The 288358-nt window shown below is 37.4% G+C and overlaps 7 protein-coding genes across 8 annotated transcripts; 3 read left to right on the top strand and 4 right to left on the bottom strand.

Annotated features, from left to right (window-relative positions):
• Window positions 1-71051: 71051 nt before the first annotated feature.
• mblac2 (metallo-beta-lactamase domain containing 2) lies at window positions 71052-75187 on the bottom strand. The gene is made up of 2 exons (XM_052557353.1): window positions 74162-75187; window positions 71052-73188 (listed from the first exon to the last, which is right to left on the bottom strand). The coding sequence occupies exons 1-2, from the start codon at window positions 74601-74603 to the stop codon at window positions 72803-72805; spliced, it is 828 nt and encodes a 275-aa protein (XP_052413313.1). The 5' UTR covers window positions 74604-75187; the 3' UTR covers window positions 71052-72802.
• On the top strand, window positions 74854-80140 carry polr3g (polymerase (RNA) III (DNA directed) polypeptide G). The gene is made up of 8 exons (XM_052557354.1): window positions 74854-74899; window positions 75373-75512; window positions 75582-75711; window positions 77001-77069; window positions 77142-77201; window positions 77281-77342; window positions 77443-77568; window positions 79936-80140. Exons 2-8 carry the CDS (start codon window positions 75402-75404, stop codon window positions 80020-80022), a joined length of 645 nt encoding a protein of 214 aa, XP_052413314.1. The 5' UTR covers window positions 74854-74899; window positions 75373-75401; the 3' UTR covers window positions 80023-80140.
• A 133-nt stretch (window positions 80141-80273) lies between these two features.
• On the bottom strand, window positions 80274-84602 carry lysmd3 (LysM, putative peptidoglycan-binding, domain containing 3). The gene is made up of 3 exons (XM_052557352.1): window positions 84369-84602; window positions 83294-83563; window positions 80274-81557 (listed from the first exon to the last, which is right to left on the bottom strand). The coding sequence occupies exons 2-3, from the start codon at window positions 83555-83557 to the stop codon at window positions 80916-80918; spliced, it is 906 nt and encodes a 301-aa protein (XP_052413312.1). The 5' UTR covers window positions 83558-83563; window positions 84369-84602; the 3' UTR covers window positions 80274-80915.
• Window positions 84603-93389: 8787 nt separating this feature from the next.
• Window positions 93390-228425, top strand: adgrv1 (adhesion G protein-coupled receptor V1). The gene is made up of 90 exons (XM_052557355.1): window positions 93390-93660; window positions 108508-108695; window positions 110235-110384; window positions 115072-115167; window positions 116308-116412; window positions 116501-116614; window positions 116972-117534; window positions 118819-119089; window positions 124069-124398; window positions 125130-125306; window positions 125487-125710; window positions 126718-126844; window positions 127385-127570; window positions 127775-127955; window positions 128044-128207; window positions 128301-128424; window positions 130650-130910; window positions 132066-132192; window positions 132353-132570; window positions 132803-133546; window positions 135752-136125; window positions 136956-137132; window positions 137535-137715; window positions 137804-137997; window positions 138505-138634; window positions 138827-138910; window positions 139702-139841; window positions 141728-142337; window positions 142450-142665; window positions 142922-143137; window positions 143222-143466; window positions 143541-143722; window positions 143805-144613; window positions 145049-145258; window positions 145984-146114; window positions 146237-146336; window positions 146708-146887; window positions 146968-147131; window positions 147282-147369; window positions 147879-147957; window positions 148064-148202; window positions 148293-148434; window positions 148517-148782; window positions 148933-149108; window positions 149188-149315; window positions 149394-149563; window positions 150128-150274; window positions 150416-150496; window positions 150604-150868; window positions 150994-151116; window positions 151761-151983; window positions 152078-152282; window positions 152462-152608; window positions 152942-153197; window positions 153513-153715; window positions 154329-154505; window positions 154596-154778; window positions 154878-155057; window positions 155358-155522; window positions 156063-156183; window positions 156364-156487; window positions 156630-156768; window positions 157370-157555; window positions 157953-158188; window positions 158299-158447; window positions 159014-159212; window positions 159350-159569; window positions 159927-160166; window positions 160283-160432; window positions 160720-161196; window positions 161295-161438; window positions 162349-162520; window positions 162616-162751; window positions 162834-163672; window positions 164579-164696; window positions 164800-164971; window positions 165252-165494; window positions 168825-169232; window positions 170739-170923; window positions 171022-171274; window positions 171587-171726; window positions 176309-176469; window positions 176557-176657; window positions 205938-206054; window positions 209575-209753; window positions 211913-212070; window positions 219562-219683; window positions 223799-223987; window positions 226723-226897; window positions 227035-228425. Exons 2-90 carry the CDS (start codon window positions 108510-108512, stop codon window positions 227151-227153), a joined length of 18606 nt encoding a protein of 6201 aa, XP_052413315.1. The 5' UTR covers window positions 93390-93660; window positions 108508-108509; the 3' UTR covers window positions 227154-228425.
• A 15456-nt stretch (window positions 228426-243881) lies between these two features.
• On the bottom strand, window positions 243882-251909 carry arrdc3a (arrestin domain containing 3a). Its single transcript, XM_052557351.1, has 8 exons — window positions 251423-251909; window positions 249066-249147; window positions 248827-248974; window positions 248609-248711; window positions 247778-248034; window positions 246719-246881; window positions 246312-246454; window positions 243882-246211 (listed from the first exon to the last, which is right to left on the bottom strand). Exons 1-8 carry the CDS (start codon window positions 251700-251702, stop codon window positions 246143-246145), a joined length of 1245 nt encoding a protein of 414 aa, XP_052413311.1. The 5' UTR covers window positions 251703-251909; the 3' UTR covers window positions 243882-246142.
• A 1009-nt stretch (window positions 251910-252918) lies between these two features.
• Window positions 252919-273579, bottom strand: LOC127958473 (arrestin domain-containing protein 3-like). Of its 2 annotated transcripts, XM_052557350.1 has the most exons (7): window positions 273115-273579; window positions 272638-272698; window positions 268634-268781; window positions 266806-266902; window positions 265478-265734; window positions 265121-265213; window positions 252919-253579 (listed from the first exon to the last, which is right to left on the bottom strand). In XM_052557350.1, exons 1-7 carry the CDS (start codon window positions 273458-273460, stop codon window positions 253382-253384), a joined length of 1200 nt encoding a protein of 399 aa, XP_052413310.1. In that variant the 5' UTR covers window positions 273461-273579; the 3' UTR covers window positions 252919-253381. The 2 variants fall into 2 exon arrangements, with proteins under 2 accessions (XP_052413310.1, XP_052413309.1); XM_052557349.1 differs by lacking the exon at window positions 252919-253579 and having other exon boundaries at window positions 261159-265213; window positions 273115-273576.
• A 7321-nt stretch (window positions 273580-280900) lies between these two features.
• LOC127958796 (arrestin domain-containing protein 3) lies at window positions 280901-288151 on the top strand. Its single transcript, XM_052557771.1, has 7 exons — window positions 280901-281514; window positions 281609-281650; window positions 281847-281907; window positions 285656-285803; window positions 286644-286740; window positions 286895-287151; window positions 287240-288151. The coding sequence occupies exons 1-7, from the start codon at window positions 281253-281255 to the stop codon at window positions 287558-287560; spliced, it is 1188 nt and encodes a 395-aa protein (XP_052413731.1). The 5' UTR covers window positions 280901-281252; the 3' UTR covers window positions 287561-288151.
• Window positions 288152-288358: the final 207 nt, after the last annotated feature.

Here is a 288358-nt window from a genome sequence, read left to right as displayed (position 1 = left end):
CAAAGACTTATACATAATCTGAAAGCTGAATAAATAAGCTTTCCATTGAAGATGATTCTTCTGCACAATCTGACTTTGCTGCAGCCTGGAATTGAACTACTGGTTTCGTCTGGTCAGAGGAGAACTGGACCCCCAACTGAGCCTGGTTTCTCCCAAGGTTTTTTTCTCCATTCTGTCACCGATGGAGTTTCGGTTCCTTGCCGCTGTCGCCTCTGGCTTGCTTAGTTGGGGTCACTTCATCTACAGCGATATCGTTGACTTGATTGCAAATTAAAACAGACACTATTTCAACTGAACAGAGATGACATCAATGAATTCAATGATGAACTGCCTTTAACTATCATTTTGCATTATTGACACACTGTTTTCCAAATGAATGTTGTTCAGTGCTTTGGCGCAATGTATTTTGTTTAAAGCACTATATAAATAAAGGTGATTGATTGATTGATTGATGTAAGTTTGTTAGGATAGGTGCAAAAAAAATGCCTTTAAAGTTTAAAAGTTTAAATTAAGTTCTTAGCCATGCATATTAATAATAAAAAAAATTGATATATTTGAGGTAGGAAATGTAAATAAATATCTTCATTGAACATCATGGATCTTTACTTAATAACCTTATGATTAATGGCATAAAAGAGAAATCTATAATTTTGACTCATACAGTTTATTGTTGGCTATTGCTACAAAATACTCATGCTATTTATAACAGTTTTTTTGGACCAGGGTCATATACAGCTTATGCATTAATTATTCTCACAATGATTTGATATAGGGTTCAAGTAAATTACAAGGCAAAACAGAAAAAGTTATTATGTTACTCAAATATTACTGTAGTGCTCTTCCAGTTCATTATATTCCTCAAATCTGTGGCTTGAAGAAAGAGTTTCAAAGTTTCATTTAAAGACTAATGCGTGTCCCCAGTACCCTTCGGCCAGCTCTGAGCATCTCTGCAGCATCCACCCATCAGTGACCTATTTGAGCAGCTGTTGGTTGTGTGGTCACTAAGGACACAGGCTGACTGGGACAGACAGATGTGAGCCGTGAGCCTGTGGCTAAAACCCAGAACACAACCGCTACCTCGACACCTGCTCCTAAAACACCAGCAGCCGAAGAAGTGGCCTCAGAGGACACTGGGATGGCTAAAACGTGAGGGCTATAGAAAGATAACACTTAAGAAAGTCTCATTGAACATGGAAGCTCAACTGTACTTATCTGACAAGCATGAACAGACCTCATTTGTTCTTAAACATCAAGCCTGCATGTTTGAGCTTCCATGTTTGATGTGCTATATATGTGCACATTTATCAGTGTTCTCTCTTTGGAAGACTTGGATAAAATCGGCACAATTTATTAATTTTACAATCTTTTTTTCTTTTTCTTTTTGAGTTTTTAAGCATCAGCGTTTTGATGGAATAAACTTTTATTGGAAGGACAAAAAAAATCGCATTCAGGTTTAATTTAAAATAACTTTATTTGTGTTTCAAAGATAAAGCAAAGTGTTATGGGTTTAGAATGACATGATTCTGATTACATTATTTATCATTTTAGGGTTTACTAACCCTTTAGTTCAATCCAAACTCTTCTTGTTTGGAGGTGTTTCACCTGGAAATGAAAGTGACTCATTTACTTACCCTAACCGTTTCTGCACAAAAAAGGAAAAAATCTTTTCAGTATACAATGAAAAAAAAAAGTGACAATGTGTTATATTCATAAACCATTCAATATCTTTGTGCTGTAAATATATTATGTTTTAAACATTAAGTCATTATTAAATGCAAATCTTGTCATCCACCTTGGATTTCATTGACATATATAAGAGTTCATGCATGAAAGCTGTAAAAATCTCCAATTCATAAATGAATCATTCTTTTGAATCAGATCTTATCAATGGTTTCATCCATTTCACAAATCCATTATGAATAACCTGTTCAAGAATCAGACCGATCTGATTTTCAAATCACTAATTCGATGATCAGGACTGTGTTTCCTAAAATCATTGTAAGCCTAAATAGATCATAGAACCATTGCCATCAAGGGTCTTTAGTTTACTATGCTTTCGAGAAACATATGCCAGGTCACTTCGGTTAACAGCTTAGTGCAGAGAAAGATTATTATGAGCTATCATGACTTCACAAGTCTAAAATAGTGACCACAACATTATTCAAAGGTTAGCCTTTTCTGGTCCACAAAAAAATGCCAGTTTGGAACGATATGAGGATTATGATTAGATTTTCATTTTGGGGAAGGAACCATTTCTTTAAAGAAATCTTAGAGATAATGCATGCTAAAAGCTACTGTAGAAATGGCCTTAAATACAAAACACTGACCCTATTAAACCAGTGTGTTTTTCTCCCATGATATTGTATTAATGTATTTACCCTTAGCTTCTAGTTGACACCATCTCCTCACCCCTTTCTCCTCACCAAAGTCAAAGTGACAGTAAGTCTTCAGGCGACATTTAGAGGCCACAGAGTCACACTGAAGATGATGGTGTTTGCTAAAGGCCAACGGAGGATGGCCAAAGCCAGAGGGGGATATGGAAAGAAGAGCAGAAAAGAGAACGGGAGGGAGCCAAAAGGAGTGAAGTATTCATTAGTAAAGTCAAGCTGACACTGTCACCCTAGCATCTTATAAGGGACCTGCTCTGGGCCTCATCTGTGGCCAGCAGCATAAATGTGTGTTTGTCTTGTGGGATAAGTGTGTGTTTTGCACTATGTAAGGATTTACACTGTATTTTGTGCATGAGATGGTACCCTTTACCAGTGCCATGTTATTGTCAGTACCATTCACTCCATAGCTGGCTACACTAGATACTGCAATGATTCAAATATACATCTGATCAAAATCCAAACATTTAGAAGAATAAGTGCTTGTTTTGGATCACCAGGACTGACAGGAGCATTTCTCCCCTATGAAGAGCAGTGCATTATGTACTAACCACATTACACTTAGATCCAACCCAAGCAAGAAAAGAAAGATTATGGCAATGCAAACAACTTACAAAAGCTTGTTACAACACCACACTTGTAACAGCCAGTAAGCAATGTCCAATATTCAGAATTACAGTTAATAAAATGAGGAAAAAAGGAAAAGAGGTACTATTTATAAGTGGCAGACGATCAGAACAGGTGGGAATACTTGGACACTGTAATGAAGAAGATAGTATCAGTGATTCAGTTATGGAATTTGTGATGGATGCCCACCATGTGCAGTTCCACATGCCATTATATTTTGGCCAGGTAAAAAAAAAATATATATATGTATGTATGTATATATATATATATATATATATATATATATATATATATATATATATATATATATATATATATATATATATATATATATATATATATATATATATATATATATATATATATATATATGTGTGTGTGTGTGTGTGTGTGTGTGTGTGTGTGTGTGTGTGTGTATATATATATATATATATATATATATATATATATATATATATATATATATGTATATGTATATATGTATATATATATATATATATATATATATATATACAGTATTGTTCAAAATAATAGCAGTACAATGTGACTAACCAGAATAATCAAGGTTTTTAGTATATTTTGTATTGCTACGTGGCAAACAAGTTACAAGTAGGTTCAGTAGATTGTCAGAAAACAAACAAGACCCAGCATTCATGATATGCACGTTCTTAAGGCTGTGCAATTGGGCAATTAGTTGAAAGGGGTGTGTTCAAAAAAATAGCAGTGTCTACCTTTGACTGTACAAACTCAAAACTATTTTGTACAAACATTTTTTTTCTTCTGGGATTTAGCAATCCTGTGAATCACTAAACTAATATTTAGTTGTATGACCACAGTTTTTTAAAACTGCTTGACATCTGTGTGGCATGGAGTCAACCAACTTGTGGCACCTCTCAGCTGTTATTCCACTCCATGATTCTTTAACAACATTCCACAATTCATTCACATTTCTTGGTTTTGCTTCAGAAACAGCATTTTTGATATCACCCCACAAGTTCTCAATTGGATTAAGGTCTGGAGATTGGGCTGGCCACTCCATAACATTAATTTTGTTGGTTTGGAACCAAGACTTTGCCCGTTTACTAGTGTGTTTTGGGTCATTGTCTTGTTGAAACAACCATTTCAAGGGCATGTCCTCTTCAGCATAGGGCAACATGACCTCTTCAAGTATTTTAACATATGCAAACTGATCCATGATCCCTGGTATGCGATAAATAGGCCCAACACCATAGTAGGAGAAACATGCCCATATCATGATGCTTGCACCTCCATGCTTCACTGTCTTCACTGTGTACTGTGGCTTGAATTCAGAGTTTGGGGGTCGTCTCACAAACTGCCTGTGGCCCTTGGACCCAAAAAGAACAATTTTACTCTCATCAGTCCACAAAATGTTCCTCCATTTCTCTTTAGGCCAGTTGATGTGTTCTTTGGCAAATTGTAACCTCTTCTGCACATGCCTTTTTTTTAACAGAGGGACTTTGCGGGGGATTCTTGAAAATAGATTAGCTTCACTCACTTGTCTTCTAACTGTCACAGTACTTACAGGTAACTCCAGACTGTCTTTGATCATCCTGGAGGTGATCATTGGCTGAGCCTTTGCCATTCTGGTTATTCTTCTATCCATTTTGATGGTTGTCTTCCGTTTTCTTCCACGTCTCTCTGGTTTTGCTCTCCATTTTAAGGCATTGGAGATCATTTTAGCTGAACAGCCTATCATTTTTTGCACCTCTTTATAGGTTTTCCCCTCTCTAATCAACTTTTTAATCAAAGTACGCTGTTCTTCTGAACAATGTCTTGAACGACCCATTTTCCTCAGCTTTCAAATGCATGTTCAACAAGTGTTGGCTTCATCCTTAAATAGGGGCCACCTGATTCACACCTGTTTCTTCACAAAATTGATGACCTCAGTGATTGAATGCCACACTGCTATTTTTTTGAACACACCCCTTTCAACTAATTCAACTAATTGCCCAATTGCACAGCCTTAAGAGCGTGCATATCATGAATGCTGGGTCTCATTTGTTTTCTGAGAATCTACTGAACCTACTGGTAACTTGTTTGCCACGTAGCAATAAAAAAATATATGAAAAACCTTGATTATTCTGGTTAGTCACATTGTACTGCTATTATTTTGAACAATACTGTATATATATATATATATATATATATATATATAAATATACATATACATATATATATATATATATGTATATATATATATATATATATATATATATATATATATATATATATATATATTTATGTATATGTATATGTATATATATGTATATGTATATATATAAGATTTTTTTTTCCAAGTGGCTCAGTTCCAGAGGGTGTCTGTCATCAATAGAGCTGTGCATTTGTCCATATGTCATCTTTTTTTGTTCTCCCCAAACCAGCTTTGCCAAGACACTGGTCTTGAACGTTTAAAATCAGGTTCTGTCTTTACTGGTTTTCACTAGTCAGTTCCCAAATCATTAGCATTTACACATATTGTAATCTCATCAGTGTTGCAGTGTATACAAAATGGATCAACATTTCTATCATTAATATCTAGATAACCAAATTACAATGAGTAGTCAAGGAATATCGAGTTAGGTCTCATGTATCAAAATGTACAGTATATGTACAGTATGATCAAGTCTTCCTCAAATAAGTAAATAGTAAATGGTCCTTTCAGTGAGGTCAAGGGCCTTCCCACTTCTCAAGCACTGCTGAAAACTGCTAGGGATCTTGACATCATTGACATTTTCACTCTATTTGTAGAAATCTGAAATCTAAAAAGAAATAAAAATGTTAATCTGAATTTCAAAGGTACAAAGAATTAGAGGTTAAACAAATACCACTCAGAACTGCAGATGAGGAACAAAAGCAAGTCTATCCAATTAACAAATGGCAATTATAATTATTTATACAAAGGAGATAATTAGTATGAGTGAGGATAATTAGATATTGTCATGGTGATATCATCAGCAGTGTAGTGATATTGACCTGTGCTGATGAACCCGTGACATTACATTTGCGAGAATAACCCAACAAACTGCACTAATGTCTGAAATGCATGAAAAACATTAGATTCTTCAGCATTTTTATCATTCAGCCAAGTTGATGTACAGCCAACCTCAGGCATGTTAGGTCTGTATTTTTTTTTTCTTTCTCTTCCACCTGAATGCTTAATTACCTAAATGAACTCATTAAGTGCTTCATTGGACAAATTTAACACTTTTGGCCAAGGTCAAGCCTGACGAAGATTTAATGTGACCCTAGAAAGCCAGGGAAACAAGGTCTAAGCAGCCTTCTGGTGTCACATCTGAAGAAGATGGTTTAGTCTGAAGGAGGCAAAAATAGACACTATAGTTGTATTTTTTTAAAAAAATTATAATAATTAGCATAGACTTTCTTAATTAATCACTTTCTTTGTACTTTTAAAGATGGTTTGACATCCTGTTTTGCAAAGAATGTTTTTTAGTGCTCGAGTCTTTACTGTATTTTACAGTACTTTATGTGATGCACTTGAGCATACAAAAGCATAACAGTGGCATAAAATCATAATATAACAAGATTAAAATCACAGTATTATCATAATTAAATCATTAAAAAAGAAAACCATGTGTGTCTTGTACTTAATGCTGCATTGGAAGATCAAAATCACTTTGCACCCTACTGATAATAAATGTTTTCAGTGTTTACAGCGAAAGTGCAACAGGATATTTAATGAGGAAAAGGTTGAAACTTGCTTTCATCTTTTTTTTTTGAACAAAGTAAATGGTAAAAATCAGAGTTATACAATTAGGCCACAATACAGCCTACCTAGACGAACATTACTTAAACAGTGCCAACAAAAGAGAATAGAATAGAATAGAATAGAATACACACGTGAGCCAGTTAATCATCCAGATCACAACCAAGAATGTGCATTATGAAAGTCAAATATTAATGTCATGTTGACATCAATGTGATTTTTATTTTTTTTATTTTTGGCAGTGTTAATATGTAGTATTAGTAGGGAAAGACAGGATCTAATATGCAATTACAATGTGAAATAGACACAACAGAAATGAAGACACAGTAATATGTCAACTCATAAAAAAATTAGGCCTACTTTTTACCTAAATTAAAAAGACAACATAAGCAGGTGAAGTCAGAACCAGTAAACCGCCGGTGCCTTAATCACCACCCCGCAGAACCTCACATTACATTCTCTGACAGTTCTGTCTTACACAGAATCAAATGTGAAATTTAGGGCATCTGCGTTTTACGCCCAGCCCTGGTATACCTTTCTTCTCAGATCTGGTCTGGAAGTTGCACTGCCGTTCCCGGGGACCATGGGGAAGGACAAGTCCTGGCTGTCCTGGCTCTTGACAGGGGAAATAAATCACAGCGCACACCGGAGGATACCCTTCCAGGCTACAAGCTGGGAACTTCATTATCCCGCCCCTGCTTCTTATTACTATGCATATCGGCTCTGATTGGTCCTGGGCTCTGACATACCGCAGCCTACTTCTGTCAGCCTTCGAGGAGCAGGGGATCGGTCTTCTGCCAAAGACAGTAAGAAAGAGTGAGAGGGGGATGAGCGCAACTTTGAATGGGCCAGGAAACCCTGGGAAAGATGCTGTAGATGAAAATGAAGAAAAAGCAATGGGATAGAAGGAAAATGGAAAGAAAAATAAAGAGGAAATCCTCAGGAAGCTGCTGCCTGTCTATTATTTGTTTAAATACTAGACCACAATGAAGATCTTAGCGCCAAGTGGTTGACCCTTTGGGTTTGTGACCAGTGCATAAAAACCCATTCCCAACATTTGATCGGAATATTAGGCATTTAACTGGCTCACAGTTCTGCTTTGATTTGTGTATTATTCTTTCCTGCCGTTTAATTTTCCCTCAGAATGCTGAGAATGCAGAAGTGATTCCAGGCCGCGATTCTGAAGGGATCGACCCTGGCTTCTGGTCCATGTATATTGATTCTTTTGATTCCTTCTGATTTCATGCACTGAAAACTGAACTGCTCTTGCATGTAAAACGAGTTATGTTTAATTAATGCTGTTGACATAATTAGGATAATATTATTCAGTCTGAGCAGAGGTGATTTACTTCAAGAGTAGATGAGGAGAAGGAAAAGAGAAGATTACACAAGAAGAGCATTAGGAAACTGGAAACATCAACACAAAAAATTGCAGGATATAAATGTAAGTCTTTTCTGAGAAAACAGTTTTGGTCTGCACAAAAGAAATGTAGTACGGCTATGTTGTTAACGCTGTTTGTTGTTCCTGGGCTAATGAGCCACATGATTCTGTCAGATTCACAGGTAGCGCTTAATACTAAATATAAACACTGTTACAATCTTGCCACAGGGAAAGATGATCATTATCACTATAGGTGAAGATTTGAATGACACACTCTAGTACTAAAAATGCAATAGAGAACATGCTAAAAGATAGCAAGTCTCATTTAATTAGCCCACTGATTGATGAGCCTGTTTCAGTAGCCAACACTTACCAACACATGCCAAACTTTATACTTTAAGAAAAGTACCTCCTTTTGAGATTTATGTCATTGTTTTTATGGAATCAGATGCTAATTTTCCTCTCGAGGTGACTTAAATTATTGCATAGCAATAACCCTATCACATCGGCGATCTCTGAATGGTTCACAGTGAGCTAGGGCCTACACAATGTCTCTCTGAAGACACCTTTTTTTAGTGATGTGTGACTACTGTTTATGTGGGTGTTAGAAAGGCTGTGATCTTCTGTGTCTGGTTTAACCCCAGAGCTCAGAGTTGAAAGAGGGTATGTACAGGCACAATTGTGACATAACCAAACATATAATCATACAATAGTGAGGCATCGTCTGCACTGTGGTATTTCATGGTGTTTATCTTGTAAGGACACCTCAACAGAGTTCTTGACCTTAACATGAGTATTTATAACACAAAGAAGTATGCATAAAGACATACAAACCAGTGGTTTTCAACCATGAATACATTCAGTGATACATCACTTTATAAATCCATACAGAGAAAATAAACAAGTAAACAAACAAACAAACACAAACTTTCAGTTTTTTTTTTTTTGATATTTGTTTCTTCATGTTTGTTATGCTTATCAAGAGTATATATATATATATATATATAAACTAAAATAAATTGTAATAAAACTGAAGTATTTACAATATTTTTTTTATTTTTTATATAATTTTAAATGTAATTTATTCCTGTGCTGACAAAGCTGAATATTCAGCAGTCATTACTCCCATATTCAGTGTAACATTATCTTTCAGAAATCATTATTATATACTGATTTACTGTTCAAAAACTTTAAATTGATGTTGAAAACAGCTGTACTGCTTAATTTTTTGCGAAAACTGTGATATTATTTTAGGTCTCTTTGATGTATAGAAAGTTCAAAGGAACCAAGTTTATCATTTTTTTTAAATCAATTTAATGCAATAATGCATTGGAGAATGAAAGTATTATTTATTTTGAATAGATGGATAGATTAGATTCAGCTTCATTCCCATGATGAATGATTGAATTGCTGAATGGATCCAGTACCTGAGCCTGCATGTGCATCAGTGTGAGAGGTGCATGCATACACCTTGTCTTCACTCACAAGGAAAACACAAGGAGGAGGGAAGATTACCTCTCGCTCCCTAACCCCCATCCCACCCACCCGTTCCGGGCACAGTATGGGAATCCCTGGAGCTCAGCTGGGCTAATTAGGGTGAGTTGTTAGGAGAGAAACACAGGTGTTAGGCTGAGCTACTCGCTGTATGGAATGATGACTGTTCCCTTACCCTGTGCACCCCCAGTAATTTGTTCGCACCCTGTGTAACCATGCATCTCTCTGCTCCACTTCTATGCACATTTCATTAATTCTCTTTATGTGCCTATTCGTTCTCATTATTTATTGCCCACACAATGTTAATGCCATTAGCAGGAGCCACAACAATGACTTTGCCTGTGTAGTCCTTACCTGGGCCACGGGGAGCTTGCTGGATGTGGTTTATTGGGTCAAGGTTCTGTGTGAGGCAAAGGCTTAGGCAGAAACCTTTCTGTGTGAAATCATGTGATCATGCAAAAAGGATATGCTCCAAATCGATTAGCCAATTCCATTAGCCAAACCTTTGATACATCATGGCAAGAGGTTAGATTGGGCCAGACTCAGGGGCATAGCAAACATATAACTGAAGAGGACAAGAGCAAATGACTTTGGTTGTGTCAGTGGCCATTTAAATGAACAAGAAATTGAAGAAACAATCCTGAAAGTGTTATCAGTTTTTCTGCAAATCAGTTACAACTGTTACATTACCTAATTAATACAATGATACTATAAAAACGTGTTACCTAATAAATTATTTATATCAATATTCATGAGCCAACATGATATGGTTTTACATTTATTACTTCTCAAAGCATCCCATACCTCTTGCCACACAACGTACTTCCAAATAAATAGATAAATACCCTAAATGTTATAATCTATAATAAGCTTCAAAATTGCAAAACATAGGTAAATAATTTTCTGGTAAAAAAAGGTTGGTAGTGGTTGTCAGATTGTGACTGAAATTGTCTTAGACAATGATTGAATGGATTTGGTTCAACTGTGATCAGATTCTTAGACAACTGATTATGAAAAATAACATCTATGAAAAACAAAAAACTATTTTTTCTCAGTTTTTGTAATTGCTGTGTTTTGAGGGTAGGTATAGCTGTTGGTAGGGTTTTTGGGGGAGGGATAACATTCCTTGAGCAGCAAATCAGCTTAAAAATAATGATTTCTGAAAGATCATGGGACACCGAACACTGGGGTAATTCAGCTTCGCCACTACAGAAATATTTTACATTTTTAAATACTAGAAAAAAGGATTATAACAATATTGCAGTTTTGTATTTTTGATCAAGTAAATGTAGCCTTGGTAAGCTTAAAAAAAATAAAAATCACCGACCACAAACCGTTGTGGTCAAAATTGTACATACACTTTGCAATTTCTGCAAAAATGTAAGTATGAATAATATATTTAACATAAAAGACGTTTACATATAGTTCACAAGAGAAATTAATTCGATCAAATGCTTCGGTTTTCCAGCTACTTTTGCATATTTGAACCCAACAATGATTGTATGATTTTGAGATCCCTATTTTCACACCGAGGACAATTGAATGACTCATTCCTAACTATTGCAAAAGGTTTAGATGCTCACTGATGATAAAAATCAATGCATTAAGTTTTAAAACGTAAAGTTTTTAAATTTTAAAATGTAAAAGATTTTTGTTATTTGTATATGTATATGTTTTGATTTTTGTTATTTTAGCTAAATGTCATGTTTTTCATTAAGTAAGCTACAGAAGATACTTAGGGCCCTATTTTAACAATCTAAACGCAAAGTGTAAAGAGCATGGCGCAGGTGCACTCAGGGCGTGTCCAAAACCACTTTTGCTATTTCAGCAACGGAAAAACGTTTTTTTTGGAATGGGTTGTCCCTATTCTCTTAATAAGTAATTGGCGTAACATTCAATAAACCAATCAGAGTGTCATCTCCCATTCCCTTTATGAGCGAGATGCGCTCGTGCCATGGTGGATCGTTATTTACATGGTGGAATTTGTTGGCGAAAAAGCTGAACACTTCTCAAGCGAAGAAACCGATCTGCTTGTGAGCGAAGTTAAAGCACGCGAGCAGATCATCTACGGGACAAGCAGGAATCCTCCAAAGCTTCCCGAGGTGAAGAAGGTGTGGGATGAAGTAAAATTTGCAAATAGGTAGCCTAATTTGACATTAGACTTTAGACCAAGTTTGAGTTGAGTTGAGCGCAGTCTATTTTCAGCTCTTTAAAATAGCATTGAGCCAGCGATGCGCCTGAACACATCTTTTTTTTAGACCAGCACGCCCATGGGCGCACAAATGGGCGCAAATGCATTTGCTAATTAAACGACGTGGCGCTGGATGGCAAAATGCGAACAGTGCCAGACTGTAACTGGCAAACACACTTGCACTGCACCTTGCGTCGCATTGCGCCGGGTGTATGATAGGGCCCTTAATGTTTTTCAGAAGACAAGTTAAGTTAAATTTGCCCTGATTTTCAAATTCAAAAAGTTTTCACTTCCAGGCTCTTAATACAGTTTATGTATGTGTGCCACATTTCTCCTGCACACACACATTCTTGGTTGCCCTAGCTGCTCTGCCGAGAAAGTAGTATCCATGCCATTATTCTTGTCATCATCTGTCTTAAATATATGACTTAGGGGCATGGCATATTATACCAGAATCACCATCAGATATAACCTCTGACCATGTCCGGAGAACTTCTACCTGTTACATAACAATGCTGTGTTAACCAGCCTACCATTCTGAATGCATTTAAAAAGAAAACTCCAAGAAGTGAGCGCAACACTAACTTTTTAAGCTCCTCTAGTCACTGGCTTTGGGAAGATAGTCCCTGTGCGCCATACTTTTGCCACTTTAATAATACATGCAACTCCTCATGCCATATTTATGCACACAAATCGACAGAGAGTCAAGAAAGCAACAGAGAGACAGAGATGCCTGGGCCGATTCACTCAGGGACGACGTGTGGAAAAAGAGGGTGTGGAGAGAAATGCACACAAAAGATGCAAAGAGGGTGAGGTGCACCATTAGGGGCTTTAGTGCACAGAAACACTCTTTCAGCTTAGAGCTGGTCCTACACTCAGCAGTGCTCACCCAGGCAAAAGCTTTAGCTCTGACTCAGCTCATAAACAGAGGAAACCATTCCTGCCTTGTGATGGACGATGAATCAGTTGCAGCATGCTTTCTCAAGAGCTTCTATTTCAGGTGTGTCGGGGGGAAAAGAAAAGAAATGAAAGACAATGTATTTGCAGCCAGCTGTGAGTTTTCTAGTGAAGCAGGCTATCAGCTGACATGAAAGGAGGACCTCAGTGTTTCAAAACATTCAATTTATACTATACTACCAGTGAAAATTGAAGACAATATAGAGTTGGTCTATAGAAGGTGATTCATTTACATTACATTTAGTCACTTTGCAAACGCTTTTATCCAAAGCGACTACAATTGGGTGATACAAAGGGATTCTTCTTAAAGAGGCAAACAGACATAGGAAGTGCTTTTAATACCAAGTTTTAGACATTGTTCAAATAAGTACAAGTTAAAAAAAAACTGAACAGAAGGTAAAAAAAAAAAAAGTTTTTAGAGAGAGCAGCAGTGCCATGAGATGAGTATAAACTGAGCCTGCAGGAAAAAAAATACCTCAATTGTTTCATGTAGACCGCACTGATATTACAGGAAGTTCAAATGAAGTCTTTTGCTTCCTAAATCCCTCATTAGTCTCACATGTGTCTTTTCAACAGTGTTTCAAACTGTGCTCAGATTTACAAAGATACTAAAATCTGCTGTATGCTTTATACACCTACTATAATATGTGGACGATTTTTATAGCCGCTTTTTATTTTCTTTTTTTTTCTAAAGAATTTTAGAGGAAACATTTGAGGAAAAATGTAAATTATTGATTTTTATTTTTTATTTTTTTTGGAAATAAATTAATACTTTTTTTTTTTTGCAATGATGCACTCTATTGATCAAAAGACTTTGATTTGAAATAAATGCTGTTCTTTGTCTACTCAACAAAACATTGGTAACATCATTTGTGTTTCTTAAGTACCAAATCAACATATTAGGAGGATTTCTGAAGGATCATGTGACATTGAGGACTGTGAAGACTTAAAATATATTCAAATAGAAAACTAAATTGTAATAATATATTTTTTTTTTTAAATACTGTTTTTACTGTATTTTTGATTAACTAAATGCAACATTAAGACTTCTTTCCAAAACATTTTTTTTTTTCAAGCTAGTGTATATGCTATTTTCCCCCCACTGACAAAGACCCTATTTGAAAGTGGTATTCTTGCCATTATTCTTGTCAATTTATATTTCTAGAAAAGAAAATCACCTTCATCTTCCTTGAATATGTTTGTTAAAATTGTTGTTTTCTCTTCATCCTGGTTTATCAGTTCAGTCAGCACAAGCAGGCCTCAGTGGTCCTGACATCATTTCAAAATTGATTTCCATATATTTTTTTGTTTTTTACTTTTTCTTCTCATTGGGGAATAATCTCGCTCAGTTAGAGGAAAAACTTTACAAGCTTATTCCAAAGGCCCTTTATGAGAGAGAACACACCAAGCTCTGATCCGTCTGCACCTTGAATGCACGAGTAACACGTTTAATTGATATGTGGTAATGGTGTCAAAGCACCAGAGGGCACACACACAAACTCACACGCTTACAGTGTTAGCAGAGGGAGCAAATGCCATTTACACTAAGCGAAGGCTGAATTCTCTGAGAGCCACGACATCTTGACATAGCCCCAGTGGTGACACACTGCTGATCAGAAGGTAGGTTTTGTATCCCAGGGGTATGCTGTTCATTTACACTCTGCTACTTGGGTGTGGATTTCTGAGTGGAACTTCAAGCTGCTACTAAACTTAACTTTTGTTCATTAGTTAAAGTCAGCTCTTTTCATTTTTAATGTCTTCTGTACTTTTCCACAGAATGCTATTTGGGAATGTGAAGTTTAAGCTTTAATGAGTACAGTTAATTGACGACACAATAAAATGAGGTGGTATTTCTTTTCCTGTGTTTTCTTCTTCTTCTTCTTCTTCTTCTTCTTCTTCTTCTTCTTCTTCTTCTACTGAAATCACAATAATGGAAAAATTACCTTTCTTTTTCTAAATAAGGGAATTGCATGTAATTTAAAAACAAATGTATCAAAAACGTCATGTTTAATAGAATCTTATTTCATACTAAATATAGTTCAAATTTGTTAACATGTTTACTGACATCATTCTTAACTTACTGATATAAAAATTATAATTAAACTTCATTCATAGTATTACTTGTGCACAATGCCCATTTCTTAATATTAAGCCTAAAATGTCACTGTTGATGAGAATTGTATGATCTTTGAATAATATCAGTCTCCAAATGCAAGATATTTAAAGTGTACCTGAAATATACTTGCAATAGTTATACTTCAGCACAATCAAATATAAATTTTAGTTGGACTGCAGCATTATTTCCACATTATTAGAGAGCATTAAGCACAAAATTAGTTTTCAAATTCCAGTTTAGCAGACTTTAAGTATACCAGTTTAGTGTACTAAGAGTACAATTGCAGGGTAATTTTATTAAGTACATAAATATGTAAATGTAATAATGTAGTACACTTAGAATGAAATAAATGTATTTCAAATACATCATTTTTTCACTAGGGATGTTTTCTGTTTTTATACATAGAATGAAAGTCAATGGGGTCCAAAAGGGGGAAAGGGTTCAGAAGAAATAAAGTCATACAAGTTTGAAAAACATGAGTATGAGTAAATGATGACATAATTTTATTTTTTTGGGTGAACTGTGTACCTTAAAATTCAGAATTTTTATAACAATAATAGGTTATTGATTGAATGAGAGGATGTCATCATTATCTGAATATTGAATATTGGCAAGAATCAGTAAGGTGTGAAAATGTCACCTTCCCATGCCATATCTGCCCTGGCTCGTTAGGTGAAAGCATGGCAATCATAAAGAACAGATGTCAGGTATTATTATCTTTAAATGTGGTGTATACATTAAGAGGTGCCTAACCTGTTAATGAAAGTCTAAGGGTGTCTCTGGTGAGCCTTGCATGTGAGACAAAGATCCCAAAAGCATTTAAACAATCACAACTTGTTAAAACTTGTTTGAAATGGAGAGAAAGCCCCACAGCCAAAGGCTCATGCTGATATTTGTATTATATAAATGAATATTTCATCTGCCTCAACTGGGAATCTGAATCTTGCGAATGCAACATGATAAAACCAAGAGACACTGTATTTGGGACTTTTCTACATCCAAACAGAGATATGTGTGAATAGTTTCTCATAACATAATTCCCCCAATTTAGCAACCGTTTTGTGCTCTTTTTAGCATCCATCTTTTAGAAATACATATAATGTAAGTGGCCAGATCGTATTTGGCCAAGAGTGTGATGTCCCATCTGGAGCAGGACAGAAAGAGATGCTCAGGGACGTGCCTTGCAAGTACTCGAAAAACAAGGGGAATATAAGGGGTAAAGTAAAGCATTATCACAATAATGCTCTGTTTTCAGGGGGGTCATTGTTAAAAGCACTAAATTGAGGGACAAGCAAAAAGCTTTGGTTTAGTACTTTGCCTCGCACCCTGTTGTCTGAAATGGGACAGGAGAAAGAGCTCTCTTGCAGCATTAAAGCATTATATGTTTGCCGTCTTCTCTTTTTAGACACGATAAAAAAAAAAAAAAAAAATCTGCACAGATGGAATACATCAGGACCGATGTTTTCTTTCAAAATCCCCCAAATCCTTGTAGCAACAAGCTGTGCTTTGCACCTTATTGTAATATCCCTTTGTATGGTATTTTATGTAAAGTGCCAACATTTACATCAGTATATTTGCTTTTATAGGGTTTCAAAAATCCTGTAAATGTTGTTCTTGTCAGAACAGATTCCATCAGTCCTTCGCAGCCGCATTGCTCTGAAACTATCAAACGGCCTTAATTTCAACAGCCGAGAGTAAATCAAAGAGCCCTGGGTAACGTTTCAAAGAGAACTCCCACAGAATGGTCATTTACAGGCCTATAGCTTATGTTTGTCTGGTTAAGACACATGCCCAGAGGCAAGCTACCTTCCTTAACAGTGGTGTTGTCTTGAACGTCAAGAGGAACCCTCTGTACCCACAATTCATTTCCCTCTCAGTCACGCCACCCTGTTGGCAGCCTGGCAGAATTGGCCGGGACCCGAAAAGCCGTCTCGGTGTGAATGGACATCTATTTTCACTTCTCAGTGGGACTGCCAATTCACCTGGGCACGTTTCCATGCTGCTGTCTTCAAAGGAGGCAGGCCTCATCCTGAAACACATCAAGTAAGACTTCAATTCAGTAAAGATTAGGAGGTCTACCACAATGTTTCGACGTCCTATAATTCTCATAAAGTTAGTTACATGTGTGTAAATACATCAACAAATTTTACTGACACCTCAGCCCGGACTGCGCTTTGAGGACTTTTCTGTATTCGTTTTCAAGCTTGGAAAAGTGAATGAAGGCTATTAGTTAGAGACATTTAGAATTGCTGTACTGCCTGGCAGCGCATTTGAGCGCCGTGAATGAACACAGCTTACACATACAGCCACATCTTATATACACCACATCCTAACCAGTCAACGGTTTCCGGCTATAAGCAATTTGTTTTTCCATACTGTTTAATGTACAGTTATACAGAGCACAGTTTTGGACCAATGGGATTTTACAGTGTGTGGAGCTACTCATCCCATAGCGCAATGCTGCTCAAATATAAATCAACTGGCTCATTAGAATAGAAACTAAAATGTAAATTGAAGACCTTTTTATCACTTTTGCAGTTTATTGCATCATTTCATCTTGTTAGGACATGCTATTAAGTCCCATGTTGGTATTTACACTACTGTTTAAAAATTTGAGACAAAAACCTATTTTGCCCTCATGCTCACCAAGGATGCATTATATGATCAAAAACACAGTAAAAACAGAAATATTGTGAATTACAACATTACAAAATTTTAGAAGACGCTTTTATCCAAAGCGACTTAAAGCGCATTCAGGCTATCAATTTTTACCTATCATTACAAGTTTTCTATACTTTAAAATGCTATTAATTTTTGAATTTATACTTACATTTTTAGCAGCCATTACTCCAGTTTTACATGATCCTTCATTTAGCAATTGCCACAGAACTAATAAAATTCATTACTAGCCAAATAATCAATTCATTTAAGTTTTGCATAATTTGTGTGTCCTAATATCCACATGCATTGGATCATTCTGTTTTTCTGTATTTGAAATAAAACTTTTACAAATAAAAGTTATGATCCACAATTTAGTATCTTACACCTTAGTAATTTTGCCATATGAACCTCATGAATTTGATTGTGTGACTTAGCAAACAGAGAATGTGTGATATGCATAATTACATGAGCAACATGGCACAATATCACTGGGTTTCTGACCACACGCGCAATTGTGCATTATATCTGTGCGTCACAGCAATTAGTGTTTCTCTGTTGCAAATCAAGGCCTGGGGACCAGATGTGAATGGTGCCTTTGTGACATTTAATTTATTTTCTGTCGCTAACATCTGTAATTGAATACAATGCTAAGAATGTTAGCTGTGCGGATCAGACGTCTGTGTAATTCAAGCCACCTGGGCTCCCAGGACAGAGAAAGTGAGGGATATTGTTGTTGCAATTGACCTTCTATGGCTTTTTGAAGGGGGCTTTGGGCTATGATTCTTGGAATAATAGTTAAGATCAGGCTACAGATACATGTCACTTTTCCAATCATCCACATGCTGAGAGATGGATTTACGGAACGTCCTCGTGTATCAATGACTCTTGACACCTTTCAGATTGTATTGAACGGATTCAGTTGAGTAAAATCTCAAATGAATGTGTTAACAACTAAAAAGTGAATAAATCTAATAATGGATAATGTAAACAGAAATATCTCTCTGAATGAGACTAATGGTTTTTCAAGTCAGGTTGGAGGACCCAGGGGAAACGCTTTAGACTAAAGCTTTTGGCTTAATATAGACAACCATTAGGCTTTTTCAGGGGATTTCCAGTGCTTGGCTAGTCTCTCCAGCTAATGGACGTTCAGGAAAATTGTGGCCAAAAGGTTAATAAGAGAATGACCATTTCTGTTTACCAAACTTATGTCCTTTGGGACTCCTGACCAAAAAAAAAACAAAAAAAAACACACATTTAGAATAAGCCTTTACACTCACACAAACAAGTTAATTAGCAGTTTCTCCCTTTTCTTTGTTGTTGTTTTTTTTTCTACTATTTCCTTTTTTAAATGAAACTTAGCAATACTGACCAGGAAAATAATGTTAATACTTCATTACACACAAATACAATTGTGATTCACTGATTCATGAGACAGGGGACAAAACATGTGCCACATATTCCTGGCATTAGTTAAAAAAAAAAAAAAAAAAAACATTTTAATTTCCATGAAATAAATCCAAGAAAATCACTAGAAAGATCCTAACACAAATTTAACACCATTTTGTTTGACTGAAAATAATTATTTTACATTATCACTCACTACCCCAGCACTTGTCTTAAGACCATAAAATAAATATTTTTGTTAGATTAAGATAAGATAAATAAAATAAAAATAAAAATAAAAAAAAAACATACTTTTTTTTAATAAGGTTTCATTTGTGCCCTTACTGTTTGTCAACACCGCCAAAATATCATACACAATTTTATATATTTATTTACATATTATTTTATTTTATCACTTGTGTTTAGCCTGTTTGCCCCATGTGTCAAGAATTGAAACTGAAATGTGCCTTTCATGTATTTTTGGTTTTAAATAAAAAACAAATACATTTGATTACTAAATCCCCCCCCCCCCCCCAAAAAAAAATTGTTATATTCAAATTTCTACTATTAGACGCCTGTATAACCAAACTGTCACTAACCTTTGAATATGTAAAGGCGGTCCGTTTTGTTGTTATAAACAGCAAAGGTCATCAGTAGGTCATTAAATACTCATGTTAAAGTTGTAAAATACTTTAAGAGCCAAGAAATAAGCATGGCCAACATGATTACTGTTGTGGTTTCCCTGCATAAAACTCTGATAAATGCAAGAAAGAGAGAGAATTACTGAGAATTAGTTTGTCGCTTTGACCAGCCCAGAACGTCAAGTCTTGGCTGGATTTTGAAAAGGCATTTTTCCTGCCAATTAGCCTCTATGCTCCATGCTCCTGGCATCTCTCAAATCCTGCGCAACCTGTTGATATACGGCTGGCAATTTGTCACAATCTGCCAAAGCCGTGATATACAGAAAGTCCCTGGTGTGGCCTCCCAGAATGCCCCGCTGCAAAAACTAAGGTCCGTGGGAACAACAAATGGGAAGGAACGCGACGCCACTTCCCACAGGCAAAAGACAGCTGTAATCCTGTAACCCTTCCCTAGATGGGCGGCATACACACACAAACACACACGGGGGGACAGTCATTCTTAAACACTTGGGATCAGGCATTGAAATATTGGGTACAAAGTGGGTACAGAAATGGAAAAGAAAGAGAAAAATGAACAGCATTCAAGTACCCAAAGGATGCAGATATTTTCTGCAAAACATCCTTAAATGCACAAACACATACAATGCATTCACACACAAACACGTGACGTCTTCCCACTCGATTTCTGATAGCACGGGAGAATTTATGGCACTTCCGTCGCAGTGTCCTAGATTGGCTCCGCACATTCATCACCCGAGTCCTCAGAAGGAAAAGCTGTGGCCACCGGCTGTCATTCAGCTCCGCTCCCACAGCGCCACAGTAGCACTGATAAAACAAACAGCGCTGGACTAGCAAAACCCACTCGTTAGACCCCTCTCTTCTCTCTCTCTCAATCTGTTCTCTAAGGGGGTGTAATCCTGAGGACTGGGTTACGGGCTTAAAGAGAAGGGTTGAGCGCTGTATGAGCTCACTAGCCTCAGAGGAGCAGATCTAAGGCCAAAAGTGTAGAGAGGAAGTTGCTGGAACATTAATCTCATTAATTTAAGCACAGTCATCGTTTTTCCTGTGCATACTGCCTGTACTGCGAGAAGCACACATATAAGCTTACCTGCCACCACATGCACATATAGAAATGTTATTAAAGAGAGAGAGAGAGAGAGAAAAAAAAAAGATACCATATGTATTAGAGTCCTGAATGACTTTCACTGTTCTTTGGAACACAAAACGAGATGTCAAAGAACTGAAACGCTATTTAGTTAATGCATTACTATTAAAAAGCTTCGGGTCGATAATGTTTTATTTATACTTTTTTATTTTCCTTCTTTAATTTGAAGGAATTGATGTTTTTAATTAGTAAGGACACATTCAATTAATCAAAAGTGACATGAAAGAGAAAAATGTTCATTTCAGATAAATTATGGTTTTTTAACTGTTTACTTTTCAGATAATATTAAAACAAATGAACCATGGTTTTCATAAAACTATATATTAAGTAGCATGATGATTTAAAAAAAAACTGATAATAAGAAATGTTTCTTGAGCTAAAAATACAGTGTAAGCATATTACATGATTTACGAGTAATCATGTGTTAATATCATATTAAAATAAAAAAAAATTTTATTTTAAATTGCAATAGTATTTAATAATTTCACTGTTTTGCTGCTTTTATTGGTCAAATAAATAAATACAAAATATTTACCAGACTGGCCCCAAGCTTATAAAAATAACGATAAAATTTTATTACTATACATTACATATACAGTATAAAATTATCAAATTTGAATCTTAACAATGTTTTACAGTTAAAAAAAACACTAAAACTCTCTAGATTAATATGTAGAATAAAAGCAGTATATTTTAATAGTGAGCAGAGGAAACAGTTTTCAATGAATATCTTAAGCTATGAGTTCAGACAATTTGGAATACAGCATAAGAAGCACTTTTATGAAAACTTTATAGTACTTTTTGTCTTTTTTTTTTTTACCTTGACAGTTTCCCTTCACTTCACTCATGTTTCATGGAAGGAAAAAAAGTCAAACAGGTTTAGAATGACATGAGAGTGAGTAAATGATGAGAACTTTTTTGGGCGATCTACACCTTTAAAACAGGTCAACTAACCACCAGATGAGGCCATAAAAATAGTTCCACTCAGATGGCTTTTTCCCTGTCCAAATCACAGATGGTACCTGAACTAAATGCATAATCACTTTCCTGACTCTGGCACAAAATAAAACCGCATCAGCCCTCCGAGTGCGCTCAGGTCATTCAGAACTGCGACTCCTGCACACGACCCGACTGATCAAAGGACACGGAGGAGCGCCGCTCTCGCCCGAACGCTCCTGGTTAAGATTGCCAAGGTACAGAGCTGCCCTCACGCAACCCGCTGTGAGTTAGTCACGCCTGGGAGAGGTGAAGAGAACCCCTCACTGTGAGCAAGGTATTGGTAATGAGGGGTGGGGAGAGAGGTGTTCGGAGCAGGGAACAGCTCAGTGAGCAAGAGTCAGAGAAAGGCAATTAAGTGAGTATCACAGATACTGAGAGAGACTCCAAGGTGCTGAACCCTGGGTGGTAAAGATCAAGTGCTAGCAGGAAGTCATTTCGTGGTTGTAGTTGTATGACGAAGGGCAAGCGGAGCTGCGCTGGGAGCTCATTATCTGACAATGTATGACTAGCCAGGAGGACAAAGTGAGCATGTGCTTTTGAATGCAGTTTTGAGTAAAAACACTTGTTAGACATCTGCAAGTTCAGGCATCTGCAACAGTGCATTCGTTTTTCTCAAATACCGCTACTGGAAGAAACAACAAGTTCAATGCTTGAACCTATAGATTTTAACAGGGAGGAAAGAATTAGAAATTATAATGTTTAAGTAAGAAGTACCACAAAATATTTCACATGCTGTGTGGCCTTGTGTCTGTGGCTGAATAGAAGCAATTCTGACATCCATTGCAATGATTGTGAGCGTGAGATTACTCTGAGAACACTGTTTAACAAGTGTTCTATAAAAGAAATATCAAGTAATTGACTAATTTTATCAGTTAGTTAGTTTGTCAGTTTTTACCTCCACTAAGAAAAATAGGTCCAAAAGTTGTGTTTATTACATGGAAATGGATATAAAGTGGAAAAGTCTCTGAACTCTGGAATTTGACATACACTGTTAAGTTTCGTATACTTTACAAGACTGCATTGATTTGTTTACAAATACACTCAAAACGGTAATTTTATGAAATGTTGCATTTAAGACTGCTATTTTCTGTTTGAATATATTTAAAATATATATTTATTCATGCGATGGTAAAGCTGCATTTTCAGCAGTCGTTATTCAAAACTTCAGTTACACATGATCCCTCAAAAATAATTTTAATATGCTGATTTGGTGCTCAAGATATTATTATCAATGCTGAACAGTTGTTTTCATTCGTATTTTTGTGGAAACAATGATACTGTACTGTAAAATCAAGTTTGTTTTTATTATAATATCAAACTGCACACAGTTATAAACAATATAAAGAGGGAAAACAGCAAGTGAATGATACCCAAAAGGTAAGGTTAAAAAAGGAACTAATAACGTAAACAAAACTTCCACTAAGTGATGAATTTATGGACCATGGAATGTTATTAAAAAAAGACAAATATTTTAAATGGCCAAATAAGAAGCAGATGTCTTTCTAAGGCTGCTCTTTGTCTCTTACCAGGTAAATTCTCTGTCCGCACATCCATTTCAGCCACTTTAGTTTGCTAATAGCATTTAGCTAATCAAAGACAGGGACAAGAGCCAAAATTCCTGAAAGCAAAAAAAAAAAAAAAACCTCCTCATAGATGAATAGCAATTGCGGCCCATTTGGAAATATAATGTTGGCCACGGCAATTGCAAGAAGCCTCTGCGATATCTGCGCCACCTAGACATTAAAACGTGTATCTCTCACGCTGCAGAGCTGTAGCATGTCAAAGGGAGACTGTGTGCGGCTAGGTGACTCAGATTCTGAGGTGGGTGGTACGAGATCGGGGACGTGGGTGGATGAATAGGCTGTCATCTCTGAAAAACATTCCTATGAGAATATAAGCCTCATAAGCAGCTCAAAACATCTCAGCTCATTCCATTGACATGTTTGTAACAGGTTTTCGCAAATTAAAGCTATTAGCTGCTTCGGAACAGCACAAATTACTACATTTGAGGGGGCAGCAAAGGTAAAAATTCAAAGGCCTGTTTACTAAAAATTGTTGATGTGCTTGTAAAATCCCCGTACTTGATATGCGTTTGGATCATCACGGTAGAGTATTATGAGGTTAAGAACACCTGCACTTACAAGACGAATCTCATTCTGGCGTAACGCAAACCCACACACCCTATGCATGAACAAACACACACACACGCAGTCTCAATAAGGTGCATTCAGATAACAGAAGTAGAAACTCTTGGCTAACCTTTGCAATAAATGGACCACATTTTCGATAAATGATGACGGACAGCTGGGGTCCTTTGCGTAATGTGAGGATGCAGAAAAACGTGCCCTACTGGTGCATTCATTTCACTGTCATGTCAGCAATTGAAATACTCTCTGACAGACTGAAGTGACTAAGTAACATGGCGTGTGTGAGGGAATATATCAGGCTAATCTTTGAATGTGGTTATAATTGGATAATTTGGCTGTCCTGAAAATAAATGAGTCATTCACCATGTTCGGCAAGACTGTCTTAAGGCTATGCGATTATTATTTTTTCTCTGATGATAAGGTCTTCGCATGAATCCACTTGACATTTCTAATCTCAACTGGGTAAAGGCCAATGATAGTCTGGATGTAATCATAACTCATATCAGCATATGTTCAATTCCCAATGAAATGAACACTAAATACCAAGACGCTGTTTGGCAGAAGAGCATTTCTTAGGATGGATGCGCCACTAATTTTGTCTAAAAATGTTTACTAGTGCATTAAAGAGTATCACTGTTTCGTTTGTGTACTGTATATACAATGGTCCACTCCATAAGCTCCCCTCAAGGCACTTTATTCTGTTCTTGAGAGTCTGAACAGCGAAACTGCTAACAGGCTCTTCAATGCCTTTGAGAGGTCATTATACTCTACAAAATGACTACATGATGGCATCTGTAGGAAACTACCGTATAAGCATGTGTTGCTCTTGTCAGGGTCCCAGTAAATGTGCAGGAAATTACTGGTGTGCATGCATCCATGTTGCCATTCCTTTGTGAATACACATCTCAGACGCAGTGTTGTGACCTTTTCAACTCGTGAGCGTTTACATGGGAAAATGCCAGTCCTCTGAGCAACGATGGATGTGCTACCTCACAGAGTGACCTTCTGACTCTTCGCTGCTTCAGAAAAATGCCCACTCTGCTGTGAGAATATGTTGAAAAATAAACAGCAGAATATTTTGGCCGGAAATGACTTCCGGACATGCTTCTGTGCCACAGGTCTAACTAAAGATAATACTAATAATAATTAAGCAGTAATCAGTGTCGAACAGAAATAGTCTGTAACTAAAAGTCTGTATTTTTACTCTTTTGGAATTGGAATGAACTAAAGCAATTTATCAGCAAACCTAATTCTATTAAGTAAATTCTATAAACTTATAATATATATATATATATATATATATATATATATATATATATATATAAATATATCTTTATTGTTATCATCCTTGGTGTGAATAGGCCTTTAGTCTAAATTCGGGATCATGAATATGTGAGCATTCAGTATGTATATATCTGTCTGTAACAGTATCATTTTAAATAATAATAGTACCACCAATTGTTTTTTCCTCCAAGATCTACACCTAAAGGAGACATCTGAATAAATATGGGACATAATGGGAGTATCTGTGATGGGATGACAGGACCAATTTAACTGGATGTGTGAAGGATAATTTCTGGCATTTTAGATAAATACTATTTGCAATTAGAAAACATATTTTTTAATATTATTGCATTTTCCTTAACTTACAGTATTTCTAGTTCTTGCAAAAGGCACAGATTCCCCTCATAAATACAGTAATTACAACAAAACAATAAAAATATAATTCCAAATTTTATATCAAAATTCAGCAACAGTCATAAAGAAATAAGCATGGCACAGAACAAAGTCCCCAATCCAGTTTGACCGTAATTTGTGAGAAATGTTTCAAGTTCTGATTGCTGTGTGAATCTATTTGGTAGACGATGTTATTAAAGAACGAGACAGAACAAAGTATGTTAGACTTAATAATAAGTCTTAAATAAATGGCTCAAGAATAGGGACTATAGCTGATTTAACATGCTAAATTTATATAGAAGTCTTAAAAAGCATGGTAGCATAAAAGCCCATTTAATTTAATTATAAGTAAAAAATAAATAAATAAGATATTAACATATAATATGACCCATTTAATTGATCTAAGAGTTGTATTATTTTACTCCACAGGAAGAAGGCATGTGACACTAGTGAGTGCACTAGTTACAGTAACAGCTTTCAGACAGCACAGTGCAGCATATAATAGCTGGTTGTTAATACAACTAAATTACCTAATTATTCAAGACATCATCCACACAGAAACTAGGCCAAGACTCTCTCTCGACTCTTCTATGGAGAGTAAAGCTGTATGAACAAGTTCAGCCCATCTGTACTCCAACCCTGCTCTTAACTGCTCCCCGCCTGGCCACACTGGGCTAACCCTGGCGGTTATCAACACGTCTCGCAAGAGTTAAAAGGACGCCTGTGTTATTAGCAAAGAGCATATTGAGATGTATGTATTATCTGCTGTGCCGCTGTCTCTGGGGGACCAGGGGTCTCAAAGAGGTGCGTGTCAAATCCCACCAGGCACACAATGAAGATTCTGTCCCGAGCCTGCAGGGAACAGGGAGAGGGAGAGACATTGGTGTCATCTCAGTATACGCCCAGGCAATGAACCAGAGGGGTCCTGTCAAACTCCACCTGGAAGGAGCTTCTAGGAAGTGGCAGGGGAGAAACATGCTCTCTGCCACATGTGCATGTGGGACCGGTCTCCTAGGGAGCGCTTGTACAGTAATCATCATCATTGCTGTCTTGAAAATGTGTAATCAGCTATTCAGGCTGGCTACAGTGGCTTTACAGTGTCTGTCTGCCTTTGCTTGTGAACGGGAAAGAAGCTCGCAGGGGAGCCGCTGGATTTTGAAGCTAGAGAGAAAAGGAAATCAAGGTGTATTGGAACATTCTTTTTAATTATGAGTTCTCACAAAAAGTTATTGCAGATATTTTATGGCTAAGTGATGTTATCACATTTCCATTGTCATGGAACTTTAATATGCAGCATGGTACTGAATGATGCATATTGTATATTACAAGTTACTTCAAAGAAGTACTGGTTCCATTTACTCTTAATAATTTTTGTACCATTAACAGTTCAGATCAGCTCTGTGGCTGGGATCATTTCGATAATTAACGCAAAACAACAGACCAGGAAAAAACAGTGGTATAACATATTGCATTCGTTTCTACTGCAATAACTACACAGTCATATAAGTAATCAGTCAATAACTACTCTGATTTAGGTCCCACAATCTTTAGGCACAATATAATATGCAATGTGGTAAATGCAGGATTAACTATATGTTTTGGAATTTGCCAATTTTTTTTTAATAATCAGTCAAAAACAGGGCTACATTACATTCGATAGCCTTTTTTTTTTTTTTTTTTTAAACAGTGAACTTCTGTGGTGTGCCACTTTATTTGATGCATATGTTTTATTGTAAAGGAATTAGTATTAGTAGTATTTTCATTTAATTACAATTTACAAGATTCATTATATTATTAACATTTTACAAATTAATTGATAAGCACAGTTTTTAAAGATACATTTGCATTAAATCATAAAACACAGAAACCAGAAAATAAAATATATATAAATATATACAAATTTACAACAAACCATTTACTCAATTGTTAATGTTTTGTGAATTCAATAAACTGGGCATGCTTTTATTGATTAAAACATAAATATATTAAATCAGAATCTAGAAAAAAAGAAAGGAAAAAAATAGAGAAACTCAGAAACTGTTTAAACTGATTCATAGCTGTTTTTTTTTTTAATTCACTTCAAAGAACAAGTTCATAATAGAAATTCACTAGAGAAACTAGAGACTTCTCAGGTAACACTATTTTTGATTCATTACAAAGAACCAGCTCATATAAGTCAACCGCTTGAGAATCAGACTTCATTTTTTTTTTGCAATGAAAAGTACAGTAACACAAGGCACGGAAGAATGCACATACAAGAAGGGGAAGCCGAACCAAACATCATTGTGTTATTAAAATCACTGACACAATATATATAGCATATAAAGATTCAGATTGCTAGAGATATCCCTGCTCAAAACTGGCCATATATTTTTACTTAATCAGCGTTTTATATAACACATATTCCGTTAGCTCAAACTGAACATCATGGAACTAGCAACATCAGGGTCATGGGTTTGATTCCCAGGAAATGAAGTAACTATTAAAATGCATAGCTTCAAGGCAATATAAGCGGCTTTGAGAAAAGAAAAGAAAAAACAACACAAGGATGTCACAAGGATGCACAAAAAGTGTCTACCAAATGCATAAATGCAAATGTAAAATTCCCAACATTGCCAGTCTGTCCCTAAACTACGACAAGGAAAATTATGATGGCATTCTCCTTCCAAGGGGTATAACCCACTTTGCACCACACCATGCATCAAAAGCAGCAACATTTTAATCCTACAAATTCACCATCCATTTTGAAATCATAAAGCACTGAAGCGCTGCCCTGTGTCAGGCCCAGTGGGACACTGCAACAGATGGACTTGGTGCGCAGGTATGATTATGCGCAGAGATGAAAAATCCCAAGAGATATGAAGACAACTAACTCCTGCTGTAACTGTTAGCTTAGTGTCCCCAATTAATGATTAAGCATCTTTCAGAGATCAGAGGGAAAGTGTAATATGATTTGGAAACATTGTTACATATGCAAGTCACAAAGAAACATAACTGGGGCTTAATTTGTGTCTGAACGAGTTGGATTCATATCCAGCACCTGTGGATTAGAATTTATTGGCATCCTACCTCATACACCTCAGAAATACATTTATGCTCTGACCTGCATATACAAGTTTGGGTGGGCAGTAATGTTTTTTGTTGTTGTTGTTGTTGTTTTGATTAATTTAAAGAAGTCTTTTTAATAATAATAAAAAATAATAATGAAATTGTCTAATATTATTTCATTATTAAATACATTTTCCATTTGAATATAAATTCAAATGAACCGCATTTGTTTCAAACAGAAATCTTTTGTAACATTATAAATGCATGTATTTATTAATTTAATACATCATAGCTGAATAAAAGCATTGATCCCTTTTGAATGGTAATATATTTTATTATGCAACATCAAAGTATTAATAGCAATACACTTTTTTGATAATCATGTGTAGTTTATGTACGTCATACCTTGGCATAACATATGGATGCAAGATGATTGTTGAGGTCTTAATTACAGAGGAGATAAACCTGCTTACAAAAAACAGTTTCCTTTGCACAATCTACACAGCAAGCGAGAGTCACAAAGCTACAAAACTATGTCAACTCCCACCATAATCAACAAACCTGTCCACACCAAGCATCCGCCATCTCACTATGTGCAGTGTAGACAGCTTTGAGGATTTTAAAGACAGTGAGATAATTGTTGATTTGTCGATTAGGTGTTAACCACACTCTTTTGCATTTACGGCTCTTTTACATGCATGTCAGAATATAGTATGCCTGCTCTATAACGTAAGAAATGGCAAGTTCCCGCAACAGCTGCTGTGAGTCTGTGTCGGTATGACAGATTTTGGCACCTTAGCAGGAAACCGATGTATCCCTCGTTAAGGCAGATGGTCAGGAATCTCTTGTTCTAGCCGTGCTGAAAAGCACTCGCCGCAGCTATAGAGATATCTGGCTTCAAGATGGGCTCTCTGACCTTCCGGTGGCATGCCGCCCACAGCCTGACACTCCCACTCAATGTGACTGGTAGATCTTGGCTGAAGCAGGCGCAGAGATAATTGTGCCTCGTGTCCATGTGAGAGAAAGATGTTTTTAAGGACCCTGTCTCTCGCTATTTCCAAAGTGGCTGACAGAAAAAGAGTAATATTCGCCGGAAATCTGGCACATTCTGAAGGCCTCTTTCTTTTGGTAAGAGACACAGCGAGACACTGTCTGCAAGAGTTGACAAAGGCTGCACTTTGCGATTCGTGGGGTCATGCTCTTGTTTCAGTTCTCAGGGGTATGAAAATGAAAATAAAAATTCTGCCATCATTTACTCAAAAAAGAAAAAAGACATAACATGAGATTTAAATAATTAAATTATTTTATTTTTCTGCTGAACTATACCTTTAAGTCCATTTTTGACTGTAAGAAAGAATGGTATGATTAATTTTTTTTTATTTACCACATCTTTAAAATGACTCGGTCTGACCTCATATTTTTTAATATGAGTAGTTGAATAGTGTTACCTGGGTTTCGTGAATCCTGAAAAGTCTTTGTATACAGGACAACAGCAGCATGTGCTTGCAGATTGCGGTCAGGGTGAACTCTGTCATTGCTGAGGAAGACACAAATAAAAGCAGACCATTACGTCCACCCCAGGGTGCTCCGTGTCTCTCAGTCAGGGCTCAATCTCTCACCCTGCCCTTGGTTCCGCTTTCACACCACGTCTGTCATGACAGACACATCACAATTAAGTTGCAATTATCTTACACAAGAGGATAAAACCTTGGCTGGCCTTCCCAAATCACCGGTACAATCACTGAATGAAGCCGGAGTACAAAAACACAGTCTTACCAAGTTACTTTCTAGATGATAACTTTTTTTCAGAGCAATTTAGGACTGTAAACCAATACAAAATAGATCAAAATCTTGGGTAAAAATATGAAATATATATATATTTGACAGTCATTTCTCATATGGCAGCCACATGTGAGCATGCACAGACTAGCAGTTTTGCTTGAATCTGTCTATCAATATTCTGAAGCAATTGTGCTCGACCTAAAGCGAAGCACTAGCCTAGAGGCAAAGGATAAATTAATTTTTGTTGCACTATACAGTCCTTAAAGCATGTAGAATTGTTCATCTCCATAAAATGCGAATACTCCCAGCACATCCTCCTACTCACGAGCAGTTGGTAAATCCTTGTAGGCTTTGAGAGAATGAAGACCTTTCTCTTCGGGTTGGAGATGGAGTTTTATTGTGACTGACAAGACAGTGTTTGAATGTGAGGGTCTCCTTGGTAACTGCATGCTTCTTTTCAAAGCCTCGTTGCAAATATTTAATCACTTCAATCACTCAAATTAGCATGACAATTAAATCAACAATATAAACATCTCTTTCCCCTCCTTTACATGGTTGATTTGATCCTTGTGAAAAAGGGAGGGGTGGGATAAATTGCCAGTAAAGTAGAAAACAACAGTGGCCATATGCCAACAGAAGGAAGATCTCTCCAACTTGAAGGAGCTTAAGTCAGCTAAATGCCCCCGAGGAAATAAGCCTATTCAACTGCTTTTTGATTTCTGTTTTAATAAAAAATGAATAAATAAAAAGTGTGCGGTGGTGGTTTATATCTGCCATCCTTCAATAACATTCTTTGATCTTTAATTTTCAGAAGGCTTTAAAAAGACAACAGTCAGCAGACATGGCGATATAACAAAGAAAACATTGCAAGTGCCTTGTCACAGTGCTAAAGTTAAAATGTTAAGCGACTTACATTTTAGGCTCAATCCCAGTTCCAAACAAAGCCAAGGTGGAATTCAATGTTATGTATCTCCATGTAACACACAACTGTGGCCTTTTGTTCTTTGAATCAGTGAATAAATTAGTGTTTTTGAACAAAAAGGTTGAGTGAATGATTCAATTACTTACTCATAAAGAGTCAGTTGTTCACTCCTGAACAAATGTATAGTGTTTGACCGAATCAATTGAGTGCATTATTTCAATCACATATCGGCTAAATATCACCACTTACTGAAGTATTGATGTAATGTACAGAATAACCCACTGAAAAATTCCCAATCGCTAATGAACAGAATGAAGAAAATGCAAATATTTCAAGAAGAGTGACATAAACAATAAAAAGTCCCAATGTACTATATCTCAGACTTGGCCAATCCAATTCAGGGACCAAAATATTGAATGGCATGACTGAATCAACCGAACTACAAGTGGTCGACTTATTGATCGGTTTTGCTGATCACTCAGTACAGATAAGTGATATAGAGCCCTGTATTTCAGACCAGGCCCGACAAGCCCAGACTTTTTTACCCCCCTTGGGCCAGACTTCGGGCCAATTTTCACGTCATAGTTCAGATGCAGGCTAGGCCACGGGCCTGTTTAGGGTGCAGCTGAACAGTTCTGCATTCAAATCCACACAATAGGCTTAAGCTTGCAGCAAAGCACTGGCAAAAGTAATTACCATAAATGTGACAGGGAGAAAAAGTAAGGAGAACTTTGAATTATTTACTAATAAAGTAGTGTTTTCTGAGTCTGTGTCACAAGGATGCAGTTGCTGATCCTGACTCGATCTCCTCAGACGTGCCTTTAGGGAGAAGTGCATCTTTATAGATTATGATTATGATGAAAGAGTTTTTGTCTTCGGTTTGTTTTATTTCGTTAAGTAGTAATTTAAAGCTTTCTATAGATATATTTATCATGTCTGTAAGGCATGTATTCGCTGAGTTTCAGTTCATTTTTGAACTCCGGTTAAAGACAAGAGTGCAGAAAGCACATCATGTTAGTTTTCTTTATTTTATAAAAGCACAACATTTTGTTGATATTGTGAATGCACACAAATAAAAATAGACCGTTTGTATTTCCGAATGATTACCCTTACCTTTATGAGCAAAAATTACAGCATTTAAAAAAATTCAAGTGACCGTGCTGGCACTTCCATATCCCGCAAAGAGTGTCTGCACAGAATATAGAATATGGTGCACATTTATCTAGGTTTAACGTTTAAACATTGTTATATGCTTGAACTGTTTTATATCTAAATATTTTATTTTAGTCAAGTCATGATGATTTCAGAAGGCTATATTGACCAAACATACAGTAGGCTCACCGTCGCTGGTGTTACGTTTATGAACTTTCTGTTCCCTTATTTGGTCACCTTTTTCATTTTCTTGTTTTGGTTAATTGATTATTCCCCACCTGTCTCCAGTTCCCTCATTACCTGCTGTGTGTTTTAGTACCTGGTCTGTTCAGTTCCTCCTCTTCCGTGATTGAATGTATTAACACTTTGAATGTGAATTTAACCTGATGTACTTGTATCTTAACCTACTGTGAAGTTAATGTAAAGTCCTCATTTTGAACACTATCCTCCTCGAGCACTTTGTCTTACGTTTAGCATACACACCCCATTTGTAACAGCTGGCCGCTTGGTCATTTCCCTGTTTTGGGAGAAGGGGAAAAAAAGACAGGCTCTGGTCGGGCTCAGGCCAGTATTTCTGATAAGCTGTCAGATATGGGCCGGCTAGGGCCTAATTCTGAAGCCCCTGCAGGGCTCTGTAAAACTTACTATCAGTTGACCTTTACTAACTGCGCTAGGTTACACCAATCAAGGTCACTTCTAAGGGCGAGTTCTGGTAAAAATAGTTGCATAATTTTAGTTTTCACAATGCACAAAGCATTACAGACAAACAAACCACAAAATGATACAGTACATGGTCATGCATTCTCCAAATATAATGTGTCCCTGACCACCCTGTTCAGACAAGTGACCTATCATTTTATCTCTAGTCTTCCACCCCCTGGTGAAAAAGTCCTTGGTAATGTCAAAAAAGGCTGCACTTGATGACCGTATGAATAAATGACACATTTACTAATGTCCACCACTGAGACAGAGAGCGCAATCAGGCATAACTGTGTCTACCTGAAGGCCTGAGCTTTCCGCAAAACACGTCAGTGTCCAGACTCGTCTGCTCTTATGTGTTTGATGGTGAGAACAGAAATCGAGTAGTGGTAGACATTACATCAGAAGGCCAAGTTATGAGATCTTTAAATAACAAATGAAACATTACAATTTGTGGAACTACTATTTTTCCCCTGTATGCTTTAAATCTATAAGGAAATAAAAAACCATAGAATAAATAATGACAATTAAATCCAGTTATAAGTTAAGATAAAATATTTAAATAAATACATGTTTACTTTTGCATACATTAAAAATAGCTTATTTATTCCCTGGATTATGGTTCAGCAAAGAACTCTCATCTCATTAAATGGTTGAGCAAAGCACAGTGTCAGACAGTGTCATTAAAAGTCAGCCAGGAACCTGTGAAGATCCTAATTAAACAATCCCTCAGGTCACATTTCATTAAATAGCCTTGTGACAGCACTGTAGACAACCACATACAGTACATATACACACATATACACATGTTGGGTTTCCATGTTTTAGGGGGATTTTATACTGTACAAACTATTTTCTATCCCCTTCCCCTTCCCCTAAATCTACCGTTCACAGAAAACTATAGAAAAAAAATCACGTTTATAAGCTAGTGTAACATGTATACATTTTATTTTATTTTTTTATTTTTTGGGGGGGGGGGGGGGGTTGGGGGGTTACATGGGGACCAAAAAAAAAAGTCCACCCGAGAACATATATATATTAATAAATAATAAATATTATAAAATAAATATATATATTTATTTATTTATATTTATATATACACATATATATTATGAAAAGAAAAAATGCACTTAAAAATGACTAGCTGTATGAAAGTGAGCAGGATCTGGTGTGAGTACAGAAGTACAGAACTAGCATATCTGTGAGATACATGTCATGGCAGATGTCCACCCCAGAACGTGTTGTAAATGAGCCATGAATGAACAGGGGAAATGGGGGGTGGAGGTGGGAGGATGTGGATGTGCCATCTCTCAGACAGCTAGACCTACTCTCTGTCCCCAGTAACATCTGGTTACCCATCATACTCCACTCCCTGCTCTCAGCACATCAAGAGCACTTTCTAGTCAACTCTCCCATGGTTGCTCTGTCTAGTGGAAACACAGTGAGGATCAGATGACCCAAACCTCAAGCTCACAAGTCATTTTCATTCTAAATTATTATTTTTCTTGCTTGGTTGACTAAAAGCATAAAAAAGATTCACTATTTTATTGTATAATAATTAACAATATTTGTTACCCACTTTCCATTACTATAAACTACAAATTGAAACTATTATGTAAGTTACACAGTACATACAGTTCATTAATGGGATTACATCACACACCATCTCCATATAGCATAACCTCAATGGGCCCTGGATCTTCATGATGGAGAAAGCAGTGACTCATTCCTTTGGATAGAAGCCAAGACAGATCCATTGCTTTGCAACTAATACAACAGGAAGAGGCTTTTGACAAATGCCTGTGTCCCATTACATCCCAGAAGACTAGTGTCTCAGTCATGGAGACAAGCACTCAGAGAAGAATGTGGAGCTCAATGTCTTCATCTTGTACTGTTACACAGCACTGCATGAGAAGGGTGATACAAGTATAGGTCACATCTAGAAAAAGTGCAAAGTTCATAGGACAGTCCACGTTTAGACATTTCAGTTGTGTGAATGTGCACACAGGTCAGAATAGAAAGTGAATTGCCATTCAGGTAAATCAAACTCATGACGCTGTAAAAAGGATGTAAAACTGTCACCCATGAATTCAACAAAGTTGAATCAAAGTTAAATTCAGTTCAAATAATTATTTTTTTCATTTTTGTAGTGTAGTATGACAGAATTATTAACTGTTTGGGTATATATATATATATATATATATATATATATTTAATTTGTACAAAATAAAAAAATTCCCATGGACTAAGTGAATTAATTCCATGAATTAATAAAATGTATTATGTAATTAGTGATATTTTGTTTTGAATTAATGGAATTACTGTGTGTGTGCGTGTGTGTGTGTGTGTGTGTGTGTGCATGCACACGCTGAATTTCTTTGAATTGTCATTTATTAAACTATTATTCCTCCGAAATAGACTATGGCCAATTTAAATCATTTTCTAACTCAGTGATTGAAAATGAGACAGTTTTCAATGCTAAAATCTGTACTGATATTGACTTTTAAACAATAAAAACAACAAGGAAAACACCCACTAAAACCTACAATTTGAAAGATTTTTAGGCATCACAATTAAATTAAATTGTGTTATTAAATAAATAGTTTATTTGCAAAAACAGATAACTTTTTTACGTTTTCAAAAATCATGTATTTTATTATGTTATAATGTTTTTATTGTGTTTCATTGTGTTAGCAGTATTTCTTTTTTTTTTTTTTACCTAATCAAAATAGCCCGACTGCAGTTTGATTGAGATCAACTGGAATGCACAATGAAAAAAAATGATTTTTGAAAATCTTCAAAAATTAAGTTAAATCTGTTTTTGCAAATGACCTCTTAAAATATGAAGTTAACATGAGCATTTGATGAAATCTCTAAAAACCAATATGGTACTGTTATATTGTGCACCATTATTTGAACGAAAAAACTAAGAATGAGGTAAATATTGTTGAGAAAAACTGAACCAATCCTGACGAGAGCTTCATATTTTCAAAAGCATTTGACTTTTCGCTGTTGTTTCTAACACTGATGATATCTTAAATGGAAGAACATCAACATTCCCCATATCAGTGCACACACACACAGACACAACTGCAGGGAGCTTTGTGAGGTTAACAAAGACATCTGTGACTCACCAATCGTGTGAACCGAGGGAGACACGTGCAGCCAGCTGAGGTTGAGAAGTGTGGGAAGGAAATCAAAAGAGGCCCTTCAAGAGGCCCACCGGCCAGTGGCAAGTGCACAAGCCTGCTGAATTATGAATTAGCTGCTGATATCCTGTGACTGAGGCAGGGAGTAAGCACTTCCTTTCAGGGCCAGAGAGGAGCTTGAATACTCGTGCATTATTCATGGCCCAAATGCGCCTGTTATAAGGACTCGATATTTGGAGTCAAGTGTAAGATTATCTTTCCACTGTATGAAAATATTGCAGCCTTTTGTAACATTAGAATTGAGCAATTGAGCAACAGAAAAACTCTATATGGCAGCACACAGCAGACGCACAGTATTTGTGTAGAGCCTGTGCTTTATTTCTCTCTGGGAATTCCTGTTTGACTGAAGGGATTGCAAGTGTGGTTTTTACAGGTTAGGTCTGGGGTTTACATTAGCCATACTGTAGAGAAATGTGCCTAAAGTAAACTCTCAGATGTCAAATTTGTAGGGGTCAATTTGCATGTTTGCTTTCTTAATACTTCGATGAATGTGGAAAAGTACTCCCAGCACCTGTCTACTTAAGCTAAATAAATTCTCTCGACAAGGTTAGTATATGTTGACTCATTTTGAAACAGTTGTCAATTTACACATGCAGAAAAGAAACCTGGGCCTCTCACAAGACTGACTTCAGTTAGGAGCCAAGCCGGCCCCAAGAAAACACCAAACCACATCTCCCCATCGCTTGTTTGATAACCGCTAATCCATGTGTTTCATACATTAGAAGCTTTTGCTTCAGTTTGGTCTGCTTCTTCAACTGCCAAGACCGCTTTTATTGTTCTCGCCGCATCCCATTGCTTTGAAATACAGGACATCATACTGAGGTCCAGGGATTTCTCTAATTGGGCTTTTGTGACTTGTGTGAAGTTGAAGACAGTATTCCTTTCAAATGTAGCCACATTGCTGGCTGTGTTTGAAACCTGGGCATTGCTGCCCAGTCAGTCACTTAATAGTGATGTTTGTCTATGAAGGTGCTATAATTTTAGACATTTCCCTAGAACATCACGTCTATATAAAACAAATCTGAATCAAATTAAAATTACACCAAAATTCAAATTTAACAGCTCCATCAGGAAGGATAACCTTAAAGGGATAGTTCACCCAAAATAAAAATGATAATTCTGCCAAGATTTCTCTCTTATGTGGAATACACAAGTCATACAGGTTTGAAAAGACAGGGTTCGCTAAAATATATATTTAAATATGAGATAAAATTAAGACTCCCCACACATATCTGCCATGATATGAAATCAATTAGAACATGCTTGCTAAAATCTATCCTTCTATTTGTATATTTATTACACACTGCACATGTACTGGGAAGTTATAACTATAACTTTGATTGTGTTTAAAGGGAACGTTCATCCAAAAATTAAGTCTGTCATTAATTACTCACTCTCATGTCATTTCAACCCAAAGACTACAGGATACCTAAGACGTGTCACTCCTATACTTATGAACTGAAAGTAATGCAACGCTCCATATGGCTGCTCTATCAAAGGAAGCCCCACCTTCTAAGTAAAAGAGCCAATGGCTAAATGGTAAATTCATAGCTAAGCATTCTGAGACATGCGCTTAGGACTGCGCATGCACGCTGGCTGACCTAGCCTGGAGAATAAGATTTTTTTTATGATATTTTAGCAAAAGAAACAACATTTATGTGACGGCAGTTGTGAGATTTCATTGGTGATTTTAAAAGGGTCATATGATGTTGCCAAAAAGAACATTATTTTGTGTATTTGGTGAAATGAAATGTGTTTATGTGGTTTAAGGTTAAAAAAACACATTATTTTACACATAATGTACATTATTGTTTCACCTCTGAAACGATTTTTACAAGGCTCATCGTTCTGAAAAGCAAGGTGTGCTCTGATTGGCCAAATGTTTAAAACCATGTCTGATTGAGCAGCATCCAGCGGCTATAACAAGGAACGGCTGGCAGATTTGACAAACCACATGTGACGACCCCGGGCTGGACTCCGCTTTGTCCACAGTGAAAGCCGAACCAGTGATCCACAGTGCGAAGTTGATGTATTTCCTTAGCGACCAGCTCAGAACAGCTCCAGGCATGACGAAGCAGATATTGTGCTCTTTTGGAAAGCCTAACAAATTAGTTTCAATTTCACAATGAAACATACAGCTTTTCCATGAAATGGCACTGGTGGCAACAACAAGAATAAAAGGTACACTTTCTTTCTTTGCATGATCACTTTAGCAGCATTATGCAAATCTTCCCACATAGTGATGTAGAGATGTGGGGGCGTGTTAGAACGATCCGTTTTAGGAGGGCGTGGACAAGTGAAATGCTCGTTTTCACTCAATATCCTGTTAATCTTGAGTACCTATAGAGTAGTACTGCATCCTTCATAACTCCAAAAAGTCTTTAGTTTTATTATATTTATAAGAGAAAGATAGTCTGTACCGTTTTTTCCCGGAAAAACATGAGCGCCTGGAGGCGTGACGTTTAGGCGGAGCTAAAGAATCACGAGCAAATACTTCACGAGCGATACAAATACTTCTGAGAGCTACTGAACCGTATGTCCACATGTTATGTTACAGTTATTTTGCGCCTGAGATATCAGTAGTTGTGTTAAAGATGGGGTCTATGGCTAAGCAACGTAAGCAGAAAATGGTTACCAAGAGACATTATGTTCGCTGAAACGTTAGAAGAAAATCAGTAAAAATGAGGCTCTTTCTCTGACCACAATGTCTATCCATGGGTGGCCACTGAATCGGTTGTCTGACTCAATACAACCTACATCTTTAATATCACTGCAGTCTGGAGACATCAAGCCTCTACTTACAGCACAATTATGAGTACTCATGCTACATGATTAGGACTGATTTTTATTTTCTTAAGTAGAACAATGGCTTACTGTTCAACATTTCAACAGAATCACCATAGTGGGCTATAGTCCCTGGCCCTTCACACAGAAATAAAAAATGGGGCTATATAAATATTGTTATTCCTAAAGAGAGTGTCAGGTTAAAGTCCACCGTGCACAATCCCCTCATTCAGCCTGAACCTATCAGTTTTATTTCATTACAGGGTGTTGTTATTGCGTGGTGAGGATCACTGCAGACTTATGCTTTGACTCTTATGGCTAGGCATGATTGCACTGGATAACTTACCGTGAAGATAATGAATGTGAATATGTCAAAGTGGTTATTTGGCATTTAGCAGAGCTTTTTATCCAAAGCCATTTTGTTACCATTTTGTTAGCTTTTATTAAATTTCTCATAATTTCAACCAGAATCCAGTGGTTACTGGTTTGTTTAATTTGTATCTCAGCACTGTTACATAATTGTGGTTATCATAGATGGTATTGATTTTTTGAAATGGAGTACAAAGTTGGGGGGAAATGAAAAGTATTTATAATCAGTACAGACACAGAAAAAAAAAAAAAACTTTTATAATCAAAATAGTCAGGACGACTGTCCGTGTCATGGACTCCTTACTTTCCGTCACCTCGTTTCCTCTCGTCCCTAGTATTTCGAGTTCCTGTCCCTGTTTGTTTGTTTTTTGGACTGATTTTGGTTATGACCCCCTGCTTGTTTGATTCTGATTTTGGATTACCCAATAAACTCACACTGTTCTTGGATCTCTCGTCTCCTGTGTCCCGGGCGTTACATATATCCACATAGTGACGTAGACATGTGGGGGAGTGTTTGAATGATCCGTTTTAGGGGGGCGTGGCAGAGTATTAACTTTGATAAAGAATATCTCTTTAGATTTGAGACTTTAGTCTTTGCAACTTGACAGATTTTCTTCATGCACGAAGAGCTTTTAACACTCCAAAGAGAAAGGAAAAATGGAAATCGCAAACTGATAATATTCTAGCTGAGCCCCCGGTATGAGTTTCTTTAGGCGACCGATATTTTAGAATGTACCGCCTTAAGGCGGGCGTACACGGTGTGATTTTTGCTGTCGTACGAGTTCGCATGGGATTTTTTTCAATCGTGTGGAAACTGTGTATGCTCGTGTGGTCAGGGCTCATATCATTCGCAATGAATTACGAGCCGAGCAGAGTGGCTTACGAGCACTTCCCTACCTCCCAATCATTTTTAAACATGTCTAAAAAGTTTGTGAGCTATCGGTTTGAATTCATGACATGTGTGTGGTTGAACGAGCCGATTTTTGATTTATCTGAAGTTGGAGAAATCCACAGAAGAAGAAAGACGAAGACGGCAGCGCCACGGCGAATGTGGACTATTGACCAATCGTGTCGTATATCATCTCGTCCATACGATTTTCAGATAAACTCACTCGTGCCGTGTGGTGGACATACGATCTTCGGACCATCCGAATTCGCACCAAGTACGCCTGCCTTAAGGCGGTACATTCTAAAATAACGGTCGCCTAAAGAAACAAGTAACCCCTAAAAACCAGCCTGGGCTGCTAAAAATTAAAAGTGGCCAAAATCACTTTAAAATCAGCTTGGGAGATCAGCCAAAGCAGCCAATCAGCTTAGGCTGGTTTTGTTTGTTTTGCTTGTTTGTTTTTGTTTTCAGTAGGGAATTGTTAAGCTTTGCTATATCAATAGGCAGCTTAAATACATTACAAGCCTTATTCTATAAACGTTTTCAACCCCTCAATGAAAGTCTGTCCGGATTTTAGGTGGATTTGATAGTCTGCTTTACAAATACTATTAGCTGGATCTGTTAGAATAGATATAGTAACCTGAGTCAGACCAATCTGAAGATCTGACCTCAGTTTGGTAGTTTCAGAAAGTCTGGGAGGAGATACATTTTAAAAATTGATCGAAGAAGAAGAAGAAGAAGAAGAAGAAGAAGAAAAAGAAGAAGAAGAAGAAGAAGAAGGTTTAAATAGGATTTCAGTAAGTTGACTTAAAGAAAGCAAATATTACAAATTAAAAGCATTTTATCACATTAATTTAGACTGTTTAATTAAAAAATAAAAGCCATTAGTTTTGCCAAGCAGCAGAAAGCAGAAACACAGAAAGCTCTTTACACATTACTAATGGACTAAAGTCTAATTTATCACTAGATCTAAATACTACAATTAGTTAAAATAGTTTAGAGACATGTTTAGTTTAAAGGTCAAGGAATCAAAAAGTCAGCAGTGGGCTGCCCCTAAATATAACTCCAGCTAGAACTATGCTGAAGGTTTCATAATTCATAATGAATCCAAAAGCCTTTCACTCGAACACAGTTTATCCATTTACATTTATAACCATAGAGTTGGACTTGTCATCCCTCACATTAAGAATGGACCTGTGTCAAATGAATCCACAGAATCAGTGCTTTTCACTTTATGGTTTGCTTTTCACAGTGGCTCCTCAATGATTTAACTGGGTGTAAAGGAAAAGTCACTGCTTATGATATCAAAAACTTGCCAAGTAATCTACTTCTACCCTACTTAACTTTAAGCAAAAAAAAACAAAAAAAAAAAACATAAAATACACTGAAATATATAAATTGGATAAATAAAATAAGGACAAGGAACATGCATGGGAATGCAAACATGACATTTACCACAGACCTTGTGGGAAGAAGACGTTTGTGATATCTCTCGAGGGATATAAGACTGCTTCACTTTGTTTTTGTTTTTTTTGTTTTGTTTTTTAATCTGCAGACTGTCATGAATGAATGAATCATAACCAGAGTAATTGTACTAAATATGCACTACATATTAACTCTCTTTAACACTCAATACGATGGCGTAAATTTAACTAGACTGACCTGTGCTAGAAAGTCCTATTTCCTATATTCTTTGCTTGTACTGTTGCTTGAACTGAGGCAATACAGTGATCTGTCACGACACATTAAAGAGCCACAAAATGGTATGTTGTTTAAATAAAAAAAAAGACCTTTTTTTCATAACAGAAGTTACCTACTTCTTTTGTCAGTTTCCTCTTTTAGCGATGTATTCCCCCTTTTAAATGAAGTGACTGAGTGAACGGGATTGCCTAGTTGATTCAAATGCTGGAAATAACTCTGCCGATTTCACAAATACTTAAATAATCTTTAATAGTGAGATTGAAAGCTTTAAAAACCAAAGCTTAACACTTTAAAAATCTATCTTTAAAGTGGTCAAATGATGCAATTAAAATTTTTCCATTGTTACAGTGTCCAGTGTTACAAGCTCTTGGTGCATGAAGAGGATCTGTAAAGTTGCAAAGACGAAAGTCTCAAATCCAAAGAGATATTCTTTATCAAAGTTAAGACTTGTCCACACCCCTGTAAAATTGCTCATTCAAACACACCCCAACATGTCTACGTCACTGTGTGGGAAGATTTGCAAAACGCTGTCCAAATTATCACACAAATAAAGAAGTCGTACCTTTAATTCTCTCTGTTGACATCAATGTGAAAGTGAAACTTTGTTTGAGCACGATATCCGCTTCGTCATGCCTGGAGCTGATCCGAGCTGGTCGCTGTGGAAATACATCAACTTGGCGCTGTGGATTGCTGGATCGGCTTTCACTGTGGACGAAGCGGAGTCCAGCCCTGGGTCGTCACATGTGGTTGCTGCAAACCCAGTCCGCTCCTTCGTCGAATCCACTGGCCGTTCCTTGTTATACAGTAGCCGCTGGCTGCTGCTCACTCAAGCCACGGGCGGTTTCATCACTCAAGCACCCGGCTGTTCCTCACTCTAGCCGCCGGCTGCCGCTTACTCAAAACCCTGGCTGTTCCTCACTCTTTGCAAAGACAGTCTGGTGCTTCTGACTCACAGTATGTAAGTTCGGTTTACATATTTAAAAGATTTGTCACTGATGATTCAAACGTGAGTTTTGAGCTGTGTAGAGTAGTACTTGTTGTTTGTCATTTTTCCGATCACAAATGCAGACATAGTTTTGTTTATACAACGCGATATGCAACGCAATATGCAACGAAACGCATAAAAAGACAGTATAAGTCATTATAATCAGTAATTATGTTCCCAATGGATGCAACAACAACTTTGTTTGTAATGGGTTTTATTGTTTTTGTTTTGTCATGCTGGTGTTCTGACTGGGACATAACAGTATATGTTGAGGGGCGTAACATTTCCGTCAGATGGTTGAAACATTTGGCCAATCACAATGCACTGGATAGCTGGCCAATCAGAGCACACCTTGTTTTCAGAGTGACGAGCCTTGTAAAAATCTATGTATTTCAGTATCCGGGGCATAGAGGAGAAACAATAATGTACATTATATGGAAAATAAGTTTTTTTTGTTGTTTTTTTAGCAATGTCAAATGACCCTGTTAAAGGCTGGAAGCTGGAACAACTATAATAAAAGTATAAAGAAACCGTCCGGCCGGAGATAGTCTGGATGGGATGGATGTAGTTTGGATGGATGTTTGGATGTAGTTTCTCTTTTTGGGGAAGTCGTGGCCTAATGGTTAGAGGGTTGGACTCCCAATCGAAGGGTTGTGAGTTCTAGTCTCGGGCCGGACGGAATTGTGGGTGGGGGGAGTGCATGAAAAGCTTTCTCTCCACCTTCAATACCATGACTTAGGTGCCCTTGGCATCGAACCCCCAACTGCTCCCCGGGCGCCGCAGCATAAATGGCTGCCCACTGCTCCGGGTGTGTGCTCACAGTGTGTGTGTGTGTGTGTGCTCACAGTGTGTGTGTGTGTGTGTGTTCACTGCTCTGTGTGTGTGCATTTCGGATGGGTTAAATGCAGAGCACAAATTCTGAGTATGGGTCACCATACTTGGCTGAATGTCACTTCACTTCACTTCACTCAAGAATGAAAATGCATGAAAGAACATAATTTACAAAATCATAGAATAACAAAACAGGATCTTGATAAGACATCAGTATAGGAAGAGGACAAAAATGGTACTGGCACACAAAAGCTTGGAATTTCCCATCAGCACTAAAGATCAAAATGACTTCAGCTGTAGCAAAATAAAGACTGCAACCCAAGCAAGGGACCCCAGCGAAAGGGTTTGCAATTATTGCACCTGGCCAAAATAAGCGACAGACTTGAAAACGCTTGAAGAGAGGACTGTAACTTGGTTGTCTTCCTACAGTTTTTTTGTTTTGTTTTGTTTTTTGGAATCTTGATATGAAAACATTCATTTAAACCCCTAGCACTGACCCTTACCTTAATAGTTTGTCTACCATCACTTTGAATTTAATCAGACATTCAACACAGATCTCACCTGAAGTCACCACTTATTGAATGTGACAATAGAGGAACATTAGCAGGCCTGCACAACACAGTCAGGCCATTGAGGACTGCGGTGACCTGCTCACTGTAAAGGAAGCCGTGTGGACAATTTCCAAGACAAACGTTCTTCGACCTGTTCAGTGTCCTCATAGGCTGGACTGTAATGGCTACAACAGGGGCTTAATTTTGTTGTCATCCCCAGGAAGTTAGCAGGGGGAAAAAAACCAACAACAGAGACCCTTGTCAGTGGTGAGGACACTTGGACTGCTATTATTAATAGTAGTGTTGCCATGACAGTGAACAGACCAGGCCCTTGTATAGCTGCCTTTTATTCCACAGCCTGCTCCTAAGCTTATGAAATATGTAGAACGCAAACAGAGGTGGGGTTGATGTGCTTCCACCTCTACTAACCGCTACATGTCCACGGCTATTACGTATTTATAAGATGTACAGAATAAGTGCCAAAATGGGCCTTCATCTTTTCCACTCCTCTTCACACGATATAAGGCACTTCTGTAGCCCAATGTTTACATAAAAACCCTCTGCAAAAGATATAATGCAGAGGAGGAAAGAGTTTCAATTAGAGTCCAGAGCAAGGGCAAAATGACAGTGAGAAGTGTTTGGATCATGTCTCCAGTAATTTTGTCTAGCCACTGGGAGAAAAAGTGAAAAAAAGACAAAAAAAAGACAAGTCTCAAATTGGGTCTGCAACAAAGACATGCTCTGAGGGACCAGCCACTCATATAGAGTCCAGTGTTTAACGGCAAGTCAGTGGAAGATTATTAGATAAATACAAATTTCACAATATAAAAAAAATATATATGAATAGAATCAATCATCGGTCAACACTGGCCCTGTCCAAAGTGAACAGATCTTTTCTTCTTTTCTTGTGATGTCCAGCCAAGTGAAATGGTTAATTAAAAAAAAAAGAAAAACAGTAATAATACTTGGGGGCTTGGTTCTAAATCAGTTTCAAAGCAGAAAATCTGCCTACTATGCATGAGGTGAACAACTGTAAACCGAAATGCACCCAAAATGTACACCTGGTGATCAATCTTTTCTGCATGTTAATGTAAGACCCTCTGAGATGGACTAATGAAGAGTCAACCTCTGCAGCTCTGTCTTGGGAGAAACATGGCCCAGTGCACTGGGCGATCATGGAAAAGAAGCAAATCGATGTAGGTCTTATAACCTCTGTTAGATAATACACTGGTACCTAACAAGTCAAAGTTTCCAGAGTGTGACTGTAGCCCATGTGGTACAAGGTAATTCTAATGTCATTAATCAACATCCTCATGGTAAACTAATTGAACAGTGTTTTCCCTGTTGGTGGAATCATCTAGAAAGGTTTCTGATTGACAATAGGTCACCACCTATACAGCTTTCTCTAAAACCAGGGACATAACAGCCATTAGTGAGTTTATAGCAATTTCGGTAGCACTTTATTTAACAGTCCTGTTCCTCATGTACATACTATGTACTTATTATAGTAATAACAATAACTATGTAATAACTAGGTAGTAACCCTGAACCTACCCCTAAACCTAACCCTACCCCATGTAGTTACCTTGTATTACCAGAACTTTCTTAGATAAATACACTGTAAGTATACTATAAGTACATGTTAGTACACGTACTGTAAAACCGCAATTTCCACATTTGTATCCCTAACTTTTGGGAAAATCATTGTATTGTTGAGCTACTACTGCTGCATAAAATCATGCTGGAGATGACAGAGGTAAACTAAACACCTAAAAAAGTTGTTTGAATGTGTTAATTTTTTGGGATTTGTAAAAAAGACATCAGTCTATATAATGTGGCAATCAACAGGTTTCTGTTCAAGTTTCTTTTTTTTACTTTTGTAAAATTGTAGATAAAAACTCTTCCTCTGCCTCCACACATTCGTATTTTGAGTCAAAAATTGCTTACAGATATAACAGCAGTATAGTTACTGTGAATTATTCTGGCCACTAATCAGGTAATGAAAAACTGATGTTGTGACTAATGCACATTGTGTTGCATATTTCATGGCTACTCAATATCTTGACAAAATACCTATAAAGTGGAAATCATTTCATAATTTTAATATCGTAAAGATTTTGCAATATTAAAAAAGGTCAATCTAATGTACAAAAGACTAATTGTAGCAACAATACAAACAATGCAACATTACAGTAATAATATTAGCACTGAAGTTCTCAGATGTTATTTGTCACTACAGTTGATAATAAGACACAAGATTCATGGAAGTAACACTGGTTTCAGTTACCCAGATAAGTGGACTGATAAATAACATTGTCATTGATAATGGTAATATATTTGTCCACTGAATTATTTGACACACTGAATGCACAATCAGAATCAAGTATTCCAGAGAGCCATGTAATAAAAAATGGCTAAGCAATGATATTTGTATCAAAGAACCTTTAATCGGCTCAGAGATTTTGACAACTTTGAGATTTTACTGCAATGTAGGTCAGCGCTTCCCTGCCACTCTCTCTTCATATCTCCATCAACATCAATCGAGTTTCTCCAACAGCCACTGATGAGTTCCAGCATTACGAGCGAGATGCGCTGACAGAAGCCTTGCCAGGAAGACCTCAAACGGATAACCACTAGGCCGCAGTCCATGAGCTCCACTACCGTCTCAATGCCAGGCCTCCCTCCATGCCATGCACAGAGCAGCTGCCCTCAAGACTGAGAGACAGGGAGGGGGCAACTCTCGTCCTCTTATCCACCATCTGTCTGCGGGAGGGCTCGGGTGGTGTCTGCCAGAGGAAGCGCAGGCCACCTCGACATTTGAAAGAGCCAAGGAGTGGGCCCTTAAATCACTGTCGCAGCTTCCACCTCTGTGATTGATCAGCTTCATTTAGCAGGAGCAGCCAACACACTGGGAGGGCTTGTCCCAACGTGCTTCTACCCAAATCTGGAACTCAGTAAAAGGCAAACACAGAGACACTAACAGCTGCAACAGCAATGGGGTTTCCCCCTCAAACACTCATTATCACTCACTTAGATCACTTCTGGCCAAAGGAGAGGCAGCAAGGGTTGTAGTATTTGTTAAGTCGAAGCTTTTGGATTTTTCACAGCAGTTGTTGGTTGTACTAAGGTCGTGTATAAGAAAAAGTCAAAAGTCTTAGGCCACTAGTATTTTCACCAACAAAAAATGGTTTTAAGTCAGTTATTACTATCTTCTGCTGTATTGTATCAATAAAGTAAATATCAGTTTACATTTACAAACATTATTTTTGCCATTAATTGTAAAAGTGAGATTTTTGTTTGCACAAGGAGTCTGACAGCAACCAGTGCTCCACACAGAGATCTGATCTAACCATCATCCATTCTGTCTGGAATAACCTGAAGAAACTAAATCCAGAAGAACTCTGGCAATATCTCCAAACCGCTTCAAGAAACCTACCTGAAAAAAGCTATCTGAAAACAATGCGCAAGTGCACCGAGGGCAAAAGCTATTTTTAACTCAAAGTGTGGTCACACCAAATGTTGATTTAATTTAGTTAAGTTAATAGAAGTTAATTAATAAAATCTATTTATGCCATTATTTTTGACAGCATCCTCACTTTACAGCATTTTTACACAAGTGCCTAAAAATTTGCACAATACTGTAGCTTTGCAGGTTTCTTTAAATGTTTTGGAGACATTGCCAGAGTAATTTTGGATTTAGCATCGCTTTTTCACGTCCTCAGGCCACGTAAACCATAAACATGTCACATGTTTTTGTAGAAAACATGATAAACATCTTTGCAAAGAACAAGCATGTGCTGTTGCAAACAAGTCATGATTTGAGTGTTGAAACCAGTGGAGACAGCATGGCAGCACGGAATAAAGCTGCAAATTCTAGCTTCCTGCCACTACCTCATAAAACGAAAAATAATCCAATGCGACGGCAACAAGTTGTAATGTTGTAAGACAACATCTGTATTGCAAACTGTATTGCTGTTACTGTTGTTTTTAGCATAGGCATAACAACACAACGGCATTAACAAAGAAACCAATGCACATTCCATAAAAAAAAGAGTGCTTATGGACACACTAATCGGATATGAACAGTTGCAATATGCTGTGTGGACAGTCAGTTATTCAAATCAGATTTCATCCAGAAATGCACAAAATTGGATTTAGGCTGACAGTCTCAATGAGGCTTAAATAATTAGTTATGATATTAAGCGGTTGACGTGATTTTGATCAATTGATCAAAATATTTTGTTGATCTTGTATCAAACTGTCCAAAAATATAGACCTAACCCAATCCTTAACACAAAACCTAACCCTACCCATATACATATTTCACCAGATATTTCCTGAAAAGGTATGACTCAATTCTGATTGGAATGTTGATTCCAGGAACATGCTGTACTTGGTGAAATCATGCTCAACGAAATTCAGCAGTCATTATCAGGGCTTGACATTAACACCCGCCAACCTGCCAAATGCGGGTGGATTTTTGGATTTTGTGGCGGGTAACACAGTGACTCCAACTAGCCACTTTGGTGGGTTGAATAATTGTAAGGCATCTGAAATAAGCCATATTGAAGTGTGACACTACGATACTACTCCCATGAGTATTACATGCACACTAGTGATGCGCGGGTCAGGGTTTTTTCCAACCTGCAGGTACCGCTTTTATGAATTTATTTGGCCTGCCCCACAAATAAAGTTAAATTTCCTTACCCGCCCCAACCCAACCTGCAGGTTATGAGACGGCCTTTTATAATTCAGCTATCAAACTGCCCAGCTATTTCACTTCAGCACCGCATTTCACACACACACTCAAATTGATAAGTAATATTGACGATGCCTTTGTTTACAATACAACAGCGGAGCCATGCTACTGAGGTGAGGGGTGTGGTGTTTCTGGACTGCAGGCAGTTTAGCGAATTGCAACACATTGGCCAAGCTAACCGATCTGAGCCAATTGTGTATTTCTGAGGGAGGGGCTTCATGAAACCAGGAAATAATCAGATCTTTCATAGGAGAAGGGACAGCGTAGAATAAAGGTAAATTACTTAAAAAATAATGTTATATATATATAACTAAAATGAACTAAACTAAATAACTAAAATGAAGCATTAAAGCATTAGTTCACCCTAAAATGAAAATTTCCCCCAGGGCATCCGAGATGTAGGTGACTTTGTTTCTTCAGTAGAACACAAACCATGATTTTTGTAAAATTTTTAAATCATGAATTTCTCATCAACAAATGTACTTATGTTGTGTAATAAGTGTTATAATGGACAGTCTACACCATTCATTATGGTAAAATAAACCATTTTAGGATTATACAAGATGCCTTAATGTACTTTTTTGCTATTGCAAAATTCATCTGTAACCACTACGAACAATGAATTTGTGCAAAATGCATAAAACAGAGCTCTCTACATGTTCCTTATGCTTTTGTGAACATCCCGGTCCCATTTAAACTCTCCTTACACTGAAAGAGCAGACATAAAGCAACATTACATATATCATCTCCATGACCACTCATTTCAACATTTATGACTTTTGTGATTGTCTCCTTGATGGCTTTTTCAGTCTCGCTGAGTCATTGATGTGTAAAGATCACACTGGCATGTCTGCATGAGCAGGAACGAGCTCCCTACAGAGAGTTCATGGTCACAGGCCTTCATCCACTTTTCTTTCTTTCTTTTTTATGTACAGGGAAAACGTTCTGGTTTCTCCGTCCCCACTTTTAACAAGCTCACGGTTAGTCTTCGGGATTTACCCACCGCAAAGCATTCAGGTTTTCCGTTACCAAAAGTGGACAATAACCAGATCCATAGATTTTCATTTTACTTTTTGTAAGGCAGCTAAAGACAAAAGAAGCTGCTCGAGTTCATCACGCCAAATATGTATCAACTGTGGCAAGTCATCTTGTGATTTACGGTAACATGAACAGAGCTCAATTTCAGTTTAGAGGAAAACTGGGATGAGTTAATTCCTAACAGATGTACTAAATGAAAGCCTTGATTAAGGGAAATTAAACCATTAGCATAGAAATGGCCACTGACAAAAAGACTATAGCATTGCTACCTTCTGTAAAACTGTCACTAAAATAGGTCAAGGGGGGGACTACTTCCCAGCAAAGTCCTGTTCTGTCAAAAACAAAGGGGAAAAAATATGCAATGCAATACATTTTACAAAAATAAGACATAAGCCTGTACGTGCAAGTGCCTGATTAAACAGGTGGCCTAAAACTTTTAATGTATCATAGCAGCATTGCTAATTATGATTGGCTTAAGTTGACAGTTCTTTTCCTAGCTGTCAGTGAAAAGTGTGTCAGTGTTTTTGAAATAGTTTTAGTCATCTCTCAGAATGTGACATGCCCATCAGGATTTGAGTTTTAGATGGTCCTCAAGTTGAATGAACGCAAACAAAGCGACAAGGAATTAGTTGATGCTAGGCAGCTCTCCAGCTAAGGTTTATGTTCCTCTTAATGCTGTCTTTAACAGATACGATTACACGAGTATGTCTCACATGTGTTTGTCTAACTCCACATTTGGCTGAATGCATTTATCCATCTTGACAAGCACATAATGTGGGCACGGCTCGCACATATGACGAATAAGCGAGAAGACAGAGAAAAGCAGAACTTCTGGAAGTTGAGACAACACTTTCAGCTGTTTTTCTTCTCTCTCTCTCTGACAATGTACCCACCCCCCAAAGACACTGAAAGATTGTGGTAATCCTTTCAAAATTACATTAGCAACAGCCTTCATCTCTCCCCCTCTCTTTGAGTAGGTGGCATGAATATGAGCCAAATAACTGAAGACAGTGTGGGGCTGAGAACACATCGGCGAAGACACAGCATTCGGGATGTTATTTAAATGAGCTTATACACGAAACATACAGAAAGGATGCACCTCAATGGCTTGCTTAGAACGGGGTTCATCTGCGGTCTCAGTTCATTTTAGTATCTCAAACAAATAATAAAATTGGGCTAGTGTCTGTTTGGATCATTTTAATTGAATAGTTACTAAAGCTTAAAGAATAATTTAACAAAGAAACAGTGTTTAGGAGTCAGGTGATTGGGGAATAAAATAAAATAAAATGAAATAAAATACAATAAAAAATGTTGTTTGTATATTAAATAGAGAAGATGTATAAACCAGAAGAGATTGTTTTCAGTGCAATTGGAAGGCATGTGTGCATTGTTTTTTAACAATCAATATTATTTTAAAGTCAAGTTACAGTTAACTTTGATGGTCCAAAGTTATTTATTGAAAATATAATTTTCTATAGAGCTCCTTGAAAACCCACTGATACACCTGATATATAAAACCTGATACACACCACCTTTTACTTTTGCAACATATTTGTATATTCATATTGTCATACTTAGTATTGTTTCTCAGAATGTACAGAAAATATTACCAGTGAAACTGTCTTATTTTCTATCAAACAGGGTCAAGAAATGATACAAACAATTTTTGAGGCTGCACAACAAGCTGCTGAAGAGCAATTATTCATCCATCCCCTCTCGATTTTCCCCAACAATTAAAAAGCTACGAGGAGAAGAGCGAAGGGCTCCCTGTGAAGCACAGTGGGAGGTGTGCTTATTGCTGTGGCACGCATGTATGGAAAGCTGGATATGGGTCTTAGCCGCCAACTGCTGCAGTTTAGGAGTGTTAACAAGATCTTACTGTCCTCTCAGTGGGCCTTCTCTGTAACAATACATTACCAGAAACATTTCATATTATTATTAATGCTGAAAACAGTTCAGCTGCTTAACATTTTTGTGAAAACCTTGATAACAGTTTTAATTTCAGCTCAGTCAGTATAAACTTTTGATGCAAATAATTAATTTAATAAAGTATATCTTACACCAGGGGTTTACAACAAATGGCACACAGATGGATAATCACTGACACACGACCAAAACAAATACAAAAATAAAAAATCATACTGATGTAAAAATTGTACAAATAATTGAAATGGCAAATCCAATCAACATGAGAGGTTTACCGTTCACAGAAGCAGAACACGAATAAAAGAGAGCGAAGTAAGATGGAAATTTTAGCTTATTATTATTATTATTATTGATAAATGTCGCAGGGCAGAGTTGGCAAGTTTCTTTGCTCCTAAATATTTCTGTGTTTGTGTTATGCTATCTGAGTTCTGGGTGTGTGCGTAAATTAAAGCAACACATTAATATAAAACGGTGATTAAACTGAACACTTTTAATGCCTTTGGCCTTGGCACACATACATTAGTGTTCAGTGGGATAACATTATAAATCTGTTATTCAAAGTCTAATTTAAACATTAAAATAAAGAAACCTTTACGATTTTGAAAAGTTTAAAAAAACAACTTGTAAAAGTTCCTCAGAAATATTTAAGATTCTGTGATCATCAAATACAGATTTGTATCTGAACATTGAAGAATTGTTGTGCACTGTATAAATATGGAGTGGGGGGGGGGCTTATTGGTACAGAGAAATAAAAAAATGGTACTTCATGCACCAAATGTTGCCGACCCCAACTAATCATGATGTAAGTTACAGACATTAACGTGTGTAGAAATGTTATGAAACATTTCGTGAAATTTCAAATCTTTCACAATTCTCCAAAGTATTTTGTGACTTCAGAGAACGCGCTCTTGAATTTCACATCCCCATCTCCTCTCAGAACTCGGAGACGTTGGTGCTAGACAGTTTCTAACTCTTACCAGGGAAGGCACTCACTGCAGAAGAGGAAAGTACAGTGAATCGCTGCTGTTGCCAACTGGACTGTCTAAAAATATTCCTTCTAAGCCATCTGACTCCCACTTGAAGCAAAAGTTCATGTCAAAATAAGCAACACACAAAGTTTTACGTGGGATAGATAGCCTCTCCCCAGCAATGAGTCTGAAAAATTACAGAGACAGAGAAGCAGCAAAGTGCTTATGTCTGGCCCTCTAAATGGAAAGACTGAGAGAGTGCAATGCTCAGCTGCGCAAAAATCGCTGCCAAGATGTACCGTGGACTTTTAGCGAGCCCTTTTACTTGCGCTGGAGAGAGAAAGAGAGAAAGTCAAAGAAAATGTGTGGCGCAGTAAGACATAGCGACTTCATTTTCAAGCGCTCTTTTCTCTCATCTCTATTTATAAACCGCCTGCTATAACATGCTGGACCCAAAACGATTTTTAAAAAAAAGTTCATTCATGTGTTCAAGAAAAGACATCTGTGGTATTGAATTCTGCAATTTCACGCCTTTCTGTCCATTGTCATCCAATCTGCCTTTCCAAAAGTCGACATTTACCATTTAAAGAAGTGGCCTATGTAAAATAAATGACGGCAGTCACTCACTTGGTCTGCCAAGTGCTCTTTAAATCATTTTACAGAAACAGAAAATCTGTAAATCTATCACTTAGATGTTGAAATAAAAAACGTAAAGGATATAGCTTAAACATATCAAGAGCCAAGCATAATAAAACATAATTTCCTCCAAGCTGACAAAAAAAAAAAAAAATGATGATCTGGGCATTTACATACAGACAAGACGGAGGTTTTATCCTAAGCAATAGTTCAGCCTCTTGTTCTTTTGAGACTGACTTTACCCTAAGAGACCCCAATGATCAACATAATAATATCAGTTGAATAACTTCATAATAATATTAATAATAATAATAATAATAATAGTGACTGGTGTCTATTTTAGTGAATTTGACCTCGCCTGAATTTGACCTCCTGAAATCAATCAAATAGTAAGCTGTTTATCTATTACAGCTTGTACACAAGTTCTGAGTGTCTTTTTAAAGAAATTACTACTTTTATTTATCAATGATGTATGAAGTGACTGAAAAGACATTTATAAAAGATTTCTATTTCAAAAGCACTGTTTTCAAAAGTGATAAGAAATATTTCTGGAGAGTCAAATCAGTGTATTAGAATGACTTCCGACAGATCAAAATCAATCCAAGTAATCAGATTTGCCATCACACAGTCAGAAATAAAATATACTTTCAAATATTTTAAAAAGAGAAAATTGCTATTTTATTATAATTTTTTAAACAATATTACTGTACTTTTGATCATGAAAAATATAAGACTTTTGTAACACTTTACAATAAGATTCCATTTGTAAATATTAATTAAATGAAAAATACTTCTAAATAATTTAGTAATCTTAGTTAATATTAATTTAACATTTAATAATACATTATTAAAATCAAAAGTTGTATCTGTTAGTGTTATTTAATGGACCTGAGCTAACATTAACTAAGATGAACAGCTGTATGTTTATTAATTAGCATTGGCAAAGATTAATAAAAACTGTAACAATGTATTGCTCATTATTAGTTAATGCAGTAAATATAGTTAACAAATGGGACCTTATTGTAAACTGTTACAGAGACTTCTTTTGATTTAAAAATAAATTCAATTAATATAGCTAAATGTTAAATAATTATCATTACACATGCATGCAATACATGTTTAATGAAATGTTAATTGCTCCTTAATGGACTTGAAATTAGTAATTAGAATGCACCAAAGCATGCAATACGATATAAGGCTCCTTGTGAAGTTAAATATGCATACTTGTTTTGTGGAATCAGCAGTGTTGTTGTACAATCTGGATGATCAATTTGGCTAAACTGTAAAGCTAGAGACACGGATGTGATCAGTTTGAATCGTCATGCCAGGTTTGCTTTCAGTGTGACCGGAAGACAGTGAGAGAGTGTGTGGCCCCTAAATCCACTTTCCCACACGGAGATAATTAGCCACCTTATCAGCATAGGACACCAGAAGCCCCCCAGTGGAGTGACAGGTCAGGGAGTCCAAGCAGCTGGGGATTGGGGGAAGATAAGATGAGAAAACGAGAGAAAGAGAGAGATAGAGAAGGAGGGAAGAAGCCTTGTAAGCCTGAGACTGAGACTGAGACAGCTTCTCTGGCCTATCAGGTCCACCAGGACCCCTCAGCCCTCATTAGCATAAATTCAAATGACAAATGTGGCCGACGCTGGCAGAGACTAATTAATTCACAAAGGGGGGAAATCGCTGGCATTAAACATCAAATCTTCTACTGCCAGAGGACTGAACAAGTGTTAAAGCTCTAGAGCAAGACTTTGCTTCTCCTTTTTTTGTTCCGTTTTCTCCCATAATACATTTCAGCGTGGTTTTCTGAGAAGGAGAGACTGAGGGGAAAAACAACAGAGAACGAGAGACTGTAAAAGCCAACGTCTATATATGCGGGTAAGGATCTCGAGAGCTGACATGACTGTTGGCATGTACATTGTGGCACTCATGTGCTGTCATATAGCTGATAAATGTAGTGTGATGACTGAACTGTGCTCAAAACGCACATGACATCTGCACACAATCTTTACTTTCTTACCCTGTCCTTCTGTGTGCATTTATCTACAGCATATGCGAACCTCGCTGCCCTCGCAGTGAAAGGATAAGGGCACCCCCTTGTGTTTACCATGCTGAATGCAGACATACAATACACAAATAAACACACCATAATGATAAGATATTTCTGTTATAGTTGAAAGACAAGAGTTCACAATATTTTGACTATTAAATGATGCCTGACATACTTGGAAAGGTCAGATGTGCAGAAGCAGTAGGCATGAATTCAAAATGTTTACATAAAGGTTATTTTATTTTATTTTTAAGGATTATCTGATATAGATAATACATATTAACATGCATACCTAACATGTTAAGAAAAAGCAGTGAAATTATGACATTTCAAGTTTGGATACCAGGACCTTATAGGTTTTTTTTTGTCCCAGAAAAGCAGAAGAAAAAGTTGCAGAAGTTTTCTGTGGTAGAAGTGGTCTCCATTGGTGTTACAGGAAGGATACAAAATCCCAAAATATATTAGATATTTATTGTGAAATGATTTCTTGATTGTAGCATTAAAAAACCTTTATTACATATTAAAACACCAACTCATTTATTATTTATGGTTTTATTTTATTACTAATTAATAATACTTATTTATATTATGCGTTACATTAGCTTTATTTTTTTAAATGTTATAACCTCTCTCGGTGTATATATACATTTTGCTTAAATACAGTACAGTACATATGTATGTATATAAACATACATACGTACTGTACTGTATTTAAGCAAAAATCACTATTTATTTTTGCATGGGGCAAGTTTGTTTTTTTCTTAAGTATAATTTGAAATTAAATTAATTTGCTTTCATTCAAGTTGTGTACTATGCACAAAAGTTTAAATTAAACTGCCAAGATAAATTTACAGTTGGTGGAGATTACAAATTGTATTAATCTACAAATGTTTTCTTTTCTACATTTTGTTTTAGTGCTCATAAAGAGCTTAACTGACAGCAACATCTGGATCAGATCAAATCCAGGTGTTCATGGAAAGACAGCGATTAGCTTGTGCTCACGCTCCCGTTGTGCATTTGAGCGCGAGAGCAAGCGAGATGTATAGAAACTAAACCAGGTGCACTACTTATTCTAAGTCTCATAAAGTCCCTCATAATTTCCTAACTGCTGCACAAGAGCTCTGAGTACTTTGAAGTCATTCCATGAAAAGAATTATAACATACCCTTTCCATCCCATTATGTAGGTTTACCACAATAACATATCGTAATTTGGTAATAAATACTTCAGTATGTATAACACGCACACTGGATGACAATCCTGGGTGCTAAAGAATGGCAGTGACCCACTAATATGCCTGAACAACACCTGCAAAATATATTGTCCTGAGTGAGGAAGGACAACTGTGGTGGACAGTTACGCCAATTTAAAAGCCTTCACCATATTTGACTTTAAAGGAAGCTTTGAAACAGCACCACAACTATTATGGTCCCAAACCTTTTTATTTTCACATGAAACCATTACAGTTTCCACATCAAGTATATATGTTACACCCGGTGTTTAATGGTCATAGAATACGCTTTCGTCAGGCCCATCTTTTATTTTTTATGATATTCCATAGTCTAATGGGCACATATATAGATCTTGCCATGAATATTGTCTATATGTTTGCTTCCATGGCAATACTCAGTAGTCTGGCTGGCAAGCTACGGTATTGTATGGTGCATTATCATCAGTTGTTCAGGTCAATTTGCAAATCACTTTTAATGCTTATACTGGAAAATGATCAAACATGAATAAATCAATGCAACAAATTTACTAAAATCTTCAGAAACTGTACAAATCTTAAGATTTGTGTTTGGCCCATTCAACTAGATAAACGCTGACTTCCCCAGGTAAGAAAATAAATAAAAATACACTTCAATATTGGACCTAAAGTGCTCAATTTTTACGCACTAATTTTGTACTTAACATACTATAAATTATTCTTTAGTACTTTTTAAGATAAACTTAAGATCAACTAAGTATCCTCAACTATTTTGGGACACAATGAATATGAACAAAAATGCACTTTTAACATACCATCTCTTTATTAATAAAATGTATTTAGTCACCACTTAAGTGTATGAAAGATGTGTTCAAGTGGTTGTACTCTTTTCCTCACCAACTGCCTCATCAGTGGTTGTCAATTGGTGGGTGACTACAAACAAACAAAATGTGTCCAATCAAACTAGATATTTTATTAAATAAATTCAGCATTGTTAGATTGCCACTTAATAATGCAAAAACTTGTGTCCTGAAGTTAAACCATTTAGTAACTGAGCTATAGCATTCATGTACTGTACTATCTATTATCATGGACCACAATTTGCACCAAACATAATGCTAGTTTGTTTCTAGAGGAATCTATCATAGTAATAATGATGTAAAAAAAAAAAAAAAAGCACTTAAATTGGTAAATCCCCTTTGTCGTCCCTACAGACTGTAACCCTGTGTGCCTCCTCACCCCGATCCCTCAAGGTTTCTATTGTGGAGTGTTCCCCCGCCCTTTGTGTTGAAGATGAACCCTTGGCTGTCTGAGTGGCAGGGCAGCAAAAGAAGGAAGGAAGAAATGGTTTCATGGCTGAACTGACGGCTTGAATTAACGTGTCTGAAATGTGCATCATCTGCTAACACTTGGACATGGTGTTGCTGTGGCTCTGGGTAAAGCCTCGACTGCCGCCTGCTCTCGCATTACCCATGATCCTGTACCTGGAAGCGCCAGGCCCTGTCACTTTGATGGACATCTGCCTGGGCCTTCCAGGTTTCTGTGAGCCAAAGACATGAGCCATTCTGACAGAATGTAGGGTGTCATGCGCCCATCTGGCAAAGATCTGAAACAAAGCGCCAGTCCTACTGCAGCATCTATCAGTGTAATTAATGAAACAGTGGAGTCAGACTGCAGACATTTATAGTAGCTGCACTGATATTCTGTTTTATTGACAGATTTTTTACGTAATATTCATAACAAGGGTTGGGCGATATTGCCAATATTTGGCTAATATGCAATATATGGTATATATATATCGGCCTTCTCTACATTTGGATTCAGAAAGATATATTTCATTACACACATTATTATTATTATTATTATTATTATTATTATTATTATTATTATTATTATTATTTCTGTAACATCCTGCCCAAGGCAATGAAAACAGATATAGTAAAACTAGGCTATGCTATCCATTATGTTCAAAGAAGGGGCTAATAATCACATGACATTCTAAGATTGTAACATTACAATTTCTTATCATTCCAATGCTGGTCTGATCCTGAAGAAACATATCTTATTATCAATGTTGAAAACAGTTGTGCTGCTTAACATTTTTATGCATTTTTTTTACAGAACAGAAAGTTCAAAACAGCATATACTGAAAATGGAAATCTTTTATAACAAGTCTTTACTGTCTATTCTCTAAGAGCATCATGCCCATTTGGCCTTTTTGAATCATAACCATTTATCTTCCACATTCTGCACAATGAATGTTCTCGAAGGGCCCTCATCTGCTGAGGCCTTAGTGTAGTGGCCGCGACCCGTTCATCAGCCAGCGGACCACAGGTCTACACACTGGCCCCTTTACTGCTTCTTCCATTTGAGTAATGGAAACTGCAGCCCAATGACAGAGGAAGTGAATCTGGGCCCATGATCCACAATAACTACCATCAACCCCTTCCAAATACATATAAGAGCAGCAATGAAAACACTCCAGCCTGCAACCCTTCGATAAATGGGAGGAAATCCTGTACATGTCGAGCGTATTAGAGGCGTACTTGAGGTTTCTGTTAAATTTGGATCGCTCCGAGCCAGAGAAATGCGATGCTATTTATTAGAGATGACCAAAGCCATATGGAAGCGATCATCGGCCTCATGCACAGAGGCAATTTGAAAGAAAAACGGCAGTGCTAATGAGGGTCGTACTGATGGTTTTATGTTCTGAATCCCACTGTGCTTGCTCCGTTACCGTATAAATGCCGACTATAATTACGATTGCTTGTATACAACAGAGTGCATCATGCTTTTGTGAAACACACAATAGACTGCATTTCTGTTAAGTTTTTACCCACATTTTAGGCATAACAAATAGCAGGTGTACGCTCAGGTAAAAGCGCATTGTTCTTGTGCAGTTGGCCAGCTGCTAATACTTAGCACTTACAAGTTTTTCATCCCAGTACCATTTCCACTGACAACTAGCGTGAGCATAAAGGCTGTATAATCGTTCAGATATTTGTATTTAGCATAAAGACAAATCATCTCCTCACCTCTGTCTGCTTTGTCTTGTTTTCTAGGCACTTTTTAAACAAAGTTTCACCAAGTTAGTATTGCAGTGATGATGTAACGACATTATACAACCTGTAATCCAACGGGTCTCGTCTTTAGACCTGTCAAATTTAGCCGAAAATACCTGTGGCCGCGCTGTTAGCTAGAGATACGCCGTTATATTTACCATAGCCAATCAGAGAGCAATAAAGCATCGTTATTTATTGGCATGGCCTATCCTGTTCCACGCATCTTACTGAAAGTGGATTTGAGGGGGTTTGTTTCCTGTTTATCTGCCTGCACCCTGCTGCTATCGGTCAGGTTCAGGAGACGCCTCCATGGTGAACTTGCCATCTTTTTTTTTCTGCCCATTATATCACGGTATTAATCATTAGCTCTTTGCCCCCTATCAGCTGGCTGCACAGGAATGGATGACACATTGAATTACTCCAAAGACATGGTCTGTGTTATGCAGCTGAGGTGCTGTTAAGGAGAGTGTATGACACGCTAGTCTATCCATTAAAAGCATATTTTTAGGGAAATTCTCAAAAATCTGAAATGTCGACTGAACGCTTGTTCTCACTTTCTGTGTTTTTCCTGTCAGAGTTCACAGATCTGCTTTAATGAGCAGAATGGGAAGAAGAACAGGTTTAAAAAGAGAGAGAGAACGAGAGATGAAAACTTTCAGGTTTGTGATCAAGCTCTGGAAGATCTCATATTTGCATGCATGGTTTCTCTGCAGGGCTTTGTGATGGGTTTCATGTGGACAGGTCTTCCCTCTCGTGCCCTCTCTCACCCCTGCTTCTCAAGAGAGATGCCAGACTAGTAACTCATTATTTTTACTACTGAAATGTGTCCGCTCAGGAGACGACAGTGTCTGGCAGCAGAGGTTGATCCACAGCCCAACTGTGATTATGTCCAGCGAACATTTGGGCCCTGAACACCTTCACATCATATTATTTACCCACCCAGTGTCTGACATATGGACTACTTATATCATTTTCTTTTTTTCCAATGTTATTTTGTTTAATGCACACCATAAAACTATTATATTAACTATAAACTACCCCTAGTGAATCTAGATGTCCAAAAGAGATTCTCCACAGCAGTCTAAAAGGCATAGTTCATGCAAAAATGAGAATTCAGAAAATTACACTCTAAAACCCCAGATGCTGGGTTCAGCTTGTTGGGTCATTGTATTGGGTTGTTTATAATATTTTTGCATAGGTGCTGGGTCATTTTAATGCTAGGTTATTTTTTTCTACCTAACCACTGGGTTGACCCTGTCTCCGATGAAACATTTCAACAACGCAGCTGCTAAAAGCATGAGCTTTTTAAGATCACAGGAGAGAGCATTTCTTAGCGCTGTCCCTGACGATTTGGTGTACTCTTTTGGGGAAATAAAGGTTTGTATACATTTTATTTCATTTATAAAGTCTTTAATGTGGTGTAAATTATATTTTTTTATGCAATGCAACAATAGGGAGAGATGTCAGGCAGCTGTGTAAGCAGTGGCTGTTTCATGCTGGAAACCCCTTTGCCTTGCATAACATAAATTGATTTTTTTGTTATAATACTGAGTATAATTGAATTTGATGTTAAAATATGTTCTCAGTACTGTTTGATTTTTTGCAGGTTTCAGTCTCACTCTCAGCTACGAGTGAATCTTTAGGCCGTGGTCTAAAGTTTGCAGTTCCCTCGAGAACAGCAGCCCATCACCGGCACAAGAATGAGCACTATTTCTGTAAAAATTTATTACAGAGAACAGCTAAATACACTTAAATTAAAATGCTACTTGTAAATGTGCCTTTTTTCATTTCTAAATTGCTTGTTAAATGAGTTTAGATGTTTGTAATATTGTAAACTATTCTGTTTTCACCCAAATAATTGCAATTTGTCCTGTATTTTGTCCATGGGTGTTCTTGCTTAATAATAAATGTTCATCTTTTGATTATTGCTGATGCCTAAAGTAATTCTGTGTGTGATTTTTAATTTTCAACTCACTTTAAGTCAGCAATATTATAATTTTTAAACAATAGATGAATTAAATTAAACAACCTAGCATGGTGGGTAAAACGTTGAAATAACCCAGCATGTGTTCTGTTCAAAATGTACTCAGTGCTTGGTTTACAAACAACCCAAGTTGGGTGTTATCTAACCCAGCATTTATTAGTGTAGGTTTTTTTTCCGCTTAAAGCTGCAGTAGGGAACTTTTGACGCTCTAGCAGTTAAGCTTAATTTTTTTCACATATTATCTGTCTCATATTCTACTGTCAGGACATAATGACAGGTTTAACAAATATGTAAAAAATATTTTTTTTTACAAAAGTTCTTACAGCACCTTTAAAGTTCAACATTGACTTTTTAAAAATTGTACTTAAAAAAAAAAATCATCATCATCATCATCATCATCATCATCATCATCGTCATCATCATCATCCTAAACCTGTCATTGTCATTACTTACTCAGCCTCATATCATTCCAAACCTATAATACCTTTAAGAACACAAATTAAGACATTTTTTATAAAATCTAAGAGCTTTCTTAACCTCCATAGGCAGCAAGGCAACTACCACATTCAAGGCCCAGAAAACTAGTAAGGAAATCGTTAAAATAGTCCATATGACATCAGTGGATCAACCCCAACCGTAATGTCAATAAGCTACGATAATACTTTTTGTCTGCAATGAAAACATATACAACTACTTTCACATTCGTTCAACACTTTGTTCTCCATGTGTCAGTCTTTGACATGCATTCCCAAGACTACTACGATGCATGCATGGGGTGCTGCTGACGCAGGAGCCAGTGTTCTGACTTAGAATGCCCATCTCTCTTAGTTCATTGTCTAAATATTCTGGTCCGAATGAGTAAAGCTGGGCAAAAAATTGCAAGTCATCCTCTCTGATGAAATCTTCAGATGTTAAGATGTTTATGAAGACTTCTCGTAGCTTTATAAAATTAAGATTAAACCACTGATGTCACACAGACTATTTTAACAATGTCCTTACTACCTTGCTGGGCCTCGAACGGGGTAGTTGAATTGCGGTCTATGGAGGGTCAAAAAGCTCTCGGATGTCATTAAAAATATCTTAATTTGTGTTCTAAAGATGAATGAAGGTCTTTTTTGAACGACGTGAGAGTGAGTAATTAAGACAGAATGTTCATGTTTGGGTGAACTAACCTTTTAATATTAATACCACCATGTCTACATCAGACATTTCCATTGTCATTTTCCGTCACAAAAGCTAGAGGCTACACTGGAAGCAACAGAGCAACTGTTGAAAATTACTTGTCCTGTATGTCAGTATGTAATCAATGAAGCATCAGTTTACAGTTGGGGATTAGTCGTGATAAATTAAAATTAAATGACTTCAGTGATATACATAAATAGTAAATGCTCCTGTTGCTGACAGGTTCCTTGATTAGAGTGTATCTCATATATAATCTATAAAATTCATAATGAACATAATATTCCCATATAAGCATACTACAGTCATGGCTAATAGTTGTTGCAGTGACATAAATTTTGTGTTTTGTAAAGTTGGCTGCTTAAGCTCTTACAGTGTTCATTCAAATTGTTTCTAGATTATTGTGTAGAGAGATCAGATGCATTTTAAATAATTGCTAAAGACTTCATTGGCCAAAAAAAAAAAAAAAAAAAAGAATCACTGTTTTTTTTTTTTTTTTTTTTTTTTTTTCTGACACAAAATGACCAGCTAACATTAACTGACCAATCATATCAGCAGCACATGTGAAGTAGGGATGGACTGGGAGGTAAAAACGGCCCTGGATTTTCTCCCAAACAGGCCCACACAACTACAAGCAGTAGCACAATATTACAGCAATCCTATCGCATCTATGGCAAATAACATCACAAAACCCATGGTGACCCTGCTGACAAAAACAACAGAGACCACCACAGAAATTCAAATGATTTCCACTACAAATACCATTACAAACATTACAAACCATCAACTTTTAACCATTAAATAATGGTTTCCTGAAGTGTGTTTTGGGACATATTACATTATGATTAAGTGGCTTTAACAAAAGCCACCAACAGAAGGCGACCAATTACCAGTTGAGACCAACAGGCACCATTACAGTTTCCAATAAAATTTTAATTATAACCAATATAACTAGAAGGTTTCAATTTTTTTTTTCAGCAGGGGATTAGTGTGGCGTCCCTTTTATTGGCTGTCAACGTCACTTAATCTGACACTTTTTCTTCGATGATGAACCATCCAGGCCAATGGAAAGGCGTTCTGGACTTCTCCAGAACACCCAGATTGCCAGTGTGATCCTATGTGAAAGTGTGAATGAGTGCTAGTCAGGTAAAATTACTATCATGCTAATTAGATTATAAGAGCAGACTGATTGTTATAAAATTAGGGAAGAAGTGCTTCCAATCATTGTGTTCTTATTAGCAATGGTTACTTCCAAAGAAACACGTGCAGCTTTCATCACTATGCATCAAAATGGCCTCACATGCAAGGAAACTGCTACAAAGAATATTGCACCTGAAAGAACCATTTACCAGATCATCATGAACTTCAAGGAGAGAAGTTTAAGTGCCAGGACCATCTCCTCCTGAGGAGCCAGCTACAGAACTGTGTCTCCAGCAGTGCAGTGCTTGCTCAGGAATGGCAGCAGGTTGGTGTGAGAGCATCTGCATACACAGTGAGGCCAAGACTTTTGGACGGCGGCCTGGTGTCAAGAAGGGCAGCAAAGAAGCCACTTCTCTCCGAGAAAAACCTCAAGGACAGACTGAAATTCTGCAGGAGGTACAAGGATTGGACAGCAAAAGACACTATTTTCTTTGATGAAGCTCCCATCCGACTGTTTGGGATGTATGGAAAATTGATTGTTCGGAGAAGAAAAGGTAAACGCTACCATGTGTCCATCCATGTGTGGGGTTGCTTTTCAACCAAGAGTGTGGGCTCTCTCATAATTCTGCCCCAAAACACTGTCATGAATAAAGAATGACACCAAAACGTCCAGCAAGAGCCCCCATTTCAGTTTCATTGGGGCTTCAAAGATAACTAAATAATTACAGCCATGTATGGGAGAAAACCATGGTAACATGAATACTATAGTAGTATTACAAATATTAAAAGTACAAAAAAAATTAAATAAGGTAAATATACACTGATTTTGGAGTGTTACTCTCATTGTAGGTATATTTTTGCAGTTGTAGTAGTTATGAAAGAAAATGTAAACATAATAAATAGTTCCCGGACTCTGCCTGAAACTCAGTGTCACTGGTTCCAGAGACTTTACAAAATAAATATTGTGGTAACTCAATGGAAATAAAACGGAAAATTGTCATTTAGACTCCACAGGGCACTGACCAAAGGCTTTTTTTTCTCCATGTGATGTCCCAATTTCAGAGAGACGCGTTTCCTCATCTTGTGAATAAAATGAGCCATTTGGGCTGCTATGGAGCCAGACTGTACCAGACTCAAAGCCAATATTGTACTTCTCTCCTCTTTTTTTTTCTTTTGAGTAATCTTCTAAAGAGAAAAGAGCAAAAACATACTTAAATTAGTAACTTCTAACATTCCCCTGTGGTTTCCAAATGTACAGATCCCTCCACAATAAAGCAAAGATTTAATCAGACACCGAAGAGGGGGAAAAAAAGGTTTTGTACTCCAGAAACAAGATGACGTGATGTCTGATGGCGACAGTAGAAATGGTATCTTGAAAGAAAAATCTCCCCTTATGGAAATCATGTCAGAAAAATCCACAAAACGAAATTGTGGGCAGCTTAAACAAACCATATTTCCCCTTTTCCCTTTGTTCTTCACTCCAAGAGAGAATGACTGTTTAATCCTCTAGTCTCATTGTTCAGCTGTGTCTGGGTGGTTGGTTGAGGGAAATTACTTTTTCACAGTGATGGTATAGAGTGTGATTTGCCAGAGAATGTTTCCGAACTTATTGCTTCTGAATTTATTGTTCATAATGAGGCTTGTCTATTTTCATGCCATTTCACTTTCAGTTAAAATCGTCCCATCAATAAATACACTATAAATTGTAAGACAACTGATAAATCTGTTCATAAAAAAGGTTTAGAGGGATCAGTTTGATCCGGTAAGAAGCCAAAACTTGGAAGGGCCTTGAGTTTCAGTTCACTGGGTGGTTAAGTGGTACTGTTGTGGTCCAAATACATCAATGCCCCTTGCCATTTTAATCAAATAGTGTAAAGCATTACATTAGAGACGAATGAAAAGCAAACCATTTCCCATTCCAGACATTCAAAAACAATATATATTTAACCAGTTCAGAGCTGAAACAATTCCCAGTAAAGCTTCTTAAATTAATATTTCACCCAAAAAATTGCATGTTTACTCACCTGTATGACTATGTGGAACGTAAAATAAGATAAATTTGAGAACTGTTTGGTCATCGTTCTTTAAAATACATCCAGGTTTGGAAAGACATGAGGGTGTATAAAGGATGTAACAACAATGTGGACTGAAAAACACTTTACAAACAAAACTGAACAAAAGAACAGACGTAATCTGTAGCAAATAGAAATGTCCTAGTTAATTGCAGAGGCCTGTTGTTAAGAGCTCTACACACAAATGGAAGTGCAGCAGCATGAAGCAGGATCCCTTGTACCCTTTTCATGACATGTTCACACTCCTAACTTCTGGAGCGGAGCTAAAGAGAATCCAGGCTAAAACCACCAGACTGGAAGTTTCTTGTCACAAACTGTCAGACTACTCAAGTCTGTTTGACAGAAATCCTTGCGTCACCCAATACCCGAATTTCCAAATCTGCTGCCTGAACCCAAAGCTCTGTTTAACCACATCAACAGTTTATGCCTCCCTCACTATAGTCACACAAGAGAAGGAAAACAATTCCATTCCAGGATAGCCAGACTACTGCAGTGACTATGTCTGGCATTGTTCGCTCTATAGGTGTCCTGCAGGTTGCGGCTGGAAACTGGGCTTATTGGGCATACTTTCCTTGAATATCCATATGACAGTTCAGTATCTCAATATTAGTGAAGGCCAGTTGAATTCACCAGTTTCCCATTTCATTCACCAAAAGCAACATTTCAAAATCCTCACTGTCCCAGCTTTCATCTTGACTTTGGAAAGAGAAATGGCATTGAGTGGTCTGTTTTTCTCAGTGAACTATTCTGGACAGCTCAGTTCTGACACAACAAACCAATATCCCAAAAGGTGCCCAAATCCCATTAAGTTGTCCTTTGACACAATGCCACATAGACTACTGGGTAACAGTCCAAAGCAAAACAATTATCAGAAATTACTTTTAAGGAAGGCCTTAATATTTAGGTTGCATAAAGTCCAACTAACACATATTATAAAAAATAAATAAACTATCCAAAGATTAGACTTGAGTTCAGAGAATTCCGTATTTCAGTGTATTAACTGATTTTTGACCTATTGCTGTTAGACCTACTATAGGTGTGCAACCTGCATGAGTTCTGGCAGACACTCACCACACCATAGAGCATAAACGTCAAAATTCAGACAAAATACAATCCAGGGCTTCTTTAATCTCCCCACAACACCTCACAAATAGACTACACTTGTAGTTTCTACATAAAAATGGGAGCACTGCTCAACTTTATTAGACGGTCTTTCAATATATTAAAATACAAAACTTATCTGGGAAAGTTTCATCATGCTAACTGCTGGCAAGCTGAAGTATATGTCAAAATGCTCTCAGAGAAGTTTCATGATAATTGTATTACCACTAAATTGTGTTAACTAAATATATGATAGCACAAATAGTTAAGCATCCTGGCCCACCTCAAAGCAAGAGTGTGCAACGGTCACAAAGAGGGTGATCACATGCAATTTCGGAAATGTAAAGTTGCAATTAAAGCAAGGACGCGACAGATCATTTTTGATTTGTGAATAGGGTTGTAACTATATATAACTTTATGATGGTTTATCACAGTTTGAACGTATGTAGTTATCATACTGTAAACCTTTTTTTTTTTTTTTTTTTTGTGGGGAGATGAAAGAAGCCCAGGACTGTATTTTTTCTGAATTTTGACGTTTATGCTCTATGGTGTGGTGAATGCCTGCCAGAATTCTGCAGTCAGTACTAAATAGCTGCAGTAGCAAAAAGGGTGTTGGATGTTCATAGGTGTTGCACAACTATAGTAGGTCAAAAAAAAATTATGAGAAAAAAAAAACTCAAAACAACTTTTTGCAATGCAAAAACAGGCAATAGCCTACATCCAACATCTTCATTCATATTTGCAGACACCATCCCTGCGTGCAGATAATAGTGTGTTAAATTTATAAAAAGTTATAAATTAAGGCTGTATGATTTCTGTGATGCAGAGGGAATCCCGGTGAAGTCATGAACATGGAATTTACAGTATAACGTGCATGGATGGATAAGTCAAAAGTAGATATGATATGTGTCTGTGAATATTAAAAGCGTGAAGAGACTGCTATATAAATAATTGCTTGTTTCTGCATGTCTCTGAGTGGCGCCGTTTTATCAACTAGCTACACACTGGAGTAGGCATGACTCTAAAAGTTACATAAACATGAACATCACCAGAACTACTCTGAAAGAAAACTTCAATACAAATTTCCCAGTTTTATTTGAGAAAATAACATTTTCAAATCTGAAACTCAAAGGTCCGTTTCAACTTGTTTAAAATAAGTTTGATTTAACTTGAAATTATGACAAACATATTAGCATTGTTCAGTGTAGCCTACTTCAAAGTTAGAATAACAGCATTATTTTTAATAATGAATTTATGTTAACGTTATTTTAAAGGGATATCATGTTTCTCCATGTTTTTACTTAGCCTACCTCTGTTGTGCTTTTCCAAAAATAAAAGTTGTTTAATATTAATTTGATAACATTTTAAAACATTAATTAAAATGTTAATATATGATATGTATACATAAAGTGCTTTATTTTTTTGTTTTTAAAATTAAATTATTTCAGAAAGGAGACTTCACTACTTTCATTAAAATGGTTTCAAGTTTGTTATAATAAAGGATTTGTCCACTCAGATAACTTGTTCTTATTCGTCATTGTTACTGATAAGAATTATTGTTTAATATATACCTTGATATTTTCTGAGACGATTTTCATACCATGAAAATCTCATACCGTTACAACCCTTCTTGGACATACAGCTGAGTGAAGCAGAATATGGAAAAATGAAAAAGAAACGTCGGGCAGGCATATTCCTGAGTTGGATGGAGCCATATCTGAATGTGAGCTTGCAATCATTTGTAAGAAAGGGACGGGTTTAAGCAGACTGAAGTCTGTCATATGTCACCAGAGAGAAGTCTGTAGTTTTACTGGAATATCTGCGAGGAAAAAAATAAATAAAACATTTGCATAGAGTAATCATTTAGATCAATAGTATGTGTTTATATAATAGATAGGGTGAATTTTCATTTCATGCAGACTTTAAAATGACAAACAGAACACCTTACGGTCTCGTAGACCTCAATCACATCTCAGATCTGAAAGACAAAGTATTTGTGTAGTACTTTGGAAGAAGAGGTCATCATATTGGTGTTGTTGCACCATCAACCATTAACCCACAAAACCTGCAGCAGCCAGGTCAGTTTAAGGCTCCATTACCATCCTTTCGCTCATGATAATCTGGTGGTGATTGGCACTTCCCTATTCCCCCCTCAACTCGGTCCTTCCCACACGTGTCATCTTGGCTCGCCGGAGGGCAGATAGGGGCTGTCAATTAGCAGATAATGTAGGGAGCAGCTGAATGTCAAACAACGCTTCCCCGGCGGCGACCACGCATCAAATGTCCGTCTGGCTGCCTGCGGGATACAATGTCTTGTTACTGAAGTGGGGTTAGAGGGAAAAACAGCCAGCGGGAGGGGAGAAAAGTTGACGAAATCTGGCACGTTAGTTACAGGCTCTCGATCACATTCACTAATGCAAGACGACATTATAGTTCAATTGTAGGTCCATGAAGAGATGTTTAGAAACAATGCAACATTTGTTTGGTCTTTCCTTTCCATGTTTACGGTTTCAGTTCAGTTGTCAACTTTAGGGTCAATAATACTTTTCATTGTTTTCTAGGTCCAGGAATCGGCCTACATATGACTCACGCAAAAAGCCTGCTGCGGCTATTCCATACAAAATCAATACCACGCTGAAATATTACAGCAAATCTCCACCGTCTTTGATGTAAACCACGCGGAATATCCACAGTATGAGAATTCAAGCCAAAAGGACAAAAATCCATTTCTAAGTCCGTCATGTAAGCTGACCAAAATCTAATCAAGCTTGTTTGCGAACAGAGCCGGTTCCGTTTTTCTCATGGAAACTCCATCATTTCATTGGAGCCCTATCACCTTTAAAAATAACAGTAACCACCTCTTGTAGGTCAAGTCAGACAAATAGTCCCCTGGATATAATTAGCCATCTGTCAGCAGCCATCAATTCACCCTGACTGAAAGCCGTGTCAAACAGTACTTAGGAATTTCAACCAGATCTGTGACTGCCAAACGTATGTATTTCAAAAGACACACTGCCAGAACAAAACTTGGCCCAAAAAATATTTCAAGAGATTTGTAAGGAAATTAATGCCACATCCAATCCATCATGACTAGCCTAAGGGGATAAGGCTTGCGGTTAGCGATATGTGAGAAAATGTCAAGTTTTTAAAACGAAGGAAGTGCCAACTTCTTTGGGGAATTTTAAAAAGGAGGGACTTTTGCCAAATATCACTGACTTTAGTTTGATGCTCCTCTACTTCAGCTCTGTATTTCCAATGTGACTGGAAACGTGCTGGCATAACAGGGTCAATGTCTCCATCTTGTGGTTGTAATACTTTTGCTCACAGGGGTATTAAACACCAATAGAATAGTGAAATTCTCTCTTGACACATTGCAGAACTACAAATTAAATAATATCAACAAACACAGAAAGAGAAGAATAACACAAAGACTCAATGTATACAGAATTGAAAGTGAGTATATTGTTAAACAGGTGCCTGGGCATTAAAACAGTTGTTATCAAGGCATTGTGAGATATTAGTTTGTTTACTCTCCAAGATGCACTAAATATAGCGTTAGTTCTGCTCATTTTGCCTGGATTCAAGGGATCCCTGAGCAGAAACATAGTGCACAAATACTGTACATGCTCACTTCAACTGTAGATTCAGAATAGATATATTATATCGCTACCCATCACATTCACACAAACACGTCAGCATTATGAAAATTACATAAAAAATGTCAAGCAGCATATTTGTAGTTTGGCAACTTAAATGAGTGACTTGATGTTAGCCATTCTCACAGCTCCACCATCATCTCATTTTATACATCATTTCCTTTCATAAACTCACAAAAGATGTTTTTGAACACTAAAGAGGAGGCCCTTTGAATTATTGTCAGATTAAACTAAGGCAGTGAATTATTGAGAGGGAAAAACAACATTTGGCTTTCACGAACTACCTACGGTCACCCACGTTGACTTATGTGCTTCAATATAAAAATTACTAATACAAATGAATCAAAGTCATTGTGCAGTTTGCAAAGAAGTACGTAGCAAAGAGAACTACTAGTATGGAGGCAGTGTTATGAAACTAAACCAAACAAAAATCATTGTTCAGCATCTTTCAGTAAAGGCTAGTCAGTTTTCTGGACTAATATGACTGCCGCTGAAAGATCATGATTTTGTTTGTACTCTAGAAAACGCACTTCGGTCACACACACACAACACAGTTCACTGTGAGCCTACAGAATAATAGAATGACGCTGGATCCATGCTGTGCTACATCAATATCTCATGCAGATACTGCCATAGAGAACAAGTCAACAGTTGGCTACTAATATATCTTGTCTCCCATTTTTTTTTTCAATACATCGCTTTCTCTTCAAAGCCAATTCATCTGAAACAGATCAGATTACGGTAAGAGGTGACTGGAAGATTATGTCTGCTACAATGTGTTTTACGAGGGATTTTTTATTTATTTATCTCTAGACATACCAAATATTTACCTGTGGAAACCTTTGTATGATGATAATCTTTATGAAAGGTGCAGTGTGTAATTTCCACATCATTAGTGACCAAAATGGAATTAAAAAAACAATACGGAGTCGAAATAAGAAGTTTCTACAAACATTTGATCCTGGAATGTGGAGTCCAAAACCATTACATATATATATATATATATATATATATATTTTTTTTTTTTTTTTTCCCAAACGAGTTATAAATAAAATAATAATAATAATAATAATAATAATAATAATATCATTATAATGTATTATTATAATATATTATTAATTAACTTTGTCACAATCTAAACTGCACCAATACATGATCTTTTTTTTTTTTTTACTCTAAATTGCATCAGTAAAGTCTGTCTGATTGAGTTGACCAATGAAACGGGCCGTGGTGCTGGATTTGCACTTAACTTGGTTATTAACTAGTTATTTATTTATTTATTTTAGTCCTTTAGATATCTCTACACATTATTGTTGAAAATTACAAACAGCACCTTTAAAACATGACAATGTTTACTATTCTTCTTGATGCTTTGATGGATATTATGCAGCTTTTTTTCATTATTTTAATCCTTGATCACAAATAATATTATCAAATTGTATCCTGTATATCATTAGCACACTGTATTGCTCAGTGTTTTCATATATTGAGGTCTGCAATGACATGTTGTTGCATAGTAGTCCTTTCCATCACTACTAGCAGGCACTTCTCGAGTTGGAGGCTCGAAGTGCCAGGCTGGCTAAGGACTTCACCAAGCAGGTGGAGGCTCTGTGGCAGGCGCCGGCACTAGCGATGTAGTTGGAGGCTAACCGGTGTAGACGCTTGCTCCCAAAAGTGTTATAATGGCCAGGCATGACCTGGTCAATCTCCTCTTTATCGACCATCTTAACCAGCCTTTCGCAGCTACGAATGTAATCGTTTATCCGGCTGTAGGGAAGCCAATCAATCATGGATCCATCATAGACCACGTCTCCACTGAACAGAATTTTGTTCTCCTTGTCATGGAGACAAATGCTGCCTCTGGAATGGCCCGGCATGTGGAGAACAGTAAGCTGTCGGTCTCCAAGGTTGATAACGTCGCCTGGAGAAGGAGGAAAGGAAGGAAATGTGGGAACTGGATATTGTCACTGCATTGCAGCACTGACACAGCAGAAGCTGTATCGACTGATGCACAAGTTATGAAGCAGAGAAGGATTTGTGAGGTATATTATGCAGAGGTAAGGGTTCATTTATAATTAGTACAGCTGAGATATCATTTCCATGACTTTTACAGTCAATTACTGGATAAGAATCCAGATATAATAATTTATTTTGACTGCATTCACAAAGACTACTTTCTTACTGATTAAATGTTTTCAGCTAAGCATACATTTTTAACTGTATTTAAATTTAACTATATATACTTAAAAAAAAAAAAAATGATAGCCTGAATGCACTGTAAGTCGCTTTGGATAAAAGCGTCTGCTAAATGCATGAATTTAATTTCATTTAATTTTTTTATTTAAACATGTACAATACAACACAATACACACTGTAGACATTCTGTGTGTCACCTTAACATCTGGAGATGCACTGACATGAAAAAACATGAACATCTGAACTGAACATCTATTGAATATCTATCCATATGCAGTAGCACAACACACTGCAAAACAGTCCATTCACAGAGAGTTATGGGGAGGAAGTCACGTATGATGTACTCTGATTTTGCTGAGTTTCTGCCAATAGTCCACTATAATGGTGTTTTTACCATCAAGGAAATGAAGCCACATTAGACAGTGGGCTTGCTTTTCACTAACCACTGACATGCCTCTGGTGAGTCAATCATGATCTGATTTGTTTCGATCTTTTTCAAGAGCTCTTCAAAGATATTATGCAAGGCTGTCCAGAATGAAGTCATGCAATTCCGTATGCATCGGTATTCTGGAGTAATTTATGCAATAGTGTTTCTTCAAAGTCAAAGATATATATATATACACACACACACACACACATATTTAGTGTTGTATGCATTACAATAATATTATAGTCATGCAAACTGTATAATAGCCCACCTTCTTGTAATATATGTGTTGGTGTGACCGCCTTGACTCTGTACTGTCTTGCTCGCCATCCAGGCGATGGATCCTCCACGATCTCGCGGTCAGATAACCACGTCACTGTCTCGAAGTTGTCCCCATTAGCCAGAGCATCCACCTCCGCCTTGTGCACGCCCACCTGTTGAAACTGATGCAGCCCACCCGAATGATCAAAATGCACATGCGTGCCAATAGCTAAAAGCGGGTTCTTGCGCTTTGAATCGTCCCCTAGCAGCCCTTTACTATTGATGTATTCGGGCAGACTCCGTAAACCCAGTCCGGTATCTATGACCACGTCCTGATGGGACCCGCGTATGAGCCAGATATTCGCCCTGTTCCCCGATTCATAAAACCGCTCCTGGATCCAAAACATGCCATTTTCCAGCGACTTATGCGCGTACCAGTCAGTCGCAGACATCTCCAATACATTCAAGAGGTTATTACTGCATAAAAGATTAAATATATGGCTGTTAACCTATAATTTTGGTTTCAAATCCTAGCTGCTGCAGCTGCAGAAAGGACGCTGAACCCTGTTCCGCAAGCGCAGCACGTCATCGACAGTAACGACATGACGTGCTGGAGAGTCGAAATACTATTGGTCAATGCGGCAATAGGCACCACCCAAGTCATGCATATTAACAATCTAAAATACTATTTAATTGCATACAGGCAGGTACTCATTTTATATTAGTTCAAAGGCCGTGATAGCACAAGGTAAGCAATTGCACCTCAAATAACTGTTGCTCCAACGCGTCCAGCTGCCTTAATGGTACAGTTTTAAAGAAATGCTGGATGTTGCCAATTATTTTCTCACCCACGTAACGTAACTTACATGTTTCAAACGCAGTGGATCCTCATTTCCAAAATCTTATAAAAATAATCCATACGAAATTATTTCCCGTCTTCTGAAGCAACATGATAACGTTGAGATTTTGAAGTAACGTTAATTGTCCAAAGATAATCTTCCTCCAGCGAAGTCTATTACCAAATATTATTAGCGATGGCATTTGATAAAAAAATGGCGCGTTTTAGGTTTAACAAAACATGACGCCAAAAAAAGAACGCGCGTCACGTGATTTACCACGACGCAATGCGTTTACAACGCCACCAGTAATTATGTCCGAAAACAACGTCAATATTTTTATACTTTGGCCAGTTGATATGTTATCAGCAATTCGATCACACAGGAAATATAAGGAATATCTGACTGGCCAAAATGGCTGGAAAAGGCAGAGGAATAGCAGCATTCACTTTCAACATCGAGGCCCTGGGTCTCTCCAGAGGGTCCATGCCAGAAACCCAAAGAGGGCCAACTCCACTCTTCCCAGTGAGTTGTCTTCTTCTTCATAGCCTATGCACCACATCATCTGGGATATAATTCGGCGCTCGTTTTCAGCAAATTGAATATAAACCAGTGCCTTTGAAAGCTGGAGAGGATGAAGATTATATGAGAGCTTTGAAACAAGAGATGAGAGGACGAATGAAAGATCTCCCATTTAACATAAAACCCCATGCAGGAAAGGGAGGTGAGTAGTAGCCTTTATTTAATTTTGGTAACATATAATACCTATTGCTTCGTACTTGGGGTATTAGTATTTCTGAGATAATCATATTGTAAAAGTGGATGACTGAGTGAGAGCACTGAGGGCAATGTTGTGTTTTAACAGTGGCCTGAAGACATTAAATCTATTTAACTACGTTTAAGTGAAATAGTATAACTGATTAGGGAAAGTATAATCTTGAAAATAGTTGTGACATGTTATCTTATTGTTTTATTATTTTTTTTACAATATTACATATAGTTGGTTGAGTGAACAATCTTGTGCACTCAACCAACTGTATTTATTATTGCTGCTGTTCATAATGTACATAAAACCCTACATGCTGTTGTTCATAATGTGTGTATATATAATTATCCTACATTGCATTCTTGTTTATATTCTGTACATACTCTGCTTAATACTGTATATAGCAACTCCACTGTACATTCTGTAAATCATACCCTTACTCTGCACTATTATGTATATAAAACACTATATTCTTGCACTTCTGGTTAGATGCTAACTGCATTTCATTAGCTCTGTACTTGTACTCTGCATTAGAGCTGTAATCGGGCCTTAAAAGTTAGGCCCGACAGGACCCGAGCCCGACAGGTTTTGGCCCGAACCCGACAAGTACATTTTGATCGACAGCTTTTTTTTTAAAGCCCGAACCCGTTTACAGCCCGACATTATTCAAATGCGCGCACGCACACAGCTCTTTTGCCTTTTGTCAACAATGAGTAATTTATTCATGTTTTAACATAATTTACTCATAACTAACGTAGACTAGACCACTTGGAAGTTGGAATAAAGAAATAAAATAAGTCCTCTGTGACATCGTAACATCTCAGCATTCTAGACATAGGCTCATTTAACCTATAAATAGACCAACGCACCAATAAAAACGAGTAATTAAAAAAAAAATTAAGATACATTTTAAATTAAGATGGGTATTTGGCAATAACGAAATTAAGATAAAGGCTCCGCCGGATTTGCTTTATTTAATAAAAGAATAATGCCAACATTAGCGTAAATACTCTGTCAACATTATGCATTTAAGACTCAATGAATATTTAGTTATCATTTCCCCATCGGGTTCGGGCAAAGGGTCCCATCGGGTTCGGGCAAAGATCTTCAGCTCTACTCTGCATAATGACACTAAAGTTGAACCTAATCTAATCTAAAAGTAAAATATGAAAAGTCAGAGATTTAGAAGTGATCTTTTTCTTTTTTTTTTAAGTGTTTGCCAATGTGCTCACCAGTATAATTCACAGATGTGGAGAGGTATAAGGAGAAATACACAAGAGAAATTAAAAGAATTGAAGATGATAACTGGACACCAGGTAATACAGGAATAACTTGTGATTATTATTTAAATTGGCTAATTTCAGACAAATTATAAACTTCCTTTGTAGATTGGAACCGTCTTCCAAAGGAGCTGAAGCCACAAAAGAAGATTATTAAAAAGAAAAGAGGTCATTTCAAATATTCAGAAACCCATCACTAAACAAACAGCATTTTTTAATAACCTGTAAATGATTTAAATATTTACAGATACTACGAAAAATGCAAAGATCTCAAGTAAGGACAAGGTGGAAGTGTTGAATAAACTTGATGTACGTTCATGTTGTAGATCATCACATACTAAACTTATTAAATTAACTGCATTATATATATTTGGAATATGATGTTGTCTCATTTGCGCTTGTTTTTCAGGAACTTGAAAAGAAGGGAGACGTAAAATCAGATGAGGAGGATGAAGCAGAGGGAGGGAAGAAGGAAGATGGGGAAGAAGGGGAAGAAGAAGAAATTGAAGCAGAATATGATGAAGAGCTTGAAGAGGTAAAAGGTTTTTAAGGTTTAACCATTCCTTCTCAAATGCATCTGTCACATGTTGTACATGAAAATTTAACCAAAATGTATTTTAAGTGAAACCTTAATCTAACTATAACACTTAAAGAGCCACACAGATGGGAAATCAAAAATTACCCATATTACAGTGTATGATGTAGCTGTCCATCAGTGTAAACAATGTGCAAAGTAATTAAACCAAAAAGTACACGATTTATAAAGTTATTGGCTTCTAAAGTAAGGAGTCGACTCTGAATCGCTGAAACGAGTCGTTATAGATTTCAAATCTTTTGCCCATCTCTATGTACGTCACTAGGAGCACTTTGCATAATAATCTCCGCCTACCGTCTTGGGAGAAACGGAACTCTGACCCCCCCCCCCCCCCCCCCCCCCCCAAAACACACACACACCGATTGTAAAGGCAAGTTTGTTTTATTTTCACTGCCAAAGAATGAAGATCAGAAGAACCAATGGCTAAAATTCATTTTTACCAGAGCAGTACAACAAATCCCTTTTGTTGTGTTCACAACATTTCACTGATGTTTCATTCACATTCACTGCTTTTCTAATCTCGGTGAGTACAAGGCGGGATTTTCAAAGCGTTAATGGCCATAAAAGAGGGTTCATTACCAACCTTGTTTAGACCAACGAGCATCTCCGAATCACAACGCAAAGTATGATTATGAAGTTATGTGTTTGTTTTCTCCCGAGCGTCTTATCAGTATGTGTGCTGTCTGCAGCCTTTTTTTCTGCGCTGATCTTCATGTACAAACACGTCATTAAAATGAAGTGTAACTCCGTGAATACTCAACGAAGAGACATGAGAGCGATATCTATAGAAAGCTTGACATGTCTTCTTTAAAACTAAATAAGTGCTGCTAACAGATATTCTGTGATAAAGTAATCCATATGAAAACAACGCGATGTACGTTTTTCATGTCTCCCTTCATTATATCTAATGTGAACACGCCCCCGCGCTGAACGCGCTATTCAGATTCAAACTGAAGCGCGCGGCTTGAATACGACCACACAGAAGAAAAAGCAGCGAGACTGTTCAAGTTTTTTATTTTACTTTTTGCTTCGCGATGAGAGGAATAAGACCTAATTCACCCCAAAAAGATGCTAATGCATTGTTTAAAATGAAGTTGTGTGCGGAACAACCAATCAAACCTGACTATGTCAGTTGACCAATCAGAACACAGTATGCTACCGAAAGGTGGGGTTTAAGGAAACTGAATCTTTTGAACAGCTTTGCGCGTACCATTTGGGGATCTCTGAGAATTGAGGTAATTTTAAAATGATATTTTGACAAAATGACAATGTTTTTTAACCTTTGATGGATTTAAACCTATTGTACAGGACTTATAAACAGTGATAGGAAGCTTAGAATTTTCATCTTACTGGCTCTTTAAAGGAGTCATCGGATGCGAAATGCACTTTTACAAGATGCTTGAACTGAAATGTGTGTTTGCATTGTGTGTACATATTCACCCTATAATGCTCAATCTAACCAGCCTTTTTTTTTTTTTTTTTTTTTTTATCTAGTTAAATTAGGGGTGCACAATATATATCCACCAATAATTTATGTGCATCTTGTCAGGAAAGCCAGGTCTCTAATCAGCGGTAAATTCCATCATGTGCGTGATTTGCAGAGCAGCGTTTACTTGACAGTGGCGTTTCAGCAGACTTGACTAGCATCTTACCTTAGACCCGCCTTGTGTGTGTGTCTATCTATCTATCTATCTATCTATCTATATATATATATATAACACACACACACACACACATTTACTCCCGACATCAGAGCCTGAAGCTGCAGTGGATTACATTTGTTTCTGAAGTGAATGCACCCCCGATCTACGTAAATTTGTCTCTGTTCGTGTGTAAGGTTTTTTTATTTTTAATGCATCTTTGCAAATCACCTTTCCTAATAATGTGCGAATTAGGGAGTTCTATGACGACTGCAGTTAAAGTAAACCGCCTCTCTGAGAGTGGCTTGAAAGAGAGGGGCGGGGTCAGCAGAGCTCATTTGCATTTAAAGTGGAATGCAATAAAACTGCGTACAGTAGATTGAGCTGTTTATGACCGGGTATAAATGGCGTTGTATTACTCTACCACTGAGAAATTTTAGCCAAACTATGTTACAAACTTTTCATTAAGACCCTAAAGAAGCATATCAGCTTGTGGAAATTGGGCATCCAATGATCCATTTAAATAGTGAATGTTTAAAACGAAATGTGTCTGTGCAAAGCTAAAAGCAACTGATTTGACAGCACAGAGTATTTTAGTACATGACAGTCATGTTTGAATAATCAATAACATATGCATGTTCAAATAATTTTTTCTTTTTCCTCATAGGAAAATGACTACATAGCAAGCTACTTTGAAGATGGTGATGATTACGGGGGAGGAAGTGATGACAACATGGATGAAGCCACTTACTAGCAAAAAAATTAATAAATAAATACCCTCAATTAAAAAAAAAAAACATTAAATCATAGCATGCAGAAGAATTATGTATTAATAGGTATGTACTATATAAAGGCACTAGATTTAATTGATACACTTCATGTCTTCAAAGAGCAGTTTCATAGGTATAAAAATAAGATTCAGATTAATTATATAGATTGTCTATAATGGTATCATTTAATATAAATGATTATAAAATTCAAAGCTTAAAAATTGGGAGATTCTGATACTAAAATAATTCCTTTATTTTCAACCTGCATCTACAGGATGAAGGCACATACTGTTCAAATGTCATTAGTGTACTCCATGTTTCATAGAAATGCTTACATCTCTGCTACTTCAATGGAATCTAACATGTCTGAGAATCTTTTACAAATCATCCCTGTGCTCTTGCTAGAAGAAACAAAAAACAGGAATCCATTATGGTTCCATTAAGTTTTTTCTTTTTCACAAGCAAAGTAAAAAAAAAAAAAAAATTAAAACCAGCAACTTTTCAATTTTTTTTTTATACCATCATTTGCAATACTGAATCTGGATTCTACATTTTCTAAAATAAATTACCATGTTTATTTCCCTGACAACCAGACAGTGGCAGCAAATATCCTACACAACATATCATCTGTTTGCCATTGATGCAAACTACGAGCTTAATAAAGGTACAGAGATACACTGGCTCATGAGGGACACACACAAAACAAAACCAGCAATCAACTGCAAAATGTATCAAGGACAATTGCTGACAGGACTGGAATCATTTCATGATTACTCGATTCTCTCACGTGTTTCAGTTAATTTAACTTAAAATGTGGTTCCGCTTATACCTTCCATTAATCTCTCCAAATCAATTCCTGGTGATTTTAAGTGCCCCGTTATGTTTCCTGTTCATGCTTAACAAAATGTTGCTGTTTAGGAGCAGGCTGTAGGTGAGAGGCAGCACTGGTCCGTGGTAACCCATGAGGCTCAGCAGCAGCTGCCTGTGTTGGTCTAGGCCTGATAGAGTCAATGGTAGTATGGTTGCTAACATCTGCTTTTATCAAAACTTCATAGTATAACAGGTAAAAAACAGGTGTAACTATGCCCACGACCAACATGATGGCAACTGCGGTCCACCATCTCATTCCCCAGTCAGCGCCATAGTATGGGTCTTTCTTTTGGGCGGGTCTCCGCTCAGGGTCTCCCAAAAGCGGCTGCTCCAGCGAGGACACAACCTCGTTCAGGCCGCTCCTGGAAGGGTCAGATGACTTGATGAGAAGTTGAATGTCCTTGTCCTTCTCCTGCAGGAAGCACTCCACACTGTCCACAGATGAGGAAGAGGATGTGGAATCTAAAGAAGCTCCAGAAATCATGATCTCTGAGATTCGACGAGTGCAGCCTGGTGAGCTGCTTTTGTGGGCAGTGGTATTGTGAGTTTCTGTGAATGAGCTGAACTTTCTCACAGGGATCTTTATGGAACGCAGAGCAAAGAAGTCCTGCTCAGTTAGAAGGTTGTTGGCCCGCTTTATGTCTGCAACCTGAGATAACAAGAATGAAAATCAATAATGTACAGTGTATAGCTTTACGGATTACAATGGAACGTTGTGAGGTTCAGAACTAAGTAAGACCAGTGACAACTTTTCTGTGATTATTAGGGGAGAGCACCTTCTAGGCTATAATTTAAATACATTCATTAATTAATTCTCAAAACTGCAATGAACGACAGCGATAACCATTAGTCCAAGATTGCCACAGTGTAACGTTTACCACAGCATTTATTACTTTTTCTAACTAAGGGAAAATGAAGTAGGTTTTGGCTTGTGTGAACGAGTGGAGATGGAAATAGTTTGCATATTCATAGATCCACCTCTCCTCAATGACGTAAAGGTGTAAAGTTACAATCAGTGTTGGGGGTAACGCATTACAAGTAATGACTATGACGCAAAACTGCCAAATAAAATGTTAACACCAATATTTTATGTATTTAATCCCATTTTATTAACCACTGTCTTTGCTGCTGACCTTCAATATTCCAATTCAACCATAATAAGCAAAAAATTTAGATAAACTAACATTTATGCATCATTGTTTTTGTTTTTATTAATATTAATATTGCTAAAGTGTGTTGAATCAACTTGCGTTCTACAGTACGGACGTGGATTTCTCCTTCAGCCCGAGGCTTATTCCTTTCACTTTTTGGTGTGAAAGGGCTTTCACGTTTGCTAAAAATATAACTTTAAGTTAAAAAACAAAAAAGCAAGCTCAGCCCATATTTAAAAAGTAACACAAAAGACATAACTTTGATTATCGAAGACAAGTTTTAAGGGACAAAATTTGTGACTGCGGGGGTGGGGGGGGGGATTTAAAGGGATAGTTCAACCAAACCTTCATTTATCTTCAGAACATAAATTTAGATATTTTTTATGAAATCCAAGAATATGACCCTTCACAGACAGCACGGTCCTACCACGGTCAAGGCACAGAAACGTAGTAAGGACATTGGTACAATAACCGTTCATTCTCTTAACAAGGTTTCATTTAATTTCAAATAGTTTGTTTTAGGACCACCTTTGTTGATTTTAATCATTATAGCCGTATGATCTCTTAATACCGAAGTTTCAACTTTTACGAATTAAATATCATCTGCACTATGCAGAAATTGCCAAAACTTGATACGTAAGTGTTTAATCAGATCATTATTTTTTCAGGTATAGTCTGATGACGTAGAACTGACACAAAACACGCATGTGCTGCACTTTGTTTACATTCAGAGGAAACCAAAATATCATCATCGTACTCTCCAAAATGGTGCCAGAGTAACTCGGAGGAAAATAATTGTTTAATAAAGTCATTATTTTTGTTTTCTTAGCGCACAAAAAGTATTCTTGTAGCTTCCTAAAATTACAGTTGAACCACTGATGTCCTTACTATGGTTCTGTGCCTTGACTGTGGTAGTACCCTTGCTGTCTATGGAGGGTCAGAAAGCTCTTGAATTTTATCAAAAATATCTTAATTCGTGTTTCTAAGATGAATCAGGGTCTTACAGGTTTGGAACAACATGAGGGTGAGCAATGACAACATTTTCATTTTTGGACTAAACCTGTCCCTTTAGAAATTAAATTTTTACGTTGAATTAATAAAATTATTATTCTAGATTTCAAGTATAATGTTATACAACAATATACTTTACATTCACATAAGATTTCATGGTCATGCCTGTTGCATTTCTATAAACATACTGAAACAGAAAAACAACAAGGGAACTCTGACTTACAGTACAGAAATATTGCAGAGAAATACTGATCAGCGTATCTCCCTCTTTTATGTCCCGTATCAAGTAGACAATATCGTCCTTGCGATCTGTAGATGTGCTCCTGCGATGCCTCTCCCTGCCTCTGGAACGCAGCTCAAAGGTCTCTCCATCCTCCTCGGAGTAGTCAGTCTCTGAGTTGTGTCCAAAAGCAGACATGTGACCACCTGTGGGAGGCTGCACTGTGGTTGCAAACTGGAAACCATTGTGCTGGTTCCTTCCAGTCATTTTTCACTGTAAAAGGAACAAAAGGCAGATGAATTAAGTTTTTGTTGGACATGCGTGTGCTTCACAAACTCTGTTTGGTGGTTATGAGGTTAACATTACTTGGAAATAGCTGAGGTTAGGAAAAATTGGATAAGCACGGATATCTTATTTGGCATACTCTGCAGTGTCTAACAGCTAGCACTGCTGATAAAACCAAATTCAACCTTGGACGACGTTGACAGAAGCTATTTTAGGAATTTTTACTAGCTAATTTATGTTGAAACCGCAAAAAATATTAACCAGTTTTTCCATGTGAACTGGATTTCTTACGTGGCCTGACACTCGCAGTTAGCGCTGACTAGCAGCTAACGTTACACATGTATTAGCATGTAAACATGACTTCAAACGATTAACATACACGTTTTATCTTCAAGAAAACAACCAAGACATCTGACCTAACAGTTTTTAAGCACACGAAGTAAACGCTAAACAGCTAACTTCGGAGTACTGAATAAAATCACTTTATAAGGTTTATAAAAAAAGGCTAAGTAGCTCAGTTAGCATTTTATTTTAGCCAGCGTTACGCAACAGAACTTTAATATATCATCAGAATAAATAAACGAAATAGTAATAGAAACGCAATTCCTGTAAACATATCACCCTGTTATTCAACAATACTTAGCACCCTGAAATCATCTTTGGTAAACAGGGTCAATGATCTCGTGCTAATGATGCTAACCAACTTTAGATCAACAAACGGTGATTTACTATCCATTTCGATTTCAGGTAATAAACTAGATAATCTTCTGTTTATCATTTTGGTGCGGTTTACCTGAGAAACGAATGTGGTCCGCTTGACTTTAGTGATTATAGCATTCTCCAGTTTCCGCTATGTGCCTCATTACTTCAACTGCTGGATTACTGGAGACAGACTGAGAAGCCACGTCAACACAGAGACAGCGTGAGCACGCACTGACATCATCGACATCGCTCTGCGTTTCCCTTACATCATCAACAACTTCGGGTACGTATAAAGATGATGATTATTCTTCTTCTTCTTCTTCTTTTAACTTTTTTATGGCGGATGGCAAACCAACTTTTTGGTGCATTTACCGCCACCGACTGGACTGGAGTGTGAAGCACTGATAGACAAATGACAAAAAAAAAAAAAAAAAAAAAACAATTCTATATGTATATTAAATTCTGTTAATTATTCCTATTTCTTTAATGTATTTTATAATAACACCATATATTCTTCTTTGTCCTGCTTTCTCGTTCAAAAGACTTATCATATTGAATGATTCAACACCCATGTTTTTAACTTCATTAATGAGCTTTAACCTTTCTTTTTCATATTTTTTACATTTCATTAAAACATGTTCTATAGTTTCAGGCTGATTACAATAAATACATTTACCTGATTCATGTTTTCCTATTTTAAACAATGAATGATTTAATCTGGTATGTCCTATTCGAATGCGTGAGATAATTGTATCTTCTTTCCTGTTCTTAAAAACACTTCTTCCATTTCCATTTACTTTCTGTTGAATATTATACATAAACCTGCCCTTGTTATCACAGTTCCATTCATCTTGCCATTTGTTATTCATGAATTCTTTTATTTTCCCTATAACTTCATTTTTGCTCAGAGTCACATGAATATCTATTTCTGTATGTTTAAGAGCTTGTTTAGCAAGCTTATCAACCACTTCATTGGCCTCCACTCCCACATGAGCAGGAACCCACATAAATTTTATCAAACTTACTTTACTTACTCTTAACAAGCTTGCCAGAATCTCATATATAAGGTCTTGCCTTGATGATTTTAATCCACTTGCAAGACTAGATAATGCTGCATAAGAATCAGAACAAATTACAACTAAGCTTGGTTTGACCTCCTCTACCCACTGAAGGGCTACCACCATAGCAATTAATTCAGTGGCATAGACAGATACATGATCAGTTATTCTTTTCTTAATTTTAATTTGAAATTGTGGAATGTATACTGCAGCAGCAGTTCTACCAGAGATAGGTTCTTTTGAACCATCAGTGTATATGTTTAACCATGATGAATAATTCTGTTCCAAATACTCCTGGACAATAATGTTCTTGGGGGTAGCTTTCTCATTTTTCATTTTTATTTGTATCTGAAAATCTACATTAGGCATAGGAAAAAACCATGGAGGAATTCTGGATACTACCACAGTTGGACTAACATCACAATCAGCAATACCAACTACTCCTGCTTCCCTTTCAGCAATCCACCCAAAGCTTTTAATATTTTTATTTCCATGCTCCCAACATTCTTCAATTACCCCCTTTACTGGATGACATTCTTTATGTCCTTTTAAATTAATCCAATAATTCATTCTCATTGAATATCTACGGAGGTGTAAAGGAGCTTCCCCAACTTCTACCTGTATGGCTGCAATGGGAGATGTTTTAAACGCACCGCAACATATTCTTAAAGCTTGACTCTGCATTGTTTCAATCTTTTTCAGAGTAGTTTCAGCTGCAAATCCATAAATAATGCTTCCATAATCTAAACTTGGTCTGATTAATGTACAATAAATTCTTTTCAAAGACATTCTACAAGCTCCCCATTCTATCCCAGATAAACATCTTAAAATATTTACTCCTGTTTTACATTTATTGATCAGTTTTTTAGCATGAGTTGCAAATGTCAATCTGGATTCCATCCATACACCAAGATATTTTACTATAGAGACTTGCTCCAGCTCCTGGTTATACAACTTTAACTTAACCTCTGGTACTTTTTTCCCCTTTGTAAAACATATAACTTGGGTTTTATCCACAGATAATCTAAAACTCCAATCATTTGCCCATACCTCCACTTTGTCCACAGCTTTTTGTAAACTTTGGGACACACATGCAATATTACGTCCTCTTTTCCATATTGCCCCATCATCAGCAAATAATGCCCTTCCAATATCACCCTTAAAATTACTAAAAATATCATTGATCATAATATTAAAAAATACTGGGCTACATACACTTCCTTGTGGAGTTCCATTATCTATCGAGTATGTCACAGAATACTCTACTCCTATCCTAACTTGTATTGTTCTTTCTAAAAGGAAATCCATAATCCAGTTGTATAATTTTCCTCCAATTCCCATGCATTTAAGTTTAATTAAAAGTCCCTCTTTCCAAAGCATATCATATGCTTTCTCAATATCAAATAAAACCCCCACCAAAACTTCTTTATTTGCCTGAGCTTTCCTAACATCGCCTTCTAAACTTAAAACTGCATCCATAGTATTCCGACCTGCCCTAAATCCACTCTGATATGGTGATATAAGACCTTTTATTTCCAATATATAATTAAGCCTTCGTATGATCATTTTTTCCATCAGTTTACATAAGTTAGAAGTTAAAGCAATCGGTCTATAATTAATTGGATTTGATTTATCCTTTCCGGGTTTGCCAACTGGTACAATTATCCCATGCTTCCATGAAGAAGGAATCTTCCCTGCATTCCAAACCTTATTAAAAAGATTTAAAATAATATTTAAAGATCTATCTGATAAATGTTGGATCATTACATAACATATGTCATCTTTCCCAGGAGAAGAATGTTTAACTCCCCATAGTGCCATCTTTAATTCATACATATTAAAATCTGCATCTAAAGCATCACCAGAAGGATTTCTTTTCATCATTAGATCTGGATATTTATTTTTGTTCAGAATTCTACTCTTTTTAATGTCATCTGATATATTATCATCACTATGGATTTTAACAAAAACTTTAGCCAACATTTCAGCTTTTTCATTATCTGTCACCGCTATTCTTCCTTCATCATTTTTTAAAACAGGAAAAGTCCAATTTCTATAAATTCCTCCCATTTTCCTAATTGATCCCCATACTTCACTTACTTCAATATCATCTCCTATTGTAGAACACCAATCTCTCCAGTACTTCTTTTTAGCTCCTCTTACTATTCTTCTTACTTCAGCTTGTGATTTCTTATATTTAATAAAATCTTCAAATAAATTAGACTTTTTAATTTTTCTAAATGCTTTATTCCTATTATGTATAGCATCACTACACTGATCTGTCCACCAAGGAACTGCTTTCCTCTTTTTACATAGTCTCTTTTTTCCAATAATTTTATCAGTTACCTCATACAAAACTTTACATATTTCCCCATTACATTCATCTATGTCTTCCATCTTATTCAGTTCTAATGCTGTTAATTCTACCTCACTTAGATATTGATATGCTTCCCAGTTTGCTTGATTAAATCTCCATCTTGGAGCTAAAATCACATTACGTTCTTTAACACTCATCCCTACCTTACATACAATTATATAGTGATCACTCCCCATACTATTATCTTCCTGAACTTCCCATACACATTTACCAGCTATCCCTTCAGAGACCAATGTCAAATCTATAGCTGACCCAATACCACGTACTAAATCTATTCTTGTGTTCCTGCCATCATTTATACAAACTAACCCGTTACTATCTATAATTTCTTCAACAACATCCCCATTATGATCATCTTTACTGCTTCCCCATAAAGTGCTGTGTGCATTAAAATCTCCACACCAAATTATTTTATGATTTCCTGATCCTATAACCTTTTCTAAGTCTTTACTTAATCTATTACAAGGATTATAATAATTTATTATTCTAATATTATGTTTCTCTGCATATATTTCTATAACCACCAATTCATATTCTTCAATTTCATTAATAACTCTAAATTCTAATTCATTTTTTATAAAAGTGGCCACCCCACCTCCATTTCCTGTCTTTCTATCTTTCCTTACTATATTATACCCTTGCAGAACAAAGTTTAATTTAGGTTTTAACCATGTTTCTTGTAGACAAATTACGTTTGGTTTCACCTCTAATAAGTCTATATACTTTTTAAATTCTGATCCATTTGCAATAAGACTTCTGACATTCCATTGCAGGATTGTTAAAACCATAATTATTATTATTATGTACTTCCACATGCTGATTGAGTACTTGATTGAGACTTTAGCATATCATTTATTTTTTCCAATGTAACATCAGCTACTTTCAAGTATCTCTCAGCTGCTCGAATTATGATTTTAATTCTCTCTGTTCTGCTTTCTGTTTGAGCAGAACAATTTACCACTTCAGCCATAAATGAGACAAATTCCAATTTCCCGATCACCAAACTATCCTCTTTTGTCTTACTTAGAACCAACGTATTTTCATCCTGTTCTTGTACTTTTACCTCTCTGTGTGTCTGCTCTTTTTGTTTTGCTTTTTGTGCTGCTTCAGCGTAAGTTAATCCCTCAGTTATTCTCACATTTTGAATTTTCACAGCATGTTTGTGAACACTACATCCCCCAAAACCAGCACTATGCTCACCTCCACAATTACAACATTTAGCCTTCACTCCTTCACCACATTTACCATATTCATGGTCACCCCCACATCTCGCACAGCGTTGTTTTCCTCTGCAAACAGCACTAACATGTCCATATTTCTGGCACTTGAAGCATCTAAGCGGAGGAGGCACATAAGGTCTTACTGGATAGCTTACGTATCCTATTTTTACCCTCTCTGGCATTCTTTCCTCATCGAACTGAAGCATTACTGACAAACTATCCATTCTTTCTTTGTTTTTCACGTACTGAAGTCGTTTTGCTCCAACTACCTTCGCCCCTTCAACGCAACTTTTAATTTTATCAGTATTCACATCAGTAGGAATTCCAGTTATTACTCCTCTAACCCAAGGTTTCTTCTTCATCAAAGTGCATGACACCAAGAGTCCAAGCATCGAGGTTATACTTAGAGCCTTCTTTTGTTGTTTTTCATCCTTACATATGATAATCAAGTTACCATCTCTCAGAGTCTTTGCACTATGAATTTCACCTAAGGCTTTATTTAGCGATTTAGTTAGTTTAATTGGGTTAATCGTCATACCTGAATCTGCAAATTTCATCATCACTTTATATTCTTCAATGTTTTTCCTACTCACATGATCCTCCTTTCCACTATCCGTAAATGATCCTTGACTATTAGTTTTCTTTCTTTTCCGATTTACTACTTTCCACCATTCATTCCCTCCTGTACTCCCGCTACACGATTCATTTTCCATTTCCGGATCACTACCAGAGCTACCGTCATTTCCTGCCATCAGTGCTCCAGTCCAACCCAGTCCCCAACAGCATGATTATTCTTATTCTTGGGTTATTCCTGTTATACAGTGACTTTTATGTCCCAATTATTTATTTAATCATATTTTCTCTCAAATTAATCACATATTTATTAGATATGATTTAAATTGTATATTTAGGTCTTCTTTAACACTTAAAAGGGGATAATATAAATTATAAATATTATTTTGTATTTGACATACCTTTTCATTGATATATGCATTACATTTTATTATGTCCTCATTGCAAAGTAGTCAACTTCCACAAGAAAATATAAACCATAAAATGATTTTTTTTTAAATGTTTTAATTATGTTATAGACTAGGCTAAACTGTCTCTAATCATACATATAAATCATTTGAAAATATGGTTATTTTTTTTACAATGTTCTTCAATAATTGTGTCCCTGAAATCATTTTCCACCCTGTTAGTACCAACTTTGTCACCTTCCAAAAACTGACTGCAATTTCATTGAGACCATTTTATATAAGTGACATAATTTATTTTTCCCACTGGAATTCATCTGTACAAACTGAGGTAAGCTTCAACTCTCCCTCCTAACTTTTTTTGTAGTTATTGAAATGTTATCCTGCTTGTCCCACTCTTTAAGTTCCACCCTGTTAGGCTATATTATGGACAATGTTTGTCTTATCAAAAATTTAAAAACAAATCTGACATAGTTATAAACTTATGTTAATCTGTAGAAGGTTAGCTAGCAAAATGTTGATCACTTAATGAGCTATGGCTAATTAAGCTCAAAATGTCCCACAGGGAATTTCCACAATTCTAATAACGAACCTGTTAACATTGGTGTTCCATCCTGTTATATGCTCCTTTCCACCCTGTTAGACAAGTCATTTTACATAATAATTTCATGGCAATGCTAAATGTTTGGCATACTTTTGTCTAATTTTGTGAGGTGAGGAGCACTAACAGCATATATATATTTTTGAGCAATTTTTTTTTTTATTATTTAGAACCCTGTTAGCATAAATTGGCACAAAAAGTACCTGTTCTTAATTATTAAGACATATTCTATCCATCAATAATTGTTTTGTTATTGTTTTTCAAATAAAATAAATAAATAATAAGATGGCATAAGGGACATACTATCCAAGAAAAGCTTATTATTGTGTAACATTTACATTCTTAACATGTTGTGGTAACTATCTATCTATATGTCCCTAATAGGGTGGAATATGTTCATGGCCAGAGTCTGAACAATGTAGGTGAATTCAAAAAACATAAAAATCATGTTACTTTTTTCCCAACATTTATGAAGCCAAAATGTTACCGCATACCAGGAATGACCCTCTTATTATTTCAGTGAAAAAAGTAAATTATTATTATTATTCCATGTCAATTTGTTCAATGTGCATACTGAGCATAACACTATTAATAATGATATATGTATAATGTGATAAATTAATGTAATGAAAAAAGTGCTTATAGACAGATGCAAACATTCACTGATGCTCCAAAAGGAAATATTACACAATATAAAAACTTTTGAACAGGATAAAAATTTAAAGATTTTCCTTATTTTGTTGAAGACAAATTTTGTACAATTTACCTTGATCTTCAAATTCAAAAAGTTATCACAGACTGTGTCTTAATTCATTGTGTTTCCTTCTGGGCATCAGTGAATGTTTGAATCTTTTAATAGTGCCTCAGTTTTCCTCAGTGTAAAAAAGATGGATCTTAAAATCATAGAGTCACTGCTGGAAAGGGTTCAAATATGCAAAAGATGCTGGAAAACTAAAGATTCCACAGGACGTGGAGGATTTTTCTGAGGAACAGAGCTCAGTTTAACTGTTTCGAACAAACAAGGGAATTATGAACAAAAATATTATTATTATTTTTTTATTTTTTTTGTCTAGTGGACTACATAATTTATGTAAAATATTTTACTCAGGACAGTACTGAATAAAAAATAACATGCATTTTGTATGATCTCTCTTATTTTGTTAAAATCATTCACATTTTCACAGATTCTTCAAGGGGTTTCCAAACTTTTGCATGCCACTGTAAGTTAACTGTGCATTGGTTTCAATGGGTCTACAATTTACTTAAGTTTACAATGCTTTTGGGAAACCCAGCTCTGATCAGTTTTCATCTCTTCCCCAGTATAGCTTGCTGAGGGTCTTACCTGAAGGACTGATTTGCTACTGTCCAAAATCAGGTGGTTTGTCTTCGACTAGCATCTAAGCTGAGATCTGTCCACTATGAGTGACCCTAGCAGTAAATGTGAAGTACCAGTGGCGTAGCTCAACATCGCTGATGCACACGAGCCCTCACAGCATGTCAAGCTGCAAACCATGTGACCCTAACCTACCCTAAATTAACTCTTCAAAAGCAACCAAAGTCAACCAACCACTCAAAACACCCTAACATCAATGTAGCAACACACTAAAAACAGAAGAGTACTGCATAGCAAAACACTAACATCTGATCAGAAACCTTTGCAAATGCATGCCAGGACACACGAAACTACCAACCAACAACCATGTTGCAATGTGCTTAAGAACTGCATACAACATCTGAAATCAGTGCACTGATAATCACCAAAAACTTCCAAACAACCACATAGCAATGTGCTAAAAACATACTCTACAAACTATGTACAGTATTTACTGTACAGTAGGTCCCACTGTAAAGACTCTGTGTTGGGGCTTCTTTCTTTGAGATTCTTCCGGAAGGGGCTCTTTTCTGGACAAAGCTTTTTCTGCTGGTTGTAGAAAAGCTATCAGTGATGAGCACACGTCCATCAAGATGTTCTGTTTCAACCAGTGTAGGACAGTTGAGGGTCTCCCACAGATGTCCCAGCTCAAGGCAGTAATTGTGAATCAATATGAATGACAGAGGAAGGCTGCAACATGGTTATCAAATAGAGAAATCCACAGGTAAGTAAGCAATCGAGCAGACTGCACTTGTCAGAAGGAGGGACTTTGTAGAAAACTACCATTTGAGAGAGGCGGGGCAGTATTTATGCAGTCTGTGCAGTATGTGCAGTATTTGAAAATAATGTTTTTTGAACATTAAAGCATGTCAGCATAATCTGTTATACCAAATACACAAAATAATGATCTTAAAAAAAAAAAACATCATATGACCCATTTAAATCTAGGGTGTTTCTGCAATCCTTCATTTAAACAACATCGGCTAATTTATTTATTTATACATATACTTTATATGTATTTTAAATGGATTTTTTACACACATTTCTCTGTTTTTATTAAGTGTATGTTGAATGCATTTGAATTTTGCCATTTTGTCTATGGATTTTGTTAGTGATCATTAAGAAAATACATCATTAAATATGGGTGTTGGCTCATTTATACAGTGCACTGTAGCCCAAATCAAAAATAGGTAAGACTTAAACGTCTGTTTTAAAATACACCAGCCTCTATTAAATCAAGGCTGATGTATTAAAGTGGGCTAGTGAAAGTCCTGTCTAATCATGGGTGTTTGTGGGAATCATCAGAGAGCTGCAGTGTAGCGGTGAGCCACAGGTTGATTTTAGAAATGGCATTTACCTCCCCAAATAGCCTCTCCGCCTGAGGAAGACAGATCGCTGGGTGGAGCTGTTCCCTCGATCTGTCAAGCCCGGAGGTTAATGAGATTAGCACATCCCTGCTCAGACAAGACAAGGGCTCTACCCAAGTCCACTAGTTGAGACGGGACAAGCGCCTAACGGACTGCATGGCAGCGCATGTCGAGCTGTAGCCTACGCGCATCCACACTCACACCGCATGGACTGGAGAATCCACGCAGCACCCTGTAAGAAAACCCTCTCTTACCCAAACTGATTGAGCTGTTCAAGAACAACTTCTGTCCAGGATCAGTGGAAGCGCAGTACGATGTATTTGTCATCACATTGACGGACACAGCGCTGAACGGTTTAATTTACCCCGGACCTTTTGTCGTTTGCCTTGAAGTGTTACAACAAAGTGTTAGGTAAGTAACTTATATATCGCACTGCATGTCCTTATAACTTGTTTTGTGCAACAATTTGGTGAAATGGGGTTCCCCGGTCAGCGCGACACAAGGGCTTCAAAGCGTAACGGTCAGTTTACAACAGTTCATTCTACACGAGATATTGGAATTATACGTTTGCAGGGTTTCTTTCTTGTTTTTACCTGATGGACGCCTAATAAGCCGTATCCTATAATGGGCAAAATATTTAATTTGAACTATTTTAAATGTTCCTATAGGCCTATTTGCTTTGGCTTTATGGTCAGAACGCACTGCTCTTTAAACTCGCGTACACTTTTCTTGCGCCTCCTTGAGCCAATTATGACAGATTGGTTTGATAGTCTTTTCTTCCTCCCGTGATAATAAACACGTCAGATACAATCGTTTATAAACATGTTAACGTTCAATCAATTCCTATCGGTTGCGGATGGGAGGCCATTCTCCTGCGCTTCCATGGTTACTGTGAGGGTCTTCAGCGCGCTTTGTGTCTCTCCTCGCGCTCCCACTGAGATAAAACAACAGTCGGCGGGGCTCCTCCCCACTCAGGGGCTTTGAGATGGGACGCGCTCGCGAAGCCCCCTGTCATCCGAAACTCAAACTGTGATTTCTCTCCTCGTCCGTTTTAATGATACGAGGGCTCTTCTCACTTTAGTGTCACTATTTTTTTTTTTTTCTCAGTTTTATGTAACACTACGTGAATTAGTCATAGTTCTGAAATGTTATCTGGTGCTAATTACCAGTAACAATCAGTGACGTCATATTTTATAGGACAATCTGGCTACTTTTGGATTATAATTCTTTGTTTATAAGCAAGAGTGATCTTATACTGTTTTGAAAAAAAAAAAAAAAAAAAATCCGTGGCCACAACTATTATTGGGTGCTATTGCCTTATAGGCCTAACAATTATTATGCAGTGAAATATATCTGTAGTTTAATTATGCATAAGTCAATTGAAATAATATTACCTGTAGCCTATTTGGACAAAAGATCAAAATGACGTAGTTTTCTTACTACCCACACTGGCCAATATTATAGTTATTGTAAACTAGACACATTCAACACGGTTTTATCCAGTCTTTCTTCTGTTTTAATGCATCAACTGGCATCTTTGGTAGTCTGTTTTATACTGTTTCGTGTTTAATTCATTAGGGGCGCCCTTTATCTACTGAATAGATGCACTGTGGACTCAATGGATTGAATGATCTTCTTGCACCCCCCTTATACAGCTTCAGTTGAGCATCATTCAGTGCATGTGATTCACGGCTGGGTGTAACATTTGCAGTGGTAGCCCCTGTTTTTGTACCTCCCCTTAAATAGGGCCTTACATGTTGAGAAAACAGAGAGGATGTAATATAAACAGTAAATCCAGTGAGATGTGCGAAGGCGCTGCTCACAGATGGAGCGCTCTGTGATTGATGCCACAAGGAAACGGACCACACAGGGTCCTGCTTGATGAGACAGGTGGACTTAAGACAAAAGAATAAACATTAAAGCTGAAGAAGCTACCTCCCTCACCACACAAGCCTATCCAAGTCTTCTTTTACGGGGAAGGCTGTTGTTCGAATTGACTGCAATGCTGCGGCAGAGAAACATGTTTTAGTTGTGTTTTTCATTAAACAGCCTTGTTGTCTTAATTGTTTTCCCAATGGCTCTTTCCTAATGCACTCTCCCTTTGTACTTGACAAGCTGAGTCTGTTCATCGACAACAGAAGCCGTCTCTTCCGTATGTCTGAAGCACAATTGTGTTGAGCAGATTTTCTTGAGGCAGTGTTTTATTGCAAACCGACTTACTTTTTGTGTATGTGTAGGATATAGGACAGGTAGTGTACAAAGTATGTACACTTTAGTTACTAATATGTTCCTGTAAGGGGACATGTAATTCAGTGTAACGATAGTTTGAATACCAAAAACCCTTGTCAGACATATTTAGAACAAGAATCATTAGATGACATTAAAATACTCTGTTTAAGGATCACAGTGTAGCCCCAAAATACTAATTAATGTCATGTTAAATATTTACCAAATCTTTGCCACTATCCTTCAGACCACTAGGTTTACCAATTTGTCATCAATACGTTTTTAATAATTAAAAATACAATATTATTTAGTATGATCCCCTATTCATTTATACTGTATATTTTAATAAGTACAGGTCAGAATAATAAGTCTGTGGTACATAATTATATCTGTTACGTCGAATGATCATAGAACATTATTTCACCCATATTTTGTCATTTTGTTTTCACAAAAGATATGTGAAACATCAAAGTAGACACTGCATTAAAGCAGACGCACTTGCTTGGTTTCTGTGCATATAAATCACCATATGGCAAACACGAAGTCCTCAGTTAGCTTATTATATTATATTATATTATATTATATTATATTATATTATATTATATTATATTATATTATATTATATTATATTATATTATATTATATTATATTATATTATATTATATTAGAGAATTGTAATTGTTTCTGTTGATCAAAATATACGTTTTCTTAGAATTTGGTATCTCCAAATCCAACATAAACTGCATTGATATACTGATCTTAATAAAAGTAGCTTTTATTAGTTAAATGGTTGAATTAAAAGTCATACTTGTAAAAGCTGAAACAAAAAAGCTGGAGCTGAATCAAAACAAACCGCACATGTTCCAGTATAGAGTATTTGTTTGATATTTTGGAGATTTACTGTTTTCTATGTGTATTAAGTATGTGTATTTAAGTATGTGTTTTAAATATGGTATGATGATACAAATTTTTACATTTCTCTTAAACAGCCTTTTTTTAAATAAAACTTTTCACTTTTATTATTTTTTTTTTTTTTTTATATCAAGAAACCTAAAACATCTTAAAGTATTTCTCCATTGTTGTAACATTGAATGCATCCACCTTTTTTTCTTAACATATTTAAATAGATAAATCAAAGTGCTTTTGTAAATGGCTAGTTTCATGTTTGTTTGAAACCTGTCCTGTCTTTTTAATGTCAGTTTAAAAATCCATTTAGAAACAAAAACCGGGTGAATACGAGGCATTTTTTCAGGTTTACATCACTTTTAATCAGTTTTCTAATTTCACACCTTCTTAGCAGAATTAGCAGGGTTCCCACCAGCCTGGGGCCTCTGCGAAAACAAAATCCCTGCGCATGTCACCGAGCATGTGGAGAAACTGAATTCACTTCTCTAAATGCTACACAAAGACCCCAGACCCAAAGCAGTAAAAAACACAGTGGGAGTATGTCACTGGTCTTCAACGAGTGGGTTGGTAGTTCATTCGCAGACAAGGCTAAATTCAATTTCAATTTTGATAAATGTAGACCACTTGACTCGTAACAATCCATCAATGTCATTCATGCAAAATGTTTATATAAAGAATCATACATTGCCTAATTCCGTTCTCAGTGAGAAACCATTCATCTCGTCCATTTTTTGTCTTTTGTTCTATTGCTTATTTAAACTCCACCTAACCAAGCGTTTTGTTCAGTATTATGCAGAAAAATGCAAAATCATAAAAAGCTCTTTGTTGTTGTTCTATATACAGTACACTCTATATATAAACATTTCATTTTCTAGTTTTCCATTTTGTAAGGTGAAACATAAAAGTTTATGCCATTTTTCAGTCCTGAATAACTGATTTTGCTACATTACATGATTCAGGCCATGTTATATAAAAGGCAGACATTGACCTTTTTTGGTATGCTAATCGGTATGCATCTTCAGCCGTACGCTGACAAATTACGCACAGTATTTCAGAATCTGTTTATTCTGGAGCTGCAAATGGAAGTATGGCAGGATATTCTGAAGCAATGGTCAGATCCAGCAGCATTCCTGAGGTCTCATTATTTGTCATGATCTGCCACAATTGTGCCATGGCGTTTGCTCATGAGTTTGTCTTTGGTCAACATTCACTTCTCTTTGACCTTTCTGAAATTGATTTTGTTCTTGTACTGGTCTACATATGGCTCAGTCTCTCTTGTTTCTTCTTTCTTTCTCTATATCGTTTTAAATTCAATTCTCTTGATTTGATCTTACTTTGTTTTATTACTTGTGGTATAAGCAAGCTTGTTCTTCAATATTTTTCAGCAAAATGTTGCATCACAAGCTTGATTCCTATTCAAATTGAATATAGCGTGAAAACCCTTAACTCGCTCTGTAACTCTTGCATACATTCTCTATTGCACATGGTTCTATAGAACAACTTTAAGCATCAAAAGGAAAGCTTTATCCTTTTTTCTGTGGGGTATTGAACTTGAACTGTGACCTTCACTGTCGGTCCTTAAAACCGTTTCATGGTGTGGAGTCACGCTGTGCCCTCTTAACGCATGAACACTGTGTTCTCCCCCCGCAGAGCTTGATTGCTCGCTTCTGTTAAATGTGATTTATTCAACACGGATACATGGGGCATTAATCCATACCACAAGCTATTCTGTAGACCTTTTCCAAGATTTCTGCCTGATGAATGTTCTCTTGAGGAATTCGGTCCAATTGTCCTCAAAGTAGATAGTGTTACATTTGTTACATAAATGGCTAAAATAAACAGAAAAGATCTGATCCATCCAAGGTTTAATGTTGATTGATTTGTGGTGGTCATATGAGACACTTCGTAGGGTTGAGACCGTTCCAGTAAGTCTGATGGTGTAATCAGTCACCATCATTTGGCTTAAAAAGTTCCTGTGCCTTTTCTTTTTCACTTTTCAAATGAAAATTAAATCTGTACTTCTCCCTGCATAAATGGTTGATGTGTTTAATTATCAAAGTTTTGCTAAACATTGGCTGACGTGTGTAATTTCTGTGCCATTATTGACACCAAACAAAATGACAATTAAAATTTTGTATATAATGGAAAAAATAATGCCAACCTGCCAAGTTATAACAAACAAGTAGTTAGTGTGTGTGTTTTTTTTTTTTTTTTTTTTTTTTATGGTCAAAAATTTGAGAACCTTATTGGTTTGAAAAAATATTCTAATTTATTTGAACTTTACATGTCATCATTGACTGTGGTAAACTGTGGTAATCTGACAAAAACACAATTGCTTGGTTTACGAGTTTACATTTTTTTTCAGATTAAAATGAAACCGATCTCTTTCTACATCTTTTAATGGACTAATGATAAATGATCAGAATTGGAATTTAATACTTGTTATAAAGTTTTTATGTCTGTGTAAATCTTTAAGGTATTATTATGTGTTTCGTATATAATAAACATGTTGTGGTTATGCGTTTTTATATAATTTCATATAATTCTAGAAAAAAGCATTTTTATAAATTGTATTTATTTATTTATTTACTTTCAGAAACTACTTTAAGGACTTTTGTAATTACATAACTCCCTCTTGAGATGTGGTTGGGGCGATAAGGACCCTTCTCCTGGCTGTTTATCTCCTTAGCATTTATCCTAATACCCAGGGGGCCACAAATCTATAGAGCCCTGTTTCCCTTCCTTGAGCCTCTTGTCTTATCTTGCTATTGCCTGGTGAAGCAGCTTGCCTGCCACAATGCATGCTGGTCAGGGATCATTTTTAGTTGCCAGTGTGTACTCATCCATACTCGGCCCGTAACTCTGAATCCATCATGCATACATTTTGAGGATTTGTACATAAAGCGGTTTGTTGATTCACAAAAGATAAAGCAGTTTGAAGGCTGGAGGTCTGTTATCTTCAGTGGGCCCTGAGGCGAGATGTCCTGCTGACCCTCATCTGTGTTCCCCCATGCCCCCCTCCAACCCCCTCACTCCAGACTCTCGCTTGCTTTCTGTCCCTTTGCTTGCAAGTATTTACCCCATTTTGGTTCGTCATGGTGAAGGAATTTCTGAAGTGGAGGAATTTAACAAACTGGGACTGTGTCAGTTTCCCACCTCCCACCTGTTGATCAGGATCTATACTAGTGTGTACACAGGATTCCACGCCATTGTCTTACTTCTTCCTTTGATTATAAAAAAACTAAAAACACTCATTTTGAATTCTTTCTTTCTTTCTTCTATCCATCTAGTTATTTTTAGCATCGTTTAGTATCGTTTAGCTTCTTATCTGTCACCCGTCCCCTCAGTCACATTTTAGTAATCATCATGAATTATATATCCATTGAATGCTTAAAACCTCAAAATTCATCCTGTGAGAACCATTTTAAAATCCGACATTGCATTACCATGTAAATGAGACATGAATTATAACAATTTAGGACTTTCACGTCTATATTCAAAAATGGTGGTTAGAGTTAAGAGGTCAAAAATATTAAGCAGCATTAAATGTCCCTGCATAGTCTATTTAGTATTATTGCTATCTAAAGGCATTTTTTTATGTTTACCATTGTTAGGTTGAGAAGATTTCAATAATATACCATGTATGTAAAACAAAAATTTGTTTGTGGCTGCTTTAGTCAGTTTTGTAGATATTATGTTTTTGGTGTCGTTTTTGTTTAAGGTAAGCGTATAATTTATGCATCACTAGCATCACTAAAGAATAGTGTGAAAATAATGATTGTTGTCAAAAAGGTTTCCTGAACACTCATTGAACTCAGCCATTGAATTTAGGATAGGATCTAGTATTAACATGAGCAGGTGTACATTTTTAAGGATACAGTGGACAATAACGTGGGAACCCAAACTTTACTGCAGACTCAGTGGGTCCGCAGCCACTGATTCAGAGTCAGTGAGGGAGCTATACTTGATCGGGGATTTGCTCTGTCCTCAATCCAGCCATCTGTCCTGCGGCTGCCAAACTCAGCAGATTGAAGAGGCCAGGACAGAAATTTCCCACATCTCTCGCTCGTTAAATGAGGAATGGGAGGGAAAACCGAGGGAGAAAGAGAACTATCTGTCTGAATGGGGGCTTGATTCGGTCTACTGGAAGGCTGAAGTACCCGCGTTTTAAAAAAAGAGTGGGAAAAGAAGAAAAACTAGAGAAAACAATGTTGCAAAAAAAAAAGAGTACAACACAGTCTCCTAAAATCTTTAGAGTGTGTGTGCGCGTCTGTCTCTGAATCGTGAGTGCCCTGCCTTTCTCAAGCGCACACACCCCCGATTCAGTGTGCGAAGCTGAAAAGAAAGGCAATTAGCATTTCAGCCAAGGTCCGACTGGCTACATGCGATGAAGCAATAAGCTTTATAATTTGCTTTTCTTCTCTTCGCTGCCATTGAGAGGCTTTTCCTTGTTTAATCCCTTGAAAGTGCATTTCTCTTCACTCTCATCCATTGTTTGCTGCAGTAGCCCATCGGTCATGGAGTTCTGCGGCCTCGGGAACATTCACCGTGTGAAATTCAATGAGACCTTTTCTCTAGTCCTCTACCCATATATTGAGCGGGGGAAAAAAGTCATTGTGTTTTTTGGAACAAGGACGCAGGATGCAGTTGGCTCAAGTTGAAAGGGTCAGACGACGGCCCAAGGACAATACCTTTGAGAGATTTGCTTTCTTTCTTTTTACTCTCCGGCCAGCAGACTTGATTGGCATGTAGTCCCTCCACTAGAAGCTAATGTTGGGTTGAGAAGTAACATATGACAATAAAGAAACACAGCTTTTGGGCATTCTTGTTATCCGGAGCGGATATTTTCTTATCCTCTGCTTTCATTCCTCAGAAAGAATGGCATCTGCTCGTTTTCAACCCTCTCGGCACCCAGTCACATACACACTTTTGTGCACTAATTCTAGGTTCCCTGTATCTTTCAAAATAAACAGAAACATTTTGGGCAACGCTCACCAAATGAGTGTCTCGCCAACGAAAAGCTGTGGTCTTCAGATACTCTCTTCAAATGTAATGATGTATGTTTTAACCAGACTCAGTTATTAAATGTTTTAAGTTTCCCAACCTCGAGATGTTCAGGATATCGGCCCCTTCTAAAAATACTCGAGGGGCTACAACACAAGTGGCAATTATTGGCTTTTGAGCTGTCCATATATGGGAGCCCTGAAGGTTCCCAGAACTTTCTGAATGAGGTCGGTTTCTGAGGTAACAGAGCGTGTTGTCTCGCTTCTGCTGCTTCATGTGTATGTTGTGTTGTTACGACATATCAGTGTACTATCACCACACTGAATGTGGTTTACTTCAGTTTATTATTCACATATGAGCCTATGCACCACAATGGAGTCTGGTTATTATTGTGCCTTTTTAAACTGATCAAACACGTAATTCGGTCAGTATCAGGTTCAGTATCCTTCATCAGTTTTTAAAGTATAATGAAGCAGTGACTGAGCTTTTGGTGTTACCGCTACAGGAAAGTCAGCCTGCCAAGTTGCTGAGTCATAATTGATCAGCTTTGTCCAGCATAACCCCAAATGACCTTGAGCCAAGCTTAAGATAGACCTAGCTTAAACCCACACTGTTCATTGCAGTGATGTACAGTAACCTACACATAGTGAAATTAAGTACTGCTAATATTCATAATGGCTCTTTTCCAAAACATAGTGAGGTGCATCAATATCTACTACGTATTTTTCATTCTTGGTGTAAACGAGCCTTCTGAATGTTTGTTAAATGCTTTTTAGTAACAGTTATCAATCTTGGTAAGATTGGCCATTCTGTATATGTATATGTAGGTATATAAAGAATATCATACATTGACCCAGTTTTTGAGTTGAGAATGTCTAATGTTGCCTTTAAATGCTGCCTGCTTAGTGCATAGTATGGTATGCTTTTGCTATGTTCACAGTATTTATGATATTTTCAAAATGATTCAGCTCAAAGGCTTTGTGTTTATGTGCGGTTTTCTCATTTTGACTTTCTTAATTTATACCATAGTGCACTTGCCAGCCAAACCATCAAGAGAAAGCCTTAAAAAGATGAGAGGCGAATGGTTTGAATCTGTTGATGCATCAGTTGCAGCTTTTCTTGGCCAACTTGAGCTACGTGGGACATGAGTTTACTTCTGCTACCATGTCATGTGCTGTGATAAATGTGACTGCACATTACCAAAGCTTACCACAGTCTCATCAGACAGGGTGTTACAGAAGTAGACAGACCATTAGATTAAGTCAAGCCTGCAATTTGGATTCAGCGCATACTGTTATTATTTTGAGCTCCAAGCAAAAGTGGCTAAAGTATAGGAAACTTTTGAGTATTTCTTCTTGAAAATAGTAATTAGAAATGTTACGAGAGAGTCTGAAAACATTGCATGTAGTACACCACATTGACTTTGCTCGGCTACATGGAGTCAAAGTGTGTGACCTCACCGAAGGCTTAATGTATTGCATAACACACTCACACACACACACACACCACTCTCCTTGTTGCTTAGTACTGGCTGTGAAGTCTTGCTGATTGAATAATTAATGTTAAGATTATGGATCCTGCTGCCGGGCAGGGGTAACACTAGAGGCGGCTGCTGGGCCAGCAGCGTAGACCCGTAACCCTACACTTTATCACATCCTCAGCAGGGTGATCCAGTGTAATTGCTGAAGTCTCAGTTACGTTAAGAGGCATGGCTGCCATGTGAACCCGTTACATGAGGTGATGGGGTCAAACTGTCCTTGGGCTTCACCTGTCTAAATATCAAATGGATGGTTCACCAAAAAATGAAAGCCCGTGCCACAGTGCCAAACATCTTCTGTGATGTACTCCAAACATCTTCTGTGGAGTAAAAAAGAAAATGTTTTATTGAATGTTTCATCTGCTTTTGGTCATGTAGTAACAAAAATAGAATAAATAAATGAATATAAAAAATAAATCTTAGTGTAGGCTATATCTTTAGATTTTTATAATTCATTATCTTGTCGATCCACCAGAAATATAAGCGTTTACCCTGTAACTGCAGTAAACAAAGCAGCACGGCACCTGATTTTGAAACTTGCAGTGCTCATTTTTAATAAATTAAACTATTAATGCCTTTTGAAGTGTAAGCTATATCTCAATTTACATGTTTGTTTAGTTTTGTTTTTGCCGGAGTACCACCTGGGTTTTCTCCTCCCGTTTATACTAATGATGCTTGTTTTCTTCCCGGGCTACAACCTGCGCAGATATCAACAGATATCAAGTTGAGGTCACAAATGGGCTGAAATTTGTGTAATGGGTCTCATTCATGAAACACGAGCAGAACAAATTTTTGTGTAAATCACGTGTAAAGTGGTTTTGGCGTAAATTTTTGGATTCATTAAAACGTTCGTATTTTCCAAATGTTAGTTGGTACGAAAGAAATCTACACCTGCTCCCAGCCACGCGTAAATAGTGCGTTTAACGTCTGAACGTTTTGCTCATTAATACGGCTGCATTTTAATTCACCTTAATCGGGTACATATTTACACAGCATTTTGAAAAAAATATTATATATATTAATTACATACGTTTTTTCTTTTAACTTTTATTATGAGAGCCAGTAATAGGATCTGTAATATGCTGCCAAACTTCCTTTTTTAGGATCTGATACGCCACTAGTACGCTTGAAAATAAAATGTGGCGTTTTGAATGAACTTCTGATAATAAAACTTCAATTTCTGCAGCTGAGAAATGTTTCTTTTTCAGTCGCTTTTGAGAAGACATGTTGAAATCCTTCGTTTGGTGTCATAATATGATGCTCATATATAGTTGTCAGTCGGATTTAATAGGCGGGATTTATGGTAATTGAGAGTGAGCGTGCACGCGCGTCCCATTTACGACTGATCGGAATTCATTAACACACACACACATTTCACTATCACATCTGACGTTTACAAAGTTTTTGTGAATCAGGAGAACAGTTTTCGGGAAGTTCTCTTTACGCGCAAATCACTCAGATATTTACTCGTATATTTACGAATGTTTCATGAATGAGACCCAATGAGTGTTGATTGTGTGAGAAGGATGAGTTTCATGCAAGATCTGGCAACTGTACAACCTTGGAATATGTTGACTTGATTATTCATGTTATAAATTATGTATGGGCAAAAACACAAAGATATTCTTCAAAATGTATTTGTTGTGTTCTGCAGATAAAAGAAAGTTTGGGAACGACATAAGGGTGTCTAAATGATGTCAACATTTCCATTTTCGTGGGGGAAACTGAAAGCATAATGAATAAATGAATCCTCTAGAGTTACACAGAGTGGGCAAATTTCCCACATGCTAATCTACTAATCTGACTGAATTAAGTAGCTTACTCAGTCAGCATCAATGATAATTTCACAGAGTCCATTGTAATCAAGTTTCCTGGCATGGGCAGGCATGCATTTTTATTGTAATGAGTAATTCCAGAATGCTATCGGGGGAAACCACTGAGAAGATATAAATCACCCCAAGCATTTTGTTTTTGAAAGTGGAGTTGAAGTATGCTGAAGGATTTGGTTGACTGAACAGAGATAACCATATCGAGTGAAAAAAGAGACCACCTGAGGCACTGTATTGACTTAACAGCACACTTCCAAAGTGCAGAAAGACGTATGTATCTCCCATTGGAAGCAGCTTTCTACTGAATATTCACTCAAAATGCATGCCCTCTTTCATCTTTTTGACATTTTTTGGGCATTTGGGCCATATCTGATACACGCTGCATGGCAAAAGGCTTCTGCTGTGGGCCTCCTTTGCGCCTGAGGGAAAAGAGAGAAGCTTGACCTCCTTCACTGTGAAAACCATCTTCATTTTGTCTTTAAAAATGAGACATCCCCACAATAGACTGTCCTGGGGTCAGACTAAGAGCCAAACCACCAGTGTTTTGGCGGCTCAGTGGCCTCCTGGTCATTGATAAATCGGTTTGATGTTCCTCAGGCCAGCATGTCCTGTGGTGATCTGGCAAAGGGTGAGTAGTGTCTTGCAGTGTCCGTCTTTATCAATGTCAGGCGATGCGGCCAAAGAGGCTGTGGTAACCTCTGGGTTGACTGATGGCCTGAACATCTCCTTGAATTGCTTGTGCGTGAACCTCCTGAGGAACAAATAAACAAAGATGCTTTGTAAGTCAGTCAGGCCATGTTAGTCGGGTCAAGTGCATTTATTTATGAGTGAATGGAAATACAATGTGATATTATGGAACTAAAATGAAATTAACTTTTAGGTTGCTCATTTAAATTTGCTCAAATATTTTTATTATTATATTTCTTAAGTATAAGTCTCTAAATATTAAAGTCTTCTGTCCATTTTCAAACTATAAAATTATTGTATTTTTTTAAATATTTTGTAACAATTAAAAGTTTAGATTTTACTGCAATTTTACTTTTTTTTATCTATTAATTTATTCAAAATACATAAACACTCCAAAATACACCTCTTGTACATTGAGCATGATTTTAATTTCTGAATTTAAATTAATTTTATATTCTTAGGTGTCATAAAGAAAAAAAAAACGTACTGATATCATAATAAATTGGTTACTGCATATATTTTTGAGGGGATGAAATTCTTGAACAGAAAACATAAGTTTTGTTTATTATCATTATTATTAATCAATATTTTAAATGCAACTGCTTCAGTTCTTATTACTATTTAAAAACCTTTTCTGTCATGTAGGTAGACCAACAATGCTATGTGGTATAGCTCCCCAACAATTATGACATTTATGAATATCTATCTATCTATCTATCTATCTATCTATCTGCACTCATGTCATTTACCCATAAGCATGAGTCGATAAAGACATGAGCTTATGATGATGATTAACATTGTAAGAGAAGTCAAAATTTATCACAAAAGTGTATCTTTTTTTAATATAAAAGCATGGTATTAACAGAACTTGTAGTACATTATGCATTATTCACATAATCTAGTTTGCATTCATTTCAACTTGTAATTTGGATTTATTTGTAGCATGCTAAACATAATCAAGTAAAAATGTTTACTGTAAGCAGAGATTAGGTATTCTGTAGCCTATTTTATCCAATAATGTAAGCTAACAAAAATAAATAAGAAAGAGGTGCTGGTACGGGTGCCGTTGTGTGTCTGTAGTATATTCAGTCTGAACAAGTCAGGAAGTTCCCAGCTCTGGGGGAGAAGCAGGGCTGAATACCAGGCTTTCCCCTCTACTGTCCTGGCTTTGTACCCTCACCCCAGGCCTCAGCCCACCGGCGGTCGCTAATCCAGTTTTGATAGCATTCATGGCCCCCCCTCTGTGCCGTCCTGCCTGCCTGCCTGCCCGCCTCTTGTCATCAAGACACAACACACACACACACACACACAGACTTTCGCCCATGATTTAGATGCACACACATGCACACAAACACCATGGTGGGATGAAATTGTACCAAAATGCCTATGGTTGCATTTCTGTCTCTCAAAGTTTTGTTTCTGGATTCTCTCTAACTCAATAGAAATGAACCCCTCAGTAATCTGGAATGGCACCTTAATTGATGAAAGCTGTCTGCTCCCAGCAACCTTGTGGCTAAAGAATAACCGCATGATGTAGCAGAAATGGAACATATGAAAAGCTGAATTTAACCAATGTCCAACTTTCCTTGGTAATCGGCTTTTCTAAGAAAAAAAAAAAAATGGGGAAAACAAGATGACTTCATTCAGAGCTTGTGTATTTACCATGTAATTCAGCGCAAATATAAAAAAGTGTGTATGCTTCAAAGCAACAAATTATTAAATAGATATCATTTTGAAAACATTCATGTTTTCTGTTTTGTTAGCCATGACAACTGTCTTTAAAAAGGAGACATTGTCTGAGGTCATAAAACTTAATAGCCTCTTTCCCTTCAAAAGAGATGACCACAATAAATGCTTGTCTGAATTGTCTTCAAGGTCAGGAAACTTAACCTCCTAAAGGGATACTCCACGAAAAATTAAATTTTTGTCATTAATAACTTACCCCAATGTAGTTTCAAAGAACACAATTTAAGATATTTTGACACTGTCAAGGTCCAGAAACGTATGAAAAGCATTGTCAGAATAGTCCATCTGCCATCAATAGTTCAATCTTAATTTTATGAAGCGATGAGAAGAATATTTCTCATTAAAGAAAACAAAAATATATATTTTTGAATTTAACAATTAATCTCCTGTGTTTCTCTGCATCACCATAGTGCCATTTTTGAGAATATCTGCTGAACACAAGCAGCGTAAGCTCTTTTGTGTCAGCCACGCTGCACAGATGCAATGTTTTTGTTCAAATCAAAGTTACTCATCAAATACTCAGTTGAGAAAGTTTGAAAACATCGCATGTTGTGCAACGTTCTTTGCATAAGTTTTTTCTGTGATTTTTTTTTTTTTTTAATTTATGCGCATCTTGGTGTTTCTATCCAGCATTTTTAATGCAATATTCCAAAAAGTGCATTCAAATAGTTGGGTCGAAACATAGCTAATAACAGCTCCAAAAATAAATGAATAAAATATAAATAATAAAAAAAATAAACTACACCAGGGTAGTCCTCCCCTAGAATACAGATGAGCCAATTGCAGTCTAGTATCAGCTGCATGGGGAGCGGAACTCAGACATTGGGTTTATGCTTCAAAAAAGGAAAAACAATGTGCCTGGGGTACTTATAACAGTGATTCCAGGTATCCTGAGAGCATAGGCAATGGAATTTATTTTATTCTATTTCCTAAACCCAAACCAAATGGAGCAAAATGTCCTGATGTCCAAAATGTGCTGATCTGGGATCGTGACGAACGTAAAATGAGGCTTCTCCCACTTGCATTGTGATCTGTAAACCCCTGCTTCCAAATGTAATCTTTTATAAATCCCTCCATGTCCCACTTGAATGGTGGCCCTTCTCAAGAAGATATAGGGACAAGGTTTCCACACTGACAGATGTCTTCGAAAGAGATATTAACAACTCTGTTTGTTTGTCCGAGTTAGCAACAGCAACTAAGGGGGGTGGGGCTTACCGATTGGTCAATTGTAAATCTCATCTGCCTAATTTATATTTATGCAGAGAGAAGTTTTCTCATCCAGACGAATAGTTCCTAAACGGTATATATTGTTTCTCTCTACAGGAATGCCAGCTGTTCTTGCTCTAGCTGGCCTGGTTCTGATGCTGCTCACCACAAGTGTCAGGTCTGAGTCGGCAGTGCTGAGGTTCCAAGGCCAGACTCAGTTTGTTGTAAATGAGAGCAGCAGGGCCATAGTGCGTCTTGTGGTGGAACGAGTTGGAGATCCAGTTAATGTCACTGCTCTGGTTCTGGTAAGTTTAGGAAAACACTCTGCATGGATGGTTAATCCTTGTCACTACCAGTTTTGTGTGATTTATTACACTGTATATGTAGCAAAACAGGTTTTATTAAATTTCACTTAATTATTTAATTATAAGAAATACTGCTTTATACTGTATATTATGTTTATATTTTGAAAAGAACCACCAGTAAACCCATAGTGTGTGTGCTCCTTGTAATGATTGAATTAATGAATGAATGCTCACACAGGGGTGAAATGCAGGGGACAAAAAAAATAAATTTTTAAAATAAAATAAACATTGTTTAGAGAAAAAAAAGCATATATATATATATAGATTATGTGTGAAACATTGGCTGACATTTCTGTGAATTAACAGAATAATAAAAAAATAAATACTTAAAAACATTTAGTCTGCATTGTACGGGGTTAAATCTGTCAGTGACACCTGTGCTCCTGTTTGCACTGTTCCCTTAAAAAATATCCCACCTACAAGAGCATGATGAAATAGAAAATGTCGTAGGAAGCAGAGTGAAATATATTTGATGTATTGATGCCCCACAGAGTGCTTAGAGCTAACAGTACTTCTGTACTGCCAGATGTGTTAATGCCTTAACAGCTGCTTGGGTCTCAACACCCAAACATATGTCTGGTAAATCATAGCACAGCACATATGGCCATAATTAGCATAGAAACACAAATATGCCTTCTGTCAAAACAGGCAGTGCCTGTTTAGCACGCATGGTAAGTGGGCAAGTGTTGCCGGTTCATTGAATACCATGCATGAATTCACAGCAGAAAGAAGGATCTAAGAGCCTGTTTTGTAGTGGCTTACAGTGGGTGGCATCAAAGTATGCGCTGGAGGTGGCAGTTGTCAACCAGATGGTGCTGGTTGAGTGTAAGAGAGGTCAGGGATTTCCCATCTCACACTTTGAGATGTTTTATATAGCACTGTTATATATAAAACACATCTATGATTTAAAAGAAATGTTTTCAAATCCCCAAAATAAAAGCATTGATGACTGCTCTCATTAGGGTGGCCATATGCAACGTTCATACGGGACTTTTTTAATATTTTATATTATATATTATATATATTATAATATTTTATATTTTAATAATGCCTAAAATATCCAGGTTTTGGCTATTTGCACTGTGCAGGTTGATCGTTGTGTAACATATATGACAGCTATAAAGAGCAGAGCAGACGGCTCCTTATGCTTTCGAATCGCTTTCATGTGTTATTTCGTTCGTTTGACTTGAAGCATTGTGGCACACTTTTTTTTTTTTTTTTTTTTTGATTTGTGCACAGCGACGCTTCAAGTCAATCGAACGAACAAACACGTACGCATATTTGCATCGCTTTGATCATTATGTACAATACCTTCTTGTTATTGGTCAAACTGCTCTGGATGTTTTAGGCAATATTAAATTAAAATATATTAAAATATTAATATATAAAATATAACTTCAACGTGTCCCATATGAATGGCACACATGGCCACCCTAGCTCTCATGCTCTTCTTTTCAAATTGATGTCACGTTTTTCCAGCTTCAGGGAGAGGACACTGGTGACTTTGAGGCCACAACTGCAGCTGCTTTTCTCCTGTCTTCTGAAAGCAGTAAAACCATCTTCATCGCTGTGAGGGATGATGACATACCTGAAGCTGATGAGACCTTTGTGTTCAGCCTCCGCCTGCAGGTAATGCTTAAACCAGGACTGTTATAGCCAAAGATTGAAAGGGTTAAATTCAAATCCAGTAAAACATATTTTATCTCAGCTAGTTGCGAAAGCAACATTTCTAACTTAAGTTTAAATGTAGGTTTTATTTCACTTAAAAAGGGGCCAATGAACTGTCTGTTTTTATTTTGTACTGTTCTTTGAGGTACACTTATAATGTTATCAAGATTTTAACATAAAAAAACTGAATAATTTAGAAGTTATAGGCAATTTTCTGTCTTGTATTTGACCCCCTCATCAGAAAGCTCCATTTGAATGGGTGTGGCGGTTTGTAGATTCAGATGTAAATGCCCACTGCTATGATTGTGTATGTTTCATACATGTTGCTAACAGTTGTGTATGTTTGACAGCCTGCATCCCTCACAGATGAATGCTGCTGTGTTTTAGGTTAAACATGAATAAATTCGTCAGCACTGATTGCCTTGTGGTCAGCGACATATGGCGCAGTTGTGCTTCGGGTGTCCCGCATTTGAATCCCACCTCATGGACCTTTCCCGATCCTCTTTTTCTCCAAGTCACTTCCTATCAGATGTCCACTTTCCTATTAACCCTTTAACGTGTACACTCACACTGGTGTGATTAATTTTTTCAATGCGTCATGTCACCAACTGCTAAATTTAAATCCGCTTTGACTGGCGCAGAGCCAGATCATACGCGCTGAGTGTTTGTCATATCACATCACAAATATTCAGTGTTTTCAAATGTATAATACTTATTTGAAGTTTCAGACATTTAAATACACATAAGTACTAGCAAAACCATACATTTACAGTTTGTAAAATACATGCTGATGTGGCAGTAATGATCCTTACAAATATAATCTGACTACATATTTTTATTGATATCATATACAGATTGTGTAGGTAACTATAAAGTTTACTGTGCTCTTCTCCCAGTTTATCGAAGAGCTACTTTAAAACGTTTTGGGAGGAGAGGATGAATGTGCGTGTTGTAAATCCCACAGCTTGGCTACAGCGCAAACTAACATGGTACCCTTCACCTAACACGGTCAATATAAAGTCAATATAAAGTGTTTAAACTACCAAATATATTTTCTTGCACATATTTCAGAATCGGAATATCGGATATTTCATAATAAAGATATTTTCATATTTTAAATAAAACAGGAAAATTAAATTAAAACAACCTGTGTGTCATACAGATCTATTGTGGCTGCGTTGTGTCACATGATAAGCATGACGCGTCGCCATGGAAACAATAAGGCGGTACATTCTAAAATAACGTTTGCCTAAAAAAACTAACAATGGAGGCTCAGCTAGATTATTTTAATCTCATGTGCGAAAGGGTTAAGAAAAATGCCCCCTAAAAAAAACACATATCAAGCAATCTGTAATAACAGACAATGCAATAGTGACCACATAATAAAAAGAGTTACTCACACTTGTGAATATAATCGCACAGCATTGTCTTATAGTTTCTGGATTTCTGAAAATCCTGCATCTAATTATTTCTTGTTTGTAAATGAAATCTGCAGTAAAATGCATTATCGTTTGGGTTTCTGCAAATACCTGCACCTCTTGCAAGCTGTGACATTGACATAAATTAAACAGGAACAAAAACTATTGACTTAAATTAGCTATCAGAACCAGCCTCATATGCTGTATTTGATCCAGGAATTGTGACTGAGAAGTCTCATATTATGGTAGTAACGATTGTAGATGACAACATACAGGATCAACACTGTTCATGTACTGCAGAGTATGATTAATTTAATGTACATTTAACTAGATTAATATTGGGAGGCACTAAAATGTAGACCTTTGTTTATGTGTTTTTGACTTGCTCTGTCCATGATGTGAGAAGAGTTTGCTGTTTTGTTTTGTTTTGTAATAACATTGACTCAACAACTTTAATGTTAGCTGGTTTTAGTCAGAAATGCAGTACCTTGCTCAAACACAAGATGAAATTAATGTTCTGCTTGAGCAGATGAAAATGGTAACTTAATGAGAATATGACACGCAAATGAACTTTTTTGTCTTCATTGGGATTGGGGTTGAATGCTTAGGAACATTTTACTCTGTTTTGTTTAGGTTTAGGAAATGTAATAAAATTAATTATATTGCCAGTCCTCTCAGGATACCTAGAAACAGTGTTACATTTACCACAGGCACATCATTTTACATAAACACCGCCTAAACACCATCAAACTGATGAAAGTTTTGGATCTTCCAATATTTCTCTATGGCGAGATGTCCAAGTCCCACTCCCCATGCAAATTATACTCAACTGCCATTGGATCATTGGAGTTTTAGTGGAGGGGCTTACCGATAGGTCAGTTGGAACCTGATGACTTCCGTATCCTGAATGTTCTCTTGCTCTCGCTCTGATTGATGTGCGAATCCCACCCTTTAAAATGTCATACAGGTCCATAACCCTGAAAGAATGTCTTTGGAACAGAAATATTCAATCACACATCCAACTCATTTTCTGAGACTTGTAAGGCTAAGTGATAAAATTACTACCTTTTATAATACTACAGTATTAACTTTTAATGCACACATTTTCATTGTTTTTTTCATCACCTGTAATTAATGAGTTTCAGATGTGTCTCTGTATGTGTGCGACAGAGACAGAGAGTCTTCTTATACCTTCTAAGCTTCCTCAAAGTAATGTCTCAGTAGTGGGAATCCCAGAGGGGTTGACATTCTTGCTTGAGTGGAACAGCACCGAAATCTTGTCAACTCTTCAGCCACAGCTCAATGGCCCATAAGCCCTTGCATTTTCTTTGATGAATTCCACTAACTCTGTATCAGGGTTAGGTAATGTCCCTGCACTAGCATTCCAATATTAGAAGTCACCTTCAAGTGAAATAACCAGCTGTGACAGCCACAACTGGCACTGCCATAAGATTAAAGAGCCATTATGCAAAGCTAATCACTATATGAAAAGCACAGACCTGGAAATAAGCATCCTATAGCACGCAAAGAAGAAGAATATCCTAGGAGCTTGATTTATGCACTACCAACAGAAAAAAAGGTTTCACCAAGGTTTTATCCCATTAGCTGAGCCAGAAGTTGACACATTAGACTGCTTAATCAAACAGTCACTGTGTCTAATTAATTCATAATTTCATGCATTATTTGTTTGTATACTCACAGGAAAACTTCTAAAAACAAAAACAAGAAAAAATGAATCCACCTAATTCACAACTTGTGTTCAGACATGAATTTGTTCTAAACCTTGTTTTAATGTTAATTAATTGAAATTATTCTAAATGAGAGACTATGTGCCCAAGGCTAGTAATTTGCAAAAACACACCCAAATCATCTTCATGAAATATTTGTGTATAAATCTATGGTAACACTTTAGGGACCAATTCTCATGATTAACTAGTTGCTAATTAGCTTGCCTACTAACACATTGGCTGTTTATTAGTAGTTATAAAACGTACTCAGCATGTCCATATTCTACATCCACAATTCTACCAAATACCTAAACTTAACTACTACCTTACTAACTATTAATAAGCAGCATATTAGGAGTTTACTAAGGCAAAAGTCATAGTTAACGGTTTGTTAATAGTGAGAAGCGGACCTTAAAATAAAGTGTGATCAGTGATTTTATAAGGTGATCAAGAGTATGTGATTTTTTTTTTTTTTTTGTATTTGTGGTTTCAGTTGTTCCTACATTATTTACATTTAAGAATCAATTTTAATATGAAAGTTATTGATGTATCATGATTTGTTCAAGAAAACAATTAGCTGCACAAATCTGTGTGTATGCATGATTGGTAAATGAGACCACTGTTTAGAAATTTGAGGAGAAATCAGCCTACAATGGGTTATTTTGTCATCTCACTAAAATCCAACTGATATGAAGGAGGTATGACACTCTCATTTCTGTGTTGTCTAGGAAAGTGTTTCTCATAGAAGTTTCTCATTTGAGGGCCTCTTATTACTGTGCTGTCTCAGTCTGTCGACAGTGAGTGATTAATGACAACAGGTCACGACTCCACTGTCTACTTGTCCACTGTTTAACAAATGAACCTCAGGCTTGCAGAATGGGACAACTTAAGGGTGACAAAAGCCCACTGAAACCCAATGAAACCCAATCTGAATGCACTAAAAGGAAATCTAGACAGTCCTTAAGTGTGATTTACATAAATCATATGCTAATTATTGATAATAATTTCATTCTGTATTTTTTTTTTTAATTAAAAATCTAATTAAATAAATGCGTGTTACTGAGGGAAAAGGAGGAAGAGTGTTTGTGTGCTGTAATACTGAGTCAGACCTCAGTCACAGTTAGCGTGGGGAATTGTCTGAACGTGTGTATTCCTTGTCTGTTTTCGTACAGCAACAAAAGCAGTGCGGCTGAAAGAAAGCTCTGTTACAGCTGGGAAAAGCTTATTTGAAAGGGTTGCTGAAAAGAGGGTCCATATGGGTTTATGTTCTTACGTGGTCATGCTCTGTTTACCTCTTTCTGTGCTCTGTATCACAGACACTTATACACTCTTTATAAACGACAATGTTTAATCTGAAATTCAAATTAGTGCATTTATGGTGGCATAAAATAGTATGAGAAATGGATTTCTGCATGAATGGATATAGAATTTGGATTTTGATAGCAGTAGACAAGTTATAATATATTGAAAACTCTAACCAAGCAATGCTTCACTTTTTTTTAGAGCTCATCAAATGGTGTGACAGTGGGAACTCCAAATACTGCCACCATCACCATCTTGTCTAATGACAATGCCTTCGGAATTATTTCCTTCAACTCAGTAAGTTTCTTTCTCCATTGTTTCTTCAATGAACAGTGTGGAGAATCTGTTGACTGTAAGCCTGAACTGTTTTCACTTGTTTATGGGATGCATGGGGGGGGGTAATTAAACTCGAGGGAGTGGGGAGGGGGGTCAGTGGATGGGAAAGTGAGAGTGAGGGGAGTGTTGTGGGTCAGATGCCTGAGAGGAAAGGTTGCTGAGATGGGAGTCCAGGGAAACTACTGAGCTGCTAAGAATTTGAAGAAACAAGGCAGGCAATTTACTGAATGGATTAGCTGGTTAATGATGTATACTTCAGTGTTGTTATGGAAACCAACTGCTCTTTTCTTTTACTATTACAAAAAATGGTCTAATAATATAGCAATAAACAAACAAGCAAATGAATAAATAATAGTCCCTGGTGCTAGCTTGATTTCACTGAAAGCATCACTGATCATATCACATATCACTGATGTGCTGTGAAATATCACTGGTCCCTGGTACAGCAAAAACTTCAAAAGTTTTTTTAGCAAATCAGAAGAACCAGTCAGAAAAACCTCTTCTGCTATTAACTTATTCAGGTTTGCTGAGATCAAATTGGCTGTTATATTTTGGTAAGCAGGGTTTTGGTAAATAAAGTTTTTTTATGGTTGCAAAATAGTGAAAGGCTTAAGCGTAGTCCCCGACTAAAATGCATGTCTGGCCCTTTCAACTGAAGAAACTTGCACTTGAGTTATCTCAACATATGTTTGATTTATTGTTTTGCCTCAAGATGTACAACAATAATGTTTTAATCTAAGGCATATTTATATAAGCTACTTAAATGTCCTAACTGAACTATGACCTAATCCTGGCTTAACCTAAGGCCCCTGGCTTAACCTAAGGCCTGTGAAACCGGGCCAAAAAGTACTATTTCAAAGAAGTACCTACTTGGAAAGACTGCCAGAACAGACATAGTCTAAGTTTCTAATAATTCTGAGATTAGTTGGTTCAGAGTGTTTATTTAGGCCTGTAGCTAAACTCTGCAGGACTTTGTCACTAGACACTTGGAAACTCCTGCTACATGACATCTCGTCTTGTTTCTGATATCCCTGATTTTTAATTCTGTTAGTACGTATGTAAATCAGTGAATGATTTTTTTTTTTCTCTCTCTCTGTTTAGACCTCCCTAATTTCTGTGGAGGAGCCAAGAGGTAGAAGCCAATATGTGCCTCTCACTCTCCTTCGAGAGAAAGGAACCTATGGTACTGTAACTGTCAACTTTGAGGTGAGTCTCTGTCTGTCTGTCTGCCTGTCTGTCTGTCTGTCTAACCATCCATCCATCCATCTATCTTTAATTATTTATTAATTCACAGATTTTTGGAGGTCCAAACCCTGCGAGTGAGGATCTCAGTCCAGACATGGGGAACATCACTTTTCCTCCTGGTCGTGCTGTTGTAGTTTTCAGCATCATGATACATGATGACAAGGTACGGTTTCTTTGTTGAATAGACATAAAAGAGATCACATGAACAATGATAGCAGTTAATCAGAAACCTGAAAAAAAAAAGACTTAGCATTTACAGTCGATTTGATTACGAGAAATAATTGTTACATTTCTGGATCGTTGAAGAGGAAGAATTTATATATTATATATATTTCTCAACTTTTGTGTATGCCATAAAATGACTCTAAAAAGATGATTTAAAGTCAAAGAAACCATCATTTTGAGAAAAAAACAACAACTGTTGCCAAGTAAATTCACAATAAGTGAATGACTAACATAGAAGATGTTCTGAATTAATCTTTCATAATATGTGTTGTTTTTAATCTCACATGTCCACTAGCTTCCAGAAGATGATGAGATCTTCACAGTGAGGTTGACAGAAGCAGCTGGCGGAGCTTTACTCAATCCTAACAGTAGCAGTGTTCAGATCAAGATCTCCCGTAATGATGCTCCCATCCGCTTCTCCAAACCCACACTGGTTGTCCCGGAGAACATTGGTGTAATATCTCTTAGCGTTACACGTGGTAGAACTGAAGATGGTCTTCTGATCGGTTCTGATGACAGAACGGTGTCTGTTGCCTATACAGTTATTACAGGCAATGGGGCGGCCAGTGCTACTCCACTGGTGGACTTTGTGGATCTACAACCAGAAAGGATAGTTGTTTTCCCTCCAGGTGTCCATGAAACAGAACTCCGCTTCAACATTACAGATGACAACATTCCGGAGATTGCAGAATCTTTCCAAGTGGTTCTTTTGGAAGAGAACTTATTGGGTGATGCAGTGCTGATGACTCCAAGTATTGCACTCGTGACCATTGAGCCCAATGATAAGCCTTATGGAGTCCTGTCAATCAGTCCGTCCCCCATACAACCCCACATCATCAATGAAGACCTGAACCCGATGTGAGTAGAATACTGTTTAAAGCAGAAATATTCAACCCTCTTTCTGTACACCCACTGTACTACAGAGATTTGCTCCAGCCTTGATCAAACACACATGAACCAGCTAATGAAAGTCCTCGGGATCACTTGGAAAATCACAAGCAAGTGTGTTGGAAATGAACTTTGCAGGACAGTGGTTCTCCAGGAGCGGGGTTGAAGACCTGGGTTATAGTGTTATAACACTTGCATTAACAGGTTATTATTCAATTAATAGTGGGTAACTTGTCTTGGTTATAAATCATACTCCTTATATCTTTTCCAAATGCACAGGGAAGATTGGCACTCTTAATGAAATGTTCAGTTCCATTAGTAGTTACTACTCATTTATTTTTTTATTTTTTTGTGTTTGTTTTGTTGCAGTTTTACAATATAAATTGTTCCAAACAATTGTTTAAAAATGTATAAAATTAATGAATATAATATATGAAGATTTCATTTGCAAAAACAGACAACTAAATTTTCGAAAACCATGTTTTTCAATTGTGCATTCCAAATAATCTCAATCAAACCGCAGCTGGGTTATTTTAATTAGGTAAAAACAAAAACAAAAAACATGATAACATAATAAAAAAAACATATATATATATATATATATATATATATATGTTTTTGCCAATAAACTCTTCGTATGCATCTATACAGTACCATTTTTCCAATGTTCTTAAGAACAGTATCTTATTCTGACCAAAACTGCATTTATTTGAACAAAAATACATTAAAACAGTGATATTGTGAAATATTGTTACAGTTTGAAATAGCTGTTTTCTATTTCAATATTGTTTTTGGTGGTGGCAAATTTGATTACTTCAGTGGTTTATAATCGTTCAGAAGCATTCTGATATGATAATTTGCAATATATATATTTTTTTATAATTTTTTTTTTTTTTTTTTATTATATTATATAAATTTTGATTATATAAAACTTTAGTCATAACTTTTAATATCAAAAGAGCATTTTTTGTAACATTATAAATGTCTTTACTGTTACTTTTGATCAGTTTAATGCATCGTTGCTGAATATAATTAATCTTTTAACTGTAGTGTATGCTATATGAGATATATAAATATGTAATTACTATTGAAATACTGGTATCATTATTCAGTTTTCAGTCTGTTTTTTTGTGTGGTATTTCATTTCAAGTAATGTCAGAAACATTACTTGTACTGGTAACTTGTCATCCTAGTTTGGTTTCATGTTGTTATCCACAATATCTGTAATATTGCTAATCTGTGTTTCTGTTTCAGATACGAAGGCATCATCATTGTGAGGAATGGAGGAACTCATGGATCTGTTTCAGTTAGGTGGAATATAACAAGAAACTCCACGGATAGGACTCCAGTCTCTGCCGACCTTAATCCTGCATCAGGTACCCTGAGGTTTGCTGAGGGCCAGATGAATGCTGTACTGCCTTTAAATATCACTCAGGACAACCTTCCAGAAGAAGCCGAAGCCTTCATTCTCAGACTGATCCCAGGATCTGTACAAGGAGGGGCCGAAGTGGATGAGCCGATGGAAGTGAGTGCTTGGCTTGTGCTTGGTTTTTAGTTAATGCATTTAGAGAATGTGTTTGGATCGCAGATCATAGATCGGTGGTGGCTCAGTTCTGAGGTGGATTTAGCTATGAAAGATGAAAGTGCAAGTTGATGTTGATGACAGCTTGAAGCGCACTCTTTAATTTTTGTAAGGAAAATGTTATTACACATAATGTTCCCGGGCACTGGTTGTCTTACATGTTGACATGTCACCCACTATGATGATATTCTAGACTTTTATGCTTAGTTTCAGACAGCCGTGGTAGCAGATCCCTTTTGGACCTCACTCGGAGGCTTGTGGTGAGACATCCAGGGAGGTTGTTGTCTTACTCTGGCTCTTACCCCTCGTCAAGGAAGGAAGTTCTCAGATCAGAGCTGGTTCTTAGTTACCATCTGGGCAGCACTTAGTCCGTTTAAAGCGGATGTGGCGTAAAATGAGACACATGTGTCTCTCTGGCACAGCGGCATCACAGACTGCTGGTTACACTGAGTGTCACTTGGGTGTTCCCTTCATGTGTTCCCAGCACAAAATAGCCCACAGCAGAGCCTGTGGGTGGCTGGCTGTTCTCTTTATAACTTGTCTGTTGCTAGATTGACTATGTGTGAAAGGAGAGAATAAATCTGACCCGAGTTTATGTTTAAACCTATCAATTACCCATAAGTGTGATCATAAGTTTATGTTAGCTGAATTGACTCTGCAGGTTGTGACGACTAATTGTGAAGAGCTTATTTATGTCAGCTGTTCCTAAATTCATTGAAATAAGTACTACAAATATTTAGAGAGGTCTTGTGCCTTGATCTGATGAGGCTTTGATAAATGACAGAGTCATAAAATAGCTCATGAACGCTATTTTTACACTCTTGTGAGGTCTAATGAAAGAGAAGGTCTTTCTGTGATTGGTTCACTGTAAGTTTTACACAGATAGTCTAATGTTGCGTTCACTGTAATAAGTGGTGAGATTTGTTTATAGCTATGTGCTACAGGTTTCAACATAGAGAGGAAAAGATCAGGTTATTTTAGAGTTCATCACAAGAGGAAACAGAATTTTAAAGCAATGCTTTGGTTCCAAATATATATATATATTTATTTTTCTATTAAAAGCATCTGGAATTTTTTCCTCAATGTTATGGTTAAATTTACAAAACAAAACTGATATTTACAATAATTTGTTTTCATTGGAAATTTGGGCAGGACAGTTCAAAGGATTTGAGTGTGAGTGAACAGAAATGTGCTTGTAATTTAGTTAAATAGTTTATATTTTCCATTCAAAAACAGCTATATGTGAGCGTAACATAACTAATACTTGAGCTCTGAAGTTGTCTAAGTCCTCTTTTTGGCAGTGGGACTACAGTATTAGGAGAATTAACCTCCAGTTGTGCAATACTAATGTATAATCCTAAAAGGCATAGTTTACGCCAAAAAAAGAGCATTCTGTCATACACCGACCTTCATGTCATTCCAACCCTGTATGACTCTTTCTGTTTGTTTTGACAATCTAAGTCAATGGTCACCAAAACTGTTTGAATACCAACATTCAATACAAATATCTTCTTTTGTGTACCACATTTTCCCAAAACTTTATGCATGTTAATGCCGGAGGCGTACTGAAGCCTGCTTTAATAATTCTGCAAACCCTAGGTAGGTATGGGAGGGCATTAGGGCTATCACGGACTATAAGAGTAAATCAACATCTTCCTCAGCTGATTACACCATGGCTGAGGATTTCAATTTCTTCTATGCCCGTTATAGGGATAACACAGATTCTGTGTTGCACCCCCTACCCTCCATTGATCCTGCCCCAGTCCTGAGTACTCATGAGGTAAGACGGGTCCGCTGTGGCATAAACACCAGGAAAGCAACCGGACCAGATGGTTTGATGGGTCGAGTGCTGAGAGACTGTGCTGCGGCGCTAACTTACGTTTTTACCAACATTTTACAAATATATCGCTGTCCACTTCATGGGTCCCTGCCTGCTTTAAGGCAGCCACAATAGTCCCAGTGCCTAAGCAGTCAAATGTCACCTATCTGAATGATTATAGACCGGTGGCACTCACCTCCATTCCTACCAAGTGCCTTGAGAGGCTGGTCACCAATTACATTAAGAGTGCAATACCACCATCACTTGACCCACACCAATTTGCATACAGACAAAACCGGTCGACTGAGGATGCCATCCCCACCGTGCTCCAAAAGTTATTAGTACATCTTGCGCACAAGAACACCTAGGCGAGACTCCTCTTTGTCGACTTTAGCTCGGCCTTTAATACAATAAGGCCGCTTAAACTGAGAGCCAAACTGTACCATCTTGGCATAAACAACTCACAACTTTTGACAAATCGAACACAGAGGGTTAGGATAGGCAACCACTTGTCCTCCACCCTTTTAATTAATACCGGGGCCCCCCAGGGGTGTGTGCTTAGCCCCTTGCTATACTCTTTATTCACACATGACTGCTCTGCTTCTTTTTGCTCCAATCTCATTGTTAAATTTGCTGAAGATACAACATTGCTCGGACTCATCAATAATAACAATGAGGTGGATTACAGGACTGAAGTGCAACATCTTGTGTCATGGTGTGTCAGTAATAACCTCTCTTTAAATATCAAAAAGACAGAGATCATTATGGACCTCCGCAAAAGCAGACCCAATCACAATCCTCTCTTTATTGACAATGAGGTGGTAGAGACGGTGCCACATTTCAAATTTTTGGGAGTATCTATGACTGAGGACCTGTCCTGGGGAACCAACATCAATGCAGTGACAGGGAAGGACCAGCAACACCTCTACTATTTGAGGAAACCAAAACAGCTGATGGTCAATTTCTACAATTGTGCTATTAGCAGTGTTTTGACATATGGTTTCTTGGTGTGGTACTCTAGCTGCACTAAGGACCATCAGCAGGCACTCCAACACGTGGTAAAAACAGCGGGTAGAATCATTGGGACCACTCTCCCAGAGATCAGCACCATGACACACGTTGTCTGAAGAGAGTAGTGATCGACCGATATTGGTTTTTTATAACCGATACCGATACCGATTATTTGTATGTTTATGTACCCGATAACCGATATGCAGAACCGCTATTTATTTACTGTTATACTTCTGTTTCTGACAATTATTACAACACAAATGAGCTGAAAAAAACATTTTATTTATAACAATCACTCCCACCTTGCATACAAAAAAAAAAAACATTCTATTTATACACAAATAAATAGAGGGGTCTGAGTCCAAAAAATTTAAGCGCACTGTTACTAAGTGTCTTTGTTTTAAAATAAAAGCTTTGATGAGGTAAAAAAATAAAAACAGGTAAAAAAATAAAGCACAAAAATGATTCTAACATATTGGTGGGGGCGGGAGGGCTATTTAGGAGTGCATAGCTATTTACTCCCAGTTAAGCAGAACTAGGTTTTAGTGTAGAAAACAGAGTCTTTCAGCATTCTGCCCTGTAAGCCTGCTTCCTTCAAAAATGTCATGCAGTGGCCGTGCTTGAGGCTTCCTGATCATCAACCCAGTCAGGTGCTGAGCAATATGAACGAACTTTTTTTCCAGAGACTATATAAAGTTAAACAGCACTTGTCAGTTGGCATTTTATGATCTAAATTTAATCTAACGTTAAATCATGAAATGCCAACTGACAAAGTGCTGTTTGACTATAACTTAATCAACCGCGATCGCGCATGGAGATAATAAATAATTAATTTCCACAAAGCGGTAGGCTATATTTATATGTGTATTAGCGAAATAATTGTTATGTAGTAAATGATAATATAATCTAGGGTGTTTAAACAAGATAATCTTGTCAAAAGTTTCATTCAGTCGCAGTGCTTAAGCCTCCAGATCATCCGTCAGTTGCTAAGCAATATGAACAAACTTTCTCTTCTAGACTAATGGTGAGCAAATACAACAGATAGAGAATTAAATTCAACGCTTTTATTTTCAACATGCACTCATTCATGTCTGTTTTATTTAATTCATGTAAAGATACGTCTTTATTGGGGCAGGACATGATGAATTACACTACGTGACTCAATGAGTTCGTCTCAATTGTTTAGAAACAAGCTGCATAAATTAACTATATCAGGAATTTATGTCTCAGATCTCATTTGTGCATGTCTGTTATGTTAAATAAAGTTGATTAATTAAAGCAAACCAAGTAGAACATATATTTACCTGTGCACTGAGTTGTTGTTGACTGATCTCCTCGGAAATCTCAAAACGGCCACAAGATGGCGCCGTAAATCGGCGAATCCGATATTACAAAACCGATACCCGATTATGGAAAAATGCTTAAATATCGGGAAAAATATCGGTAAACAGATACATCGGTCGATCACTAGAAGAGAGTACAGAACATTCTGCGGGACCGGTATCATCCGGCCTATCACCTGTTCCACCTGCTGCCCTCAGGGAGAAGGTACAGGTCAATTTGTGCCAGTAAAACCAGACTGGCTAACAGCCTGTACCCTTATGCAGTAAGGCTGCTAAATCGTGCCCTTTGTCACTATTAGACTTTGCACTGTTGCATTAACTACATCAATTCCAAATGTGACCACACCCTTCGTTTTTGTAAAGTATCTTGTTATCAAGAGCGAATGTCACTGGTTCTGTGTTCTAACAACTACATACTTTTGATGTGCCATGTTTACATAGGGGGCAGTTATTATTTATCATTTATTATTATCTAATACTTGGAGGGGATCTGCACTGGTGTTAGTGCACTTTAATATATCATGTACTGTTGTTGTTGTATGCTCCAACGCAATTTCGTTGTTCTTGAATGACAATGACAATAAAAGTAAATTGAATTGAATTGAATTGAATACCTAAGGAATGTCATGCCCCATAAGTGCATTGCTGTGTGTTTGGTTTCTGAAACAACCTTAAAGATGAGTTGAAATGATTGTCTGTAACATTCCTGAAATTAAACCTGAAGTCAGTATGTTGTTCTTGCTTCACAGATGGTGTTCTTCATTCAGGACAGCGATGATGTCTATGGTCAATTTGGCTTTCATCCAAGAGAGAATCAAAGTATTCAGAGTCAACCAGAAGGACGCTTCCTGTCACTTAGCTTCCTCAGAGAAGGGGGGACCATGGGAGAGGTGCGACTTACCCTAACTGTCCTCTACATACCTGCCAGACCACTGGACCCATCACGAGCCAGGGATGGGGTGCTGAATGGAACAAGTGTCAACAGTGTGCTGTTCAGTTCCGGTCAGTCACGAGCCCAACTCATCTTGCCAATACGCAATGATGCTTTCTTGCAGAACGGGGCTCATTTCCTCATTCAGGTAATATATGTTTGTGAAAAATAACTGAGCCCTGCTATCTAAAAACAAAATCAGTTGCAAAGGTTAACACTACACTTTAAAAGTCAGTAAGTTTTTATATTATCATTATTATTATTATTATTATTATTATTATTAGGAAATTAGTAATTGTATTTATCAGGGCTGCACTAAATTGATCAAAGGCATTTGTAATGTTCCAAAAGATTTGTATTTCAACTAAATGTTGTTTTTTTAAGCTTTCGAATCATTAAAGAATCCTGAAAAATATTAGCAAGTAAAACTGTTTTCAACCCTGATAAGAATAAGAAATGTTTCTTGAGCATCAAGTCAGCGTATTATAATGATTTCTGAAGGATTATGTGGCACAAAAGACTGGAGTAATGGCTGCTGAAAATTAAATCATTGGATTTAAATTGTATGTCAACATTACATTAACAAAGATTACAGTTATTTTACATTTTGTTTGAATATTTCACATTATTACTGTTTTTACTACATTTTAGATCAAATAAAGCCTGTGAAGTGCTTGTTTGACAGTCAGAGCAGTTCATTGTTTTATGAAATGATTTTGTTCTATTTTATCAAAAGCATGTTTGACACTTTAAAGGGATAGTTCACCCAAAAAATTATGTCATCATTTACTCACCTTTGTGTTGTTCCAATGCTTTATGCCCCTCATTCTTTTTCGGACCACAAAAGGAGATTTAAAATGGATTCATGTCTTTCATTAGCTGGACAGTGTGCAGTTGGTTAACATCTCCCCACAAATCCCATCTGTGAGTCCTCGCATTGGAGGAGCTTTGAACATCTCCCTGATCATCACACCTGATATTGCTAATGGAGAGATTGGCTTCACCAGTAATCAGACAGTGGTGGCCCTGGAACCAGAAGATTCAAACATCAGCTTGGTATAAAAACACTCTCCTGGAAAAAATTTTCTTTACATATTTCAAAAATCTAAATATATTTAATTTGGTGTTGGAAATCAGAAAAAAAAAAAAATCATTTTATTATGTTCTCAGATTTCCGTACCCTATTGTATTCTTGGATGACGAAATGATGTGAAACATGATTCTCTCTGTCTCTAGATAACTCTTCAACTGAGGCGAGATGGGACGGATGGCCAGGCATTGGTCTTCTGGAGCCTGCGACCCGCTGGCGAGAACAGAGAAGATGTCACTGAGGCTGACATTTCACCTTTCACTGGATCGGTCCGGTTCCTCTCAGGACAAAGTGAAGCAGTGATTAACATCACTGTAATGGCGGACAATATCCCAGAAATCAACGAGACCGTCATTCTTGCATTAGACAGGTCTGTTTAACTTGTTATGATGACATTGAGTTGTTTTAAGGGGTCATTTCAATCCAAATACTTTATGGATCCATTATATTGTTTGGTGGATCAAAGTGTTAGTTGCCTTCTGAAGTTTTACTTGATGACCCCTTTCAGTCTTTTCCTTTAGTCTGGGAATTATCTTGTAATCATTGTGCTGGGACACTCTTTGTCCTCCCTTCACTTTCCCTTCACAGGGTAGAAACCGCTCGCTTTGTAGTGTACTTTGGGTAAGTGCGCACTAGAAAGACTGTGCCTTATTGTGTGCTGTGAATCAACTCTTTATGTGGAAAGCATCCACTCTGAACTTTCAGGGGCTTTGTTTTAATGTTTCGATGGGGTATGTCTCTTTTATCTGGGTGTGTGAAATGAATAGTAAGAGTGTGTTTGTATATGTTGGGGCGACCGCACTTGGATGCAGGCAAACGCTGCTTGTACTCATTTAGCACCTCATTTACGGAGTTCCTTTATCCTGTCCTGTAAAAACATCAGTGTTTGTATGCATGCAGCACATCCTCTGAATGCATTTGTTTAGAACACTTCTTCTGCAAGCTCTTTGTCAGCCATTTTACTAATTATCTGGAGCCTTCAGTGCTGGCTTAGACTAAGCCAAGCTTGGTTTATAGTACACAAGACCCCCGGTGAGAAGGAGAGGATAGTGGGTTGCTTTAAAACATGACTTGTCAAATCAGCATAACCAAGAGGCATCAGGCCAAGCAATTTAAGATGCTTCAGATGCTGGTGTGACCACACTCATACATATCCAAAATATGAATCTGACAAATATTTTGTCATAGAATACTGGTAATCTTTGTTCCTTGTGTCAGGCGTTTTATCCCATCCTGCTTAAAACAAAATGATTGTGAATTATAATCTACCGTACTGTAATATGTCATAGTAGATTTCTTTTTTTTCTGCTTTCTAATAATATAACTTTACAGTCTCACCATACTGTAACATATGTTTGTCAACACATTGCTCTACAGGACAAATGTGGACAACCAGATACTTAAACCAGGTTTCACTAGCCGAGAAATTGTTATTCTGGAGAACGATGACCCTGGAGGAGTATTTGAGTTTTCACCTGTCTCTAAAGGGCCTTGGTTTATTAATGTAAGACATAGTTCATTCATTTATTCCTTCATTCATTCAGATTACATTTTCTTTATTTTCTTATTTAATATTATTTTGTATTGAATTATTCATATTTTATATTCATTGTACCAATATCAATATTCATATCAAATTGTAAGTTCTAATTTTATGAATATATGTTTGTATACTTTGTAAATGGTCACCAGTATAATTAGTATAATAAAGTCCCTATTTTCATTCAGCAATAGTCAGAAGTCATATAGATTGACAAATTAATTAAATAGAATATTAAACTATAAGACTATGAAACAGACTGCAGTATGACTGACCATTGACACAACTGACAAATGAAATTTTAATTAATAAAATCTTGATGTTGAAAATACAAATAAATACAGTATAATATATTATTAATAAAACATTGTTTTAAGGTACGTGTAAACAAACAGCGAAATGTAAAATGATTTTAAATGGAGTTTAGCATGTAACTTTCTTTCATGTTTTTCATTGCATTTACTTGAACATGTGAAATGTTTGGATGATTTGTTGGCTATGCAGGAGGGGGAAACAGTAGAACTGAGGGTGATCAGAGAGCAGGGGCAGCTATTAAACCAGCTCGTAAGATATACAGTGATTCCTTCTGGAAATGCTCAGTTCTATGGGGCCACTGGGATCCTAGAGTTCCAGCCAGGGGAGAGAGAGGTGATGGTGGCCCTGGTAGCCAAGCCTGATGGGATACCAGAGGTAAGTAGTTCAGGACTAATGAACAAGGCTCACTAACATTTATTATGTCCTCTAATTAAATGACCCTCTCTTACATAAAGGATGATCTGCATAATTCCCTACTTCCTTTAATGTTAGGCTTCCTTTAACACTTCAGAAATGTTTGGAAATTCAAAATGTAAGGAAACCTGACTTCTAAAAGATTGCCTGATGTTTTGTCTTCAGCTAGATGAGACGTTCTCAGTGGTCCTTAGTAGCCACAGCACGCCAGCTAGTCGCCTTGGGAACCGAAGACAGGTCAACATTACCGTTCGTAAGAGTGATGACCCATTTGGGGTCATTGAGTTCATTCAGCCTGGTTTAGACTTCACCATCAATGAAAGCAAAGCCATGGATACTCAGTCAGGTACGGAGATCTATAAGCTACAGCTTCTGGTCACTTAACTTTCTTCTCTTTTAGAATCTGTTTAAAATAACATCATTATGTATGATAGCATCCTACCCCATTGGGAGAAGCAGGGGTAGGTTTGGGAACGTGTCAGTCTTCTGGATTCTTGAGCCAACCTATTCGGGAGACATCAACCCAGTGCAGGGCGAGATTGTCTTTGCTGAAGGGGAGTATCTGAAGAACCTCACCCTATTTTCTATGCCAGATGAGGTAAGCTTCAGCAGTTCATAATATCATAACTAGATACTTATGTTTAAAGAAGAAGCATATCTGTAGTTAAGATTTTTATTTTATTTGATGCAGATCCCAGAGAAAACTGAAAATTTCACCATCACCCTTCTGAATACAACCGGTGGAGCAAGACTAGGATACATTCTCAGTGCAAGGTTAAGCATTCGTGAGAATGATGATCCGATATATTTTGCTGGTATGTTTGCCATTCAATACAATGTACATATTAATTTGAAGACAAAAGGGGCTTTCGCACCAGAGTAAACTTTTCATAGCTCCTAGAATTATTGGTGGGAAGTTCCCACTTTTTGGCATGTTCGCATCACAGGAACTATAAATGTGTTTAGTATCAGGAACTCCGTTTTGGGAACTAAATTAGCTTCTACTTCAGAGTAGGGTCTAAAACAGTTATATAGGAACTACCAGTGATGTGAAGTGTATGCTGATTGGCCAAATGCATATGAAACACTGGCTACCCAACATTTTTAAAAAGCAGTGTAAAAATATTTACTCCACGAACATGGAAAACATTTGTAAATTTGTAAATGTTGTGAAGAAAGACAATGGTGTTAGCCGCTTCAGAGTTCCTGCTGCCGGTGCGATTGCAACCAGGAAAATGATCAAAGGGAGAAATTGGTTCTGTAGGAACCACCATGATGGCTGTTCTTAGTACTGTGCATGTTCTTAAAACTAAGAAGTTCAAAAGCCCCTAAAAATGATATAGTTGTATAGAAGCCAATTTCCAACACTGATTTAAAAATGTTAAAAAAGGTAATTGCGAATTTTTATCTCACAATTCTTTTTTTTTTTTTTTGATATAAATTTGCAATTGGGAAATAATGATATAAACTTGCAGTTCAGATTTTTTCATAAACTCGCAATTGTGAGAAAGAAACCTTTATCCCCTTAGAACTGAACTTTCTAACTTGTAATTGTGAGTCTATATCTCACAGTCAGAGCGGCAAGAAAAAAAAAAGACAGAATTGTGAGATATAAACTCGCATTTGTTTTTTGTTTTATTTATTTTTTGATTTTTTAATAGCAGAAACAGGCTTCCATACAATGTCAGCAATCAAGTAATAAAGTTAGGGGTGTCCCAGACTAAGGATTTACATAGTCGAATCGGAATTTTCTGAAAGTGCCGATAGTCGACTGATAGTCGAATCATATGTTTGGGGCCGGGGCATAATACATTACCAAAAGACATAATAACTGACGTTAACACAGAAAATTTGCAACGAATGCCTCGCAGATACATAAAATTATGTTTTATGTTTATAACATTTATATTAAACGTCAGTGAAACCTTAAGAATTCCTAACCTTAAGAATTCCTGAAGATGACCAGTAGAATGAAGCATTTAATAGCAGGTTTTTAATCAATTGCTTTCAATTATCATTTATCTCATACAGAATATACTTTATTTATACAACATAACGTTAATATTTCGATTTATAGGCTATCTGCACAAAATACCTGAATGCACATGAACGTGTCTGCGCGGCTCTGAATGAACTCCTTTTGTGGACAACAACATGCAGAAACATGGCAACTAAACTCTAAAAATTCATGGCCTTTTATTATAGTAGTGTTCTCATTATAATGTCGGGGATGTGACAGTCCCAGTCATAGTTATTAATATTCTGCATTGGTGTTTGTGCTGCTCACACTGCGCGCTGAAGAGATAATCACTGTAGTACTTACAATGAAGTGCTTTACTGCAGCGCAAATTAACAAAATACAATTTATTCGAGATGAATAATATATACAAGATATATATGTAAGCCCTCTGAAAAGTTTTTAAATAACTTGTACCCTACCTGATCTAAAAAATCCAGTCTTTCACTCTTTCTGTGTCAATGTGAGTCTTTAAGATTTAAATCTCTGCCGCCAAGATGCTCTTCTCTGGTCAGTGATTATGGAAGAGGAAATTTAAATCTATAGGGGTGGTTGGATTTAATCACATGCATTAAAATATTTATTTAAAAAGTATTTCTTTTCAGATTCTTATTTAGAGGATTATCTTAATAGGCTGTATATTAACCTATTTGTTAGAAAACCAGTAGTTCTATGTGAAATCAGAATTTGAGCCACACCCTTATAACCAAAATGGCATGATCATAACACCTCAGGGAATATTCGACTATGAGATTGGTAGTCCAAGCAGGCTCCTCCTATCGAAGCATCACATCTTGACTATTCGGGTCACTCTTAAATAAAGTCATAGTGTGACATATAATTTCATATGGTGGGATATAAAACAACAATTTTGAGAAGTAATGTTACAATTATGAGATATCAAGTCATGTTAAAGCCACAATTGTGAGAAACTGTTGAAAAGATTCGGGGCTGATATAGATGCTCACCATAACGATATTAAAATAATGTAGAAATTTGTTCTTCGTTTGTAATGTTTTCTAGAACCTGTGGTTCAGAGGGTGCAAGAAGGGGGTGTGGCCAATTTCACCATTCTACGAGCTGGGCCTGCTAACTTTATCACCACAGTGAAGTATCGTTTTGAATATGGTGACGCATCACCGGGAGACTTGACTCCACTGAGTAATGACTCAATGTTGGTCTTTGATTTTGGAGAGTGGATGAAGAACATATCGGTTTTGGTGGTAGATGACGACATACCAGAGACAGATGAACCATTCCACATAGTTCTCTTCAATACCACAGGTTTGTCACATCCTCAGCTTTCAATTAACCATAAATTCAGTGCACTTTATGTTGCAAAGTTTTGGTCCCTTTCAACATGCATTGACTTTTGCTTTGTGCTGCATTATTTTTGGGTGACTTCTTTTGCCAGCGCCTTGAATCCCCAACTTTTAATTGTCTATGTTGCCCAATTAGCTTCATTAGATTACCACTCCATTAGACAAAATACTGCTCTTCAGCTCTGCTCTGTAGAGGCAATAAATCCACCCTGTTAAAGATTTGTTTTGATTTGCACAGTGCTCTGTTGATTGGCCTCAACATTCAAAAGCCCTCTCTAATCCTTGTATTGTGGAACACGCACACATTCATGAAAAGGGCTGGGTGACTGTAGAAAGTTAATTACAGAACTGTCCTTCTGCAGATCACAAAGCAAACCCACCAAGAGTTTTCTGTCTGGAGGCTTTACCACTTGCCCTGAGGGATTGTGTTTAAATACATGTTGGGTGTTATTAGTACATAAAACCAGAGCTTTTGTGAGCATGATATGATTGCCATGGTTAGCTTGTACCAATTACAACAGTGTTTCATGTAGAATGATGTTTAGCATAACAGTTACAATGTGTGAATGTTAAACAAATGTGCTGCCACAGATATGAGAGCACAAGCATTTGAAAATGAGAAATTTGAAAAGGATTCTGCACAAAATGTTTGTTTTCTTCATTATAATTCTCTCTGGATTCATGATTCTGGATTTTTTAATAATATAAAAAAATGAATATTCCAATGATGAATAATTGTTTGCAAACGTTTGCTGTATACACTACCTTTCAATAAAACATTTATTTTTTCAATAAACAATTACGTTCTATTCATCATAGAAAATAATGTGTCACAGCTTCCACAAAATATTAACTGTTAATAATAAACTGTTTTCAACATGAATAGTAGTAAGAAATGTTTCTTTAGCAGGAAATCCAGATTTGTAGATTGATTTCTAAATGATCATGTGACACTGAAGACTGGAGTAATGGCTGCTGAAAATTCAGCTTTGATATCATAGAAATAAATTGCATTTTAAAATAGAAAACATTTTAAATTAAAGTAACATTTCACTTTTAGATATTGACTATGAGAGTGATGCTATACTTATGTGTGGTTGTATATGGGTCTTTTCAGGTGATGCCGTGGTATATGGTCGAGACACTGCTACAGTGGTGATTGAGGCCAATGACGATGCTAATGGGATATTCTCTCTGGATTCCACTCAGAAACCAGTAGAGGAGGGACGAACCAATAACTTTTAGTCAGTCTCCAATTTTCTAATCTCTAATATACATTTGAACCAGATGTACATTTTACTGCACTGATTGATTTTGATTCAAATCATACGACACTTTGTTTTAGCTTTTTCAAGTATTTATGTTTTACTATCTGTGAAATAATGTTTCCTTCTGTGTCTCCAGTGTTCTTCGAGACAGAGGACACTTTGGAAATGTCACAGTATATTGGCAGCTGTTTGCCAACAACACCCCCCTTGAACCTCACCAAGAATTTCTGAACACATCTGGTTCTATAGTATTTTATACAGGGGACAAGACAAAACCTATAGTTCTTGAAGCCATCTCAGACAAGCTCCCAGAGTTCAATGAGTTTTATGAGCTCAGACTTACGAATGTCTCAGGTAAAGTCAATATCAGAAGTCAATGTTTTAGTTTTATTGTTTATTATTATTTTTTACCATTATATCACCTATAATCAACTAAATATCAAATCAGTTGTTTAAAAAATTTGGGATGATCCCTTTGAAAAATCCTGCACAATGTACCATTGAAGATGCACTTGTTCCATGAGATATTTAAGTTTTATAGTCATTTCATATGTGCAAATATATGACATTCAAATGTTGTCTTTAGGTGGCTATCCTGGTAAAGGAGGAAAATTGGCAGAGAAAGACCTCAATGCATCTGTTCTCATTCCCTTCAATGACGACCCATTTGGAGTTTTCGCTATTGCCCCTGAGAGTCTGGAGCGTGAGGTAGCCGAGGACGCCTTGTCCGTCAACGATATGTTTGATGTCACATCCTTCACCATACTTCGTCAGCAAGGAACCTTTGGAGATGTGCGTGTGGCCTGGGAAATCCTGTCAGGAGCTTTCTCACATGGTCTCCCGCCCATGGAAGACCTGATATTGATGGCTTCTTTTTCTCAGGCTGTAGAGCTCCGACCACATGCCAGGAGACGCCATGCAGGCACCGATGCATTCTTCTTCTCTGGACTTCCAGGAGCTTATGGATCCATCAGTGCAGAAACCCATCTGCAGGTTCCACAGAACCTAGCTAACTTTACCCTGTCAGTCTGGCTGATGCCCAGGCCTAATACAGATGGATTTATTGTCTCTAAAGGCAATGGGAATGGAACTATCTATTATGGAGTTCAGGTGCAGACTAATGAATCCCACGTTACTGTTATGCTACATTACACAACTGTAGGATCTAACAGCACACAGGTGGCGCGAGCTACTGCAACTAAGTTTGTAGAGGATAATACATGGGTTCATGTGGTCATCGCTGTGGAAGATGGAATAATTGAGTTTTATCTGGATGGGAGCCCAATCCCTGGGGGGATAAAGAGTCTAAAAGGAGAAGCCATTGTAAATGGTGAGTAAAGCTTGTATTTTTTAAAACAATGTAAATATGTACTGCAAAAATGTCATATGTCATTGGTCAACTGTTTCCGACACTGATTTTTAAATAAGCATATTAGAACGATTTCTAAAAATAATAATGTGACACTGAATACTGGACTAATGATGCCGAGAATTCAGCTTTATATTATATTTTAAATTATATTAAAATAGAAAGCTGTTATTTTAAATAGCAATAATATTTCACAAAATAAAATAAAAAAAATCTGCATTGATGAGCATAGGAAACTTTCTTTTAAAAACATTAAAAATGATCCTAATCCAAGTGTATTGACTCTTCTAAATGAATAAATAACTAATTTATTTTTTATAAAATTGATAAAGTAGATAAAATATCCTACTGATGCCACCCTCATTTTACCTCTTTATCAAAATCATTCTCATAATTTGCATCGAAGGCTTTTTTTATTTTATTTTAGCACCACACATTTTAGCCTTTTAACAACTGCACTACAAATTAGGAAACCGCCACTGCTATAATTCTTCATTTGGAGTTCTGCTTCAAAACAAATTCCTCATGCTTGTGTTGGTCAAGAAAGACATGTGGTTCCTCACCTATTCTTGTGGCCCATATCTAGTCTAATGAGAGCCCTATGCCATTGTTTAGCTTTTCACAGGAACACTGTATATGCTTGACCGAACATTGAGCCGCTGGACATTGTTAGCAGCATATAAAGGCAGCTGGCATACTCTCTCTCTCACTCACTGGAAATACAATAGAGCCCCTGCTAAGACTTTCCTGTTATTTTTTATACCATCTTGAGTGAAGTGAATGTACACATAAACTGTATGGATATCTGAGATGGTCTCTCGCTTGTTAGCATTATTGGTAATTACAGCCTTTGTTAAATGTTCTTGTTTGGGCTCCATGAAGCGTATTTCCTCAATTTATACAGTTGTGTGCCTTTCAATGTCTCTCTGGTGGTCAGGAGGTAACTGCTTTAAGCTGGTGTATCCAACGAGGATGAATTCTTCCAATTTCCTTATTCCAATTTCACCGCTATCACATTTCTCTTGTTTCTCATCATATAATGAGTTATCAGGACCCACTGGTAAAAATGCTATGTATATGGTGATTGGAAGGGAAACAGATATGTCCCTAAATTGTATTTCTCCAAAGACATTTCACTGTGTGGTTTTAGCTGGGTCAGACAGGGCTAGCTTGAAACAGTACTGTTTCTTAGCCTCAGTGTGTGTTCTTTTTCAGTGCTGCATGATAGATTAGCAGCTTGATTTATTTTGGTTCATAAATCCTTAGTGAGTTTTATTGCTCATTCTAACCCTTTATTATTAAACTTTGTCAGATAACTCATCCAACACTAGTTGTGTTAGAGATATAAGTGATTCCTCGAATTGTAGGTCTTATTGAGGTGTGCTTGTTTTTTAAATAAAGGAAAGGTGAGATTGACCTTTGAACACTAAGCAGCCATCTAGTAAAATACTATAGCCTTGCATAGAAACACCCTCAAACCCCTCAGAAGAACACATTAGCCACCTTATATTAACCATGTGCCAACCACCTAAAACCCTTTAGCATGGTTCGCTACAGACACTATAGACTCCTAATGTAATGTGATGCAACAAACCCAAACATTTTTGAGATTTCAGGAAATATGCATTTTATTTGATTACATTTATTTTATTTTAAACACATTTGTATAAATAAGATTGTTATTTACTTATATAATGATCTTATATAATTCATCACGTCTTATCGAGGAGAGTTGTGCTATTACTTTTCAAACTTCTTACTTTCACCTGGTTAAAAGGAAGAGAAAAAAAAAATATTTAGACTAACACTGAAAGACAAACCTGAGCTAAATTTAGGGACAAAGATTTTTTGACATTGACCAGTAAGCAGTCACTTATAAACCACTCAGAAAACCCCAGCTTTCCTTAGAAAAACTGTAAAAATGAAACACCTTCGCTAACACATTAACCTACTGTGCAATGCTTTAGTGTCAAATACCTCTCACATTATCTTCAGAAATCCATTCATCTGAAGCACACTCAAGTAATATTCTATCACAAGATCTTCTGGGGTGTAAACATGCAGCCAATGGGGTTGCAAGCCCAGATGTTTATCCAAAAAGCCACACCATCCATCCATCCATCCATCCATCCATCCTAATGCCTTGCGTTGAATTCTTCCATACAGATGCTGCACCTATTAGGATCGGTTCCAAACCAGATGGTGAACAGCGCTTCACTGGTCTTCTACAAGACCTCCGGCTGTACTCCAGCTGGCTCAACCGCTCCGAGATTCATGAGCTCCACAACCAACCAGCCAAGAACGACCTTCACAATGTGTCAGGGTACCTGACATACAGGCAGGAGGAGAAACTGAAGTCGTTTTTAGTCCAAGTAAGGGACGATCAAGAAGAGGAGGGTGAGGAGGTTTTCTACCTACAACTGGTGGCTGTTCAAGGTGGAGCCCGTCTGCCAATGCCCAGGCCTACTGCCATCCTCAAGGTCATGAAGAGTGATAATGCCAATGGACTTTTTGGCTTTACTGGTCCTTGTATACCAGATGTAGGTGCAAAAAAAATATTTCATATAATTACATTATGCTTGTGAGTTTTTTTATTTTATTTTAAAACCAAAGATAAAGCAATGTCACTGTTTGGCATGAACACATAACAACTTTGCAAATGTCAATGCAAATGCAAAAACTATAAGATTATGACAAGAACTAATTCTGACTATGCAAAACATACATCCAGTGGTGACATCCAGTGAGAAATTTGTAATGTTGTCTTACAGATAGCCTTCTGACCAGCACAATTAAGGTCTAATGAGTTAACATCTAACCATATTATTTGATTAAGTACCCAAGTTGCTTCTTTGTCAGTGTTTGGTTAACCTTCCCTCCGAAAGCATGTAATGTGACCTCTAGTTGTGAGACCATGTCTTCATGTATATTTAATATGTCTTCACGCCTGGATGGATGGAGCATGCATTCTTCTCTTCAAGGAGATTGGATGCGTGGCATCTCCAATGACTTGTTCGATAAACAAGACAGATGGTCAGTGAATTCCTTTAGAGGAGGACCTCTCCACTACTGACAGAAAAGACACAGCAGCATGTGCGTTCTCATGTGCTCTAAGCAAATAGAAACAAGACTAAGCAGAAAAAGGAAAGCGGACATTTATTAACTAATTTCCTTTCTGTTTAACCAGTAATATGAACATGAACAATCATGTATCTCAAAATCGGCAAAAATACATATGTTTTTCTTTCTGAGTTTCTAACATTTCAACAACATCTAAACTCTTAATGGTTTAAAATTATTTTGTCCTGAAATTATTATTTGTGTGTGTGCTATTGTTGGTTTACAATGACCTTTATCCTTTCTTTATCAGATATCTGAGGAAGGCTCGATGATCTCCTGTGTAGTGGAGCGCACACGTGGCGCTCTGGATCATGTCTATGTAAACTACACCGTCACTCAGGTTGATTCACCCTCAGACTCGTCAAATGCCTCCGACTTTGCCAATGCTACAGGCTCCATCCATTTCCTGCCAGGCCAGCGCTCTGAGGTAACAGGATTAACTTCTCAAGCAGTTATATTAATGACCACAGGACCACCAATCAAGGGGGAACATTATAATATTCCCGTTAATTTGTAATGGCTGGACAACTGCAATTACATGCCATTGCATTACTGCATCTGTTCACATGACGATTGTATGTTTAAATACAGAAATAAGTTATAAAATTAATTTGAACTTGTTTTAGATAACAAAAAAAAGTTTTCATTGATGAATTTAGTTAATAAATTTAATTTAATTTGTATTTTTTTAACAACCAAACTGTAAATGTATATGGCTCCATCTAGTGGTGGTTTTAACCACTTTGATTAATTGACAGTGTAAATCCATTAAGTAATGGCAAAGCCTCCCTCATAAATGCCTTTATATTTGATTTCTCTTGTCTCCTAGGTTTTAAACCTGCTGGTTCTAAATGATGACCTGCCTGAGGTTGATGAGCTCTTCCGGGTTAGGCTGGTGTCAGCTGAACCAGGTGATGGGAAACCAGGTTCCACTCCTACCAGTGGAGCCAGCATCGACCCAAACAATGCCCTCAACAATATTACAGTCAAAGCCAGCGATCATCCATATGGTAAATTGGTATATTTGCCCTTTAAGATTCATTCTTTCATTTATGCTGCCAGATTGTCTTAGTTGACTAGTTATTAATGCAATTTCAGGCCTTCTGCAATTTCAAACTAGCCCAGTGCCTGCTGGTATGATCAGACCCGCACTAGAGGAGGCCCATGTGACTGTTCGAGAGGAGGCTGGTGTGGTCAGTCTACTGGTGGCCAGAGCACAAGGACTGCTGGGAAGGGTGACGGTGGGCTATCGTACGTCTCCATTCACAGCTGCTGGTTCAGAGGACTATGAGGTACCAACAATTCCCATAAGACTATGAGACAGTTGAACACCTTTTTTGGGGGTTTAAACATTTTAAGTAAAATTTAGGGTCGGTTTATTTGTTTACTCAGTCTTTCATTTCTTTTTTATTTCATTAAGCAAGAATACAATAAATCGAAGATGACATTCGTAATGTTAATTTAATTGAAACAAGTGTTTCTTGAGCACCAAATCAGCACATTTAATGATTTCTTAAGGATCATATGATACTGAAAACTGGAGCAATGTCTTGCCATTACAGCAAACAATTCAAATTAAATTGAAAAATATACCAAAATTAGAAATCTGTTGTTTTAAATTGTAATAATATTTCACCATATTAATGTCATTGACCTCAAGGTTTTGAACAGTGTATATATTTTTGGTCTTTGCTTTCTTATACAGTCCAGCAATAAGAGTCATTTTTCATTAACCAAGATCCCCTAATAAAATTCCTTTGTATATTAAAATGGCACAATTCCTTTCCATCTTCTGACAGGACACAGAGGGATTTCTAGACTTCTTGCCTGGCGAGAGATTTAAGTACATCAATGTGACTATTATAGACAACTCGGTCCCAGAGTTGGACAAAGTCTTCAGAGTGGAGCTTTATAATCCAAATGGAGGAGGTAAGAATATTGGTCCGTTCAGACTGATTCTGTGTCTCCTCTTTTACTTTCTTGATTTTTCTTTCACTGTTTCTGCACGCACTGTCTCCTGTGGGCTCCATTCATGCTGTTTGTGCATGATAATGGAACATTCTGTGTGATTTCAATGTGTACTATGTGTGATCCCTGTCTGGCTCCTGTGTGCTCTTTAAGTGGATCCATTATTTGCAAGCGAAGCCAGTGGAAGTGGCGAGAGTGACATTGACTTCTTTCTTCCGTCCTTTCACTATCATCATGGTAAGATTCTTTTTCTCACAGATCTTTCTCTCGCAGTTAACTTTTTCCTCATTTCCATTATTTGCTGTAATACCAGACTGGATTCTGTTTGGAAAAAAAATATATATACTGGTTTGACTGTATATTAAACTAAAGTGGTGCTTAATATTGACAAAGTAAAAAGTGGTTGTGTTTTTATATATATATATATATATATATATATATATATATATATATATATATATATATATATATATATATATATATATGTTTATTATTTCCCAACTGCTTGAATTGCTCTTGCTTTGGCATTTCTGAGGCACTTCATGCCCCATTATCTGTCATTTGGGCCTTGGCAGATCTTTTCAACAGAACTTCTTTAACCAATGCTTATTCGCTGCTTACTCTTTGTTTTTCTTTCTTTTGTTGATTTATTGCATAATTGAGGTCGCCCCTTACACAAGCTTTATTTTGTAAGTGCTAGATTAAAAGTTGTAAAGTTTAAGAGCTGCCCATAACAGTCAAATCCCCAGACTCTGGATTGCAGAGTTCTGCCAAGCTGTTTACATAGTACTAAGGCCTGCGAGCAATACCAGGAAAAACGTGGGAAAAGCAAATAGCCTTTATGTTTAAGGGAGGCCAATAGGGGTAGATGGTGTTTTGAAAATGTCACTGTTCACGTCTGTGACGCTTCTTAGTGCCCTTCTTTAGGGAGTCTTTAAAAGTAGTAGTAGCAGTAAAAAATGGGTCTACTTATTTTCTTCTCTTATTTGATGGCTTAAATCCTGATAAAATGTATTTTTGCTCTGAAGCTAACCTGGGCGCTGCTGCTCGTATCATTGTGACCATCGCTGCTTCTGATGAGGCTCACGGCGTCTTCCAGTTCAGTGCCGACTCTCTGACTGTGAATGGCACAGAGCCTGAGGAGGGCAGGAGTACTGTAGTACTGCAGGTCAGTCCCAGTTATAAACATGGGTCAGCATCACTGTGTTTCTTTTGTCCCATCTATGAATTTATTCAAAAAAGTTCTTTTTTTATTATTTTTTATACTGTATGTTACATACATAGAGAAATATAATTATTTATCAGAAGAAGAAAAAAATCAGTATATAAATTTGCAAACAATATTTGAAAAAAACTAAATGATTCATGTGGTGCAATAAACAAGCAGAAATTAAGACAAGATCTTGAAAAAAAGTTCACTGCCTTTGGGTTTTGTAAGAGGCCTCTTATTCTCATCAAGGTGATCAAAAATACATTAAAGGGGGGGTGAAATGCTCGTTTTCACTCAATATCCTGTTAATCTTGAGTACATATAGAGTAGTACTGCATCCTTCATAAATCCAAAAAGTCTATAGTTTTATTATATTCATAAGAGTAAGATAGTCTGTACCGATTTTTCCCGGAAAAACACGACCGGCTGGAGGCGTGACGTGTGGGCAGAGCTAAAGTATCAGGAGCGTGAATAGGCTTTTGCGTCGAGAGCGTTTGGAAGCTGTGACATTACCCAGAGCTGTTGAAAAACATATTAAAGGCTCTGACATTACCGTGAGGGAAAACCCATCATCCAAAACAAACCATGGCTTACAGTCAGATTCAGCCGTTTATTTATTATCCAGAATCAGATCCAGAGGCTGAAACTGAACGAGAGCAGCAGCAGCAACGACTCGCTCCGAGCGGGGCTCAAACCCGGGTCTCTGGCATGGGAGGGGACACACTAACAAGGAGGCAGAGATATTTGAAGCAGTTTTACTCACCGCCTGCGGTTCCAACACACGATCGTGACCCTTTTTCCTTGGGATTGCATCATCCTTAAGAAATAAACGATACGCAAATCCGTCGTCAAACTGGGCCTTGTGAACAAGCATCTTCGAAATGCAGGGAACAAACAAAAACAATTGCACAACTCCGTTGATGCTCTGTAAAAATAAACTCCATCCACTGGTCCCTTAATGTTGTTGTTTTTTTTGGTAATCTGTGCAGGGTTGTCTTGCCCTGGCAACCAAAAACACACTTCTTTTGTGACTTTTCGCGACGCTCTCGCTCTGATCAGTGAATCGATCTGATCAGTGAAATGTCTGTGCTCCCAGTGCTCTGTTATACGGGAGCGCGCGCTTTTCCGGCAGAAGTGCCTTAGGACCCATATAAGGAAATTCCGCTCCATCTAACATCACACAGAGCCATACTTGAAAAAAACTTTCTGAAACTTGTGACAAACCGGAAGGAGTATTTTGGGAACAAAAATACTCCTTCAAACGTACAACTTAATTTTTGAAACTTTGTCCATGTTTAGCATGGGAATCCAACTCTATAACAGTGTAAAAAACTCAGTATGCATGAAATAGCATTTCACCCCCCCCCCCCTTTAAAGGGTTAGTTCACCCAAAAGTGAAAATTCAGTAATAAATCACTCATCCTTTTGTTGTTCAAAACCTGCAAGAACTTTGTTCATCTTCGGAACACAAATACAATTTTTTTTTTTTTTTTATGAAATCTGAGCGCTTTCTGATCCTGCATAGACAGCAACAAAACTGAAATGTTCCCAGACCCAGAAGCGTAGTAAGGACATTGGTAAATAGTCCATGTGACATCAGTGATCTCGATAAATGGGGAGCACGTAATTTGGAGGAAAATAATTATTGAATAAAGTTGTTAATATTTCAGTGTATTTAAAAATGTATTTTGTTCCAGTCTCCAGTGTCACATGACCCTTCACAAATAACAATTAGAGTCATTAAAAGAAATAAAGAAAGAAAAAAATGAATTTCATTAAAAACAAATTGTACAGATGAGAGAGAAGTTAATGTTTAATATAAGTAAGTTTCCTGTTTTTCTCAGGTGATTCGTACCTTTGGCGCTCTATCCAGGGTGACAGTGTACTGGGAGGCAGATGCTAATTCAGAGGGAGAACTTGTATATAGATCTGGCAATGTGACCTTTGAGGTGGGCCAGACTGTTGGAAGCATCTACTTACTGATTTCCCAAGATGACATTCCAGAACTCGACAAGAGCTTCAGAGTCCGCCTCTCTAATGTTTCTCATGGTCGACTCGGGAAGGAAACTACTGCCACACTGACTGTATTGGCCAGCGACGACCCTTATGGACTTTTTGTATTCTCTGACAGCAGTAGACTGATCCGTGTGCCAGAAGCAAATGCTGTCATCACCCTGAACATACAGAGGAGAAAAGGCTTAATGGGAAGGGTGCGGGTGACATATCGAACATTGAGGGACACCGATGCAGCTCCATATAGCACACCGGGAGTAGGTCGGGCCAGTGCAGGGAATGACTTTGTGCCTGTTGTGGAGTCTGTGATATTCTCTGCTAATCAGAGTGAAGTTAATGTGACCCTGAGGGTACTGGATGATGAGGAACCGGAGAGAGCAGAGTCTGTGTTTTTGGAACTTGTCGGCGTCACTTTAGTTGAAGGGCTGCAACCCAGACCAGGTAAAAGTTACTTGAAAGGTGTCTTGAATTAATAAACTATGTAATGTGCAAAGCATTACTGCTTTAAACAAAAAGCCAGGATGTGTACTGAATGTAACTTTTGGTTTTTCAGTTGCCCTTTCCCCTCGACTTGGCCCACGGAATGCCACAGTTGCCCAGATCATTATAGAGGCCAGCGATGATGCTTTTGGGGTGCTACAACTGTCTTCCCCAGCAGTGAGTGTGCACGAGTACTACGTCGGACCTATAATCAATGTAACGCGCATCGGAGGGATTTTTGCCGACGTGTCTGTCAAATTCAGAGCAGTTCCAATGACCGCTAGAGTGGGTGAGTTTTAATGACAAATGTAATTCTGTCGTCATGGACGTTGTGGAATGTCATTTTCGCGAATATTCTAGGAATGAATTTTTAAGAAAAATAATCTTCTGTTTTAACATGGTTTAAATTCTAATGTATAAATGTGTTTTAAATTGCTGTATTTCACTATATAACTGTTTTACTTTACTTGTGCGAAATATTAAAGGAATAAATGGAATATCTGTTTTATATCTGTATATGTCTATATTTTGAATGGCATATGTAGGTGAAGACTTCAGTGTGGCCTCTTCTGATGTGGTTTTGCTGGAGGGAGAGAGTAGCAAGGCCATCCCTATCCTCATCATCAATGATGTGGTGCCTGAACTGGAAGAGACCTTTCGAATTGAGCTTCTCAACCAGACCACAGGAGGCGCTCTCCTGGGGGACCTTACACAGGCCATCATTACCATCCTACCCTCAGATGATCCATATGGATCTTTTGGTTAGTTTTTATGAATGGCCTGTTTGTCATGGAACTTCAGTAATGGAACATGTTCAGTGTTTTACATGGTTTTTCGACGGTTAGTTTTTCAGGCTGCACCAATCACAGTCGAGGAGCCAGCAGTGAATGCTTTTGAGGTGTCCCTACCCATAGTGAGGAATGCTGGAACTATAGGTGATGTGGATGTCCAGTGGAGAGCCACAGTCAATGGAAGACCTGCCACTGGTGATCTGCGACCTTTGTCTGGTGAGGTCAGGTTTGCTCCTGGAGAAACCTTAAAGACACTGAAAGTTGAGGTTTTGGCTGATGATGAACCTGAAATTGAAGAGGTGAGTGTTGGTTTTTAAGCTTTGTAAGGATGTATGAAAACTCTATATTACTTGAGCGTTTCTGTTTAATTTAGGTCATTAAGGTTGAGCTCATAGGTGCCACCAATGGTGGTAACATTGGGGCTGAAAAAGTAGTCGATATCATTGTTCCTGCCAATGACAACCCTCACGGAACAATATACTTTGAGCAAGCAGTATACCGCATCCAGGAGCCACTGGAAGGGATTTATATTGCTAACATTACAGTTCGAAGGAGGTAATGTGCCTGTTTTTCCTATGTCTTTAATTTTGCTTTGAATGGTATGTTATGTTCCTTCTTTGTGTGGTTTTCACTGCAGTGGTGGTAACTTTGGGATGCTGGAGATCATTTATAGCACCTCTGAAGTTGATATCGTAAGCAATGCTCTCAGGGAAGGCAGAAATTTCCTGGTTTACTTTGATTCTCCACTGGCTGGAGCGCCATCCAATGCCCTCCGCAGACCCATCAACATCACCACAGACACAAACGTCCTGAATTTCTGTGCTGCGTTCTGCCTTAGAGAGCGAGCTTGCCAAGCTTTCAGCTTCACCAACACCCCAAGAGCGAGTTGCTTCTGGGTAACGTCTGGGGCCAGACAACTGAGTCCCTCCCCACAAACCTTCACCTATTTAAAAAACACCACAGCAGCCTCTTCGCTGTTTAGCTCGCAGGCTGTTGCTGGGAGCGACTACATAACCATGACGGCTCAGACCGCAACCATGCTAGACAGATCGCGAGTCGCTAACCTCACGGTACCCATCTTGACTGACTCTTTGCCAGAGGTGGATGAGAGTTTTGTGATTAAAATCCTGAGTGTTAGCTTGGCCAACATGACCGCAACTACCAAGAACTTGCCAACGATACAGCAGCCGGACACAGCTTTGGTGACTATAGCAATGAATGGAGATGCGTTTGGAATATTTCTACTCTACAGCATTAACCCCAATGCCACACAAGATGGTCTGTATCTCGAAGTAAGAGAGGAACCAAAAACAACAGTGCTGCTGGTCATTGAGAGGAGAGGAGGCAGCATGGGACAGGTAACAGTGGAGTGGAAGTATGTTGGCGGCAGTGCAACACCCAACGCTGACTTCAATGGGACGGGGGACACCCTCATCTTTGCAGAGGGTAAGTCTGGTCTGCTTTGTGCTTTTGGTGGTACTGACAACAATTGTCACGATAAGTCAAGAAATTGACTTTAATTGCTTAAAATTAAGTTTTACCGAGTAATTTTTTACCTTTGTTTTCAATGTTCATACTTTAGTCTGTTGGAATTATTTACATTATGTACCTTTGGCAGCTTAAATCACGGATATTGCAGCTTTGATCTTTTTAACGCAGGGTTAAAAGTGTTGGTAATACCATTTATGTAAAACTGGCTGTTAATAAGGGAAATTTATTTCTGTTATTTAAAAAAATTATATCAAACAAAAAAAATATTTTGGTTAATTCAATAAGATAAAGGATAAATTAATATAAATCATTCTAAATAAATCAATTCTAAAAAAAACTGAAGTCCATTTTTTTTTTCATTTCAACATTGAAATTGTCTGTGCCTCAAAGGTGATGTAAAGAAGACCCTTGAGTTTGTCATCACAGATGACATGGAACCTGAAGACAACGAGACTTTACAGCTTGGGTTAGTGAGCACTGAGGGTGGCAGCCGTATTCTTCCCAGTTCGGACACAGTCACCATCCTCATCCTGGCCAATGACAATGCAGCTGGTGTGGTGGGCTTTCACCCAGCTTCAAGATCTGTCATCGTCAGAGAGGGTCTGTGTTTTTCTTGTTTTAGTTCCACTTTTACAGTTAAGGCTTGTTCACACCACAAATGATGTCCATAACACTGCGATGTGACAGAAGGCAATAGAAGAGTTTGTATTTAAATGTTCAAACTCTTTCAAGCGGTGGATTTTTAATTGTCCAAGAATGGTTTTTATCATTCATCAGTTGGAAATAATTTAATAAAATGAAAATAATTTGGATTCCAACCACTTATGGTTATAGTCATCCCTGGTGTGAATGGGCTTTTAATTAAAGAAGTCACCATAATGTATTTATTCATGTAATTTCTCAACAGGCAGAGGTGGTTTTAAGAGTAACATAATTGATTTAACTTCTGTTACGGCTATGTGCCCAAGTGTAGAGGCATTTTAAACATGTTGTAATTGGATAATTAGGCATCAGGTTGTGCTCCATAGTAACTAGTAACATAGTACCAAGATGTGATGAGAGAAGTGGGATCTGCAACAGCTGCAACATTGGGAAAGATATTTCGTGTCACCTTGCATGCATGACAGCACACGTGAATTCTATATCCCTATATGAGGAAAAGGAACTCACATCTCATAAATATTAGCTTCTAAATCAATTGAGGGTTGTATTACTTTAAGTTTGTAGAGGTTTTATTAAATCCAGTAAACCCAATGCAAAATCCATGTCTTATTATACCAGAAAATGGTTAATGAGTAAGGTTAGATGTTCTTTGTATTCAACAGGTATGAGTTTGTCTCTGCTGGTGGAGAGAACAGCTCCCGCGATTGGAAATGTCACAGTGGAATGGAGGATCGAAGGCCCTCGAGTCGCAGTGACTTTTACAGACACCTCTGGAATTCTATTCTTCCCTGAGGTAATGAATAAAAAATTTTGCTTTACCAGATTTTTTTATGCATTTCTTTTAAACTTTTAAACCTAACTTGTGAATTCAAAGGACAATGAGCGATTAATGTTCTACTTCCACTACTATTTCAGGGAATGTTAAATAATACTATAGTGTTGAGGCTACTTGAGGACACCATACCAGAAGAAAGAGAGGAGTACAGAGTTATCCTAACAAATATACAAACCAAAGGTATTTATCAAAAAACGCACACAGGAACTTGTTTTCCTTCAAAGTTTAATGTATTGTATATTGCAAGTTCATCTTATGTTTAGCAAGGCCACTAAGATCTATTATTAACATTTATGAATGTAGAATTTTAAGGATGTTTGCATATTTCTGTTTAGAGAATTTTTACTATGTTAGCATTAGCTGTTATGTTATTGTCTTGTTAATTTGGTAATTACACAAAATGTGCACTTCAGCTTTAGCGTGTCCTCACATTTCACTTAACATTTTAAGAACACTTTAGAATGTGTTTAAGTTGTGCTTATTCTGTAAACAATATTTATTTATTATTTATTAATTTGTAAATAATCATGTATAATACATAATTCTCTCAGGGGTTACCCAGACAGGCATGGCAGCGCTGCATGCTCAGGGTCGTGAAGCAGTGGTGAGCGTGGAAGCTAGTGACGAGCCGTTTGGTTTGCTCAGCATTGCCCCCTCATCCTTAAAAGTGACCACAGACGAGAAAGACACCACCATCAGGATTTTCCTAAACCGAGAGTTTGGTGCATCAGGTTAGCTATGCTTGCAAAATCACTCAAAGTGTTGTCCTGGATTATGGGTATGATGTAAATATTGCTACTTTCCCCTACAGGTGCTGTAAATATCAGCTATGAGACTGTGCAGGGCTCCTTGCAGGACCTCAGACAGACTGAGGGAGCTCTAGCCCAGCCAGGCCTGGACTTCAGACACATCTCCAGCTCTGTGATCATGCAGGATGGACAGACATCTGTGTCCATCCCTATCACCATCTTAGATGTATGATGCTGCTGATCTAACATTGACTGCATTCTTACAGTTTTCATTTTAATGTTAATGAATTAAGAATTATCTTTAGATGCTTATTAATTCTCAGGCATATCGTATTAACCATAATTAAATTAACATATTTGTATTTGTCGTTAACAGGATGACATCCCTGAGCTGCAAGAGTTTTTCTTAGTCAATATAACATCAGCTGTCCTCATAACCACCCTCCCAACCGCTCCTAAACTAAGTAAGATGATTAGATAATTAAGCAAATTGATTTTGTTTTACATATTTTTTCACTTTTCTGTGTTAAATGAGTCATATTTAATTAGGTTTTAGGTTCTTCTTTCAATTATAATTTCTTCTTGAATCCTGTTGCATTCTTTCATAGAGATTTTCTATACATTGAAAGGTAAAGGTACTCAAACATGTACTTGATATGCTCTAGTGCTTTGTGCTTATTGTCAGTGGCATTTTGTAACTAGAATCTGTGTTTGTAAGGTGTGAGCTTGCGGCAGTGTGATTCCCAAATACAGTCCCCACTCCTCGCTTATAATCAATGATTTGTGAAGACCGTTGGTAGAAGACTTTTTTTTACGTGGCTATTGGTGTAGTAATAGTTGCAATAATGTTGCAAGTTACCTGTTTTTTTTTTATTGTGCTTTTCCTGAAACCCCAAAGCATGCTGCCATTGCCTATTATCCTTACCCTTAAACTATTTTATTTTATTTTTCTGATGTATTCCTGTCTTTCCAGATACTGAAGGCCTTGTAGCAGAGATCATTATTAATGCTAATGATGGAATCCAAGGGATAATTGGCTGGCAAAACATAGAGTACGAGCACCCTTTTGTCTTTTTTTTTCAACTTATGTGAACCATGGTATCTTTAACTTTTATGCTGAGTAAAAATCTTTTGGTAATGTATGTATTTTCTCCTCAGCTATGTGATTAATGAGACAATTGGCGTGTTAACTCTGGTGGCGTACCGTGATGCCGGGACATATGGAAATGTGTCCCTGTTCTTCTATGCCCAGAATCTCGAGGCTCAGTTGGGTCTGGATTTCAATGCTACCCCATCAGTGAGTCATGAACGCTCTTTCTAGTTTTTAAATACAATTAACTATTCAGCATTTATTGTTAATAATTATTGACGATATATACCTACACAGATGATCCATTTTGTGGATGGAGAACGGCACAAGTTTATCGAAGTTCAGATTTTAAATGATGCCATTCCTGAAGGGGATGAGACCTTTCAGTTAATTCTGGCAAATCCATCAGCAGGGCTGCAGCTGGGAGAAAACACTACAGGTCTGGTATGCTGGGATACTCTGAACATTCATGATCGTCCGTGATCAGTGCCGTTTAATTTTTCTCTAATGTGTTTTCACAGCTACCGTGACTATTCTGGCCAATGACGATGGCCATGGAATCATATCCTTCAATAACAGTGAACACTTCCTGCTGAGGGAGCCCACTTCATTGTCAGGTCTGGGGGAGAGTGTGGCCACCCTCTACATCGTACGAGACCCTCCTCAGGGTGTATTCGGTACAGTATCGGTCCAGTTCACAATCACTGATGTCAATGGATCCCTGTACACTGATGACCTCACACCTTCCTCTGGCTTTGTGGTACTTGAGGACGGAGTCAGATTCAAGGTACAGTATAAAAAGATCTTACAGAGCAATGAGAATTTCATGAAATAGTTAACCAAGCATAATGAAGGAACCAGATCTGTTTAAGTTGAGAAAATACATGGAGGAACCAGTGTTTTGTCGAAGAAAATAGTCTTCATATTTGTTTTCTAGACTATAGAGATCTGGGCTGTTCTGGATGCTGAGCCAGAAATGAATGAGACATTCACAGTGACTCTGTCCAACCCTACCGGAGGTGCTCGACTGGGAGACTCACCGCAGACTTTCATCACCGTACTGCAGAATCAGGCTCCTCTAGGACTCTTCAGAATATCACCATCATATAACAGGTACATTCACAGCCTGTTTTAAACAAGCTTGTTAGACTCATACAACCCCTGCTTCTACTGTGTTTTTTGTATTTTCCAGGACTCTAGACACCATGAGCGTGGAGGAGAATGGCGGTACGGTGTACCTGACAATATCTCGCAGTAATGGCTTGGAGTCAGCCGTCAGTGTGGAATGGGAGACCCGGTCAGGAACAGCATTTGGCATGCGTAAGAAATTGCACCAGTAGGCTTATTTTGGTGTTTCTCAAAAGCTGTTTGACCACAGATTGTTTAATGTATTTGTAGGAGGAGAACAGCCAGTGTTGGCTGCATATCAGTCTGTCAGGGATAACTTGGCATCAGTCTGGTGTGCAGTGCCCAATGAAGACTCTGCTGTGGTCCTGAGGCTGCTCAGAGGTCCAGCTCAGAACCAGGCTGTGCTCTACAAATGGCAGGGTGTCTTTGTACCTGTGGAGGTATGCTCTGAATTCAGTTAAAACATGTTGCATGCAAACTCCTTTACCTGTTCTGTTCCCCTCTGTCCTCCCAGTCATTTTACATTTCAGATACATTGTCCTATCTAATAAAAAATGCATACCAGGACAAAAAAAAGCTCAATGCTCTGTGTTTTGGTAGAAGAAAATGCACTCAAAATTGTAATGCTTGTTCAGTTTCCTAAATATAGCAGCTAATGCAACAAAATTGTATTCAAATTTACATTGTATGATTCATATAATCTTACAATATAAATTTGGTTCATTTTTGTGTTTGGGTCAAATTTAATGTTAAGAAAATACATTTGCAGTCTTTGCAAACAATATCATATGAAGTTCAGGCAAAAATTGATTGTTTGATTTGAACGCATTTTAAAATCCTTTTTTAAATTATTTTAATTTGTGTATTTATTTTTTCTTTTGTAATTTATTTACAGTTTTTTAAGATTGTAATCATACCTTGTCAATGCAAGACAATAAGTATTTATTTTATTTGTTTGTTTTTATTTTGTATTTATTTTCTCTCTTTCGCTCTGTTTCTCATAGTTTGTCAGCATCCAGAATCCCAGCTCTTGTGTGGGTTTTACAGTCAATGGCTCCAGCTATGTGGCAGTTTCCCATGAACACAGCAATGTGTCATTAACTGCCACAATCAGTTTATTTCGCCTTCAGGCAGACCTCAACCTCACTCAAGTGAGTATGCTGCCAGTTTATCTTTTTATTCAGCTGCCATCGACAAAGCTACATTTGTGCTTATCCTGTAATAGACTCGTGATTCATCTCACTATAGTCAGATTTGTATTTTCTGATGCGATATGTTGTCCCCTTTTGTAGGAGCAGACTCTTACTGTGAACAGTTTCAGCGTTAAACACTTCTCCACTGAACTCCAGCAATATTTGATTGCTTCTAGTGAGGTAAACTCAGTCTGACATGTAAAATACAAACTTGGAGTTCTAATTGGAAGCATTCAAATAGCAATCGTAAGAAATACATTACTGAGATCATTCCTCTCTGTCTTAAGATTTTTGTGTGGGATGGAGGCTCATTCTCCCTTCGTCAAAGTCTTGACTTGCAAGACATTACCACAGCCGTACCCTTCAGACGAGGCAGCAGTAATGTACAGCACCTGGCTGTGTGCAGGAACAGAACGGCATCGCCGTGTCTGATATACCAGTGGAGTAATGGACGATTCCAAACCCCTCAAACCTTAGAAGTCAGTGCTCGAGTCAATCAAGTGGAAACATTTCAGATGGGAGGAGATACGTTCCTCCTCATCATTACTGAAGGTATCATATGTAGTGTTACAGTTCAAGTGTATTTTAAATTCGAAGATGTTTCGACACTGTGTGAGCATTACTGCCCTGTATCAGAATCTAACATTCCCATTGTCTTTATTGTTCACCGTGAAAAGGTCCAAGCTCAAAATGTGAAGTGTTTATGTGGGGTTCTCAGCAGAACTTCTTCCAGCAGACTCAGTCCATCTCATTTCCCGGCCTCTTTTCAGTCCACCCCTTTACCCCTCCTTCTGGAATATGTGAGTTGCCAGACAATATTGTGCAGTCTGTTTAAATAATATCACATTTAGTGTTTTTCCACTGTTAAGCATATTTTTACATATATTTTGTCCTTACCAAAATTATATGCCTTAGTTTACTGGTATTTCAATTTACATGTCATAATAATAGCACTTGCTAAACGGAATTGCATTGATATTCCTAAACAATGGTTGGGTTATGGCTAATATACAGACTATTTCTTTCTTGCATGTACACCAACATTCATACAAAATACATTTTTGCACTGCCTCAAGTACCAGTTATTTATTTATTTATTTATTTTTTCTTAAAAATAATTTCATTCCTCAAGGATGCATTAAATTAAAAGTGATATTAATTACTTTTACATTGATAATATATTTTTGTTTTTGTTTTTTTTTTCATATTCTGCTTTATTCTTTTGAACTTTCTTTTTGATTCCTGAAAAAAGTAGTACATGCACAAAATAAAACAGCACAATCATTTTGTTCGCATAAATTTTGATTCGTCTCGCCTCACTTGGATATCTAACTATTTGTTTGCTTTGCAAGCATATCTGTTGTTTAGGCTTTGTGTCATTTACAGTGTACAGGAAAACTATCTGTACTGAGAAATTAGATTTACAAGTTTCTTTTTGTCGTAGCTCACCTGTTGCTTGCGGGTCTAAGAGGTTCAGCACTGTACTCGTGGAGGTCAGATCTGAGGCAGTTTGCTGAAGTACTGCAGTCTCCGTCTGCACAACAATTCCTGTACCTTCTTGTTCCTTCTCTCAATTCTACCAAAAGTCTTATCGTAGCCACTGGAGAATCAAGTTCTGTTGTATATGAGCTGACCTCAGTTTCCAACCAATCTGACTTCATCCCCAAGTATGTTACCATTCCTAAGTAAACAGTCTGATTTCTTTATTTAAATGTTTGTGTAATGCTGATGGTCATTGGTATTTTCATCTCTTATCCTCAGTTCAGGAGAGCTTTTTTTCCAACCTGGTGTCCGTGAGCTAGAAATAGCAGTGAATGTAATTGATGATGATGTTCCTGAGGAGGAAGAACATTTTCGTGTCAGCCTCAAGAACCCCAAAGGAGGGGCAGAAATTGGCTTTGGTGGTCAAGTGACCTTGTTCATTCCAGCTAATGATGATGCTTATGGAATTATAGGCTTTGCACAGGTATAAAGATCAGAATACATTGTGTGCTTCACAGATGCTGTTATCTGAATATGCAGTAAAACTCACAAAACCCAATGTCATGGCGTGATCTTTAACAGTGTAAAAGTACTGTCAGATATAAAATTCCAAGACGTCGGTTGGTGCACTGTTGATGATACAAGGAATATATTTGTGTACAGAACTCTTTAATGCGAGAGGTGGATGAGTTGGAGGACAATAACCCTGTTTCTCTGAGCATTGAGAGGAGGAGAGGCAGGTTTGGCAGACTTACAGTACACTGGAGCGCCTTTGGTAGTCTGGAGGACATTTTTCCCACTTCAGGAGTGGTAAGAGCTGCTGCTTTCTGTTTTTAATTGTTTTAGTTATAACATTTGACTGAACTGCATGTTTTAAATAGTACATTTGTATCGCAGACTGTTGTTCTAGTCCAAAATCACAACTCTAACTATAAGCTGCCATTTGTAGCAGCAGTTACATATGTAATTAAAATGTTCAAGCATCTGTTTACAAAAACATTGTACTATTTAAAGCACCTGTTATTCAGACTTATTATAAAAACCTCCCAATTGGGACAACAAAATGTCAGCGTATGGTATAACCACAATGTACTACGAATGAATTACAGACCTCTTTACATCCTCTGTCTGTTTTGCATATAGGTGACATTTTCTGAGAGCCAGGCTGTTGCTACCATCTCACTGAATGTATTAGCTGATGATATTCCAGAGTTAGCAGAAAAAGTCACCATTGTCCTGACCAAGGTCATGACGATTGGGATAATTCAGCCGTCCAGAGGAGCCATGATCGACCCTCAGCGTACCCAAGCAAACCTGACTATTAGAGCCAATGGTTCACCCTACGGAGTCATTGGCTGGCATCTCGATTCCCAGTACTTCATTACGCCAGAACCTCCAAGTAATCCATTTGTGTTTAACTTTGTCTCAGTTCAACGTAGCACAATAATATAATCAACAGCGTATGAATGGCTAAGACAGCCAAAAACATTGCTCTGGTGTGCCAACACAATATTTAAGTCAACTATCATAATTTCCTGTAATCCAAATTACTGATAAGAAATGTATACAAATGTCTAAGTCATATACTTAGTCTTGGAATTAGTTTAGAAATTTAGTTTTTTGTTTTTACATAATTGCCCAATTCATTATAATATGAAATATATTGAAATACACTGATGTAATTATTTACATTTTTTTATTGCTTTCACTTCAGAGAGCCCAAGCAACATTACACTAAGCATTGTGAGAGATCAAGGAGCATCAAGGGATGTATTAGTTTACTACACCACCAAAGCGGCCCTCCACCTGCCACCTGTTAATCAGGCTAGTGAGGGAACTGACTATGTAGCCAAAGAAGCCACAGTCATCATGAAAGAAAATGCTACTGTTGTCTTGGTATCTGTTACCATCTTGCCGGTGAGTATTACAACCCAACTAATCTGACTGCTTCACTGAGATGCCATCTAATAAAGATTTCACAGTATTACTGTTTTCACTGTCCTTTTAATTAAGTAAATGCAGCCTGAATATATGAATGAATACATGGATCGTCTTGCAAAAACATTCCCAGTTAGTCTCAGGTCACTCATTCTGAGGACACACCATGCTGAAGCTGATTGACCTCATACAGCACAAGCCAACAGCCAGTTACTATAACCACCACAGAAACCCCACTTTTTTATTTCATTTTATTTTTTCAGTTTGTTCCTGGAATAGCTTGTGCCTTGTAAATTGCAGCGGTCGTTAGATATTTTTTGCATATTGTCCAGCCCCAAAAACCACATGTTGAATTTGTTTGGGCTGAAAGTTTATGACTCAGACTACTGACATAAATCAGCGTGTTCTTAGAATGAATTGTACATAGGCTTTTTGGATGCTTCTTAGAATCTGCTAAAGAAATTATTCCTTAATTTAAGATGTATGAGGTCTCTTAGGGGTTTTAACTTATGCAGTATGTGATATGCATGCAGGTAAGGATTAAAATTGGATTAATCCTTGGATGGTATATGGTTTATGTGTTTGCTTTTAGGATGATGTTCCTGAACTGGCTGAGGCATTCCTTGTAAACATCACTAGAGTTGAACTGTTGGGAGGAGACACAGGAGCAGCTCAGCCCAGTGTGAGGAGACCTGGTCTGGAGATAGCTGAGGTCACCATCCAAGAGAACGATGATCCAAGAGGAGTCCTAAGTTTTAATGTCTCAAAGGTTGATTCACAATTAATTCTAATTGTGTTTTTTGTACCAGTTTTATTCTGAATGAAGAATGAACATGCTCTGCGATCCCTTGTTTTTTAGGATGTTTCTGGGGCAGTGCTGGCATTTGAGGTGCCATCACCTGGAAACATCCTTCGCTTGGCTGTCATGCGAATGGCCGGTAGATCTGGGAGACTGGTGCTTTACTGGGAGGCGCAAACGGTCACAGCCAACACTGAAGATTTTAGTCCTTCCTCTGGAAACCTTACCTTTCAAGATGGACAGGTAAAGATTCAAATCAGAAATATATATCCTGTAGAATTTAATATGTTACTACTGAATCTGTTTTTAAGTTCTATTTTATCTATGATCTATTTTTAACAGGCAGTGGCTTATATTGAGATCACCATTATTGATGACACAGTTGTGGAGTCCACAGAGACGTTTATGGTGAAACTGGTTCGAGTCCTTGGAGGTGCGAGGTTGGGGGACGAGACAGCTGTGGTAATCAGCATCCCGGCCAATGATTCACCTTTTGGTCGGTTCGGGTTTGAAGAGCTAATGGTAAATAATAGTTATAGTGTTAATTCTATATTACCATTTTGCAGCCTAGCCTAAGTGTTTTAATTGTTTTATTTGTGATCTTGTATGAGTGGTTCACTCTGGATATCTGAGGCATTTCTGTATTAACTCTAAAGTAACTTTTTGCTTGAGCTTCTTCATGGCAACCTTTTTTTTGGTAAGATGTAACCCTGTGTTTAACTACTGCCATTAGATTAGAATGCCTTTGTGGTTACTTTATAAAAGCCTTAAATAGCTCGACTGAAAAGATGAACCTTAGTAACATGCTTTATCTTGCCTCAGGTGTCTGTGTCTGAGCCACGGTTCCTAAATGACCCCGCTTCTTTAGCTACACTGACCGTAGTGCGTAGCTCAGGAGGTGAAGGAGTGGTGCATTTGATATGGCTTCTGCAGGAAGAGGGCAGAGATGACCTAAGCCCTCGTAATGGAACTCTCATTTTTAATGGCGTAAGTATGGGTGGCGAATATGAATATGACAATTATCTAAAGGATAGTTTAACGAAAAATGGAAATTCTGTCATTAATAACTCACCCTCATGTCGTTCCAAACCCGTAAGAACACAAATTAAGATATTTTTGATGAAATCTGAGAACTTTCAGTCCCACCACAGAATGCAAGGGTACTACCACGGTCTTAGTTTACTAAATCAACACCATGACTTAATATAACAGATTCTTCTCTTATGGGTCAGTCTGCCTCCATTCACAAGAATACCACGATGCATGCAAGTGCATCAGCAACAACACACGCATTCACCGCGGTACTCTCGTGGAGGGGCAGAAAGCTCTCGGATTTCATCTAAAATATCTTAATTTGTGTTCTGAAGATGAACGAAGGTCTTACGGGTTTAGAACAACACAAGGGTGAGTAATGTATGACAGAAGTTTCCTTTTTTTGTGAACTGTCACTTTAAATGAATTGAAGAGCACTTTTACCTGTGCCACAGTGAGCTAATCACAGTTGTTAAATTGTTTTATTGTTTGTAGACTGAGTCCAAGAAAACTCTGGTGGTTCAGGCTTTGGCCGATGCTGTTCTGGAGGGAGAGGAAAGATTCACTATCCAGCTGCTCTCTCCAAAGAACGAGCCTGTCATTGATCCAGTTAGAGGTCTGTCAGCATATTATCACTACTGATAACATCTGGGAAACAGTTATTGTTTCTTGTCTTCATAAATGTCTGAACGTTAATGTTTCTCTTTTTCATAGAGCAGGATATTTCAGTATATATCGTGTTGTCTATATTCTTGCAGGTCATCTTTTTACATTGGTTACTTTTTGTTTTCATCAGGTTTTGCTACGGTTGTAATTCAAGCTGATATGGGTGCCCTAGGAACTGTAGGAATAGCTGATTCCAGCAGGAATGTGTTGATTGGCGAGCCAAGAAACAATTACAATGGAACAGCTCTGGTCAGGTAAACTTCTCACCTTCTCCAACCAACAGAGGTTTCTGGATCTTTCATTTTTCACCAAACAGAATTCACAAACAAAAATACCAAAACGTACTTCCTTAACACTTCCCTAATCTGAAGATGAACTGTGTGCTATCAATTGCAGTCTTGTAAGAGGTCCAGGCATCTTTGGTGAAATTCAGATCTTATGGAACATCACCACAGCTGCAGATACAGAGTTTGAGGAGACCTCTGGGAAAGTTGTCATGAAAGACCGCCAGTCTGCAGCTACAATTCAGCTGACGGTAAAACAGCTAAGAAATACACATGGTCATTCTAAAGTTTGGGGTTGGTAAAAATGAAAATTTCTTACGCTGATGCATTTATTTGATAAAAAATACAGCAATGCAGTAATACTGTGAAAACAGTAATATTATGAAATATTATTACTATTTATTCTAATTTATGACTCTTTTTAATTTTATTTTAATATATTTTGAAATGCAATATATTCCTGTGATGGCAAAGCTGAATTTTGTGCAGCCATCAGTCCAATCTTCAGCATCTGTGATCTTTCAGAAATCATTCTAAGATGCAGATTTGCTGATCAAGAATAATTTTTATACTTGAAAACAGGTGTTCTGCTTACAATATGTAAACCATCGTACTTTTTTCAGGATTCTTTGAGTAGAAAATTCTAAAGATTACATGGCTTGAGTGTCACGTTTAAACAATTTAATGCACCCTTGCTAAATAAAAGTAAGTAAACAAAAATTGTACTGACCCCCAAACTTTTCCCATGTAAACTTTAAAAAAATATATATTTTATAAAATTAAAAATTCTATAAAACTATAAAGACTGTTAAAACTCAAAGGAAAATTGATTCTCTATCCCTGTTCCTGCAGGCACTAGATGATGAGATCCCAGAAGAAAGCCGTGTATATCAGCTAAGACTGAGCTCTCTAACCCCAGGCTCAGAAATCAACCCTGACAGACAACTTGCCACCATCACTATGGCTGCCAGTGACCTTCCCCATGGGCTCTTCTCCTTCTCCCAAGCCTCTTTGCGTGCCACTGAGGAGGACAGAGCTGTGAGACCCCTTGCATGACATTAGCACTGATGAGACACAAACCACAACCAGAGGACCTGTTCCTCTTGACTGGGAAAGTCATTGAAACTTAAAAAAAATCCATAAAGCTATAGCCTAGCAACCATTGATACAATGACAAAAAAACACTGGAAAGTTTTCTTTTTGAAGTCTTTGTGTCACAATTAATGAACCCAAGGTTGAGTTTAATGGAGTAGTTCAGAGGTAATACGACTATATTTAATTAAAAATGAACACACAGTGTAAGCTCTGGCTATGCAAACTTAGCTTTGATCATTACAGTTTCCCTAGAATCAGCTGTAGGAGATGGGAATGGTGATATCTTTGAACACGTACTCAGAGGTAGTTGATTCTCCAGCATTGTCTTGACTCTTACCAGGTAAACGTGACCATTGTTCGCTCCATGGGCCTGTTTGGCAGCGTGTGGGTCAGTTTCCACACAGAAGGCAGAACTGCGATCAGTGGACAGGATTTTGGACAGTCCTCTGGTCGGCTGCTCTTCAGGCCTGGGGAGAGCTCAAGGGTCATTACGCTGACTATTCTCGATGATGACCTTCCAGAAGGACCAGAGGAGTTTTTCCTCAACATTACACTAGTAGAGCTTCTGAATGCCAGGTAGAGTTTAGCTTACGCTCTGAAACCCAAGTCATGCGGTAGCTTGAAATAGCATTAGCTAGCTGCTTTTATGCATACTGCAAATTTATTTCTTTCCGTTTTGTTTTCAGTTCAATGGATTTTACAGTGAGAGAGTACAGCCTACAGATTGACCAGCCTCCGGCTATTGGCAATCTCTTCTCCCTCATGGTGATTATCCAGAAAAATGACAATGCTGAGGGCATCCTGGAGTTTGACCCCAAATATGTCAACATCACTGGTACTTTTATGCATTCCTTATTTATTTATTTAAATAAAAAGAGTCATTAAAGTCTTTACTTAAACATGTATAGTTAAACTTCTGGCTTATAATTATTTTCATTTTATGGATGTCAACCGATAAATGGACAATTTTAAAGATCAATTTATTATTTATTTATTATTATTATTTGATTATTTATTTTTTTTTATACTGTTGTTAGTTTTAAATGTTACAAGTAATTTTAGACATCACAACTTTATCATGTCCAATATGAAAAACAGACATTCATTTTGAGAGTTTACGTTAAATAGTTTTCTCTGAATGTTTAGATTTAAAAAAGTAGAAATGATTTTAACATCTAAAGAAAATCACACTTAAATTTCAATTGAATTAAATAGAAATTAAAACTAGAAATATTTTTTAAAAAGGTAACAATGACAGAAGCATATTGCAAAATTACAAAAACTTGAAGCTTGAAAATGTTTTTAAATATTATACTAGTATACAGATAAAATAACACTGGAAAGTAAAAGTGCATGGTGCATATATATATATTTGTCTCTCCAATTATTTGTATGTCTCAGTTGAGGAGGATGTAGGAGTTCTGTCCATCCCTGTACTGAGGCGTGTTGGATCCTATGGCCAGGTCACAGCAGAGTTTATCTCCAAAGGTCTGACTGCTCAACCTTATTCAGATTACATCCTGCTCAATGGCTCCGTCACCTTTGAGCATGGCCAAATCCTCCGCTATATCAATGTTTCCATAGTGGATGACACAGAGAGGTAAGGATGGGCTTATTAACTTGCTATATACTGTATGCTCTTATTTGATGTTGGTTAACTGACTTAATATTGTACTGTTGATGAGTTTTGTGAACTTGTAGCATATTTCATTGAATAATTTCTTGTCTTCCACCCAGTGAATTTAATGAGATATTTGAGATGCAACTCACTGGTGCCACAGGAGGTGCCATACTTGGAGCTCAGCTAATTGCACGAATTACAATTGCCAAGAGTGACTCGCCAAATGGTGTTGTACGATTCATCAACCAAAGCGCCATCACTGTTCCAAACCCAAACAGCACCCTCAGACTGACCCTGTTTGTAGAGAGAGCGGATGGGCTGCTGGGAAACGCCACGGTGAGCCCCGTCTAGACTATGACCTCACACTTCCAGAACCATAAAATATCATTAGTATTATGTGGGGAAGCATTTGGAGGACAGACAGACCCTAAACTGGATGTTTCCATTGATCTGTCTGTAATTAAAAATGTGTTAAATGAGGATTGTAGAATATTTTGATGGATCAGAACATGAACAGTACAGACCTTCATGTTTCTTGTACATTTCATTTAGGAAAATAAACGAAATGAAGAGTTGATTCGACAGTGATGTGGTTGATTATTTTAGGGGACTTGCTGTGCAGTCTTAAAGCAGTCACCATGGTTTCAATGTGTCTGCTTGTGTCACATCCTCTTCCTCTGTTGTCTCCCTCAGGTAATATGGCAGATTCTAGGTCCAAACTCAGATGAGGTTTTACCAGCAGTAAACACAGACATTGGTGAACCAGTGAACGGGACGTTTAGTTTCAGAGACGGGGAAGGGGGTGTACGCAGCATTGAGTTGAAGATCCTTCCTCATGGTGAGGTGGAAGTCATGGAGAAATTCATTGTCACGCTCAGTATCCTCTCTGGAGAGATGGGTGTTGATCCCAGAGCCGGATCTGTCACACTCACGGTACGTCCTCGTCCTGCTCAGCACAGAAAGTGACGACCTATAAAAAGCAGAGAATAAAACTGTAAATACAGCAATGGATCATTTTAGCAACGGTGTACAATGTGTGCCTTCTCTAGATTGAGAAGTTTGGAGACCCCAATGGCATAGTGCAGTTCACCGAACAGGACCTGAAAGAGCGCATTTACAGTGAGCCTTCTGAGAGCGAAGGACCCCTCAAAATATCCCTCCTTATTACACGCAGAGAGGGTGTCATGGGTAACATCACGGTAGGAAAACAACCCGCTTATTCAGTATTTTGTTCAAACGCTTGGTGTCAGTTAGGCTTTGAAAATTTTCTTTTTTTTTCATAACAGCAATAAATTACATTTTAAAAGCTATTTTAGTTGTAATATTTCACAATATTACTGACTTAATGTATTCTCAAGCAAATAAATGCAGCCTTGGTGAGAATAAGTGAGATGCTTCCATCTAAAAAAAAAGAAAAAAATGTTCTTTCATAATGTTCATAAATTGGTTTCAAGCCCAATAATTGTTTGTTTTTATTGTCCCCCAGGTATTCTGGGAAATCCTCAGTGATGCAGACACATCAGGAGACTTTGCTGCCCTGAAGGGTTCTGTCATTATCCTGGCAGGACAGCGTGTGGCAGAGATAGTCCTCACCCTGCTCCCCGACTCTGTGCCTGAGTTGGAAGAGACATATATCCTCCGTCTAATCTCTGTGGAGGGCGGCGCAGAGCTGGATGCAGACCGCAGCAGTACCCGTTTGAAGGTCCGGGCCAATGACGAACCCCACGGGGTGTTTGTCCTTTATTCTCAAAACCAGTCAGTGGTTGTTAACGTGGCCAACCGAAGTAGACACCTCATTATCAGTGTGAACAGGCTGGCAGGGGCGTTTGGCAATGCCAGTGTGGGGTATCGAATCGGTTTTACCACCCCTGGTCAGAGTTTTACAGAGGACACAATCACTGGGAACATACTGGTGAAGGACGGAGAACGGGAGGCCAACGTTAGAGTGCCATTTAGTAGCCAGGTGTGTGATTTGTTGTATTTTGAATTAAATATGGGACTGTAAGAAGCCAGTTCATTTTATTAAGACCCGTATTGATATTTTGTATGCTTCCACTACAGGTGTTCTTTGCGACGGGCTTTAACTTTAGCGTTGAGTTGACGGATGTGACGCTGATTGGACCCTTGCTTAGTTCCCCTCCCAGAATTCAGCTGGAAGCAAAGCTGGCCATCGTTTCTGTTCCTGAAGTGGCAGCTAATGCTGAGGTGAGATTGCGTTCAACACCATTCTGATATCACCACCAGATGGCGCACAATTAATAGATTAATACTGGTTTGCCAATATCGTGTTGTCCAAAAGTATTACAAAACTTGTGGTTTAATCAGTATTTTTTTATTCAATTAATATAATATTTATTTTTACATTTCATATATATATATATATATATATATATATATATATATATATATATATATATATATATATATATATATATATATATATATATATATATATATATATATATATATATATATAAATGTTTGAAGTGTTGTTAAATGGATATTAAGCAATCTCACAAAAATGGTCCAGGATGCATTTCATTGCAAAAAATATGAATACAAAATAAAATAAAACTTATTTTAGGCTTATGTCACAGACTTTTAGTTAGTATTTGTTCATTTATTTATGCATTTTATTAAAACATGGCTAAAATGTCAAATGGGTATTATGGAATCTCACAAAATATGGTCACATTGCACTCCAAAAATCAAAAGACAGTATAAAACCTGTTTGTCTGTGTTATGTTGAACATAAAAGATGATATTTTTGAAGAATGCTGGTAATCAAACAACTGATCGTCTCCATTGACTTTCATGCTATTTCTTTCACTACTATGGAAGTAATTTGCTATAAGTTTAATTGCATCACATAGTAATTGTTTAGCTTTTTTCATCTTCATGTTCAACATAAGACACAAACTTAGACATGTTTGGAATGACAAACGTGTAAGCTGGAGTAAATTATGACAACATTTTAATTTTGTGGTAAACTTTTCCTTTAATTATAATGAAAATAATCACAATGCAAACAAACAAACAAATCAATAATTTATTCCTTTAATGAATAATTTTAATAGTCCTAATTTACAATACATGGTTTCTCATGGTGCCACAGGTAGGATTTGCCTCTTTGGCCCTGCGTGTCTCAGATATAGAGAGTGGCCAGTGTGAGGTGCTGGTGACACGGACAGGCCTGTATGGAAACGTAACGGTCCGATGGAGCTCTGGGTTTCCTCCTGGCCAAACTCCACCAGGCTACCAGCCAGGGGACATCTCGCCAACATCAGGTTAGAGAGAAATGAGTCCATATGTATGAGAAAGATCCAGAAATGATCAACTGACTCATCACTAGTCTGATTTTTCTTTTTCTCTTGACCTGAAGGCACAGTAATGCTTGCCCACGGTCAGAGGAGTGAGGTGATCTCTCTCAGTGCTGTTAATAACATGTCAGCTGTCACAGCACATGCTGTTTACCTGACCTCTGTAGAGTCAGATTCACCTGGTGGAGCCCGTTTCAGGTAAAACTGCGCTCTTTCAAAAACAATATCCCCGTTTTCATTAGCACATCTGTATGGTTTGATGTATGTGTTGTATGTGCAGGACTGGTTATACAGTAGCTGAGGTGGAGCCTTTGGGATTATATCAGTTTCGTCCTGATTCTCGGCAGCTGGTCATTGAGGAGGACGTGCAGACCATCACCCTCTACGTCCAGCGCCTTTATGGCTTCCGCAGCAACCGTTCCAGCATCTCCTACAAGACGTGGCCCGGCACTGCTCAACCGGACAAGGACTTTGCATCGGTAGCAGACGGACAGCTTCTGTTCGATTCCCGCCAAACATCTGCTGCCATTCGCCTGTCTATTCTTGACGATTCCCTAACTGAACCAGACGAGGATTTTTACGTGAACTTAACCAGCGTGCGTGTTCTCAGTGCCAGTTTGCCTTCAGTCGATGCACAGCCTCGCATTGTGTCTCAAAATAGCATCGCTAGAATTACCATCCGTGCTAACGATGTGGTTAGTGGATTTTTAAGTATAGGGCCAGCAATAATACAGATTTCTGAAGACAGTCAGGAGGGTGCCCCCCAACAGAAGCTTGCCTTAAGAGTACGCAGGTCGGCAGGGCTCACAGGAGTGGTGAGTGCCAAAATCAGAGCCTATGCAGGACTCAGAACCCCGGAGGTGGATGCAGCCCAGTTTCATCGGGAGCATAATGGCACATGGGCCCTGGAAGGAGAAGACTTTACCTTGGAGACCCAAACTGTCACGCTGTTGGAGGGACAGAATGAGGTGGAGGTCAGTGTCCTCATACTGAATGATCAGGAACCGGAGGGGCAAGAGGCTTTCTTAATCTACCTCAGCGAAGCAGCAGGTGGAGCACAGATTGTCAGCGTGCCAGATGAACTGGGGTTCACTTCATTTGCCAAAATCATTATTCTGGGTGAGAATCTTCAGGATCTATCGACTGTCTGTCTGCTGTCTGAATGAGTATCCGAATATATATATCCATTCACATTAAATTGATTATTTTCTAAAAAATAAATAAATATATACAAATTTAATCAAAAAAGACACAAACTTTTGTGGGATTTGTGATATAATTTTTTTTTCAGGGATTTTTGCTGAATAGAATGATCAAAAGAACAACATTTTTTTATAAACTAATCTTTTGTTACATTGTCTTTATTGTCACATATCCATTTTATGCATCCTTGTTAGGGCCAGTGATACACCGGCAAACACGACCAACCGGTAGAAATTTGTCAGCCGGTAGAGATTTTGGACTATCGTCTCTAGCACTTTTGTAACTTTTAATAAGAAGAAATATTCATTTAATTTACACATATGCATTGTTTTTGCACATTTGATTATTTCATACAATGTACTATATGTAGCATTTCCTAGTTGTTCTACTGTAGTTCTTTTTTTTTGTCCTATTGCTTGTAATTAGTTTATTATTCTTTTTTAATTGCTGACTTTATTTGTCTTAAGTGAGCTTTAAGTTTTTATTTTATTTTATTTACGTTAGTATTACTTTTTTGTGATATTGACACTGGTGACAAAAATTATGAAATTTCTATGGTATCAAAAATTCATAAATCTCAAAAATCATAAAGACCTAATTTAAAGTAAAAAGATTTATATTGTGATATATATTTACCATGAAATAAAATGACTCATATCTTTATATAAGATTTTGGTCAAATCCCCGACCCCTACATCCTTGCTGAAAAAATGTATTAATTTCCGGAAGGAAAAGAGAGAATGAAAGCGAAATCTTATTGGCTTCAAACTTTTAAGTGACAGTATATATTTTTGCTCAGCTACTAATGTTTCTCTGTGACAGGGAGTGATCTTCAGAATGGTATAGTTGGCTTCAGACTGAGCTCTCAGTCCGGTCAGATCCTGGATGAGGACTCAGAGAACAGGACAGCAACACTCTTTCTGGAAAGACAGGAAAACAGGTATAATACTGTACCTGTTGAAGATGATGTTGTGATGTTGTGTTGTAGTGTTACTCAGTTTTAGATGTGCATGCTAAAAAAACACTTTTCTACATGTTTCCAGAGCATTTGAAGATGTGCTGGTGTTTTGGCGGGTCACATTTAGCGCTACAGTTCACTCGGTGGTCAGTCATGGGGTGAATCTGACCAGAGAGCTGCAACAGACCTCAGGCACATCTATCTGCAGAAAAGGAGAAGTACTCTGTGCCCTCAGGTTGGAGGTCCGGCCAGACAAGGTATATTAAAAGCAGATTTTACTTTTTAAAACATATTTTAGTTTTGTTTGATTTATTTATTTATTTATTTTTATTCTTATCTTTCTCTGCTTTTGGTTGTTGGTTTTGTTCTGTGCTCTTTTTTTTTCCTTTTCATTGCAGTTATGTTTCTTTTCAGTCTCATTCAGTACTTTCTGTCTGTTTTGATAATGCATGATAATTTATGTAGTGCTTAAGAGGAATCCACTTTTACCTCTTCTCTGGCCATCTTACTTATTGTTTTTTGGTCTGTGTACTGCAGGACCCAGAGTATGAGGTTTGGTTCCTGGTGGAGGTCTATAAAGTGGGCGAGGGTGCCACCATAAACCAGACTGCCCGTTTTGCCAATGTCACAATGGTGGAGAGTGATGACCCCCGGGGGCTGGTCTATTTCGCCCAAGGCTCTAGACTACCTGTGGTCACCCTCAAAGCCACAAGCGTCAGTCTTCAGGTCTACAGGGATGCCAGTACAGCATCAACTATCTCTGTCAAGTACCGCATGCAGGTGAGATTTATTTGGAAAAGGAAGCATCTCCCAAGATAACAAAAGATATTCAATAAGCACAATAATATACCGGATTTCGAATCAAGGAGGCACAGAGAATACATATACAGTACAAACTCAGCAAACTCAGAAAGAACATATGCTTTATTGCTTAGTTTATTGCGGAAAATTCAGTTATTCTTATGAATTGCTCATTGGCTGTAATCAAAGAGCAAGTGCATGTCTATCTACCAGTACCCAGCCTACACCCCTCTCTGACCTCTTTACATAATGTGACCTCATTAGTGATTAGAGGACTGAGATGATGTCAAATTCATGAGCTAAGATGATGAATGTAGAGAAGATAAGAGCAATGAGCAATTAGGCCGCTGAGTTCCCAGCAGATACATCAAAGGCAATATATATATGGTTGCATAGTGGAACTGGAAAAGTAGGATTCGACATGTCGAATGTGGTTTAATGCCCAAAATACATCAGTCTGTGGGAATGGTTTCTCTTGGAATTTTTTTTCCTCTGGCACACCCTTTCCTTTCCTTTAAGGGATCATATGACGTTGCTAAAAAGAACATTATCTTGTCTATTTTGGGGTAATGTGATGAATGTGTTTATGCGGTTTAAAATTAAAATAACACATTATTTTCCACATAACATATGATACATATGACATCAAAAGATGGCGCCGGTGTGTGTGGCTAGCCTTCTGCGACCTACCTGGCTGTTTGTTATTGTACTTTTTTATGTATAATTATTCAACATGCTTCTACAGCACTTATCTACGATAGACAAAACACTCTTTGACATTCCAATTTCGGTTGAGTTGATTAAGCAGGATCTGAGTAAGACGGTTGCGTCTTCTATACTGGAAAGTTTGCGCCGACTGCTCGATGCCATTTCCAGAAGAAGACGTCGCCGTAGACGTAGACGTGGGAAGCGTGGCGGCGTTTCCACCTGATGGAAATTGTACCTGGGGTCCTCTGTAGTACCACATTCATATACTTATGTTGGCCGATTTCGGATCACGTTTGCTCTGGGCGCTGTGTGGAGTCGCTGTATCACTGGATCTGGCCCGTTTTACCTGCACTTGACACGGTTCTCCCTCAGGTATGTTTGCCTCGTCTCTGCAGAGGTGGAGTGGATTTAATGAACCTTCACCCACTGTGTTATGCATCACAGGCGGCTCATGATTCGGTCTTGGTCAGAATGGCTCTGGTTAATTCAAGATCGTTTAATAATAAGACATTCATATTGAATGACTTTTTCACTTCACGAAATCTGGATTTTTTATTTGTGACCGAGACTTGGCTTAATGTTGGAGAATTTAGCTCTTTTACTAAGCTTGTATCAGCGGACTGTACCTTTTTTTAATTCCCCCGGCACTACTGGTCGTGGTGATGGACTTGCATCAGTTTTTTTTTTTTTTTTTATTAGGTGGCCTGAGCTTTCAGCCTGATGTCTATTCTAGTTTTGAAGTACAATTGATGCATGTTGACTCAACAAACCGTGTGCTATGTGCGTTGGTTTACAGACCACCCTAATTGAACAAGGAGTTGCTGAGTTTACCAAATTTTTAGGTGGAATTATAACTATTTATGACAGAATCCTCATTCTAGGAGATTTTAACATACATGTTTGCTGTCCTTCGAACGCACTGGCCAAAGACTTTTTAAATCTTATAGATTCATTTAATCTTGTTCAATCTGTGACAGGTCTAACACATGAACATGGCCTTATGGTTGTGGCCTTATATCTTATGGTTTATCTGTATGTGAGGTTGAAATTATTGATAATGGCTTCTCCGATCACAAGTCTGTGGTTTTTGGTGTTTCCTTTCCAAGACCTGCTGATAAACCATGTATACCTGAACGCCGGCTGCGTACAGTGAATTCTGTGACTGTTCTTGATTTTTGTAATTTTTACAGCAATGGTTCTTTTTTTTATGTGAATCATGGAAGCTCTCCTTCTCACTTAAGTGCTGAAGAGTTACTTTCTTCTTTTAACTCTGCATGTACTGGTATTCTTGACTCTATTGCACCACTAAAGGTTAGGTGTGTTAAATGTAAATCAGAACCATGGTTAAATGATTCTACTCGTGCTCTCTGACAGGTCTGTAGGCGCGCAGAGCGCAAATGGAATAAGGACAGGCTTCAAGTTGCTTATGACATTTTTAGGGCTTCGCTGTCAAAATATCAGATAATGGTCAAAAGAGCAAGGGCCAACTAATTTTTCTGATATTATTGAAAAAAATTGTTGCAGCCCCAGAGTTTTATTTAGTACCTTGAACTCTGCCATTTATCCTCCTGAATCTGTATCGATGCCTCTCTGCAAACATGTGAAAACTTTTGTAATCACTTTATTGAGAAGATCGCCAATACTAGATCTTCCATTCAGTGACCTGTTTATGATCCATCAGTCTCAACTGTTCCATGCTCTTCTCTTTTTTATCAGTTTGAACCTGTTTCTCTCACAATTTTAGCTGAGATTGTAAAAAATTTGAAGTCTACTAACAGTCCCCAAGACATTATTCCTACACGCATTTTTAAACAGGTTTTTAATGTTATTGGCCCAAGGATTTTGGCTATAATAATAATTTTGGCTATAATAATCAAAACAGGCTGCACTATAGCATGTTTAAAAGAAGATGGTACATAGGCAATTTTTTGATAACAATTCCCTGTCTTCGGGCTATGTACCATCTTCTTTTAAACATGCTATAGTGCAGCCTGTTTTGAAAAAGCCTAATTTGGAATCTGTCTCCCAGCACAACCAGACAAAACCAATAAAACCCGTTACAAACGAGGCATTTGTTGCATCCAGTGGGGACATAGTTACTGATTATAATGACTTATACTGTGTTCTTATGCATTGCCCACACACTGACGTAGACATGTGGGTGTGTGTTTAAACGAGGCAATTCAGGAGGGCATGAGCAAGTCTTAACTTTGATAAGGAATATCTCTTTGGATTTGTGACTTTAGTCTTTGCAACTTTACAGATCTTCTTTATGCGCAAAGAGCTTGTAACAATCCAAAGAGAAAATTAAACTTGAAATCGCATCATATGACCCCTTTAATTTTTTCAGTTTTCCTTGTCTACTGTTTTACTTTTAGACATAAGGAAATACTTTTTATTTCTGGTATGTTGCATATACTTCAAAGGAAAAAAAACAGAACCTGTATCATTTATCTGCATGTTTATAATATCTGAATTTGAAAGTTTTAACTGTCCACCTCCATCAACCTCTTTCTGTGTGTACAGTTACTGTAAAGGTTGTCAGAAATGGATTTTTTGGTGTAAATATCTGATTATTAACTGTGTTATCTGCTTTCACAGGAGCTTCAGAAAGCTGAGTCTATTGGACCCACTCTGATCTGGCCTGCTGTTGCAGGGCAGGACTTTTTCCTGGCAGAGGGCACCCTGACTTTTGATATTGGACAGAGAAGTGCCAGGCTGGACGTGGCTCTCACGCCCAACATTGGTTCTTCGAACCCAACACCCAAACGTTTCCGTGTGGCTCTCTCTGATGCCACTGGTGGTGCACGGGTTCACCCAGAATTCGGGCTCGCTAACATCACTCTGGTTTCAGACTCGGAGGCTCAGGCAATATGGGCCCTGCTGGACCAGTTACATCAGCCTCTGGATGAGACCATCATCAATCGGGTCCTTCAAGGGCTTATCAATAAAGTCAGTAAGGAAATCACTCCAGAGCAGCTAACTGCAGTGTTAGACGCACTAAGCAAGGTAAGCAAATGTGGAAAGTGTTTGACATAAACCTTAAGTGTCAACATTTGTTTTTAAGTCTCCTAAAGTTTGCTCAGTCTGAAGAAAATCCTTTTGAGGATGATCTCAGATTGAGAGTTGACAAAATAATGTCTTCATTCCATTTTAGGAGTAAGTACTTTGAGCTAATAAAAATCATTAAAGCCATACAATAAAATAAAAATATAAGTAAATAAGTAATGCCTTTTTAGATAGCAATATATAGATAGCATAATATATATATATATATATATATATATATATATATATATATATATATATATATATATATATATATATATATATATATATATATATATATATATATATATATACATATATAGAAAAGTGATACTTTTATTCCACTGGGGTACATTAAGTTGATTAAAGTGACAGTAAAAACATTTATAATGTGTTAAACATTTATAATATATATATATATATATATATTTTTTTTTTTTTTTTTACAAAAATGCTGTCCTTTTAAACTTTCCATTCATCAAAGAATACTGGAAAAAGTAGCGGTAGCTTTGCTAATAATGTGAAATGTTTCTCGAGGTGAAAATCAGCATACAACAATTATTTCTGAAGAATCACGTTACACTGAAGACTGGAGAAATGTTGAGGAGTAAGACAAAGATAGAGAAAATACAGCCATCACAGGAATAAATGACATTTAAAAATATTAAAATAAATAAAAACACATTTTAGATTTTACATAGATTTTTGATCAAATAAATGCAGCTTTGTTAACATAAGAGAATTCTTTCTAAAAAAAAATAAAATAAAATAAAAAAAATAAAAAATAGACCCAAAGTTTTGATCATTAGTGTATATTTATTAAGTGAATGGTAAACATGTTTGTTTGGTTTTAGATAGCCGAGATTTTATTTAAAGTTAGCCGGATCTTGAGCAATTTTTGAGTACAGTGATTCAGGAAATCCAGCTGGTCTACATTCTGTTTAAAAAACAATGAGGGGCCACATATTGGCCCCCAGAGATCAATTAACGCAGCTTTCCTTACAATGCTTTTTTGTTCCTTAAGTTCATTGAAATCTTTTATCTTGGGAGTACATTGCTTGTACGTTCAGCCACAAGTCTCCACTGTGTAAAAAAAAAAAAAAAAAACTCTAGTCGTTGCAGCAATGCTTTGTCTTTTCAGTTAATTTTGTTCCGCTTCATTGCTGGTAGCAGAGTAACACCCAGACAACTTCACACTATTAAGTACTACAATATAAGCAAATCAGGGTTTCTGTGATTTAAACATGGGTTTGCTTTATGTTCCCTTTTTTGGTAAATAACTAAAAGTAAAATGTTACAGAGTTGCTTAGTAGTAGTTCTTGTTAAGGCCTACATGACTACTACTGCTGCTAATACTTGCAAATTTTGTGTTAATGCAGCACCACACACATTTTCTAAATGTGATTTTATAATTGATGTAACTGTAATGGAGTTTCCAGACTTTTCAAAATGACCCTCACTTCACAGATTCTGAAAGACGGCGAGCAGACTCCACTTAAAGACAGCAGCCGTGGCCTGACCTATGACCTCTTGTGTGCCATGGCGAACCCCAGCAGAGTGGACACTCGAGGTCTGAGCCAGCTGGCGGAGGTGGCAGAACGTTTTGCCTTCAGCCTGCTCACAGACGTCGAGTGTGGGGCGGAAGGAAAGAGGTAAGAAAATCTATTTATTGTCTTTATTTCATGTTTTTATTCTGTTTTGTTTTTACCTGAGCTCATTCTTATATTCATTGATGTTGTTTATTCTTCAGAGGCACAACCATACTGGACACCTGCCCGTATTTCACCATAGCTGCCCACCACTGGTACCCCACTCAGATCAACGGCCACACATTTACAGGGACAAACTCAGACACATTCACCCTGCCTGTGAACCTGCTGGAGGTACCAGCCCTTCCAGGAGGCAGCATTGCCCCGTCTGCTTGCCAAAAAGTGCACTTCACTGAGTACAGTACTGAGCACTGGTTCCTCACCAACACAAAACCCAGTGCATTAAACAATAAGGTGAAAGAGTGTTTCTCAGTATCCCTCAGTGCTGAACACTGTATTGTTGTGTTTGTTGTAGACAGTTTCACAAAGTGAATCTAGCGTTTGTTCCCCATGTGTCCAGCAGATGACACTGTTGAGTTGGAAATTTTAAGTTGTCACTCTTTCTTTCTCAGTTTAATTGTGACGTATGTGATGTATGTAGTGGCTTCACAAATCATGTATGTGTACTTATTAAAATAATTATTTTATTTGCACTTGACTGACTACAACTCTCAGTGTTTTTTAATTGTTGAATCCATTCTGAATAATCTGTGTGTGTTTGTGCAGGTTTTCTCAGTCAGTCTTCAGGGCAAAGGCTCTAAGCCTCTTGTTGACAGTCAAGAGGTTGTTTACCGCATACACACTCCTGACCGACGTGGAAAACCTCTCCAATCTCTCTGCCTCCTGTGGAATCAGGCTGCCGAGAGGTAATCACAAAACACATGCATATAGCTGCATGGCAAAATTTTTGATGTGTACAAGGATAGGAGCTCCTTTAGTATTTAGAAACTTATTATACATATCACATTCTAATACTCTTCATTCATACTTGAAAACACATTTGTGTGTACATGCCTGTTTACAAAAAAAAAATACTCATCCAAATGAACTTGACCGGCCATCTGGTGGTAAAGCTTGCCTTGTCCATGTATTTCACACTCATTGGTGAGAGTTTAAGGGACCTGCCATGACGAAGTCGTTTAAGGCCTTTCTCACACACTCTGTAGGACGCACATGTGTTTGTGTGTATTTGACCAAGAAAGTTCAGTACGTTCTGCAGGGTGTGTTCTTGGCCAGGAAGCCTTTCTAGAGGACATTTCACAGCTTTTAGCCTAGAATATTAGCCATACAGTTTGTCCCTGAATTCTCTCCAGGTTGGAGTTGATGTAGAACAGATCCCTCTCAGAATTATGCTTTAGATAACAGATTTCTCTTTCTCTCTCTCTCTCTCTCTTTTAATGTTTGGACATTTTTTCTCAAATTCATAGGCATTTATTATGCAGCTGTGATTTCTTGTAATGTAAATGACATCCTAGAATGACTAAATGATTTCTTCAGCAGACTTATCTCAGTGGCAGCTTAATAGCTGGAATTCAGAGTAATGAGAGATCATTTGGAATGATAAATTGGTGTGTTGCATAAGTTTAATTTAGACAAACAGATAGTCAAGTCCAATTTTACAATTTTCTGTGTTTCTCAATTGAGTGAAATTTGTTGCACCGAACTTAACTTAAAATATCCTGAAAAATTCTACGAACCAAATTCTCATGTCGCAACCTGGACCAACGGCACACTGAGCCTTCATATTCAGTAACATTATTTCCCAAAGTACTAGGAATAATTATGAACTAGAATTAAAAGTTAGTAAACTAACTTTGATGTTGGCTTGGCCATCTTGGCCATGGGGCAAAAGAGCCACAGTACTTGTATGCCCAACATTCTTGAGTTGCCCCACTGCAAAAAATAAAAAATAATAATACCATAAAAAATACACCTGCAACAGACTTTTTCCATGGTCCCTTGCTGTTTTCTTTTTTAATAAAAAGCCTAGGCTATGATAACAGCTACGACAGGTTTGTCTAGCTGAATGCGAAATAAGTCATGCAAAAACCATAATCAATTTTAATAGTACTGACAACATATTTTAAGTTATCACACTACTGAAAAATTAAAGAAGGGACACTATATATAGTATACTTCGGTGAGTCAAGAGCTAAACAAAAAGTCCTGTTTCATTACAAAATATTGTAACTTTTATAAACGTTATACTATCACCACAAAATTTTAATAAATATTTATTAAAAAATAAATATTTCATAAAACTGAAACTTAAATATATTATTTCTATAGGCTATACAAAACAGTTTCGAAAAAAGACTAAATAATAAGGCTGAATAAGCTGATCTATAGCATGTTAAATGGTGGTTGCCTGTCTATGAATGGTACACCCCAACCACTAAGCTCACAGAAGTGGTTTGACCCAAGTCCTCAGCAGCCAATGACATTGACCTCTTCAAACTGATTTTTAAGGTGTACTTCAGTGTATTTCACGTGAAATACATGTTAAATACCTGCTGATTTTTCACTTGTAAACAACACTATTTAACACGTTAAATAATATTGGATATAACATTGGAGTAATATAGTATTTTAAGTAGCTCTTAAAATTTTTTATAAATGACTTTACCATGTTGTGCAGCGCCGATAAATAAATAATATTAAATACGTGTTGTCTACGCATGAAATACACGTATTTAACGTGTTGTTGACGCGTTAAAATTCACGTGTATTTGACCCTCTTGGCCTTCCATACACATTAGATATAATGAAAGGAGACGTGAAAAAAGGACATCGCTTTGTTTTGATATGGATTACTTTATCACAGAATATTTGTTCGGGAGCACTTGTTTAGTTTAAAAGTAGACATGTCAAGCTTTCTATAGATATATCTCTCATGTCTCTTCGTTGAGTATTCATGGAGTTATAGTTCATTTTAATGACGTGTTTGTAAATGAAGATCAGCGCAGACCAAGGCTGCAGACAGCACACCTTGTTTGTTATCTTTATTTTATAAGTGCCCAAAGTTTTGTTGTTATTATGTTTGTATCCAAAAAAGTTGACCCTTCACAGAGACACTTTAAAATTCACGTGTATTTGACCCTCTTGGCCTTCCACACATTAGACGTGAAAAAAGGACATTGCGTTGTTTTGATATGGATTACTTTATCACAGAATATTTGTTCGGCAGCACTTGTTTGGTTTAAAAGTAGACATGTCAAGCTTTCTATAGATATATCTCTCATGTCTCTTCGTTGAGTATTCATGGAGTTACAGTTACTTTTTTCCCCTCGATGTCAAATGATATTTCGTTTTGCACGGCTCAACAAACACCTGGATTTTGCTCTTGTTTTGTTCTAATGAGTGGATTGTGTGCATTAATATCTTAAGAAGCTCTTAAAAATATATATAAATGACTTTATCATGTTGTGACGATGGATAGCAATTGATGTGACGTTCAGAACTTCAGCCTGACAGATAAAATCTCACAAGCACATATAAACACTCATTTTCATGTGTATAATATATTCTTCTAATTGTTTTGTGCCGTTTCGCTGCAGGGTTTTAATGTGAAAGGCTGTGAATTCTCTATTTAGACTTGTTCAGAGAAATACAGCTCGCGGACATTTGGCTGCCGCGAATATATCATGTTATTACTTTAAACAGTTGAGAAACATCTGAATTCAGCTATTGGTGTGTTCTAACGTGTGGATTGCGTGCAATCGCCGATATAATTTAATTATAAAAGGTCTTAAATAAGAATAAATTCGCTCGTTGTGAGCTCCGTGGAGACAGCCTGAGCTGAGCAGCCGTGATTCTTCTCTCGTCTTTCTGACTTCTCTCTGCCCAGACATCAAGTATTCATAAGCTGTATCACGCTGTCAAATTATATTTCATTTTGCCCACATAAACAGTTAAAAAACACCTGAATTCTGCTATTGTTGTGTTCTAATGGGTGGATTAGTGCAATTCGCTGTGATATTATTTTTGGAAGCGCTTAAAAAATGCTGATGACGCGCTCATTTCTCTCTCGTCTTTCTCGCTGTTCTTTGGCCAGAGACATAATTTATAAATGAGATCTGACCCGGTAATAATAACATATGTTGGTTTAGCTTGTCAGTGTGAATGAAATGTGTAGCCTATTATTATTTGTCCGATCTCGGCCCGAAACGCGGCTGTCATGTGGACTTCAAGTGTTCAGAGAAATACATCGAGAGCTCGCGGACATTTGGCTGCCGCGAATATATCTTGTTATTACTTTAAACAGTTCAGAAACATCTGAATTTAGCTCTTGGTGTGTTCTAACGTGTGGATTGCGTGCAATCGCCGTTTTAAAAGGTCTTAAATAAGAATGAATTCGCTCGTTGTGAGCTCCCTGGAGACAGCATGAGATGAGCAGCCGTGATTCTTCTCTCGACTGCTCTCTGCCCAGAAATCAATTATTAATGAGCCCTAACCCCTGTAATAATCAGATATGTTGGTTTAGCTTGTCAGTTTGAGGGAAATTGTATTATTTACTTGGTATTTTTAACCGGTTTAAAAGTGAAACAAAACCCGACTCCTCCCTTTAATCTCGGTTATTGCAACTAGGGGCGCAATTTTTCTCAGACAATGTAAGTCTATGGGTAATGTATTTTGACATTTAAAAATTAATAAAAAAAAAACTTTAAGTCTGATCAGTCTGAAAAGATATAGCAACCAGCACCGCTCTATCCCGCGGGTGTCTGCCGAGTTTGGGGCTTGTGGCTTTAAAGCCCTATGAGGAGTAGCGTTTAGAATTTCTGTCAGAAAAATAATAATAAGAAAAAGAGGAAAAAGAAGAAGTTTAAATAGCATAACAGTATGTTGGCTTGTTGCCAAGCCAACATAATTAGAGATGCAAAATGCATCTGTCCAACAACGGCACACAATAATGACAAATTATTATTAAGTTTAATTTTGTTCTTTGTTTTACATATTTGTGTCCCTGGATCACAAAACCAGTCATAAGTGTCAATTTGAAATAAAATGAGATTTAAACATCATCTGAAAGCTAAATGAATCAAAACTTTCCAGTGATGTATGGTTTGTTTTTGGTAGGACAATATTTGGCTGAGATACAGCTATTTGAAAATCTGAAATCTGAGGGTGCAAAAGAATCAAAATATTGAGAAAATTGCCTTTAAAGTTTATCTAATTACTAAACAAAAATTATGTTTTTATATATTTACAGTAGGAAAATTCACAAAATAAGTCCATGGAAAATGATCTTCACTTTATATCCTTATGTTTTTTGCCATAAAAGAAAAATGTATAATTTTTACCCATATAACGTATTGTTGGCTCTTGCTACATATATAACCCGTGCAACCAATGACTGGTTTTGTGGTCGAGGGTAACTGCTTTTATTTTATTTATTTGACATTATCCGTGGCATGTCATGATCACCCTGATATGATTTCTCCTGTCCAGCTGGCTATCTGATGGTCAGTTCTGTCGTGTGGTGGACGACAGTCAGAATTTCGTGGAGTGCGCCTGTACCCATCTGTCCGTCTACACAGCATATGCAGAGACCACAAGTATGGCTTCATTCAATGAGGCCTTCTATGCTGCTGGCTTCATTTGTATCTCAGGTAATTCATTACAGTCTACATGATTGTGAGGGTACAAATCCCACCGAGAAATCATGCATCGCTCATGCTTCTGTCTCTCACCCGCAGGGTTTGCCTTGGCCGTTGTGACTCATGTGCTGTGCTCTAGATTCCTAATGTTCGCTGCCAAACTCCTCACACACATGATGGTGGCCTGCTTAGGGACTCAGGTAAGACCTAACGTAACCAGTAATGTGGTCAGCCAGTTAAATTTCGAAGGCAAACAGCATGCATATTCTAATTTATCAGCTACAGCAACACTGAACCTGGATGTAAATTCATGCTGGTTTAAGATGGTCTCATTTTTTACCAGTACTCCCATTGTTCCTGTAATCTATAAATAAACTTGTCCAGTGTGTGTTACGTAGGGTTGGGTATCGATTTGGTTTTTATCGATACCGGTGCCATTTCGATACTTTTAAAATGGTACCGGTGCCTGAACCGATACTTGGATAACATTGGATAACATTAAAGAACATTAATTCTAATTTCTATCTTTTGCTGTAGTGTGTCAGTAGGAAATATCAGTTTACATTTTGCCATTCATTTTAATAATAAACATAGTGAGATTTTTTGAATGCACAAGCAGTCTGACAACAGCCAGTTCTCCACATGGAGATCTGATCTCACAGTCATTGAATCTGTCTGTCAATCATTGAGCTGTGAACGTAGCTAAAACTTTAGAGTAGATGGGAAACTCGATTTGATGTGTTGAGCGGTGAACGGAGCGTAAACTTTACACTAGATAGGAAACCAATTGCTCACTCGTGACCTTTTGTAAACTGTATTTATGTCAAAGAACTGCACAAACACAGATAGTCTACAAATCTGTTGATAAACACACACCTTGGGTTCTCTGTTTCTGTTTGAGTCTGCTCATGCTCCGCTGCTGTCTGCAGATTGAAGAGCGCACTGAAAGACCGGGAGGAGACAGGTCTGTCGCCGTTTTCATATGAAATTTAAGAGGACTGACAATGAGGCGATCGTGTGTACAGTTTATGGAGCTAAATGCTATAGCTCCGCTAAAAAAAGCCAAGCGACACCCATGCTTCTTGCATACATTTTGGAGAATCAGGACCGAAAACCTTTAAGAGGCACCGAAATCTGAGTTCTGATTCGGTTCTGTTCATTCCAGTTCCATAGGTACCGGTCCCAGGTTTCGGTACCCAACCCTAGTGTTACGTCAGTATCGTCCAGTAACTGACAATGTGATAGTGAGGCTGAAATCCACTTGCAGTCTGTGCTTGGGAATCAGTATCAGGATCTAGGACGCTGCTCCAAAGAAACGTGATACAGCTATGACATCAACATGACGCTTTTTGCTGCGTAATGTGGCCTAGTTTACCCAGAGGATGTTTGGTTTGCCGGTGAGCAGAGTAAAGGTACACTGTAATGTAGCTGAGTCCCAGGAGTTGTGTTAAATTTAGTAAAAGCTGGAAGTAAATGTTTTGTGCGTACTTTGAATGACTTGTCGAGGCGGTCGTGAAATGTATTATGCATTACAGTGCTTTCTTCTGCCTATGCGTCAATGACATTGTACTGTAACCTGAATACACAAAGACGGTATCAGGAACTACTGCAAGAGTCACATCTGTTGAAAACAGTGATTTAAAGTAGATAATTCAGGTTCAGTTTAGTTTTGCGTGAATGGACGGGTGTCGGAGGTGTCTTTTTGCACGTATCTTTTTCAGACCAAGCATATTGGGAAACCCAAGAACTTCAGCAAGCCTGTCATTTCAAATGCACATGGGTGTACCCAGTCAGATTCGGTTGGGGGAGCAGGCAGATAACATTTTCTAAGAAATGTGTCTTTGCAGCTTGGGCGAACGCATTCAAATGGGCTGGTGTGTTAAACCCTGACAACCGAATTATCCCTGTGCACCCATCCCTCTACAAAGAACGGGGGGTCATTCAGTCAGTGGTCTGATACCTGTGGACCGGAGTGGGAATTTTCCACTGGTCCTGCTCACTTATAGAAAAAGAAAAAAACAAACATGGCTCTATTTAACAGGGCTCAGAAAAACCCGGTCGCATTCTGTCATCCGCTAATTGTTGTGCTGTTCTTTACCTCGATGGTGCTGAATGGAAAATTCCAGTCTGGCCATCCCAAGAAGTTATGCGTCATACAGGTTCGGTACCAACAACAGCTGGGCTCGTGTTTTGTCCAAGGATGTTGAATGGTTATAAAATAAATATCCTCTAGACTGGGAAAAGGCGATTCCGGACTTCCCAGTAAGCACATGAGCATCACTAAGATCTCCGTGAAAGAGTTCATCATTTGGACATTAATGTGTGCTATTTAAGGCATTATTTATATACGGACATCTGATAAACAGCTTTAAAAGAGTATTTTGAAATGCAACAAAAACATCTTCAATATGTCAGTCTAACATCTGACAGGTTTTTACAGGATGTTGGAAATACTTGAAACAAACACTTTAAAAAATACATCTTCTAGATGAAAACTGGAGGACCTCACACAGAAAGAAAAGTCTGTCACTAACTTTCTGTCTTCTGTGGACATAAAACAATATTTCTATTCTGTTCTATTCTATTCTCTATACTGGAAGTCTGTGGCTCCAGTGTTGTTTGGCTCCCACTTTCTGTTCTTCAAAATATCTTTTATGCTTAATACAGTTTTGGAACAAACCTCTGAATCCACTAGTAAAAATGCTTCTGTTTTTCAAATTTGCAATTTATATCATCACCATAACAATTTAAGTACCGGATAGATGATTGTCATGATGACAATATAATTTGCTATAAATAAAAGAAATATTAATTTTTTTTTTTTTTTTTTTAAAGAAGCATTTTTGCTAGCGGATTCAGAGATTCATTGTAAATTATATCGTAGCCATAACAATTTGAGTAAGAAGATTATAATGATTTAATGTCATTTCCAAATTGAATTTATTTTCGGAAATGTGAAATTATTGTACCAAAGGCATATTGTTGCTGTATTTCTTAGACATTTCAGTCTATACTCTTTCTATAGTGTTTATAATCAGATTGACATTTGACATTTTGATCTATGATGCAAAGAATACAGAAGAAGAAAATGTATTGTTATCCACTCTTGAACCATTTAATACATTCAGATATTTCGTTTTTCTCTTCAGTAGCCTCTCTCTTCTTATCTACCTGCGTGACACTATGTAGGTGAGACAGGTCGACAACTCAAGACTGTAGTTAGTGGAAATTTACCCAGACTAGCTCACCTGGCCCAAAATGTCAGTGCAGATAGGGCTGTTCTTATGAGCAGCAGTAACACACATTTAGCGAGGGTAATCAGATAGAGAGACGCAGCAATAAAAAGCTTTTCGGGAATGTGGCCTTTAGATTCATATGCATGCAGCTCATGTGTGAGATGTACACAAACACATATGGAGATGCTAACACACATGGCCACCCATACAGTGGAAGCACACAAAGGCGACATAGAAGATATAACAAATGTAGTTTTCCATATGAAATTAAATATCCATCCCCTTAATTATTTGCTGAACTGAATGTCCCAGAATAAACTGATGTTTTTTTTTTTTTTTTTATCCCAAAATCAGTTATGCTAATTTCAGCTCAGCTTTGAGAACTTGAATATGTCCAATATGTTCTTGGGTACGGGTTTGGAACGACATGAAGGTGAGTGATTAATTACATAATTTTCATTTTGGGTTGAACTAACCCTTTAAGTCTCAAATATATAACCAGTCTAAATTTGTATTTTATATTTTTCCACCTTCTCTCTGACTCTCTGTCTGAATAAACAAGCTGCAGACTTCCATGTAAAGGCCTTCTTTGCTAGTACAATAAAAACATTTCTGGTTGTACACACACAATGATACATCAGAGCTCAAAATAAATTGTTACTGTGATATTCTGGAGGTTTATTTCCATAAAAGGAACATACATTTTTCCTTTTGACATTTGCTGTGATCACATTTGTTTGGAGATGGAGATGGAAAAAGTTGAGTTACATGTGATGAGGCAACACTAGAGATAATTGTTGGAGATGCATTCATGTCTGCATGATAGCAGCCTAAAATTCCTGGGAATTCTTTTCAGAGCAATTTGATTTGGTGGACAAAATGATTATGACTCATGACATTTTGTTCTTGGGTCGTACTATTTCTTTGACTATGATGACGTAATGTTTTGTTGATTTATTGGCTGATGTATAGTTTTATCCACAGCATCCACCTTCTCAACTGAAAATTAAGAAATGGGGAAAATATTTTGTGTGTCCTGTTGTTGTGTTATAAGTACCTCGACATGTTACAGTATATTTGCTACATTTCTGTAGGATTTCATTTAAGGTTAGGTTTAAAACATGGGACTTCAGGAAATGTTCAAATGCATATCATATACACTAACATTCAAAAGTTTCAGTCTTCAGTATTACACAATACTTCAGAAATCCTTCAAATATGATAATCTGATTCTCAAGAAGCGTATATTCAATGTTGAAAACAAGTTGTGCTGCTTAATAATTTTATAGAACCTGAGATACATTTTTTTTTAATTTCAGATTATTTGCTGAATATTTATTTGAAACAGACATGTATTGTAACTTTAGAAACAACTTTACTGTCATTTTTTTTAAATTGGATTATTGCATCCTTTTCTTCTTTCAAAATAAATATCTTACTGACCCCAAACTTTTGAATGGTAGTGTATGAGATGAAAGCTTTTATTGTCAATTCCATCTGCGTTAGACGTAGGGTTAGGTATCGTATGATTTTTATCAATTCCGAATATCCAATTCCGATTCTGCTTATCGATTCTGATTTTTTTCGATTACAAGTTTCGATACCAATGTGATTAAATAATATCAAACATTTATCCTGTGTCTCTTTTTTGCGAACCATTTATTAGAGCCGTATACCATGAACAAAAATCAACAGGCTACATAAAAACTGAACTCTTTAAGAACTGTTTGTGTGCAAAATAGAACTACATGAATCTGAATTATTATTATTATTTATTTATTTTTTATCAATGGACGTTGTGGTTCTCTCGTGATAACTAGACAACTAAACAAAATCATTTGTAATTTATGAATTAATGATTAAATGACTCACTATGTACTTGTTTCATTACTGGATGAATCAGCATTCTTGAATAAATCTCTTGTATGATTCAAAATCAAATACATTTTTAACAGCCCCTTTTCGCCACCTACTGGAGTAACAATGTTATCAATAAATCTTCATCTGAGGTGTCAAATTACTGTCAAAAGGTGATTAACTCTATTTTAATCACTACCATACACATTTTACACACACTTTATATCTGAATTATAAACTTTTATCCAAGTACGTCTTTGATTTGAATGTTTGAAACAGAAATAATGACACTGTGTGGCTGAAAAGACTGTGAAGCTGTTTCATTCATGACAGCTGCTCTCTTTAGGTCAATAACAGCGTGAAGACAGATTTAAATGTTCAAATCACGCTGGTGTGATTGTACACTGCACGCATGAACCAAGTGATCACGACATTGATTGCACACGTCAAAGGTTGAGATGGAAGAGAAAGAGATGAATCATTGTAGTTTAGGTATAGAATCACGTTGGCGTTTGAATCGTGTTTGCGATCTTTAACGCTCTATTAAATTAAATTGCTTTGTCATGTTGGTGGTGACGCTTTTTTTTTGGCTTCTGATTGCAAATGTAGCCAAACTTTGCAGCATGTCGATTAGTGAGCACATTCCTGGCAGATCGCTAGGTCTGATCCTCACAGATGAAGAAAAAAAAGCCATAGGAATCTATAGGAGGAATCAAAATTTTTATTTGACAATAAGTATCCGATTCCTGACCTTAACCATCCAATTCTGGAATCAGAAAAAATTTCTGATTCCCAACCCTAGTTAGACTGGGTGTAAATAATAATAATAATAAGCCTCTTAATGAATACAGTGAATTTTGCTAATGTTTTAAGTCCTCAAGTGTTTACTCTTAGCTGGTCGTGGGAGCTGCATTTGAGACAGGGAATGTTCATTCAGTGTGAATCAATAAGCAGGAAAGTGATGCTCATGGTCTGACTGACGTCAAGAAGTCTGGGAGAGCACAACAATGCCTGTGAGAAAGTCCAGCTAAAGGAAGCAAATGTCTGAACCTCTTAAAACTCCCCTCTGCCCTCTTCCTGTAGTGTTTAAGGTGTGTGTGTGTTCGCTACTACTTACAAACACTGAAATACACACATAATTATAAATACACACATACAAACTTGTACTGTTTAGTGAATCTAAACAGTTTGATGCTCCCACGGTGCAAACAGATTACAAAAGAAGGCAAAAGGAGGTGTTCAAGAGGCTAGAGTCTCCTATTGTACCCATGTGTGTTTATTTGAAGGACAAGGAAGGACATGATTATTACTCATATCTGTATGACCAAAAATGACAGAGTATTTTAAGTTAAATGCAGATCGCACCAGGTGTCATACAGTGAACTCGCTACTGTTCAGCTTCCACACTCCGCACAAACACTTAAATAGCTCACATTTTTCCTAGGTTAATGTAATGAAGCGACTAGCGGACTTCTTACATGTTTCAGATGATAAGCCACATTTCAGGTCAATGAATGGAACGAATGTTTGCATGTCCTACAGTAATTACCACACAGAGCAGCTGTTAATAATCTGTCCGTAACAGTAACATGACTTCGCCACTTTCTGCGGATTTGTTTCCTTGCAACTATTAAAATGTCGATTGACCAAGCCTCTTCTCGTCAATTAACAATCGGCTATTAAGGGGCAGCCCTACTATTTTTGTTGATGAAATACATCAAAAACAGCCACTTGTGAGTATAATCAATTGATCAATTAAGTCAGTATAAGCTTATTGTTTATTAGACTGTTTTATAAAATCATTATTTTATATAAAATCATTATAGCAATCGTACTGATCTATACTTATCTAGGCGTAGTAAAAATAACCTACTCTATCATTCAAAAGTTTGGGGTCACATTTATAACGTTACAAAAAAATTTCAAATGAATGCTGTTCTTTTGAACTTTCTATTCATAAAATCATTTTTTGGGGGAAAATTAATCATGGTTTCCATCAAAATATCAGCAAAATTGTTTTCAAAGCTGACATCAAGTTTCTTGAGAACCAGATCGTCGTATTTGAATGATTTCTGAAGGATCACGTGACACTGAAAAATGGGGTAATGGCTACTGACAATTCAGAAGTAAATTCAGCTTCCCCATCACAAGAATAAATGACATTTTAAATGATAATTAAATTGTTTCAAATTGTAGCAATATTTTACAGTATTACTGTTTTACCGTGTTTGTGATTAAACAAATACATTTATATACATAAAACAAAAAAACAACAACAACAAAAAAAAAACAACAACACACACACACACACACATTACAAATCCCAAACATTTGAAAGGTAGAGTGCATAAAAGGGGCTGGTACATAAAAGGACACAACATGACCCTTTAACTGTTAATAGTGTGTCTTTCTGAAATGCACATTTAAGGTTTCTACATTTGAAACTGTTCTTTTAATGAGTGTACTCTAAAGAAACTTTGGGTAAAAAAAACTATTTATTCTTCATTCTGTTCATACCATTTCAGAGTACATGCACGACAAGCACTGTATTGATATTCCTCTTTTTCCTTTTTCAGCTTCTTCTCCACAGACCTCTACAGTTAATTCAGTGCAAACCACTGCTGTGTAGACTCTGTTAATATTTTCTTTTCATTTCATTGGTATTGTATTTATGCATCTAAACACTAATTTTAGCTAAAACTTTAATACCATTATTTTCTTGCCTTGCCAGCACTGTTGTTTCCTTCAGGACCTGCAAACCTAGTTATTTCCGACTATTGATCGTGCCTGTGTGAGCTGTAATTTGGTTTTAATGGTGATCTTAGCACGAACACAGTTTTATTCTTGTAGTTTATGCGCTTGTGTCTGCTTTCCATATTGTTTTTACTTGAGAGCATTTGTTTGAGAGCAAATACTGCATGCTTTGAGATGTCATCATCTGGTGTGTATAGTTCGATTAGTGTGTGTGCTTAGACTATGTCCTCCTGGACACTTCGGCCAATGGCTCTTTTCTTTTTCCTAGCACTGTGTTTAGCTACCCAGTGATGACCCCAAATGACCCACAGCAGACCTTGAAGACTTGTTCCCTTCCAAAAAAAGCACTGTAAACAGATGCAGAGAGTTGAACTGACCTTTAGCACAGTTCTCAACAGCATAGACAGCACACTAATGTAGCCTTTTCAGCCCACATATAACAAATTATATTATCAAAAAAAAAAAGTTACACATCAGTCATTTATTAACATGTTATATCGAAGAGCCATGTTATTCCGTGTTGTAGTCTGATACTATTAATGTCCTGTGGTACTCCTATTTTACTTGGTTTGTTTTTAAAGACACTCTTACATAAATCAGCATCATTGCAAGACCTTAAAAGTGTCACGCTTATATGTGAGCAGAAAAAAAACTGTTCATTATCATTGTGGGTGCATACCACTTTTTGCATACCACTTTTTATTTATTTAAATACGATTTAAAAGTTTGATACCAGTTAAACAAAAGCAATCATCACTCACTAATTCACCCACTCATAATATGTCTTTTAAAAAAGCATGTTAATGCTTTAGTCGGTCTGGAAATGTTCCTGTCAAAATCAGACTAACAGACCTTAGTTTATACGACTGTAGCTCAGCTTTGTCCATGTTTACACATATATTTGACCTTAATGTTATGTGTTTGCTCTAAAACACAGAGGTGACACTTGACGTTTTTTGAAAAGACAAATGAAAACTGCACAGTAGCCGCGCAAAATCTCCAGTTTTGTACTTAGAGTGGCTAATTTGTATTTTCTTACAGCAGCTTTATCTGTTGTTCATAGGCTCCACTTCTTTATTAGTGTTTAAGTCCTGCCCCGTCAGACTAGCTCTTAATGCAGTTTAGATTTGGCGGCTGACCAGGACAGTCCCATCAGCACAGGTCTGTCAGCACGGTTCCTGTATAACCTCTGGACTCAAGGAGCCTGCTTGCTCTATTTTTAGAGACCTGGGAAGCACATAGTTTATTTGACCTGGACTTTGGAGGGTGAGACAGGGCAATGCTTCGCCTGATGAGCTGCCTTTTTGTTTGTTTATTGACTGAAAGAATGAGGCTAAGAGCTGGCACATCTAATCACTCGCGCCCATGTGAAAATGCACTGTATTGCTTTCTAGGTATTAATTTAGAAGCTCGGTTTGAGAATTACTTGTTCAGCCTTGAAGGGATTGACACATATGATGTGCTACATCCAAACTGGAAGTTGAGTGGTCTAGTTTCGCATTTTCACACAGTAAAATGTGTGTCACAATACAAGGACAGAGCCCAGAGCACCGAAAGAAACAGGTAATGGCCATTGTGCATGTTCCAGAATAGATAGATGGACCAGGCTTCTATCAGATTTCCAAGAAGCTTCTGGATGTGCTGTCAGATAAGTGAGGAAGGAAACCATCAACAGCCATTTTATTAAACTTCAGGCCTATTTTAGGTTCTTTTGTTAGTTCTCTTTGACTGTGTGCAGTCTGCATGGTGATGTGGCCAAAACAAACTGTAAGCACTAATTATCCTTATGATAAACTGTCTAAATATGAATGTTTACTCTTAGTTATCAGTGTAGGAACTGTAAACCACTGATCTTCCTATAAGCTGTGTTTTTGAATTGTGGCTGTAGGAGTCACTGTAGCTCCATTCACAAACCAGAGTGATCCACTGTATGGTAAAAGAAAACATGGTAATAAATTCCCCCTACTTAACCATGTATCATATGTGTAATCTAATAGAAATGCACATAAATATGTATTAAGAGTTCTCCTTTTCACATAAATGTAAATTAATTAGGATATGTGCAAGGAAAAGCTGGAAAAACACAAAGCACATTGTAAAATTGTTCTGATATGATGAAGGGCCTTCTGTTGTTGAGCACCATATGATATTGTGATGACACAGAGCTGCAAATCCATCTTTTTTTCGTGACACCAGGCAGTACTGTACTGTGATTAGAAGGCAGGAAGACTGCAGATAGATGTGTGTGTGTGTGTGTGTGTGTGTGTGTGTGTGTATATATATATATATATATATATATATATATATATATATATATATATATATATATATATATATTAGTGGTGGGCCGTTATCGGCGTTAACATGCTGCGTTAACGTGAGACTCTTATCGGGCGATAAAAAAAATATCGCCGTTAATCTATTCTCAAAGTTTTGTTGGGAGCTGGGTCTATACTAAGCAAGCTATGATGACTTTCACCTTGATATTTTATATAACCGACTGGCTGAGGCCAGCCTAAAAAGATGCTCAGGACAGTTGACGGGCCACTGCTGCGCATCGTCACGAAAACTTATCTTTTTCACATGTTTTTAAGCCTTACCGCTTGTCGATTTAAACATTAAAGCATCCAAACACAAGACGGGGAAAAGCTGAACAGTGTAGCTAGTTACTCGCGCGCTGTGTTCGGTGCTGAGAGAGAGAGCGCCGCGTATCACGGACAGCGACACTGAACCGAGCTCTCTTCTGCGAAGTTCTCCTCGAAGTTCCTCCTGCACCCGAACGAATAAATATAAATCGCAGTTTGAACAAACAACAAGATGTGAAAGAGCCCGATTCAGTACTCGGGGTGTTCGGGTGTTCAGGGCTCACGCAGAGAAAGGCATCTCAACACTTGAACATAGAATTTGCTTATTTTTGCTCTTGTGCCGACAAATACTTACAAAATATGTCAAAATTTATCTACTGACTGCTGTAATGTTAATCCAAGAAAATTAAAATTAAAATCCCTCACTGCTCTTGACTACTTTGTAGTTTTAACAGTCAAACCAAAAACTATTCAGACACCAGAATATTTGATATATATAGCAAAACTGTAATAATGTGAGAAATGTTGAAGGTGTCTGAATAAATGTAGGTTTGATTGTATATTTCATTTTTACATTGAAGACTATCCAGTGCTATTTTACATTTAATTATTTGGTTTCTGTACCTTGACACCTACAAACTTGAAAAAAAAAAACATTTTGTAAATAGCACAAATAAATAAAAATAAACAAACATAAAAATGAAACAATTTCAAACAGGGCCCACTGGTACAAGTGTATGTGTGAAACAGGGGTAAGGTTGTTTGCACCTTGTGTAATGTGGAATTAGTTTACAGCTTTTTCAAGCACTTGCATTTTGGAAACAGGAGATGAGCCTCTTTTCTAATGCACCACCTAGCTTGATAACCCCCTTCTCAAAGACTTACTGTTTGACAGTTTAATTTGGGTAACACACATATTCTGAATGCCTTTGGCAGAATTCAAATGAGCCATTTTAATCTAGATTAATCTAGATTAATTATAAAATCACAGTGAGATTAATCTTGATTAAAAAAAAATTAATCTATGCCCACCACAAATATATATACAGTATATATAGGTGCTTCTCAATAAATTAGAATGTCGAGGAAAAGTTTATTTATTTCAGTAATTCAACTCCAATTGTGAAACTCATGTATTAAAAAACAGACTGAAGTAGTCTTAAGTATTTGGTTCTTTTAGTTGTGATGATTTTGGCTCACATTTAACAAAAACCCACCAATTCACGATCTCAACAAATTATAATTTGATGACATGCCAATCACCTAATCAACTCAAAACAGCTGCAAATGTTTCCTGAGCTTTCCAAATGGTCTCTGACAATCATTGACATCCTTCACAAGGAGTGTAAATCACAAAAATAAATTGCCAATAAGCTGGCTGTTCACAGAGTGCTGTATCCAAGCATGTTAATAGAAAGTTGAGTGGAACGAAATAGTGTGTAAGAAAAAGATGCACAACCAACCAAGAGAACCGCAGCCTTATGAGGATTGTCAAGCAAACTGGATTCAAGAATTTTGAGAACTTCACAAGGAATGCACTTAGGCTGGGGTCAAGGCATCAAGAGCCACCACACACAGAAGTGTCAAGGAATTAGGCTACAATTGTCATATCCCTCTTGTTAAGCCACTCCTGTACCACAGACAACATCAGAGGCATCTTACCTGGGCTAAGGAAAAGAAGAAATGGACTGTTGCCATTGGTCTAAAGTCTTTTTTTCAGATGATAGCAGATATTTAATTTGGAAACTAAGGTCCAAAGTCTGGAGGAAGGGTGGAGAAGCTCATAGCCCAAGTTGCTTGTAGTCCAGTGTTAAGTTTCCACAGTCTATGATAATTTGAGGTGCAATGCCATCTGCTGGTATTGGTCCATTGAGTTTTTTGAAAACCAAAGTCACTGCACCCTTTTACCAAGAAATCTGGGTTCCCTATCATAGGTCACTTCGATGCTGCGGTGACGTCACCACGTATGGGAACACCTCCGGTGTGACGAATGTCTGAAGCCCTATACCATCCCGCCAATCCTATTGGCCAAATGGCGCATAGCACCACCCTACGCATGCGCACGCATGATATACCTGGGTGCAGAGCGCCATTTCGCTCAGATTTCATTCCTTCAGGAATAGCGAATCATCTGTGCCCTATCATCTCGCGTTCTCCAGCGATCTCTTCGAGCAGTGTTAACTCCTCTTCGCGGACGCGATGAGTTTTCGCAAATGCAAGGAGCCATGTACCAGGTACATCACGGCGGGGGACACTCATGACAGGTGCGTAGTATGTCTTGGTTTACATCACGCACAGGCGGCGCTTAGCGGCCTTTCTTCCTGTCCCCATTGTGATGGCCTGCGGCTCAGAGTACTGCGCTCTAGGGTGGAAGTATTCTCTAATGTCGCCCTCGAGTCTAACCCCCGTCAGGTCACCTCTGCGACTGCTGAGGCACCGCACGAGGCGAGGGCCTGGGGTGACACGTGCGACATGGACTTCGTGGACAGCGCAGCGCTGGAATATTCTCCACATCGCTCGCTCTCCCCTACCCTGCTGCAGAATAAAACTTATACTGAGCCTGTCGTCTTCTCTAATGAGGATTTACTTCCCACACCGGAGGCATGCGCCGCCATCTCCTTCGGTTGTGGACGCTATGACGACGATGTTTTATCCACCGCGGCCTCGGGGTCTGAGGACTTCGCGACCGACACTAGCCCTCTTCCTCCTAGCGGACAGGAGAGGCGTGTTTCCCCCTCCTACAGTGAGCTGTTGGATGTGGTTTCTCGTGCGGTGGGTAAATTGGGGCTAGACTGGGAGGTTGACAAGGCCGAGGCCCAACCTTCTTCTAAGCTGGACGACCGTTTTCTAACTAGTCGGACACCTACACAGCCCCGGAGGCCTTTACCTTTTTTCCCGGACCTCCACCAGGAGGTTTCGAGGTCCTGGTGCGTTTTCGGCGCGGATCACTAATGCTGCGGCCGCGGATTTCGCCACCGTTTCTGATATGGCGAACCATGGCTACACTATGATGCCCCCGGTTGAAGAGACTCTCGCCGAACAACTTGCGCCTAGTTCGGCCGCGGCATGGAAGTCTCGCCCCCTTCTTCCTTCGAAGGCGTGTCGAGTCACGTTTAGTTTGGTGGGTAAATCCTACATGGCGGCTGGTCAAGCGGCTGCTTCACTCCACTCTATGGCGGTCCTTCAGGCCTACCAAGCGGAGTTATTGAAGGAATTGGATGAAGGTGAGGGCATCACACCGGAGGCAGTGAAAGAACTTCGCAGAGCTACGGATTTGGCGCTACGTGCTACCAAACATACCGCTCGTGCAGTGGGCCGTACTATCGCCGGTTTGATTTCGGTTGAGCGCCACCTCTGGCTTAATCTCACCGATATTAAGGAGAAGGATAAATCTTTCCTTATGGATGCCCCTGTCTCCAGGGATGGGTTGTTCGGTGAGGCTGTCACGTCAGTAGTGGAGAAGTTCAGGGCAGCGAAACAGCAATCAGCCGCTTTCCGCCAGCTGATTCCCCGCAGACCCAGGGAGGTTGAACGCCGGCAAGCGCCCGCGCGTTCTCGCTCAACCTCCTCTCACCGCCAGCGAGCAGCCTCTCGAGAGGAACCCACACCTATGGCGCCTCCTCGTAAGGATTGGGGCCCTAGGGTTTTTCCTCCGGCGCACCAGCGTCAACGTAAACGATTGAACCTGACCTCGACGGCTAAAGCCTCTCGTTCTCGGGGAAACGGATATAGGAGCTTCTGATCTTTTTGCTGCTTGCCAGGGACTGTGCCCTCCGCTAGAGAGCGCTGTCGGACCGCTTTCGCGCATCCTACACTCTCATTGCAGTCCCCATGCTCAAACATTGATTGTCTCGCCGCAAACAGCGCCTCGAGCAACATTAGATCGAGCTGTAATGACAGACGCTCCCTCACTCTCAGACGCTCACTCTGCGCAATCCTGCTTTCGGAGTTCGAGGGACGACTCAAGGACCCTACACAAACGGCCCGTTTATGACGGCTCGCGCAGCCGCCGCTTTTTCGCTAGCGGCAGAGCCCGATGTTCCATCTGTTGGCCTAATTCCTGCCGTGGACACGTTTCAGGATTATACTCAACGGAACGCAACGACTCTGGCGCATACGCTTCCCCGGTGCACGAACACCACAGGTTTTTCGTGTCCGGTCGTTTTAACGCGTATGACAGCGTTGCAGGGAGCGGAAGTTTTGAAACCGCTAATATTGTTTCGGGCCGCGTGGGAACGCTTGCCCGGCATTTCTCAATGGGTGTTACGCACGGTTTGTCACGGATACACCATTCAGTTTCGGAAAGGCCCGCCTCCTTTCCGCGGAATTCTTTCCACTACGGTGAAGTCTACGGAAATGGCGGTGCTGCGACAGGAAATGTCAGCTCTGCTGAGCAAAGGGGCTATAGAAGAAGTACACCCCTCTCAGATGGAGACAGGTTTTTACAGCCGTTATTTCGTGGTACCGAAAAAAGACGGCGGATTACGGCCCATTCTGGATTTACGCCGTCTGAATCTTGCACTCAGACCGAGCAAATTCAAGATGTTGACGGTGAAATCTATTCTGTCTCAGATCCGACCAAACGATTGGTTTATTACGATCGATCTGAAGGATGCGTATTTCCATATTCAGATCGTCAAGAGACACAGGAAGTTCCTCAGATTCGCTTTAGAGGGCAAAGCGTATCAGTACCGCGTTCTTCCCTTTGGCTTGGCTTTAGCGCCCCGTACTTTCTCAAAATGCATGGACGCAGCTCTGGCCCCGTTGCGGCTCCAGGGCGTTCGTGTGTTGAATTATTTGGACGATTGGCTGGTGCTAGCGCAATCGCGGACTGTGCTGAATCATTTAAACAGCCTGGGCTTACGAACAAATTTCAAGAAAATTAACGGATCAACGGATAACTTTTCTGGGAATAGATCTGGACTCTCGCGCGATGACAGCGAAGCTTTCTCTCCCGCGCGCTCAGTCGATTGCGTCATGCGTGCGGCACTTCAAAGCGGGTCGCACGGTGACCGTGAGATTGTGCCTCAGGCTCTTGGGTCTAATGGCAGCAGCATCCCCCGTGATTCGTCTGGGATTGCTTCAAATGCGCCCCTTTCAGTGGTGGACAAAAAGGCGGAATATTTCACCCCGTTGTCTCCCGCATCGCACGATTTCGGTGACACGGCGGTGTGTGATGTCGCTAAAATTTTGGATGTCAACCGAATTTCTCCTGTCAGGAGTTCGACTGGGAATGTATGCTTTCCGAGAGACTGTCACGACGGACGCGTCTTTGACTGGTTGGGGAGCTGTGTGTCAAGGGCGACCAGCCCACGGAGTATGGACAGCGGCTCAGCGCGGCTGGCACATAAACAGACTGGAATTACTGGCAGTTTTTCTGGCTCTCCAGTATTTCACGGATCTGCTGATCGGCCGTCATGTGCTGCTCAGATCAGACAACACAGCGGTTGTGTCTTATCTGAACCATCAAGGAGGATTGCACTCTCGCCCCCTGTGCAGGCTGGCGAGGCATGTTCTTCTGTGGTCTCGGGACAAGTTTCTGTCGATCCGGGCCATTCATGTCCCCGGACGATTGAATTTCGGAGCGGACTTGCTATCCAGACAGGCTCTGGAACAGGGAGAATGGCGATTACACCCCCAGACGGTGGATCTTTTATGGCGGATATTCGGCAAAGCGAAAGTGGATTTATTCGCGTCGAGCATGACTACGCATTGCCCGCTATGGTTCTCCCTACGCTCCCCATCGCCCCTGGGCGTGGATGCGTTAGCTCACAGCTGGCCCAGGACCAGTCTGTATGCTTTTCCTCCGATTCGTTTGATCCCAGCGGTATTATGCAGAATACGGCGGGACAGAGTGGAACAGCTGCTGCTGGTGGCTCCGCGATGGCACACGCAGCCGTGGTTTGCGGATCTGATCAGTCTGCTAGCGGGCTCTCCGTGGGAGATTCCCCTCAGACAGGATTTATTATCACAAGCACAGGGGCTGATTTGGCACCCGAGGCCAGATCTGTGTAAACTGTGGGCGTGGCCATTGAGCGGAGTGCATTAGTATGTCCCGGTCTTTCTGTTGAAACCACTGAGACTATATTGAATTCTAGAGCAGCTTCTACGAGACGCTTATATGCTTTCAAGTGGAGACTGTTTACAGCCTGGTGTGGCAATCATAATGTGGATCAAGTTTACTGCCCAGTGGCTTCAGTGCTGGAGTTCCTCCAGGAGCGTTTTTCGGATGGCGTTACACCAGCCACTTTAAAGGTTTACGTGGCAGCCATTTCAGCTTACCACGAATACATTGGCGGTGCCTCTGTGGGGCGTCATCCATTAGTTTCTCGTTTCATACAGGGTGCGCGACGGCTGAGGCCTTTCCGCCCTGTGCGAGTTCCTTCATGGGATTTATCCATTGTGTTGCTAGGTTTATCAGGGCATCCGTTTGAGCCCTTGGAGACCGTATCGGATAAATTCCTGACACTGAAGACACTTCTTCTCATGGCTTTATCCTCCCTCAAGAGAGTTGGGGATTTACAGGCTCTTTCTGTTTCACCCTCATGCATGGAATTTGCACCGGGCTCTATGAAGGTGCTGCTGCGGCCCAGGCCTAACTATGTTCCTAAGGTCGCATCTAACCCCTTTCGCTTTCAGCAAGTGGTTCTGGAAGCTTTTTCACCTGCTGAGGCTGGGTCAGGAGATCTAAGTCTTTGCCCTGTGAGAGCTTTAAAGACTTATGTGGATCGTACAGCCCCTTGGCGTGAATCTGACCAGCTGTTTGTCTGCTTTGGACATAAAAGTAAGGGCCATGCGGTTACAAAGCAGCGCATGTCCCATTGGCTGGTGGAGGCAATTTCTTTGGCCTATGAGGCGCACGGACTCGCTTCGCCCTTAGGGATTAAGGCTCATTCCACTCGAGCTGTAGCTTCTTCTCAAGCTTTTCTCAGTGGCTCTTCTATGGATGATATCTGTGCTGCGGCAGGATGGTCCTCACCGAGCACTTTTATCAAGTCCTACAGTCTGGATGTGAGGATGGCCCCTGGCTCCCGGGTTCTCTCCGCTTGAGCAGATGCTTCCTCGGATCTCAGTTATCAGGTACGTCAGGCGTTTTGGTATATCGTTCCCATACGTGGTGACGTCACCGCAGCATCGAAGTGACCTATGATAGGGAACATCTCGGTTACGTATGTAACCTTGGTTCCTTGAATAGGGAACGAGATGCTGCGGTTCTGGCCGTTCCGTACCTTGATAATTCTTCATCTTCAGTCATGAAATCTGAGCGAAATGGCGCTCTGCACCCAGGTATATCATGCGTGCGCATGCGTAGGGTGGTGCTATGCGCCATTTTGCCAATAGGATTGGCGGGATGGTATAGGGCTTCAGACATTCGGGGTTTTGTTAAATGTGAGCCAAAATCATCACAATTAATAGAACCAAAGTCTTAAACTACTTCATTCTGTGTGCATTACATTTATTTAATACATGAGTTTCACAATTTGAGTTGAATCACTGAAATAAATTAACTTTTCCTCAACATTCTAATTTATTGAGAAGCACCTGTATATATGACTTTGCCACGTTCTTCATTAATGAAAATTAAAACCATCAGTGCACCATTTTCCACAACACAATCTGTCAAGCACATCTTACCAGTAAACCTGCATTCATTAACATCCTTCTCTTCACTATCTGAGGCAGAACTAAACTCATCCTTTCTAATCATCCTACTACCCTATTCCATTTCCTTCAAGCCATTTCTCCTGCAGTTGTACCTGCTCTCACTCAAATCATTAAACCATACCTTCACACTGGTGTTTTTCACTCAGGGCTCATATAACCCCACTACTCAAGAAACCCATCCTTAACCCATGTCTTTCATGGCACTTTTCCTCTGCGTGGTACGACTCGGCTCGCACGGTTTGCGTTTCCACTGCAGTTTAGTATCGCTTTAGACTGGATGAGATTATTCACATGTCGTTTAAGTTACGCTGCCCCTACTGCCACATCTCCTAAAATAACTTTTTCATTCCGTGTCGCCCCATCAAGCTCTCATCTGGATCTCATCCGGAGCTATCAACGAGAGGAATGTCTTTACTTCAGCAAAAGACAACAAAACTTTTTGTTAAAAAATGGTGTGCTCATTCAAAACAGTTGCATTTGATCCTTAGTTGGCTGTACTGATTTAAATCTAGTGGTTCTGTTGTGTTTGTGTCACAAGTTCAGTGACGCAGGTAGTGACGATTCTCGGTTGAACGGTTCTGGATGAACAACTCTTGGGAGGTCTTCCAGCTCTATCAAACTTTTACAATTAATCCAGAACGTGGCAGCAAGATTAATTTCTAATGAGCCAAAAGAATGCACGTCACACCTCTGTTTATCAATTTGCACTGGCTACCAATAGCTGCTCACAAAAAATTCAAGGCCTTGATATTTGCCTACAAAACCACCACTGGTCATTAGTTTATGCTTGCAGTATGTGTCCCCTAGAAGCTTGCTTTCTGCAAATGAACATCGCTTTATTGTGCCATCCCAAAGAAGCAGAAAATCACTTTCACAGACTTTTAAAATAAATGTTCCCTCCTGGTAGAATGTCCTAAGCCATCCTCAAGAATCGGCTAAAAACAGATATCTTCCATCTCTTCTCTTCCTTTTTAATCCTCTATCTCTAGCACTCTCTAATCTAATTCTGTTTTTTAAAAAAGTTTCCCTTTTAGACTTGCACTGTATTCATTTACTGCTTGTTTTCATTATAAAAAAAAACTCCCTGTGATGTTTTTAGAAAAGGACAGATAAACACTTTATTCAACATTTTATGTCTACATGCATAAATGATAATATGATGTGGATCTGGAGCTGATAAACCTGAAGGGCATCTCAAAGTGAGATTATCATGTGCTATAATGATTTAATGTGTGTTTGTGTGCTGTGTTATTGCACATTGTACATTATTGTAAATTAATGTAGGTCCTCTGTGCCCGCCGCTCTCAAACATGTAGTTTACTACAAAGTCCCTTTTTCTGACAAACGCAGTCTGCACCGATTGGCCAACCATCAGTTCAAGCCTGAAAGGGGAACAGAGTTGCATGACAGACACAGTGATGAAGCTTGTTTGTGTTTGCAGTACACAAGTCACAGACGGTTAAGACAGCTGACTCCACTGTGTGACCCTCTCTCTCTCTCTCTCTCTCTCTCTCTCTCTCTCTCTCTCTCTTCAACACTAACTGCGATTACTGAAACCACACCGTCTTTCTTTGCGTGACTTTAGTCTTTGCAACTTTACAGATCTTCTTCATGCACCAAGAGCTTGTAACACTCCAAAGAGAAAGGAAAAATTTTAATTGCATCATGTGACCCGTTTAAGTCACTGTTTGTCTCAAGGTGAGTTATATAACTATTAAAAAATTAGGTGCTTCTCAATTAATCTCCTGGTTGAAGATTATTAGCATTGTGAAATCATTCATTAGTATCCTGCTTTCTAACTTTTACAGAGTTACTTTCAATCAGTATTCATTTTTTAAATGATGCGTCAATCGTTATTCTTCAATAATAGTTATTTTAGGGGATTTGGGTCGCATATACACAGTACTGAATGTACTGAATGTTTTTTATTTTTTTTATTTTATGCCATTATTGTTATTCTGAAGGTCTGTTTATGACTGTGTTCCCATGGTCACTTTCATTTTGGCTTGATGGCTTGTCCGCTTTGACCCGAAACGTGTCAGCGTGATAGCCAACACTGAGGCCAGCTCTTCTGTTTACTGCAGTCTGGCATGAGATGAACGGCAGCATGTGTTGTTTTGAGGAGGAGACCAGTAACATTACCAGGTAGCTAGGAGATTTGTGACAACAGCAACACAGTGTCTATGAGCTTAGCAGTGAAGGACTAAAGCTTGTTTGGTTTTATCATGCTCAGACACTTCAAGGAGATTTGGCTAAGAATGATAAAGTAGGCTTTGAAGTCACTGCTGCTGTGTTATTCAGCTAAAGCTGGCTTGAAGAGGATGATTGAAGTTCCTGTCACCACTTTTCAAAGTCATTTAAACATATAGGTCTTTAGTAACCGTTCAGTGTTGTATTATTATTTCTTTATTAAATATACAGCGGAGCCAAAGATGTTAGGACTATTAAGGCATCTTTAAAAAAGTCTGAAATTCATTGCATTAAATACAAAATATCAAACCAAATAGCATCTGCAAACTAAATTATGTTAGAGCTTTTCTATGACTTTAAACCACCTGGTACAAATATTATTTTAAGTGTTGAAGTTTACACCATTGTCCAAGCAGAGATTTTTTTTGTCTTACCTGGTTTCAAAGAAAGGGCTTATGTTAAGCGAATATTAGGCCATAGTTCAATAAGGACATTTAAGTAGCTTTTATAAACATTCCTTAGATAAAAAACACTACTAGTGTGCAACAACAATTAAACTTAAACTATTTTAAGATCAGTCAGTGCACGTTTCTTTCAGCTAAAACAGTGCAGAGTTGCATTTTAGTCCGGGACTAGGCTTAAGGCTTGGCTTTGAAACTGGAGGTATATGTAATGTAATGACCATTAAAAAATGAAAAGTGTGCTTTTGCTATCTTTAAAATAAACTCCACTTATATATTTTATATAGATATTTTGTTAAACAATGCAGTGATGTTTACAAAGTATGCATTGAGTCTGCAAATACACTATTGGGGTCAGTAAGATATATGTTTACAGAAAATGAATACTTTTTCAGCAAGGTGACAACAGTTATTTAAAGTTGTAATTATATATTTTTTCTGTATTTTTGATAAAATAAATGCAGCCTGGGTGACCGTAAGAAAATTATTTTTAAAAAGCATTACAAAAATCTTACCAACCCCAAACTTTTCAACAGTAGTGTAACCATATTCTCCGTTACTGTGTTCTTATATGCATGTGTTGTGAGGTATCGACAGCTCTTTAAATGTGTCTTCTGGAGTGTCTTTTGTTATAGTAGCAGTGCAGTGCAAATTCAAATTTGTTTTTAAGCCATTCTTCGATAAAAATTTTAAAAAACTGTCTGCGTATGTCATCAAAAAACAATAGACTTCCAAGTCCCTGCGGAAACCAAGCTTGCATAAGGGCTTGAAATGTAATCATGAACAAAAGAAAAAAGGGGCCAGGTCATCCGGACTAGTGCCAAGGATAATGTCCCACTGACCGTCAATGGTCAGTGTGTATGTGTGTATTTGTTAGTCTGAGCACTCAAAGAGTGTTTGTAAGTCAAACATCTAGTGGGAGTTACAGTATATGTTTCATAACAAAATTATGTTGCATAAACATGAGCTGATGATGTTAAATGTTAGAGCGTATACAGTATTGTTCAAAATAATAGCAGTACAATGTGACTAACCAGAATAATCAAGGTTTTTCGTATATTTTTTTATTGCTACGTGGCAAACAAGTTACCAGTAGGTTCAGTAGATTCTCAGAAAACAAATGAGACCCAGCATTCATGATATGCACGCTCTTAAGGCTGTGCAATTGGGCAATTAGTTGAATTAGTTGAAAGGGGTATGTTCAAAAAAATAGCAGTGTGGCATTCAATCACTGAGGTCATCAATTTTGTGAAGAAACAGGTGTGAATCAGGTGGCCCCTATTTAAGGATGAAGCCAACACTTGTTGAACATGCATTTGAAAGCTGAAGAAAATGGGTCGTTCAAGACATTGTTCAGAAGAACAGCGTACTTTGATTAAAAAGTTGATTAGAGAGGGGAAAACCTATAAAGAGGTGCAAAAAATGATAGGCTGTTCAGCTAAAATGATCTCCAATGCCTTTAAAATGGAGAGCAAAACCAGAGAGACGTGGAAGAAAACGGAAGACAACCATCAAAATGGATAGAAGAATAACCAGAATGGCAAAGGCTCAGCCAATGATCACCTCCAGGATGATCAAAGACAGTCTGGAGTTACCTGTAAGTACTGTGACAGTTAGAAGACGTCTGTGTGAAGCTAATCTATTTTCAAGAATCCCCCGCAAAGTCCCTCTGTTAAAAAAAAGGCATGTGCAGAAGAGGTTACAATTTGCCAAAGAACACATCAACTGGCCTAAAGAGAAATGGAGGAACATTTTGTGGACTGATGAGAGTAAAATTGTTCTTTTTGGGTCCAAGGGCCACAGGCAGTTTGTGAGACGACCCCCAAACTCTGAATTCAAGCCACAGTACACAGTGAAGACAGTGAAGCATGGAGGTGCAAGCATCATAATATGGGCATGTTTCTCCTACTGGTGTTGGGCCTATTTATCGCATACCAGGGATCATGGATCAGTTTGCATATGTTAAAATACTTGAAGAGGTCATGTTGCCCTATGCTGAAGAGGACATGCCCTTGAAATGGTTGTTTCAACAAGACAATGACCCAAAACACACTAGTAAACGGGCAAAGTCTTGGTTCCAAACCAACAAAATTAATGTTATGGAGTGGCCAGCCCAATCTCCAGACCTTAATCCAATTGAGAACTTGTGGGGTGATATCAAAAATGCTGTTTCTGAAGCAAAACCAAGAAATGTGAATGAATTGTGGAATGTTGTTAAAGAATCATGCAGTGGAATAACAGCTGAGAGGTGCCACAAGTTGGTTGACTCCATGCCACACAGATGTCAAGCAGTTTTAAAAAACTGTGGTCATACAACTAAATATTAGTTTAGTGATTCACAGGATTGCTAAATCCCAGAAAAAAAAAATGTTTGTACAAAATAGTTTTGAGTTTGTACAGTCAAAGGTAGACACTGCTATTTTTTTGAACACACCCCTTTCAACTAATTGCCCAATTGCACAGCCTTAAGAGCGTGCATATCATGAATGCTGGGTCTTGTTTGTTTTCTGAGAATCTACTGAACCTACTGGTAACTTGTTTGCCACGTAGCAATAAAAAATATACTAAAAACCTTGATTATTCTGGTTAGTCACATTGTACTGCTATTATTTTGAACAATACTGTATATGTTGATTGTGTAATATCATTTGACATTAGTTGTCCTTTTCAATTAACACAAATCTTTAATTAGCTTAACTTTCCTAATTAGAATATTTGAACTTCACTGAGAATATTTTCATCATTTATAGTGCTTCCTTCAGGTTCAGCGAGGATCTGAGATCTAAAACTGCTGTAATATTAAACATTTAAAAGGATTTTTCATCATCTCACATAAACAACTTTTTCTTGTCAAGCTCTTGACAAGTTTCCGTCTGAAACCAGATTGCGAAAATGAATTAAGAAGGATAAAGAAGGTAAAGACTTCTTTATGAACAGCCGCCCGCACATCTCAATATTTTTTCATGAGTCACACACAGGTGCGGCCTTCCCACACAGACCCACTAATCACGTCCCGCAGCTGTTTCACCTTTTCTTGAGGAGTCCCATATTCACGTAGTGTGTGCCTGAGGCACTCAACTGCAACCACTTTGGTTGATGAAAGTCTGTGTTAAAGAAAAAGAAGCCCAATCAGTCCTGACAGTTTGGGGAAAGCCCTGTCATGAGCAACAAGGGATTTTTCCAGATGAGAAGGAAGGCAGAAAGAAGAAATTATAGCAGAGTTAAAGGTGGATATTTGTGAGAAATTTGTGCTTTTGGCTCCCACTGAACAAAAGTAGCTTAGGAAACACCCACGATTCTGCGATTTCACCAGTCTGGAACCAGCTAGTTCAGACCGGTAGCTGTTAGAGGAGGTGGGTGGGATAGGAAGTGGGGGGAGAAAAAGAAAGAAAAAAGGCAATTGAGAACCAGAATGGTGTTATGAATGACACATTGAAGATTCGGACCGTCTGGTTGACGTGACTCATCTCTCACGCTCTGCTGGTGATGTAATCTTTTTTGGCCAGGGCTATTATTAGCGCCTTGTGCCAAGTCTACATCAGCAGCAGATCTCTGAGAGGAGCATATTGACCCTCTGACGTGTTCTTTGATGATGATTTAAATGGCCACATTCTCTTTTTGGAGATCCAGATAAGGGTAATAGTATACTTATAATTTTTGTAAAATTTCCAAAAATGTTAAAAAGAAAATGAAAAATAAGTAAAAAAATAATTAGTGTAAAAATAAAAATAATTACATACACTACAATGAAAAAATCTGAATGCCAATTTATATATATATACATATACACATGAATAAAAAAATTCTGAATGAATTCAATCAATTGGGATGACAGTTGACAGCATTAACTTGAGATATACATTTACCCTAAATACAAATAAATAAAAAATACACCCTAATAATTGTTTTAAACTTTTTATAAAATGTTTTGTTTTGTTTTGTTATGTTTTCAAATGATTTTTATTCTGGTGATGTTGCCCCAGTTTAAAGCAGTGTAATTCAGGTTGAGCTTAAACAGTGATGCAACTTTTTGTTGTTCTACTTGTTAAAAAAAATAGCAATAAATCATGCTAATTGCATTATCACACTTGCCATTTCAAAAAACGAAAAAAAAGTCACATAATGTTTATTTTTTGTTAGTGCAGTCATAACAATTTAACTCACACTAGCATAGTACATGGAAACAGTCCTCAGAGAAGAGGCAGAAAAGCATCATCTATCATGCAGTGGAGCTGAGATTGATTTATTCTTCAAAACTAATACCACACCTTGAGCCAAATACATATCTTGCTCATTGCTTGATGACTAACACATATGCATCCTCCAGACAGGAAACAGCCTAGCCGGCTCTCCTTTCTACAGGGGGAAGGCAGATGGATCCCTGCAATTTTTCCACTCGCAGTAAACAGCACTACATGTGCAAATTTCCATCAGCTGGCGATGATAGCTGTTTGAGTGTTTTGTTCACAGATAATATATATCATTGAGCTGTTGAGCTAGATTATTTTCACACGTGATGGTTTTACACAGTACATATGCCCACAGGGGCTAGTACTGAGGTTTACCTGTCTGACTGATGTGTGTGGAAATTAGCCCGAGGCCACAGACTGCTTGACTCCTTTATAATCAGCTCTGGAAAAGGGGGGAGGTGCATCTGTGACTAACACAGTATCTATATATAGTTACACTCAAACATACACCAATGGAGTACAGGACTGGAGTGGCTCAGACTGCAGCAGACTGCAAAAAAACACTATAATTATATATAAAAAAAGAGACATTTGTGCTCATTGGAAATATGGAGTTCAAAATAACTTTGTAGTCTACATAATCCACTTACACATATTATATGTTTTAGTAAAGGTTTGTGTGTGTGTGTGTGTGTGTGTGTGTGTGTGTGTGTGTGTGTGTGTTAATGATCATGGAAGCACACAAGCACATCCAATATTACTTATATTGAGATTAGAAAAGCTGTTTCTAAGTTCAGTATGTACTGCTGCAGGAGTGAATTTGTTTTTACTTAGATCAGGTTCTCGCGCCAGATATTATGGCTAACAAATCAACATCTGACACTTGAGAAGGAGTCAACAAGTTTATCGTCATTCACACTATAGTGACATGTGGTCAGTCCGCTGCCAACTTGTGTGATGGGACTCTGCGTGGTTAGAGAGCGATGTTTGACAGATCCGATTAAAGTCAAGATATAATGCTTTTAATGCATGGTGTGTGACTGTTTTAAGCTCAGTGTCTTCCTCCAGGTGGAGTCAGCTGTGAATTAGCTGCAAAAATGTTGTTTAGCTTTGTAACTATAGCAACACTAATGTTTAATGTTTGAATTATTTAAACCGGTAGCATAATGAAACAAGTGCAAAAACAGATGTATATAATTTATATAAATTTAAAAAAAAACATAAAAAAATGATACATTTACCTGAATTGAACTGTATATCTCGATATCAGGCTTTTTGCTTTCCATATAATTTACATTTGAATATAGATGTATTTTTTTGTCTTGTTCCATAATTTCTGGTAGATAGATTTTACATAAACAAGTATTTTACATCCATCATAAAACCAAAGAAGGAACCAAACCAAGCACAATAGAGAATGTCTGTCTTCTTGGGCATTAAATCAGATAAGACAGTGGCCTTGTATGGCTGTCTGGCACTAATCCAGCGTTGTCATTAGAAAGCTGATAATGCTGTGAGCGACTCATCAGTCTCCATAATGACAGCCCTGACACACGTTTCTTTGTCTTATCAGGAACCAACTAACCTTAGAGAGAAAAAAATATTCCTGACATAGCACTAAATATTATACTCTGCTTCCTTTATGTCATAAAACATGTTTATACTGTATATAATTAGTTGTAGGCTAATAATGTATTTAATAATTAAATATTTTATTTTTATTTTTATTATTATTATGTGGCTGTATTTATTTATTTCTAATAGTCATTTTACTCTATAAAGCTATAAAATGTGTTAGATTGTGTTTTGTTACATTGGGAGATTTTACACTTTCCCGTACACCTCACTACATTTATTTTACTTCTCATTTTGAGCAGCTGCGCACATGTACTGTTTACACCCGTATTGTTTGTGGGACAGCGCGGTGCAGTACATCCGGCCTATAATCACAACGCATATCAGATTGGATGGTCTATTTTCTGCCACTCCCTGTTATGGGTTTAAGTGATTGCACTGAAAGGATAAGCAGATCCACATTATCAAGTGCATCTGGTCTTGAGGGCTGTCTCCAGGCCAGACAGATCCCAGACACAGGGTCCTCTGATCTCTACTGTGGCTCTCTTTCACCCTTCTCCAATCTCAAGCCCCTTAATGAACCGCTGTCCCCCAACCAGCTCTGGTTATGTCATCGGAGGCCACGCGTTTCACATGACAGGGGCGCTCATGTCTTATTAATCAGGAACTATTAAGCTGGAGCCATGTTGCCTTTATTTATACACATTTCAGCAGGATAAACAGTCGACTAGGGGCTAGTGGTGGAATGGTGTATGAACTGAACGGGTCGTTCGTGATGAACTGAGTTAGCTGCTACTTTTAGCTTCAGAAGTCTTTCTGGATGTCCCTTTTGTTACAAAAGGCAGCTGGATCAATTGTGGAGCAGAGAATCGTCCAGAAAAGTTATTAGAGGAGGGGGATGATGCCCCTGCCATCAGCAGCTAATGTTACTGATGTGATCGTCTGAGTTTGTGTGTGTGTGTGTGTGTGTGTGTGTGTGTGTGTGTGTGTTTGTCAGCAGTTCATATTGTATGGGAACCCGATCGCATCTCCTCCCTGTTTACTCACCCGGGTCTGTAGAGCCTGTAATGAGTTTATAGTTTGAACGTGATTGAGTTTTGTTTTACTGTGACACAGAAGTAGCTTCGTGAAAAAAAACCTGAGACTTTGCTAAACCACGCCAATCCTAGTAACTGTTTCCATACATACATTTTTCAAGGCCATAAAGGATATGTTTGTCTGAATAGAGAAATTCTTTTGAATTAGTTAAAAAGGGGTCACATAAAATGACTATATCTATATATATGACTATATATGACTATATATATATATATATATATATATATATATATATATATATATATATATATTTATTTATTTATTTATTTTTATTTTTTTACATTATAAATGTCTTTGCTGTCACTTTCGATCAATTTAATGTGTCCTTGCTGAATAAAAGTATTATTTATTTCAAAAAATAGAAAAGCATACTAACCTCAAATATTTGATATTTGCACAGGCTCATTTTCTTGTGAAAATCTTGTTAGTCCTGTTCAGTAGCAAGTTTAAATATCACACAGGCCCCAAAAGGATTTGTAATATCCCTTAATATTGTAAAATTAAAATGATGACAGACTATTAATGAATATGTTTGTGCGAACAAGGCTTTATTTGAGTTTTGTTTATGAGATTATTCCATGACCCTGCTAATTTACACACATACAGTACTGAGCTTTTTGTTTTTTTTGGCAGCATTACCACACCAGAATCACTCTTCCCAGCATGCACCTGATGGACACTGCTCATTGCGGACGTCCCTGCCCTTTTTTCCTTCCTGCGCTGACACCTCCCTCTCACACCACTCGCTGTCCTCTTGACTTTTATCCCAACAGTACCTCGTTCAGTACCTTCACTCAGCAGCCAGGATGGGTTTTCCACAGGCACGGTTTCCCCTTAATTTGGGTTTTCCAACAGGGACTCTCACCACTTTAAAAAACACTGTGTTGTTTGCATTGAAAGGGTTACAGTATTCATGGACTGGACAGTTAGCTGCACATGAGAGTCGTCTGCCAGGGTTTTTTTCATTTTTTTTATGTGTCCACAAATACAGTCCTGAGAGGTCACAGACAAGGTGAAATCAGCCAGCAGTATTTTTTTTTTTTTTTTTGTGCTGTTCCTGAAGTGTACTTTGGCCCTTGGACTTGGATTATATCTTGTCAGCTTTCAGAATCTATAATCATGTATAATATATACTATATATCCTGTGTCCAAATGTCTTCATTTCTGAAATATAAACATTTTGGAAAAAAGCGAGATTTAAAGAAAATATAATGTCATATGTAGGTAAATTAAAATGTTACAATTTACAATGAAGCTATCTGCTTAAACACTGAGTAGACACACACGTTTGTTTTTGTGAAAAGTGGGGACATCCCATAGGCGTAATGGTTTTTATACTGTTCAAACTGTATATTCTATCGCCCTTCACCAACCCTACACCTAACCCTCACAGGAAACTGTGCATTTTTACTTTCTCAGAAAAAACTCATTCTGTATGATTAATAAGCGTTTTGGAAAACTGGGACATGGATTATGTCCTCATAAGTCACCCTCTTCTTGTAATAGCGGTGTCATACCCATGTCATTATACAGAGTTGTGTCCTGATATGTCACAAAAACAAGAGCACACACACACACACACACACACACAATGATTTGTCAGCTGTTGCTCTTTTGGCTGTCCATCCTGCAGTGTGATGTAACAGGCCTCTAGACACCCGTTCAAGACCTGACAGTGTCAGCTCTTCAAATTTTTATCAAAAATATTGTACGTTTAAATGATTTAGGAACAGTCGTGGACATTTGAGATCCTCTTCTGGGACTCAGTGATAGAACTGAATGCTGAGATCATCTGAATGTGTGATTTCTGCTGAGTGTATGAGGACTCCAGGGCTTCTGCTGATGTATCTGTCACTCTGTGTTTCTCAGATTTGTTTCCTGGTGTCTGCATTCCGTGGACGCATGTTCTCAGAGGACAGTTGTGCTGCTCTTGGCCTCTTCTTCCATTACTTTCACCTCAGTCAGTTCAGCTGGATGCTCATACAGGTAAACCTTAATTTTTTCTACACTGTGTTTAGTGTAGTGGGTTTTTGCACTTAATTAAAACACTAAATACTTAAATTAAATTAAATTAAAATTGCATTTATGCATTTAGCAGACGCTTTTATCCAAAGCGACTTACAGTGCATTCAGGCTATCAGTTTTTATCTATCATACTTATAATTATTTACTTAATCACACTTTATTAATGAAAATTAGCTGAGATAGGGGTCCTTAATTCATGATTATCTGTAAATAATCCTTACCTTCTTAAAGACATAGTTCTCTCAAAAATACAGACATGTTAAAATGCTGTTTCATACCTACCTCTTTTGGAGCACAAAAGAAGATATTTTGAATAATGTTGGTTACCAGAGTTGCTGGTAATCATTGACCTCCAAAGTATGGAAATAAATACTAAGGTCAATGGATACCAGCAACTGTTTGGTTATTCACATTATTCAAAATAAATTATTTCGTGTTCAACAGAAGAAATCAATTCATACAGGTTTGGAACAACATGAGGGTGAGTAAATAATGACCGAAATGTTATTTTGGGGTGAGCTATCCCTTTAAGCAATTGAAAGTGAGATCAGGAATTTTTCAGAAGAAAAGTTTTGCTACAGGGCAGTTGAAGGTGTGGCATCAACTTTCCTTTGAACAATAAGCTAACTTACGCAAGGTAAAAAAGAAATTTCACAATATTTCTTCAGTCACACACCTTCATCGTCACTGTTTAGTACATAGTGTTTAGTATATCTTACCTTCAAGACCATCTGAAAAAGTTTTACCCTCATAAAAAGTTAATCTGAAACCTAGTTTCTTGGTTCTACCATGTGTATCTGTAAGTTTGTATCTGTATGTGTTTTCTCTAATGTGTATCTGTAAGTTTGATTAAATCATAATCTCAAAAGAGCTTTTGAGAATTCAACAAATATCAAAGGCCTATGGTTTTTACTTGTTGCTGAAGATGAGGGAATGTTTGCACATAAATATCACACCATAAACAGGAAGCTTATATCAGAAGGTTGCCTTACTAAGACAAGTATCTTTTTGTAGTGTGCATGTGTGTATGCGGTCCAGGTATTCCACACAAGGATAGCAATACCTGAAATCTTGACATTTATTTATTTATTTTTTTAATGCAAACACGCATAATGTTTTGTGTGAGGGTTAGGTTTAGGAGTAGGGTACAGTAAACAAATTATTTCTGTAGAGAGTTCACAAAACAATCAAAAACTGTATAAAAAAATAGTAAATTATGTTTATCTGAAAATGTAACAATGCAAACAAGTTTTCTGTAAGGGGTCTGTTTAGGGTTAGGGGATAGAAAATATTGTTCAGTCTACGGGATGTCCCCAGAATTCACAGAAACAAACGTGTGTGTGTGTGTGTGCATGTGTGTGCGTGTATCTTTTCATTGTCGACTTAGGAATGGGCATGATTCATACGCTTGGTTCAATCCATCAGAAAACACATGATTTATCTTACGTGCAGCTTGACATGTTCCAGCTACGTGTGATTCTTCTGGTGGAGATTTTTTCAGGCAGTTGTGCAGGCACGACTCTAGTAGCTGATCAGAGACTTTTTAAAAATCCATTTCATAAATCTTGCTGGACCCTTTCGCCTTCTCCTTTTCTTTCTACGGTAATCCCTTCTAAGCACAGAAACCTGTCTCTGGAACTCAGCTCACTCTGGCTATGAAGCTTGTCTTGTTCTCCGAAAGCAAAAACAGGATTTGGCCCTAACATGCTTAATGAAATGAAAAAAGAACATGGCCTTTAATCCCTCAAAGACTCACACAGAACACAAACATCTGGGTTCATGTTGCATTGAATTTCTCCCTTTAGTTGAAAAACGGCATAGAACTGAGCACTGACCCTGGAGGAACCTCTCACCTAAATTGAACTTCTTGAAATCAAAGGTGTTTTTTTCTCACATAGTGGGATTATCTTGTTTTTCTCAATGATGCCGAGAAACACCAGGGGTTTAGCTGTTTACATAGAGAATGTAATCTCTGTTGGCACTTGATACACTGGTGTTGCAAGATTATGCAAGAGAACATGAAATAACTGGCTAATTACAAAAATAGGTTTTAGGATTATGGTGCCGAGGATTGTGGAAGGACCAAAGTGTAAAGGCCAGTATGTTTGTGTATTGTAAGTGTGTTGATGTGCAGAAGTGGGTGTGAGTTTATGAAAACACACATGGAATAAATCAAACAAAAGTTGTGTTTGGTGGAAAAGGTAAATCATGATTCAGACTGGAAAGAATTTGCATCCAGCAGAGAATGATTTGAACATGTGCTTGTCTTTATTTCAAAACAGCTGGCAAATGAGCCTGTAATGATCCTCTGCGTAACTTATGTGATGTGATAATTACATGTGACATAATTGTTTAGTTTGCACTTTTCTCATTTATCAATTACTTTCAGCCAAATTTCATAATAAAAAGCTGAATCTCATTCAGTAAGCACACGATCCAGTTTAATTAGAAGGTAAATGCAAGTTTTCTAGATGATGATAGTCTCCATCCTCTACAATCTAGAACTCGGAACCGACCTGCATGATGTGAAATAGAAAAGTATAAATTGCTTTCACCACAGATCCCATTAGTGCGCTGATACCTGATTTGCACAATTCCTTGAGACAATCTGGTACTAAAGCTATGTGAGTTAAGTCTTTGTTTGTTCAAGACTGGAATACACTACACATATTTTTATATCCAAACAGATTTTAAAACACTAGACATCAGAAGGTAAATGCTGTCGTGTCCTTCAGACTGTAAATCTGGGCAAATGTCATGTATTGTATTCTAGCCTTCAATGGAAATAGTACAGATGTTCCACGCCTACTTTAAAGGAGTACTGAAGGAAATACAGTTTCTCAATGAAAACTATTGATCTAAGAGTTCTTTCCAATGCACTGGGACTCCTGTTTCAGTCTGTGCTAAAATAGCCTTTCAATAGATCCCAGAGATACTCCCTATACTGGCACTGTTAAAGCGCCAGATCAATGGAAGTTGCGAGATGGGACAATCTCAATGGCGGGGTGCCAACTCCTTCCATAATTACAAAGAGGCTGGAGAGGTATCGCAAACAGTTTCGACACCCAAAAGCTAATACTACATCCTACCAGCGTCTCTCTTCTCTTCATTTCTTATTCAAGTTCCCAGCACAAGCAAAACAGAGTTGCTGCACTTCCTATCCATTTATGGAGCTAATACTGATTGAAGTAGGTGCCACATCAGGACTTGATTTTGATGTTGATGTTAAACTCCCACTTGAAGTACCTCATCCCAAAATGTGAAACAGGCTAACTGAACACATAGACCTAGAAAGTATTAGTTCTTGATAGCAGTAATATATGAGGTCATATAATCAACAGATGTCCATTTGGTAGTTGGTTTTTGGTGTCTAATCTCGTCAAAACATTAATCAACTATCCTTTATTATGAAGCTGGTTTGATTATAAACTGGTAATGTTTCCATTTCTTTATTTAGTAACACTTGTGTTGTCCTTCCTAGGCCATAAACTTCTGGCAGATATTGGTGATGAATGATGAGCACACAGAGAGACGCTATCTTCTCTACTTCCTGCTCAGCTGGGGACTTCCTGCTCTGGTCATCATCATTCTGGTTGTAGTCCTGCTGGGAGGCTTTGGATGGAGCATTCATAGTGTGTATGGCCTGGTGCAAGGAGATCTGTGAGTTCATGAATATGTGTCTCTTTCTCTCTCTCACACACACACACACACGCTACATTTGCTTAACCAAATGGGGACATAATGGACAACTAAAGATTCACATGTAAATGCTCACTTTTTTTTTTTTTTTGCTCATAGTTACTCGTTTCCTGTGTTAATGTGCTGTAAGCAATTTTCTTTCTCATATACACTCTCTTCTTTGCCCCCTGTTTACATTAATTGTGTGTGGTCGGGGTCTGTTATTGGTAAGTCGGGAAGAGCTGCTATTTTTAGCTCTTCTGTGTTTATGAGGTTACAAGCTGTGACTGTGCATAGGTTCAGTTTTGCCTCAGTCAAGCCTGCAGTGATAACAGAGGACTACGGACACTCCTCTCCACCCTTTCTCAAAGCAGCTCTTAGCACGTAAACTCCCAGCCGACTCATGCAAGCCAAACATCTCTTTCTCCAAGAACAAACAAATGATGTCACCTCACCTCACAAGCCAACACAGTTCTCGCCTTTTCCAGCACCATAAGGCTTCAGCCGCCTGGGAGGAGTCAAATGCTTGTAGAAATAGAAGCTCATTAGTTTAAAGGTCAGATTCTAATTAACACACATAATGTAGCATTACAAGGTTTCTTAAAAGAGTCATGATATGAAGAATCAACTTCTCTATTTCCTTTTTAGAAATAAAAGTATTTGTTGTTCTATAAAAATAACTTTTCATGGTTTTACTTCCACAGATCAACATTTCTAATTTAATTGATTTATATATATATATATATATATAGAGAGAGAGAGAGAGAGAGAGAGAGAGAGAGAGAGAGAGAGAGAGAGAGAGAGAGAGAATTTTTTTAGGCTATATTTCAGTAAAAAAAAAAAAAACTTTAATACTTAAAAAAAAAAAAAACGTATACAATGTAATATTTGTACGGCCCTGTTCAAACATAATGTTTTTGCATTCTGTGCACTGTTTTTTTTCCTGTGTAAATCTGCACTGGATAGACGTGTTTGACTTGTGTTTGCGTCTCTAGTCTTTTACAGCCTTTATCGCATGACTTGTTCTAAGTCTCTAGATAAAGTTCCTGACAATCCTTTAACTAAGAACTGAAAAGCAGTTTAATTGAAGAGGAAGGCCCATGTTAGTAGCTGTAGTTCCTTTGCAGGTATCACAACTAGACTGAGCTACTTGTTTATTTGTTATTTCAAAAATGTGTTTTTGTGTGGCATCTATGTGAAGAAATACAGTATGTTATGCTAAACCAGGCAGTGTTTCAAAATTATGATCAGATGAAGTCTAGTGAAGAATGAGCTGTTTATTTTCCTACAGGCATTTTACACGCTTTAAATTATATTATGGCTCCACTGTGCCATTTCTGCTCTATAAAATGAGTTCGGGCTGTGTTTGTCCATTCTCTTTGTCTGGCCAGAGAGATGCCAGGCCTGTGAGCAGAATACAACCGCTGCTTATTTTGATACAGATCACGTCATAACAAGATTACTATGGATTGAGTTTCCCCAAAGCTTTTCTTTTCCGAATACCAGACAGAGACTCCATAACTGCACACAGGACAAAAACAAATGCAGACTTGAAGAAATTCCTCAGATAGAAGGAGAAGAGTCAGAGAAAGACAAAAAGAAAGAATCTCAGTAGAAATAAAATTAAAGAATACAGAAAAACAATCACCAGACTTCGTAAGGATGTCCATCATGCCATTTCAAACCCTTTTTACTCACTTACACAAACATACAACCATAAACATTGGTACTAGGGATGCACGATAATATCGGCACAATATCGGTATCGGCCGATAAAAGCTTAAAATGACCATTATCGGTATCGGCCGATATGAATATTTCTGCCGATGAGCCAAACCGATATTCTCCAAGTGAAATAATTGACCTGTTTTTCAGATGTGAATGTCTGTCTACATTTGTAAAATAATAAATTTATGGTAGAATCAGTACAGAAGAGATACATGGATTTCTCTTCAGTAAAATTAAAGTTTAAATATATCAGTATATATTTGTATATATATCGATATCGGTATCGGCATCGGCCAAAATTATTTTGAAAATATCGGCATATCGAATATCGGCCAAAATCCAATATCGTGCATCCCTAATTGGTACCAATCCTCTTTATCTATTCACAATATTCTTTTTTGTCTTTTTTGTAGATGCTTCATTCCCAATGTATATGCTGCACTTTGCACGGCCGCCCTGGTTCCTCTGATTTGTTTGGTTGGGGTGCTGGTGATCTTCATCCATGCGTATCAAGTCACTCAGCAGTGGAAGGCTTATGATGATGTCTACCGAGGCCGCACAAACAGCTCAGGTTTGTATGCTTTCGTTATTTCAAGTTTTGTCAAATTAATTAGCCTCAAGGTTTCCTGCCGTTTTATTGCGTCAATAACCTGGCACTGCAATGAACATGTTACTGGAAAACGGTGCTTTAGAAGTAAAGAGCTGCCGATAATATCAAGAGAAACTGAAAGCAAACTAAGGGAAGGTGCTTTCCCTTGGAAAGTCTGTTGATCTCAATCGTCAGATTGCTCAGGGCTGTGCTTTCAGGAATATTGCACAGCCTTCCGAATAATTACACACCTTCCAAATAATGTTTTTCTTTCTGTTTTGGTTTGTTAGTCTTTTTTTTATTTAATGCCCACAGCTGTTTTGAGTAGATTGGATTGAATCTATATTTTAACTTGCTGCTCAGTCCCTAAGTAAATACATGTTTTCAGTCTTGTTTTAAAACTTGGTTAGAATCTTAACTGGCTAATTATATCTTTAGTGTTCGCATACTCCACTTTACTGCTTAAATCTACCTATATCAGCAGCACCTTTCAACTAACATTTGGACAATTAACATGTAAAACACTGGCTTTTTTACTTGTTAATCCACCGTGATGGTTTCATTGTTTACCCGTAACTGCTGTTCTGAGCTTTAAATGGTGTTATTGTACAGTTTGTGTGTGGGTGGTCAGCCAGGGTTGCCCTGTGCAATATTAGCTTTCCTCTTTGTGCACAAGCACAGCGGGCTAATCCTAAACCACTCAACTTTATTACAGAAGGATGCACCATCAGCCCACCATTTGCTCGCAAACACAATGACCTCACTGCAGCACTCCCACACTTGCTGTTTCATATTGCAGGACACACAGGCCTAAGCGAATACATTATGCAGCAAATTTGCTTCTTCATGCCGGATGTGTTTAATGACTGCCAAAGAAGCACAGTCAGATAAATATGCATTTAGAAAACCAGATCTTTCCGGTGAACTCTGTCTGGGTTGTTGCTGCTTGATGAAATGTCAAACAAAACATTCGGCTTGGGACAGGGATGAAATGGACACAGTGAGTAAAATAACATTTCCTGGTTGACTTGTGGGAAATACAGAAGTGAAAAAAAGTTCACCCAAGAGATGGGATGCAAGTTCAGTTCTGGAAAGGTCAACTTTACCATATAAATCAAGTAACTATTAACTAAAAGACAAAATGCTATCAACTGTGTCTGTGTCTTCAGTTTCTGGTTTGCTGCCAATTTAATTTATTATGCATGGTTTGAACACAGGTTCTGTGATCAAGCTGTGGAAACCAGTATAACTCTATTTGATGACCATTTGCTTCTCTAAATGCATTACAGCAATTGTTCCCGAAACCAGCTTCCGTTTTGTTAGAAGCTCATGGATCATTCTGACTGTGACTTGCCTTTGAGATATTCTGATGTGCTCCATAAAATGGCAGGATATTTTTCAGCCTCTGAAGAACCACATTATAGAGCCAAGATATTAAGAAATCAACCTTTAGCCGCTAGGCAGAGGTGTTCTTTCCAAGGCCTGTGGGGAGATAATTACCACAGCCCTATTTAAAGATTTCATTCGGCTTATGCAGTTAGTTGTTCAGTATGATCTTAAAGGAAGTAGTGCTTTTTCACAATGCAGTCATTTCCTTGGAATAGCCTTATAGGCTCAGGATTAATCCTTCAGCTCTCTTAATGAGGCATGCTTATGTGGAAGAGTATGACTGCAACAGCTCACTGTTTGGGGGTTTTGATATATACAATATGAATACAATTTATTTATATTATTTCGAATTTTTGGTAAAACTTTTCGATAAGCTAACATTAACATTAGCTAACTTTAGCATTTATTAATCTTAATTAATGAATACGTTTCTTACCATTAACATTAAGATGAATAAATACTGTAACAAATATTTTGCTCAATGTTAGTAAATGCATGAACTAACCTTAAAATATAAAAACTAAAGTGGCATAGCTTTATGCCATTCCTGGGCCCAAATATGGTCTGTTTAAAAACTAAGTTATTTTCCTCATTCATTAGACATAACTGCAAAGTCAAGCCAAAAACATCTTGCATTTATTATTATTATTATTATTATTATTATTATTATTATTATTATTATTATTATTATTATTATTATTATTATTATTATTATTTTAATCAAATGTTAAAATAATTATGTATTTGCTGTGTAGCCCAGCCTGTAAACAGACTAGTAAACTCAGTTTCTAAGGCTAAGAAAATTAAGACTGTTTAAGAATGATAAGATGTCCTAAATCAAATGAATACTGCTGTGAGTGATGGCCATACTAGATGTGCTTTGCAATCAAGGAGGTTTTGACAGTAAACAAAGGGACAGAACTCACAGATGTTATTGTACTTGGAACCAAATTTAATCTGGGTCTTATAGTACTTTTTTTTTAATCTAGTGAACAATACAGTCAGTATGGATGTCTATCACTTTGCTTCCAGTGTTTGCTTAGGAATGACTTGCAATGCAGACACTTAATCCTTAGGTCATGCATAATATCCATGATTGCATAAAATGTTTACAGCCTGTACAGTCATAGAAACAGGGTATTAGGGTCTAAATCACTGTTTATCACTATCCCTTTTAACCCTTCTATATCTCATATCTTTATGACCTTGCTTAACTGCTTATATCACTAACACTATACTACTGTTACACAATGTTCCCATGATTTGACCCAAAGTCTAGATTCTGGATCCATTGCGTTTGTTGAAAACAATCATCATACATTACCCTGTTAAGTTAAATGACACGTGTTTTATTTGGAAACTAAGCTTTGCTGATTTGAAAATGGCAGTAATGGCCTTTTAGGCAGTACTTGCATTTTGTTGAAAAATACTTCAGAAAATCAATAGATTTACAAAATTCATAAGTGTAATGCACAGCATCTTATTGCTATATTTATTGAAATTATAGTATATCTAGAATTTTCTTTAATACAGGCAAATCCCAATTTTTTTATTTGATTTGATTGTGATCCCACCTCTGTTTTAATAGTGGATGGAACTGATTTAGATTCAGGCCAGACCTCTTTTTTTTATGCCAAACACTGTTAGTTTTCCCTAGAGAGGTCTCAGTTCTCCGAGAACATACTGTATGGAACGTCTGGTCAGAGCGCTGGCGTGAGGCCAGACACGCTTCCCACACCCACAGTTCAGAGGAAGGAGCAGGATGTCCACATGTCACCCACAAGCACACGTACACACACACACACACACACACAAAAGAATATCAAGTGTTTGATTCCAAAGAGCATGTTGATCTAGTATGTGCTTCCATCTTAAGCCTTTGTTTGTTTCTTCTCACAAAACTGTTGGACACCTCTAGTGTTCCAACAGATTTACTGGAAGATTTCAGCTCTTCCCGCGCTCTCATTCTTTCATCTCTTTACCACAATCCTCTTCTTCAGCCACCCATGACTCTTTGAGTTGGAACACTTTTTTCTTATCATTGAAGCTGTTGGCCGGGCAGATGTTAGCTCACTCAAAAGGGAGACAAAGGAAGGTCTTTCATTCTCGGGAGTTGAACCACAGCTGAATGTTGTGACAGCTGCTATGGCATCTTAAACAGGAGCCAGAGTGCTGGCTCACATTTAGGCCCTGCTGTTTTTCCCCAGTGGTCCTCGGTGCTTGCTTTCTTACGCTGAGGGTCTTCTCCTCCTAAGAGAACTATAGTTGTCTGTTGTATATGCCATTATATATTATTAACTGATACCATGACTTCACTCTAAATTGTCATATATTTATCTCTTGGACAGTCAGCATATTTAACATCATCGCTTCAAAAATTCAAAAGTTTCTGAATTGTTTACTGTAGAACATAAACAGTTTTTAACAGTTTGCCACATACTGTATGTTTGTGAAATTAATACTTTTATTAAGCATGGATGCATACAACTGATTAAAAATTATATTAAAGACATTTTTTATGTTGCAAAAGACAGTAGAAAATGTTGAAAGTTGAAAATGAAAATGACTGTCGAAAATTCAGCTTTGCCATTACAGGAAAATTGTAATTTTACGATATGCTAAAAAAGAAAAAAAGTTATTGTAATCGGATATATTATTTCACAAGATGATTGTACTTACTGTATTTTTTAACACTAGTGTATATAAATGTAGGTAGTGAAACAAAAAAAAAACGTTTTAAGAACCAAAAGCAACATTTAAATGCATTTTTATGTTCAGAATTTATGTTCAGAAAACCCTTTGAAATTGGATGCAGTTATTCATTCAAGTTAAACTGATTTTATGGCTCACTTTAGTTGTGACGTATGAGTGGAAACATCGAGGTATTGTACAGCACTTTATGTTTAAGACATGGATTAATGAGAGCCTGGTTTTCATTGGGAGAGGAAGTGATCTAGCCAGTTCCTTTCCAATAGAGAGATGGTTCCTCAAGGTTTAGGAACCTGCTGCTTCTGAGGCCCAGACCACAGCCTGGAATGTGCTTACAGAGAAGGAAAGCAAAGGCAGTCAGGGAGAGGAGGGAGGGAAAGACTTGGAGGGAGAGCAGCATGTACAAAGTGGAGACTGATATGCAGAACAATATCCAGGGAAAGAACAGAGAAATACAATAAAATTGGATGTTTTTGATTTGTGGAAGAACTGGGATACTTATAAAAAATAAATAAAAAAACATGTAATAGTGTTATGTACATGATATGTAAATATAATGAATTACACTAATAATAATACAAGGTAAAATTTTGAAAAATAACATGAAATAGATTGACATGTCCTTTGGTAAGAGATGCTATACACATTCTAAAACAATTTTTAAATTGTCCTTTTTTTAGATGTATGCTTTCACTACTTCATTGATATAGAAATTGCATGTATTAGTGCTTTTGTAACATGAACACTGAAAAGTGTTCCCAAATGTTCATGGCAACAGCATCAGTAAAAGTAAATAGCAACCAAAACATCATGAAAGTAAATGTAAGATAGTTGAGGCAAACACAAACAGCAGGTAAAGTTAGACAGGTGGAAGCAATGACCGTGGCATTTTTGTGCTAACCTGGTGTTAAACTTCGGCTCAGTGCCATGTGTTGTCTATCAGATGAGGAATGTATGGCCTATTTTTCATTGCCAAGTCTTTCATAATGTTTGCCTGCTTCTGCTGGCAGGTCTTCCACTGAATCGCCCCAGAGATGTGTCAGTCATGCATGGCCTGACTCTGCTTGTCTTTGCACTTCTGGTGTCATCAGAGCCATATTAACATCAAAGCAGCAGCAGAACAGATGTTAATGCCGTGTGCATTAGTTCTGCTGGTGAAATGCTCTGGGACGGCACAGGACGCTGTGTTCTCGAACAGCAAGTCGTGTCCCTAAAGGAAGCCTCATTTTGGATTGAACTGATTCTCATCACCCTCATTCACTCTAATGAAAGCCAATTATAATATCATTTGCTGTTTTTGTCATGCATGCATGCATTTCAGCAATGACGCTTGGAGGATTATTTAAATTCTCTTGAACTTGCAGGGTGTTTGCTTGTCTTAATTTGATTAGATGCCGGCATGCACAAACAAGGCTGCAGGTGCATGCATGATTGTTTTCCATCATAAGGGATGCAGCCCAGGGAAGCGCCAGGTTGTGGAGGTTAAGCTGATGAATATTCTTTTTCCCTAGATGTGGGTTCTGCACATCTGCTGGTGCATCTAATATGCTTCAAACATGTGCTAGAACAAATAGAGCAAATGTGTTGTGTAATTTCAGCCTCTAATTGTCCAATAGTGGCCATCAAAGAAAGATGTTGATATTTGCATATTCCATTTGTTTCAATCAATTTACTAAGTTGCACGAATTGTAAATCAAATAAGCGCTGAATGCATTTTCTGAAAATAAAAAGAGAATACAGGTCTTCTGCCATTGTTTGGAGCCCTCGAAGTGCCGGGCTGAGCTCACGTCCATGTTTATATTGTGAATAGAGAGCATGATGGATGAGTCAGCCTGTTCTCCATTCTGGAGCTGTACTTGTTTGTTCCCTCATTAAATGTATGAATTAAAAAACAGGGTTCTCACGAGGTCGAGGAGGTGAGCAGATGCAAATAAGGCCTGCTGAAAGAAACAATGCCACAGACGGCCTCTTCCTCGCTAATTATCAGCTACAGCTTTGCCTGGTTGTGTACTTTGGCCAACTTAGAAATCACAAATGCATTGCTGGTGAAGGAGAGGTTTTAGTAGAGCCAAAAGGTAATTTATGAGAACTATAAAGGATCATTAGGGAATGGGTGGCAATAAAGATTTGTCATGAAAACACAAAACTGCATTTCAAAATCTCTTTCATTTGTTTTAAACTGATTGAGATATTTGTGATTTTTGGTTTCACTTTATTTTTAGAACCAATTCTCACTTTAAACAAACCATTAACTTTGACTTTTGCCTCAATAGACTGCTAATTTGCTGCTAATTAATAGTAAGTAATGTTGTTAAGTTTATGTATTTGGTAGGTTTAGGGATATTGAATATTGTCCTGCAGAATATGTGCTTTATAAGTACTAATAAACAGCCAATATGTAAAAAATATATGCATGCTAATAAGCAACTAGTTAAGAGTGAGAATTGGTCCATGTTTGGCAAAGGTCACCAACCATATTTAATGTTGGTTACATAATTTCTACTGGTAGTTGCTGTATTGTGTCATTGCTTATTTGCATAAATGGGTTTAGGCATAAATGAGTACTTTATCTGTTGAGTATTCAAATCCACAAAACATGAACATTCGAAACTCTTGTGCTTGTGTTCATAATGTCATGACTTTGGGTAAATGATTACTTTATGTTGATGCTAGAATGTCAGGTTTTGAACTAGCATGTTTGCAACACATAGTTTTCTTCCCTCCCTCTAAATGAATGTTTCAGCAATTAAACTCACAATCATTTTTAAAGTAAAACACTCAGTCTGGTTAAAGTCCTTGTGCCAGTATGCTTGAGTCAGTCTTGGCACTGAGAGGCATTGTTTGCCCACATGAAGAGCACTCGTGGGCCAAGTACTTTGTACCCATGGCTGCCCTCATTTACCCCAGAACAGTCTCTGGACTGTGACCTGCTTAATGAGACAACTCATTTTATTCTCCTTCCTTTGTTGTTTTGCTTTGTTTGTTTTCGCTGGGAGCCATCTTGGAATCCTGCCTCAGGTCAATTAACGTGCCCACATGGCTCTTATGCCAGAGCGAGCGCAGTTCAAAGAGCTCTAGCTGCTTGTGAAAAGCTTGTCTGAACTATGGAAAAACTGATGCATGCCTGGCCAGCCCGCTCTGTAACTGAAAACAGCACCCATGGCTGCTGGCATCGGTGCATGCAGCACAGATAAAACAGCACAGTCAGCATCCATGCATCTGAAAAATGATGAGCAAAGCTCTTGTGATTTTTCTAGAAATATATTAACTTCAAATGATGCCATCTTGCATTTTAGGAAACATGTATTTGTTTACCAAATGAGCTTATTTGATCTTGCAAACCCAAAATGAGGTTTCTTTCTGTTTGTTCTTCAGAGGTGCCCATGATGTTGTATCTGTTTGCTCTGGTGACTCTGGTCTGTCTTTGGGCTGGACTGCACATGGCCTACAGATATCTGTGGATGCTGATCCTGCTTGTTATCTTCAACATCTTTCTGGTAAGAACATACACACAAAATCTTTTATTTTACAAAAAAATGCAGCGTTGGAAAACGCATGCAGCTTTTTTCAAAAATTTTAACAATACCTTTTCGAATGGTAGTTAAGTTTGAATGGAAATGCCGTTATTGTTGATGCTTTTTACAAAACAGAGCAAGTTGTGACTCTTAAATCATCAATGTGTGCAACCTAATCTTATCTCTAAAGTGTTTTGTCATTGAACTCAGTGTGAAAGTGATGAAGTCGTGACCCGTGGTCAGTTCTGACCCTCAGAATCACATTCAGTTAGACTTAATTGTTCACATCTTAAAAGCATTAGATTAATCCTAATCCTGAAGATAGATCAATACAGGTAATCTTCACATTTGAAGGCCCAGTGGGCTCTTCACGTTTAGTTTAAGACCTGCAAAAAGCTGTCTTATCTCTGAATACAAATGCATTACTCTCACAACCACCTCACTATCTTATATACTTTCTGCACTGTATAGATAAAATAGACAGATACAGTAGTCCACTGATTTCTAGTTCTCCACCTCTTGCATGACATGATCTTAAGATACTGGCCAGGCTCATTTACTTGTGGGTGGACTATTCCGAGTCATTGTATGATGATGATGAGAGTCTGTTTATCTGTTGACTAGATGAGTGAAGTCCACCATGGTCGATAAAGCTGGATAGAGTTATCACTTGATAAACCTCAAAGGATGTTTCTCTTTAACATCAGGGTTGTGTCGTAAGGGGGAAAAGAAGGTTTGAACTCCAAATTTTATAAGTTAAAATGTAACATAACTGTGAAGATGAAGTCACATAAGCAACATTTTGCAGCCAAACACATGCTGTGTAATGCAGCGATGTTTAAAACAACGCACACAAAGGAGCCACTTTCTCTTGGTCATAGTTTTTATCTTTATTTGAAAAAAGAAAACTGCATCAATGAGAAGTGCAATGGATATAGTTAATTGATATAGTAAAACGTAGAAAGCTAAATATGGTTTGCAACATCAAATTTTTACATGCCGTGTTAGCTTTCTGAGAAACAAGTAACATTTTAACAGAAAAGATAGACTTCCTCCAGTATTTTTTCTTCTTCAACATTTCCTCACTGGTACAGTTAGTGTAAACAACAACCAAACATACAGTTGAGCATATTTGTTCTACTTGTTCTACATTACAGACTGACTGACAGCGGTCAGAGAAGCTGTTAATGTTCCTGACAAAGCCAAAACATGACTGGGCTGGACATGATGCCCTTCACCTAGAAAGAGCATAAATAGCACAAAATTGTGTTTTGACTCCCTTTGAGTCAAACTCTAAACGCCCACATAAAAATGTCAGCAGTGCCTACAACAAAAACATGACCTCCTTCTGTGGAAAATCTTCACAAACATGTGGGAGGGCCATGCAGACATCCGTGGATGTGTTGATATTTGGCTGACAGAACTTTTTCAGTTCTCAGAGGAATTCTTCAGCAATCATTTATAGGATGTGTTTGTAATGTTTTAGTTTTAACTTTTCCCTGCACATTCCCTGTTATTTCCTGCAGTCTGTTTTTAATAATCAAGCCCTGAGCATCTGTTTTCATGGGTGCTGTTTTTTCCGTGATGCTAATTTTCCATGCAAGTCCTCTTATTTTCTCAGATGTATCATTTAAACGCTGTTAGTTCCTGTCTGATTGGGAAGCCTGTAAACAGCTTCATGTTAACCTCTGCTGATTTCAGGATGTGACGATCTATAATAAAGAAGGTGAAAAGGGTATCAAGGCATATGCAGTAAGAAACCCTGCCATGTGTTAATAAAAAAAGGAATGGAGATGTTGTTGATCCCCAGCAGTGCACTGAGTCAGATTAATGATTACATCAGATCAGATTAATCATTTAATCACTGCATGTATTCATTCTTCAGTAGTCAGCAGCATTGCTATTATTTATATTGCTAAACTACCATTCAGAAGTTTGCAGGTTCCATGAAAAAAGAAAAAAAGGTATCACAACAATATTAAGCAGCATAACTGTTGTCTACATTGATAATAATGTTACTTGAGCAGCAAATCTGAATATTAAAATGATTCCTGAAGAATCATGTGAAAATTCATGCAACGCTGGAACCAGAGGTATAAATTACATTGTAAAATATATACATTTTTTTTAAATACATCATAATAGAAAATTAGAGGTGAGCATTACAGTCTTCTTTTAGATACATAATTTTTTTTATTGACTACAAACTCTTGGTAGTATGCTTGTCTTTCTGTTTCAAATGTGTGACTCGATATATAGCCAACGAGGTAGTTTTCCAACTTCTATTAGTACTTTCCATCTGTTTTAAAGAAAATACGAGAAGGGAAAAAAAGAGAGAATCGGCACTTTCTTATTATCTTATAGAAAATCCTGGAAAATAACAAAAAAATTACGATTCACTCAATAATATCACACCCTCATGTTGTTTTAAACCTTTATGACTTTTATTTTTATTTTGAGTCCAAATCTTAACGAATTCTTAAGAATTCTGTTATTTTCATCCACTATCTGTAAATAATGACTTAAATGTCAGTGTGTTCCTCACACAAGACTTAGAATATGACATACTGCTCATATAGATGACTTTTATTATACTTCTGCATTATTTTGATGGTTCTGGTATGTAAAGCTTGAATGAATGCAGATGCCGTTGAGTACCTTTAGATGGACACACCATTTTTAACAATATGCATTGTGTTAACTCATTTCCCTTATATCGTAGGTAAAAACCAGACCTGTCTGTTCTGACCTGAGAACAGTTATATGACTAGCAGAAGTAATTGAGCATGCCGCTCTGGCCTCTGGACATTTGCATGTCTTTCAGGTAGCAGTGATAAAGCCTCCCAGCGAAGCACAGGCTGCCCACTTATAGTCTCTAAATGAGGCCTGAAATCGATACTCTATTTTTGTGAGTGGTATGTGTGTGCGTGCTTATATCCAGTTTACTTTACCTGTCAATGATGCTGAGCCATAGTGGTTTCAGTGAGGGCTGGATAATGCTTATTTTTCAGTTCAGCTTCAAATAAATTTTAAGTTCAAAGGAAGCAAGTCCAGTCCCTAATACGTGTGTGTGTGTGTGTGTGTGTGTGTGTGTGTGTGTGTGTGTGTGTTATTCTCTTCTCTCTTCACGTTTTCCACATTATATAAATCATTAATAGAATGCATCAACTCATATCACATTATTCACTGTCTCTATTCCTCAGAAACTTTCTGTATTTTTCTCTGTATTTCCAAAAGCTCAGCACTTTCCCCCTATTATTTTTAGTTTCACCTGCAGTCTGTCACCCACATGTCCCATTTGTTATGACATTTCTGGTGTTCATGAGATATTTGGCACAAGTGTGTGTACAGCGATGTTTGGTTTGGTGCTCCTACCCAATAAAAAACTGGTTGGCCAGACCCTCATTGACAATGATGTCAGAGGGAGGGAAATTATGTCTGATGCAAAATCTGGAATTTAAGACCAAATAATTAATTGGTTATGTTTGTTCTTTTTGTGTTTTTTTTTTTTATTTCTTTTTTTATTTTACTTTTAAACAAGCTATATTTGTAGATATATAAATATATATATGTATGTATTTGTATAAATATATTTGTGTATTGTCGATATTTATTATGTATATATAAATACACACAGTATGGATTTTGAAAATATTTACGTTTATACATTTAGATATTCATATTCTTATATTTTATAATAAATAAAACATATTTTATTCATATATAATTTTCTTTTCTTAAATATATACATGTGTTTGTATTTATATACACATAATAAATATACGCAGTATACACAAATATAAAATACTTTATTTTGGATGTGATTAATCGTGATTAATCGTTTGACAGCACTAATATAAATGCCATATATAGATATAGGGCTAGAAGGTGTGCTAAATTGCAAATATATATTTGTACCTTTGATTATATTCATAATATCACATCACTTACTACTTACTCCTTAAGTAACAAATCTATTGATTAGGATCTCATGGAGATCCTGCACCACTTCCCTCCTTAGAATAGAGGAAATAACTTTATTCATCTGATGCGGCAGTGCGTTGAGCTCATCTAACTTGTGATTTCATCTTTTTCAGGGTCTGTACATCTTTTCCGTCTACTTTATCATGCATAATCAGCTCTTCTGGCCAGCTAAGGCAACCTACACCGTGGAAATGAATGGACACGGCAGCCCAGACTCCATATACCAGAGCACTGGTGCTGCTACCGTGGGTGGAGGAGAAATCAGCAAGTCCACACAGAACCTCATCAGTGCCATGGAAGAGGTGCGTCTGTTACTGCAGGTTTTGATAAACATTCTAATGAATAGTTGTTGCACTTGCTTTATTTGGCAGTGACATCTGACAGCATTTCATACCACACATGTACTTGTGAGATTACATTGGTAGCCTTAAGATTTATGTATGTTTGCATAACCACATATTTATCATCCTCAAGCTGAGGTAGAGGACTCACAGACCTGTGTTTGTTCACCGAGTCAGCTCACGCACACACAGACTGTAAGAGAGTGTTATGTAATAAAGAGGCCTGGTGTAGAAGCTCGCATTCCTCTGAGCCCTCAATGTAAACTATTCACAGATCCGGGAATGAGGGTGTAGGGAGGTTAGGAGGACTGTAAAGAGAGCACAGGCTGCCTGGGAAGGATGGGCAGTGATCAAGAAAGGCTTTTAGAGGAGATGTTTAAAAAGAAAATATCTCTGTTTCCTTCAGTCTGCAACTTTAATGCTGAGCTGTTTTTGAGACTCTACAATTTATTAGTGAGTCTATATAAATACACACACACACAGCATATATTTTGAAAATATGTATATATTTATGTTAATATAATTAATATAATTTATTTAATATATAAATGCAACATATTTTTCTTAAATATATGCATGCCCCACTTTATCTGAAAAATAAATAAATAAATAAATAATACAGTTCAAATAAAAAATTGTGCCTAATTGTGATTAAAGGTCTATAATTAACATTATATTAAGTATCAATTCTCCAATGCATTTCAATTTTTAAAACAATTCTGAGTCAATTATGTTACTTTTCCTAATGATTGGTACTTATAATTAAATAAATAAAATGCTAGTAAATTCATTAATTACTAAGAAAAACAAATGAAAGAGTCCTTTTTGAATGTGATCGGGTTTGCCAAAGAATCATGAAATGTCTAAAGATTCCCAACAGAAATATTTCAATATTCATTTGGGTTGCAGTATTATAATAAAACTTCAAGGATGAGGATAAAAAGCTTTTAGCAGTGCTTCACTCCACTTTTACAGTTCACCCTACTTTTTGCACTTTTTTTTTTTCTTTGTGCCGCCAGTGTTAAAAGTTTTCAGTCTGTAGGTGCTGATGATGAGACTTATGTTAAGTTTAAGCTCCAAAAAAGTAGATAAATATCTAGATAAAGCTTATACAAAAGGAGAAAAATCCAAAATGGCTTGTAAAATGTTTGCTTAAGCCAATTTATAAGAGAACAAATCAATAAGATTGTGGTAGGACTGTAATTTTAGGGACATTGACCTCTAAGTGCAGACTTGAGAGAACTGAATTAATCCTGTTTTGTTCATGAAAGCACTGGCTCCTAGCTTAAAGCAGCTCTTAGTGTCACATGTGTCCTCGGGACAACAGGCAGTTGGATTGGGAGGAGGTGACTGGTGGAGGGAGGAGAGGAAACAGCGCTCTGGAGGGGTGGCCGTCTCCTCAGGCTCTTCAAACAGACATGACTAGGTGCCTGGCGGTGCTCAGTTCACTCAGTGTACATTCTGTTCTGATTAAAGGACTGTCCATGGGCTATTGTACCAAAATGAGGTGCCTGGGACATGGGGGACAGGAGTGGCCTCTCCCTCCGTCCTCCTGGGAAAAAGCACCCAGCCAAAGGAAAGGAAGCCATTGCTATTAGGAAGCACATTAAGGGGAGGGAAAGTCAGATGTACTGTTTCACAATGTTGTGTTTAATGGGGCTATTTGTTCTTTACTTTGATGATTGAAATGAGTGAAAAAATAGATTTATGTCACAGGATGGAGTCAGAAGGTCATTGTGATCATCTCTTCATGCCAAAAGTGAGCAGTTTCTACAGTATTTAGTTTTGTGTGTGAGAACGTTAGAAATGAGTTAACTGGTAAACAGTTTGTTATACCAATTATATTACGATTCTTCATCATCAGTTTGCTGTATTAAACTGATCCGAGTGTGCATTTTAGATGCTTTACTGTAACGTTAGATGTTGCTGAGGTGTTAATGTGAGAATTATCATTCATCGATTAGGAATAATTATTGTTTAGTATATCAGGTTTTTGTGACAAGTTTAGAAAAATGATTTATTTTTTATTTTTATAAAACTTAAAAATGATATATATACTTAAAACGTAAAAATGATATATATATATATATATATATATATATATATATATATATATAATAATTGGAATTAATATATATATATATATATATATATATATATATATATATATATATATATATATATATATATATTAATTCCAATTATTAACTGAATGCCACCTTATTGGTACAATAAAGCCCTCCCTACACCTACCCGGTACTTTATTTTCAACTTCTTGATTATTTCCTTAATTTATATTGAAAAGAAAAGCCTTTAAGATGTGATACTATATTTCAAAATGGAGAAAAAAAAAAGTTTGGCAAAATGCGGGTTCGAATCCGTGTTGATCACTTCAAAAATAATTATTATACAGTTTCCTCGCCTATGAATCTCCAGCTATACCAGAATTAATAACGAAACATCTGAATGCTTGTGATTGCTGACTTATCCTGGTAAAACTCTACAGATAGTCCTCGTAACCTCTGAATGACCCCTGCACCAGACACACCGGTGAATGGCTGATTTGTGTGGCTCCATTAAGCTTTAAACTGTGTGCACAAACTACCTCAACAGCAAAAGGCATTTTAATGTGGTGAAGCTTTGAAAAAAAAAAAAAAATTCTGACATTCAAAGATCTTTTTTTCTATATTTTTCAGATCTCTGCAGATTGGGAGAGAGCTTCACTGAGGCCCAGCAGTCAGCCCAGCAGTGTTTTCAAACAGAGTCCTCAGGACGAGACCTACATCACAGAAGGAGGCTTCATCAACACTAATCTGGTGCAGGACGAGGAGTCACAGGAGTTTGATGACCTCATATTTGCCTTAAAAACTGGTAAGCCCCTTTATTCCAAAAATAGACCTAAATCCCTACAGATCTTTAGCAATTATAATAATACCTATTCAGTTTTTTTTTGCGGAGTACTAGTTATGTGTTTTTTGATTTGGGAACAATGTTTTACCTACAAACAGGTTCTGGCCTTAATGTGAGTGACAGCGAGTCAGTCCACGGCAGTCATGATGGAGGTAGTGTGGCTAACTCTCAAATCGTAGAGCTGCGGCGGATTCCTATCGCAGACACACATCTCTAACCTCACTATTTTTTTGTACTGAAAATTGTAAAATAAAAACAATAGTTGTTTTTGTTTTTCACTGTTTATGCCTTTGCACTAAATCTTGTTAGTTTTTAAGATGTCTTTTTATACGTGATTTTTTTATATATATATATACATACATACAGTGCCATAAAATGGTTTTTGCTCCCTTACAATTTTTTTTTTTTTTGGTTGTTGTTGCATTTGTCACACTTAAAAGATTAAAATAAAATATTACACAAAGATAACCTGAGTAAATATAAAATGCAGTTTTGAAATAATTATTTATTGTGGCCATAAAAATGTCCAAACCTACCTGGGCCCTACGTGAAAAAGTAATTGTCTTGCTCTTGCTGCATAACCCAAGTGCGCTTGAGCTTGAGGTCACAAACTGATGGCCAGTCATTCTTCTTCAGGGTTTTATGATAGAGTGCAGAATTCAAGTCATCCAGGTCCTGAAGATGCAAAGCAGCTACCTCCCCCATGTTTGACTGTTAGTATGATGTTCTTTTTATGAGGCCTGCAGTTCTTTAGATGTTGTTCTGGGTTCTTTTTTGACCTCCTGGATGAGTCGTCGTTGCACTCTTGGAGTAATCTTGGTAGGCCGGCCACTCCTAGGAAGGTTCACCTTTGTTTTGGCCGTGGACGTGGTTCACTGGAGTCCCAGAGCCTTAGAAATGGCATTATAACCCTTTCAAGACTGATACATGTCAACTATTTTGTTTCTCATCTGTTCTTGTACTTCTTTAGATCTTGGCATGATGTGTTGCTCTTTAAGCATGCTTCACTTTGTCAGAAGTGATTTCTTGATTCACAGGTCTGGCAGTAATCAGAGCTGGGTGTGACCAGTGAAATTCACCTCAGCTTTCTAAAATAATGAGTTTAATCAGTTATTTCATGATTTAACAGGAGGGGGCAATTCATTTTTCAAGTAGGTCAATGTACGTATGGACAGTATTTTTTCCCTTAAATGAAATCATCACTTAAAAACAGCATTTTGTATTTACTTGCATTATCTTAGTGTGATATTAAAATTAGTTTGACGGTCTGTGTCTGTATGACAAATATGCAAAAAATTTAAATCAGGAAGGGGACAAAAACCTTTTCATGGCACTTTATGTGAATATAATTATCACTAAATTAATTTGTGAAGGTTTTAATATTGTTTTGAATGGAAATGTCATGTAGACTGAGTGGCAGTCTGATCAGTGAGCCCCATAATTCTGCTGCTTGGTTTGTGTAACACCAATAATAAATATTCATTATGTATTTTTCTTTGACTGGATCTTTATCCCACATATGTACTTCATAATGAACAATGAAAATATCTTCTGGCATTAAAATAATAGTGCATTTTCAGAACTGATTACAGTATTTAAACCGAAAAGAAAACAACAACCAAAAAACAGGGTCTGTGTGTGTGTGTGTGTGTGTGTTTGTGTGGGTGTGTGTGTGTGTGTGTGTGTGTGTGTGTGTGTGTGTGTGTGTGTGTGTGTGTGTGTGTGTGTGTGTGTGCACGTACCATATGAGTATGAAGCTTGACAAACCAGTTCTACATACTTTGCAAGGAGAAACAGAAACTTGTTTGTGTCTTTAAGACAACTGATAAAAATGATAATCTGTCAAACCAGGCATTCATAGCTCTTTTTTCTTTTTTTAAAGAAATAAATGTCATGAATGTGAATTTATAAACAGAGTTATTTGTTTAAATGAATTGAAAATGAATAATAAAAATTGTAATATTTAAATACATCTCCAAAATAACATCCCATGCTTTTGTTTCAATTGCTCATCTAAATTTTTCACAAAGCTAATCAGTCAAAACTATGGAGATTCTTTTACTTTCGGTCTTCCTTTCTCCCTTTGTGTGTTTTTTTTCTTCTTCACAGTTTAATTAACACTCTAGTAACATGCGATCACGTCACTGAGTGAGGAGCTGATAACTTTTTTTGTGTGAAAAACACAAATGATGAATGGAAGCACATGAGCTGCACATTTGAACAGACCAGCAAATGTTTTCTGTTCAGTCACAGTGTGGTATATTCTGTCATTCTGACTGATCAGTTTCATTTCCTTCAGCAAGTTTCTCCCTTCCCTGAGGGGACAGGAGGAAAAACTGAATAGATGACCTTCTGAATACATTGCTCTTACATTTCTGTAGAAAGTTCAGACATGTCGAAGTCTTTAAAGTATGTGTGTGTGTGTGTGACTGAAATGGGCAGCAAGGGAAACCACTGTGGACCAGAGAGGTTTGCGGTCTGACCTTCTTGGATGATATAAGCATGGCTGCCATCAGCTACATGAACCCACAACTCTGTAAGAGCTAAAGCAGCCACTATGTCCTCCCAATAATTAAACAGTTTTTGCAATTCCTCAATCACCAGAAGCAGGCATAACTCACGCCATATTATCGTTCGTTCTTTGCACTGTTTAATTTATTTTGCCTTCTGTCACACTCTCTAATGGGTGACTGTACCATTTTTTTCCATCTTGTGCTTAATAAGAATAGCTAATGGTATCCCATAAGTACTTACAGTTATTTCCTCTCCATCTGAATCTGTAATTGGTACCTGGAACACTTCAAGGCAAATCTGTATTTTCAGATGTATTTTGTAATTATGTGGACCACAAAACAATCAAGTGCAGAGTATAAGAAAATCACAAAAAGCTAATTGTGCCCATATAACACTTGCAAGAGTCAGTCTCCATACTCCCTCAAAAATTTTCTATATACTGTGTTTGCATATTGCAAAAACATAAAATATATGGTTTCAACTTACAATCAGAATTTTTAAATAAACAATTATATATTTATCTGTCATTTTAAATTCCTTTTTTTTTCACTTGTAATGTTCCTTGGTGGTACAGTATTCTTTTCTTTGTTATAGACATTAGATTCAATTCTTTTTGTCTGATTTGCTTTTATATTTGTACTTTTCTGCATCAAAACAGATATGTTTGTAATGTTGTGATTCACCCTGTATCTGGTTGGTTTGGTTCATTGCCTTTAATGCTTTAACAAAGACTTTCAAGAAACTATATCAGAAAAAATAATGGGAAAACATACTTGCTGCTGAAAATGTAGATGGGCACTGCTGCACTTTATACTAAAAAAAAAAAAAAAAAAACTATTGAAACTATTTGAATGATGTATTTGTAGTACTGAAGTGAAATATTTCTAATCGTTTCTCTCATCTCATCCTCCATCTTGGGTTCATTTATTTTCTCTGAGGTTGTCACAGTGCATTCTGGGATTTTTTTTTTTCTCCACAAAAATAAATGTGATGCTGGCATATAATTTGTCCAAAAGAAGGAATCTTAGAAAGCAGTGTAATTATGCTGCTTTTCTTGTGTATGAGTTTTCTATGATGCTTTTAAAAATGTGGCCGATGTAGGAAGCACACAGAGCAAATAAACAGCTCTTCCCGTTTCTTCCTTTCAAAGATGTCTGCTCTCTGTAAATCATGCAGCCCCTTTATGAACCCATATCGTCCTTCCATCTCCCCCAGCTAAAGAAAACACATTCCCATGGCCCAGGCCTGTTGCAACACCCCAAAAACAAACAGATCATCTTTAAGGTCAGGGGGCTGTAACCTCTTAGATTATGCGCGGTTGGAGTCGGATCAGTTCCAGATGAGTGTACTCCAGTCAGCAGGGAGACGGATAAACATCAGCATATGGCCTGTTTTACCATCTGATTTGCATCTGCTGTGACACAGTGTGAGTAGCTCGGCACAAGCGTTAGTGTGCACTGCTGGAATGTGGAGTGCACTTGAGTGAGCCACGGGCCAAAACTATCACCTGAGATTTAGATGCTGTTTTCAAGATTTTATTGCTAAAATTCCCCTCATATATTGGGTCTGGAATCATGTTGTATTGATAGGGATGAAAGAGAAATGGTAGTTCACAAAACATGAAAATCATTTACTATCATGTTGATCCAAAACTGTAGTAAGGCCTGGTGAAAATTCAGCTTTGCCATCACAGGAATGAATTACATTTGAAAATATATTAAAATAGATAACAGCTTTCAGTAAATTTACACACTATTAATGTTATGTATTTTGATCAAATAAATGCAGCCTCTGTGAGCATAAGAGACTTGTTTTTATGTTTTTTTTTTTTTATTCCTAATTATTATTTTGAATCACAGTGTACAAAATCAATAGGGACATAAATAATGGATTCCAATTACTTTCATTGTCTGGACAAAAACAAACACTCTTCTGTGCTCCACATGTGGTTACTTTTACAGTGTGTTTGTGTAGAGTGTTCTCACTACGACTTCAGCCATATTTTATATTCTCATTGAGTTTATTGCATTTAAGGCCGTCTAAATAAACTGTGTGTTATTAAACAGAGGGATGCACAATAGCACACAAACATGCCAAATATTACAAATTAAAGGATTGCAATATATATATTAAAAACTTAAAAAGTTAATTTCATTACTGTGATATATCGCATAACCGAATACTGGCACAGGTAATAGTGTCCTCAAATAGACCTTTACTATTATAAAGACGAGCAAGATGACACATCATGGGCCAGTCTGTTATGTAATCATGTCTCTGTAATGCTACATGATGCCCCTGTCAAGAACCTTAACCTTTCAGTTCTGGTGATCGTTTGGATATCAAGAAGGAAACTGATACTGTTTTCAGGTCGGGTTTGCCAAGATGTCCAGACACTTGCTCTGCTCTGGATTTCCAGACCTTTGGCACTTGGACCAAGGTAAGATCGTTTCCAACAATATCAGACGTCATTGTGGTGGGCTAATATGTAGTCTTGGCCTTGAGAAATTTGGCCTTAGTCTGAGTCTGAAAACTAAGTGGAACACTATTTAGCTCCATTGCAATAAATATGATATTTACCTCAACTGCAGGTTGGTATAGTATACTCTTCATTATATGGACTGCTCTGGAATTCCATAACAGCATCATATGACTGTATAAATTAGGAATACATTCAGAATGTTCTGAGTTTAGTTCATTATAGCGAACAGCTAAATCTGGGTCCTGAGCTGTCAAGTCCTGGTCTGGATCTTTGGGTGTCTGGTCTTAACTCTGGCATGCAGAATTCATGTTAACACTGCAAAGATCTGAAACTGTATGTCAGATGGTCTTGATAGTTGATGTGTTATGCACTGAGGTCAAGAACATTGGCGTTCCGTTTATACTTTTAACACCTCTTCAAAGATCAAGGATTGGAGTCAGTCTTCTTGTTTTGTTCCAGATATTGACCTCAATTAGTGAAAGTCAGTCAGTCATTGAGACTAAATCTGCTGTAGCATTCTGTTCTGCACTCTCTGGAATCTCCTCTATATTTAGCGTAGCCGGTACAAAGCACTATAAATCTCAAACCACTTTTTGCACAGTTGGCACATTGATATTGCTAAATCTGCAATGCAACAACAGGCTGCAAAAGCAGTTAAGTAGGCTAAACCATGGTAAATGTTGTCAAAGTTATAAAGTATGCTCTGCATGATAATGTATTATACTTTATTGTTGTAATGAAATCCACTGAATTTGGCTAAGCCTTCAAAGCTTGCTAATTTCTCAGCTCTGCCCGTCTTTACATTTAAGAAGCTGTCTATATGATGGCAGAGGATGAGAAGCAACGGTTCTGACAAGGCATTTGAGCTCCAGTTTAGGTGTGAAGACAACAGGCCTTCAAAGATATCTTCTGCATGCCCAGTTGTTCAGCATATTTAAAAATTAAATACCTCTCTGCTTTCACACACAACCCAAGTTACAAAAAGAGGTTGTTTCTATCATTTCCCCTCTCCTTTTCAAATCTTATGGAACTCATGTAAAATCAGAATCAACTCTTTTCAACTTGAATTGATGATTCGTTGGCAGAATGACATTAAAACCTGATTTGGGAAGTCTTTTGAATGGTTCATCAAAAGAACCGACTCATTTGTTCATGTATAGGAGTTCACTGTGTACAGCGTGAGAAAAAAAGCACTATTTAATTTGCGACACAATTTGTGGTGCATCATGCGAAATGTGCCAATACTAGAAAATGCCCACCAAAAAAAATGTATTAATTTAATCTGAGAAATAAATTTTTCATAATAGTGCATGACCCACTTGTGACCCATGTTGGAAATCCTCTGCTGTGAAGGCAGAGGATTGTCATTAACCTACATGATGACTGGAAAGAACTGCAGTTAAGGAAAGGTATGGAGACCAGGGAAGCCTGACATTAATTGAAATCTTTGGCAAAGTTCCTCACGTACACAGCATAATTGATCAGTCAAGCCAAGAGCGTTGGCTAATGTGTGATTACACAGTTTGTACGAGCTGTCCTTTGCTCTCTTTTCTTCAGCCACTTGTAAAGTAGGTCAGATCTTTAAGTGGGTAAAAAAAAAGACACTGGTAGAGGATGCTGGCCCTGTATTGTCTGATGCTGCAGGTATTAAGTGGTCTTCAGTGGACGAGACCCTGTTTGCAATGATGGTAAAATACGATTGACCATCTGCAGAAAAATTACCTACTTCACAAAAACCGGAGGTCAATGATTAAACCATGTCATAACCAAATGTTAGTTCTTTTCTTTGCATGGCTGGTAATTATTTCAGCATCCGACATTATATTGCTTATTTCTAATAATGGCTTACCAATCAATGCTTTACAATGTGGTGCTAAACGAAACATTTGGGGAGTGTGTCTAAGTGTTACAGGAAGACAGAAAGACTTCCAGTAAAGTCTGTCCCTGGAACTGTTTGTTGCTTTCTGCTTTACACTGTGGGATCTTTCAATAAACCTCATACCAAGCGGGTCAGACCGTTCATGCACCTGTTGTCTCATTGTACAGCACTTCACAGCAGAGATTGAGCAGTGTACACTATTCACCATGAGGAAATAAATGAAACATGACTCTGTGTTTGTAAGTCAGTGCATATCCTTTCAAAGTACTTGAACACATTTAGACATGCTTAAAGACACTATACTTAAAAAAGGTCAGACAAGTGAGCTGAATAAGTTCACATATTCTTTTTGCGCTATATTTCTTTCAAATAAATCTCTCTTGGTTGTTTTATAAATATGTTATATAAGGTAACGTTAAAATGTCCAAATACTGTATGTAGGTGTGAGATTCTGCACCTTTCTCAGTTATGCAATACTGTGTTTTTTTTTCCTCCTACGCCATTTATTCATCTCATGTGTCTATCACTTCAAAACTACGTTGACCTCACATTACTGGGTTGCGTGTAGTTGTTGTAAAATCATAAAATGTCCTTCTCTTAACCTTCAGCAGTACTATGAAATCTACATTCCTTGAATATGAATGGGTCACGAGCTACCGCCCACAACACACAAACGCCAGCTGAACCCAGGCTGCTGTTTCAAATTGCTTTTTGCGGTAAAACTCAATTGTTGGTGGTTGAATCGTGTTCTGCTGTGTGTTGAGCAAAATATCTAATGGATATTTTGTGACATGTTCATGATGATGTGCTGGAAATACCACTGTGAAGCTTTGATTGTGTTTTAAATTCATTTTATTTTATGACTTTGTTTTATATCTTTAGTTGCTGTTTATTGTTACTGTTGTACAGTACATGGCCAAAAATATGTGGACACTCGTACTTGTCAAACATTTAATTTTGAAACCTTGATTAGCTCTTTATCAAAGCAAAAAAAACAAAGTTGTGTTTGTTTTTTACAAGGATGCTTCAATAATTGTAAATATTTTTGTGGATACATTTTATTCGGGATTTTTTTAAGAGTAGAATATATGAAGTTGAAAAGAAAAACATTTATTTGAAAGAAAAATCATTTTTAACATCATAAATGTGTTTACTGTGACTTTTGATCATTTAATTCATGTTGAATAAAAGGAGTAAAAAACTTACTCCTATATATTTAGAATGACAGTGTATCATGTTTTCCATAAAATATCAAACAGCACTGTTTTCAAACATTAATTTCAAGAAATATTCAAATTACAGTAAAAATTGTACGAACGTGTCTACATACTTTTGAACAATCTCTTTAAAAACAGATCTATTTGGACATGTCCATTAAGTAGGACAAATCTGACCAATTCATTCAAAACCTAGAATACAACTAGAATACAACTCAGAAAATTAGAATTTTGTATTAAAGAAATAGTTCTGTAATTTCCAAATGTAAAAAGATGAGGAATTCTGTGTGCTTTCAATCAGTTGGGAAAGTCTATAACTGGGAGTAACAGTCATGTGTAATACATTCCTTTCACACAACTCTGTGCTGCTGACTCAACCTGTCACAATCACTCTCTGACTCGCAGGATGTGAGACATTGAGCTTTATGCTGGGAAACCAAGGGCCTTTTTCATTTGGCAACACTTGCAGAGGCTGATTTTAAATAAATGAGACAGTGAATCAATGATCTCGTCCATAAATAACCCTGAATGATGTCCAAACGAGAAGAAACACCTTAAAGCAGGGGTTTCGAACTCAATTCCTGGAGGGCAGAGCCCTGCAGAGTTTAGATTCAACCTTAGTTAAACACACCTGATCCAACTAATCAAGTTCTCCAGGCTTATTCCAAAACTATAGTATGAGTGTCAAACAGGGTTTGAACAAAACTCTGCGGATTCAGGCCCTTCAGGAAATGAGCTTGACACCCCTGCCTTAAAGCAACAGAGGAGGAAGAAGAACACAGAACACTTTACAAAACATGAGAAGAAGAATAGGGAAGGGCCAATCAATACTATTTCTGAAAGAAATATGAGATAGGATAAAAAGTTATTGTTTAAAAAGTATGGTTTAAAAAAAAACATGCTGAAATCAAATAAATATTATTTTAGAAATCTATTATTTTAACATCATTGATATACTATCATAACTTGTGTTAATATTTTAAATCAGATTTTATTTTCCAATTTTTATTTAGTTATAGTTCTAAGCATAGTTTTAGAGGTTTATTGTATTTAGTTTTAATTATTTATGTACTTAAACTAAGCAGTAATCAGAAATGTTGGTGAAATATGTGAAATAAAATCAATTTTTATTTAAATTAAAAAACAAAAATCTGATGACAGAAAGATGATGAACATATGGATTTCTGGGTTGAGGTGGACAGGAAGTGCTTGTTTTCTCAGAGACTAGAAGGGGACCAGTGGGCAAAGAGCGGCATCATGTAGGTGTGTCCACTGACCTGGCTTCTTATTGGTCGGATCTGGGGGCATAGTATTATTACATAGAAGTGACTCCTGGATTCAGTGCTGAATCATGTTACAGCCAGGGGAGAGAAAATGAAGAAGGAGAAGGAGCTGGAAAGAAAAGGGTGATGGATGAGCAGACAAATCATTTGAAGCTGGAATATAGTTACATTGTATTAAGATTCAGAGCTTCCTGTTTGTTCAGCATGTTTATAAGCTACAAACAGTAATCACATGAACCTAAAAGCTCCTACTTTCAAAACAATACTTTGCTATATTTTCAGAGCACATTTTCAGTTTAGAATAGGTGTAAATGTATACTGGGACGTTATGCATGCAATTCAGGGATGTTACGCAGAGACATTCCACTATTTTCACACTTACAGGGCTTCATTTCAGCATTCGTGATGTGGATATTGAGCGTGCTGTTACTATCTGGCTTCTGTACAGCTATTATATCATTAGAGCCCTGGAGGATTGTGGGAGATATGTTGGCAGCATAGCAACTACTAAATTTGCACATTTAACTAATGATTTAAGGGGGTCGGATAATTAGGAATCAAATTTACCTTGATTTGTTTTAGATCCTTGAGCAATAAAAATATGCGGAAACTTAATATGAGGTTGTTTACACCGGCAACTGCGAAAAACACATTGTTTCATTTTAATGGTCAGAGGAAAAGTGTAAATTATCTTTAAGTTATTATTGATAATAATAATAATAATAATAATAATAATAATAATAATATACATGTTAATACAATTTAATGTAAAATTAAATGTAAAATGTGAATAATAACAAATAATAAATTAGCATAAATTTAAACTATACTTTTTAATAATAAACAGTATTATACATAAATAATAAGGTAAATAAATAATGATTATTATTATTATTACTATTATTAAAATCATTATGAAAATGTATTGTATGACCCCTTTAGGTTAAAAATAAATTTTCACATTCACTGGGATAAGAAGATGCTAGGCTCAGTGGGTGGTCCTCTCTGGGGCAAAAATAAATCTGACTCTAAAGAACCTCCATTTCTGGGAAGCTAGGGCATGGATTTTTTGAGCTGTCCACAGCTATAGCTCAATCAAGGGAGGTGGAGGTGGACGAATGCAGCTCTGGGACACAAATGCACCCCCCCCCCCATTACATAACTACTAATTGTATGATATGAATCCCCCCAGATCGTCTGTACCATTACTCAAGTGTATCTTCATCAGCATTTAATATGATGGTAATAATAATAATAATTTTTAATATTAATAATAATAATTTGATAGTACCTTTGCGAGCTAAGCACTGGCAGTTAATCAGCTAATATCCACCAATGAGAGAATGAGTAACTGGGATAATTTTCAGTTTTATGTCATATCAGAAGTCATTTGAGGTTGTTGGGCAGAGATGTTTGTTGGACCCAAGGCCTCCTTGTGTAAGAAGACGCTTACTCAGATGTCATGGAAAATTAATCAAGCGAAAATGTGTTAATCATTTCATCAGAACAGAAAATGGATACCTGAGCATGTGTGCATAGGTGTCCAAAGAATGTCAATGCAGTGATGTTATAACTAAAACTATTTTTACATAAAGAAAAAAAAAAAAAAGGAGAAAACCTATCATTAACTGAAATAAAACTAACAATATATACTGTATATGTCAGGTTGTGCTCCTCCTGATGTTATATTTACATTGCATGATAAAAGTGATAAAGGATATAAAACTCCCAATTATTTGTTCATCTTCCATAAACAATGTGTAGATGATACAAGGTATTAGTGCAGTATATAGAGGGCTTAAAACATGTATTGATTAAGATTCAGCAGTAAAGCTGTCCAGAAAGCATATTTCCTTGAAAAATGTCCCATTCCCATCAATTGCTCCACAAGTGCTTGGGTGCATAAAGAAAAGAGCACAAGGGAATTATTAAAGGTGTGGAGAGTATTTTCTGTGCCACTATCAGCACCAAACAGAATTGCAAAAATAACACATTCACACTGTGTGCAAAAGCAGCAGAACTGCAGCAGCACACAATGTGCGTTTACATTGAATACTTTCTTAAATAACAACCATACAACTGTAATATGTTTATTAGAGCTGTGCCTCTCAGAATTATTATAAACTTCGTCATGATGTTTTTTAAACTATAAGAGTTAATGAATCAACGCAAAACAGAACCCAAACTTTGGTATGTAGAATATAAACCTATATGTTGCTACATTAAAAAAAAACTATCTTCAAACATGTCTCCCAGATGCTTCTCTTATCTACCACTTACAAACATAAAGACGCCCCTAAAACTCATATCGGCCTAATAGTTGTTAAATGCTAAGCACAGCAGCAAATGATGGCGTGTGATACCTTTCACTAGGACAGAAATATCCAGTGGGTTGGACAAAAGGAACTGGGTTAGTAGTTCACGTGAGTCATTTTACCCTGGCAGCAATGACCTCCCTCTCGCCTTTTCTACACTGCAGGTAACAAATCAAACCCTTTTTAGCACATGCATTCAGAATACTACATACTGCAGATTGTAACTTTTACCTCCAGCCTGCAAAAGAAGATTAATGGACATGTAAGTGAGCCTCAGGCATTAAAATGTGAGTATTTGTACGTGCTTGTGTTGAGATGGTAGTGGGGGAATTCTCAGAGCTGTTGGCTCCTGCTTTAAAGGAGGGGTCAGGGCTCATCATGACTCAGGAACAGAGGAGAGATGGAGGGTGTGTGAGTCAGCCTGGTGCCTAAAAAAGGAAACTGGCTGGTTCTGGAAGGACAAGGGTGAAAAATATCACTCCTTCCACCAGCAGAGAGAGAGGGGACTCACTTCCCCTAATAAAAGAGCGGCCCAGGCCCTATTTGGTGTGATGTATTTTTAGAGATTAATTAAAATGTTACATAACACACATAGATTTCTGCTATAATTGAAAATATTCAGTGGCATGAACAATTGATGCGTTAGGTCATTTTGTGTTTATGCTCCACTAAGTGACAAAATTGCAGAAATACTGACTGCTTCTGAACAATTATTCCGAATATTTATCCTATTCTGCTATTGCTTGAGCCACTGAGCTAGTTAAAGAGACAGAGTTTTTACTTTACAGTAGAAATCAATCTAAACATCTATTACTGAGTGGGGATAGAAAAAATGACATCACTTTAAACATAAGATCATGTAATAGACTATGCAGTGTGGCTCACTTTTTATTTTTTCATTTATTTTATTATTATTATTATTATTATTATTTTTATTTTATTCTAATTTGATGCTATGCAATTCTGATCTGTTTGTTTTTCCAAGATCAAAGTTTCGTCTGCTCTCTATGCAGGTTACATCACCTTTACAGTGATCTTGATTGAAAGGCGATCTGACCAATCAGAATGCTGAAATTAGGAGTTTACTGAGGATAAATGTGTAGTTAATTGTTTGTTAGTAGTGAGAATTGGACCTAAAGTGTGACCTAATATTGTATAAATATTTATTGCACAACTCTGCCAGATTGAATGTCGATGTTGCTGTCCACTAAAGCTGTACTGTTCTTCTTCCATCACTCCATCCACAAACCTGTGCAGTCACATACTCTTTTTAGTGTCCTATTAATCATCCAATGACATAATAGCTGTATATGTGCCACAGTGTGAATTGTCAGCCCTCAGCACAGCGTATGTTCAGCATTACATCATGAATAATGCATGACACATCACTGCCCCTGAGTTTTCCATACTGATACTCTGCAGGAGTTCAAAGGACTTTTCAAAGCAGTGAATGGAAAGAAATATAGGAAAGTTAATCCTTCTTCCTTTTTTTAAAAAAGAAAAAAAGACAGTCTTGATGCTGTCTGTAAATAACAAAATAAAAACTTGTGAAAAGAGGCATTGAACATAATCTGTTTGCATGTGTGCCTTCACTGAAATGATAATGCTGCATATCCTGACACTAATTCAAGTAAAGACACTGAACTTAACAGACAGGAACTTGAACCTTCACCCCCCTATAGTTAAAGTGTGGACAAGCCCAAAGTTATGCAGTCTATCCCGGGAGTCGTAAACTCAGGGACCTCAGCTAGCTTGAGAAATCTCATACTATCAAGTTCCCTCCTTCTTATCCACAGCCATGCAGCAAAACAAGATGAAGCAACTGGCCTCTGCATGTCAATAGCTCAAAGAGCTCTCGCAGCTGTTCCCTTCACTAGTTGTGTTTGCGATGTTGCCATGGTCACAGATGGGTGTGAATGTTTGGGTTTTTATGGTAGACTTTATGTTATATTATGATGGAAACATTTCGATTGAAACTGAGCAGCTTTGTGTAGATCGATTTAGTGACCATATTGTTAGGTTTATATGCCATATTAGTAATATAAATGTAGTATACACAGCAAACCATAAAGTTAGTTGAGTGTGAGAAGTTGTAAATAATTAAAAAAGAAGAACATGAAAATCAAAAGGTGAAATGGTATTTTAAATGTAGCCGAAAATCCCTTCAGACTTCTTGACCATCTTTGCAGTTTTCAGCAATAAATCTTTTTTACATCTTTTTTTGTTTTTTACGTTCAATTGGATATCAAATTATTTTCTTTCTTTTTTTAATTATTTTTAAATAGCAAAAATGTCATATTTAGCTGTGTAATGTTTTTTAGAATTATTTACAAATAAATAAATATCTACAAAAATATTTAGTTTTTTTTTTTTTTTTGGAGTTTATCTCTTTTTTTATTTACAGTATTTAATTTGTATGTTCAGTTAATATGCATTGCTAGAGAAAATCAATTTGTCCTTTTGTGTACTATATGTATTACTATATAAAGTAATTTTATATTATATAAAAGAAACAAAGGCTTAAACTACTTCTGTGTGCATTGAATTTATTTCATACACGAATTTCACAATTTGAGTTGAAATACTGAAATAAATGAACTTTTCCATGACATTCTAATCTATTGAGATGCACCTGTATATTTATATATTCATACATGTATATTATAAACAACTTACAAGTGTACAATATATTTTAGTAGACAAATAGTCTGCTCTATCAAGATAATATTTTATTTTTACTATTATTATTATCATTTATTTATTTTCAAATGGTCTCCAAGTCAGTGTGCTCCTCTCTTGTTCTCGTTCTCTAACACTGATAATTATGAAAAATCTGCACTTTTACAAAGAACAGAACATCAAGGATGCCACAGGCGAAAGTAAAACAGATCAAATAGAGCTGCAGAGATTGAAACTAGATACAGTGAGGATTAATAAAGAATAAACATAAGATATGAGGAAATTGCATTGGGGCCTCTTTTGCAAACTGGTGTCATAACTGTTTAAAATAAAAGTCCAAATGGACGATCAGAGCCACATCTCTATATTATGCAGTGCTTATACTTTATATAAAACGGTGAGGTATTAAACATCCTAAAAACACAATATTAAAGTTACAAGCACAAGTAATCTCCTTCTAGAAGCTTAATCTGAATATTCCATTTTGAGCGTGAGGCTCCTGTAAGGAATTATGACAGTAGGATTTGTCAGTTACTGGAAAAAGCTGAGACCTGTGTAGTGTCAGCATGGACTAAATCAGCAGCTGCCATTGCTGTAGTAATCCCACCTCTCTTTTTGTTTGGGCCCAGGGTCAGCACCGTACAAAGGGCCTGACCTGCAACAGTCAATGGAGTAGGGGCCTAGCAGGACAGAATAAAGTGCTGGGTCAAAGCTGACTCATCATGGATCCTGGAAGCAGCCCTCAGCTGCCTGCAGAGAAGACAATACTGTTGTAGAGTTATGTAATACACGCGCTAGCTGTGAGGATGTACTCAGGCATTTCACATTTCAGTGCCTCCTGTTATCTCTTCCTTACTTTCAGTTGGCGAAACAGCAACCCTCAGGTTAAAAAATAAGATAAGATCTTTGAGCATGATAGCACAAAGCACAATAGCAAAACAAGTATGCAGTGGCTGACAGGGAGGAATATGAATGTTCTTGAGAAGCCTTATCACTACACTGACCTGAATCCAACTTTAAAAGTTAAACTCTTTGAACGACTTATATCTAAATGTGTGTAAGTTTAGAAATAAGATCATTTTAACGAGGTATAATACTTATTCCAAAATAAATGGAAATGAACTACAGTAATATGTATTATTTTACACAGTTAATTTAATTAGTATTCACTATAGTTCATTTGAATGTATTTGTAACGCTGTCTGTGAAATCCAGGCTTAAGTCTCTAAATCTAATTTTGAGATAACAAGCATCAAATTTTGATTTCAGCCATTAACTTTTACTATGATTTCAATCTTTCACATGGCCTTATACTCAGTCAGTATTAAAGATATCAAGGTTACGTTTTCACAGTATGCTCTTTACATTATGAAGGATGATTTTATGTAAAACAGTAAATCACAAAAAAGAAAATAAAAAAGACTTTAGCTGACAAGAGACTAGACTAGAGGTTTTTTTTTCTGCACACTTACATACAGCAAGAAGCATTTTGAAAATAAAACCAGACCTGTGGGCTTTAAAGCAACATCAATTCCACAATAAAAACTCAAGTGATAAATGTAGTTCAAGAGAAACAGAGAGAGAGGTGGAGAGACGTTCTCCTGACTCCCCAGGCTCTGTCCTGTGCGTGCAAGTCTACATCCTAAAACCCAATCAATAACCATAACTCGTGAATGACGCAAATGTTAATGATTTTCTAAATATGTCACAACTGAGTTGCAAATCAATAATCAGTTTGTGGTCAAAATGAATATGTAACCTCACACTTCACCTCAGCCAATGAAAATGCCAATTTAAAAATGCCCATAGATTAATAATATATTGTACACTAAATAGTTTTATTTTATAATATTATTATTTTTTATTTTATTTTATTTATTATGTAACATGCATGGTGTACAATTCCCCTTTATATATATATATATATATATATATATATATATATATATATATATATATATATATATATATATATATATATATGTGTGTATGTGTGTGTGTGTGTGTGTGTGTGTGTGTTTTGGCATAAACCTCAGTTGATGTGTTAGTTTTTTTTAAGTAACTCTGCTGGGTAAAGTTTATTACCTCACTTGACCCCAAGGTCACTTCTTGGCCTTACTGCCACCTGATAAACTGAGGTCAGAAGGTTAGCTTCTCTAAACCAAGCTGGCGTCTTGAAGTCGAACACCTTGAGGTTTCAACCTTATCTTGAAATGATCTGCATCCTTAAAGCAAAAAGGATGCAAAGTACTAAATGTGAAAAAAAAAGAAAAAAAGAAAGTTTCTTATAGAGAATTGTCTAAATTAGATTCGTCTGTGCACACTAAATTAAAGTGTTTAGTATATGCATATGGAAAATTTTCACTTAAAACGGTTTTCATCGACTCCATGTGTGTAACTGCTTGAATGGCCTGAGGGGGCGCTGTTGTTAGTGAGGGACCAGTACAGAAGTTGTTTTTGTATGTGTCCATATTTCAGGTCTTGCTGACTTTTTATATTGTGAGCCGCAGACTGTTTGCTTTGATGCACTTTTTATCAGCAGCTTTGTTATGAATGAAACATAAGTACAACAGAAATTATGGTTTTCAGACATTTATTTATTTCCAAGGAAGAACTAAGACAAACGTTAAAACCATTATGAACATACATTTCATTCATCATCTAATGTTCATAATGATCTCTGAAATGAAATCACAATGCAATAAGACAAAATATACCACTGAGACAAAATAAACTCAAGAAATATTGCACTTAATTTCTAAAACATACCATATTTCCACTAAAGGTGCTTCTTGACAAAGTCAAGAGTTTAGCTTTAACAATGGACTACATGAAAGGCCAAGCGTTAGACTATAGTATTGACCAATCACAAAAAGAAGCACTTATCTTTTTGTGTTAAGCTTATTCTTTCCTTAGTGGCCAATTTTGGTTCAATTTTAAACTATAAAACACAACAGAGAAGCGAATCATTCTCTTCTTCTAATAATCATCTCTTCAGTTGTGAAATGCTCTCATTTCATTTCTCTGAGGTGTGCTACAGCTATTGTTCCCATAATAACCGAGACAAGAGGATCTGTATACTGGTCGTTTGTCTGGAAAACAAACACTGAATGCCCGACAGTAATCATCAGAACTCATAACTTAAAAAACAAATCCAAAACCCATTCAACTCAAAAGTGGCATGATCAACGCACGCTTTGAAGGACTTTTTGGTTTTCCCTTTTTGTCCTTTAAAACTAAACAGTTATATATAGAACTGAAAAAAAAAAAAAACAGGATGATGATTATTGAGGATAGCTTAAATAATAAAGAATGTTAAGATCAGTTCATCAAGGCCACTATGTTAAGACCACTTTGCTGTCGAATCATAAACTCCATAACATTACAGATGAACATAAAACAAACATGCTGTGTATGCAGACATGAGTAATTCCATACATTCAAACACTACTTTAACTATCTACATTGGTAATTGTTTAAATTGTTTCTCCAGACCTCAACCAGACATGAGCAGTTTTATTTCAGTATAAAAAAGTGCTTAATGAAGGCTGAGCCTAAACTACTTCTGCAGTTGAATGAGTTTTAAAAACAAATGTACAACTCATTTCAACTGGATTCGGATGTCTCCGGAAAGGATCCGGAGTCCTTGTTTTGCTTGTTTCAAGCATTTGTGCCATCCTTTGGGTCACATCTGGCTTCACCGATCTGAAGAAACATTGTGGCTGCTGGTGCAGCAGGACAAGAAGGGAATGTCAGAAGTCTTTGAAAGCTGCCTTGCATCTTTATGCATATCTCCTCTCTTTATTGAATCTGTTTTTCAAAATTGAGTCTGAAATTCTGTCTATAGTCTCCTACCTTGAACTGAAACAGTGCAATCAAAACAAAATCTACACCATTTTTGTTTTCATCATTTGGCAAGTGAGAAGATCACCTGAGACTGAGTGCTTTTTTCAAGCAGTGCAATCCTGAAGCCTGCACTGCTGCACACTACAAACAGAAAGGCAACAAACTCTTCAGGCAGCCTGCCCGGGCCCCCACCCTGTTTTATCTCTCTGCTCCCATCACGCACATGAGCGGCAAGAGGTGGACTGTTGCTCCTTGATCAAACAACATGTGCAACAACTTTAACACCAAGCAAACCACGTTTGGCTTAAAGGCATTCTACACTTAGAACAACAACAAAAACAACGAAAAAAGTCCATGTGAACAGGAGAAAATAAAACAAAAGCCACTCTCGAGTTACGAGTTGGCGAGGCAATGTCGCAAGAGCGTCAAGACAGCATTTATTGACTGAGGAAACATAATCAATAAACACTACGACCTCGAAAGAACTTGAACAAGATCAGTGCATTAAGTCAGTCCGTTCAGTCTGTTATTCCTCGGAATCTTCTCTGCGTTGTTTGCGGCTCATGCAACAGCCTGCAACCGCTTAGTCTAAAAGGCTAAAAACTGAAATAAACAATCATTGAGAAAAACCAAAAAGTCTAAATCAAAAATCGCGTTTCTCTCTGCGGTCCTAGTGTTTTCTTGCATTTCTCTTCAGATCTCGGACAAGGTCTGCATGTTCTTTGTCAAACTTTACCGAAAAACCATGAGAAAAGTGACTACTTTGATAAAGCTCTGCGGGCTAAGTCCAACGGGGCGTGTCCCATCACGGGGGCCGAATATCTGGGTCAGGTAATTTGCCAGTGACTCTGTGCCCTTACTTCTGGGTTTTCCCATAAAGGGTTGTTTTCTCTTGGTGGTGACAGCAAAGCGACCAATCACTGTCATCGGGAGATAAACAAAAGTGAAAGCTCCTAAAGCCCAATCGCTTTGGGCTCATGGCATGCATTTCTCAGCGTGACGGGCAGGTGTCGAGTCTGTGCTCTGCAGCTGATGTGGCTTGATCTGGATGAGGATCAATCTGATGGAGAGGGGAACAGAGAAACATTGCATTGAGATGATTGCATTTAAACATGGCTGCAAGCTTCACACCTTCCACCAAAACTAAGTTAAAAGCTTACCTCGGAGTAGGGTGGAGGGGGTCGGAAGCGGAACTCCTGGATATAAGCGAATAGCGGGCCATCATAGTTCTCCCGCCCTGACGACACTTCCAGACAGCTCTGCCTCTGTTCTTCTGTGACCACCTCTGCATAGGCTGGAGGAGCTGCAAACAGCAAAACCAAATGTTAATACTGTTACCATGCAACCTGCAGGTTTCACCTTTGCACACAATGTGGTCTACATGTGCTCTTTTGGTGTCTCATTCAAAGAAAGGTTAAGGAGCAAGTTAGAAGACTTCTACAGACTTTCCTATCTCTGCAATCTAAAAAAAAGTCTGATTCAAATCACAGGACTTCTGGTCTTCATATATTGCAGACATCCCTTAAGACAAGTGGTACTAATTGACAACCTAGGAAACATTCCTTACCTTCAGGTCTCTCAGGGAGGGCCAAGCCTAACCAGCTCATGGTCATGCTGCATTGGCTGCTCACAGAAGATGTACGGCTACCAAAAGGGTGGAGAGGAATGGTGCCAATCACCAGGGGCAGGTTTAAAGACAGGTTCATGGCTCCTGGGATGTCTACATACACCTGATAATAAATATATTGGGACTTTTAATTAATCATTTCACAAACAGTGCACCTTTGTGGAAAAAAATAAACAAACAAACAAACAACAACAACAACAAAAAATCCAGATCCTCAAAGCAAATTAATGGTTCTAATATTCAAGCACAATGTGCTGTCCTAAACTTTACCTCAATGCCAAAATCTCAGTTGGCCAGGCAGTAATTCATCTTTTCTTAACCATTAAAATATTTGTGTCCAGAATGCTGTGAGTTTAGAGACTATAGTGTATACTGTGGTTTTTAGAGTGCTAGACATGAATAGTGCTCATAAACAGCTGTTGAAATATTATTCTCTCTTACAACAGAGTAGAGATTTGGACCATGAAACAGAATTTAAAAGGTCATAATTTATTAAGTGGATTAATTTATTTGAGAATACAAGGAGCCTGCTTAAAACAAGTAGGGATGACACATTCATTTGTGCCAGAGTACTTTCAGTCGCACAAAAAGGCTAAGAAAATAACATTTACGTATTCACACTCACAGCCTATCAACATTTTTTCCTTAGAGCTGAGTGAATTAAAATAATAAAAGTAAATCCTGTGTCCTGACTATTACACAGTTACAGATTGGTTTGAGGGGATAATAAGCTATTAACACTCAATGGCCTGAATTTCATCAGATATTTTAGGCTGATCTTCTTTGTGCTGGAAAGAACTTGACATAATCTTATTATCATTCATAGTGCTGAATGTGTGGAAGTGCAAAGAGGCGCTGTCAAGGAAATGATCCATCAGCTGGTTAAAATCGACATGGAAAACATTCAAATAACTGAATCATTAGCATTTTTAAGCGACTGCTTATGTCTGTCCCATAAAACTTCAAAATCAATACAAACTATAAAAGCACATGACTTACCATGAGTGAGTATTCCACTCGAATGATACTGCAGTCAAGGATGGAGGGAGATACAGGGGGAATCTTCAGCATCTTTCCATTCCATGTCTCCGTCTTGCCGGAAGAAAGCGACTCCCCTCGGATGTTGGCCACCAACTGCTTGATCTCCTTCATCTTCCCTTTGGCAAAGAAGGTCTGTGTTTGGTAAATGGCGGCCTTTGGCACAACCATACGCGAGGAGCAGTTTTCAATTTCAGCAAAGATTTGAATGGACTCCCCTGTGTGAAGACATTACATATGGTTAATGGTACGAAATAGTATCAAAGGGTATTATGTAGGGCTGCAACAATTTATTAAATTGACCATAATTGATAATTAAAACAAATCTGAAATATATTTGATTATTAAAGTCCCAGCACTTTACAGTAGCAAGAAATGCGTTTATACGATCCAAGAAGTCCAAAGCATAAGAATGCGTCACATTTTATCGATTTATTCACCCTCATGTTGTTACAAATATGTATGAATTTATTTCAGAAGAAGATATTTTATTCAACAGAAGATGGAAACTCATGAAGGTTTGGAACAATTTGAAGGTGAGTAAATGATGACAGCATTTTCATTTTCGGGTAAACTACACCCTTAAAAGCATTAAAAATATATATATAATTTAATGTGGCTTTCCCTGTCACACGCTTTTTTTTTTTTTTCAAACTGATTAATAAAAATAATAAATAAAAAATCTAAAGATTAAAAACAATCCAAATAATTATTAATTGCAGCTCTAGTATCATTTAAAAGTAAAGTGGGGTTCTAATGTATCCTAAAAATGTTAACTGCCAGAAGATTTACCTGGAGTATAACCCTTCCGTTCAATTTTGGCACTTAAAGAGATTGGACCTGAGGTGCAAAACCAGCAGCATAGCGTCTTTTCTTTAGTTCCTGCCTGGGGAGACTGTGCAAAGTAGAATAACAACACTTTAAATGCAATAAACTTGACTGGTCATTTGTCAACATTGCATTGATGAATCAGTGATAAATAAAGGGATACGGATGATGCAAACACTCACCAGCAGAAGAGGAGTGTTGATGTCAATGTGTTCAAAGACAGTGAACTCTTTCTTGGTCTTCATGGGCAGAAGCCATGGCCTGTGCAGCTCAGCCTTCACCCAATAACGCACACTGCCATGCTTTCCTTCGAACGAGGTAGCCAGAGGTCTGCATGCGCAACGCATGAGAACACTTGAATAAGAATTACAATATACATTTCAAGTGAATCATTTTATATCATATTTGACCAAACACTCACGTTTGTGGAAGCTCAAAGCTGAATGCATACTCATGTCTTCCTGAATGAATAGTGGTGAGTCCTTCCTCAGAGTTATCATCCTCTGAAACAGAAGAGAATCATATTCCAAATATACCTTACCTGCCAAAGCATTGATCATCTTCTTGTTTATTACATTATCTAATTTATTCGAACACATGTAACTTCTGCTAAATGCATAAATGTAAACACTTTGATAATACAACAGTTGATCGATTCTCATACACCCCAGCAAATCATGATATGCATCAATATTATGTTGTACCCATGAATTATGAGTGTTTCATGACAAGTATAACGATTGCACTTTATGCACAGGTGTATTCAGTTACATTATTAATTTTGAATGGGAGAGAGAACTACTCATAAGATCCACTGCAGTTTACGTGAAACCTAAGGTAAATGTGAAACGAAATTCCAATGTTAAATCATTTGTTTGTGTAACACTAAAAAACACCGGCGTCTTTCGCTTTGGCAGCTAAGCACTCAGCTTAGCGGAGCCATGGTAAACAAGCACGGAGCTGTCAATCAAGGGCAGATTCCAGCAAGAGAAGACCGGCCTAAACCGGAGCTGACTGCTTCCCGGAGCCGGCGCGCTCGTTACCGTTCATTGTGCTGCAGCCTCCCATTGAATCTACGCGTGTGCTGCGGCATGGACCTCAAGAGTGTTCTCCCATTCATCAAAACACGTGAGCGAAATATGCCAAAAAATCACACCAGAAATCACAAACGACAGAAAACCGAACAGTTTCAATAACAAATCGACTTTTATTGTAACCAATCACTCATACAGAAGCAGCAAAGACAGTTAGATATGACTTAGATTAGAATTTTACATGGGAATGAAATACAGCACGCATGCAACTAACAAGGTCATAACATGCATTATTTGAATTTTAAGTTGTACAAAGAGTTTCAACATTAGGAAATATTGACTAGCTTTCCTGTACTAGAAGCCACCTCAGGCTAACAAAAACTTCTCAACAAAAAAGCGACTGAATAAGTCACATGTATTATACAATGTGGATGTATTAATGCCACCGTTCACACTTGTAATTTTTAACACTGTGTTTTGATCATAGACTGTATAAAAATATTTTTGTGCTAGCTAACGTTCCACGATGATGTAGGAACGTTACAGCAAGTTGTTTAGCAACAGAAGACCAATAAACTGCCTCTATGCTTAGTTCATTAAATATTCATGAGCCCCGTGCAGTTTGCAGAAACGAGAAAATAAATAAAAAATGTAAAAAAACTGCGGTAACTGGAGATACATTTTAATTATTTATTTTTTTGTGATATAAAAGGTTAATTAAACAGTCAGAGCGGACAAATTATATAAACGTATAACGAAGGACCAGCAGTTATCAAAACAGCTCGTGAGAAATGTTCGTCATAAATATGCAAAGGGTTTATAAATGTACAGTGTGAAACGAGATAACCCACGAATTTTAGAAAGGCCATGAGTTAACAATTTCAAGTGTGAAGAGCCATTGCAACAAAAAATAACAAAAAAGCAAAGAGTTTGTCAGTAAATCTTAACAACTGAATATTGGACACTGAATGCATTTAAGTTTAGCTAAAATATGTGCATACTACAGCCATGGTGCAAAGTTGCTGCTGTTTTTCTCACTTTCCACAAAAGCATGATGTCATAGAAGACACGTTGACGCTTCCACCAATCAGAGACAAGAACGACTAGACACTGCATCAAAACAGGATTGAACCGCTTCGAACAATGGGTTGAAACTTAAGACATTATGCCAAAAGATCTGTCAATACTGTTTGTAATATGTGATCTTATATAGAATTCATGGACGTAGTTTTTCCGAAAGAAATCAATAGATTGAACACCGAAACTAATCTTGATTTAAGGCTGTAGCTGCGATAAGAAAACTGTGTGGTCACCATTCATTCAAGCTACTTCACTGACACCTGAAAGAATCCTTAAGTGTAGTCAGAATAGAAAAGAATGTGCGGAATATCACGCATTTATGTGATTTAAATAGTGAAAATGCGGCATTCACGTCCATTACCAAGTAATTATTTCGAATAAATGATGAGTCTGTCACGTAATAATGTTCCATGTGTATATGGTGTATTTTTCGGGGGGTTGATTAAGACAATCGATTTTAACAAATGAATACATAAATACAATAGAAAAGGAAAAGAAAAGAAAGATATATAATACAATAGTGTCTACAGGTCCATCGGTCAACAAGTACTGTGCAGCATCCGAGGTATGTTATGTCATCCTGGACCACTGAGCATCCCACCAGTACATTCTGCTCTTTTCTGAACAAATAGACAGAGAGCAAGTTTGATCTGTATATGCTTACCTCTTTCATGGCCAATAAGGATGTCTCTATGATCCAGATATTCCACTTCTTCTGTATAATTTTGAGTGTAGGCAGTGTTGGATCCAGCATTTCGTGATTCTGTCCAACGAACTTTTGCGAATCCTTTTGCGTGTATTTTCAGTGACTTCGCACGAATCTCCCCGGTGACTTCAATAATAACTCTTCCTGAGACAGAGTCCCCGCTGGAGAAAACAGGGACATTGCTGTCATTTAGACAGTCGTAGCTTACAATGAAGCTCTTCACCTTTCCTAGCACCATGGTGGCAAGAAAATAAAATGTACAAAGTTCTGTAGACAAAACAAAACCAAAAGGCAAAGTCTACGAAAATAATCTCTTAGGAAAAAAAGCGAGAGTCAACACTGGATAGTGTCATTGAGATGCGAGAGCTGAATAACAGCAGCAGATGCTGTTATCGCTTCTCGGTGAAGGCTTGATGGTCTGCAATGAAAGACGGTGAGATTTCGCCACCGGCTCACTTTAAGCGCTGCTCTTGTGAAAAACAAGTTAGTGCGCATGCGCGCGGCTGCTAGCCGTCCCCCTTCTTCCGCTTTTTGTGCAGTTCTTTGACCGGGACTCAGGAGACAAATAACAGAGAACAGCTGAGCAGTGTATTAAAAGAATACGTGGAAGTATAGACATTTTCACACGGTTAGGTAGAGGCCCACATTAATATTTGAACAGTTTGGTTATAGAGTAACATGTTATAGATTGTTAAATAAATTGAATTTGGGCTCTGGTTACTCAGTGGGTATGCACAACAGGAACAAAATATAGCTTAGATATAGCTTTTTATTATAACCCCCAAACATATTAGGACTTAAACAACACAACTGATTTTATTCAAATTATGAATGCAATCATGGTTTAGATGCAGATAAAGAGATCAATGTTGCTCACGTCATGCTGCCTTGTTACATTTTGATAAAGATGGTAATATGATGCCAATTGCACCAGTTTTCATAACATAACATATCTTACTTGAACTGAGTATTTTTGTAGGAACCCTCTTTTTTAGTATATATATATATATATATATATATATATATATATATATATATATATATATATATATATATATATATATATATATATATATATATATATACACACACACTCGGATATTAGGCCAACTCACCCAGTATCATTTATCTGCTCTAGATCTACAGTACTGCTTCAGTTCTGAAGACTTCTGCGCCACCTAGCGGCTGCACAATCGATCCCGCTGTCTTCCTTCAGTCAAGTACGCCCGGGTTTGTGAACCATGAGTTACGCTGGTTTCTGCTGCTCTCTAGGGGTTTGTTGGAGAACAGTAACTTTGCGTGCAGTGGAGTTGAAGGTGGAGATAATTGTTCAAATTCTCATGTACATTTATCTTAAGCGAAACAGACACATCCCCACCCTTGTAAAAATGCAAGGCGTTTTGATATTAAGATGTCTGAGAGTTTCAAGTTTAGTTTAGTTTAGTTTAAAACGTGGACTTAATTTGTGAGACAAAGACTTAAGCAGGGGGTTAAGGTAAATGGTGTTTGGTGATTTGTGATGTAGTAGTTTCTCTAGGGATTATTTGTCAGAATCTTAATCCATTACTGTAGCACAGTGGAGCAATCCTCTTTTATTTTCATAGATATTTGTTCAGACTTGTTACAGTCTTTGGTAAAGCATATCATACAAACAGTGGTTACAGTCGATAGACTATTTCATTATGGCTGGAGGTTAAAAGCACAAACAGATAAACTGCAATATGTTCTGAAAAGAACACAGTATCAATAAAACTGCAGTAATATCATCAAGAGAGTGCAGAGTTTACAAGGCACAATGTAATGGGCACCTGAGGTGAAATCATGCAGATAAATCCATGAAGTTTTCATTGACACAGCACAAGTTTCGCTGGTAAAAAAACACTAATAAGGCACTTTTGGAGAGGAATCTTTAGTGTTTTAGATCATAAACTGGTGCAGAAGGAAACCTGGCTGGATGGCATGTGGATTTGGATAGACCCCTGCAGCAGCTCCTGGATAGGGCAGCACTGTAGGGTCATACAGATTGTGGTAAAGTCCTGCAGGTGGAGGAGGTAGTTCACCAGGATAAGGCACAAGGTTAGGCTGAGGTGGTGGATATGGCTGGAATCCTCCAGGTGGGCCTTGCCAGGGAGGACACTGTTGTCCAGCTGGAAGAATGACCACAGGAAATCTGACTTCTGGAACTGAGGCAAAAGACAAATCCAGACACACCTGTCATGTTATCTATGAATTTAGACTTTTCTCCAGGCGGAACGTGATCTTTAGTCTCTTAGACTATATATTTTAATCCTCTTTTAGTTCTTTTGCCAGCGATGAACATCTGTAGCTCCTTCTGGCTGTATTTTAGCTTGACGTCACGAGATGAAGAGTTGTTCAATGTCGACAATCTTCACCAATAATAAGAAAATAGAGATAAAATACATCAATAATACAATTGCTTCTTTGACATTGCAGGCTAGTGTCTTCAGTTTAGGTTGCTTTGACAGATGCACTTAAAGAGCTATGATGACATCCCCTTTCATATAGCCAGTTTTGTCTGTTGATTCAGTGAGTGACATTTGTCCTGAGCTGAAAAGTTTCATCATTTTGTCTTCATGTCCCAGCTTGTGGTTGCATTATGAAACAAACATACACTGTAAAAAATGACTGTGATTTTAACGGTAAAAAACTGTGAAAATGCTACAGTACAAACCCGTTTACTGGTTAACGGTAATTTCCTGTAAACTTTACAGGGAAAAAACGTAAACTTACGTTCCCAGAATTCTCTGCGTTGCATTTTTGAATTCGATGTTTTTTCTTTGAAATAACTGTTTCTTCTTAATTTTTTCTCATCTGTTATGTTTATTAGGTTTGTATGTTACATAAAATGTTGTTAAATTAATGTTTATTGCATATTTCAGTTTAATGAGTCTCACCATGATGGTGTTTAGTGCTTGTGTGAATGACACCGTGCACCTTCTATATATCTTATTATTTAAAAGCTGCTTTTGATGGGCTTTGTTTCACCACGTGACTCTCTCATCACCATCTGCTTTTGGTGGTTACCAGTGTAATACAAAGGTACAATACAGATTTCAGTGCTTTAATAAGTTCCTATATTAATAATATATCAGTTAAATTATGGTATTAAACTGTAAATATAAAGTAAAACCGTTAAACCTACAACAGTGTAACTGTATTTTTTACGGTATAAAACCCTTAAACCAAAACGGTTTTACTGTATTTTTTACGGTATAATTCTGGCAACCACAGCTGCCTGTTTTTTACTATATATTTTACGGAATATTTTTAACAGTGTATTTAAATAACTAAACATCACATTCAAATTCGTCTACAGGTCACAAGCAAATCTCGATACATGTGGTCTGATGACAGTAAAGCAGTTACATCATCTATTTATGTGAATCAATAGATAAGTGCCCTAAGAATCAAATAATAATTAAATAATGTTATATTATGGAATTATAATTCATACTGGTAAATGATCATTGGTCGCATCATTTTTGGGCACAAAAGATAATTACAGATGTTTAAAAGATGTTGGCTTCAGTGGCCTCTTCAGTTTTACCATCAAGACATACTTCACCCATCCATGAATGTATGTAAAAGATGGAGGCTGAAAAGTGTAGTGCATTTTGTGTTAATGTATGCATTACATATGTATTAAAAAATAAATCCATTACTGTCACATGCATAATAATAGGTTTTTAATTTATTTAGTATTTATTTAAAAATAATAATCTACAATGATACACAAATCATTTGTTAAATACATTTGTTCTGTTCATTATGAATGTCGTCATATACAGTTTCATATGCATTCTGAGTTTTCTAATTCAGTAGGTTTGCTCGGTAACTCACGTGATTTGACTTGGCACTTGAGAGATGAAGAGCTCTGGTTGTCAGGACTCGAGTATGATCTGTCCTTTTTTCTTCCTTTTTTTTTACTTTGTTTATTTTTATATATTTTTTTCGTTTCTACTCATTTTTCTATACTTGTTTTCGTTTTTTCCCCCTTTTTTTCTCTCTCTCTCTGATTTTTTATATTTTTCTGGTTTTTCTTCCCTTAGCTCTAGCGCCAGATGATCTCGCTCAGCAATCTAGGCTGTGGCTTGTCTGACGCACCTGTTCCCTCTATCTCATTACTCACCCTATTTATTCTGCTTGATTTTCACCCATCCTTGTCAGTGTGTTCTGTGACCTTTTGGCGTTTGGCTTCGGTTCGGTTCTGTCCTGTTCTGGTCAGTTCGTTTGTTGGTTTGTCTGCCCAGTTAGTGTAACCTGTGCTTTGCCCTCAGAGGATTTCAGACCGCTCTTCTGGTTTTCGACCTGGACTGTTTTTGACTCTGGTACTGCCCGCCGTTATCAGCCCTGTCTGCACCTCGCTTGACCCCTTGTCTGCCCGACTATTCTCCTGCCTGCCGCTTTGGATTCGTTGCCCCCTCTCTCCTGGCGTTCTCAGAGGCTGAGCGCACGACCGCTGAGCAGTGTGAAGTCAAGACTGATTCTTCCCCCCCAGTGGGTTATTGTTTTGTTTTTTGACGTTAAGACGTCACGTCCTCTTTAATAAAATACTATTTTTCAGCCTCATTCCGCTCTTGGGTCCTCGTCTGTCCTGATACTGGTATGAATCCCCTGAAAGTTACTTTTACAACTTTTAACAAACCAGATACTGTGTAGCATATTATGAGATAATAACTTCAGTAAAGAACCTCATATTGTACAAGCATTTTTGCAGTAATAAATACAGTCTTAACACGGATTATGCGGTCCTTGATTCTTATTGGTTGAGCTGCGTTCAAAGCTGTTGTACATTACTCTACAAACATACACTTTTATTTACATTTGTGCCAGAAAATAGTGTTTTTATTAATCTTATTATAATTCATTTGCTCGGTTTTATTTTGTGAACCCTTATTTTGTGTATGGGATTTATAACAGTGTTATAAAAAAATTATAAGCTCTGTAAAGCTGTGGTTTACGACATTACGAATTTACGACAGCTAAAAGGCTAAGAGGGTTAAAAGGGAACTCCACTTCAAGTCGCGCCTAAGAATGCCCCTTAGCCGTTATAAATTCAATTATCTTTAGTGAATCACGTCACTTCCTGTTTGTTGCTGCCATGTGTATTGAGTTTGAGCTCCGTCACATTATTTTTAGACTATTTTTTAATCTTAAAAATCTATTTTATACACCATTTTCATTTCTATAGCGTGAATATATCCTCTATCGTATTCTACAACAAAAACAATCAGAGTGCTATTTAGCTTATAGCCCGTTGGCATCGCCAGTGTGGTTGCCGCAAATCCCTCTTGCATTGCTAATACTCTATTCACACATATTACCATTGCTTTATTCACTGCAACAATATATAGGTATATTCTCAATGTTACCCAGAAAACAGGATACAGGTTTAACTCATTTGAAATACTTCTGCTTAATGTTACATTGTCAGATATGCAAAATAAATCTATTGTATCCGAGCGGCAACCTCCCGCTCTCTCTCATGAAGCCAACAAGGAAGTGACCAAATTCATTGACTGGCCGACATTTTGGAGTCAAGCAAAATGTCACCAGGCCCACTCATCGTTTTAATCATACACTAGATTAAATTATATAGCATTTAATTGATCTTACTGATATAGATATCGTACCTCAAATTATGATTTTACCGACCATTTTCTTGTATCGTGCAAGCTGCATATACCTGATATTAACTATAGGTCTCAGCGTTACCATCTGGGCAGAACTATTGTTCCAGCCACCAAAGACAGATTCGTAAATAACCTGCCTGATTTATCTCAACTGCTATGTGTACCCAAAATTACACATGAACTAGACGAAATTACTGGCAACAAAAAGCTGTTGCCCCCATCAAATTGTAAAAGGTTCAATAAAAACGTACTGTGTTATGGTATTACAGTAATAATCACTCTCTCATGAAAGAAACTTGTAGTCTTGAGAGCAAATGGAGAAAAACTAACTAAGTCCAAAGTATTTATTTTATTTTATTTCATTGGCTAGATTAATAAATGACCAGACACCACATGATTTAATAGTAATGATTTTATGAATTTCTTCACTAATAAAATAGATAGCAAATGTAGATTCTACAGAGTCTAACACTTCAGTTTCATCCAACGCACCCAAAGCTAAACTGCAGTGCTTTACAACTATAGGACAGGAAGAGCTAAATAAACTTATCACATCTAAATCAAAAATATGTTTATTAGATCCTATACCAACTATATTACTGAAAGAGTTCTTACCTGTAGCTAAAGAACCGCTTCTCAACATTATTAACTCGTCGTCATCTTTAGGTCACATCTCAACAAGATCCTAGTGAATTGGCAAATTATAGGCCCATTTCAAATCGGTCTAAAAAATGTTTAAAAAGTTGTCTGCTCAATTGTGCTCCTTATTGCAAAAAAATTATCTGTATGAAGAATTTCAGTCAGGTTTCAGGCCCCACCATAGCACAGAAGCTGCACTTGTTAAAATTACAAATGAATTGCTTCTTGCGTCAGATCAAGAATGCATCTCATTGCTAGTTTTACTTGATCTTAGTGCTGCCTTCGACACCATAGATCATGAAATACTAAATCGAATTCAAAACTATACAGGTATAAGGGCAGGCTCTAAGATGGTTTAAATTCTACTTGTCCGATAACTACCACTTTGTTTATTTAAATGGGTATTCATCTCATTTATCACCAGTAAAATATCACAAGGATATGTCCTAGGTCCTTTGCTATTTTCAATATACATGTTGCTCCTTGGTAATATTATTCGAAAATACAGGATTAGTTCTCTTTGTACTATTAAACATCACGTGACATGTAAGTGTCCGTGGCTGAGTGAACGTGGGAAGAGTGGATGAGGTTCTAGGGAAACACAGACATCCAAACGCAAAAAAACACTGACTACGTTTACATGCTGTTAAAATTCGGGTTATGGTCGGGTTAAGGTCACTATTTGGGTTTCTGAAACATTCGGGATAACCCGTTTACATGCATGAGCAGAGAGAGTTACTCCTGTATACATGGAATGTGTAATCAGTCGCCAATATCCCGATGTAAACAACGACGCACGGTTAGCGTCTGGACGTAATACGTAATATGCGTCATTTCCGATTCTTCTTCCTGTATCCAAAGACTCAAAAGACCAAGATTCCTTGCGAATAGAACATGCACAGAACACACACTTTGATGGGAATATGCCGAAACGCGTTTACAAGACCAAATATTCGGGTTAGAAAAGGGGTACCCCAGGTATAATATCCCGGTTTTTAAAAACCGGGATATGAGCATATCCGGGTTTTTGCCGGTGTTTATGGCCGTGCGCGACTGGGTTATTGCTAATATCCCGGTTTTGAACTGAGAGCCAGACGAACAGGGTAACCACATCAAACATTAAACAACGATCTCACAAACACAACACGTGAGGCAAGCCATTATATAGTGGATGAGTAATGAGTGGCAGCTGTTGCTGATACAATTAATAGAGACGCCCACAACTAATCAGTGCAGACGCGGGACACACAGAATTCACCACAAAGTGTAAACACCCCGAGATCACGGTTTACCAACCGTGACAAGTACAATACTAAATTTTCCATATCTTACACACATTTAATAGCACTACCTGCTAAAGTTATAAAAGCCATATATTGAAAATTGGTTAAAGTTGCACTGATTACCTTGAACACATCGAACATATTTGTTAATATATGTATCTTGTGAAAATAGTTAATGTCGTCAACTCTTTTAATTGGAAAACAACACTCCTGACAGGAAACCAACTCAGGATGTCGATGTCACATGATTAGCTCATGATTAGTTTTTCTGATAAGCGAGACAGACGTCCTCTGTTGTGGAATCACGTTATCAACTCAGCATTGTTCCCCATTCAGCTAATCATTAACTGTGTTCAGATTGTAGATGGGAGGAAGTAGGCTCTTTTAATTCCTTTGGCAGAAGTAGCAGATTATGCAGTTATTGGCATGACTGTTCACTGAGGTCCTACACCCATCACATTTACATGCACATTAAGGTTAAATCCTATTTTCCAAAACCATTCTGCAGAAATAAATGGAAAAAGACAACAAATTATAAATTAAACTCTGTTAAAACATTTATAACAGAGTGCAGAAATAAGATCAACATCCTCAAGAACTGTGCCAATTAGAGGTAGAGCGATACATGATAAGGTTGAGGTAGAGCGATTATCGATGATAACAGTACTGCTTATGTTTCACTAACATTTAAAACAAATCTGCTACATGCAATAATTTAGAAAAATAGGACAACGATTAGAAAAAAATGCCATAAGGCTCGGGTTGAGTCTCTGCACCACACTTTTCATGCATATTTTATTACATGTTAGGAGTACATGAGTATGGAAGGAACATTCTGCATTTAAAACTTTTAACACATTGACTCAAGTACAAAAATATGACATCTCAATTGTCATTACTTAAAGGTGCCATCTGTCATGTCTGGCAAAAAAATCAAGTCATACTCCACATTCCATACCAGATGGGGGCAGTATGCCTCAATAAAGTGAATTGGTCTACTCTAGAGTAACAAACGAGAAACGGCATAGTCTCTATGCTCCGCCCCTACCTTCACAACAACCCTACAGCCATAGCCGAAGCCTAAGAGGACGTTTTGCCTCCAGAGGAACGTTGGGTGATGTCAAGTGATTTTGAAAAATTACATCTTCAAGCTACTCCCCTTCACATTTACCAGTGAATATGTTCCCATTCGTTTTGTTCATATTAAATTTTGAGTTGTATATACACATTATTTGAATTAAATTAATTTGACAGACAGCATTCTGTCAACATCATTGGTCAACTTCAGCTGTCTGATGTTGACCAAGCTAGGGCCAACCAACATAACCAGAGCTGCCAACTCTCAAGCATTCACCGTGAGACACGCAATTTACTCTTTTCACACGCTTTCACGCCACACATCAATTTTCTCACGCACAGAAAAACCACGAAGCAAAGAGGACAGGGAGACCAACAGACTAGACAGAGCAGGTTAGTTATGATATAAAAAATGGGTAAGTTATAGCTAGCTAATTATCAAACGCAATTACGGTTAGCCATCGCTAACATTAGCACGTTTATCGAACAGCCTTCGATACATTTCTATGTTATAACTTCCCGAAAAAAAATACACAAACATATAAAACAAACTTCTAGCGAAATACTAACAGCATCTAACTTACCAATCAAAAAGAAATGTTGCAAGTTCGGAGTCTAACCTCATTTCTTTCAGGTCCATCAGTTTCAGGTCCAGCGATTGAAAGCAGTGCCGATGTTTACTCTGGTTCGGCTCCTTTTCTTATCGGATTTGATTTGTGATTCCGAGCGCGGTTGTTTCCCTGTAGCGGGTGGTGGTCTCTTGCCAAGGGCTTCAGTCATCCTTCCGCTCTCTTCCCTGAACTGAAATGAACTAGGGGGCTGTACTTTCCACACGATTGACATCAGGTTCAAGTACGCCCACAAGCCGTGTGAGTTATTCGTGTATTGCAGGTTGGCTGGTGGTTATGTTGCCCGCATACCGCCTCCCATGGCCGAAACTGGTATTACGACACCTGTCGGGCCGGGGCTAGTAATGCTAATGCTAATTAAGATTGATATGTCTGCAGCACTATAACTTGACATTTTTTTAATGACATCATCACCCTTATTTCTTCTCATTCTTTTGATGCGTGTAGGTCATTTTTTGGTTATTTTTACCTCAATTTTTGCACATGGCACCTTTAAGAGTTATTTGGTTATAGCTTGGTTGTATCCAGGATTTTCTTCAAATGTGCACTTGAACTTCTTTGCATAGCTTCAGTTAAGCACATAAATCAGTCCAAAAAGCATCAAACACCCAAGAGTGACACTGTGCACATATTTAGCAAAATACCATTTTTTATTTATTTATTTTTTCTAAAAAGTTTAGAGTTTATACTCACTCAATGGCTTTTCAGGGACATACCTAAAAGATGATGTGAGATGTGATTCTGTGATCTGTGATGTGACCTCTGTTGATCATTCATGTTTATTTGCTGTGGTATCTATAAGTAAAGAGAAAGAGATGATGATTCACGTGAGTTCTTCACCGCTGCTTATACGGAGGTGCTAAAATCATTTTTTACCTTACATTTAACACCAAACAAGTATTTACACTTCATCTTTAGTGATACAATTGGCGGAATCTTAAATTTGACACTTTGTTTCATATCACAAGTAACAAAACTTGATTTATTATGTTTCATTAAGTTTTGTTCATGCATCAAGTGAAAACAGCATCTAGTGATTCTTAGGATTTACACTGAGATCACTGTAACAATGAGAAACGATTAAAATCGAAAATGGATTTCAACCCAGCCCTAATTAGTACCATCAGTTAGCTAGTGAAAGAAAAAAAACAGTCAGTGCATTGATTTTAGCAACCACACTAATAATATGTGTATATAATACATGTATATAATACTTTCATTGTAATAATACAATGAAACCTATCAAATAATATACACTAAGTTAATAGAATATATATCTTACCTTGTAAACAGATTATGATCCAGGCTGCTCTAATGCAAAATAGTTAGGAGAATCAAACGAACGCTTCTTCTGGCGCTGCCTTTTTTGAACTTGCCCGTTCATTACCAAAGCCACTTTACACAGCTCACTGTGCAATACCACCAACAGTATGGTAAACGATTCCATTTGTATGTAAACCTATCTCATACAATTTAACTAATTGGATCTGACTTGTTTCAGAGCCAGATGTACTTAAATCCTATCCATAATGTTTAACTGATTAAATCTAATAGTTTTGACAGTGGCAATTGTGGCAAGATTTTTTTTTTTTTTTTGAGTGCAGCAAGATGCAAACCTCTGATCATTACCAAAAATAGAAAGACAAGATTCTTCATAAATGTGAGCCAGAGTTTTGGAACTGAGTTGATGGACAGATGAGACAAAGATTAACCTTTATCTAAGTGATCGGAAAGCAAAAGTGTGGAGAAAAAAATGGAACTGCAAATGTTCCTAAGCATACATCTGTAAAGCCTGGTGGAGGTGGAGTCATGGTTTGGGCATACATGGGTGTCTCTAGAACAGGACCTCTTAATTCTAATGATGATTTAATGTATGATAGCAATAGCAGAATGAATTTGGAAAGGTACAAAATCATCTTGGCTACCAATATTCAAGAAAATGCCACCAAACTCATTAGGAAGCACTTCATATTGGATCAGGACAATGACCCAAAACACCCTGCCAATTCAGTCAAGGACTTTATCAGGGCAAACAAATTTAAAGTCTTAATTAGCGCACTCATAGGCAACCTTTTTTGGTAAAGGGGAGCACTGCTAAACTACTACGGCAATCACCCAAATACTCATGTTGAGCGAAGCGATGCCTAAAGTGTATTAATTAAGACACACTGGCTGAGTGCTGCCCAAGGAACCAAGGTCTAACCAATTCAAAGAAAGGGAATGAAGCGGACCGCGTATCCCTTAAAGGGGGGGTGAAATGCTATTTCATGCATACTGAGTTTTTTACACTGTTATAGAGTTGGATTCCCAACATGGACAAAGTTTCAAAAATTAAGTTGTACGTTTGAATGAGTATTTTTGTTCCAAAAATACTCCTTCCGGTTTGTCACAAGTTTCGGAAAGTTTTTTTCGAGTATGGTTCTGTGTGACGTTAGATGGAACGGAATTTCCTTACAAGGGCACTTCTGCCGGAAGAGCGCGCGCTCCTGTATAGCCAAGCACTGAGAGCACAACAGGCATTCACTGATAAAGAGCGAGAGCGTCGCGAAATGTCACAAAAGGAGTGTGTTTTTGGTTGCCAGGGCAAGACAATCTTGCATAGATTACCAAAAAAAAACAGCATTAAGGGACCAGTGGATGGAGTTTATTTTTACAGAGCATCAACGGAGTTGTGCAAGTGTTTTTGTTACAAACAAGGCCCAGTTTGACGCCGGATTTGCACATCGTTTATTTCTTAAGGATAATGCAGTCCCAACGAAAAAGGGTCACGATCGTGTGTTGGAACCGCATGCGGTGAGTAAAACTGCTTAAAATATCTCTGCCTCCTTGTTAGTGCGTCCCCCTCCCCTGCTGGAGACCCGGGTTCGAGCCCCGCTTGGAGCGAGTCGTTGCTGCTGCTGCTCTCGTTCAGTTTCAGCCTTCACAGCTGTCACAGCTTCCAAACGCTTTCAACGCAAAAGCTTACTCGCGCTCGTGATTCTTTAGCTCCGCCCACACGTCACGCCTCCAGCCGGTCGTGTTTTTCTGCGAAAAATCGGTACAGACTATCTTTCTCTTATGAATATAATAAAACTAAAGACTTCTTGGAGTTATGAAGGATGCAGTACTACTCTATAGGTACTCAAGATTAACAGAATATTGAGTGAAAACGAGCATTTCACCCCCCCTTTAACGTACAGGATTTCAGAAAGTGTGCAGTCTTGTGTGCACACTTGCCACAGATTGCCCAAATCAATCTACAGATTTAAATCAGATTGAACATTAATTTCACCAGCTAAAGAGAAGACTAAAGACAGAAACTCCCCCAAACAAGCAACAGCTGGAATTGGCTGCATTACAGGTTGTAGAAAGGCATTTCAAAGCATAAGACCAAGAGTCTGGTGATGTCTATGGGTTGCAGACTCACTGCTCTGATTGCATGCAAGGGATCTGCAACTAAATATTAGCTTTTAATCTTGTACATCTGCCTTAAATTCAACTGTTCCAATACTTACGCTCACATCAAATAGTGGGATGAACTCTAAAAGTGCTGTCCTTTTTACTTGGTAAAACATGTATTTGTCGAAAGACCTAATAATAAAATGTGACATTCTGTTTTGTCGCATATTCATCTTTTAATCATATTTGCAAATGTCTCGATTCCACAGCAGAGAAAGCAATTTTGTCTTTACTGTTCCAATACTTATGGAGGGCACTGTAAATCCATAAGATCTTAGCCTTATGCTGTATAAATTTAAACTGAAGACAGAAAACAGTGAGTGCAATGCTGAAAGGGGGAAGGGCTACATAAAGTATATACATTCCCTGTGAAATAAAAAATGTGTTAAACTTAAATTAAATTAAATTAAAAAATTAAATTTATGCATTTAGCAGACGCTTTTATCCAAACCGACTTACAGTGCATTCAGGCTATCAATTTTTACATATCATGTGTTCCCGGGGAATCGAACCCCCAACCTTGCTCTTGCTTGCTAGCGCAGTGCTCTACAAGTTGAACTACAGGAAAACAAAAAGTTTAAAAGGCACAATGATACGAACTGAGCTTTCTGATAGTAGGCATGTAGACATTAAGTACTCATTGACAGCATAAATGGTGCTCAGAGGTTTGGCTGGTAAAGGAGACTAATAAGGCACATTAGGAGTCGATTCTTTAGTGCTTTGATTTGGATCATAAACTGGTGCAGAAGGAGCCAGAAGGAAACCAGGCTGGATGGCATGTGGATTTGGATAGACCCCTGCAGCAGTTCCTGGAAAGGGCAGCACTGTAGGGTCATACAGATTGTGGTAAAGTCCTGCAGGTGGAGGAGGTAGTTCACCAGGATAAGGCACAAGGTTAGGCTGAGGTGGTGGATATGGCTGGAATCCTCCAGGTTGGCCTTGCCAGGGAGGACACTGTTGTCCAGCTGGAAGAATGACCACAGGAAATTTGACTTCTGGATCTGAGGCAAAAGAAACATCCAGATATACCTGAAAGACAATCATGTGTTTGCTTTACTTTTCAACAGAAAGTCTTGTTAAGCTGTAAAACTAACGTTGTTTTAGACTATTTTACCATAAATTATTATTAAATTACAGGGAGTTTATTTAAAAATCAATAACACACTGCTTGTTTCTTTTGTATTTTGTCATTTTTCATTGTATAAAGTCATTTTTTTTTGTTTTCTGCAGAAGAATTAATGCCATATTTTTATTTTGGGATGAACTATTGCTTTAAAAATGGCAAAACTGCACCTTGAGTTCATACTGCACTTTTAGAATTCTGCAGTTTTCAAAGGTGACAGTCAGGTCATGTGGAAGCTTTATATCCACTATGAATTTTGACTTTTCTCCAGAAGGAATGCGATCTCTAGTCTCTTTGACTATATACTTGAATCCTCTATTAGTGCTCTTGTCAGCGATGAACGTTTGTAGCTGCTTGAGGCTGTACTTTAGCCTGACGTTACGAGATGAAGAGTTGTCAATGTCGACAAAAACTCTTATCGTTTCACCTGCAAAAAAAAATTTAAAATTACAATTAGAGACAACTTACAACAATGAAAAAGAAAGAAAGAAAGAAAGAAAGACCATTGTCAGTTTCTATTCAAGTAGCAAATTTAAATTATGTTAACATTATTTACAGATGACAGATATCCAGTGTGTTTAGAACACAGTAGCTGAATATCAATGGAAAGTACGTCAACTAATTTTGATTAGTCTTTCACTTGATAATGACGAGTTTAAGATGCTATACGATGACATTTCTCTGCTGTTATTTTCGTCCCTGAGCAAATTATTAGTCCCATTACTTATTTTAATGCAAATTAATCAGTCTTCCCAGCAATTTTTTTTTTCTATCGTAGTTTATGGCTTTATATCTAATAAAAAAAAAATGTAGGCACTTCAAGTGAGCATATTTTTATTTTATAAAAATTAAAAAAAAAATATTTCCATGTTCCTTGGTAACTCCCAGAATTTGTATTGTTATTGAAATTTTTTGTTTTGCTAATTTTGCATTAATTGCATTAATCTCTTTTAAGTATCTTTTTAACATACAATGAAAAAGGTAGTATATATAGTGCATAGGGAAACTGAGTTCTTTGTGTAACCTGTGCACATAACTGCTTTAGGCTGAAAAACAACTTCTAAAGAGGAACCATGTACCAGGAACAATTAGTTCTGAGAATGTCCGTATCAGGGAGAGGTGAATGAGATGTACATGAGTTATGAGGTGATGTGCACTGAGCAACATGATTGGCTCAAAGGTCCTAGTTTGTCATTCAATGTATCTTTTACATACTTATTAAAAGTGGTCTGTGAGTCTATGTGTTATCTCTTTGCACACAGACTCAGAAGCTGTGTGTAAACCAGATCATTCTCTGCAGAGAATTAAAGCAATACAAAGATAAAACTCTGTTTGGTTTTTCATTCTCAGTCTCTACAAATTGTTATTTAATTAGAATTTCCACGACAGTATGCAATATCTCAAAATGGAAACCCAATAATTGACATTGCAGGCTAGTGTCTTCAGCTTAAGCAGCTTTGTCAGAAGCACTTCAGAGCTAAATATGTGACATGATCACCTTGCATATAGCCAGTTTTTTCTGCTTTTACAGCCAGTGACATTTTTCCTGAGCCAAAAAGTTTTATCTTCTTGTCCTCTGTGCCAGATTGTGGTTGCTGTATGACACAAACAACAACATTGAATTGAGTGAAATAACATTACATTTCCTATCATTTCTAAATCACAGAAACATACTTTCAGTTACATTTCTGGAGTTCTGGATAGATCCAGTCCTTGATTGAGCTGTGTTCAGAGCCATTGTAAATTACTCTGGAAACAAATACCTGTGACCTCTTTACATCATTATTACTGTGCCTCAGCATCTAAGTGTTGCCTGGAAAACATTCTGCTATCAGAATTGCATTACTTGGTAGTCATATAAAAGTTATTATATTTATTAAAATGAATAGTATTAATAATAATAATACTAATAATAATACTGTACATTGCTGTTGTTTACTTTATGAACAAAATAGAGGTGCATTTCAATAAATTAGAATGTCATGGAAAAGTTCATTTAAGTAATTCAACTCAAATTGTAAAACTAGTGTATTAAATCAATTTAATGCACAAAGACTGAAGTCTTTGGTTCTTTTGATTGTGATGATTTTGGCTCACATTTAAAAAAACCCCACCAATTCAACAAATCTCAACAGATTAGATTACTTCATAAGACCAATAAACAGTTTTTTCAGTGAATTGTTGGCCTTCTGGAAAGTATATTCATTTACTGTACATGTACTCAGTACTTGGTACCGGCTCCTTTTGCTTTAGTTACTGCCTCAATTCGGCGTGGCATGGAGCTGATCAGTTTGTGGCTCTGCTGAGGTGGTATGGAAGCCCAGGTTCCTTTGATAGTGGCTTTCAGCCTTTTGATCTCTTGTTTCTCATTTTTCTCATTTGGAAAATGAAATCAGCAGGTCAGCTAAAGGAAGCATGAAGTGCTTTAAAATTTCCTGATAAATGGGTGCAGTGACTTTGGTTTTCAAAAAACACATTGGACCAACACCAGCAGATGATATTGCACCCCAAATGTGTCTGTTGTTCAGCAAATTCCTTGACACGTCTATGTGTGGTGGCGCTTGATGCCTTGACCCCAGCCTCAGTTCATTCCTTGTGAAATTCGCTCAAATTCTTGAGTCGATTTTGCTTGACAATCCTCATAAAGCTTTGGTTCTCTCGGTTGGCTGTGCATCTTTTTCTTCCACACTTTTTCCTTCCACTCAACTTTCTGTGAACATATCTAAATGCTTAGATACAGCACTCTGTGTACAGCCAGCTTCTTTGGCAATTACTGTTTGTGGCTTACCCTCCTTGTGAAGGGTGTCAATGATTGTCTTCTGGACAGTCTTCCCCATGATTGTGTAGCCTAGTGAAGCAAACTGAGAGACCATTTTGAAAGCTCAGGAAACCTTTGCAGGTGTTTTGAGTTGATTAGCTGATTGGCATTTCACTATATTCCATTTTTTGAGATTGTATTTGGATCTGTTATGAATTTGTGGGTTTTTGTTAAATGTGAGCCAAAATCATCACAATTAAATTAATCAAAGACTTAAACTGTTAAAACTTACTTCAGTCTGTGTGAACTGAATTAATTTAATAAACGAGTTTCACAATTTGAGTTGAATTACTAAAATACATGAAATTTTTGATGACATTCTAATTTAATGAGATGCACCTGTACCTGATGGAACAAACATTTTATAAAAGCAATTACCACTCATTAGCTATTCTTAATTCACTGTATCCTACAGCTTATTGGAAGTAATTGCTTTAATAAGCAGTTACATCATCTCTTTATTAATGTGAATCAATAGATGAGTCAAATGTGGAATTGTAATTCATACCAGTAAATGATCATTGGTCCCATAATTTCTCAGCACAAAGTTTAATTCTGTCTGTGCAGCAGATGTTGACTTCCAAGGCCTGCTCAGCTTTACTGTCAAGACATACTTAACCCAGCCATGCATTCCTTTAAAAGATGGAGGCATATCTCTGAAATTATGGAAATATAAAACAATTTAGTTTCTGACAAGCATTACAGTGTTTAATGTGTCACACACACTTTCAGTCAAAAGATGGGACACCACTTCTGTCACAATCTGTGCTGGGAGGAGCACGGAACAGGGGATGAATTACTGGGTAATTTCACAACATTCAACAAGTAGAACTGACCAAGGAAGACTGAACAAACAGGGATGGAGGAGGTTCCGGGGGAGGATGGACTCCCGGTAGGGGGCCAGCAGACAGAGCCTCTGGGCATTCAGGAAGGAGACAGGAGGAGCCCAGCTGGACCCAGGCCACAGCCATAATGTCGACCCACATATAGCCAAAGGAGTGAGGAGCCAGAGGTGGAGACGGAGAGCTGATGAGCCTGTGCAACGGGGAGGATCCGGAAGTCCTATGCGGAGCAAATGGTGCCAGCAAACGACGGGAAGATACGGATCCTGGAGGCTGTGGTGAAGCCGGAGCAACCAAGGACTGAGGAGGAGCTGAGGGGATGAAGGACTGGAGTGGAGTCCTGAGATGCAGGATGGTCGACGACAGACCAAGGCTGAGCCAGAGGGAAGAGGGAACCTGGCAAAGCTAGTCGACTGCCAGTTCATGGCGGAGAGGAGTGAGCTAGGAGCCATGGTGCAGCCTACAGGTCCATGGGCCAAGGTGGAGTCTGAGGCTTAGACGGTGAGTAAAGTGAAACAGCCTTGGAGTTGGGCGATGCTGGAGGATAGCAGTCCCGCGGAGCTCGCACTGCATAGATGGTGGACTGAGGGTGAGCAGAGGCGCTGCCAGACGGCAGCAGAGGAGGCGGCAGGAGTGAGTGGGAGCACAGGCATTTTTGAGCCTCTAGGACATTCAGGGTTAAACTCTAGATCAGGAGCTCCCTCTTGGCTGAACACGGGAACAGGATGGCGCTCTGTAGGAGCGGACACTTGGTGCCACTTTGAAGAGTTGGCACTGGAGATAATTTCGGTAGAAATTTTTACATGATAAACAATTATCATCTCACGATATCAATAATATAGCAACGCGATGATGTATGGTGTATATATGTTCCCTAGTACGCACAACAACAACTCCACAAACCCAATAGGTGTGTTCAACTTGAAGCAGATCTGCACAGAATCAGTGTATGACAACAAAGTATCGCGAGAGGGTTTCTCTTACCTTCAAAGATAGGAGAGGAGCATATCTTTAGAGTGGAGAGAGGGGAGGGGGCCGAACTAAACCGAGCTCTTCTTCTATTCCACCTGTGCCTGAACGAACTAATACCCGCACAAGTTTAAACATACAAGCACAAAACGACATAAAAAGCTTAATTCAGCATCCGCGCGCTGTTCGGTGTGTACAGTATGCATGCAGAGAGCAGCGTCTACAGCCCTTAAACACCAAATTGAGTTTTGTGTTTTCTTGCTCTTGAGACGACAATTACATGCAAAATTATCACCTCGGAGGTATCCTTGAAAAAATGGTTGGTTATGTCTTCAGTGAAAGTAAACAGTTGGAGAAGAAATGGAATGTGTATAATATTGGATTTATTATCTCCTAAAGTGACCGGCCCTAATTTACTTGCTGTTGTCAGTGTCCTTAATATTTAATTCAAGAAATTAAATAGGAAAAAATCACTCTCTGCTCTTTACTGAATTACTTTGTAGTTTTAACAAGAATTAATCTATATTTAATTTATACAGTAAAGACTATTCAATGCGATTTACATTTGATTATTCAGTCTCTGTACATGGACACCCACAAACTTGAAAATTTAAAGTTTGTATTTTTGTGCTATTTACATAATTTCAAACAGGGCCCACCGGGAAAAAATGCACTGGAGCCCCGCAAACCCCAGCTACGGCCCTGTAAACCAAACGGTCTGCACACCGATCAGTCGAACACACAGCTGTTGCTGCCAACTTATGACAAAAGATTGACAGTAGCTCATTGGAAAAGGATTGAAAATGCCCTTCATTTTATTTGCACTAATAAATGCTGCTGACTGCCAGCTGCAATCGCCAATAAAACGTTGGTCTGTGTTTTTTTTTGGTTTTTTTGCGATTTTCAAAATATTTTTTTAAAATATTCTCTCAGTCAGCCTCTTAAGTGTCAATAGCAAAGCACCCATATACATCACACCTCTATCTGAATGCTTCACAGTGGGATCAACAAATTCAGGGACTATTCGATCACCCTCTTAGAACCAATCTCACATTTCCACTCATCAGACTAAAGGACAGTTTTCCAGTAATCTTTTTTTGTGTTTCCTGGCCCACACAGCTCTCTTCTGCTTTTTGTTCTTCTGAAATAGTTTGTGGTTTCTTTGCCACAGTTTGACCAAGAAGGCCCGACTCAAACAGTCTCCTCTGAACAGTTGTATCATAGCATTTTTTGGGGAAGTCGTGGCCTAATGGTTAGAGGGTTGGACTCCCAATCGAAGGGTTGTGGGTTCTAGTCTCGGGCCGGATTGGAATTGTGGGTGGGGGGAGTGCATGAACAGCTCTCTCTCCACCTTCAATACCTCGACTTAGGTGCCCTTGAGCAAGGCATCTAACCCCCAACTGCTCCCCGGGCGCCGCAGCATAAATGGCTGCCCACTGCTCCGGGTGTGTGCTCACAGTGTGTGTGTGTGTTCACTGCTCTGTGTGTGTGCATTTCGGATGGGTTAAATGCAGAGCACAAATTCTGAGTATGGGTCACCATACTTGGCTGAATGTCACTTCACTTTCACTTTCATTTGATGGTTTTGTCAACTGCACTTGGGGATACATTCAAAGTTCTTGAGATTTTTCCAACCTAGTCTCACTGGAAATATGTGCCTCTATATGTGCCTACATTTCTGCAACACCGTAATTGTGTACCAATATTTACGAATCACAGTTTCCAGTCAAAATGAACAACAGAGGCAGTAAAAATTTGAAAACTTTTATTCCTTTTCACAAAAAGTATGATTTACAGGTACAGAGTTTTGACTAATAAAGGCTAAGTATCACAAAATTACTTGCAGAATAATACGTTATGACCTCAAAACAATTTTAACATCCTGCACACTTTGTAAACTAATACTTTCGAACACTTTCATCACATATACAGCTTCATATGCATGAGATTTCTAATTCATAGCTCACGGGATACAGCATTGCACTTGAATTATGAGCTCTGGAACGAACCCTGTGAAATTACGGTTTGACAAAAAAGCTCAGGTCCGAATAAGGAAGTTTAAATAGCACAGCTGCATCAACAAATGCATTTTTATATCACTTTTATATCACTGGATATTTAAATTCTGAACAGCCACAATACGTACCTCAAGCAGTGTAATAAAAACACATCAGTATGTGCCTGTACCAATGTCATAAAAATGTGCAACGGTCATGTATTGAACGTGTGTTTTAATGTCACTCTCTGAAAATTTCATTTTGAAACTGCTGCGAAACATGCAGTAAGGTGCCTGATTACGGTGTATTTTCATGAGCCTGGTTGGATTTTTCAGATTGACTGACCTTCATTTCAAAGGAATGATAAGAGGGAGGTTTACTACTGTGTAACACCAACTTTCCTTTTAATTACAATGTTTAAATATAACAATATAATATAAATATAATATAATAATATTATCAATTCACCATCTTATTGTGGACTATTTTAAAACAGTTTATAATGGATATAGTATGATCTTTTCACTTTTATTATGCCTCTGTGCCATCATTGTTTTAATTATATATTTACAAAATACATTTAAGTTGGTCAGTGAATCATTGGATATCTATTCTTTGTCTATTCACTGTGCACATATTTACACAATGAGGAACTAAAACAACTGAAGATGTATTATGAAAAGCACATCAGTAGTATCACTCACTGTTGAGGCAGCTGAAATCTGAATGGAAAAACATGACATCCTGGGCTAATCACTGGTCCATCTGATGAATAAAAAAGACATGTTAATACTGTATGGGTTATTATTACTATATTATTAATAATTGAGTTTAAAAAAAAGGATATTTAGATTACTATCAGTAAATAATAAATTATTTATTTTATGCAGTTTACTTGCAAGTTATATTTGAAATTCATTTAATTACAAGTATCTCCATAAAAAAGAGTTGTATTTCTTTCACCATTTCCCATAGACATTACAGGAAGTCAGTTATTAGTACTTCTAATTTTTATAAAAACCTTTTCTTTTTTTGAGGTTGTACATTTAATGATCTTTCCTGTATATGAATGTACGCATAGATTTTATTTATAAAGTAATTTAATACTACTAATATCATTACTACTAATAATAATTTGATACTCTTATATATTTGAAGTTTTCTATATCGTGCAACCTCACCTTTCTTCGAGCTCTCTTGAATGAAGTATTGCTTTAGTTTGAAGTATCTCTCGTGGTCGCTGTAGGATGTTTCGTCGTCACCTGAGCCTTCAGTCCAGCTCACATGTGCGTCCCCCGTCAGCTTCACAAAAAAACTTTTCACCTTTATTTCTTTGATAACCTCCAAAACAACTCGTCCCTCCACAATATCCCCACTAGAAAAAGTATCGCTTTCATTAATCTGGTTGTATTGAAGACTGAGCAATTTGATGGATTTTGACATTTTAATTTCTATGTCTATACCAAGCGGCAACCTCCTGCTCTCTGTCGTAAAGCCAACAAGAAAGTGACTAAAACTGCAATTCATTGACTGGCCGCTTGAGGCTGGCAGAAATAGGGAGACAGTCCCATAGACTTCCCACGTTAAAATGCCCAAATTTACAGCAGAAAAAAAAAAAAAAACGTTAACATCCTGGTGCAAAAAATAAGTTTGGTCTATATAGCTAATTTTGCCCTTCATGACAACTGTGAGGGGGGTGAATTTCTTTTATAACTCATCCGTTTAAATTATTTTAAGCCTTAAAGTTCTGCATAAATAAGGGCGTGGTCACTTGAGTGACAGGTGGACTGTAGCTGCTTACACTGCCGTCTCGATAGGTGGGCGTGACTTCATCAAACAGCTCCCGCCTTTTTGCCCATTTTCGATCATCCGGTAGAAGTCTTGTTGCGCTGCCAAGTTGGCGACGTTTTAGTCTATGGTCTGTATACTAAATATTCAAATACAGCGCAGCTGGGAGGTTCCTCTCGTTTGCCTGGGTAAAGCAGGATTGACATTTCAGTGAAATAAAGATGGGTTGTGGGTGTGATGCTTCCTGTTAGCAAACTTTGTGCATTACATAACTTTGGATATTCCACAGGGTTTTGTAATGTCATGTTTACTGTCATCTGTTGGTTTTTGTGTCGGAAATTGTGTCCTTATTATTTTTTTTGTTTTCGGTGAAATAATGTACAAAAACTGCTTATTTGCTTATATTTTATTAAAAATATCCAGAATAAAATGTAAATATAATCAAAATCACCTGAAAAAAAAAATAGAAAACGTACACACACACACACACACACACACACATACATATGTATACATATATATATATATATATATATATATATATATATATATATATATATATATATATATATATATATACACACACACACACACACACACACACACACACACACACACACGTATAGAATGGGAAAGAAAAGTGATTTACGCAATTTTGAGCGTGGCATGGTTGTTGGTGCCAGACGGGCCGGTCTAAGTATTTCACAATGTGCTCAGTTACTGGGATTTTCATGCACATTGTAAACCATTTCTAGGGTTTACAAAGAATGTTGTGAAAAGGGAAAAACATCCAGTATGCAGCAGTACTGTGGGTGAAAATGCCTTGTTGATGCTAGAGGTCAGAGGACAATGGGCTGACTGTATGATTCAAGCAGATAGAAGAGCAACTTTGAATTTAATAACCACTCGTTACAACCGAGGTATGCAGCAAAGCATTTGTGAAGCCAAAAAACGCACAACCTTGAGGCGGATGGGCTACAACAGCAGAAGGCCCCACCAGGTACCACTCATCTCCACTACAAATAGGAAAAACATGCTACAATTTGTACGAGCTCACCAAAATGGGACAGTGAAGACTGGAAAAATGTTGCCTGGTCTGATGAGTCTCGATTTCTGTTGAGACATTCAGATGGTATAGTCAGAATTTGGCGTAAACAGAATGAGAACATGGATCCATCATGCCTTGTTACCCCTGTGCAGGCTGCTGGTGGTGGTGTAATGGTGTGGGGGATGTTTTCTTGGCATATTTTAGGCCCCTTATAGTGCAAATTAGGCATATATATATAGTTTTTCTAATTTTTAGGTTATTTAAATTATATTCACATTTTATTCCGGATATTTTTACGAAAAAATAAGCAAATAAGCAGTTTTTGTACACTATTTCACCAAAAACAAAAAACTAATAGCCAATTTCCGTACATTACCTCAAAACCAACAGATGGCATTGGAATTGAGATACTGAGAGTCTCTGCTGCCATCTGGTGGGGTAAAATGACATAAAATTGCATTTTATGGTTACAGCCACAAGAGGGGCGTAATAGTATCCTATGGAGATTTTTAATTGAGCAAAACAAGTGAAACATGAGAAATCAGATATTTGGTTGTTTATGTATTCAAATATATAAATTGAAACATTACCAAATCCAAATTTTGTAAAAATAAATAACTAAATAAGTATATATGATTTTACATCATATATATATATATATATATATATATATATATATATATATATATATATATATATATATATATATATATATATATATATATATATATATATATATATATACAGTACAGAACAAAAGTTTGGAAACATTGCTATTTTTAATGTTTTTGAAAGAGGTTTCTTCTGCTCATCAAGCCTGCATTTATTTGATCAAAAATACAGAAAGGAAAAAACAGTAATATTGTGAAATATTATTACAACTTAAAACAATAGTTTTCTATTTGAATATACTTAAAAAATATATATAAATTTGTTCTTGTGATGCAAACCTGAATTTTTTTTGCATCATTACTCCAGCCTTCAGTGTCACATGTAACATCCAGTCTATCACATGATCATTTAGAAATCATTCTAATATTCAGATTTATTATGAGTGTTGGAAACAGTTCTGCTGTCTAATATATTTGATGAATAAAAGGTTAAAAAGAACTGCAATTGAAAAAAAAACAAATATATATATATATATATATATATATATATATATATATATATATATATATATATATATATATATATATATATTCTAATAATATATTTTCTTTACTATCACTTTTTATCAATTTAACACATCCTTGCTGAATAAAAAGTATTGATTTTATTTAAAAAAAGAAAGAAAAAAAATACTGACCCCAAAATACTGACCAGTAGTGTATATTGTTATTACAAAATATTTATATTTTTAAAACATAGCTTCTTCTTCTTTTTTTTTTTTTTTTTACTTTTTATTCATCATAGTATCCTAAAAAAGTATCACATGTTCTGAAAAAAGCAGAACTGTTTCCAACTTTGATAATGAATCATCATATTAGAATGATTTAGGATCATGTGATAATGATCCTAAAAAATCAGCTTTGCATCACAGAAATAAATGATAATTTAAAGTATAATAAATTTAAAAACAATTATTTTAAATAGTAATATTGTAATCACAATATTACCTTTTTTCTGTATTTTTGATCAAATAAATGCAGGCTTGATGAGCAGAAGAAACTTTTCTTATTAATTTTTTAAAATCTAGATTAATCTCACTGTGATCTTGAAATTAATCTAGATAGTGTGTATGCTTTACATATTTTTTTACGCACCCATGTAAATGGATTCCAGTTGCGTTCCAGGAGCATTGCGCCTGCAGAAGTGCTGCGATCGTTTACGTACAGAGTAGCGGACTGCAAACGCGCCCTGTGTGAAAGCACATCGAGTCCGTGCTGCACGCACACGGACTGCATACGCACTGCAGACGGATTATGTGTGAAACAGGCGTGAGCAGAGCCGTAGCTGGGGTCAGCGGGGCCCCAGTGAAGGTTGTACCAGTGGGCCCTGTTTGAAATTGTTCAATTTGTATGTCCGTTTATTTTTATTTATTTGTGCTATTTACACAATGTTTAAGTTTTTTTTCAAGTTTGTAGGTGGCAAGGTACAGAAACCAAATAATTAAATGTAAAAAAGCACTGGATAGTCTTCAATGTAAAAATGAAATATACAATCAAACCTACATTTATTCAGACACCTTCAAACATTTCTCACATTATTACAGTTTTTCTATATTATATATATATATCAAAAAAATATATCTGGTGTCTGAATAATTTTTGGTTTGACTGTTAAAACTACAAAGTAGTCAAGAGCAGCGAGTGATTTTCATTTTCATTTTCTTGGATTAACATTACAGCAGCCAGTAGCTAAATTAGGCACGGTAACTTTAAGAGACGATGAACGCATCCAATATAATACACATCCCATTTTTTCCTCAACTGTTTACTTTCACTTAAGAAATAACTGACTGTTTTTCCGAGCATAATTTCCAAGGTGGATATTTTGACATATTTTGTAAGTATTTTTCGGCACAAGAGCAAAAATTAGCAAATTCGGTGTTCTCTGCGTGAGCCCTGAACACCAGAACATCCCGAGTACTGAATTGGGCTCTTTCACATCTTTTTTTTTTTTTTGTACAAACTGCGATTTGTATTTGTTCGTTCGGGTGCAGGAGGGACTTTGAGGAGAACTTCGCAGAAGAGAGCTCGGTTCAGTGTCGCTGTCCGTGATACGCAGCTCTCTCTCCGCAACGAACACAGCGCGAGTAACCAGCTACTCTGTTCAGCTTTTCCGTGTCTTGTTTTTGGATGCTTTAATGTTGAAATCGACAAGCGGTAAGGCTTAAAAACACGTAGAAACGATAAGCTTTCGTGACGATGCGCAGCAGTGGCCAGTCAACTGTTTTAGTCTGCTAAATGCATACATTTATTACATTTATTTTATATTTACTATTTACAATAGAATATAGACAACATATCAAATGTTGAAAGTGAGACATTTTGAAATGTCATGCCAAATATTGGCTCATTTTGGATTTTCAAAAAAGTTGGGACAGGCAGCAATAAGAGGCCGGAAAAGTTAAATATCTGTGCATAAAGGTCAAGGCCGGAAAACCATACTGGATGCCCGTGATCTTCGGGTCCTTAGACGGCACTGCATTACATATAGGAATGCTACTCTAATGGAAATCACAACATGGGCTCAGGAATACTTCCAGAAAACATTTTCGGTGAACTCAATCCACCGTGCCATTTGCCGTTGCTGGCTAAAACTCTATAGGTCAAACATGATTCAGAAGCGCAGGCGTTTTTTCTGGGCCAAGGCTCATTTAAAATGGACTGTGGAAAAGTGGAAAACTGTTCTGTGGTCAGACAAATCAAAATTTGAAGTTCTTTTTGAAAAACTGGGATGCCATGTCATCCGGACTAAAGAGGACGAGGACAACCCAAGTTGTTATCAGTGCTCAGTTCAGAAGCCTTCATCTCTGATGGTATGGGGTTGCATGAGTGTTTGTGGCATGGGCAGCTTACACATCTGGAAAGGCACCATCAATGCTGGGGGGTGGGGTATGGTGTTTAAAATGTGTTTATTATGTGTCTGTTATTTAACTTCTTGAACTATTGTAAATACTTTTTAAAACTTTGTGTGAAGTGGTACAAAAATATACGTTTTCTGCCATGATGTCTTGAATTTGTCATTCTAAATGCATTTTAATTTTAATGTTTTGCTAAATAACTAAATAAAATAATTAAATAGCTACTGTTTCAATATAGACTACATAGGCGTTTCTTCTTATTATTATATGTTTTTTATATATAGTGAATGTGTATTTTAGATGTCTAAAACTTTAAATATCCTAAAGATCATGTGGATGAAAACACTAACGTTAAGCTCCTTTAGTCAATCTCTGGCTCACTACAAAAACCGAGCAGAGCTCTATAAAAAAAGATACGTTAAAGACTTGCCGAGTCACAGGGCTCAAGTCCAAATCAAGTTATTGTTGTCAAAGTCTAAGTCAAGTCTCAAGTTTACTTTGATTATATCGAGTCAAGTCATAAGTCTTCAAATGGACTCGAGTCCATTTTTATGGCAATGATGTGAAAATGTATTATTATTTGAATATGCGTGTTTTTATAGTATGAAAAAAGCTAAAGGGTACCTTTCTTCGTGTTCTGTTAAAAAGAAAGAATAGTCGTTAATTTTTTTTTTTTTTTTTGAGTCGCTATTGCCTGGGTCTGTCATGGCGTGTGTGGAGAGAGATGGCAATCAAAACCGCGTACTGTAAATGGCGACAGTGGCCAACTAAAACGATGAACATTTATTTAATTTCTATCAGATTTTCTCTGAACTACTTGTCAATATGCCTGGGATTTAAGGACAAAACATTTGGGGCTAGATTAAAATCATTCTGGGCTCGACTGGAGCCCTAGTTTAGCCCTAGCGACGCCCCGTGCTTGCCTATGTAAACTATGCATAATTACAGCTGCAGTCAGTAACTTTTGATGCTTTAGCGGTTAATAAACAGAACTGCTTGCGTCTTGCGGAAGAACATCGTAGCCGGAACTACTTCTCTCTGTTTATATCTATGAAGAATCACAAAGGTACTGGGTTACTCCACCGCGGTACCCCTGAAGCAATCTAAAATAGTCCGAATATAAACACTTATTATAGGTGCAACCTAGTGATTCAGGACAAGCTAAAAACACGGTTTGGAAAATGGATTCATGGTGTACTCGCTTATTATATAAATTTTTCTACATTTTGAACACAAACAAAGTTACGGACCGCAGCTCTGATTGGTTGTTTCTTACCGGGAGTGGATGACTTTCTGCAAATGGCAAAAGGACAACTGGGAGGAGCCAGAGGACCTTGATTTTTTTTCACAGATTATCTGTCTCATATTCTACTGTCAGGACATAATGATAGATTTAACAAATATGTAAAAAATATATTTTTACAAAAGTTACCTACTGCAGCTTTAATATGGTGATTACTTATTCCGGTCTTGCGATGCTTGCATTGACTGCAAGGGAAACTTATTACATGGCTATATAATTAATGATTTTCAAATTTAACAGCCGATAGTTGTATATCAAAAACATGGGGAAACATCCTCCCTAGATTTTGCGTACCTCTGTGTTGAAATTCATCCAGATACAACGCGGAGATTGCTTTATTCTTCTGTTGATTATGCAGATCAGCGTCAGGTCATGTCCACAGGGATTTCTTCTTTCAAACACAAACCTCTCAAATACGCCATACTTTTAATTTTCGAAGAGCTGGTTTTGTTCTGACTGCTATGTAAGATCAATGTTTCTGACTGTCAAACAAGACGCACAGAGATTTCTTATAAAACATGTTTTATTAACTTTATTTGATAACATAATTTATAACTAACTGTACAATTAAACATAATATAATTATGGTAGGTTTGCATTAAATAAAAGATCGCTGTTTGCATTCATGTGTATTTTTATCTATGTTTATTTGTTTTGCGAAAGATCTGCAGCATAAATCATGATCTGTCTAGCAGCCATGTATATTGTTATTCTTTTGCATTAATTATCAGATTAAACAGATAGTAAAATTATTCAAGTATTTTTTATTGTGTAAAATAATAAAATATGTTGTGAAAATAACGATGAAACAGACTTATGTATGTGTACAATTGAGAAATGGATACTTCTGGAGATAAATCGCAGCCCACGTCTCACGAGGTAAATATTTAATTTATAAAAAAATAATAATAATGCAAACATTTTCGAGAAATAAGTAATTTGTACATTTACATATTTGGTAAGATAAAAAATACATTATATAGCTGTGTATACATGAGTTCAACTTTCATCTCGTGAACAGTAACGAAAATTAGTGTATTTAATTCATTCACCGGACCCTAACATAGTTTCAAATCCATTGGCTCAGTTAACATAGTATAGTGATAATAGCAGTGTATATCTTATTTGCATTTGAAGTGATATTATAAATCCTGTAAACATATAGAAGGTAATATTTGGACTTCTCCGGTTCTCTGCACTGACTTTAAGCACAATCTTCTTTTACTGTCTATAGTATGCACACAATCGCGTCGCCTGAAGCTCACCGGTCACGTGACTGAAAGCAGGACTTGTAGGAGGTTCAGTGTTGCGGATTTCCTGTCAAATTTGACAGGAAATTTGACAACTACTTTAACACTGTTGCCGCGGGTTGTTTTTTTATGTTCATGGGTTGAATCGACCCCAATAGCGTGATATTTAGCTGCTGTTATGGGAATTTTACTGGAGGATCCCCGCCGAAAAACGCGATTGTGCTAGCCTTGGGCTAGTTTTTTGTAGCAAATGGGCGGGTTTTGTTGCCAAAACCTGGCAACCCTGTCGTCACGCCCTCAACCAGTGTTTGTTTCAGTCAGTCCAGCTTTAGCCAGGCAAACCGAAGGATCTTTCATTTGTGCTGGATTTTAATGTTTAGAGTACAGACATACAAACTAAAATGTCAAAATCCATCAAAGAGTTCAGTCTTCACTACGACCCCATTAATGAAAGCAATACTTTTACTAGTGGGGATATTGTGGAGGGACGAGTTGTTTTGGAGGTTATCAAAGAAATAAAGGTGGACAGTTTTTTTGTGAAGCTGACGGGGGACGCACAAGTGAGCTGGACTGAAGGCTCAGGTGACGACGAAACAACCTACAGCGACCACGAGAGATACTTCAAACTAAAGCAATACTTCATTCAAGAGAGCTCGAAGAAAGGTGAGGTTGTACATTAGAACATTTCCAATATATAGGAGTATCATATTTTTATCACAAATTGTAATACTTTTATTTCTTACTGTAACGTGTACAGGAGAAGGCGAAAAGAATACAACTCTTATAGATGGAGAGACTTGTAAGTAAATGGGTTTCATAGCCTATACCTTGCAAGTAAATTAAATAAAATTAAATAAACAACTTAAAAAAAATTATTCATTTGCACGAAACCTGAATTTATTATAAGCTGATACTAAACTGAATATCCCTTTAAAAAACTCAATTATTAATATACTAATAGTAACTCATATTAACATGTCTTTTTTATTAATCAGATGGACCAGTGATTAGGCCAGGAAGTCATGTTTTTCCATTCAGATTCCAGCTGCCTCAACAGTGAGTGATACTACTGATGTGCTTTTCATAATACATCTTCAGTTGTTGTTGTTCCTTATTGTGTAAATATGTGCACAGTAAAATAATATTCAGCAGGTGTAATTCACAGCCTATGAACACAATATACAGAACGAGTCAATCAGCAAGAGAGTGTTCCCACATTTTACTTTCTTTCAATTCAGTTACATATAATATTAACACAAATTATCATCCTCGAAAAAAAAAAAAAAAACATCAATCATATTAATATATGCATTATCTCACAAAAGTAAGTACACCCCTCACATTTCAGCAACCATATTAGCATATCTTCTCAAGGGACAATACTATAGAAATGAAACTTGGATATATTTTATAGTAGTCAATGTGCTGCTTGTGTAGCAGTATAGATTTACTGTCTTCTGAAAATAACTTAACGTACAGCCATCATTGTCAGTATAGCTGGCAACAAAAGTGGGTACACCCTAAGTGACAACAAAGCCGCATGTACTATTCATCATGTTCATGTTTTTGTCTGCTTGACAGGACCATACATATTTGTGGATCTTGTAATAAAGCAGTTAAGATTTGGTGCTTTGAGTACAATTCTCTCATACTCTTTTCACTTTACATGCTGCCTCTCGGGTCCATTATAGCCAGGCATATAGCTTTTCACTGCTATGATTTGCAAATTGATCTGCCTATGAAACCAAAAATGCAGATTGCATTCATGACATTAAACTATTGTTAGAGCAAAGTTTCCTTCATCTCAATGAAGAAAATACTTATTTGGAGAGTCTTTAACTTCCGACTTTGATGTGCTGACTTCAGAGCTTAGACCAACTGTCAGAAATCTCTGTGTGCCACTTGATAGTAGTCTAAAATTTGTTAAACAAATTGACAGCATGGTTAAAGATGTTTTTTTTTTTCAGCTACATTTTTTGGCCTAGGTCAAACCATTTTTTAATCGCTCTGACCTTTGAAAAGCCATTCATGCTTTTATCAGTTCAAGAATAGATTATTGTAATGCACTTTGGTATCTCAAAGTCATCCCTCAGATGCCTTCAGCTGGTGCAGAATGCTGAAGCCCGTCTTTTAACAAAACACATGTAAACATGAGCACATAACCTCAATTCTTTATTCACTCCACTGGCTTTCAGTTTCTTTTTGAGTTGAATTTAAAATGTTATTGTTTGTTTTTAAAGCTCTCAATGGCCTTGCCCCTCCCGATTTAACTGAAATGCTGGCTTTTCATCAGCCAAACAGAGCTCTTAGTACAACAAATCAACTTTTGCTGGAAGTCCCGAGGTCATGGTACAAACACTGGGGTGACCGGGCTTTTTCTGTATCTGGGCCCATACTCTGGAATAAGCTTCCCACCGAAATACTCACCATTTCTGACCTGGGCTTTTTTAAAGCTAAGCTTAAAACATATTTATTTAGACTGGCTTTGATATCTAGCAATTTTTGTGACATCTTTGTGTATTTTATGTATTTCTTTGTTGTTGGCTTTTAATTTGTGTTTTTATGGCTCTGTTGTTATTGGAAAGCACTTCACCATGTGTGTTGTAAAGGGCTGTATAAGTAAATGTTGATTGATTGATACTGATCACTGGATGTTCAATATGGCACCTCATGGCAAATAACTCGCTGAGGATTTGAGAATTAGAATTGTAGCTCTCCACAAAGATGGCCTAGGCTATTGAGAGTGGGGAGTCACCTGCCGATTTAGGTTGATTTGGGAGGAGTCTGAGCCGGTCAGCCATGATGGTAGGACACGCTATCGGTTGCCAGGGGCAATGCCTTCAGAACTTCAGAACAGCCCCCAACACAAAAACCTGGTGCAGGATGTGTCATTGGGTTAAAATCAAATTAAAAATAAATTTACACTGCTTTAGCCTACATCAAAACATTTTGGAAACGTTTGTGTACATTGAACATCTCGTTACCATCTAGTCTTTACGAAACAGTGGCAGTTATTTAAGTTACTTTGTCATTTTGGTCAAGAAGTGTCTGCTAAATGCAATATGTAATTACAACACGCTAAAACGCATGTGAATAAGCCACAGCAGAAAGCCTCGTAACTTTCCAAAGACTTGTGGCCTTTAAACTCCTGCATTGTGTAGTAACTTACACCAAAAACTAGATAATTCACAATGTCCATATGTGTGCGTGGATGTATGGTCCAGGTCTCTGTGCCATTCCGCTGCAGGGAGCTCGTATGGATCAATATTTTGGATGCCTGAGAGCTTCTCCAAATACCGCTGTTTTGCGCTTGGTGTAACCTAAAAAAAACTGTATTCCATTGTTCCTATGTTTTCCATATGTATCGTGTGAGGTACTGGAGCAGTTTTTAAGGCAGCAGTAACCTCCAGGCATGGTAAAACAGTGCAGAATTGCAAAAACCTCCTCTACTACAGAGTTAACAACACGTGTAAGCAATCTTGTTTCGCCGCAGGTGTCCTGCCAACATGGCGGAGACTTTGATATCGAGGGGAGGGGCACTGTGCTATGACGACAACTCCTCACTCTCAATAGGAAGTTCGGTAACATCCTGAAACTGAGTTACAGTACAGTGGTCAGGGTCATGCAGAGGTTTCCAAGATGGGTTCCACTTGGAACAGGCCTTCGCAAGGGTCGATCAAAGAAGTCGAGTCATCATGTTGTGCATAAGGTGCAGAAGCTGCCTTCAAAAAAAAAAAAAAAGATGCACAAGTACTGCCAGCATGGCTTTAGAGGTTGCAGAAGTGGAAGGTCAGCTTGTCAGTGCTCTGACCATAGGCCACACTTTGCAACAAGTCAGTTTGCAAGGCCGTCATCCCAGAAGGAAGCCTCTTCTGAAGCTGGCTCATAAGAAATGTCCGCAAATAGTTCTTGAAGACAACCTGTCCAAGAGCAAGAATTACTGGAACCATGTCTTGTGGTCTGATGAGACTAAGATAAACTTGTTTGGCTCAGATGGTGTCCAACATGTGTGGCAACACCCTGATGGGGAGTACCAAGAAAATTGTGTCTTGCCCACAGTCAAACGTGGTTGTGGTAGCATCATGATCTGGGGCTGCATGAGTTTGGTTGGTGCCAGGGAGCCTTAATTGAAGGAAACATGGATTGCACCATCTACTGTGACATTCTTAAGTAGAACATGATGCTTTCCCTTCAGGCAGTGGACAGAACGGCAGTCTTCCAACATGATAACGACCCCAAACTGCCAAGAGGACAACTGCCTAGCAGAGGAAGCTGAAGGTGATGGCGTGGCCAAGTATGTCTCCAGACCTGAAGCCTATTGAGCAAAAGGTGGAGAAGCACCATGTGTCAAACATCCAGCAGCGCCGAGATGTCATTATGAGGGAGTGGAAGAGGATCCCAGCAACAACCTGTGCAGCTCTGGTGAATTCTATGCCCAGGAGGATTTTTAAGGCAGTACTAAATAACAAAGGTGCTCGCACAAAATATTGACACTTTGGACATAGTTTTGACATGTTCACTTAGGGTGCCAGCTATTTTGACAATAATGGCTGTACATTAAGTTATTTTCAGAGGACAGTTAATCTATACTGCTATACAAGCAGCACATTGACTACTCTAAAATATATATATATATATATACATGTAATATAATATATATATATATATACTTTTGTGAGATACTGTACATACTTCTTGCTAATGCATAATGCACATTTATGCATAAGCTATGTTGTTTATATGAAATCTTATGCACTGTTATTCTTGTCAGAAACCAAAGAGTTTTATTTTTCCCTAATTTCAGAAACATGCCTCCATCTTTTAAAGGATTTCATGGCTCGGTTAAGTATGTCTTGACAGTAAAGCTGAGCAGGCCTTGGAAGTCAACATCTTCTACACATACAGAATTAAACTTTGTGCTGAGAAATGATGGGACCAATGATCATTTACTGGTATGAATTATAATACCATATTTCACTTTTTAGCACTCATCTATCAATTCACATTAATAGAGAGATGATGTAACCACTTATTAAAGCATTAAGCCCCAAGAAGCCATGCATTTACAATGCATTTAGAACAGCTAATGGGTGCAAGAGAAACCGGTCAATTTAGCTCAAAGAGAATCATTTAAGATTTTAAAGGGAATTTGGACTGAATTATTGTCGGCCAGTATAGAGTCGGCCTGCGATTTACTGAGTGAGCTGTACAACATCAACACTGCAATGGATACTAAAATCCAAAATATAGTGATAACACTATTAATTAGCACAGTAACCAGATCGGTGGTTTAAGTCATTAACTTCACAAAACACACGATACTTCTCTTTTGAAATAAGTATTTAGTGGATAAATCTAGGACATATATAAACTAGTTTATCAGATGAACACACCTATTCACACAAGTTGTAGAAAGTAAGGAAAGAGAATGAAAATGTGAAATCCCAAGTTTATTGCAATATGTGCAATTGCATAGACCTGAACAACCGTCAATCACTTAATTAACCCTCGAATTGAGTTCCCCAATAAGGTTAAAACTTAAAGGTTATATTAAATGCACCAGTTCAGAATCTTGAGGTACTGAAGTTACTTGTTTAGTGGGTTCCCTTTAGTTGTCATCATTTCCGAAAAGGGGGTTTCCTGAGGTTGCTGATTGGCTGGAAGTTCAGTAGTTGTTGAAGTGATACCTTGGGAAGCCAGTCTTTGGACATTGGCTGAAAATGCAGAGTTGTGGGCTGGTTGAAGTTTTAGAAGTAATGTGATTTTTAGAATGTTGTTCTTTTTTCATACAGCAACCACAATCTGGCACACAAGACAAGAAGATGAAACTTTTTGGCTCAGGAAAAATGTCAGTGACTGTAACAACTGAAAAAACTGGCTATATGCAAGGTGATCATGTCATGTGTAGCTTGCATCCCTCTGTCAAAGCTGACTTAACTGAAGACACTATCCTGCAGTGTCTTTTGTGCCTGCAGTGTCCATTTGTTTCTTTGTTTTTGTAATTACTGATGTATGTTGTCTCTAATTGTAGTAATTTGTGCAGGTGAAACAATTAAAGTTTTTGTCGACATTGACAACTCTTCATCTCGTGATGTCAAGCTAAAGTACAGCCTCAAGCAGCTACAGACGTTCATCGCTGGCAAGAGCACTAATAGAGGACATAAGGATATAGTCAAAGAGACTAGAGATCGCATCCCTTCTGGAGAAAAGTCTAAATTTATAGTGGACATGGCACTTCCACATGACCTGACTGTCACCTTTGAAAACTGCAGAATTCTAAAAGTGCAGTATGAACTTAAGGTGCTATTTTGCGTTTTGTAATATTGCCTTATATAGCTTAACAATACTTTTTATTGAAGAGTAAAGCAAACTCATTATTATCTTTCAGGTATATCTGGATGTGTCTTTTGCTTCAGATCCAGAAGTCAGATTTCCTGTGGTCATTCTTCCAGCTGAACATCAGTGTCCTCCCTGGCAAGGCCCACCTGGAGGATTCCAGCCATATCCACCACCTCAGCCTAACCTTGTGCCTTATCCTGGTGAACTACCTCCTCCACCTGCAGGACTTTACCCCAATTTGTATGACCCTACAGTGCTACCCTATCCAGGAGCTGCTGCAGGGGTCTATCCAAATCCACATGCCATCCAGCCTGGTTTCCATCCAGATCCTTCTGCACCGGTTTATGATCCAAATCAAAGCACTATATAATTCTGTCCTAATATGCCTTCTTAGTGTCCTTTACCAGCCTTGTCTCCATGCCTTCTGTCTACAAGCTCAGTGCCTATTATTGTGCCTTTTTAAGCTTAGCACTTTTGTCACTATACAGCAAATGTATACAGACCTTATGTAGCCCCGCCCCTTTTCAGCACTGCAGTCATTGTCTTCTGTTTTCAGTTTATATTTTCACAACATGGAAGTAAAACGATTAGGATTTTTGTATGAACCTGCAGTTTTAAAATCTTCCCGGACAATTGTTTTGACATTGATTTCAAAGTTTTTAGTGCTTATGATAACTTTTGTTAACACTAGTCCAATTCACTTGCTAAAACTCTTCGACAGCAATGTTGTAGATATATACAGAGCTCCTGCAAAACGGAAGTTCAAAATAACATTCTAAGATGACTCTTTGCTTCTTTCTCTGGAGCATAAGGCCTACAAGCAGTTTGATAGTATAAAAACCCTTTATCTCTAACCACTCCTACTGAAACATGTTTTGCTGATTGTACTGCAGTTGTATTGATACTGTACTGCATTTGGAATTTTGACCTCCATCCATGATTAAATTATCTATAAACCGTATCTATTACTGCAAAAAAATGCTGCATGCTTATACATGTTTATTTACTCAAACAGACCCTTTGAATTTATGCTAAAATAAATGTGGTGACATGAAACAATTAAAACATCTCAGTCTTGCTTTCAAGCTTGATTATTTTACAAAACATTAATTTTTATTAAAGCTACAAAAGTTATTGGAAGAACAGTGAGTGCATCTCAAGGTCTTTT

Source organism: Carassius gibelio, chromosome B5 (assembly GCF_023724105.1).
Source record: "Carassius gibelio isolate Cgi1373 ecotype wild population from Czech Republic chromosome B5, carGib1.2-hapl.c, whole genome shotgun sequence".
In the NCBI taxonomy this organism is placed as follows: domain Eukaryota; kingdom Metazoa; phylum Chordata; class Actinopteri; order Cypriniformes; family Cyprinidae; genus Carassius; species Carassius gibelio.
This window is presented reverse-complemented; position numbering and strand designations above follow the sequence as displayed.

Bases quoted from the DNA above. Each gene is read 5' to 3' on its own strand.
- polr3g (XM_052557354.1), top strand. From the start codon at position 75,402: ATGGCTGGAAAAGGCAGAGGAATAGCAGCATTCACTTTCAACATCGAG. The intron at 77,070-77,141 runs GTAATACAGGAA...CTTCCTTTGTAG, and splicing joins AGATGATAACTGGACACCAG to ATTGGAACCGTCTTCCAAAG. The intron at 77,569-79,935 runs GTAAAAGGTTTT...TTTTCCTCATAG, and splicing joins ATGATGAAGAGCTTGAAGAG to GAAAATGACTACATAGCAAG.
- mblac2 (XM_052557353.1), bottom strand. From the start codon at position 74,603: ATGTCTGCGACTGACTGGTACGCGCATAAGTCGCTGGAAAATGGCATG. The intron at 73,189-74,161 runs GTGGGCTATTAT...CTCCTTCTCCAG, and splicing joins AACACATATATTACAAGAAG to GCGACGTTATCAACCTTGGA.
- LOC127958796 (XM_052557771.1), top strand. From the start codon at position 281,253: ATGTCAAAATCCATCAAAGAGTTCAGTCTTCACTACGACCCCATTAAT. The intron at 281,908-285,655 runs GTGAGTGATACT...CCCTAATTTCAG, and splicing joins AGATTCCAGCTGCCTCAACA to AAACATGCCTCCATCTTTTA. The intron at 286,741-286,894 runs GTGATCATGTCA...TAATTTGTGCAG, and splicing joins AAAAACTGGCTATATGCAAG to GTGAAACAATTAAAGTTTTT.
- adgrv1 (XM_052557355.1), top strand. From the start codon at position 108,510: ATGCCAGCTGTTCTTGCTCTAGCTGGCCTGGTTCTGATGCTGCTCACC. The intron at 156,488-156,629 runs GTAAACTTCTCA...TATCAATTGCAG, and splicing joins AATGGAACAGCTCTGGTCAG to TCTTGTAAGAGGTCCAGGCA. The intron at 162,752-162,833 runs GTAAAACTGCGC...TTGTATGTGCAG, and splicing joins CCTGGTGGAGCCCGTTTCAG to GACTGGTTATACAGTAGCTG.
- lysmd3 (XM_052557352.1), bottom strand. From the start codon at position 83,557: ATGACTGGAAGGAACCAGCACAATGGTTTCCAGTTTGCAACCACAGTG. The intron at 81,558-83,293 runs GTAAGTCAGAGT...TTGTTATCTCAG, and splicing joins CTCTGCAATATTTCTGTACT to GTTGCAGACATAAAGCGGGC.
- LOC127958473 (XM_052557349.1), bottom strand. From the start codon at position 273,460: ATGAATTGCAGTTTTAGTCACTTTCTTGTTGGCTTTACGACAGAGAGC. The intron at 272,699-273,114 runs GTGAGGTTGCAC...TTTATTCATCAG, and splicing joins TCAAGAGAGCTCGAAGAAAG to ATGGACCAGTGATTAGCCCA. The intron at 265,735-266,805 runs GTGATCATGTCA...TTTTTTTTGCAG, and splicing joins AAAAACTGGCTATATGCAAG to GTGAAACGATAAGAGTTTTT.
- arrdc3a (XM_052557351.1), bottom strand. From the start codon at position 251,702: ATGGTGCTAGGAAAGGTGAAGAGCTTCATTGTAAGCTACGACTGTCTA. The intron at 249,148-251,422 runs GTAAGCATATAC...CTTCTGTTTCAG, and splicing joins CCTTATTGGCCATGAAAGAG to AGGATGATAACTCTGAGGAA. The intron at 248,975-249,065 runs GTGAGTGTTTGG...TTGCGCATGCAG, and splicing joins AGCTTTGAGCTTCCACAAAC to ACCTCTGGCTACCTCGTTCG.